This window comes from Pelodiscus sinensis, chromosome 12, assembly GCF_052426305.1.
Source record: "Pelodiscus sinensis isolate ZL-2025 chromosome 12, ASM5242630v1, whole genome shotgun sequence".
Lineage (NCBI taxonomy): Eukaryota > Metazoa > Chordata > Testudines > Trionychidae > Pelodiscus > Pelodiscus sinensis.
Window position 1 is genome coordinate 1,171,985 of NC_143063.1, and position 271,670 is coordinate 1,443,654.

General features: G+C 63.6%; 5 protein-coding genes and 1 long non-coding RNA gene across 16 annotated transcripts; 2 read left to right on the top strand and 4 right to left on the bottom strand.

The window, feature by feature from the left end:
- The first annotated feature begins 13,579 nt into the window (after window positions 1-13,579).
- Window positions 13,580-31,157, top strand: ACD (ACD shelterin complex subunit and telomerase recruitment factor). Of its 5 annotated transcripts, none has more exons than XM_089781378.1 (15): window positions 13,592-13,819; window positions 14,528-14,623; window positions 15,170-15,299; window positions 17,805-17,920; window positions 18,180-18,270; window positions 21,843-21,991; window positions 23,142-23,186; window positions 23,604-23,638; window positions 24,469-24,611; window positions 24,859-24,928; window positions 26,124-26,201; window positions 26,654-26,752; window positions 27,318-28,090; window positions 29,086-29,162; window positions 30,680-31,157. In XM_089781378.1, exons 1-15 carry the CDS (start codon window positions 13,782-13,784, stop codon window positions 30,738-30,740), a joined length of 2,001 nt encoding a protein of 666 aa, XP_089637504.1. In that variant the 5' UTR covers window positions 13,592-13,781; the 3' UTR covers window positions 30,741-31,157. The 5 variants fall into 5 exon arrangements, with proteins under 5 accessions (XP_089637506.1, XP_089637504.1, XP_075796732.2 ...); XM_075940617.2 differs by having other exon boundaries at window positions 13,612-13,819; window positions 21,912-21,991; XM_089781379.1 differs by having other exon boundaries at window positions 13,614-13,819; window positions 26,657-26,752.
- CARMIL2 (capping protein regulator and myosin 1 linker 2) lies at window positions 31,064-96,194 on the bottom strand. 4 transcript variants are annotated; one of them, XM_075940614.2, is made up of 40 exons: window positions 96,062-96,193; window positions 94,033-94,124; window positions 93,782-93,832; window positions 91,387-91,446; window positions 87,996-88,117; window positions 87,432-87,529; window positions 86,685-86,755; window positions 84,143-84,216; window positions 82,509-82,584; window positions 82,336-82,424; window positions 80,828-80,922; window positions 78,674-78,760; window positions 76,422-76,531; window positions 75,760-75,837; window positions 74,312-74,388; window positions 73,257-73,361; window positions 72,576-72,645; window positions 71,047-71,128; window positions 70,300-70,396; window positions 69,991-70,048; window positions 67,992-68,164; window positions 63,445-63,513; window positions 61,853-61,946; window positions 61,684-61,779; window positions 61,021-61,149; window positions 57,580-57,693; window positions 56,685-56,860; window positions 55,441-55,528; window positions 54,838-54,948; window positions 54,219-54,285; window positions 50,827-51,089; window positions 42,852-42,955; window positions 39,241-39,616; window positions 37,282-37,383; window positions 36,253-36,289; window positions 35,163-35,231; window positions 34,559-34,831; window positions 33,755-33,868; window positions 32,788-32,892; window positions 31,064-32,500 (listed from the first exon to the last, which is right to left on the bottom strand). In XM_075940614.2, the coding sequence occupies exons 1-40, from the start codon at window positions 96,090-96,092 to the stop codon at window positions 32,331-32,333; spliced, it is 4,353 nt and encodes a 1,450-aa protein (XP_075796729.2). In that variant the 5' UTR covers window positions 96,093-96,193; the 3' UTR covers window positions 31,064-32,330. The 4 variants fall into 4 exon arrangements, with proteins under 4 accessions (XP_075796729.2, XP_075796730.2, XP_089637503.1 ...); XM_075940615.2 differs by lacking the exon at window positions 63,445-63,513; XM_089781377.1 differs by lacking the exons at window positions 31,064-32,500; window positions 32,788-32,892; window positions 33,755-33,868; window positions 50,827-51,089 and having other exon boundaries at window positions 34,650-34,831; window positions 96,062-96,194.
- A 3,794-nt stretch (window positions 96,195-99,988) lies between these two features.
- CTCF (CCCTC-binding factor) lies at window positions 99,989-152,652 on the bottom strand. Of its 4 annotated transcripts, none has more exons than XM_075940681.2 (11): window positions 152,499-152,652; window positions 114,009-114,801; window positions 113,028-113,198; window positions 112,273-112,406; window positions 110,961-111,081; window positions 110,074-110,223; window positions 108,572-108,732; window positions 107,616-107,798; window positions 107,142-107,277; window positions 103,210-103,374; window positions 99,989-101,544 (listed from the first exon to the last, which is right to left on the bottom strand). In XM_075940681.2, exons 2-11 carry the CDS (start codon window positions 114,787-114,789, stop codon window positions 101,363-101,365), a joined length of 2,184 nt encoding a protein of 727 aa, XP_075796796.1. In that variant the 5' UTR covers window positions 114,790-114,801; window positions 152,499-152,652; the 3' UTR covers window positions 99,989-101,362. The 4 variants fall into 4 exon arrangements, with proteins under 4 accessions (XP_075796796.1, XP_089637509.1, XP_075796797.1 ...); XM_089781383.1 differs by lacking the exon at window positions 152,499-152,652 and adding an exon at window positions 151,747-151,976; XM_075940682.2 differs by lacking the exon at window positions 152,499-152,652 and adding an exon at window positions 151,717-151,976.
- Window positions 151,971-168,527, top strand: LOC142831134 (uncharacterized). The gene is made up of 2 exons (XR_012906789.2): window positions 151,971-152,221; window positions 167,909-168,527. It is a non-coding gene; the product is annotated as an uncharacterized LOC142831134 (long non-coding RNA).
- A 3,054-nt stretch (window positions 168,528-171,581) lies between these two features.
- Window positions 171,582-204,376, bottom strand: RIPOR1 (RHO family interacting cell polarization regulator 1). Its single transcript, XM_089781382.1, is given in 22 exon segments — window positions 171,582-172,367; window positions 173,018-173,108; window positions 173,609-173,692; window positions 173,779-173,975; window positions 174,311-174,469; window positions 174,713-174,914; window positions 174,917-175,108; window positions 175,213-175,375; window positions 176,224-176,363; window positions 176,941-177,693; window positions 179,150-179,279; window positions 182,156-182,304; window positions 183,354-183,479; window positions 183,695-183,738; window positions 183,964-184,027; window positions 184,997-185,149; window positions 186,130-186,183; window positions 187,613-187,636; window positions 188,469-188,547; window positions 189,739-189,891; window positions 191,269-191,395; window positions 203,910-204,376. Coding segments are annotated over 22 exon segments (3,201 nt in total). The 5' UTR covers window positions 203,929-204,376; the 3' UTR covers window positions 171,582-172,269.
- A 54,554-nt stretch (window positions 204,377-258,930) lies between these two features.
- Window positions 258,931-267,059, bottom strand: LOC142831130 (uncharacterized). Its single transcript, XM_075940692.2, has 6 exons — window positions 266,394-267,059; window positions 265,708-265,759; window positions 263,368-263,555; window positions 261,646-261,804; window positions 261,063-261,173; window positions 258,931-260,500 (listed from the first exon to the last, which is right to left on the bottom strand). The coding sequence occupies exons 1-6, from the start codon at window positions 266,835-266,837 to the stop codon at window positions 260,387-260,389; spliced, it is 1,068 nt and encodes a 355-aa protein (XP_075796807.2). The 5' UTR covers window positions 266,838-267,059; the 3' UTR covers window positions 258,931-260,386.
- Between the last annotated feature and the right edge of the window lie 4,611 nt (window positions 267,060-271,670).

Here is a 271,670-nt window from a genome sequence, read left to right on the forward strand (position 1 = left end):
GAGACGGGGGACCCCCAACGCGCCGTCACAGGGGCTATGAGAGGTGTGGGGTGATGCCACCCCAGACCTCTCATAGCCCCCTCTTCCGATAGTCCGGCTCTGCCCCAGGAGTCCCTGATTCAGCCGCTGCTGGTCAGTTTCAGCAGCGGCTGAATCGAGACGCCTGCAGCAGAGCAGCTGGAGTGCTACCAGGACCGTTGGTGCTGCGAGACCAACCTGGCAGCACCCCAGCTGCTCTTGGGGACGCCTGGGGCAGAGCAGCTGGGGGGCTGCTGGGTTGGGTCCCACAGCGCCGAGGAGCGGCGCTACTGGACCAACCCAGCAGCACCCCAGCTGCTCTATCCCAGGTGTCCCCAAGTCAGGCGCTGCTGAAACTGATCAGTGGCTGACTCCAGGAAGCCCGAGGCAGAGCTGCTCGGGCTTCCTGGAGTCAGTCGCTGGTCAGTTTCAGCAGCAGCTGAATCGGGGACAGCTGGGGTGCTGCTGGGTTGGTCCCACAGCCCCGAGGGGCAGCGCTACAGGACCTACCCGGCAGCACTCCAGCTGCTCTGCCCCAGGCTTCCCCGATTCAGCCGCTGGTCAGTTTTAGCAGCGGCTGAATCGGGGAAGCCGGGGACAGAGCAGCTCCAATGGTCCGGCTGCCCGGAGCACTTCCGGGTTCCTGATGGTGCTGGACCATCAGGAGTGCCGGACCATCGGAGTTTTACTGTATATGAGCATGCTGACTAGTCACTCACAAATTACATAGAGGGCAACACATGCAATGCTCTTAGTTAAATTAGCTGATTAAGAGATACTAAACCATGCTTATAAATTAGTCCTTTTAAGAGAAGGAATATATTACAAGCAAAAATTCTATCAGACTTCACCATTTTCACCGTAATTTTTCACTATGTACACATTCTTGTCTCCTCTTAGAAAAAAATGCCTTCAGAGTAGTGCATTAGACCCATGGTGTCCAACCAGTTCTGAAGCAGTAACCACTATAGCAGAAGCAAAATGCAGGACAATGTAGCACTTTAAAGACTAACAAGATGGTTTATTAGATGATGAGCTTTCGTGGGACAGACCCACTTCCTCAGATTTTTGATCTGAGGAAGTGGGTCTGGCCCACGAAAGCTCATCATCTAATAAACCATCTTGTTAGTCTTTAAAGTGCTACATTGTCCTGCATTTTGCTTCAACTACCCCAGACTAACACGGCTACACTATAGCAAACTAGCCACGTTATTCTGAAAATGTAAATAATTTTGTGAGACTCTCCAAACATTGTCTTTTAATGTCAACAGAATGCTTCAACGTATGTTTTAATCAACAGAAATCAACACGTTTCACAGAAATTCAATCAATTGGACACTTGACAATTTTGTGTCACTGCTAAACCTCTGAACTTAGGCAAAAACTTTTCACTAAGAGCACACCTACACTTGGCCTCCATATTTTCATCCAGTGACCATGACCAGTACTTCAACTTGATGTAGGTCATGAGAGAAAATGATGCTTCACAAAGCGATGTTGAACCAAACATGGAAAAAAGTTTGGTAACTGCAGTTTTCAAAATAGCAAACTGACTGTTGCAAAAGTGTATCCCAGATTGTCAAAACCGATTCTTTTTTTGACTGATCGAGCGAGCTTTGAAGTGTGAGCATATCTTTTTCAAACAAATGTTTGTCCAGGCCAAGGAAATTGACAAGGTCTCAAGAATTAGCAATGTCGAACTGAAATACCAACTGAGACAGCGCGTTGGGGGTCCCCCGTCTCCTGCACCCCGAAATGGCACAAACAGACTGCACCAGCCGGTGGAATAGAGGAAGTTTATTGCCTCTCCAGGATAAAGCACAGCACAGATGTAATCTGGTCACAGAGCTGGGCTAGGATGCCTCAGGCCCCCTTGAGTTGGGGGGAGACTGGGCCCCTAAACTCCAGCCCCTCTCCCTAGGCTGTCTCCTTCCCTAGGCTGTCTCCTCCATGCTCACAGACAGCAACTAACTAACCCTCTTCCAGCCCTGCCCCCCAGCCAGGGCAGCATTCCACCTTCCTTTGTTCCTCTCCATGGGGGGTGTCTGGCCATTCTGGTTTGCATAGTGACTCATCCTGTTTTGCTGGGTCGTGGTACCCACGGCAGCCAGTGGGGGTTACCCCAGAGCCAGCAGCATAGAAACCAGCCAGGTACCCCCACTACGTTACACCAACATGAAGCTTTCAAAATCTGCAAAACACTGGCTGAATTTCATTAAATCATCTCACATAACACTGACAATCAAGGTCATCATGCTCAAATTCACTATTTCCGGCAATTTTCTGCAAATTTGGGAAGTGGGTGAATTCTCCTGCCTTCATTTGAATAGCTGTAGCGCTGGGCCTGTGTTTAGGGTTTTCTGATCCGGGCTTCATTTTTTGATTTTTGTAAACAGTTCTGTCCTTGTGGGATTTATCACAGCTAGTTGATACGCTGTCAGTAACTAAGCAACTGCACAGTCTGTGCAAACAACGTTCAGAAGCGGGTTGCAGTAGGAGTGAAAGCCACGTGCTTGGTGAGGTCATGAATAACCAGAGCAGTAGCCACACAATAACACCCCCGGGTTTTGTCACCAGCCTCCAGTGGACCTGCAGTCCCATAGGCAGATGGAGCCACCCTAGTCCCAGCTGGGCAGAAGCAGCTGGCTAGTGGATTAACCCAATCTTCCTCAACAGCCACTGATGCCACCCCTTCCTCCCTTTTCTCAGCCCCCCACGCTGGGAAGGGGTTCCTGCTGTGGCCACCACTTCCTCCCTAAAGGCCACCCATGCAGAGAAGGGGTGGAGGAGGGCTTCCCTTCCCTCCCACTCTTGCAAGGGATTCCTGCCCCCCCCCCTTTCAGGTCCCGCATGCCTCCTTAACTGTTAAGGCTCCAGTCTGCGATACTGTTCCCTGCTGCAGCCAGCCTATTCAGGGAAGGGAGGGGAGAAGTTGGTCCCACTGTGCCCGCCCCATGCAGGGAAGGGCCTCAGGGGCTTCCCTTCCCTCTCACTCCGGGAACAGAATCCCCCCTCCCCCGGTCCTGCACGCAGGTTCACTGCAAAAGGAGTTTTGCTGACAGCCTCTGCAGCTGCCTGAGCCTGCTCTGGCCTCTTTTCCACTGCTGTTTCTCAGGAGAGCAACCAGAGGTATCTGGCTGCACTGCAAGGGAGGCTGGGGTTAGTTTTTAAAGTGGCCCCAGGGACTCCCCCTTCCCCTCAGGATTTCACAGCTGCAGGACCCCCCGGAAGCTGGATTTGTTTGGCAGGCCGGATCTGGCCCATAGGCCAGAGGTTCCCCACCACTGTTGTAAGGTATAATTTAAAAAGTTAAAATCTGCTCAATGTGTATATTCTATGTGTGTGCACCATTCCTGTCTTTGAAGTTAGAAATGTGAAGCATAAGCCTGGTTCACTAATTGAGACATGCCGAGTAAGGGCTTTTAGCAGGACTCAAGGAACTTAATGGCCCAATACTCAGGACAGTGATCTGTGAATAGTCTTGTTTTTCCCCCTGAAGCCTCCTGCTACGGGACAAGCCCAAGAAAGAAACCAACAGAACACCACAGGCCATCACCTACAGTCCCCAGCTAAAACCTCTCCAACGCATCATTAGTGATCTACAACCCATCCTGGACAATGATCCCTCGCTTTCACAGGCCTTGGGAGGTAGGCCGGTCCTTGCCCACAGACAACCCGCCAACCTGAAGCATATTCTCACCAGCAACTACACACCGCACCATAATAACTCGAACTCAGGAACCAATCCATACAACAAACCTCAGTGCCAACTCTGCCCACATATATACTCCAGCAACACCATCACAGGACCTAACCAGATCAGCCATACTGTCACTGGTACGTTCTCCTGCACATCTACTAATGTAATATATGCCATCATGTGCCAACAATGCCCCACTGCTATATACATCGGCCAAACTGGACAGTCCCTACGTAAAAGATCTGATATTAGGAATGGCAACATACAAAAACCTGTAGAGGAACACTTCAATCTTCCTGGACACACAATTGCAGATCTAAAAGTAGCCATCCTGCAGCAAAAAAACTTCAGGACCAGACTTCAAAGAGAAACTGCTGAGCTACAGTTCATCTTTAGTTTGACACAATCAACTCTGGATTAAACAAAGACTGTGAATGGCTTGCTAACTACAAAAGCAGCTTCTGCTCTCTTGGAATTCACACCTCCAGATCAGCTGCTAGAAGTGGGCCTCATCCTCCCTGATTGGATCCACCTCGTCATCTCCAGCCTGATCCTGGCCTGCATATTTATACCTGCCTCTGGAAATTTCCACTACATGCATCTGATGAAGTGGGTCTTTGCCCACGAAAGCTTATGCTCCTACACTTCAGTTAGTCTATAAGGTGCCACAGGACTCCTCGTCGCTTTTGCAGATTCAGACTAACACGGCTACCCCTCTGATACTTGTTTTTCCTGTTGGCCCTTATGGTTGGTCCTGCCAAGCTATGTAGCCAGGTCTCATAGACTCATAGACTTTAAGGTCAGAAGGGACCATTATGATCATCTAGTCTGACCCCCTGCACAGTGCAGGCCACAGAATCTCACCCACCCCTCCTAGAATAATCCTCTCACCTAGATCTCAAGCAAAATGCAGGACTATGTAGCACTTTAAAGACTAACAAGATGGTTTATTAGGTGATGAGCTTTTGTGGGCCAGACCCACTTCCTCAGATCAAATAGTGGAAGAAAATAGTCACAACCATATATACCAAAGGATACAATTGGTATATATGGTATATATGTTTGTGACTATTTTCTTCCACTGTTTGATCTGAGGAAGTGGGTCTAGCCCATGAAAGCTCATCACCTAATAAACCATCTTGTTAGTCTTTAAAGTGCTACATGGTCCTGCATGTTGCTTCAGCTACACCAGACTAACACGGCTACATTTCTATCACCTATATCTCAGATATTGAAGCCTTCAAATACTTTGAAGGTCACCTGATGCTACAAGGCTGTACTTTGCCACTGAAAGTGTGAAAAGTTTAAACTGACCAGAAAGGATTCCTGCCTTTGGAAAATTATATAAATGAGGGAAACCAAACAGTTGGGGTGTTGGCCAGATGCCAGCACACCCCTGCTTACCACCCAAGATGCCTGCTGGAAACATGAGGGAAGGAGCAAGCCTAAGCTGAGAGGCTTCCCAACCTATGAGAAGACTATTAAAACTGCTATGAGAGTAGGAAATTGCATGTAAGAAATGCAAGTGTCCTAGAGTATAAGGCTTAGCTGGCCTGGTTGGTTTTATTTTGCTTAGTAATTGACTTTGATCTGTCTGTTGTCACTTGCAACTGCCTAAATCCCACTTTTTAGATTTACTAAAACCACTTTCGTTTATTAATAAATCCAGTGTAAATCATTGTTTCTTCGGGGGGGGGGGGTCAACAGCTGTCCATGTCTCTCATTGACACAGGGGGCAAATGATCTATTAGCTAGTTCTGTATAAAACTTTACTCAGGGTGAGGGATTTATCTGGGGCGCTGGTGCCAGTGGGACTGTGCAGCCGGGTGCTGTGTCAAGCCCCTTTGGCTGAGCATTCCCAGAGCTGAGCTGCTCTGCCTGGGCTGTGACCCCAGCTCTGCGCTGTCACTGGAGGGGCTGTGACGTAGGGGGTGCTCGCTGGGCGGTGGTGACCCCTGCTGTCTGCAGCAAGACCCAGCAGGGAAAACCTCACTATGCAAAGGGGACTCAAAAACCATCCCCCTCCCCCAGCCCTCATTTGCATGAGTTGCAATCTCATTTGCATATTTTCTACGATCCGTTTTTGGGCTGGGGTTTGTGAGCGGCGTTTCCTTTTTCTGCGAGAGCCTTGTGCCCCAACCAGACTTGCGGAAAGAGGCTCCTGGGCAAAAAGAAACATCCGGCTAGTGGCGCTGGCAGGTTTCAGAAAGAGCGTTTCGATTGGCAGCCCCGCCCCAGAAATGCATCAGTAGAAAATATGCAAATGAGTCCCTCATTAGCATATGTTTTGCCAAGAAAAACCATCGAGTAGCCAGAGCCGCTGCCGCTGCCCCCGGAGCCTCCCGCCCCGCCCCGCCCCGCCTGGGCCAACGGCCGCTCCAACCCCCCCGCCCCGCCCCGCCCCAGCCACGCCCCCGCCTGGGCCAACGGCCGCTCCAACCGCCCCGCCCCGCCCCGCCCCAGCCACGCCCCCGCCTGGGCCAACGGCCGCTCCAACCCCCCCGCCCCGCCCCGCCCCAGCCACGCCCCCGCCTGGGCCAACGGCCGCTCCAACCCCCCCGCCCCGCCCCGCCCCGCCCCCGCCTGGGCCAACGGCCGCTCCAACCCCCCCGCCCCGCCCCGCCCCAGCCACGCCCCCGCCTGGGCCAACGGCCGCTCCAACCCCCCCGCCCCGCCCGGCCCCAGCCACGCCCCCGCCTGGGCCAACGGCCGCTCCAACCCCCCCGCCCCGCCCCGCCCCCGCCTGGGCCAACGGCCGCTCCAACCCCCCCGCCCCGCCCCCGCCTGGGCCAACGGCCGCTCCAACCCCCCCGCCCCGCCTCAGCCACGCCCCCGCCTGGGCCAACGGCCGCTCCAACCCCCCCGCCCCGCCCCGCCCCAGCCACGCCCCCGCCTGGGCCAACGGCCGCTCCAACCCCCCCGCCCCGCCCCGCCTCAGCCACGCCCCCGCCTGGGCCAACGGCCGCTCCAACCCCCCGCCTCGCCCCGCCTCAGCCACGCCCCCGCCTGGGCCAACGGCCGCTCCAACGCCCCGCCCCAGCCACGCCCCCGCCTGGGCCAACGGCCGCTCCAACGCCCCGCCCCAGCCACGCCCCCGCCTGGGCCAACGGCCGCTCCAACGCCCCGCCACGGTCCCCGGCCTGTGGGGCCGCCAGCGGGCGCAGAAACTCCCCCCGCCCCGCCGCTGCCATGGGAACAACCCGCGGGCCCCGCCCTAGCGCCGCTTCCGCAACCCCACTTCCGCTTCCAGCCGCGCCAGCGAGAGGCGGGCTAGAGCGGAGCCTGCATGGAGGACCATAGAGCGCAGAGGTGGCGGGCTAGAGCGGAGCCCACGTGGGAGACCATAGAGCGCAGGGGTGCCGGGCTAGAGCGGAGCCCACGTGGGGGACCATAGAGCGCAGGGGAGGCGGGCTAGAGCGGAGCCTGCATGGAGGACCATAGAGCGCAGAGGTGGCGGGCTAGAGCGGAGCCCACGTGGGAGACCATAGAGCGCAGGGGTGCCGGGCTAGAGCGGAGCCCACGTGGGGGACCATAGAGCGCAGGGGAGGCGGGCTAGAGCGGAGCCCACGTGGGGGACCATAGAGCGCAGGGGAGGCGGGCTAGAGCGGAGCCCGCGTGCAGGACCATAGAGCGCAGGGGAGGCGGGCTAGAGCGGAGCCCACGTGGGGGACCATAGAGCGCAAGGGAGGCGGGCTAGAGCGGAGCCCGCGTGGGGGACCATAGAGCGCAGGGGAGGCGGGCTAGAGCGGAGCCCGCGTGGGGGACCATAGAGCGCCGGGGCGAGGGGCTAGAGCGGAGCCCGCGTGGGGGACCATAGAGCGCCGGGGCGAGGGGCTAGAGCGGAGCCCGCGTGGAGGACCATAGAGCGCAGGGGAGGCGGGCTAGAGCGGAGCCCGCGTGGAGGACCATAGAGCGCAGGGGTGAGGGGCTAGAGCGGAGCCCGCGTGGAGGACCATAGAGCGCAGGGGAGGCGGGCTAGAGCGGAGCCCGCGTAGGGGACCATAGAGCGCAGGGGAGGCGGGCTAGAGCGGAGCCCGCGTGGGGGACCATAGAGCGCAAGGGAGGCGGGCTAGAGCGGAGCCCGCGTGGAGGACCATAGAGCGCAGGGGAGGCGGGCTAGAGCGGAGCCCGCGTGCAGGACCATAGAGCGCAGGGGAGGCGGGCTAGAGCGGAGCCCGCGTGGAGGACCATAGAGCGCAGGGGAGGCGGGCTAGAGCGGAGTCTGCGTGGGGGACCATAGAGCGCAGGGGAGCCGGGCTAGAGCGGAGCCCGCGTGGAGGACCATAGAGCGCAGGGGTGCCGGGCTAGAGCGGAGCCCGCGTGGTGGACCATAGAGCGCAGGGGAGGCGGGCTAGAGCGGAGTCTGCGTGGAGGACCATAGAAGCACCCCGAGTGCCCCCCCCCCCCCGCGAGGCCTTTGCCCAACCCTCAGCCCCCTCCTGCAGCAGGCGGGTCTGCCCGGCCCAGTGGGACCAGGACGTGCTCGTGGGGCCTGGTGCAAGCGGGGGAGGAGGCAACCAGCACAGCGAGTGCAGCCGCAGCGGATCCCTGTGCTCAGTTCCCGGGCGTTGCACCGAGGCCTCGGCAGCGGCTCCTTTTCCTTTCTCATCCCGCCAGGCTCTCCCGGCTCCAGGAACTGTGGCGCGTGCCGGGACTCAGAGCCCGTCTGGGGTGGGCACGCGTCCTGTGTGAGATGTCTGGGCGGCCCTTACGTGACACCGGAGCGCCAGCAGTGCTGAAACATACAGCCAGACTGCAAAATGCGGCTGAAGAACCTTTGGGAGAAGTCCCTGGAGACACAGGCAGCCGAGGCCCCATGACAGGGCTGGCTCATGAGTGCTGTGGGCTTCCCCAGCACGACCGCTGCCTGATCTGCCCCAAGCTGCCTGGTCCCTGATGGCCTCAGTCTCCAGCACCGCTGAGAAACATGAATCAACCTCAGTCAGGACAGCTGAGTCCGACTCCCGTGGCTTAACCAGCCATGGCTGTATCCTCCACAACACCTTCAGCCTCAGTGGCCTCTCTGGGAGCCGTGGCGCAGGTATCATCCCTGCTCCTCCCATCGCAATCGCTCACGAGATGCACCGCCCGCTATGCCACTGCATACAGCTACACGCTCCCCGACTCCCACAGGGCAATTCTCACCATCTCAGCCCTTGGCAATAGCCCAGGCAGATTCAGCAGCAAGGATAACAACTTACCTTGCTCCACCTCGGCGAGCTCTTCGCACGCTCCACACTGTTTGGCTGCTCTAGATGAAGCAGTTTTCCAGGTATCGCCCTCTCCACCGCAGGCAACCTGAAACAATTCCAAGACTATTCAAACAGGTGGCTCGATCGCCGGACGTTACACTCCAAGAGGTGCAAGACAAAGAATACAAATTACTCACAATAGTGCAACTGATAGCATCCAATAGCATCCTCAGAGATAGCGGTAGCCTTGTTGATGGGTATCTTGGAGCTCTCCTCCCGTACGCCTTCCCACCAGTCCCACTGCTCTCCAGAGTAATCAGCAAGAACCGCTCCGACCAGACCACAGTAACTGATAGCTCCTGTCATAACTCCTTCCCCACTCTGGCATGATAAATGCTGAAGTGAGGACCAGCAAGTGTACCCCAAAGCCTTATCTACCAGGCTTTGGTATAAAACTTCCCCCAAAATCTTAAAAACCTAGATCTTGGGAATAAAACTTCCGCTGCCACCACCCAAATATTAATAACGAGATTAGGGGGAAGATCATTAGGGAAATGTCACGCCTATTATAAAAATCAGGACACACAAGTAACCAATGCCAAGTTAATAAAAAGAAAAGAGAAAACTTTTATTAGTACAACAATATTCCTGTTGCAAGCATAAAGATCAGATGGAAAGGTAACAAAATATACTCGTGGAGGAATTACACCGTGGGCTAGAACTTAAGTTAAAAAGAAAAGCCAAACGTCTCTTAAGCAGTGCCAGATCTCAGACGTCCCTCCATGAGACGCACCTACCAAAACAAATGGAAACGCTTTCCGCAGTGGTGCACCCCTTGTCAGTCACACCCCAATGCCACCCCCATACCTGATGGACCTCAGTGATGCAGCCTCTCCACCAGCTCCATTCAGGTCCATCTGGCGGCAGCCACGAACCAGTCGCTGACTTCTCTCTGCGCACCCGATGAAGAAGCGATTCCTTACAGGCTTGCAGAAAATGCACCCAAAATTATGCCCTCCAGTACCACCTTGGGACCTAAATCTCGTTCTTGGCACGCTCACCAGGCCGCCCTTTGAGCCACGAGCCACAGCCCTACCACACTACCTAGCCACGAAAGTGGCCGTCATAGTGGCAGTAAGTATTTTCCTACGCCTTGCACCTCGAGAGAACCCATCTCTCACACATTGGGCACAAGACGAGCCCTCACTTAGAGAGCACCAAGGGGACCAGGAAGTCAGACAGGCTATTCACCTCTTGGTTCAGGCCCATAAGGGAACAGCTGTCTCCACGCAGCGCGTTCCCAAGGGGCTGGCGAGCCGCATAGACACGGCTTGCCAGGTTTGTGGAGAACGGCCACCACAGATTCAGGGCTCACTCCACATGTGGGATGGCCACAGCAACGGCTTTCCTGCATAATGTACCACTGGTGGACGTTCGTAGAGCAGCAACATGGTCCTCCCATCACACCTTTGCCCAGCGTGACTCCCTGGAGAGAGGACCCAAACCTGCCACCTCTCTGGCAGATGCGTCCTTCCTCCTCAATATAAATGACCCCACGCCCACCGCCATCTGTGGGTTCTGCTACTGAGGCACCGAGCGAGCATCCCCCGGGACACCACTCGACGGAGGAGTTACTCCCCTCATGCAGTAACCATGGTTCTCCGAGTGCGTGTCTTGTGGGCGCTCCACGACCTGCCCTCCTCCCCTCTGCGTGGAGTCCTTTCAGGGGCGTCAGAGGAAAGAGGCAGAGGAAACCTTGTGCTGCACACACCGAGCAGAAAAGAGCAGCGCGACATGGCGAGCGCAACAGGGGCACCGCTAAGCAAAATCTCCCATCAGTGGCATGAGGACACTCCGAGACCAGCACCCACAGGGACCCATCTCGAAGGGCCATCGTTACTGCACGGGGCGAGTAACTTCTTCTTCTTCTGCAGATTTTCTATCCCCTCGGCCTTCGGCCTTCTCTCTGCAAGACTGACATGTCCCTGGCTTGTCACTCGTTCCTCAGATGGAAGCTGCGCTGACCACTAGGCATTTCTGCTCCATTTCCACCCAAAGCAGCTTTCGAAGATGAGGAGATCAGATCTGCACTCAGTAGGCAAGCTGTCAGCTGACCATGGCTCTAGCCAGAGGCAGTTGGATATTCTGTCTGATTGGTTGTTCCTTGTCTAGTGATTCCCAGGATTGGCTTAGCCTTTCAGACTGCCCCTCTGTCAGCCGACGGTCAGGGCAGGGTGTGTCCTATACCTGTCCCTTATGACCAGCTGAAGTTCTTTTAAATTGTGCTTGGTGCTGTTATAGCAACTGAAGGAGTCAGGTTAAAGCTTAAACAGTTACAGGTTTATTAAAAGACTTATAAAAGCATATGGTTACAATGGCTATTGCTCTCTTTCTTAACTGTTAACAAATACAGATTTTAAAAATGGTTACAAAGAAAATAAAGATAGAAAATAGAAATAATGGTACCAAGTGACAGCTTAATCTTTAAAGAGCTCTAAGTCTATGTGTACACTTAAGACAAAGGACCACATCCAGGTACAATTTTTACCCCTTTCTGTGCCCCTCGACTCCAGCGTGTCAGGCCAGGGCCGGTCTCTCAATTCCTAGGAAAGACGAATACGAGGTGGGCGTCCCCTTGGAACCTCTGGAGATCAAACACCAAACCCGACCAGCAGATAGATGGTAGATTGACACTCAGAGAAAATGCGCTGCTGGACCCATATATATACCCCTGGGGGCCCGTATCCTCTTTCTTAGCTAAGATGCCGAATTGTACTGGTCCGTTTTGTGGCGCCAGTTCTTACAAGCAAGTTTCAAGTTAATTTACACTTGCAAGAGAGATAACTAAATTGTGAGTACTAGACATTTTTTTTACTGGGCGAGAGATTCCTCCCCCCGCGGATGGCTGTGTGTTCGTATCAATATGGGTTAAGTCTAAGGACACTCCTTGGCAGCCTCTTGGTCAGCAATTGGCATATCTCTGTTTACAGCCATTCACGGTCACACAGCCTGGGCCTTCTGCTCTGTGTGCCCTGTATGCTCCAGGCAAGCAAAAATGGATGTTACAAGGGGGTTCCTGTCTGACTACACGCTCCCATGGAGTGGATGTTTCCAGGGAACTTACCACCAGGATTCCAGGATCTTGTCTTGCGTGGTAACAGCTGTTTTAGCCCCATCTGTTCTGTGTGTAGCTGGAATTCCATCTGCCCTTGCTTTGCCTGGTCGCCCAGTTTTGTGAGATCCCTTGGAACTCCTTGCCATCAGCTTTTGGGGGGGTCTCAAGCGTTCTGGGGTGCTGGCCCAGGCAGAGGCAGTGGGGTCAGGAGGGAGCTTACCAGTCAGGCTGCTGGTGAGCTGAATGCATCGGCCAGGGCTGGTTCTCCCTGCAGCGCCGGGAGCGGGACATGCTCTTCTGCAGACTGAACAAACCCAAATCCCTCAGCCTCTCCTCGTAGGCCATGTGCTCCAGCCCCCTCAGCATTTTGGTCGCCCTCCGCTGGACCCTCTCCAGCGTGTGCACAATCTTTCTGTAGTGGGGGGCCCAGAACTGGACACAATACTCCAGCTGTGGCCTCCCCAGAGCTGAATAAAGGGGAATAATGACATCTCTGGATCTGCTGGCAATGCTCCTCCTAATGCACCCTAATATGCCATTAGCCTTCTTGGCTACAAGGGCCCCCTGTTGACTCATCTCCAGCTTCTCATCCACCGTCACCCCCAGATCCTTGGTTCCGCCTGCTTCTGGCATCACAAAGCGAAATGTCAGCAAGGTACCCGCAGGGGAATCCTGCCCCAGGCCCCCACCCACTATCGGGTAACAGTGACCTGGGCTGGCCCTAAGGAAGACCCTGGCCTGCCCCACCCCGGCTCTTGGCGCCCTGGGTCAGCCCTGGGCAGGCTCCCCCCTCACTCTCCTTCTCCCCTGCAGGCCCCCCTGGCGGTGGACGCGAGCGTCCGCGAGATCCTGGAGGTGCTGCCCACGCTCTCCGAGAAGGACAACGGGGCCTTTGTCAGCTGGGAAGGGAAAGTTCTTCCCTGGTGAGACGCCCCCCGGCCCTGCGACAAGAGCCCTGGGCCAGGCCGACCCAGCGACCGCGCCTCAATAAACCTGTTGGAACGCAGCAGCCCTGCCTGCCCGGCCCGCGCCAGAGGAGCTGGGGGGTCGGGGTGGGGATGGGGCGGGAAGAGCACCAGGCTGCTCAGGGCGCATGGGGGGGTGTCTCAGGCCGACTGCGGCTCGGGGGGGTCAGGCGCCGTTCAGGGGTCTCCTTGTCCCAAGCCCTGAACCTCTGACTGGGTCGCAGCCCGTGGGCCCGGCCCCCAGCAGTCACCGCAGGGCAGGGAGCCCAGGGAGAGCCCGGGCAATTCCCACGCAGTGTACCGAGTTCGCCAGGCCGGCGCGGCTACCTGCCGAGACGCCCCTTCCCCCAGAGCAGCAGGGAGCGCTGGGAGGGGCGGCCAGGAGCCATGGGGCACCTTGGGTGTTTCTAGCCGTGGGGCCGGGCCCGGTGGGGGATGGGGGAGGGCAGTGCCCTGGAGGGGGCGGGGAATAAGCTCAAGTCTTTGCTGACACCAAGGCTGTGTCCAGACTGGCAAGTTCTTCCGCCCTGGCCCCAGCGGACTCGTGTGCGCGTGGGAACCGCGCCGGCTCCGTTCCCACGCAAAGCGCAGCTGGAGACGCAGGTCGGCTCCGCCCCCGCCAGGCCTTCTTTCTGGGGGCGGCCCCGCGGCCGTTTCCTTCCTGGGTCACGGGCGGCTCCTCCCCAGCCGCAGCAGCCGCGGCGGGCAAAAGTTTCGTCGGGTTTGCCGCGGGCCATGCGCAGCGCCGCGCCCGGCCCCCGCGCCGCCAGTGAGCGGGGCTCGGCTCCGGGATGAGGGAGCAGGACCCGCCGCCCGGGCTGCCGGAAAGGTAAAAGGGGGGAGAGAAAGGGGGCCCCGCAGCCAGCCCGTCCCGGTCCTTGCGCGGGGCCCTCGCTGCCGGATCTTTGCAGCCAGCGAGGTGGGTAAGTGCCTGCCCCAGAGCCAGGGCTCTGCCTAGCCCCTCAGAGCCCAGGCGGCCCGGCTTCCAGTCCGCCCCAGTGGCCCCTTCTCAGCTGCCCGCTGGTCCCGCGGCTGGGCCTGCCTTTGTCTGCTGCAAACACCCCGGCCGTGGCCCGTCTGCCTGTGGCTGCAAGTCTGGGGCACCCGGTATCTGGGCAAGCGGGTCTGGCCCGCGGGCGCCCTAAGAGGTCAGTGACCAGAAGGGCCGCACTGGCTCAGACCAAAGGTCCATGCAGCCGGGTGGCCACTGAGGCGCCGCCCGATTCCTCCCGCCTTTCCCTTTTCAAGGCGTTTGACACAGTCTCCGGGCGTGGCTGGAACAGCCTCTGCTCCCTGCCCCGCTGGAGCCTGCGTTGTGGGACTCAGAGGGACGGCGCCCTGCTTCCCGGCCCTCCTGCCCTAAGGAGCTCGCTTCTACGGCACACGCTGCCTGTGGTGCCCTTCCGCGGGCCTCCCCCTCGTGGGCCTGCGACAGGGGAACAGGGGCCTTCCCCACACCTGACGGAGCACTTCATAGCATCCCCTTTCCTCCATGAAGTACCCCTGGCCTTCCCGCTCTCTCTCCTGGCGCTTGCAGGCACGTCAGCGGTTTGAGTGTGTGCTACCTTCCGAGGGCCGCGATCTTCCAAGCAAAGAGCCCAGAGCGCAGCCCAGAGCAGGCAGGAATGCAGCGGTAAGGCCCTAGGTCCCACGCCAGGCCCTAGGAAAGGGGCTCCTGGCTTTGCATGCAGAACACGTGCGCTCACGCCCGCGTCTCGGCCACTGCCGTGCTGCTCTGACGCCCCGCTGGCCCTCCGAGGCGCTCGCCCCTCGCCCTGCGGCCCGAGCAAGGAGGGTTTCCTACCCTCCCGTGCAGTCAGTCGCTGCAGGGCTCCTGGCCGCCGCCACAAACCACAGCCCTGGAGCTGTCCAGCAGCTTGCTCTGCCGCTTTCCTTGCTCTAAGGACGGATGCTTTGGGGGAAGCCTGGGACTTTGGCTGCCCTTTGTGGTGGGTTCCGCTGTAGGCACTAGGGATGCAGCTGGGCAGCCAGGGAAGGTTTGCTGGGGAGAGCTGCGTGGAGGGCCCTGCCCCAGGAAGGGAACTGATCCACCTTTCCTAAGAGGTGCTGAGCAGCTGCCTCCGGCTCCTGCTGGCCCATCCACTGCTCACAACATGCCGTGGTGTGGAAGCTGCAGACTTCCCTGTCTTCAGCCTGACCCCTGCTCCTCCTCGCTTAGGGTGGAGGATGAAAGAAGGCAGCTGTCAGTCCCAAAAGTCTATGTCCTCCAGCCTTGGATTTTGAACCTCTTGATGAAATACAGACAATCGGACTCCAGAGAGACCCACGTGCCTGGGCATATCTTGAAAGTAAGTGCCTGGGACTTGTGCATCTGCTGCCTCTTCCCAGCGCCTTGGGCCTTTCCGCAGGGCGCCCCTCGCGCAGCTGCCTGCTGGCTGGAGGAGGGTGCGGTGCCGGGCTCGTCGCTGTATCAGCTAATTTAGGCCCCATCCTTGGAAGCGTCTGGCTGGGATCGTGTGTTCCAGGAGGCATCTGTGACGTAGTGGGGGTACTTGCTGGGCTGTGGTGACCCCTGCTGTCTGGAGCAAGACCCAGCAGGGAAAACCTCGCTAGGCAGAAGTAAGGCCAAACTGGTTGAACCAGTGGCCAGACACCCCCCATGGAGAGGAACAAAGGAAGGTGGAATGCGGCCCTGACTGGGGGGGCAGGGCTGCAAGGGAATTGAGGGAGTTACTGTGTGAGGATGGATGAGACAGCCTAGGGAGAGGAGCTGGAGTTTTAGGGGCCCAGTCTCCCCCATCTCAAGGGGGCCTGAGGCATCCTAGCCCAGTTCCTGTAACCAGATTACATCTGTGCTGCGCTGTGCTGGAGGAGCAATAAACCACCCTCAATTCCACTGGCTGGTACAGTCTGTTTGTGCCATTTCGGGGTGCAGGAGACGGGGAACCCCCAACGTGCCGTCACAGCATCACTCTGCATTTATCAGCACGGAACGTCCTCTGCCCTTTTGTGGCCCAGTCTTGTGAGCTCAAAGCCATGTTGGCTCTGCCCCGGCAGATGCAGTTCATCTGCCTTACGATTCTCTTCACTGCAGCCAGCCCGCCTGGCGCTGAAGTGAAGCTAAGCAGCGTGCGATTGCTGGGATCACAGCTGACGATTTCTCACAGCCAGCGTTCGCTCCCCTCCAGAGGTTGTGCGTGGAGGTGGATTTCGAGGCTGGGTTACAAGGCACAGTTAGTAGGTCCCCAGCTGTGCATTTGAGTCCTTCCAGAACTCGGGGGGTGCATCTGGCCCTGGTGTGGTGTTTGCTGTTTGTCCCAAAACCTCAGTCTGGAGCAGCTCCGCAGATTGGTCCCTGGTGCATGGGGGGAGGGTCTCCCCCACGCCCTCTGTAAGAACGTATTTAACTTCTCCGAAACGGTCTTGTTGCCCTTGAGAGCTACTCTGGCATCTTGACTGTCCGCTGGTTGCTGAGCAGGCTCCCGGTCCCGATTTCCTGGGTTCTCATGTCGTTTGCTCGCTGCTCTTTACATTCCTTTTTATTTTTACTTTTTTTCTTGCCTAGTTCTACTTTCAACTTGCTGGAGTATCTGCTCCTTGCTGTTTTCCTCTGTGTGATTTAACTTCCAGAGGTTTTGTGTGTTGTGATCTGCCTCTTTTAGTCTGTCATTGGGCCTTGGTGGCACTGGTTTTAGTGGGCTTGCTGTTTATATTTTGTGTGTTTCTTCTTTTGGTGTATACATTTAACTTGCCTCTTATGGTGTGTTTATACAGCCGGCAGGCATTTCGCTGCTGTGGCTGTCTCTCTTTAATAGCCAGGTAACTAGCTTTCTCGTGTGCCTGTCGTTGCCTTTGCGAAGTTGTATGCTGCTGGGGTGGGTTTCGTGGCTGGCTGTCCCTCTGCACAGATGTTAAACTCCGTTCCTGGCGGTTGCAGGCACATCAGCGGTTTGAGTGTGCGCTGCCGTCCGCGGGCCGCGGTCTTCCAAGCGGAGAGCCCAGACTCACTTGTTACTGCTGAGAGGTGGTAATCTCAACATTGTGTGGGGGATGGAAAAATGGTTCCTTCCCAGCTTCAGCAAAGCTCCTTCCTCTGCCCAGGTTCCCAAAGTCTCTTCCTTTGCTGCTGCTAGTCACCTGCTCCCCCTTTCCATCCGTCCTGAGTTAGTTCCCTTTCACCTCCTGAGTGGGACCCCCGCCTCTCTTCGGCGCCCCCCGGGACCCGTCTCCCTCTGCTGTTCATTTCAGGGGAGCGAATGAGCCCAGCGAGTCAAAGGCACTAATGTGATTCCGCCACTGTCCAATGGTAAACACGAGGCACAGCCGGGGCTTCAAGGAGGCGACCTGATCGGCCCAGGCAGCAGCAGCCAGTACGTTTGTTTTAGCCCTGGGGCTGCTCCCTGCAGGCAGGCCAGCCGGCTGGGGCTTGGATGACTTCTCTGGCTTCTAGGGAGCCCACGAGGGAGTGGAGGGCACAACGGCCCCCCCTTCACTTCTGGGACCGCCCTGCGGCTGAGTTTCCGACACTGCAGAGTCCTAGCGCTGTCCCTCGGCGGGATCAGGCCTCTGTGTCCAGGCTGAGCCGGGCTGCCGGCCCCGAGCGTTCGCTGGCCCTCTGACACGTGCAGGGAACGTGGTAGCTGCGAGTCCCCGGTGTCCTGCGCCGCGGTGAAGATCGCCGCTTGGCTGCGTGCGTGCTCCTCTGGCTTGGACGTGCTGCCTTCCCGGGGAGTGATTGTGGAGGGGGTCCTGGCGGCTGCGGCGTCCCCAGACCCTCCTGCTGGGCGAGGCGCCGACACTGACAGACTGGGAGAGTCTGGCTCAGGGTTGCTATCTCCCCGATCTCTTGATAGGTTGTGAGCGACCTGAAGGCCACCGACCCAGCCCCTGCCGCCGTGCTGTGGATCTCAGACGGGTCCTACTACGTCCGGGCGGTCGTGTCCCCGGAAGCCGTGCGCATGGCGGACTGGTGGGTTTTGCCGGGTCTCTCGCCCCTGGCCACTGCGCAGGGCTAACGGCAGCGGGGGCGCCTGGGAAGCCCAGGTGCTGCTGTCCCAGCACAAGGCCTGGAAGTGGGGTGCTGCCTTTCCAAATACCCCAGACCTCAGCCAAAGCAGAACGGAATCGTTAAAGGTCCAGTGGCCCTGGCAGGCGTCGGCGTTTGGCCGTTTTGCACACGGGAGGCCGTTGGTTGCTCACATGCCTCTCTGGCTGCTCCCTCTTCCCAGTGCTCAGCTGCAGACCGGCTTCTCCAGCATCCTCGGCAGGATCATCATCTTGCAGAAGTACACGGTGTGCTTCCAGGAGGAGACCCAAGCGGTAAGGCTCCGGCAGTGGGGGGCCGTGCTCCTGGGCTGGCCTCTGGGCAGCCTTGTGCCTTGGGGGGACGCGCTGGCCCGGAGGGGGAGAAGGCTCAGGATGGGGGAGGGGTGAGAAGAGACTCGAGCTAGCTGGGCTCGCGCCGGGAAAGGGAAGGAACGTGAGCCCCCCGCACGACCAAGGCGTGTTCCCTTGGCTCCGGTGGCGCGGGCGTAAGCTGGCTCGGCGCGGCTGACTGAGCTGTACTCAGCTGGGGCTTTGCCTGGGAGCGCGGAACTAGCACAAGGGCCTTCCCGGGAGGACTCTCTGCGGCGTGTCGCCCATCTGCGCCGGCAGCCCCCGCGCCTCGGGGGGGGTCCCGGCCGGCGGAGGGCCCCGGGGGGGTCCCGGCCGGCGGAGGGCCTCGGGGGGGGTCCCGGCCGGCGGAGGGCCTCGGGGGGGTCCCGGCCGGCGGAGGGCCTCGGGGGGGGTCCCGGCCGGCGGAGGGCCTCGGGGGGGGTCCCGGCCGGCGGAGGGCCTCGGGCGGGTCCTGCTCACCGTTCGCTGTGCGGCTGGAGCTGGGAGCCAGCTGCCCTGTAGCTCGTGCGGAGAGGCTCCTGGTCCCAGGTTCGGTTCTGCTGGCCGGCGTTACGTGGGCACCTCCGTGAAAGGACACCCCCCCCCGGCTGTTCCTAGCCAGACCGCGCCCGGGGAAGCCTGCCAGGGAATACAGCCTCCTCGCTTGGGCCTGCACTCCTGCTGTCCCTCTGGCTCTGCCTGTCGGCCGGGGCTCGTCTCACGTGGTGCCTCCAGGCCACCCGCCCCTGCGTGGTGTGGGTGGGGCCTGGGCCCAGGCTGCTGCCCAGAGGTTGGGTTCAGCCCCATGGGCCGGCCAGTCGTCGGCCCCCCACCGCCATGTCCGTTGAGGTCCCGGGGAAGCAGGGGGGCGTGGGACATTGTGCGGGGCGGGGGCAGGAGCCCCGGTGCCCACCGTGCTGGGTGGCGGTAGCAGCCTCCTAACGCAGAGCGCTGTGCGGGCGGAGAGCCCGGGGGAGGGGCGGGGGCATGGCTCTTGGCTGCTGCTCTCCAACTGCCCAGCCCCCGAACCTTGCCCCCCGGCCCCCATGCACAGCTCCTGTGGGGCCAGCACCCCCACGGCTCCGACACTCGGCGTGAAATGGCGGCAGCCATGAAACATGGCTTGGAAATGGACCAGAAACTTGGGCCTAATGATGGATGGGCCTGGGCCTGGGCCTGGGGGGATGGGCGGGCGTGGGATTGAGGGGAGCGTGGGGGAGGGGCGAGCCACAGGTGCCGTGGGTGGGATTGGGGGGAGCGTGGGGGAGGGGCGAGCCACGGGTGCCGTGGGTGGGATTGGGGGGAGCGTGGGGGAGGGGCGAGCCACGGGTGCCGTGGGTGGGATTGGGGGGAGCTGGCATGTGGGGTACAGACAGGTGGTGGCTGGTACATGGGAAATTGAGGGGCCAGCTTGCAGGGGATTGGCAGGGTTGGGGGGAGCTGGGATTTGAAAGATTGGGGGGCTGGCATGTGGTGGAGATTTGGGGGATGGGCACATGGGGGATTGAGGGGGTCACCTTGTGGGGAAAGTTCAGTGGTGGGGGCTGTGAAGCTGGGGGCACTGAGGGGGCTGGCATGTGAGGGGAGCGGGGAGCAGGCATGTGGCGGGGGGACCTGACAGGTGGGGAGATGGGGGAGGGGACAGGCACATGGGGAGGGTCAGCAGGTACTGGGGGTGGAGGGCTGGCGTGTGGGGGGGCTTCTAGCCCCTCCTGCCCATCCCTGCTGCCTGCCCACCCCGCCCAGCCTGGGGGGGGCGGTGCTGAGAGCCTGGGGGGACAGGCCGTTGTGTGAGGGGAGGGAGGATTTGGGGGGCTGGTGTGGGGGGTGGCAGATTTGGGAGGGGACCAGGGTAGCTGGGAGGGGTTAACTCTCTGGAGGGGTCTGGCTCCAAGCTGCCCACACACCCCAGGCCTGGCTTGGGGGGTGTCCGGACAGGGTCCCGTGAAGCAGGGGGGCCGGGCTTGGGCCGGGTTTGGGGAAGCGGGTGCAGCAGCGGGAGGGAGCAGGCGCCATTAGGGCTGGGTTGGGCCAACCACCCCCCATGCCACCTTCCTCCCCCCCATGGGGCTGCCCAGCTCCTGCCCCTCCCCCACTTACAGCCCTAGAGCTTTCCCAGAAGCCTTTGCAGCCGCCCAGGAGCTTCTAGCCCCTCCCGCCCACCCATCCCTGCTGCCTGCCCACCCCGCCCAGCCTGGGGGGGGCGGTGCTGAGAGCCTGGGGGGGCGGTGCTGAGAGCCTGGGTGGGCGGTGCTGACAGGGGACAGGCCGTTGGGGGGGCAGTGCTGAGAGCCTGGGTGGGCGGTGCTGACGGGGGACAGGCCGTTGGGGGGGCAGTGCTGAGAGCCTGGGGGAGGTGGTGCTGAGGGGAGGGGACAGGCCATTGGGGGGTGGTGCTGAGGGGCCGTGAGGGGGGACAGGCCGTTGGGGGGGGGCAGTGCTGAGGGGAGGGGACAGGCATGAGAGGGGTGGTGCTAAAGGGGGAGGGGGGGGACAGGCCATTGGGGGGCTGGTGCTGAGGGGAGGGGCAGGGGGGGCAGGTGAGGGGGGGGGGGGGGGGAGGGGCCATGGGGGGGGGGGGGCCAGTGCTGAGGGGAGGGGAGGGGACAGGCATGAGGGGGGTGGTGCTGAGGGGCTGTGAGGGGGGGACAGGCCGTTGGGGGGGCAGTGCTGAGGGGAGGGGAGGGGACAGGCATGAGGGGGGTGGTGCTGAGGGGCTGTGAGGGGGGGACAGGCCGTTGGGGGGGCAGTGCTGAGGGGAGGGGACAGGCATGAGGGGGGTGGTGCTGAAGGGGGGGACAGGCCATTGGGGGAGTGGTTCTGAGGGGCCGTGAGGGGGGGCTGGTGCTGAGGTGGGGGCTGTGAGGAGGGGCTGGTGCTGAGGTGGGGGGCAGGCTGTTGGGGGGGCAACGAGGGGGGCGGTGCTGAGGTGGGGGGGCAGGCTGTTGGGGGGCCACGAGGGGGGGGTGGTGCTGAGGTGGGGGGCAGGCTGTTGGGGAGGCCACGAGGGGGGCGGTGCTGAGGTGGGGGGGCAGGCTGTTGGGGGGGCCGTGAGGGGGGCTGGTGCTGAGGTGGGGGGGCAGGGGGGCTGTGCTGGGGGAGCCGTGCCGGGGGGGGCTGGTGCTGAGGTGGGGGGGCAGGCTGTTGGGGGGGCCGTGAGGGGGGCTGGTGCTGAGGTGGGGGGGCAGGCTGTTGGGGGGGCCGTGAGGGGGAGCTGGTGCTGAGGTGGGGGGCAGGCCGTTGGGGGGGCCGTGAGGGGGAGCTGGTGCTGAGGTGGGGGGCAGGCCGTTGGGGGGGGCAGGCGTGGGGGGGGCCAGGGGGGCTGGTGCTGAGGTGGAGGGGCAGGCTGTTGGGGGGGCCGTGAGGGGGAGCTGGTGCTGAGGTGGGGGGCAGGCCGTTGGGGGGGCGGTGCTGAGGGGCCGTGAGGGGGGGCAGGCCATTGGGCGAGAGGCCCCCTTCTCCCTCCAGCCTGCAGGTCACTAGCTGAGGGGCTCCTCTCCCACTGTGGTGCCCAGGGCGGTGGGGCCGATGGGCTCGGGGTGGCCTGGCTGCGCGCCCCGCCTGACGGCCTGCCTGCCCCCCAGGAGGCGTGCGAGTTCTTCCTGGCCGTCCATCGCTTCGTGGTGCTGCCCCTGCAGAGGCAGAAGATGGAGTCTCTGAACTGGTAAGAGCCGAGTGCGGCGCGGAGCCCGCTCGCTCAGGCCTGGCCGAGGGGCGGCGAAGGGGCGCGGACGCCTGGCTGTGCACAGGGATGGCCCGTCTTGTACCCTCCAACTTACCCCTCTCTGGAGCTTGTGGGGGCAGCAGCGGCTGGATCCCCCCGCCTGAGAGGGCAGCCCGGGGGCTGTGACGCTCCTGGTGCCCTGGGGGGAGAGCTGTGGTGTGCACCCGCCCAGGGGAAGCCGCTGTGCCTCTATCTAAGCCATTGGCTCCCTCCCCCCACCGCAGGGGACAGTGGGGAGGGGCAGCCCATCCGCGGGGTTGCCCGGGGAGGGGTTTGTGCGCCTTGCTATGGCTTTGGGAAGAGTCACTCCGCTGCCTCCTCGGCTAAGCCAGCTAGGAGCCTGCACACGAGCACTTGAAGCAGAGCGGGACAGAAAGCCGGAGTCTTGGGCTCGCCTGCACAGCAGGGCCCGACCCCAGCCAGCCGCGCCGCTGGAGCTACGCCGGTCGTGTGGCTGCCGTGGAAATCGCTTAACTCGGCTTCTGGCGCTGCCCATGCCACTGGACGTGGAAGGGAGAGCCCTTCCCCCGACCTCCCGCCCTCGTGAGATGGGATCAGCCGCAGGCGTAACAAGCGTCCGCTCTAGGACCGGTGCCAGCACTGATCCCCGAGGAGCCCCGCTCGCTGGGCCCTGCCAGCGCGACTGGGAGCCGCTCGTTAGCCAGCGGCTGCAGATTACACGCCCTGCTTCAGTGGGCACGGGTCCCCCCCCCTTCTGAGCGCGCCGTGGAGCTTGTAAAGGCTGCAAGGAGGCCTCGCTCCCTCGCGTCTCCAGGCGAAATGGCCCCGCTGTGCTACCCCTCCCAGACCTGCAAACCCACGCTGGGGTGTCTGGCCCCGACCTCCTCCCGGGTCGATGGCGCATGGTCACTGGGCTTTCACTAGACCCCTTGTGTGCCCTGTGCCTCCCGGGGGCTCTGGAGTCCTACGTGTCCCCCCGGCGTGGATCACATCACCCCTGTGGGGCTCCCTGCGAGGGGCCGGCCTGCCAGAGGGAGGGTGCGTGTGCTGCCGCCTGTCCCTGTGCGCGGCTGGGGAGGCAGGGCAGGGCTCCCAGGCTGGGCCGGTAACCAGGGCGCTCTCGTTCCAGCAATCAGGAGCCCTCGATCCTGCAGAAGATCAAGGAGCTGTGGCAGTGAGTACATGGCCCGTTACTGCGGGGTTGGCGCTAGGCCAGGACTGACAGAGACGGGGGCAGGCCACTCGGCGCCCGTCTACAGGCCTCCTGCGCGGTGGCGGGCTGCGTGGCCGTGGCCGGAGCTACCCAGGGAGAGCTGCTCTCTGGGCGGGTGGGAGCCCCCCCTGCAGGCCCCGTAGCATCGTGAGCAAGGCTGGGGGTGTTGGGCCATGGCCTGGTCCCTGCCAGCCGCCCCGGGCTGCACTGCAGGCATCGGCCCCAGCGAGGCAGGCCTACGGCGAGCCCAGGCATGCAAGGGGGGGCCGGGGCTTAGGGCACCCCCGGCTCGGTCCGAGCTCTGGAAGGCCTGGCGGGTGCTGGGCATGGAGGCTGCCTGGAGCCTGACCCGGGATCTGCCGCCTTTGATTGTTGCAGGAGAGGCCTCACCCTGAAGACCGTTTCCTCCTCAGGTACGGCGGGCGCGGAGGCCAGGGAGCGCGGGGGACGCGGGGTTTCTGCCCCACCTGAAAGGTGTTGGTGGGGCGCCCGGTCCCGCCCGCTGACTCGCAAGGAGCTGGCTGCTGCCGAGGCCCAGTGTGCTGGGGGCAGGGCTGACGCCAGGGCTCCGGGGCCGTGGCCCAGGTGGGATCTGCAGCCAGAGCAGCTCTCTGGGCCTGGGAGGAGCGTCTGGGCGTTCAGCCTCAGGCCGGCCTGGCACGTGGCTGCTTTGCAGCCCTGGCTTCCGGGGAGGCGCTTCCCTGCCGTCAGCTTGGAGAATTGGAGCCCCCGACCCGTGTAGCACGTGGCGCTGGGTCCGTGCCGGTGACGGGCTTGATTGGCAGCCCCAGGTCTGGTGTCAGGGCCAAGCGTGGCTAGTGCCCCTTCTGCCTCACTCCTGTGCCGTGCCAGTGCCCCAAGTCCTGCTGGGCTGCCTGCCGAGCCAGCCCCTTGCCCCCGCCACAGGCGGCAGGGGGGCCGTGGGCGGCTGTGCGGTGGGCACCCCCGCCTGGTTCCTGCTGTTCCAGTCCTGGGGCTTTTGTGCCTGAGGGAACCCAGCTGAGGGCTAGGAGCAGCGTCCAGCCAAACTCCTTCTGCCTTCCCCGGTGCCCCTGGGTGCCCCCTGCGCCTGCAGGCGGCTGCGTTCCATGGCAGCTGGTCCCGGAGCGGCCCGTGCTTGGCAAGTGCTCTGGCTGCCCTGCGGGAGCAGGAGACCAGGCGTTGCTGGGGCAGAGGGGCAGTAGCAAGAGCAGCAGCTCTCCGGGCTCTGGTTGTGGCCATGGGTGCGTCTGTCCCGCTGCAGGCGCGTCGGTGTCTCAGCTGATGCTGGACATGGGGCAGCACCGGCTGGCGAGTCTGAAGCAGAATGTGGAGGAGTGCCTGGACGCGCTGGACCTGGGGGAGGTACCAGCCACCAAGTGGGAGGCGGCGCGCAAGCGAGAGCAGGTCAGTGCCGGCTGGGTGGTAGGGCGAGGGGCTCCGGGCGGAAGAGAGGCGAATCCTTCGATGGGGAGGGCCGGGGCGTCGGGGGAGGGAGCGCGGCGGCTCTCGCTGGGGCAGGCCGGAGCAGCACTGGGCTGGCTGCCCAGAGCTCCTGGCCAGAGACTTGCTGCGGGAGCCGGGCAGGGTCGGTGCGCGCTGCCTGGCCGTGCGCCCCCCCCCCCCCCGGAGCGACCAACCGATCTCGTTTCAGATGAGTGCGGCCGTCTTCACGGTGCCAGCCCGCTTGCTGGTGATCCGCCCAGAGGAGCAGGCGACTGGCGGTGGGTGCCACGGCGGTTCCTGGGGGCTGTGCGAACCCTGGGCAGTGCCTGGCGGGCACAGGGCCCCTGCGGGTGTGCAGGCTCCCCGGCCTGTCCTGCGGGAGGGTGCCAGAGCTCAGGGAGACTCCTTCTGCCTGATGCTTCCCCAGGAGCCGCCTGAGCCGCGAGGCGGCTGTTTGCACCGTGTGTCTGTGCATCGGGCAGGGGTGGATCCATGGGCACAGGCTGGCGGCTGCACTCCGGGCCCCAGCTGGCCCTCCCCACAGGCAGCCAGAACCCGATGCTGCCTCTAGCCAGGGTTGGCAGGCCTTGTCCAGGGCCCCAAGTAACTTACCGTTCTTCCAGGCCGGGGGGGGGGAGGCTGCAATAGGACAGTGGCTGGAAGAAAGCTCAGTGTGGCAGGGGGCTCTGGAGTGTTGGGGGGGGGTGCAGGAGTCAGGGTGGAGGTAGGTGTAGGGGAGGCTCAGGCCTGGGGTTGCAGATGTGTTGGGCGGACGGGGAGCTCGGGGCTGGAGGAGGGTGCGTGTTGGGCAGGCGGGGAGCTCGGGGCTGGAGGAGGATGCGTGTTGGACAGGCGGGGAGCTCGGGGCTGGAGGAGGATGCGTGTTGCGGGGGGAAGCTCAGGGCTGGAGGAGGATGCGTGTTGCGGGGGGGAGCTCAGGGCTGGAGGAGGATGCGTGTTGCGGGGGGAAGCTCGGGGCTGGAGGAGGGCGCGTGTTGGCCAGGCAGGGAGCTCGGGGCTGGAGGAGGGTGCGTGTTGGCCAGGCAGGGAGCTCGGGGCTGGAGGAGGGTGCGTATTGGCCAGGCAGGGAGCTCGGGGCTGGAGGAGGGTGCGTGTTGCGGGGGGGGGCTTGGGGCTGGAGGAGGGTGCGTGTTGCGGGAGGGGCTCGGGGCTGGAGGAGGGTGCGTGTTGCGGGAGGGGCTCGGGGCTGGAGGAGGGTGCGTGTTGCGGGAGGGGCTCGGGGCTGGAGGAGGGTGCGTGTTGCGGGAGGGGCTCGGGGCTGGAGGAGGGTGCGTGTTGCGGGAGGGGCTCGGAGCTGGAGGAGGGTGCGTGTTGCGGGAGGGGCTCGGGGCTGGAGGAGGGTGCGTGTTGCGGGAGGGGCTCGGGGCTGAGCGTTGGGGGGAGCTCGGGGCTGGGGGAGTGGCTGAGCCAGCGAGAGGCACCCAAGGGGTGACAAGGCACCGTTCCCTGCAGGAGCTCCTCACACCGCCTCCAGGAGCAGCCGCCGGGACAGTGGCCTGGATGCCCCTAGCGTGGCCTCCTACCTCAGCGGTGAGCAGAGCCTGAGCCCCCCGGCCGCTGTGTCCTGGAGCCCCTGGGGGGTCGCTCAGAGGGGCTATTGCAGCCTGGGGTTGGGCACAGGGGGGCTGCTCCTGTCCCAGAGCGCCCCGTGTCCGAGGGAGCCCGCAGTGCCTGGCAGTGGTGAACCGGTCCTGTGGCCTGCACGGAGCCTCCAGTCCCACCGGCGCCTGGGGGGCACTCGCTGTACTCCGGGTGCGGCTGGGTTTGGCTGGCCCTGAGCGGCCGTGGGGCCACTAAGGCAGCGCTGGGCCCCGAGCAGGAGTGTCGGGCAAAGCTCTGCCCTGCTGCCCAGTCCCTGCAGGGCTCGCTGCTCCGGGAGGGGCTCACAGTCTCTGCAAGGCGGGTGGGTCGCTGCTCCTTGCTGGGGCCGGGAGCCTGCCCTGCGGCCTGCCTGGCTGCAGCCTAATCCCTCTGGCGTCCAGCAGACCCTGGAGCCACGTCCCGAAGTTGGGATGCGTCCCCGGATAACCCCTGGGACGCGCTGCAGTCTGTGTCCGTGACCGTGACCTCCTCCTTGGAAGGTGAGCGCCTGCGCTGCACGTGGCAAGCGTCTCCGTCCTGCACGCCCGGAGCTTGCACCTGTGGGAGCTGCAGGATGCAGACAGGAAAAGCTGCACACCTGTGAAATTGCACACGCACTCGTGCGCACACGGCTGTTAACACGTGGCCTATGTTGTGTCCTGGGATGGGGGTGGGGGCAGCTTCTGGCGGATGCAGCCTGGAGAACTGCTTGTGTGGGGCTTGGGACGGCGTGCCTGTGTGCCAGCCCGGGGGGCCCATCCGTGGCTGATTGCCCACGGATCCCCAAGCCCAGGGCCCCGTTGTGCTAGGGCCGTACAGAAACGGGGGCACCGGGCGAGCCCGTTGCAAGGCCTGGGCGGGGCGGGCTCAGAAGCCAGGGACAGCGGCCCTGCAGGGTGGGGGAGGCAGCCTAGGCTGGGGACATTGGATCTGAGGGTTGCTGTGGCCAGCTGCTCTCGGGGCCCTGCCTGGTTCCCCTGTGGCACTGTCAGTCCCTGGGCCCTGCCTGGGCTGCCGTCTCCTCCGCTCCTCCCCGGGGAAAGCTGCTTTCTTCTCTCGTGGCAGAGAAATCCATTGCCCCGCCCGGCACGCCTGAGACCCAGCCGGCCAGGTCCACGGAGGAGGCAGCCGTGGCACAGCCTGACAGCAACACCCCCGACTTCTTGGAGCCGTGCGGCCAGGATTCTCCGTGTGAGGCATCGCAGGGTGACCCAGCCGGGCTGGGGTCCCCATCGCTGCTGTCCTCCAGCAGCTCGTGTCCCCCAGGGCCTGCCCTGTTCCAGGGGGCACCCGATGTGGACAAGCCTGACACCAGCCTGGACATCCCCTGTGGCCAGCTGCCGCGGGTTTTGCAAAGCAGCCTGTGCCCCCTCTCTCCTGCCCTTCCCAGTGTGGGCGGCAGCGGAGGCCACACGGCGCCCCCTGCGAGCGGGCAGGCCTCCCCCCCGGCGGCGGGGACCGGCTGTGGGCCGGGGAGCAGAGCGGGGGGAAGGGACCTGTCCCCGAGCAGGAAGCCCCTGGGCACGAAGAGAAAGCTGCTGCTGGAAGACAAGAAGGCTCGTGATGGAAGGTCACCCAGCCCAGGCAAAGCCCCTGAGCCCACCCAGGGGGACCCTCCCGCTGCAGATGGGCCCGCGGGTGCCGGGTGCTGCCCGGGCAGGGGGGCTGTGGACCAGCACCCGGGCATGGCGCTGCCCAGCGTTCACAGAGCCAAGAGGAGCAGGCTGGAGTGGGCCAGGCCAGCTGGGGAGCCGGAGCCACCAGGGAGGGGGAAGGAGACGGCATCGGCCAGGAGCGTGGCTGTGTCGGGTCCAGGCCGGCCCCGTGCCCAGCAGCAGGTAACTCGTAGCTTCGTGTCCCACCCTGCAGCCCTGCCAGCCTCCCTCTCTGGCCCTCAGCCCTCCGCTGCCAGCCGGGGCTGCCTCGGCCATGTGCTGCCCGATGGCGCCAGCCGCCCCAGCCCTGGGGTCAGCAGGAGGGGCCAGTGGGGGGGGGGGGCTGAAGCCGCTACTCTGCAGGGGGCAAACCCCAGCCCTCTCTGATGGGTTCCCCGGGAGGGGCTGGGTCTAACCGGCTCGCGGGGTCACTGGCATACGCTTCCTGGAGGCAGCCGCTTGCGGCCGGAGACCTGCTTCTGCCGCAGGGCCAGGCCGAGCACTCGGGAACCCGGCTCCTGCCCGCTGGCTCGCCCTGCCATGGGGCACGCAGGGCCAGGCCGAGCACTCGGGAACCCGGCTCCTGCCCGCTGGCTCGCCCTGCCATGGGGCACGCAGGGCCAGGCCGAGCACTCGGGAACCCGGCTCCTGCCCGCTGGCTCGCCCTGCCATGGGGCACGCAGGGCCAGGCCGAGCACTCGGGAACCCGGCTCCTGCCCGCTGGCTCGCCCTGCCAGGGGGCACGCAGGGCCAGGCCGAGCACTCGGGAACCCGGCTCCTGCCCGCTGGCTCGCCCTGCCAGGGGGCACGCAGGGCCAGGCCGAGCACTCGGGAACCCGGCTCCTGCCCGCTGGCTCGCCCTGCCATGGGGCACGCAGGGCCAGGCCGAGCACTCGGGAACCCGGCTCCTGCCCGCTGGCTTGCCCTGCCATGGGGCACGCAGGGCCAGGCCGAGCACTCGGGAACCCGGCTCCTGCCCGCTGGCTCGCCCTGCCATGGGGCACGCAGGGCCAGGCCGAGCACTCGGGAACCCGGCTCCTGCCCGCTGGCTCGCCCTGCCATGGGGCACGCAGGGCCAGGCCGAGCACTCGGGAACCCGGCTCCTGCCCGCTGGCTCGCCCTGCCATGGGGCACGCAGGGCCACGCCCAGGGGACTGAGCCGCGTCCCCTCCCTGCAGTACGTGAAGCCGAGCCCGTTGCAGTACACCTACGAGGGGCCCCCGCCAGACCTCTGCGCCCGCGTGGGATCCACCAGGTCAGTGCGGGGCCCTACCTCGCTTGGAACCAGCAGGGGGCGGCGCGCTACCCTGCCCCCAGACGTCACTCCCGGCCCCCCTCCCTCGGGCCGCTGTCAGGGAGGGGAGACACGGGCCTGCCGACCCGCCCTACGGGGCTGGCTGGGGAGGGGCGGTGGGCACAGTGGGGGTAGCACAGCGGGGGGCAGAACAGGGAGCTCCCCCACCTGCCTTCTGGGAAACTGGTCCCATTCCACTGGCTCCTTGTTGCACTGCCCCTTGCGCCGGGTGCTGCCTTCCTTGCCCCCACCCGACATGCTGGCACTGCCCTCGCCCCTCCTGGACACGCTGGCACTGCCCCATTCCCTTCCCCGTCCTCCTCGACCACTGGCGCCCCCCCCCCCCCCCCCCCCACTGGGACACACTGGCACTGCCCCGTTCCCTTCCCCGTCCTCCTCGCCCATTGGCGCCCCCCGCCCCCCCCCCCCACTGGGACGCACTGGCACTGCCCCGTTCCCTTCCCCGTCCTCCTTGCCCATTGGCGCCCCCCCCCCCCCCCCCACTGGGACGCACTGGCACTGCCCCGTTCCCTTCCCCGTCCTCCTCGACCACTGGCGCCCCCCCCCCCCCCCCACTGGGATGCACTGGCACTGCCCCATTCCCTTCCCCGTCCTCCTCGACCACTGGCCCCCCCCCCCACTGGGATGCACTGGCACTGCCCCATTCCCTTCCCCGTCCTCGCCCACTGGCGCCCCCCGCCCTCCCCCACTGGGATGCACTGGCACTGCCCCATTCCTTTCCCCGTCCTCCTCGCCCACTGGCGCCCCCCCCCCCCCCCCCCCACTGGGATGCACTGGCACTGCCCCATTCCCTTCCCCGTCCTCCTCGCCCACTGGCGCCCCCCCCCCCCCCCCCCCACTGGGATGCACTGGCACTGCCCCATTCCCTTCCCCGTCCTCGCCCACTGGCGCCCCCCCGCCCCCCCCCCCCACTGGGATGCACTGGCACTGCCCCATTCCCTTCCCCGTCCTCCTCGCCCACTGGCGCCCCCCCCCCCACTGGGATGCACTGGCACTGCCCCATTCCCTTCCCCGTCCTCGCCCACTGGCGCCCCCCCCCCCCCCCCCCACTGGGATGCACTGGCACTGCCCCATTCCCTTCCCCGTCCTCCTCGCCCACTGGCGCCCCCCGCCCCCCCCCCCCGCTGGGCCCCCCCCCACTGGGATGCACTGGCACTGCCCCATTCCCTTCCCCGTCCTCGCCCACTGGCGCCCCCCCCCCACTGCCCCCCCCCCCTTCCCCGTCCTCCTCGCCCACTGGCGCCCCCCCCCCACTGGGATGCACTGGCACTGCCCCATTCCCTTCCCCGTCCTCGCCCACTGGCGCCCCCCCGCTCCCCCACTGGGATGCACTGGCACTGCCCCATTCCCTTCCCGCCCCCCCGCCCATTGTCTCCTCCACCCCCGGCCACGCTGGCACTGCCCCGTGCCCTGCGGCGGCTGCCCCCTCTCACCCCACCCGTTGTGTTGTGTTGCAGGATCTCGAAGGCCATGCGGCGCTGGGCCTGCTGGGTGATCACCAGAGCGGAGCAGCCCTGAGCCGCAGCGGGGGGAGCCGCTGCCTGTTCGGTTGCTGCATGGCCCAGGGAAGGGCACCGAGGCCGGACTTGTTGGGGGCAAAAGGAGCAAATGGCCATTGGCCTGTTAGCCGAGAGCCGCCACCAGCCCCGCCCCTGGGAACAGCGCGTGGGCGGGGCCACCCCAGGACTGACGCCCCGGCGGGGAGGGGCAGCCGCGGCCTGTGCTCTGGGGCACGTGCTGGGCTGTTCCCTCTCCCCTGGCCAGCCCCTTCTGCTCCGTCTGCCACGGGGCAGGGGCCCAGTTCCCAGCCCCCCTCCCGCCCAGCGCACCAGAGTCACAGCAGCAGTTTGGTCTTTTAATGCTCAGTTTGCCTGGCTCCCGAACCGGCCCAGGCGCTACAGGGCGGAGAGGCAGAATAAAATGTCTATTTCAGTACCCAGCCCTGAGAGCAACCGTACCCCCCCCCCCCCGCCTGCTCAGGGGCTGAAGGGGAAGCCAAGGGGCCCCTGCCTGAGTGCTGCGTGGGGCGGGGGAGGGCTGCGTGTTAACCAGCAGCGTCAGGCTGTGCCGGTGCCGGCACAGTGGTCCCCAAAGCGTGGGCCAGCACCCACTGGGGCCCAGCTCCCACCCCCTAAGCTGTGCTTCAAGAGGCAGCTGCCCCAGCTGGGGGTGTTTGCAGGCTGCTGCCTTCAGGACCCTGGTCTCTGAGCTTCAGTGGCAAAAACGGGCACGTTGCTGGCACAGCCGGGCGGAGCCCTGGGCACGGGGAGCAGCGGAGGGGGTGTCGGATTAGTTCCCGGTGACGCCTTTGCACAGACCTGGGCTACCCCCTTCCCAGCCTGCCCCGACTCCAGGCCGCGCAGGAGAAACAGCCCAGCTCCCACGGGGCCTGGCCACTGAACAGCGGGGTGGAGAGGGGGAGGGGTGTGCAGGGCAGGCAGCTTGCCATGGGGCACCACCACCATGCGGGTGAGGGGCCAGCCTGTTGTGGAGCAGTGCCCCTGTGCGGCGGGGGCACAGGCAGCCTGCCGTGGAACAGCACCACGGGAGAGGGAGCTAGCTAGAGCAGGGCCACTGCACGTGGGGGGATAGGGGGCAACTTGCTACAGAGCAGTGCCGCCACGCAGGGGGAGGGGAAGTTTGTTCTGTGGGGGGGTGCGAAGTGTGCAGGTGAGCCGTGCTATGTGGGGGGGGGGAGGGGCCGCCTCCCTTCCCGCCCACGTGGCTTTAGGAACTCAGGGTGAAAGCTGTCTGGCAGGCGGCACCTGGAGCCCTGCTGGTGGCCCTGGGCTCACAGGGGGGGAAGGCCTGTTCTGGCCCCCAGCAGAGGCAGGTGCCCGGTACAGAGCAGGTGTGGACTTGGGGGGCCTCCCCCTGCCTGGCGCAGCCTGGGGGCTCTGGCTGGCCGATCCGCAGCAGGCCCTGCATGCGTAGTAGCCCCAGACGGCCCACGGCGCCGGGGTCCCGCACTCGGATTAGCTGGGCGCCCAGCGGGCGTGGTGTGAAAATAGCCGGGATGTGGCGCTGGGCAAGGTCCGCTCTGCCCCCGTGCAGCCCTGGCTCCTCTCGCGCTGGCCGCAGGGTTTGCTTGGACACGCTGCAGCCCCACTAAGTCGTTGGCCCTGGGGGGGCGCCTGTCTTTGGTGTCTGGCTGTTCTGTGTGTTCTCCGCCTGTTGTTCCAGGCTAGGTGGCTGCTCCCCGTCCCCTTCACCCGCTGGCTGGAGCTGGGGCTCTGCGGCTGGGGCTGTCGCCCGTGGCTCATCCTGTGGCCACGTGTCTGGGGAAGGGGCCAAACCGTGGGGTTAGTGAGGGTCAACAGTCGTACCACGGACAGAGCAGCCGTGCAGGGCCGGGCCTGACCCTGGCTACGGTAGCTCTGTGCCCCTTCGGGCCCCATCTGCCCCCTTACACTGGGGGGGCCACTCCGGCCTGCCGCCACCCTCGCCCAGGGCAGGGACGGGTTGGGCTGGAGGAGCCAGGCACAAGCCGGCAGGGTTGGGGCCAGGGCTCCGCATAGGCGCATGTGCCACCCCGGGCCCGTGCCGTAGGGTGGCTCAGCCTTACCTGGGGGTGCCGCGGGGGCGCTGGGCGAGCTCCCTGCCGTGCCGTTCGGCTTGGGCTTCCGCTTCAGGACAGGCGAGCGCTGCAGGCGCAGGGGGAGGGTTACGCCTGCGGGGAACAGGGCAGCGTTACTGGCTGGGGGGAGGCTCCAGTCGCCGTTGGCTCTGGCCCATGGGCAGGGCCTGTTGGGCTCAGGCGTGCAAGGCGTTGGAGCCTGTTTACAAAGCGGCCCAGGGGCTGGACGCGCCGCCGGGGCCTCAGCAGGACGCGCACCCTTGGCCCAGGGCCCAGGCCGGGCAGCAGCGGGGCTCCAGCCTGCCGGGGGCAGAGGGCACTGCTCCTCTGTGGGAAACGGCCCCTTTGGCACCAGGGCAGGGGGGTCCAGTGGGAGCACGGGACTCAGCCATAGACGTGTAGGGAAGGGACCCGGGGGCGTCTGGTCCGGCTCCCTGCCCGCGGCAGGACCAAGCACCGTCTAGCCCATGCCTGGCAGGTGTCTGCCCAGCGAGCGCCAGGGCCGGCCATGCCACACGCCCCCAGGCCGGTGTTTGACCCCCTGGCAAGCAGGAAGCTTTTCCTCATGCCCAGCCTCAAGCCCCTTCTGCAGTTCCAGCCCCTTGCTCCCTGCCTGCCCTCAGCGGCCGCGGAGCCAGGTCCCGCCCTTTGCGCATGTGACAAGCTGCTCCGGCCCAGCCCGCTGCTTTGTCTCCCTGCGTGGGCCTGCCCCCGGCTTGCTGCGCTCCCCTCTCCTGCCTGGCCCCCGGGGGCCGAGCAGCCCTCCCCGACCGCGGCTCCCGGCGCAGGCAGGGGCGTGGCCGTTGCTGCTGGCCGCCCCGGGGCACCTGCAGGGTGGCAGGAGCTTCGTTACCCCCTGGCCAGAAGGGCTGCACCTGCCCCAGCGGGGCGGCAGGGAGGGGGGAGCAGCGGCCCCTGTGCCCCCCACCAGGGCGCGCCCCGCACGGCCACTCACTCTCCAGCGCGGCCGGGCAGCCCTGCTCCCGCAGCTGCTCCTCGTGGACGGACACGGCGCGCCGGCCGCCCCCGGCTTTCAGACGCGGCTTCGGCTTGGGCCCGGGCCCCAGCTCTGGGAGGCAGAGGAGACGCGTCAGACGCGGCTGCTCCTAGCGGCGAGGGCTGGGCCTCGCCCCACGGCAGGCGGCGCGGGGACGCCAGGCTGCTCCGGGCGCCGCGCTACACGCCTGGCTCCAGCGCCCAGTGTGCGCATGGACGGGGCCCGGGGGGCTAGCTGGGCTTGTGCAGGCGGGGGAGGCTCAGGCCACGGAATCGGGCACCGCGCCCCTCGCTCTCATTGAGCGCCTGGGCCAGGAGTCAGCGCCAGCGCCCCAGGGCATCCGCCGGTGGGGGCCAGACCCCCCAGATAGCACAGGCTCAGCCCACACCCGCTTCCCCCCCGGCTCCCGTATTAGGAAGGCAGGATCGGGGAAGGCCCTGGGGGGAGGCTTAGGCATTTACCTGGGGGGGGGCCCTCAAGCCCCACCCACCCCAGGGATCAGCCAGCTGCCCCAAGGAGGGAGCAATGGGTGAAGACAGGCGACGCGGCACGCTGTCCCCTCCCCATGCCGCTGGAGGCAGGCCCCAGCGCACAGCCGGGGGGCCACTGGGAACCCAGCTCTGTGCCGCTCGGGGAGGGCGTCCGGGGACCCCGTTCCCAGGCTCCAGCACCCCACGAGCTAGAACTCCGCAGCCCCTCAGCTGCCAGGGCAGGCCGGGTCCCGCTCCCCAGCCTGCCTCCGCCCGGCCAGCCGGCCCCTACCTGTCAGGAGCGCCTCCCCGCTGGGTCTCCTGGGGGCGGGCGTGCTCCTCCCCGGCCACGGCAGGCTGCTGCTCCAGGCCTCTGGCGCTGGCTGCTCCGGGGGGCTGCCCGGCTCTGCAGCGCCGAAGACGCGCGGGGGGGACGAGTGGCCTCCTGCACGCTTGCCCTTGAGCTCCATGTTCAGCTGCTTCCCCAGGGCCTTCCAGGAGAGCCGCCCGTCGCCAGGCCCGCGGCTCGGCTCAGCGCCGGCCCGGCCGCTCCGCGCAGCCGCCTCTGCGTGGGAAAGCAAGGGAGAGACGTGGCCCCTCTCCCGGCGCAGCAGAGGGGGGCCGGGGCCGGCTGCTGCCCCACGACGCGGCCCGGGGCCCAGTCCGGCCCGCACACCCCCGGGCCTGGGGTCTTTGGGGGGGGGTTCACGCCCATAGCCTCGGGCTCTGCTGCAGGGGGGGGTCCAGGGCCTGGCTGGGTTTACGCGCCGTCGCTGCAGGGGCCGAGCGCCCCACCCGAGGTGGCGGGACGCGTCCTGCAAGGCTGGGCCCGGGGAAGAGGCGGATTCAGCCTCCTTGGCCCAGCCCGCGGGAGCCGAGGGGCGGGCGAGACCCACCTGTCGACATGGAGTGCGTGCGCGGCTTCCAGGCGAGGGGCGGGCTGGCCGAGCTGTCCACGATGTCGCCTGGGAACACACAGACTCGCTTTCATGGGCGACACCGGGCCCCTTCCCCTGGCAGCCAGGGCGCCTGTTCTCGCTGCAGGCCAGGCCGTCGCCCAGCTCCCTCCTGGGCTGGCACCCGTCCCTCAGGGCCTGGCTCACGCTCTGGGCTCGCTGCACAGCCGCTGGCTCTGCCCCACCAGTGCCATGGACCCCTGGGCGCAGGAGCTGGGGGCCTGCGCCGTGGCACCGCCACAAGCCACAGGCCCAGGGACAAGCAGCTGGCGGAGGGAAGAGCTTTGGGGCCTGCCACACACAGGCACCACTGGCAGCAAGACGCCCCTCGCGGGACCCTCCCTTCTGCCTTGCCCTGCGCCCTCCAACGGCCCGGCTGGTGCTGCGGGCGCCGGGCTACGAAAGGGGCCCTGCTGGAGGCACAGGCACCAGGCCAGCAGGAGCTCGGCAGGGCCTGCCCAGTGGCTTTGGGCCACGGTGTACCTGCCCCCACGTGGCACATGGGGCCTTCCCACCGGTTCCGGTTCCCTAGGGAAAGCTGCGCCCAAGGCCTGTCCACGGGCGTGGGAGCACAGCTCCACTGGGGACACCGAGGCGGGGGAGCTGGGCCCATTCCTGCTGCTGGCATGGGGGGCAGGAGCTGGCCCCCCGGCCGTTGGCCCGTTCTGCCCCACCTGGCCGCACGGCCCATGACCCTGGGCAGGGCCGACGTGGTGCTGGGCTCGCCAGGACGGCAGCGCTGGCATGCGCCATGCCCGCTGCAGGGAGACGGGGCAGCCGGGCGCTCGCCTGCCATTCGAGCTGACAGTCTGCACAGGCCCCAGGGCAGCGTCTCGGGGGGAAGGGGCCACTTGGGCCCCCCCAGCCCCGGTGCTGCAGACAGACGGGCCAGGGAGCCGCTCGGGCCACGCGGAGGAAAGGGCTAGCAGAGCAGGCATGGCCGTTGGGGGCGGGGGGGGCATCATTCCCCGCCCACCCCCTGGGCACGGCCCCGTGGCCCTGAGCAGCCCGGCCAGCGGGAGCCACTCACCGTCCGATCCGGCTTTCTTGATCTCTCCGTCCGTGCTCTGCAAAACAAACATGACAGGCAGCAGCTGCTCCAGGGCACCGCGCCGGAGCCTGCTCGCTAGGGACGCCCCAGGGGACGGGCTGGCAGCTGGGGAAGGCGAGCCCATGCCCATGCCAGGGGTCCGGTCTCTGCCCAGCTCGGGGGCCCCGGGAAACGGCACGGCCCCCTCCCCGCAGGAGACCGACGTGCAGCTCCTGCCCTCGCGGGGCCCCTCGGGCCTGCCCCCGTCGGCCGTCGGGGCTTTGGGATCGCCCGCTGGGGGCTGCGAAGTGGGCAGGACCCCCCCAGAACAGAGCACGGCTGGGACTCAGGAAGCAGCGAGGGGCGCGCTGGGCTGGCTCTCGGGGGGCGGGGGCCGCGGTGCGCCTGTTTCACGAAGGGAGCTCCGTTCCGGGGGGGCGGGGCCGCGGTGCGCCTGTTTCACGAAGGGAGCTCCGTTCCGGGGGGGCGGGGCCGCGGTGCGCCTGTTTCACGAAGGGAGCTCCGTTCCGGGGGGGCGGGGGCGGGGCCGCGGTGCGCCTGTTTCACGAAGGGAGCTCCGTTCCGGGGGGGCGGGGGGCGGGGCCGCGGTGCGCCTGTTTCACGAAGGGAGCTCCGTTCCGGGGGGGCGGGGCCACGGTGCGCCTGTTTCACGAAGGGAGCTCCGTTCCGGGGGGGCGGGGCCGCGGTGCGCCTGTTTCACGAAGGGAGCTCCGTTCCGGGGGGGCGGGGCCGCGGTGCGCCTGTTTCACGAAGGGAGCTCCGTTCCGGGGGGGCGGGGCCACGGTGCGCCTGTTTCACGAAGGGAGCTCCGTTCCGGGGGGGGGGGGCCGCGGTGCGCCTGTTTCACGAAGGGAGCTCCGTTCCGGGGGGGCGGGGGCGGGGCCGCGGTGCGCCTGTTTCACGAAGGGAGCTCCGTTCCGGGGGGGCGGGGGCACAGGCAAGGCAGGTTGCCACGGGGGGAGCAGGAGCGGGGCAGAGACACTCGCGCCATCCACGTGGGGGGCTCACCTGCTGCTTCTGCCCCTCGGCGGGCGGGCCCCTGGCGACCCCGATGCGCTGCAGCATGACGTGGACGCGCTGCTCCAACGAGCTGGGGGCTGCCCCGTCGCCCTGCGAAAGGGCAAACCCTGCTCGGGGCCCTGGCATCACAGCCCCCAGGGCCCATCCCCGTGGGCGCCCTGTGCGGGGAGGTGCCCTGGAGAGCCACAGGGGGCCAGGCTGGGCAACGGCACCTTGTCAGGGCCCCCATGATGATGCCGCCCTGGCTCTGCCCCCCCCATGCCTCAACCAGCCCCCCCACGCCTCTCCCGGCTCACCACCCACCTCTGCCCCCCACGCCTCGGCCAGCCCCCCCCACGCCTCTCCCAGCTCACCACCCACCTCTGCCCCCCACGCCTCGGCCAGCCCCCCCCACGCCTCTCCCGGCTCACCACCCACCTCTGCCCCCCACGCCTCGGCCAGCCCCCCCCCACACCTCTCCCAGCTCACCACCCACCTCTGCCCCCCACGCCTCGGCCAGCCCCCCCCACGCCTCTCCCAGCTCACCACCCACCTCTGCCCCCCACGCCTCGGCCAGCCCCCCCCACGCCTCTCCCGGCTCACCACCCACCTCTGCCCCCCACGCCTCGACCAGCCCCCCCCACGCCTCTCCCGGCTCACCACCCACCTCTGCCCCCCACGCCTCGGCCAGCCCCCCCCACGCCTCTCCTGGCTCACCACCCACCTCTGCCCCCCACGCCTCGGCCAGCCCCCCCCACATCTCTCCCGGCTCACCACCCACCTCTGCCCCCCCACGCCTCGACCAGCCCCCCCCCCCACGCCTCTCCCGGCTCACCACCCACCTCTGCCCCCCCACGCCTCGGCCAGCCCCCCCCACGCCTCTCCCGGCTCACCACCCACCTCTGCCCCCCACGCCTCGGCCAGCCCCCCCCACGCCTCTCCCGGCTCACCACCCACCTCTGCCCCCCACGCCTCGGCCAGCCCCCCCCACATCTCTCCCGGCTCACCACCCACCTCTGCCCCCCCACGCCTCGACCAGCCCCCCCCACGCCTCTCCCGGCTCACCACCCACCTCTGCCCCCCACGCCTCGGCCAGCCCCCCCCACGCCTCTCCCGGCTCACCACCCACCTCTGCCCCCCACGCCTCGACCAGCCCCCCCCACGCCTCTCCCGGCTCACCACCCACCTCTGCCCCCCACGCCTCGGCCAGCCCCCCCCCACGCCTCTCCCGGCTCACCACCCACCTCTGCCCCCCACGCCTCGGCCAGCCCCCCCCACGCCTCTCCCGGCTCACCACCCACCTCTGCCCCCCACGCCTCGGCCAGCCCCCCCCACATCTCTCCCGGCTCACCACCCACCTCTGCCCCCCCACGCCTCGGCCAGCCCCCCCCCACGCCTCTCCCGGCTCACCACCCACCTCTGCCCCCCACGCCTCGGCCAGCCCCCCCCCACACCTCTCCCGGCTCACCACCCACCTCTGCCCCCCACGCCTCGGCCAGCCCCCCCACGCCTCTCCCGGCTCACCACCCACCTCTGCCCCCCACGCCTCGGCCAGCCCCCCCACGCCTCTCCCGGCTCACCACCCACCTCTGCCCCACACGCCTCGACCAGCCCCCCCACGCCTCAACCAGCTCCTCCCACGCCTCTCCCGGCTCACCACCCACCTCTGCCCCCCACGCCTCGGCCAGCCCCCCCCACGCCTCTCCCGGCTCACCACCCACCTCTGCCCCCCACGCCTCGTCCGGCCCCCCCCCCCACGCCTCTCCCGGCTCACCACCCACCTCTGCCCCACGTGCCTCTCCCACCCCGCCCCCCATCTCTGCCCCAGGAACCCTCCTCCCCGTCAAAGCCAGGCCCCTTTCTGGCAGTCCGCACCCTACAGCTGGCCGTGTGGGGGCAGGAACAAGACCCCCCCACTGCCCGGGGCACGTGCCGAGCCAGCTGTGCGGCGAGGGGTGGGGTCGTTACCGTCTCGTGCTTCGCTCCCAGGGCCTCGGCGTCCTCCCCCGGCAGGAGTATCAGCGACTGGGACTTGCCCTCCCTTGAGTACTTGGGCCTGGGCCGGGGGGCAGCCTCGGGGCTCCGGCCCGGCCCCCCGCTGGCCCCGGGCCCCACGACCAGGCCGCCCTCGTCGGGCTCCCCCGCCGATCTGTGGGGCTGGGGCCCGTCGCCGCGCAGGGACTTCCGGCCCTTGGCTGCCACGGGGCTGCCCCCTGGCTCCTTCTCGCCCCTGCAGCCCCGGCCGGACCTCGGCTTCTTGAACGCGAAGAACGTTCCTATTTTCTTCTTGAAGGCGCGGGCGGCGGAGGGCGCGGGGCCCGGAGAGCCTCCCCGGGGCGCCGAGCTGGAGCGAGAGCAGGAGGCAGCAAACAGTCAGCCCAGGCGTGAACCCCCAGCCCCCCCCCCCCCGGTGCCCTTGGCTCCCAGGCCCCAGCCCCGAGGGACGGCGGGAAGGAGGCGTCGCCCCAGTAGAGCGGATGTTCCACCCGGGAAAGGCAGCCGGCTCAGCGGCTGGTCGCGAGTCCCCGGCCATGGGGCCTGCCCCTCCCAGCTCTGCCAGGGGCCGACCCAGACCAGGCCATGGGGCCTGCCCCCCCCCAGCTCTGCCAGGGGCCGACCCAGACCAGGCCATGGGGCCTGCCCCCCCCCAGCTCTGCCAGGGGCCGACCCAGACCAGGCCATGGGGCCTGCCCCCCCCCAGCTCTGCCAGGGGCCAAGCCAGACCAGGCCATGGGGCCTGCCCCCCCCAGCTCTGCCAGGGGCCGACCCAGACCAGGCCACGGGGCCTGCCCCCCCCAGCTCTGCCAGGGGCCGACCCAGACCAGGCCACGGGGCCTGCCCCCCCCAGCTCTGCCAGGGGCCGACCCAGACCAGGCCACGGGGCCTGCCCCCCCCAGCTCTGCCAGGGGCCGACCCAGACCAGGCCACGGGGCCTGCCCCCCCCAGCTCTGCCAGGGGCCGACCCAGACCAGGCCATGGGGCTCTCTGCAGGCTGGGTGGGGTCGCCCCTGGGCCTCACGCTCATTCCTTCCCCAGCGCCCAGACAGGCCGGCCCTAACAGCTCCTTCCCGGCGGCCCGAGGCAGGGCTCAGCGGCCCTGAGCCTGCCTTCCCCCGGCCTCCCGCGAGGTTCACCTCCTCCCAGGTGCCCGCTGCCAGGCCCAGGGACAGCTGTCAATCCGGGCCGTGCCAGGGAGCTGCTGAACCCGGAGCTGTAACTGCCTGCAGCAGCCCGGGGGGGTCCAAGCTGCCCCAGCGCCAGCCCCAACCTCCGGTCTCAGTGGCACCGGCACACCGCCCGGCGGGCTCTCCTGGGCCGCGGCTTCCCAGGGCCTCACGGTCTGCGAGAGAGCACCCGGCCCCTTCACATTCCCTCCACTCCGGGCACCTTCCGCCCAGGCACACTGAGCTCCTCACGAGCTTCTTCCCAAGGGCTGGGAAGGCTTCCGGGCAGCCAGGCTGTGCCAGGCCCTCTGGCTCGTGCATGGCAGGTGTCACCTTACTGGATTTTGAGGGGAGCAGCCTGGTCACTGCTGCACCCCTGGGGGGGGGTTGCCCCAAAAATTGATACAAAGGGGCCATGGGAGGTGTCAAATGAAAGCTTCCTTCTACTGGTTCTGTATATGCTCTTCGTATACTTGTATAGTATCTGGGGGGTCTACACTAGCCCCCCAGTTCGAACTAGGGAGGCTAATGTAGGCATTCCAACTTGCAAATGAAGCCTGGGCTTTAAATATCCCGCACTTCATTTGCATGTTCCCAGGTGGGCGCCATTTTTAAATCCCCTTAGTCCAAACTGACTGCCCGCGGCTCCACGCGGCTCCACGCGGCAGTCACACGTTAACCTGAACTAAATCCTCAGCTCAGATTTACGGTTGCTCCTCATTGCAGGAGGAGTAACAGTTTGGATTAACGTCTGACTGCCGCGTGGAGCCGCGTGGAGCCGCGGGCAGTCAGTTTGAACTAGGGGGATTTAAAAATGGCGTCCACCCGGGAACATGCAAATGAAGTGCGGGATATTTAAATCCTAGTCTTCATTTGCAAGTTTGAATGCCTACATTAGCCACCCTAGTTCGAACTAGAGGGCCAGTGTAGACATGCCCTGGGGGTGGAATTAGGAATGTGTATTCTGTGTCAATACTGGAAACTTCTCTGTTTGTGGCCAAGCAATAGACAAGGAATGTTTGCCCAGGGACATGCTAATGAGCAAAGCTCCAGGGAACAATGGGCCTCTGAAGGCCAAAGACACCCCTGGCCACTGGCCACGTGACTCCCTCCAGCTTGGAAGAAGCCAGGAGGGGGGATAAATGCACCATGTGGCCGACTCCATCTGGGTGCTCAGCTCAGCTCTTCATCCCAGAGGCAGCCGTGCAGGGATCAACGAGCCGGGAAGACCTGTGGACCCATCCTGACGTAGGATGTGCAACAAGGACTTTTAAACCAGCAGCTGTAACATCTCTGCTAGAGCCTGCATCGAGGACTGGGAGATTCGGTGCATGTAACGTACTATCCTTTAGCAACCTCACTCTCAGGCTTTTCTTTCTTGTGGTAATAAACCTTTAGTTGTTAGATGCTAAAGGATTGGCCCAGCGTGATTTGTGGGTAAGGTCCAGAGGGTAAATTGACCGGGGATCTGTGGCTGGTTTCTTGGGACCAGACAGAACCCGTTCGGGGAAGGTGGGATTGGTTCTAAGACCCCTCCCCTGTGTTAGGCCTGGGGCTGTTTGGGGCACGGGGGAGCTGGGGTGTCAGGGGTTTTGCTCGTGAGGCTTCTGGCTGGCCAGGCAGGCAGCTGAAGCGCTCGGTGCGACTGGTGTGTGGCCTGTTTGGGGAGGTCTCCAGTCTGGGGCTATAGAGAGCCCGGAGTCCGAGCAATTCGCCCTGAGCGGACACCCTCAGCGGTGCCCAGACCCAGCTCGGTCCGTCCCACAGGGTCGTGCATGGTCCGTGCTCCCTGGCCCGTGCTCTCTGGCCTGTGCGTGGCTTTGCCAGGCTCAGGGGATGACTGGCTCCAGTACCACGGCCAGCTCCCGTGCGGCAGGCGTGCGAGGAGGATGCACGAGATGGGGGGCAGGTCTCTGGGGAGAGCGAGGGGAGACCAGATCTCTCTTGCTGGCGGGGTGGAAAGCCCGAGTGCCCAGATCACACAGCTTGGGCCAAGAGGAGGGCGGTGAGGCCGGCCCGCAGGCTGTTTAGGGAGGGGCTGCTGAGCAAGGCCTAGGGAGGACGGAGAGGAAACCGGGCTCCCTGCGATTCCCCGGTGCCGGGGGCTGCGGTTTGTTTGCCAGATGCTTGAGCTGAGCCCAGGGCAGGCCAGGACGCCTGGTATGCAGGGTCTGCCCTGGCGATGCTCCCAGGCAGTCTCAGCCCAGACTCCGCGCCCGGCTGTAGCTGTGGCGTGGATGCCGGGACGTGCCGAGTACGGGCGGAGAACCTGTGTGTGGCAGTGGAGGGGCTTGCCCTGTCCAAGAGCGCCCAGCGGGCAGGGCGTGTCTTGCCCGAGAGCTGGCCCCCAGCGGGCACAGCCTGAGGGCAGGAGACAAGGCCTGGCACCCCCGCGCGGCCCCTGCCCCGACTTACGGCAGCGCCTCCTGGACCAGCTTCCTGGAGAAGAACTCCTCCAGCCCCTCGTCCACGCGGGAAATGCTCCTGTCCTCGTCGTTCTCCGGCGGCGCCGGCTGGGCCTGCGGGCAAGCGCCACAGTCAGAGGGGCGGGGCTCCTCAGCACCGCGCAGCAGGAGAGGCGGGGGCTGCCGCTCCGGGGGAAGGGCAGGATCGCCCCCACCGCGCAGAAACGGCCTGCGAGCCACGCGAGTAACGCTGCCCGGCTCCATCTGGCACCTGCCACCAGCACGTCCGCCCCTGCCACAGGCGGGCAGCATTAGCCCTGCTCACAGGGGGAAACCGAGGCACAGAGCCACACCCAGCATCTCACCCTGCGCCCCAGAGCCGCACTCCATCCCCTAGCTCAGCGCTGCTTGGCCAGGGCACGTGACCCCCGGGGCGCTTCCGGGGAATCGCAACTCAGCTGGACACTTGCCTCCTTTGGCAAGAGGAGACACGAACAGCACTAGCGAAGTCAGTACAAGGGAACATCAGCCAGGCAGCGGCTTGGTTACACTGCTGTGTGTGTGTGACACACGGGAACATCAGCCAGACAGCGGCTTGGTTACACTGCTGTGTGTGTGACACACGGGAACATCAGCCAGGCAGCGGCTTGGTTACACTGCTGTGTGTGTGAGACACACGGGAACGTCAGCCAGACAGCAGCTTGGTTACACTGCTGTGTGTGTGACACACGGGAATGTCAGCCAGACAGCAGCTTGGTTACACTGCTGTGTGTGTGACACACGGGAACGTCAGCCAGACAGCAGCTTGGTTACACTGCTGTGTGTGTGACACACGGGAACGTCAGCCAGACAGCGGCTTGGTTACACTGCTGTGTGTGTGCAACACACGGAAATGTCAGCCAGACAGCGGCTTGGTTACACTGCTGTGTGTGCGTGACACACGGAAATGTCAGCCAGACAGCGGCTTGGTTACACTGCTGTGTGTGCGACACGCGGAAATGTCAGCCAGACAGCGGCTTGGTTACACTGCTGTGTGTGCGACACATGGAAATGTCAGCCAGACAGCGGCTTGGTTACACTGCTGTGTGTGTGTGACACACGGGAACGTCAGCCAGACAGCGGCTTGGTTACACTGCTGTGTGTGTGTGACACACGGAAATGTCAGCCAGACAGCGGCTTGGTTACACTGCTGTGTGTGTGTGACACACGGAAATGTCAGCCAGACAGCGGCTTGGTTACACTGCTGTGTGTGTGTGACACACGGGAACGTCAGCCAGACAGCGGCTTGGTTACACTGCTGTGTGTGTGTGACACACGGAAATGTCAGCCAGACAGCGGCTTGGTTACACTGCTGTGTGTGTGTGACACACGGAAATGTCAGCCAGACAGCGGCTTGGTTACACTGCTGTGTGTGCGACACACGGAAATGTCAGCCAGACAGCGGCTTGGTTACACTGCTGTGTGTGTGCGACACACGGAAATGTCAGCCAGACAGCGGCTTGGTTACACTGCTGTGTGTGCGACACATGGAAATGTCAGCCAGACAGCGGCTTGGTTACACTGCTGTGTGTGTGTGACACACGGGAACGTCAGCCAGACAGCGGCTTGGTTACACTGCTGTGTGTGTGTGACACACGGGAACGTCAGCCAGACAGCGGCTTGGTTACACTGCTGTGTGTGTGTGACACACGGAAATGTCAGCCAGACAGCGGCTTGGTTACACTGCTGTGTGTGCGACACACGGAAATGTCAGCCAGACAGCGGCTTGGTTACACTGCTGTGTGTGTGCGACACACGGAAATGTCAGCCAGACAGCGGCTTGGTTACACTGCTGTGTGTGTGTGACACACGGGAACGTCAGCCAGACAGCGGCTTGGTTACACTGCTGTGTGTGTGTGACACACGGAAATGTCAGCCAGACAGCGGCTTGGTTACACTGCTGTGTGTGTGTGACACACGGAAATGTCAGCCAGACAGCGGCTTGGTTACACTGCTGTGTGTGTGTGACACACGGGAACGTCAGCCAGACAGCGGCTTGGTTACACTGCTGTGTGTGTGTGACACACGGAAATGTCAGCCAGACAGCGGCTTGGTTACACTGCTGTGTGTGTGCGACACACGGAAATGTCAGCCAGACAGCGGCTTGGTTACACTGCTGTGTGTGTGCGACACACGGAAATGTCAGCCAGACAGCGGCTTGGTTACACTGCTGTGTGTGCGACACACGGAAATGTCAGCCAGACAGCGGCTTGGTTACACTGCTGTGTGTGCGACACACGGAAATGTCGGCACCAGTGCGTTGCTGTGTAGCGGGGTGCTGAGGGTGGGCCCGATCTCAGTACCAGGGGCAGGAGGCGCAGCAGCTGCTGTTCTGGCCCCAGGACTGCTCCCACCCCAAACCCATGCTGAGGGTGTGAGCCCTGCCACCGTAGAGTCGGGGAGCTGCAGTCTGCCCACATCAAGGCCTGGGGGTCTCTCCCAGGGGGGTTGGGGAGCACTGCAGGCTCTGCATGCGCTGGGGTCAGAACCCCCTGCTTTGAAAAGGAAGCCAGCCAACAGCCAGTTAGCAGAAATCAACGACTATCAGCCAGTTAGAAGAAATCAACAGCCAATGGCCAGTTAGAAGAAATCAATGACCAACGGTCAGTTAGAAGAAAACAACGGCCAATGGTTAGTTAGCAGAAATCAACGGCCAGTTGCAGAAATCAACGGCCAATGATCAGTAAGCAGAAATCAATGGACAGTTAGTAGAAATCAACAGCCAACAGCAAGTTAGAAGAAGCCAACAATGGCCAATGGCTAGGTAGCCGAAATGAATGGTCAGTTAGCAGAAATCAACGGCCATCGGCCAGATAGCAGAAATCAATGGCCAGTTAGCAACAATCAACGGCCAACGGTCAGTAAGCAGAAATCAACGCACAACAGCAAGTCAGCAGAAACCAACGGCCCTTGGCCAGTTCACAGAAATGAATGGCCAACGGTCAGTTAGTAGAAATCAATGGCCAACAACAAGTCAGCAGAAACCAACGGCCCATGGCCAGTTAGCAGAAATGGTCACTTAGCAGAAATCAACAGCCATCGGCCAGTTAGCAAAAATCAACGAACAACGGTCAGTTAGCAGAAAGGGCAGAGCCAGGGGGCCCAGTGCACTCCAGGTGGTGTTGAGGGCTGGGGTGGGTTAGGTACGGCTGCTCCGGGAGGCGCTGAGGGCTGGGGGGTACGGCCGTGCCGGGCGGCGCTGAGAGCTGGGGGGTACGGCCGTGCCGGGTGGCGCTGAGGGCTGGGGGGTACGGCCGTGCCGGGCGGCGCTGAGAGCTGGGGGGTATGGCCGTGCCGGGTGGCGCTGAGGGCTGGGGGGTACAGCCGTGCCGGGCGGCGCTGAGGGCTGGGGGGTACGGCCGTGTTGGGTGGCGCTGAGGGCTGGGGGGTACAGCCGTGCCGGGTGGCGCTGAGGGCTGGGGGGTATGGCCGTGCCGGGTGGCGCTGAGGGCTGGGGGGTACGGCCGTGCCGGGCGGCGCTGAGGGCTGGGGGGTACGGCCGTGCCGGGCGGCGCTGAGGGCTGGGGGGTATGGCCAAGCCGGGTGGCGCTGGGGGGGGAGTGGCGCTGTGCCGTGGGGAGGGGCTGTCTGCTCTGTACCCGGGTCCCCCTGCGCTGGGCTGTGATTCCCACTGACTCACCACATGTGGATCGGTTCAGACCCCTGGGCCCAGCCTGAGCAGTTAAGGCTCTTCCCAGAGGAGAGACAAAGGGGGGGGGGGGAGACGGACACCTGGCTGGGGGCAGGGCCTGGGGCCAGGCAGTCGCTGGCTGGGAAACCTGAAGGGAACAGACTAATCTGGGTACTGAGGGTTGGGGCGCTGGGCCCTACCCCCAGGGGGCTGAGGCATCCTGGGCCTGACTCCTGTAGCCACGTCATGTCTGTGCTGGGCTGTGTCCTGGAGGAGCAGTAACCCCCCCGTTCTCCTGGCTGGCGGGGTCTGTTCTGGCTGCTCCGGGGGTGCAGGATCGAGGGGGACCCTGACACACAGTTACAGGCGCGCTCCAGGTGTCGCTGAGGGCGGGAGGGGATGGGGTACTCTGAGTATCACTGAGGGGGTACAGTGCGCTCCAGGTGTCGCTGAGGGCGGGGGGGATGGGGTACTCTGAGTATCACTGAGGGGGTACAGCGCGCTCCAGGTGTCGCTGAGGGCGGGGGGGGATGGGGTACTCTGAGTATCACTGAGGGGGTACAGTGCGCTCCAGGTGTCGCTGAGGGCAGGGGGGATGGGGTACTCTGAGTATCACTGAGGGGGTACAGTGCGCTCCAGGTGGTGCTGGGGGGGGGATGGGGTACTCTGAGTATCACTGAGGGGGTACAGTGCGCTCCAGGTGTCACTGAGGGCGGGGGGGATGGGGTACTCTGAGTATCACTGAGGGGGTACAGTGCGCTCCAGGTGTCGCTGAGGGCGGGGGGGGATGGGGTACTCTGAGTATCACTGAGGGGGTACAGTGCGCTCCAGGTGTCGCTGAGGGCGGGGGGGGGGGATGGGGTACTCTGAGTATCACTGAGGGGGTACAGTGCGCTCCAGGTGTCGCTGAGGGCGGGGGGGGATGGGGTACTCTGAGTATCACTGAGGGGGTACAGCGCGCTCCAGGTGTCGCTGAGGGCGGGGGGGGATGGGGTACTCTGAGTATCACTGAGGGGGTACAGTGCGCTCCAGGTGTCGCTGAGGGCGGGGGGGGGATGGGGTACTCTGAGTATCACTGAGGGGGTACAGTGCGCTCCAGGTGTCGCTGAGGGCAGGGGGATGGGGTACTCTGAGTATCACTGAGGGGGTACAGTGCGCTCCAGGTGGTGCTGGGGGGGGGATGGGGTACTCTGAGTATCACTGAGGGGGTACAGTGCGCTCCAGGTGTCACTGAGGGCGGGGGATGGGGTACTCTGAGTATCACTGAGGGGGTACAGTGCGCTCCAGGTGTCGCTGAGGGCGGGGGGGGATGGGGTACTCTGAGTATCACTGAGGGGGTACAGTGCGCTCCAGGTGGTGCTGGGGGGGGGATGGGGTACTCTGAGTATCACTGAGGGGGTACAGCGCGCTCCAGGTGTCGCTGAGGGCGGGGGGGGATGGGGTACTCTGAGTATCACTGAGGGGGTACAGCGCGCTCCAGGTGTCGCTGAGGGCGGGGGGGGGATGGGGTACTCTGAGTATCACTGAGGGGGTACAGTGCGCTCCAGGTGTCGCTGAGGGTGGGGGGGGGATGGGGTACTCTGAGTATCACTGAGGGGGTACAGTGCGCTCCAGGTGTCGCTGAGGGCGGGGGGGGGATGGGGTACTCTGAGTATCACTGAGGGGGTACAGTGCGCTCCAGGTGTCGCTGAGGGCGGAGGGGGGATGGGGTACTCTGAGTATCACTGAGGGGGTACAGCGCGCTCCAGGTGTCGCTGAGGGCGGGGGGGGATGGGGTACTCTGAGTATCACTGAGGGGGTACAGTGCGCTCCAGGTGTCGCTGAGGGTGGGGGGGGGATGGGGTACTCTGAGTATCACTGAGGGGGTACAGTGCGCTCCAGGTGTCGCTGAGGGCGGGAGGGGATGGGGTACTCTGAGTATCACTGAGGGGGTACAGTGCGCTCCAGGTGTCGCTGAGGGCGGGGGGGGGTTGGGGTACTCTGAGTATCACTGAGGGGGTACAGTGCGCTCCAGGTGGTGCTGGGGGGGGGATGGGGTACTCTGAGTATCACTGAGGGGGTACAGTGCGCTCCAGGTGTCACTGAGGGCGGGAGGGGATGGGGTACTCTGAGTATCACTGAGGGGGTACAGTGCGCTCCAGGTGTCGCTGAGGGCGGGGGGGATGGGGTACTCTGAGTATCACTGAGGGGGTACAGTGCGCTCCAGGTGGTGCTGAGGTCTGGAGAGTATGGCACACTCCGGGGGTGCTGTGTGGGGGTACGGCCATTCCAGTCAGTGCTGAAGGCTGGAGAGGGGGGTATGGCGCGCTCTGGGTGGCTCTGAGGGGAGGTATGGTGCAGTCCGGGTGGTGGTGGAGGGGGAGGGGGCATGGCACACTTCGGGGGGTGCTGTATGGCCATTCCTGGTGGTGCTGAAGGCTGGGGGTGTATGGTGCGCTCCGGGTGGTGTGGGGGGGGGGGGTACAGCGCGCTCTGGGTGGTGCTGGGGGATGTGTGGTGCACTCCGGGTGGCTCTGGGGAGGGGGATACGGCGCGCTCCAGGTGGCTCTGGGGAGGGGGGTACGGTGCGCTCCAGGTGGCTCTGGGGAGGGGGTACAGCGCGCTCCAGGTGGCTGTGGGGAGGGGGGTACGGCGCGCTCCGGGTGGTGCTGGGGGGTGTACGGCGCGCTCCGGGTGGCTCTGGGGAGGGGGTACGGCTCGCTCGGGGTGGTGCTGGGGGGGGTACGGCGCGCTCCGGGTGGTGCTGGGGGGGTACGGCGCGCTCCGGGTGGTGCTGGGGGGGGGGGGGTACGGCGCGCTCCGGGTGGTGCTGGGGGGCGGTACGGCGCGCTCCGGGTGGCGCTGGGGAGTGGGGTACGGCGCGCTCCGGGTGGCTCTGGGGGGGGGGATACGGCGCGCTCCGGGTGGCGCTGGGGGGGCGGTACGGCGCGCTCCGGGTGGCTCTGGGGAGGGGGTACGGCGCGCTCCGGGTGGCTCTGGGGAGGGGGGTACGGCGCGCTCCGGGTGGCTGCTGGGGAGGGGGGTACGGCGCGCTCCGGGTGGCTCTGGGGACGGGGGTACGGCGCGCTCCGGGTGGCTCTGGGGGGGTACGGCGCGCTCCGGGTGGCGCTGGGGAGGGGGGTACGGCGCGCTCCGGGTGGCGCTGGGGAGTGGGGTACGGCGCGCTCCGGGTGGCTCTGGGGGGGGGAGGGGATACGGCGCGCTCCGGGTGGCGCTGGGGGGGCGGTACGGCGCGCTCCGGGTGGCGCTGGGGAGGGGGGTACGGCGCGCTCCGGGTGGCGCTGGGGAGTGGGGTACGGCGCGCTCCGGGTGGCTCTGGGGGGGGGGATACGGCGCGCTCCGGGTGGCGCTGGGGGGGCGGTACGGCGCGCTCCGGGTGGCGCTGGGGAGGGGGTACGGCGCGCTCCGGGTGGCGCTGGGGAGGGGGGTACGGCGCGCTCCGGGTGGCGCTGGGGAGGGGGGTACGGCGCGCTCCGGGTGGCGCTGGGGGGGGGGTACGGCGCGCTCCGGGTGGCTCTGGGGGGGGGTACGGCGCGCTCCGGGTGGCGCTGGGGAGGGGGGTACGGCGCGCTCCGGGTGGCGCTGGGGAGGGGGGTACGGCGCGCTCCGGGTGGCGCTGGGGAGGGGGTACGGCGCGCTCCGGGTGGCTCGGGGGGGCGGTACCGCGCGCTCCGGGTGGCGCTGAGGACTGGCTACCCCATCCCTGCTTCTTACGCCAAGGCCATTCCCGTCCCAGTGGCGCGGTGCCCCCCGCTCAGGGCCTGGCGAGTCTCGGCCCCGCCAAGGGACCCGATCTCCGCGCCTCCGCTCTGGACGCCCTCCTGTGGCCCGACCCCCCCCCCCCGAGCCTTTCCCGGAGGCCTAAGGCCCAGCGGGACGGGGGCAGACTCCCCCAGCGCGCCCCAGGTGCCCGCGAGCCGCGCCCGCCGGAGCCCCGGCCAGCCAGGCTGCGCGAAAGGGCGGCGCGCCCGGGGCGCACGGGCCGCTTGGCGTGGAAGCGGCCGCCCCGCCGGCTGCGGGAAAAGCAGCCCCCCCCCCCCCGGCCTGTCCGAGCCCCCCCCGGCCTGTCCGAGACCCCCGCAGGGCTCCCAGCCCGTCCTCGGGCAGCAAGTGACCGCCGCGGGACCCCCCCCCCCCAGCCTTTGGGCACCGCCGGCGCGTGGTGCAGCCTCCCCGGCCAGGCGGCCGCGACCCCCCGCCACAGCCCCCCGCGCTCAGCCCCCTCCTCCCCGGGGACAGGCAGCAGCAGCCGCGCTCCGCTGCCGGCCGCATCACACCCCCGCGCGGCCGGGCTGGCACCGGGACGCGGGCTTACGTGCGGCTTGCTCGGCGGCTGCCGGTGCCGGCGGTTGGGCCGGGGCCTAGCCCGGGTGCAGTGCTCCAGTCTCCCGCCCTCCGTCGGCAGCTCCATGAGGGGCTGGGCGGGTGCCGGCTCGGGGAACGGCGGCCAGCGGCTCGCAGCCTCAGCATCCTTTGTGGAGGCAGGGCGCGACTGGAGAGCGGCCCCGCTGCCTGGCAGCAGCGCCTGGTGAGTCCCGGTCTCTTCTGCCGCTGCCTGGAGATCCGGCTCCCACGGACCTGCGGGGGGGAGACCTTTGCAGATCCGGGGAGCTGCAGGCAGCCCAGAGCCCAGAGCCCAGAGCCCAGCTCCGGCACCGCCCCGGGCAGCGGGAGCAGCTCGTGCATCAGCAGCCCGGCCGGCTCCTGCCCCCCTGCCCCACGCGGGACTTCCCCGGGCGGGCGGGCGGGCCGCATCCGGGCGCCGGCCGGGCTCGCGTGGGGAGGGGCAGCGGGGGCCCTGGGGCGACGCTGCCCCCGTGCTCAGGGGTCGGGGGCGATGGGAAGGGAGCAGCGCAGGCCTGCCCGGCGCCCAGGACTGGTGGCCTGTTCTCTGGCTGCGTGACCCGGGCACGCTGGGGTGCTGGGCCCTGGCTGGGCACACACCCGCCAAGGAAACACCTCGCACCATGCCCAAGGCGCGAGGCCGGAGACCCCACACGCCAGCAGGGCGCCCCGCAGGAGCGAGCCCCCCGCCCACCTGCCGTGCTGCTGGGAATTCTCCCCGAAGGGTTGGGGAGAACCCATGTTCCACTCCCGCCAGGGACCCTCTGCGCTCGCGGCCAGCCAGGACCTGCGCTGCCCACAGGCGGGGCAGAGGGTCACGGCCGCCCAGCGGCTGGCCACGGCCCAGGTGAGATCACACGCAGCACAGAGCCAGGGTGCGCCTGCTCCGGGCCCAGCCCCAGATGCTGCACTGGAGCCACGAGGGCGAGCCCTGCACCCGGAGTGACCGACCAGCCTCCCCCCGGCGCAGGGCGGGGCGCCCCCGGGGCTCCAGCTGCAGGATGGGGGCCGACGACGTTCAGCAGCACCAGCCAGGCACCAGGGCGAGCGCCGCTCCTCAGCGAGGCCCCAGGACGCCGCCCGGCAGCGCCGCCGTTACCACCGCATCGCCCGCGGCCAGGCAGCGCTTAGGCAGGCAACCGCGCGGGCCGCCTGCCTGCTGAGCTGCCCACACATGCCCCGGACAGCCGCCGTCGCTCCTCCCCCGCGTGCCGGCCGGCCAGCGTGTGGCTGGGCGCGATCAGAGACCAGGGTCCCAGCGACCGGGGGCCTAGCAAGCCGGGCGTTTCCGCTCCGGGGCCAGTGGCGCATCCCTTCCTCAGCCATGGCCGGCTGGAGGGAGCAGAGTGCCGGTCTGGAAGGCAGGGAGCAACAGCTGGGATGGGACTCCTGCTGGGGCCACCAGAGGAGCCAGTTGCGACCACGTCGACGGGGCTGCCAGGCTGGGGCACGGCCCCCCCGGGGCGAGGCCGGTGGCAGCCAGACCTGGGGCCCAGCATTGGCAGGGGCTGGGTGCGGCCCCGCCTCCCCCGTGCAAGTGGGCAGCTGCTGAGTGGCTGACGCCCGCTGAGAATGTGCCACGTGGGATGGACTGTCTGCCCCCATGGCTGCCTCGCCGTGCCGGCTCTGTGGGGCAGACTCTGGCGCTAGCCTGGGTCGCAGGGAAGGGCCTCGCATGGAGCAGCAGCAGCTAACAGGCAGCGGGGCAGCTATGAAGCTGGCAACGAAGGGTAGGGACCCCCCCGTCAGCGGAGAAAGGCCCCCGGGGCTCGGAACGGGGTGGACGGGGCCGTGGCCACAGGGCCGATGACCCAAAGCCGCTCAAGAGCCAAGTCCAAAGCAAGCTGCAAAGGGCTGCAGCAGCTCTCACCACGGGGCGAGTGGGCAACCCCACGGCAGAGGACATTCACTCTTGAGGAGCACAAAGCCATGCCCGTTGGCAGCCATCCTCCCGCCGGGGCCTGTAAAACAACAGGTCCGAACCGGCCGGTCCCACTCCAAAGAGAGAGAACTTGGAGCCACGGGAGCGCTCTCTGGCAGCACCCAGCACGCAGCGCTGGGCTCATCAGGACGGGGGCAGGGACGCCAGAGATCATCCTGCCCCTCTAGCAAGCTGTCGCGGGTCAGCCTCCCAGGCCTGATGAAAACTGGCATGTGACTCTAAGGAGGCATCAGGCAGAAAAGCTCCGGAGACAGCCCCTTGGGGAACCGATCGGTTTCTGGCTGGGTCTAGACTACGTCCCTTTCGGAAAGAGGGGTGTCAATTAGGCAGCTGGAAAGTGCACATGATATTTAAATCCACGCTTCATTTGCACTTTCCAGCTGCCTAATTGACACCCTCTTTCAGAAAGGGACGTAGCCTGGACATAGCGCGCACTGCTGGCCCCGGACAGCCGGCTGCAGAGCACGGATCAGTCTTGCATGGACAGTTAGAAACAGGAAGTACAAGCCTGTGTACAGTTTGTGCTAATCAGAGCCTTTGCGATTGCCCCCTCCCACCCCCAAAAGCCTTAACGACCGGGTGATCAGCTTAACAACCTGGAAACAGCCTTGTTTGTGCTGTAAGGGTGATTGGCCTAGGAAGACATGTGACCATATCACCTGGTCCTGGGATTCCATTTTGACCTGGCATTCCAAAAGGTTCCCACCCGGGGGAAAAGACTAAGCAAGGGGGAGTTCTCAGCCCTTTGTCTGCGGCTGCTCTGGAAAATCCTCGAAGGATACGAAGGGCTGGGGACCCAGATTATGCCTAGAACAAGGCCAGCTCGTAGGGTAGGAATGTGCTTGCAATAAGATTTGGAGTGAATTAGAACGGCTGTGTGTGTTCATTTCACTTGAACGTAGTACCTGACTTTGATCCAGCTCTCCTCCCTCGGACCGTTTGGAGGTAAACGCGCTTTTGGTTACTACCAGCCCACTGGGGAGATGACCGGAGCACTTCTCTCTCTTTCATAGACAGAGGGCAAACAGCCTCATGAGCTTTCCCTGGGTAAATCTTTTACTCAGAGAGAGACGGATTTGTTTGGGTTTGGATCCCTTTGGGGGACTGATTTCCTGGGTGCAGTGCCCTAGAACTGCATCCTGCCAGAGCTGAGCTCTGTGTTGCTCTGCAGAGGGGTGGTGACCCCCACTCTGGGCCTTGTCGGGGGGAGACCAGGCCAGGGTGGTGGGGAACCCAGAGTGCAAGGCGGCAGGAGTCAGTGGCAGGCTGCACGCAGTTCGGTTGCCCCAGCTCAGGCAGACGTGTTGGACTGGAAAAGGCTCCGAGAAGGGCGACAGCTCATTGGGGTACCCCCGCCCGCTGGAGCGCAAGCCGCCTGTGCTCCCAGGGACCGATAACAGACCCCTGCCACGCCGCCTTACCTGTCATGGCGGGTGTGGGCCGGACACCCAGCAGGTGCCTGCTTTTCCTCCGCAGAGCCAGCTTGTGCTGCCGAGAGAGGGGAGAGGTTGTTTCAGGGGCCGCGAGGCGCACGCCCGGCAGGCAGTGATGCCACTTGGATAGCCAGGTCTCGAGCTGACATGGCAAAGCCCTGGTCACAAAACCAAGCCCGGCAGCTGCATTACCCGCTTGGGCCTGATGCGCAGGCACGTAACAGCAGCTCGGACGCACGCTCAGCTACACCTGCCTGGCACTGGGGGAGCCCGGCTTTATTGCACCGGCGGGCCAGGGACTGACCACACCCGGATCCCGGAGCTCCCCATTCCAGCCTGGCTGAGAACGTTTCTCCGGGCGTGGCTGCTGCATCCGGGGCCACGTGCCAGTTTCTCAGGGGATTTCAGGTGGGCGAGATGGCCTTTGGGCTGGCCCGGCCTGGCCGTTCTCCGGCAGCAAAGGCAGGCCATGGGGGCCCCTCCCCAGAGCCAGGGGATTCCATATGTGACCCTGGCCCAGGAAAACCCAGACGCTCCCAGGACACCACACAGCTGCTGTGCAGTGCGATGGGGTCCTGGCGTCAGCCTGCAGGGGAGGGGGCCATACCTCCTCAGCGGCCACGCTTGGCTCCGCAGCGTCGGGTAGGGGATCGGCCCCCTCGGCGTTGTCTGAGTGGAGCACAGGAAGATCCAGCGTTGGCCTGGGGAGACTTTCTGCCTAGAACCACGAGTGGCACGTCCATTATTCCCGCTGAGGAAGCCGTGGTACAATAGCGCCTTGCTCCTGCGGAGCCCCACAGCCCGCCCGCCAGGTTTCCACGACCAGCGGGGCTCTGCCCGGCCTAGTCCCCCCAAAACTCCCCCCGCGCAGCCCAGACGCGGTTCCAGCAGCGGCCGGCGTCAGCATCTCCTGGCGACTCCTCCGCTCTCGGCGCCAAAGGGGGCCCGAGTCACACGGCTCCACAGGGCTCAACCTGGCACGGTGCCCGAGCAGCAAGCCCAGCAGCTCTGCTGGGGCGGAGGAGAAGCGGGTGGGTTGTGCAGCCCTGTTCAGAACCACGGCTCCCCTGCTCCGAGGCCGCGACATGCCCGAGGTTAATGGTGCCTTGAAGCCACGTGACGCTGAGCTCTGGGCCCCCGAAGGCCACGCCAGGCTGGCCGCAGCACTGGCACCCCTGGCAGCAAGGAGAGAAGAGACAAGGGCACTCACCAGCTGGCGCTGGGCGCCTGCCAGCCCCTCCAGCACCTCGTCGATCAGCCCATCAGCCACGGCCGCCACTACGGACAGCCGGATTTCGCTGTGAGTGAGAGGGGGGTCAGTGGGGCGGGGGGGGGATGCCTCCCTGCCCACAGCAGCCATGTCCCAGCGAGGGGCCGGGAGCAGGGCCTGGGACAGCGCAAGCCCCTCGGAGACAGCAAGGCCTGCGGAGACAAGCCCTGGGCAGCCTGGAGGCCAGGAAAGCGGAGAGGAAAGGTCCCAGCTGCACCGCCCCAAGAGGCTGAACATGGCCCTGGGTCCCGCCCCCACCCTGCACCTCCCCCCCGCCCGCATGGCCAGAGCAGCCCAGCAGCAAAGCGAGGGGGGGCTCCCGGGAAGCAGGGCCCCCCACAACCCAAGGGCGGGTCCTGCGTCAGTCGCCTCCCGCTGACCCCGCGCCCGAGGCTGGGAGCCAGGGATGGGCAGTGGGGCGGGCGGCACCAGGGCGTTGGGTGGAATGGCCCTCACCCGGCCTGCGCGATCACCGGGGCCAGCCTGCAGCAAGCTGCAGGCGCAGGGCTGCCAGGCCCCAGCCCGGTGCCAATGCCCCAGGCAGAGACGAGTCCCCAGAGCGACCAGACACGTTCCTGAGGCCCCCGGACGCCTGGCGCGGCCATGCTGAGAGTGATGATTAATAAACAGTCAGCCGGACGCTACTGGGGAAGGCTCCGCCATGGGGAAATGGCCCTCAGGCGCGCAGAGCAGGGCCCGTGTCGAGAGGGAGGCGCCCGAGCCCCAGGAACGGGTGGGGAGGGCCGTGCCGAGAGGGAGGCGCCCGAGCCCCAGGAACGGGTGGGGAGGGCCGTGCCGAGAGGGAGGCGCCCGAGCCCCAGGAACGGGTGGGGAGGGCCGTGCCGAGAGGGAGGCGCCCGAGCCCCAGGAACGGGTGGGGAGGGCCGTGCCGAGAGGGAGGCGCCCGAGCCCCAGGAACAGGGGGGGGGTGCCGAGAGGGAGGCGCCCGAGCCCCAGGAACGGGTGGGGAGGGCCGTGCCGAGAGGGAGGCGCCCGAGCCCCAGGAACGGGTGGGGAGGGCCGTGCCGAGAGGGAGGCGCCCGAGCCCCAGGAACGGGGGGGGGAGGTGCTGAGAGGGAGGCGCCCGAGCCCCAGGAACAGGTGTGGGCATGGCCTAGGGTGCCTGAGAGGTTTGGCAGGCGGCAGGAGCTGCTCCCGGCTCCGGAAGAAGCCACGTCACTCACGTCAGCTTGCCGAAGACGTCGGCGACCAGCTGGTCCAGGATGGCGCTCAGGCCGAGCTGGTCCTGAAGGCCGATTCGCTGGGCGATGGCGCGGAGCAGCCGGTCCCGAACGCCGCTCCTCTGCAGCACGGCGGGACACAGGCTCTGGGCGCTGTCCAGCACGGCCTGCGTGATGGCCTGAGCCACAAAGGAACAGAGAAGCGGCCCTGACGGAGGACGTGGCCCGTGTCCGCCCCACGCGCCTGCCTCTGCGAGGACACGCCGGCCCCGGGGAGGCTGCTGGACACGGGAGCCCAGCCCGGGGAACGGGCGCAGCGGCCGCGTAGGCCCTGCCACCTAGCACCTCCCTGCGCTTGGCAGCTGGCTGGGAACCCGCCCTGCTCCGGCCGGGCCAGGCTCCTCGCTGTGACGCCAGCGCCAAGCCAGGTAAGGACGCGTTGGGCAGGGGAGGGGTTCAGATTCGCCCTAGGCCCGGGGTGGGGCGCGGCTGGTGGGGGAGGCGCAGGGCAGAACGATGCGAGAGAGACGGGGGGCGGGGGGGCTAGAGAAATAAAGGAACAGCCTGAAGCAAGAAGCCTCGTCCCATGGGGGTAAATGCGCTGCCAAGCGCCCCCGGCTCGGGCTGCAGCCTCACTCCCACCCGGCCCCGGGGAGCCCCGCACGGCTCATCCAGGGCTCCCCGGAGGAGTGGACAGCACCCCGCGTGGCCGGGAGGTGAAGGGAGGGAGATGCCCCTCCTCACAGAGATGCTCCTCCAGCCTGGCAGGGGAGGGTGGCCCTGGCGCCCACTTCACCAGCCATGCTCAGCCTGGTGCAGTTGGCCGCGCCCAGCAGGGGGCGCCACCCTGGGGCCTATGGGCAGCAGCTGCAGCGCCCCCCGCAGGCCGGCCGCCTACCTGGCTCTCCCGGGCACAGGCCTGCGAGGCTGCCTCGGCCAGGCTCTCCAGCTTGTGCTGCAGCTGGCCGCTCTGGTAGGGGGCGTGCCCGGCCTCGTACAGCAGCGGCAAGAGCTGGGGGGAGAGAGGCAGGAGTCAGCGGACACAGGGCGGCCCCTCTCGCCTGGGGGCTTCCCCCTGCCCATGAGCTCGCCCCAGCCGGCTCTCGCCCTGCCGTGCTGCTCTCTGCTGGCCCACAGCGGCCCTGCCCCCACTGCAGGCCGGGGGCTCCCAGGGGCACAGGGCGCACCCCACGCTCAAAGGGCCACGGCCCCTCGCCTGCACCGCAGCCTCCACCCGCCCCTTTCTTCCATGCTCGGCTCTCGCTGGCGGCTGCCCGTCCCGTGGCCCCGGTGGCAGCGCAAGGGCAGGGCAGGCCACAGGGCCCCGTGGTCCCTTCCCTGGCAGCATCCCCGGGGTCACGTCCCACGGCAGCCCGGCCTCCACCTGCTTCTCCCACCGCAGGGCCAAGCAGGTTCACTCCCTCAGCAGGAGGCGACGGGCTGCGGCTGCGTGGGCTCCGAGGAGCAAGGTCCCAGGGAGAGCCGTGGGGCTGTTCCCCGGCCCTGTGTGAACCCGGAGCCGGAGCGGGCAGCTTGTGCCCCAGGAGCAATCTCCAGCACGGCTCTCCAGGGCTGCGGCCAGGCGGGGGGCCCCGCAGGAGGCGTGCGAAGGGCTTACACCAGGGAGCTGGCAGGGGGCCAGCCAGGGGGCGAGAGGGAGGGCTGACATCGGAATTGGATTCAGATTCCCTGCCTGCTTGATTTGTGGGGGAGAGAGGACCCAGGAGTCGAAGACAATGACTGGGACCCAGGCAGGGCGACCGCGCCTGCGGGGAACTCGGGGCATGGAGACTGGGAGTGGGGAAAGGGGAAAGGGGAAAGGGGAAAGGGGATCGCTCGTTTCTCTTTATTTGGTGCTTTGGTTTGCACGGCTCTGTGCACCTGGGCCGCCCTCCCCAATTGCCGCCTCGCCCGGCGCCCAGACACCTCTCCGGGGTTCATCTGGGTTCCTGAGCTGCCTCTAACACCCAGCGGCCAAGGCTGCGCTCTCCTGTGTCACTTCTGTGTTGTGATAAAATCACTGTTTGAAGGTGCTGATTTGTGTCCTGGCAGGTCTGCATGCGTGTCTGCGTGCGTGTCTGCGTGCGTGTCTGCGTGCGTGTCTGCATGTCTGCGTGTCTGCGTGCGTGTCTGCGTGCGTGTCTGTCTGTGTGTCTGTGTGTCTGTCTGTGTGTCTGCGTGCGTGTCTGTGTCTGTCTGCGTGTCTGTCTGCGTGCGTGTCTGCGTGCGTGTCTGTCTGCGTGCGTGTCTGTCTGCGTGTCTGCGTGCGTGTCTGCGTGCGTGTCTGCATGTCTGCATGTCTGCGTGTCTGCGTGCATGTCTGCGTGCGTGTCTGTCTGCGTGCGCGTCTGTCTGCGTGCGTGTCTGTCTGCGTGCGCGTCTGTCTGCGTGCGCGTCTGTCTGCGTGCGCGTCTGTCTGCGTGCGCGTCTGTCTGTGTGCGCGTCTGTCTGCGTGCGTGCGTGTTTCTGTTTGTCTGCAAGCCTCGGGCTGGGAGGTCAGCCACCAGAGACTGCAGCTTGGTTTTCCCTTTGCTTTTTTCAAGCTCTTTTGGGGCCGAAGAGCTTGGGGTGCCCAGGGCGCGGGTTCAAGTGTCCACCCTGGCTTTCAGGATAACATCGCTGGATGGTGGCAGCTTGTTTGTTTCTCTCAGAGCCAGGGAATGGGGGTCTCTGGAAAGTCGGGTAACCAGTGCCTCTCTTGCGGCCCTCAGCTTCTGCACTCAGAGCGCCAGATTGGGGAACAGCCCTGACAGCGTGCCTCAGTTTCCCCAGTGCTGCCTGTTCCACAAGGGGCTGGGAGAGGGACTGCTGAGGGCCAGCCCAGGGACTGGTGACCCAGCTTGGACAGTGGGAGGATGAAGGGCTGAGGAGAGGGGCCCAGTGAGCAGAGCGGCTGGTTCTGAAGGATGGAGGAGAGGGCCCAGCGGAAGACAAAAGACGGGACAGGACAGTTGGGGCGGGCCTGGAAGGAGGAGCCCAGACCTAGCCGTGCTCGCTGGCGGGGAGTCGCTATTCCCCTGGGGGCCACGGCAGAGACCAGCAGGCTGGGGGCTCAGAGAGACAGGGGGGCATCACAGCAGAGGGGTCCCCCGGGACCAGACAGAGACGAGAGGCTGGAGCCTGCGAGGGCCACGATCCTGCGCGCCGGCCGAGCGCAGCCACAGCTCCAGCCCGGGAAGGCAGCGGGCCGGGTAACTCGGGACACTGCCCTGTGGCGGGGGCTGCCAGGGGCGGGCTCAGTGTGGTTCCTGGCCGGGAGGTGTTTCCTATCCCCAATATTCGTACAGGGATCCCCGGCCCCATGCTGAGCTCAGCCCAAACCTTCACAAAGTGTCCCTGAGAATTCCTTCGTGTTATCGTTAGTCTCCCCACGGGGGCAGGGAGGGGCGCCTGCCCCCCAAACAGGTGTATGAAGCAGCCTCGCCCCGTCCCTGCAGCTCCCTGGGGCACAGAGGCCGCCCCGGTGTGCAAGGGGCCCTGTCCCTGCAGATCCCCGTGCGAGGGGCCCCGTCCCTGCAGATCCCCGTGCGAGGGGCCCCGTCCCTGCAGCTCCCCGGGGCACAGAGGCCGTCCCGGTGTGCAAGGGGCCCCGTCCCTGCAGATCCCTGTGCGAGGGGCCCCGTCCCTGCAGATCCCTGTGCGAGGGGCCCCGTCCCTGCAGATCCCCGGGGCACAGAGGCCGCCCCGGTGTGCGAGGGGCCCCGTCCCTGCAGATCCCCGTGCGAGGGGCCCCGTCCCTGCAGCTCCCCGTGCGAGGGGCCCCGTCCCTGCAGATCCCCGTGCGAGGGGCCCCGTCCCTGCAGATCCCCGTGCGAGGGGCCCCGTCCCTGCAGATCCCCGTGTGAGGGGCCCCGTCCCTGCAGATCCCCGTGCGAGGGGGCCCGTCCCTGCAGATCCCCGGGGCAGAGGCCGCCCACAGGGCTATCGGGCTGGCTCCCCAGGGCACAGAGAGCCGTAATGGGCAGCCCCAGCGCTCTGCTGTACCCCTGCCTTCCCAAGTCCCCCCCACAGTGGCTCCTTAGCAGGCCCAGTGGAAGGGCCCGGGGCCTGCCCCCCCTTCCTCCAAGGCAGGGGGTGGGCCCCGCGTCGCCCCCCCGCTCACAGGCTCGGGCGCTGGCCCTCTCGGAGCCGAGTGTCACTTGCTGCCGCCGGCCAGGCCTCTGCAGGGGCCATCGCGGGACGTTCCTGCGGCCAGGGGGCAGAGCCCTGGGCCTGGCCTGGCGTGGCCGGGAGCACGAGAGCCACCGCCCCGCTCGGCTCCGTAACGCCCCGCCGCAGACCTGCCCTGGGGTTACCACGGCCGCGCGGGCTGAGGGCAGCCGGGGAGGGCGGGACTCACGCTGACGGACAGGTTTGCTTCCTGAACGGCTTCTTCTGCGCGGCGGACGCCGGCGTCGGCCTCCTGGCCCAGGCAGGCGCTCAGCACCTCGGCGTGCCGCTGCACGCTGGCGCACATCTCGCTCACCATCTGCAGCACAGCAGCGGGTCAGAGCGCGGCCCAGCCGGCCGTGGGCTTGGGGACGGGCACGGGCCGTGACCCCCTCATGCCTCAGTTTCTCCCTGGGGAAGAGGGGCCCGTGGCACCCCCCGGGGCTGGGGGTGGTCGCTTGCTAGTGGGCCACGGCACTGAGAGCCTGGGCAGGACAGCCCATGGGGACCTGGCCCGTTTGCACCTGGCCTGCGCCACTGGTCCCTCCGGGCTCTCCTGCCCGTTCACCTCCCTCCTGCCTTTCCTGCCCGGCCTGGCTTCTCCATGCCTCCTCCTCCCCCACCCCGCCTGGCCTGGCTCTGCTCCATCCGCCCCGCCCGTCACCAGCTGCTCTGCTCTTTCCCTGGTCCCCAGAGCCCCGTCTGCCCCCCGCTTTCCCACCCTGCCCTGCCCGCGGGTGACGGCCCGACTGGCCCAGCCAGCGGCGGTGGGTGCCCCGGCCGGTGCGAGGGCGGCATGGAAACGCGCCCGGAGGGGCCGAAGTGACCCGGTGGCGAGGGCCGGCCTGCTGACCTGTTCCGAGGAGCTGGTGACGATCCCCTGCTGCAGCCGGAAGGTTTGCTTGGGCAGGGTCCGGCGCATCTGGTTCCTCGCCAGGCAGGCCTGCATCTGCAGCAGCAGCAGAGCCCTGGTCAGGGCCGGGCCGGAGGGAGCCCCCCACGCCCGCTGGCCCGAGAGCTACCTTGTGCACAGCCGCCTCCGTCTTCTCGGGGTGTCCGCGATAGGCCTGGCCCACGTCGCTCAGGGGCAGGGGCATGGAGCGCAGGGTGTAATTCCTGGGGGCGCGGCGGAGTTAGCGTCACGGCAACGGCCCGGCCCCCCACCAGCTTCTCCCCGCCCCGCCCTGGGGCCACTGGGCTCCCCGACCACTCTGCCCACCGAGCCCCACGGCACCTGGCCCAGCAGAGACTGACGGGCCCCCACACAGCCTGCAGCCTTCCTGCCCCGGGACCCCCCTCCTCACTGTGGGGAGCCCCCTCCTGCCCCAGGGACCCCCTCCTGCCCCGGGACCCCCTCCTCACTGTGGGGAGCCCCCTCCTGCCCCAGGACCCCCCTCCTCACTGTGGGGAGCCCCCTCCTGCCCCAGGGACCCCCCTCCTGCCCCGGGACCCCCCTCCTCACTGTGGGGAGCCCCCTCCTGCCCCAGGACCCCCCTCCTCACTGTGGGGAGCCCCCTCCTGCCCCAGGGACCCCCCTCCTGCCCCGGGACCCCCCTCCTCACTGTGGGGAGCCCCCTCCTGCCCCAGGACCCCCCTCCTCACTGTGGGGAGCCCCCTCCTGCCCCGGGACCCCCCTCCTCACTGTAGGGAGCCCCCTCCTGCCCCAGGGACCCCCCTCCTGCCCTGGGACCCGCCTCCTCACCGTGGGGACCCGCCTCCTGCCCCGGGACCCCCCTCCTCACTGTGGGGAGCCCCCTCCTGCCCCAGGGACCCCCCTCCTGCCCTGGGACCCCCCTCCTCACCGTGGGGACCCGCCTCCTGCCCCGGGACCCCCCTCCTCACTGTGGGGAGCCCCCTCCTGCCCCAGGGACCCCCCTCCTGCCCCGGGACCCCCTCCTCACTGTAGGGAGCCCCCTCCTGCCCCGGGGACCCCCCTCCTCACTGTGGGGAGCCCCCTCCTGCCCCAGGGACCCCCCTCCTGCCCCGGGACCCCCTCCTCACTGTAGGGAGCCCCCTCCTGCCCCAGGGACCCCCCTCCTGCCCTGGGACCCGCCTCCTCACCGTGGGGACCCGCCTCTTGCCCCGGGACCCCCCTCCTCACTGTGGGGACCCGCCTCCTGCCCCAGGGACCCCCCTCCTGCCCCGGGGACCCCCCTCCTCACCACGGGGACCCGCCTCCTGCCCCAGGGACCCCCCTCCTCACCACGGGGACCCTCCTCCTGCCCCGGGACCCCCCTCCTCACCACGGGGACCCCCCTCCTCACCACGGGGACCCACCTCCTGCCCTGGGACCCCCCTCCTCACCGCGGGGACCTGCCTCCTGCCCCGGGGACCCGCATCCTCACCGCGGAGACCTGCCTCCTGCCCTGGAGACCCGCCTCCTGCCCCGGAACCTGCCTCCTCACTGTGGGGATCCGCCTCCTCGCCCCAGGGGTCCCTGCTTCCTAGCCCCCAGCCTGTGTTTCCACTGGTGGTGCACATCCGCACATGCCTCAGTGCACAGAATAAAAGTTATTCTGCACGTGGGTGGAAACATTTCGAACACTGCTCCCTCCAAGCAGTGCTGCCTGCATGTCACAGAGGTGCCAACACAGGGGCTGTACCCTGCCCCCACCTTTCCAAAGCACGGGCCACATCAAGGAACCCGTGCGCAGAGGTGTTGTTCCTGTCCCAGATGAGTGTCCTGCGGAGAGAAGAAAGGGCGAGGCCCAGAGAACAAGCCCTTTGCACGGCACCTATGTCAGCCCGGCTGGGAGGCGGCCTGCCGCACGAGGACCCCCTATGACGGCGCGTCGGGGAGCCCCCGGCCCTGCACCCCCCCGCAGCCAGATGGGACTCTCGGCAATCCAGTGGAGTGGAAGGGCAGAGCCCCGGCCTGGCTTAGGGCCGATGTGACCACAGGAGCCAGGGCAGCCGTGTTCCTCTGGGGGTACAGGGCTCCCAGGCCCCTGAGCCCCCCATACTGGACTTAGTCTGCTCTCCTCGTGCACCCCAGCCAAGCCTGACCCGGCTCCCAGCCCTGCCCCCGGCCAGGTGGCTGGGTGAGTCATCCGGAACCAACCCACGCACTGGGAGCACTGGGAGGCAGGCAGACAGCCCCCCACCCAGACTGGCTCAGCCCACGCCGGAGGCTGGTTGTCCTGCGGGCCCCCAGGGTGGCCCCAGCTCGCTGCCAAAGGCAGCCACGGCCGCGCCGCAGCACAAGCCGCACACGCAGGCTGGGCCGGGGCTCCGGGGAGCAGCGCCCGGCTCAGGGGCATCTCCGGGCTGATGGCCCTCGTGCTTCTGGGCAGATCTGGGGGGCTGCTGTGCCCTCTGCAGCAGCCAGCGGCTGGGAGCTCCGGGCCGGGTTCAGGGGATCCCGCCAGCCCCTTGGCTGAGTCAGGGAGGGATTCTCCTACCTGTCTGCAGGACCCTGCAGCCCCGACCCCTGCGAGCAGGGCGCTAGCTGGGTCGGCCAGCCCCTGTCTGGGGACTTATCTGGCCCCTCCCTGCAGAATCCCTGGGCTGCTGTGCCCCTCGCCACCAAGACCCTGCAGCTGGGCGCCTGCCGTGCTCTAGAACAAAGGGAGCGCACACGGGGCGGGGCGCACGGGGAGGGGGTGCGCACACGGGGCGGGGCGCACGGGGAGGGGGTGCGCACACGGGGCGGGGCGCACGGGGAGGGGGTGCGCACACGGGGCGGGGCGCACGGGGAGGGGCATGCTCGGGGAGGGGCGCGCACACGGGGCGGGGCGCACGGGGAGGGGGCGCGCACACGGGGCGGGGCGCACGGGGAGGGGGCGCACATGGAGGGAGCGCACACGGGGCGGGGCGCACGGGGAGGGGGCGCGCACACGGGGCGGGGCGCACATGGAGGGAGCGCACACGGGGCGGGGCGCACGGGGAGGGGGCGCGCACACGGGGCGGGGCGCACATGGAGGGGGCGCACACGGGGAGGGGGCGCGCACACGGGGAGGGGGCGCGCACACGGGGCAGGGCGCACGGGGAGGGGGCGCGCACACGGGGCGGGGCGCACACAGGGAGGGGGCGCGCACACGGGGCAGGGCGCACGGGGAGGGGGCGCGCACACGGGGCGGGGCGCACATGGAGGGGGCGCACACGGGGAGGGGGCGCGCACACGGGGCAGGGCGCACAGGGAGGGGGCGCGCACACGGGGCGGGGCGCACGGGGAGGGGGCGCGCACACGGGGCGGGGCGCACACGGAGGGGGCGCACACGGAGGGGGCGCACATGGAGGGGGCGCACACGGGGCGGGGCGCACACGGGGCGGGGCGCACACGGGGCGGGGCGCACGGGGAGGGGGCGCGCACACGGGGCGGGGCGCACATGGAGGGGGCGCACACGGGGCGGGGCGCACACGGGGCGGGGCGCACATGGGGCGGGGCGTGCTCGGGGAGGGGCGCACACACGGGGAGGGGCGTGCTCGGGGAGGGGCGCACACACGGGGCAGGGCGCACAGGGAGGGGCGTGCTCGGGGAGGGGGTGCGATCAGGGCCCTCCGGCAGGCCAGCAGCACCGCGCTGCACAAACCCAGCCCCCAGCCAGCGCGCTGAGCCTTTGGCTGCGGGTGCCCCACCGTGGGGTGCCCACTTCACCCACCTCCCGCAGCCCGACTGCCGCGAGCGGAACGGCCCGGCTCCCCGTGTCTCCGGATGTAGGAACGGGCCTGGGCCGCGGTTACCGGTGACCTCACTCACCCCGGTTAAAGGGGCGGTTTAAACGGGTCCCTGAGGCCCCGCCCTGCACTACAAACACACGGTCTCTAGCTATGGTGGGGGAGCACGAAAATGAGCCCCAACCGCCACCTGCAGGCCCCTCGCAAGGCACACGTGTGCACTCACTCTCACGTGCATGTGCACTCTCACACAGGCACACTCACATAAGTGCACACGGTCGCACGTGTGCGCACACACCCACTCTCATATGGGTGCACTTGTGCACACACTCTCTCTTACAAGCACACGTGTGCACAGTGGGGGGCTGTCTGCTCTGTGACCAGGGTCCCCCTGCGCTGGGAGGGGCGATTCCCATGGACTCACCCAACGTGGATTCACCCCGACACCCAGGCTCAGCCTCCCAGGGAGAGACAAAGGGAGGGGGGCGGAGACCAGCACCTGGCTGGGGGCAGGGCCTTGGGGGGAGGCAGGGGCTGTCTGGGAAGCAGGGGGAGAAGAGGCTAAGCTGGGGGCTAGGGATGATGGACCCCAACCCTAGGGGCCTGAGCCGTCCTGGCCCTGCCCCCGGTGGCCACATCACTTCTGCTGGGCTGTATCCTGGAAAATCAATAAACGCCTCCCTGCTCTACTAGCTGGCGGAGACTGTTCTGGCTGCTATGGGGGGGGGGGGGGGGCAGGATCAGGGAAACCGCAACGCGCCGTCACAACATGCACACACATGTGCACACGCACGGTCACGCACACACACACACACACGTTCTCCAACACATGCACATGTGATGAGGTCACTGGCTCAGTGGACATGGGAAAGTCAGTGGATGTGATAGACCTTGACTTTAGCAAGGCTTTTGATACGTCTCCCACAATATTCTTGCCAGCAAGTTAAGGGAATGTGGATTGGATAAATGGACGGTAAGATGGATAGAAAGAGGCTAGAAGGCCGGGCCCAGCGGGTAGTGATCAATGGCTCGATGTCAGGATGGCGGTCAGTTTCTAGTGGAGTGCCCCAAGGTTCGGTTCTAGGACCGGTTTTGTTCAATATCTTCATTAATGACCTGGCTGAGGGGCTGGATTGCACCCTCAGCAAGTTTGTGGATGACACTAAGCTGGGGGGAGAGGTAGATACGCTGGAGGGCAGGGAGGGTCCAGAGTGACTTAGACAAATTGGAGGGTTGGGCCACAAGAAATCTGATGAGGCTGAACAAGGACAAGTGTAGAGTCCTGCACTTGGGATGGAAGAATCCCAAGCATTGGTACAGGCTGGGGACCGACTGGCTAAGTAGCAGTTCTGCAGAAAAGGACCTGGGGGTTACAGTGGGTGAGAAGCTGGAGATGAGTCAACAGGGGGCCCTTGTAGCCAAGAAGGCTAATGGCATATTAGGTGGCATTAGGAGGAGCATTGCCAGCAGATCCAGAGATGTCATTATTCCCCTTTATTCGGCTCTGGTGAGGCCACATCTGGAGTATTGTGTCCAGTTCTGGGCCCCCCACTACAGAAAGGATGTGGACACATTGGAGAGGGGCCAGCGCAGGGCGACCAAAATGCTGAGGGGGCTGGAGCACATGGCCTTTGAGGAGAGGCTGAGGGATTGGGGTTTGTTTAGTCTGCAGAAGAGCAGAGTGAGGGGCGGGGGGGGGGGGGGGGGGTTGAGAGCAGCCTGCAGCTTCCTGAAGGGAGGTTCCAAAGAGGCTGGCGAGAGGCTGTTCTCAGTGGGGGCAGAACAAGGAGCAATGGGCTCAGGTTACAGCAGGGGGAGGTCTAGGTTGAAGATTAGGAAAAACTCTTTCCCTAGGCGGGTGGGAAGCGCTGGGCTGGGTTCCCTGGGGGGGTGGAGTCTCCAGCCCTAGGGGTGTTTCAGTCTTGGCTTGACAAGGCCCTGGCCAGGTTGATTGAGTTGGGTCGGTCCTGCCTGGGGCAGGGGCTGGACTCGATGCCCCCTGAGGTCTCTTCCAGCCCTGGGGTTCTATGATTCTATGTGCACATACACATACACGCTCTCTCACGTATACACACGCGCGCACACACACACACACACACGCGCCTGCACACTCTCTCTCATGCACACACACACACACACACACACACACACACACCTGCGCACTCTCACACGCGCACACACACACACACGTGCGCACACATGCGCCTGCACACTCTCTCTCACACGCGCACACACACACGTGCCTGCGCACTCTCTCACACGTGCACACACACACGCGCACACACAGGCGCCTGCACACTCTCTCACACACACACACGCGCACACACACACACACGCGCGCACACACATGCCTGCACACTCTCTCTCACACGCACACACATGCGCACACACACGCACACACACATGCGCCTGCACACTCTCTCACACATGCGCACACACACGCGCACACACGCGCCTGCACACTCTCTCTCACACGCACACACACACGCACACGCACACACACACGCCTGCACACTCTCTCTCACATGCACACACTCTCCCTACCTGAGGGCGGTGTTGATCTGCAGGGCTTTGGCCAGCATGGCGGCCCCGGCGTCGCCCATGGCGTTGCCGCTGAGGTCCAGCGTGCTGAGGCTGGCGTTGCTGCCCAGCGCGTTCAGCAGGACGTTGGTTCCCACTTTCAGGCGCGACTCGGCCAGCGACAGGGACTGGAGAGGCTGGAAGACGAAGGCCGAGGGGGAGATGAGCTGGGCCCGGGGCTGTAGGACCCCCCTGGTTCCCTGGGGGGCAGGCCACCCGCCCCCCCAGATGCATGTCCTGGGCCAGCGGCGTGGAAGGGCAGCGGGGGTCTCTGCCCTCCGGAGGGCCCCTGCACCATGCTCCAGCCATGGCCTGCAGAGCCCCAGGCAGCCAGGACGTGCTGGAGCCAAAGCTCAGGCCAGACCAAGGCTCCTCAGCCGAGAGTCACACAGGGCAGCCGCAGAAGGCAGCAACTGGAGACCTGCAGGTCGCAAGGGCCCCTGCACAGCGCTCCCCATGCACGGGGATCCCAAAGCCGACATGCCCCTCGGACCAGAGCACGGGGGAGGGAGGGCAGGGAGAGAGGAATTTGGTGCCCTCTTCCCCATTCCAGTGTCCCCGTGCTGGGGGGAGGATGGCGTAATGACTCCCTGCTCCGCCACTGACTCGTGTCACCCTGGGTCAGTCACTTAATCTGGCTGTGCAGGGGCACCAGCCATGCTGCTTCTCCGCAGACGGGCGTGGGGACCCCACTGCTCGGTCGCTCTGCTGAGGGGCCAGGCAAGGAACCGGGCAGGCAGAAAAGCAGCAAGAGGCTGGGCGAGGAAAGCACCCCCAGGAACGCTGGGCAGCTGCCAGCTGTGCCAGGCCCCTGGGTCCCACCCCGCCGGGGCAGGAGAGGCAGCCCTGAGGAGCAGCATGCCCCGCCCGTGGATGGCAAAGACCTGTGCGGCGGGGTCTGGCCTGCCCCAGGGTCTACGCCGACCCCCAAGCATCTACGCCGACCCCCAGGGTCTACGCCGACCCCCAAGCGTCTACGCCGACCCCCAGGGTCTACGCCGACCCCCAAGCGTCTACGCCGACCCCCAGGGTCTACGCCGACCCCCAAGCATCTACGCCGACCCCCAGGGTCTACGCCGACCCCCGAGCATCTACGCCGACCCCCAGGGTCTACACTGACCCCCGAGCGTCTACGCCGACCCCCAGGGTCTACGCCAACCCCCAGGGTCTACGCCGACCCCCAAGCATCTACGCCGACCCCCAGGGTCTACGCCGACCCCCAAGCGTCTACGCCGACCCCCAGGGTCTACGCCGACCCCCAAGCGTCTACGCCGACCCCCAGGGTCTACGCCAACCCCCAGGGTCTACGCCGACCCCCAAGCGTCTACGCCGACCCACAGGGTCTACGCCGACCCCCAGGGTCTACGCCGACCCCCAAGCCTCTACACCGACCCCCAAGGGTCTACGCTGACCCCCGAGCGTCTACGCCGACCCCCAGGGTCTACGCCGACCCCCGAGCGTCTACCCCAACCCCCAGGGTCTACGCCGACCCCCGAGCGTCTACGCCGACCCCCAAGCATCTACGCCGACCCCCAAGCATCTACGCCGACCCCCAAGCATCTACGCCGACCCCCAGGGTCTACACCGACCCCTGACCCTGAGTGTCTATGCTGACCCCCAGGTGGCCAGGTGTCATGTGGGGTTGCCGGGTGCCCAGGTTCTGACCCTGAATGGCACCGGACGCAGAAGTCCTGTCCCTGCGGGCCCCCTGGGGTGGGCTTGGCCCAGCCTGGCCTGGCCATGCCTTGATTTGCCTTTTGAGTGCCTGCGGAGAGGCCTTGGCCCTCGGCCCGACACCTGTGCCGGTCCCACCCATGCGGGGCGCAGCGAGGGGCGTGCTGGGAGACCTCCCAGCTATTGCTTCCTGGCTCAGGCCCTCCAGCCCCAGGGACAAGCAGCCTGGCCCCACTCTGCCTCTGAGCACGCCCGAGGGCTGGGGGGCGGCGCTGCGGCCAGTGCTTACGCAGTCGTCGTCCTGCGTGAGCTGCACGATCCGGTGGAGCGCGTCGCCCAGACTGTCCCTGTGGAGGAGACACGGGGTCACTCGGGCCCGCCCCCTCCCGCCAGCCAGCCGCCTCCGGCTCACACGGGTGGGAATTCGGCCCCAGCTGGCCGGGGGGCAGGGGCCCCGTCACGCAGGGGCTGGCCCAGGCCTTGGAGAGCTCAGGCCGACGGGAGCACACGTGCCACGTGGCCACCTGCACGGCCGCTGGCAGGCTTGGCCAGCCAGTGCCGCTCCCTCCGTGGCGCAGGGGAGCCCCGGGGCACGTACTTGGATTTGATGTTAAAGTTCTTCCCTAAGGAGACGTGGCGAATGGATTTGCTTCGGCCAATGGCCAGCACCAAGGTGACCATGTCAGCGTCAAAGCCTACGACACAAAAGCAGCAAAGAGCGTCCGTGGCCAGGACGTGGCACGTGGCGGCTGCCAGCGCCCCCAGGGAGCTTGGCACCAACATGCAGGAGCAGAGCTTGACATGGCCCCCCCAACGGCCCCTCCAGTCGTTTCCATCCACGTGCGGAATACATATTGTTCCGTGCACTGCGGCATGTGCAGATGTGCACCACCAGGAGAAACGAGAGCTGCCGGCTGTGGGCAGCATTTGAATTGTCCTGGGCAGCCGCCCACGTGCTCCCCCTAGCGGGACACTGGTGGCAGCGCCTGCAGGGGGCGGGTCATGGGCTGAGGGGCGCGACCCCAGCTGGATGCCGGCCAATGGCTCAGCCAGCCCCTCGGCGGGTATGTGCTGGACCCCGAGTCCCAGCCCCGGACGCAGGGCGAGAGGGTGAATCCTGGGCTGGTCGTTACGCTCTGTGCTCTGTGGGGCGTGGGGGGGGGGGGGAGCTGTGATCTGGCCTAGGGCCCCGGGGACGGGGGTCCCTGGTTGCTGACGCGGAGCCCCCGGCATCCCGCAGGGCCAGTTCTCTCCTGGCCGGACATGGAAGGGGTCTCCCCCCAGCACTGCCGCAGGCCGGGGTGGCACCGGGGCCTCCCAGCGGGCGGGGTGACGCTGCACCTACCATTGTCGGCTAAGTCCAGCGTGCTGATTGCACTGGCATCAGAAATCAGGTCTTGGATCACCTGGGCGCCTGCCGACCCCAGCTGCACGGCAGAGCAGAGCCGGAAGTGAGAGGGGGCAGCCCGAGGCGGAGGGGCCCTCTGTGCCCTGGTGATGGAGCCTCTCGGGCAACCAGTCTAACCCGGAGCCTCGCTGCCGGCTGATGTTCCACGCCAGGGCCTGGCCACGCTCCCAGCCCGCGGCCCTATCCGCACAGGCAGAGCCCTGCTGGCCGCCGCACACTCACCCTGGCGACCTGCGTCCAGCCCGGGCCAGACCCAAGCGCCGCGGCAGAGACTGGGCCGGAGCCAGGGAAACCCTGCATGCTCTGCAGTCCCGAGGCGGGGGCATTGCTATGGATGTGGAAACTGAGGCTAGGGGCCCATGACGTCCAGGGGAGTTAGGCGCCTAGCAGCCTCGGAGGAGCTGGGCACTTCTCCAAAAAGCTGTTTAGAAGCGACTGGGCAGCCATTTTCAAAAGCCAATTAGGAGCCTAAACCCCAATGACTTTCAAGGGGGCTTCGGGCTCCTAAACCCCTTAGGTGCTTTTCCAGTGGTGACCCCACTTGCCGCGCCCAAGGTGGCTGCAGCGGAGCTGAGACATTCACCCAGATGTGACTGCACCAGGGCCCTCACCTCGGCAGGTGCTGGGGGCGAGCCGCTGGCACTGGGGAAGTGCCAGGAAACCCACTGGGGAGAGCCCCACAGGCAGGGGGGCTGGGCGCAGGGCCCCAGAAGGCAGGGGGGCTGGGCCCAGGGCCCCAGAAGGCAGGGGGGCTGGGCGCAGGGCCCCAGAAGGCAGGGGGGCTGGGCGCAGGGCCCCAGAAGGCAGGGGGGCTGGGCGCAGGGCCCCAGAAGGCAGGGGGGCTGGGCGCAGGGCCCCAGAAGGCAGGGGGGCTGGGCGCAGGGCCCCAGAAGGCAGGGGGGCTGGGTGCAGGGCCGCTGGACCTGCCACGGGGTCCCATTTGTAATCAGAGTAAGTAGCTGCTCCCTAGCCCGGCGCCAGCCCTGGGACCGCCCGAGGCAGTGTGGGGCGAGGTGGCTCTGGATTCCCCGGGATGCTCCGCTGGCTGCGCGGCTCTGGGGTCTGCCCGGGCGCTCCCCGGCCCGTCCAGATCCGCACACCAGCGAAGCCGCGAAAGCTGCTGACCGCGGCTAACGTTCCCCAGCAGGGCACTGCCCAGCCTCGGGGCTCTGGCGGGGGCACGGGCAGGGGATGCAGGCCAGGGCTGGCGTTGCTGGGCCGCCCGGGAGGCCGGAAAGGATCCGGCTTGAGGGCTGGCATGGGACGGGGCTTGGCTGGGGGGGAAGGTTTTTGAAGGGGCGTGGTCTTAGGGGAGGGGTGTGGCTTTGGGCAGAGGAGGCGGGGCTTCTGTTTGCCCTCCCCAGCTGGGCCTTCTGCCACCACCCAGGGGAGCTACAGTCGCTGCCCGACCCCCCGGCACTCAGCTCTGGGAGGAGGCGAGTTCCCGGTCCCTGCCAGGCCCTCACCTCGCAGCTGCTGAGGTCCAGTTGCAGGTCCCGGATCTGGCTGTTACACGCCAGCCCCTGCAGCAGGGCCCTGCAAGGAAGCAGAGAGGAAGGGGTGTGGCTGGGGCCAGAGGGGGCCAGCTTTGCCCGCGGGACGCCCCTCCTGGCAGCAGCGACCCGCCAGAGAGCAGGGCGCACGCAGGCATTCGGCCAAGCTGGGGGGAGACGCAGGCCTGGACCTCACTCCCTGGCCCCACCAGCGACCTCGGGTCTCCCTGCCTCTGCCAGCACGGTGCCCGAGCCGTCCCAGTGACTCCAGGAGCCATGGGCACCGCTTCCGCCAGGGATGACTGGAGCCGAGGGGAGCCTGCACTCGGAAGCCTGCGGAACTCCCTGCCGCAGGGGAGGTATAGTACGGATCGATAGCCTGCTATGGCCGGCCCAGCTGCCCACGCGCCCTGGGCTGCAAACCGGGGTCGTTTAACCCTCTGCGACTCCCCCAGCTGCCCGGGCCCTGCGCTACTCTGGTCTGCCCACTGATGGGGCTGCCCCCTCCGCAGCGCCCTCTAGAGGCACCTCTGCTGCTCGCCCAGGCCAGGCCGGGCGCCGCGATGCTCGGAGCGCATCCCCTTGTGAATCTGGCCCTTGTGTGGGGCCACGCCCTCGCCAGCCCGTCCCTACGCACCGGACACCGCGCCCTACCTGACGGCCTCGGGCGGCAGCTTGGTGCATGCCAGGCCCACGTAGCGGAGCGCAGCCGCCCTGCTGAAGAACAGCCTGACAGACGGCGGGACCTCCCTCGCCTTCCTGAAAGGGAACGGACGCGGAGTCGGCTCCTGGCCTGCCGCCTCACTGGACCCGGCCCGGCAGCCCCTGAGCACCGAGGCCTTCGCCCGGGAGCGTCTGCTAGACTGGGCTGCACTGGCTGCTGCCGGGGCCCTCGAATCCAGCCGTGGAACGGCCGTGCGAATCCAGCCTCTCTGGGGGATGGAGAATGCCCTCCCGCCCCACCACTCACGAGCCGTGCTTCTCGTCTGCACGGCTTCCTGTCCCACCTATCGCTCCGGAGCACCGGGGGCCTCCGGGCCACCCTCGAGTCACAGCACGTTGCGTGGCACGCGAGAGCGGGGGGGCAGGAGGACAGCGAGATTCTAGAAAGCGGTCAAGGGCTGCACAGTCCTATGGAGGTGTGGGATGGAGGGTGGGTGCAGGAGGGAGCCCCGGGTAGGGGACCGGGGTGTAGAGGGAGCACTTGATAGGGGACCAGCGTGAGGGAGGGAGCATGGGGTGAGGGACGGAGAGTTGGTGCAGGAGAGCGCACCGGGTAGAAGATTGGGGTGAGGGAGGGACTGCAGGGTGTGGGACGCAGGGCGGGTGCGGGAGGGAGCGTCGGGTAGGAGCCCAGGGTGGGGAGGGAGCGTGAGCCAGGGTACCGGGGTGTGGGAGGAAGTGCGGGGTGTGGAATGGAGGATTGGTGTGGGAGGGAGCGCCGAGTAGGAGACTGGGGTGCAGGAGGGAGCACGGGGTGTGGGTTGCAGAGGCCCGGCGCGGGAGGGAGCGGCCGGCAGGGGCCCGGCGCGGGAGGGAGCGGGCGGCAGGGGCCCGGGGCGGGGAGGGAGCGGGCGGCAGGGGCCCGGGGCGGGGAGGGAGCGGCCGGCAGGGGCCCGGCGCGGGAGGGAGCGGCCGGCAGGGGCCCGGCGCGGGAGGGAGCGGCCGGCAGGGGGAGGCTGAACTCCTGGGGCGACGCGGAGGCTCACCTGTGGGAGTAGAGGTTTCTGGCGAGGTCCAGGTGGGCCAGGTGAGCGCAGCATCCGAGGGCCAAGGCGTCAAAGAGCTGGACGTGGAAATCAGAAGCCTCCGAGACCTGCAGGCTCCCCGGGCCACGGCCCCCTCCCCCGCTCGAGCCAGCCCACACGTGGGACGGCCGGAGCTCCCCGCCGTGGCTCTGGGAGCACAAGCAGCATGTGCAGTGGGGGCCGCTCCCCCACCCTGGCCACGCTCCCGTCGCAGGGCTTCCTTTGCCCCTCGTCCCCAGGCAGGGCCGCCTGGCTACCGCTGCCCCCTCCCGCCTCAGCCCTTTCTCCCCCTCGTAGCGGGGGCTGGGCAGCCGGGGGGCGCTGGGCGACCTTGCCCTGACGGCGGGGCCTGGCCCTGTGCGGTCTCTGTATATGGCCCCATCACCACGGCAACTGAGCACCCGTGTGACGCAGGGGGGGTTGCCTTCACGCTGTTGGCTGTTATGCTGCATGTGATTTTGGCTGCCCTGTAGTACCCCAGGTGTGTGCCTCAGTTTCCCCGGACACTGGTCTCGTCTAGGTGGGAATTTGAGTGACTCATGCAGCCCATCACTAGGCAAAGGCTCTGTGATGTGGGAGGGGTGTGTCCTGGGAGGGGTGACCAGGTGACACCTTTGGCCCAGCAAGGTAGACCAAGGGGGTGGGGCTGTCTGCAGGCTGGGGCCGGTTGCTGGGGTTTCCTCGTGGGGAGGGGGGCTTGGAGCAGGACGGGGCCCGGGCCCTGGGGCCCCCTCTCCCCAGGCTGGGCTGTGCTGGCTGTGCCTGGTTCCCATAGCCAAGAGCCGGGTCTGGCTGGGGGGGGGCCCGGTGCCCCCACTCCTCGGCGCCGCGCCGTGAGGCAGGGCAGGCGGTGGCCCCTGAGCCGGGGGACGAGCGGCGCAGGGCGAGGGGAAGGCTGTGGCAGGAGAGGGAGTGGAGCCAGGTTGCCCACGTCCCAGGCTAGTGGCCTTCCTGTGTCACTAGCCCGCTGCGTTGTCTGGCGCTGCAGCTCCCCTGCCGTCCACCAGGGGGAAAGAGGGGGCTGGCCGTTTGGGTACCACCGCGAGCGCCCCGGATGCACAGACCCCTGCCGCTTGCCACGGGAGACCACGTCGGGGGAGCGCGGTCCCCAGGCTCCTGGAAAGCCTCGCTGCGGCGCAGGGGCGATCCCGGAGCTCCACCAGCGGCTGTGCGGAAGGTCGGGCGCTCGGGGCCAAGGCTGCTCCCACCCTGGGCGCCAGAGCAGGACTGAGGCCCAAACTGCTGCGTTCCCTCCTTCCGGCTCGGTGATGCCGGAGCCAGTGCCCAGTCTTCCCACCGGCACCTCGCCTCTGCCTGGGGGGCGGGATCCGCCGCCACGGGGCTCGGGTTTGCCAGCGGGCACCTGGCGAGGGGGAAGGACGTGGGAGCCGGCTACCGAGGCTACTTACTGCATCCACGGCGCAGTCAGTGCCGGCCAGGCTGAGGTGAGACACGGCGTTCGCCCGGCTGAGGAAGCTGAGCAGGCTCTGTGGGGGGACGTGGGGCTCAGGGGAAAGGCTGCTGGAAGGCCGCCCCAGGACACACCTGCCCGGACCGGGGCAGACAGACTCCTCCTCCGGCTTCGCGGGGCTGGCGTTCAGCCCAGGAGAGGGGCAGCCCAGACGCCCTTTCCCATGGGCCCCTCCTCAGCCCCTTGCCCTGGGCTTCGGGAAGCTGAAATGGAGCCGCCTGCTCGGCCAGCCTGGGGTTTCAGAGACACCGGAAGCCCAGGCTGCAGCGGGGCACGTGGGGTCAGCAAGAGCCCCAAAGCAGGACACCCGAAAAACCTGCCCGAACCCCAACAACAGGCCCAGCAGATGGGCCGAAATCTTCTGCCCTAAACCCCGGAGCCTCCGGAAAATGCCACAAAGTCCAGAGAGTCCCCAGCCAGCGGCTCGGGAGGCAGGGCCCTGTGCCAGCTGCCCTCTCGCTAGCGCGGGGACCCGGCACGGCAGGGACCCAGGCGGGTGCAGCAGGCCCGCCCCGGAGCCTGGGAGGCGGCTCGGCTCCCTGTCCACGCTGCCCCAGGTCGAGCCGTGCTGCTCCGGCTGGTGGAGCGATGGAGACGTACGCCGGCATCGTCCGCGGCCAGGGCCCCAGGGTTCCCGGAGAGGTCCAGGCGCTGCAGCGAGGTGCTGAAGGCTCCATTGGCCGCGAGGGCCTGGCACAAAGCGCTCGCGCCTGCCCGAAGGGAGGGAGGAGAAGCCGGTGAGCGCGGGGCACCCAGAGCAGGCGCCCAGCAGAGACCGTCGCCCCGGGACCCTGAGAACCAGCCCCCCCGCCATGGGCGGAGCCCCCGGGACCCTGAGAACCAGCCCCCCCGCCATGGGCAGAGCCCCCGGGACCCTGAGAACCAGCCCCCCCGCCATGGGCGGAGCCCCCGGGACCCTGAGAACCAGCCCTCCTCCCCCCTGCCATGGGCAGAGCCCCTGGGACCCTGAGAACCAGCCCCCTCCCCCCCGCCATGGGCGGAGCCCCCGGGACCCTGAGAACCAGCCCCCCCGCCATGGGCAGAGCCCCCGGGACCCTGAGAACCAGTCCCCCCACCATGGGCGGAGCCCCCGGGACCCTGAGAACCAGCCCCCCTCACGCCATGGGCGGAGCCCCCGGGACCCTGAGAACCAGCCCCCCCGCCATGGGCGGAGCCCCCGGGACCCTGAGAACCAGCCCCCCTCGCGCCATGGGCGGAGCCCCCGGGACCCTGAGAACCAGCCCCCCTCACGCCATGGGCGGAGCCCCCGGGACCCTGAGAACCAGCCCCCCCGCCATGGGCGGAGCCCCCGGGACCCTGAGAACCAGCCCCCCTCGCGCCATGGGCGAAGCCCCCGGGACCCTGAGAACCAGCCCCCCTCACGCCATGGGCGGAGTCCCCGGGACCCTGAGAACCAGCCCCCCCGCCATGGGCGGAGCCCCCGGGACCCTGAGAACCAGCCCCCCTCACGCCATGGGCGGAGCCCCCGGGACCCTGAGAACCAGCCCCCCCGCCATGGGCGGAGCCCCCGGGACCCTGAGAACCAGCCCCCCTCACGCCATGGGCGGAGCCCCCGGGACCCTGAGAACCAGCCCCCCTCACGCCATGGGCGGAGCCCCCGGGACCCTGAGAACCAGCCCCCCTCGCGCCATGGGCAGAGCCCCCGGGACCCTGAGAACCAGCCCCCCTCCCGCCATGGGCAGAGCCCCTGGGACCCTGAGAACCAGCCCCCCTCGCGCCATGGGCGGAGCCCCCGGGACCCTGAGAACCAGCCCCCCTCACGCCATGGGCAGAGCCCCTGGGACCCTGAGAACCAGCCCCCCTCGCGCCATGGGCGGAGCCCCCGGGACCCTGAGAACCAGCCCCCCTCGCGCCATGGGCGGAGCCCCCGGGACCCTGAGAACCAGCCCCCTCCCCCCCGCCATGGGCAGAGCCCCCGGGACCCTGAGAACCAGCCCCCCCGCCATGGGCGGAGCCCCCGGGACCCTGAGAACCAGCCCCCCTCCCCCCTGCCATGGGCGGAGTCCCCAGGACCCTGAGAACCAGCCCCCCTCGCGCCATGGGCAGAGCCCCCGGGACCCTGAGAACCAGCCCCCCCGCCATGAGCGGAGCCCCCGGGACCCTGAGAACCAGCCCCCCTCACGCCATGGGCAGAGCCCCTGGGACCCTGAGAACCAGCCCCCCTCACGCCATGGGCAGAGCCCCCGGGACCCTGAGAACCAGCCCCCCTCGCGCCATGGGCAGAGCCCCCGGGACCCTGAGAACCAGCCCCCCTCCCCCCCGCCATGGGCAGAGCCCCCGGGACCCTGAGAACCAGCCCCCCCGCCATGGGCAGAGCCCCTGGGACCCTGAGAACCAGCCCCCCTCGCGCCATGGGCGGAGCCCCCGGGACCCTGAGAACCAGCCCCCCCGCCATGGGCAGAGCCCCCAGGACCCTGAGAACCAGCCCCCCTCCCCCCTGCCATGGGCGGAGCCCCCAGGACCCTGAGAACCAGCCCCCCCGCCATGGGCAGAGCCCCCAGGACCCTGAGAACCAGCCCCCCTCCCCCCTGCCATGGGCGGAGCCCCCAGGACCCTGAGAACCAGCCCCCCCGCCATGGGCGGAGCCCCCAGCAGCGCCCCCGGGCTGCCCGACTCGGCAAAGGGCCCCTGGACGGGCGCCGGCCCGCAGCTGGCTCCGGAGAGAGGGCAGTCGCTCCCCACAGGGCTGCGGGCCTGGCCCCTGGCAAGGGGAACGCGGAGGGCGCGCTCCACGGGGCATGGAACGCGGCCCAGGGCAGCCACCGCCCCCTGGCTCCACCTGAGGCTGCCCAGGCCGCGTGGAGGGTCGCCGGCCCTGCCCCCACAGGCACCTTTGGCAGTCAGCGAGGTCCTGGAGAGGGTCAGGCTGCGCAGGCCCCTGGCGCGGCGCTCGAGGTGCTGGCTGAGAGCAGCCATCCCTGCGGAGAGAGCGGAGGGGCCTGAGAGCAGGCAGCTGTCAGGGGACACCCCCCGGCCGACCCGGCTCCGGCACGCTCAGCCAACGACCCCAGGCCCGCGGCACCGGGCTCCCCAGGCTGCAGGGCGACCCACACGTGCCCTCCCTGGCCTCTCGGGGTGCCACACCGTCACGTTACTGGAGTTCAAGGGGAGCAGCCACGTCACGCTGCACCCACAGGGGGTGCCCCAAAAGTTGGTGCAAAGGGGCCACGTGAGGTGGCACACGAAAGCTGCTGTTCTACCGACTGCGTGTGCTAGTCATGCACCTGTCCAGCGCCTGTGTGTGATGGAAGTGTGTACGCGTAGGGAGGCTGGGAACTTCTCTGGGGCTGAGCACTGGGCCAGGCATGCTCAGCCAGCGGCTGTGCTAATTGGCGAGGGGACAATGAGGCGCTCGGTGCCAGTGCGCACCTCAGGGCTGAAGGGCTGCCAGCCTGGGACACAGGGACAGGTCGTCTGACCATGTGACCTGCTCTGACCATGTGCAGCTTGGAAGATGCCAGGGGAGGGATTTAAGCGCCATGTGGCTCCCTCCACCTGGTCTTCAGCTCAGCTCTTGATCTCAGAGGCAGCCTTGCAGGGAACCACGAGCCAGAAAGAACCATGGACCTGTCCTGACGTAGGATGTGCACCAGAGATTTTTAAGCCAGCAGCTGTAACATCTCTGCTGCGCGCCTGCGTAGAGAACTGGGAGATTCGCTGCATGTAACGTAGGATCCTTTAACCACCTCACTCTCAGGCTTTTCTTTCTCTTAGTAATAAACCTGGAGATGTTCGATGCTAAAGGATTGGCTCAGCGTGATTGTGGGTAAGATCCAGAGCGTAAATTGACCGGGGATCCGTGGCTGGTTTCTTGGGACTGAGAGGACCAGTTCGGGGGAGGTGAGATCGGGTTCTAGAACCCCTCACCCGTGCCAGGCCCGGGGCTGTTTGGGGCACAGGGAGAGCTGGGGTGTCAGGGGTTTTGCTCGTGAGGCTTCTGGCTGGCCAGATCGGCAGCTGGAGCGCCCGGTGCGACTGGTGTGTGGCCTGTTTGGAAGGTCCCCAGTCAGGGGCTGTAAGGAGCCCTGAGTTTGAGCCATTCGCCCTGAGCAGACGGGGCCCGGGCCAGGAGAGTGAGGGACATGCTGGGGGGCCCAGCCCCCCCAGGGATCCATCACCGCCATGCACTCCGGGGGCAGCTCAGAGGTGTCATATGGAGCCTGCGAAGGGCTCCCCACCCTGCGCCAGGGACGCAGCCTCCAGCAGCAAACAGGGCTGGGGAGCCAGCCGAGACCCCCGCACAGCTCCGAGCCCTGCGGGATCACACAGCCGGGGCCCTAACCCGCCCGGGGAGCAGACAGGTGGTGGCCGGGGGCACGTGCAACTCTCACTTGTGTCCCGCCTGCTCTCGGTGAGGCCCTGGGCTCGTGCACACGGAGCGCGCCCGGCCTAGCGCCTGTGCGTGACCGTGCACCCCCGCCTGCCGCTGGGGAGCATGGCTGGATCGGGCAGGGCAGGGCGTGTCTCATATAGCCAGCCGGCTCCAACTGGCCTCCGGGCAGCCGGGCAGGGGCCAGAGGGACCGGGGAGACAGCCACACGCCCTGCACACGCTCCGGGAAGCCGGGCAGGGGCCAGAGGGGCCGGGGGGGGACAGCCACACGCCCTGCACACGCTCTGGGAAGCCGGGCAGGGGCCAGAGGGGCCGGAGGGGGGCCACACGCCCTGCACACGCTCCGGGCAGCCGGGCAGGGGCCAGAGGGGCCGGAGGGGGGCCACACGCCCTGCACACGCTCCGGGCAGCCGGGCAGGGGCCAGAGGGGCCGGAGGGGGCGGCCACACGCCCTGCACACGCTCCGGGCAGCCGGGCAGGGGCCAGAGGGGCCGGAGGGGGTGGCCACACGCCCTGCACACGCTCCGGGCAGCCGGGCAGGGGCCAGAGGGGCCGGAGGGGGTGGCCACACGCCCTGCACACGCTCCGGGCAGCAGGGATGCTGTGGTGGCTCTGCAAGGGGCCGTGTCTGTGGGGATGGGAGCGCGGGGTACCTCTGTCCTCCAGCGGGTTGCCCGCCAGGCTGATGGCGCTGAGAGCCGAGTCCGGGTGCCCGCTCAGCACCTGGGCCATCCTCTGGGCAAACTCCCTGCAAGGACGGATTCCACTTGACAACACACCCAGTGCTCCCAGCCCAGCCCAGCGCTCCCCACACGGCCACAGGGCCCGGCTCTGACCCTCCGCCCAGCCCAGCCCAGCCCAGCCCAGCCCAGCCCAGCCCAGCCCAGCCCAGCCCAGCGCTCCCCACACGGCCACAGGGCCCGGCTCTGGCCCTCCGCCCAGCCCAGCCCAGCGCTCCCCACGCGGCCACAGGGCCCGGCTCTGACCCTCCGCCCAGCCCAGCCCAGCCCAGCCCAGCCCAGCCCAGCCCAGCCCAGCCCAGCCCAGCGCTCCCAGCCCAGCCCAGCCCAGCGCTCCCCACGCGGCCACAGGGCCCGGCCCTGACCCTCCGCCCAGCCCAGCCCAGCGCTCCCCACGCGGCCACAGGGCCCGGCTCTGACCCTCCGCCCAGCCCAGCCCAGCCCAGCCCAGCCCAGCCCAGCGCTCCCCACACGGCCACAGGGCCCGGCTCTGACCCTCCGCCCAGCCCAGCCCAGCCCAGCCCAGCCCAGCGCTCCCAGCGCTCCCCATGCGGCCACAGGGCCCAGCTCTGACCCTCCGCCCAGCCCAGCCCAGCGCTCCCCACACGGCCACAGGGCCCGGCCCTGACCCTCCGCCCAGCCCAGCCCAGCCCAGCCCAGCGCTCCCAGCCCAGCCCAGCCCAGCGCTCCCCACGCGGCCACAGGGCCCGGCCCTGACCCTCCGCCCAGCCCAGCCCAGCGCTCCCCACACGGCCACAGGGCCCGGCCCTGACCCTCCGCCCAGCCCAGCCCAGCCCAGCCCAGCGCTCCCAGCCCAGCCCAGCCCAGCGCTCCCCACGCGGCCACAGGGCCCGGCCCTGACCCTCCGCCCAGCCCAGCCCAGCCCAGCCCAGCCCAGCGCTCCCAGCGCTCCCCATGCGGCCACAGGGCCCGGCTCTGACCCTCCGCCCAGCTCAGCCCAGTGCTCCCAGCCTGCTGCTGCCCTTCTCCAGCCCCCGTCAGCGGGGCCGTGTGCGAGGGGGTGCCAGAGGCAGGCACTGCAAATCCCACAGACGTCTGCCTCCCAGGCTGTGCGCGGGCACGTCCCGGGCTCGTCCGGCAGGAGCCAGCGCTCTGAGGGAGCCGGGACCCAGCTCCAGCCCGCAGCCTTCCAGCGTGGGACGGCCCCTCCTCCATCACTCGCCCCAGGCTGCTCACGTGCCCCGGAGAATCGCCGCGCAGCAGCTGGCTGTGCCGATTCCCACTGCCCGGTGGCGACGGGTCTCCCTTTAAATTCACCCTCCAAGGGCCCCGACGCCCTTTCAGCGAGTGAGCCAGCTGGGCCCCGACTCTGCGCCGGGCCGGCCTCTCGGCTGTGACCACCGGGCGCGAGTGGCTGCCGGATGGGCGCAAAGCGACAGACCGCGCCGCCGTGCCCTTACCACTTCAGCCCGCCGTTCTCCAGCACCAGCTCCTCCAGCGAGGCCGATTTGCCCAGCATGTAGAGCAGCTGCTCGGAGATCTCCGGGTTCTAGAGAGAGGACAGGCGTGAGGGCGGCGGCCCCCCTCCGGCAGCGCGGCTCCGGAGCAGCCCGGCGGGGCGCTGGCCACTCACCAGCCTGAAGTCCTTGGAGTAGAGCCTGGTGAACCACAGGTTGAAGGAGAGCGCCGCGATGCTCAGGGCCACGTCTCTGCAGGGGCACAGCAGCGAACCGGTCGGGAGAGGCGCCCGGCCCGGCCACTCACACGCCGCTGCACAGGCGCCAGCTCACAGCCACAGGGGCGGGACTGGCCAGCGCCTGGCGACCGCTGCGCCACGGCCGGGCTCCCCCGCCACAGCTCGGGGCTGGCAGCCACGGGGCAGGGAGAGCCAGGCCCCAGTGTCCCAGCGGGCCCCGGCGCTGAGCCCAGAGGAGCTGCGGGCACCGACCGACCGGGACGCCCAGCAGGCAGGAAAACTCCCAGACGGGCCAAGCAGGGCTCGTCTCAGCGCCCGGGACCCGCCTGCGGAGGCTGCGCTGGCACAGCGGGGCTTCCCCTTGAGGCCTGGCCTCGCAGGGTGGCCCGCGGGGAGCGTGAGCGGGGCTTGGCTGTCCTCTCCAGCGCAGCAGCACAGACGGACCCAGGGAGGACCGGCCGCTCCCTCGGGCAGCCGGGCCTTTGGTCCCGGGTCTCTGCGGCCTGGCCTGCCCCGGAGAGTCCGGCCTGCTCCGGGAGCAGCTTGTTCCCCAGCGAGCTGGCCCAGTACAAGCCCAGGGGCGCTGGTACAAACAGTGCCCTGGCAAGCGGCAAGAGCCGTCATGGCGCCCGGGGCCGTGCCGCTTTGGCCAGCGCAGCACCACTGCCTAGTGCGCAGCCAAGCTGGCCACGTGCCCACGGCCACCCTGGGCCTGGAGAGACGCAGGCCCAGCCTGGGGCTTGCTGCCTGCCTCCTTAACTGAGCGTCCTTGGTGGGAAAAGGCTCCAAGGGGCCTGTTTCGGCCAAACCAGCCTGGCCGGCAGAGCCCCGCCGGCCCAGCCAGGCTGCCACACACCCGGGCACCAAGCCTCCGAGCCCGACGCCTGGTAAAACAAGCCCGGCCAGGCTGCGCTCCCTGGCCAGCCCTGGGGGACGCCACACTGCGCAGCCGGCGTCCCGAGAGAGCTACCCCGGCCTCCACGGGCCGCCCGCTAGTTCGAAATATCCCCCCGCGTAACGGGCGCTATTTGGCCTTGCTGCGGGGGGGAGGGCGGCTCGGAATAGCGCGTTGGTTCCCAGTTTGGCGGACGCGCCGCCTTTCAGAATGAGCCGTTTCGAAACCGACTGGAAGCGAGCCCCGCCCTTTGTGCCGGGAACGTGCGGCTCTTTCTCCGCGTGCGGACGCCCCTGTGAGAGTTGCCCGTGCGAAAACCGCTCTAGTAGTTCTCCCCCCGGGAAATTGCGCCCCGCTCTGGGCCCAGCTTTTTCAAGTCAGTAACCAGTTAGTCACGTTGCAGCTTTACATGGACCAGGCGTGTTGGCAGAGGCACCCCTGCCCGTTCACGCGACTGAGCCAGGCCTGGAGGGCCAGCGCGTGTCCGAGGGAACCGAGACGCAGCAAGCCCAGGTGGGGTGCGCGGGGCATTGGGCAGGCGGCGTCCTAGGGAGCGTGGGGAGCAGGTCTGGGGAATGAGGCAGCCTCGCAGTACAGCCGCGTCTGAGGGAAACGCCGCTCTGCAGCACGGAGCGAGGGGCCGCGCGTTCGCCCACGGGACTCGGCAGCGACTCACCTGCTCTCCAGGTGCGTGAAGTCCAGCAGGTTGAACTCCCGGCAGTCTTGGCTGTGGTAGATGTTGTCCACATCCTGGCAGGCAGGCGGGCGAGAGCGTGAGCCTGAGAGCCACTGCCAGGCCGGGTCACGGCCCAGCGCCGTGCAGCAGCGGCCGCGAGAGCGGAGACCGGCGCCAGCCCTGCCCCCGAGCCACCAAGGCGAGTTCACCGTGTCCCTCCAGAGTATCCAGCGGCTAAAACTCGCCAGCTTCCCTTTCTCCCCCTGGATTTCTGCCTCTCCCTACGCCGGCTCCCTCCGCCTGGCTCCCTCCGGCTCCCTCTGCCCCACTCTCTGCACCCGGCTCCCTCCGCCCGGCTCCCTCCAGCTCCCTCTGCCCCACTCTCTGCACCCGGCTCCCTCCGCCCAGCTCCCTCCAGCTCCCTCCGCCCCACTCTCTGCACCCGGCTCCCTCCGCCCGGCTCCCTCCAGCTCCCTCCGCCCCACTCTCTGCACCCGGCTCCCTCCGCCCGGCTCCCTCCAGCTCCCTCCGCCCCACTCTCTGCACCCGGCTCCCTCCGCCCGGCTCCCTCCGCCCCACTCTCTGCACCCGGCTCCCTCTGCCCCACTCTCTGCACCCGGCTCCCTCCGCCTGGCTCCCTCTGGCTCCCTCTGCCCCACTCTCTGCACCCGGCTCCCTCCGCCTGGCTCCCTCCAGCTCCCTCTGCCCGGCTCCCTCTGCCCCACTCTCTGCACCCGGCTCCCTCCGCCTGGCTCCCTCTGGCTCCCTCTGCCCCACTCTCTGCACCCGGCTCCCTCCGCCTGGCTCCCTCCAGCTCCCTCTGCCCCACTCTCTGCACCCGGCTCCCTCCGCCTGGCTCCCTCCGGCTCCCTCTGCCCCACTCTCTGCACCTGGCTCCCTCTGCCCCACTCTCTGCACCTGGCTCCCTCTGCCCCACTCTCTGCACCCGGCTCCCTCTGCCCGGCTCCCTCCGCCCCACTCTCTGCACCCGGCTCCCTCTGCCCGGCTCCCTCCAGCTCCCTCTGCCCCACTCTCTGCACCCGGCTCCCTCCGCCCGGCTCCCTCCAGCTCCCTCTGCCTGGCTCCCTCCGGCTCCCTCTGCCCCACTCTCTGCACCCGGCTCCCTCCGCCCGGCTCCCTCCAGCTCCCTCCGCCTGGCTCCCTCCGCCCCACTCTCTGCACCCGGCTCCCTCTGCCCCACTCTCTGCACCCGGCTCCCTCTGCCCGGCTCCCTCCAGCTCCCTCTGCCCCACTCTCTGCACCCGGCTCCCTCCGCCCGGCTCCCTCCAACTCCCTCCGCCCGGCTCCCTCCGCCCCACTCTCTGCACCCGGCTCCCTCCGCCCCACTCTCTGCACCCGGCTCCCTCTGCCCGGCTCCCTCCAGCTCCCTCTGCCCCACTCTCTGCACCCGGCTCCCTCCGCCCAGCTCCCTCCAGCTCCCTCCGCCCGGCTCCCTCCAGCTCCCTCCGCCCGGCTCCCTCCGCCCCACTCTCTGCACCCGGCTCCCTCCGCCCCACTCGCTGCACCCGGCTCCCTCCGCCCCACTCTCTGCACCCGGCTCCCTCTGCCCGGCTCCTTCTGCCCCACTCTCTGCGCCCGGCTCCCTCCGGCTCCCTCTGCCCGGCTCCCTCTGCCCCACTCTCTGCACCCAGCTCCCTCCGCCTGGCTCCCTCTGCCCCACTCTCTGCACCTGGCTCCCTCTACCTGGCTCCCTCTGCCCCACTCTCTGCACCTGGCTCCCTCCGCCCCACTCTCTGCACCCGGCTCCCTCCGCCCCACTCTCTGCACCCGGCTCCCTCTGCCCCACTCTCTGCACACGGCTCCCTCTGCCCGGCTCCCTCCAGCTCCCTCTGCCCCACTCTCTGCACCCGGCACCCTCCGCCTGGCTCCCTCTAGCTCCCTCTGCCCCACTCTCTACACCCGGCTCCCTCCGCCCGGCTCCCTCCAGCTCCCTCTGCCCCACTCTCTGCACCCGGCTCCCTCCACCTGGCTCCCTCCAGCTCCCTCTGCCCGGCTCCCTCTGCCCCACTCTCTGCACCCGGCTCCCTCCGCCCGGCTCCCTCCAGCTCCCTCTGCCCCACTCTCTGCACCCGGCTCCCTCTGCCTGGCTCCCTCCAGCTCCCTCTGCCCCACTCTCTGCACCCGGCACCCTCCACCTGGCTCCCTCCAGCTCCCTCTGCCCGGCTCCCTCTGCCCCACTCTCTGCACCCGGCTTCCTCCACCTGGCTCACTTTCCCTTCAGCTCCCTCCACCTGGCTACCTCTAGTTCCCTCCACTCGGCTCCCTGAGCCTGGCTCCCTCTGGCTCTCTGTGCCCAGCTCCTGCCACCAGGTTCCCTCTGGCTCTCTGCACCCAGCTCTCTGCGTCCGGCTCCTGCCACTGGGCTCCCACCGCCCGGCTCTCTGACTGAAGAGCCAGCATGCCCCTCTCTTCCGGTGCCGACTGCTCAGCGAAATGTAGCCCCCGAAGGATGGCGTCTAGCCCCCTGGAGAGACAGCGGGCAGCGCTTTAGAAGGGACCCACACCCGCCCGACGCGCTCACCCACTGGATCTCCTCGCGGAAGGGGAAGCCGTTGTAATCACACAGAGCCGCATACGTCTCCGAGAAGCCACCTGCAAACACGGACGGGGCCTTAGCAGCAGCCCGTGGAGGAGACCAAGGGACACGTGGGCAGGGAGAGAAACGAAGGCGTCTGGGATCCAGAAAAGAGGGAGGCCCAGCTGAAAAGCCCATTGAACCCTCACTGCTCCCGGCCCAAAGCGGAACTCGGGGTGGGGCCTCTCGGCTTGGCTCTGCCCCATTCATTCCTTGCTTGGCCTGAGTCCTTCTGCCCCGACTTCCCTAGCTCTTCCTGTCTAGCTAGACATGCCGGAGCGGAATCAGGCCTGCCCCTGCATGGCCCAGTCGTGCCACTGACATCGGTGGGATGGCTCCAGGGGGCACAGGACTTGTGGAAGTGTTTGCCGGACTGGTGCTGACATCATGTGACTCTTCCCTCCCACACTGCGCCCTGCCATCGCCTTATCCCCGTTTCACAGGGAGGGAAACTGAGGCCCAGGGCGATGGCGTGAGCTGCCCGGGGTCAGCCAGTCCTTGGCGGTGGCTGTGGGAGCCAGTGTTAGCCACCCCCCCTCTTCTTCCTGAACTGCAAAGCGGGGGCTTCCAAAGCACTTTGCCTTGGAGTCAACAGAGCTTTGAAAATTCCACCCCAAGCCCCCAAAGCCCCCTCCCTTTTCTTTGGGGTAGTTTGGGCTTTCTGGGACAGGGGCCCAGAGCCAGGCTGGATACCGCAGGGCCCTTGGCTTCTCCGCAGCACGTCCTCCAACGCGTCCGTTCTCCTTCGCAGTCTCTCAAGCAGGCCGGGCGGACAGGTTCTGAGCAGTTTCCTGGGAAAACGCCAGACGGTTACGTCAAGAATGGCTGGGATAGGAAGAAAATCCCCCAGCCCTGCCTGTAGGTGCAGATCGACCAGCCAGGAACACTTCTGGCCAACTGCCTGTGCGGCCCTCGTGCCCTTTGTAGGGTCTTTCTGCTCACACCCGCCTCTCAGCCGGCACGTTCCCACCAGCAGAGCGCAAAGCTGTGTCCTTCGCTCCGTTTTACAGGTGGGGACACTGAGGCACTGCATGAGGACGTGAGTTGCCCGAGGTCATCCCACGGGCCTGTGGCAGAGCCCAGAAGAGAACCCAGCCCACAGCTCTGCCCACTAACCCACACTGCCTCTACACTAAAGGGCCCCATGTTTGAAGCCTGTACCAGCCAAATGGCCAGAGCATGAGGTCGGGGGCCTCTAGGGGGTCGCATCAGAGCCCCCCCAGTGCCGCCACGCCAACGTTTCAGGAATAGCCCTACCTGGGGGAAGAGTCAGGAAAGACCTTCTTGAGTGACATGGTGACGTGGATGACCACCTGCTCCAAGTCATCCAGCGACACGAGCCGGAAGACGTAAGAGGCGGTATCCGTTTCTACGGCAACCTGCAGAGAGGACACGTGGGCTTTCGAGGCAGCAAGCAGAGGGGAGTTTCCTTAAGCTCCAGCTGAGCAAAGCCGCGTGCCGAGACGGGCAGCTCTCGCCGTTGCACTATGACGCCTCCTGCTCAGGCCAGACTACGCCACCACGGAGCGAAGGCTCCGAAAACACGCCAGCAGTTTGGCATAGACCATGCCACAGGTACTGAATGTGGTCCAAAGCGCAAGCATGACGAACCCAAAATCCCACGTTAAGGTTAAACTGAAAAGAAATGCAAACCCGGCAAGGAGTGGACGTGCAATTGTGGTTCCCGAACAGCCTTAACTCTGCCCTGCAGTAACACCTTGCAATGCTTTGGGGTCCCAGATTAAAGCACGTCTGACTCGGTTTCCCCTCTGCTGGTGTCACTCCACACAGGCCGTGTTACTCTGTTCCCATGAATATTAGAGGTTAAGTAAAAAGATCACGTACAGGGTGTCTCATTCATGAAGGGACCCACTTTTAGACTCAGTTTGCTCTCCTGAGCGAATGAACGGGTTCACTACGTTCTGAGGAAAATTCACTCGGGCTCAGTGAGCCAGGGCCATGACGCTGACAAAGACTTTTCTCACCGAGCAAACTGGTCGAATCCCGACTTCCCGTGGCGAGTTAAACTCAGCCCGAATGGTGGGATTGCAAGGCGGGCCTCGGGCCTCCATTAGAACCCAGCAAACTAAACTAGTGGCCACATCATGCTGGCTCCCCTCCGGAGCAGCCCCAAAGGAGAACTGTCTGGAAAATGCAGCCCCAGGCAGCCCGGAGCAAATCCCCAACCGTCTTCGCATGGCTAATGTGAAACCAGAGAAATCCCATTGCATTCCACTGGGACAGCACCAGTGTCATGGGCCCGGCGAGCGGCATGGGCCAGACGCGCTTCTGGCAGGCCACTCAAACATCTGGGCTTCCAGAGCAAGGAGGGACGCAGGAGGCGGCTTTCTCTTTTTAATGGAGCTCACCTCCCTCCTGGAGGACCTCCAGGGGTCATTGAGTCCAGCCCCTGCCCGCACACAGGACCCAGCACCATGGCCCAGGCCCCTGTATGGCCCCCTCAAGGATTGAACTCACACCCCTAGGTCTAGCAGGCCACGGCTCAAACCACTGTGCTACCCCTCCCCCTGCAGGGGGTGCGTGCTTGCGCTGGCCGATGCTGGTCTCTAGGCGGGCTCGCCGGGCGCCAGGCCAGCGCAGGGGTGACGGCCCCGGGAAACCAGACGCAATTTGCCCAGGACGTTTCTCGCACTCTGCAGGGACCATTCGATCGGCCAGTCCGAGCCCTCGCACGGCCCAGGCCGCCACACGCCGCCCGCCCGCCGCTGTTCCGAGCGCCACGGCGCCTGGCTCGCGCCTCGTCTAGCTCTAAGGCCGTTCCCAGGGCACCGCCGCCTTCCCTCCTGCCCCTGGGACCGGCCCTCCCAGCGGCTCTGGGGGAGATTTCCCACGGCCCTCTCCACCCGCCAGGCGCTAGCGCACACCAGCCCTGCCACAGGGGTTGCCGCTGTGACTCCTAACCGGCAGCGGGCCCCCCAGCCGCCCCACACATAGCAGCCAGCCCCGGCCACAAGGCTCCAGTCTGAAGCGTCTGTGCTGCTGTGGCCGGTGTGCCAGGTACATCGCCCCTCTCCCAGAGCCTTTGCCAGCTCGCCAGGGTCACCGTGCCCAGGCCAGGCCCCGCTGGGGCCCGAGGCAGAAGCCGATGGCGCTGAGGACGCGCTTGTTTCCTCCACACACAGACGTTAGGTGAGCTTTTGTATGACCCCTCCCATGGCCCCTGTGTACCACCTTGGGGCCAACACCCCCCGGGCGCAGCAGCGGTCTGGCTGGTCCCCTTAGAGTGCAGTAATGTGCCACAGCCCCACTGGGGAGCAGCGCTGCCCGGGCGCAGCCAGAGCCCAGCGGCCGGCCCTGCCTCTGCTCCACAGCCGCCCGACAGGAATCACCGTTCAGCCAAGAGCCAAGCTCGCAGTAATGCCACCTCCAGGGCCCGGCCTAGGGGTGCAGAGCCCAGGGCAACCCCCCACTGCAGACCCTGCCCCCACTGCACCCCTCCCCCAAGCCCTGCACCGGCTCCGTGCTCTGCCCCTGCCCCGAGCAACGCGAGCCGGGGGACTGTGGGGCTGCCCCCTCCCCACTCAGCTAAGCAGAGCACAGGCCAGGCCGGGCTGGATCCCACCACTGCAGCGAGTGTGGGGGCAGGGAATCTCTGCCCTCCCCGCACGTCAGGACCCCAAAGCCCCATGGGCCCTCCCATCCCTCGGACGGGTCAAGTGGCTGCCATGGGCCCCCCCAAAGTGCTGGTCACCACATTGCACAGTCAGGGAGAGGCCAAGGTCTGCACCCGTGTGGTGTCACAGCTGGAAAGAGATGCCAGGCCCAGCAGCCTTCCCTGGCACCGCGTTCTGTGCCCCGCGACTGTGCAGCGCCCGGCGCCGCCGTCTGTGCCCCGCGACTGTGCAGCGCCCGGCCCCCGCCGTCTGTGGCCCGCGACTGTGCAGCGCCCGGCCCCCGCCGTCTGTGGCCCGCGACTGTGCAGCGCCCGGCCCCCGCCGTCTGTGCCCCGCGACTGTGCAGCGCCCGGCCCCCGCCGTCTGTGGCCCGCGACTGTGCAGCGCCCGGCCCCCGCCGTCTGTGGCCCGCGACTGTGCAGCGCCCGGCCCCCGCCGTCTGTGCCCCGCGATTGTGCAGCGCCCGGCCCCCGCCGTCTGTGCCCCGCGATTGTGCAGCGCCTGGCCCCCGCCGTCTGTGCCCCGCGATTGTGCAGCGCCCGGTCCCCACAGTGCAGGAGGCTGCTCCCCACTGGTGCTGCCAAAGGCTGTTTGTGGCTCCTTTGGGTGGCTATTTGCACCTCGTCCCCCCAGGCTCTTGGTGCAACAGCTCCCAGCACAGCTGATGGGGGGGGCGTGCCACGGCCAGCGCCGAGCCGGAGCCGGTCCGGGTGTGGCTGCCTGTCTCCACTGCCCAGCTCGGGGCGACTCCAGGAGGTCTCTGCCAGGCTGGGGTGTCTGGGGGATCCCCAGAAGAATGGGTGGAGCACGGGGCGCAGGAGGGGTTCCTGGGGCTGCCCTGGTACCGGTGGTGTCCCAGTGGCGTGGATGGGGGTGGGCTGGACTGTCCCAATAGAGGGGATGGACTGTCCCAATGAGAACATGGGGGGCACGGGCTGCTCCGATGTGGGAATGGGGGGGCTGTGCCGACGGGGGGGGGGGCTGTGCCGACGGGGGGCCCTGCCTGCACTCACCTGGCTGGGCTCCTGGATCCCGATTTCTCTCACCTCCAGGAAGCTGAAGCTGCTCCGCACCTGGGGGGAGAAGGCTCAGCCCGCGGCCTGCCCTGCCGGCCCCACCCCCGCCAATAGCAGGACACAAGCTCCCACTCCCCCCAGACCCCCTCCCAGTCCGCCCGCCCCTCCCCGTGCAGCCCCGAGCCCGTGTCCCGTGGCTGGAGCCGCGGCCTGGCTCGCAGAGGTGGGGCACCCCCGTGCAGCGTCCATGCCCCAGAGCCCCTTGTGCGCCCCGGGGAGAGCCAGCTCTGTGCACGGGCGCCCGCACACCCGGAGCCCTGGGGCAGCGCCCCTCGCCGGGCCCGGCCGCCGGTCAGTCTGCACCCCTGGGCTGGGAAAAGCGGCCCCGCCATGGGGCTCGGGGCTGGATCGACCGGGGCCTGCCCCGCGGATCAAAGCGGGTCGGGCCGGGCGCCGGTCAGTCTGCACCCCTGGGCTGGGAAAAGCGGCCCCGCCATGGGGCTCGGGGCCGGGATCGACCGGGGCCTGCCCCGCGGATCAAAGCGGGTCGGGCCGGGCGCCCAAGCGCGATTCAGGCTGGAGGCGAAGGCGTCAGCGCGGGCCAGGGGCTGCCAGGCTCTGGGGGCGCCACGCAGCCCGGCAGCCCGGCCAGGGCCAGGGCGGGACACGGAGCCGGCCGGGGCAGCGAAGGGAGGCGCAGGGGCGAGGCCAGAGCCGGATGCCGAGGGCCCGGCGGTGCGCACAGGAGAGCGAGCTGCCTTAAAACAGCTGCAGTGTGGGGAGCCCCTGGCCGGCCCGGTGCCGGGGAGCGGCCCCGCTTCCCCGAACAGCCCCGCGGCCCCAGACGGGGCATGTCCCAGGTGCCTCTCCCGCTGCAGCCTGGAAAACGAACCCTGGGCAGCCGCCTGGCTTTGGAAGGGCCCCTGCCCCCCGCCCTCCCCACACGAGAGACCCCCAGTTCCCCGCCCTCCCCACACGAGAGACCCCCTGCCCCCCGCCCTCCCCACACGAGAGACCCCCAGTTCCCCGCCCTCCCCACACGAGAGACCCCCTGTCCCCCCAGTTCCCCGCCCTCCCCACACGAGAGACCCCCTGCCCCCCGCCCTCCCCACACGAGAGACCCCCTGTCCCCCCAGTTCCCCGCCCTCCCCACACGAGAGGCCCCCTGTCCCCCCAGTTCCCCGCCCTCCCCACACGAGAGACCCCCAGTTCCCCGCCCTCCCCACACGAGAGACCCCCTGTCCCCCCAGTTCCCCGCCCTCCCCACACGAGAGACCCCCTGTCCCCCCTGCCCCCCGCCCTCCCCACACGAGAGACCCCCTGCCCCCCCAGTTCCCCGCCCTCCCCACACGAGAGACCCCCTGTCCCCCCAGTTCCCCGCCCTCCCCACACGAGACCCCCTGTCCCCCCTGCCCCCCGCCCTCCCCACACGAGAGACCCCCTGTCCCCCCTGCCCCCCGCCCTCCCCACACAAGAGACCCCCTGTCCCCCCAGTTCCCCGCCCTCCCCACACGAGAGACCCCCTGCCCCCCGCCCTCCCCACACGAGAGACCCCCTGTCCCCCCTGCCCCCCGCCCTCCCCACACGAGAGACCCCCTGTCCCCCCTGCCCCCCGCCCTCCCCACACGAGAGACCCCCTGCCCCCCGCCCCCCCCCGCCCTCCCCACACGAGAGACCCCCTGTCCCCCCAGTTCCCCGCCCTCCCCACACGAGAGACCCCCTGTCCCCCCTGCCCCCCGCCCTCCCCACACGAGAGACCCCCTGTCCCCCCTGCCCCCCGCCCTCCCCACACGAGAGACCCCCTGTCCCCCCAGTTCCCCGCCCTCCCCACACGAGAGACCCCCTGTCCCCCCTGCCCCCCGCCCTCCCCACACGAGAGACCCCGTCCCCCCTGCCCCCCGCCCTCCCCACACGAGAGATCCCCTGCCCCCCCAGCTCCCCACCCGAGGCTCCCACCCTCCCCACACTAGAGACCCCCTGCCCCCCGCCCTCTCCACACGAGAGACCCCCTGCCCCCCGCCCTCCCCACACTAGAGATCCCCTGCCCCCCCAGCTCCCCACCCGAGGCTCCCACCCTCCCCACACGAGAGACCCCCTGCCCCCCGCCCTCTCCACACGAGAGACCCCCTGCCCCCCGCCCTCCCCACACTAGAGATCCCCTGCCCCCCCAGCTCCCCACCCGAGGCTCCCACCCTCCCCACACGAGAGACCCCCTGCCCCCCGCCCTCCCCACATGAGAGACCCCCTGCCCCCCCAGCTCCCCACCCGAGGCTCCCACCCTCCCCACACTAGAGACCCTTGCCCCCCGCCATGCCTCGGAAGGCCGCACACTCGCCGGGCACTGGGGAAGCTCCGTGCCCAGGGAGACCCCGTCTCGCGGAGGGTCACTCACCCGGACCGGGGGCATCGCCGGCAGCAGGTAGGCTCTCCAGGGGGTTAGCACCTGCCCGGAGGGAAAGCAGCATCACAGCAGGACCGGCGAGGGCAGGGCCCGGGGCCCTGCTGTGGGACCCCCCCATCCTGCCCCCCGCTCAGACACTGGGCCCCGAAGGGCCCCAGGCCCCAGGCCACCAGCACATGCCCGTAGGCCCAGCGCGCCCGAGAGCCGCAACCGGGGCCAGAAGCCCCCAGGTACCCGCGTACCAAGAGGTCGTCTTCCTGCTTGGATCTGAGCTGCAGCTGGACGGGCTTGGCCAGGACGATTTCCCTGGGCCCCAGCAAGGCCGCGATGCCGTCTGAAAAGAGAAGGCCCACGTGGCAGGTCAGCAGAGACGGGCTGGTCCCCAGCCAGAGCCGCTCAGCGACCCGCGTCCCCCAAAGCACCCGGAGAGGGCGTGAGGGAGGGGGAGTTTGGGGGGTTCGGGGCGCTCAGTGCCCGGATGTTACTGGTTCAGTGTGACAAGGGGGGAGTTTGGGGGGTTCGGGGCGCTCAGTGCCCAGATGTTACTGGTTCAGTGTGACAAGGGGGGAGTTTGGGGGTTTGGGGCGCTCAGTGCCCGGATGTTACTGGTTCAGTGTGACAAGGGGGGAGTTTGGGGGTTCGGGGCGCTCAGTGCCCGGATGTTACTGGTTCAGTGTGACAAGGGGGGAGTTTGGGGGGTTCGGGGCGCTCAGTGCCCGGATGTTACTGGTTCAGTGTGACAAGGGGGGAGTTTGGGGGGTTCGGGGCGCTCAGTGCCCGGATGTTACTGGTTCAGTGTGACAAGGGGGGAGTTTGGGGGGTTCGGGGCGCTCAGTGCCCGGATGTTACTGGTTCAGTGTGACAAGGGGGGAGTTTGGGGGTTTGGGGCGCTCAGTGCCCGGATGTTACTGGTTCAGTGTGACAAGGGGGGAGTTTGGGGGGTTCGGGGCGCTCAGTGCCCGGATGTTACTGGTTCAGTGTGACAAGGGGGGAGTTTGGGGGGCTCAGTGCCCGGATGTTACTGGTTCAGTGTGACAAGGGGGGGAGTTTGGGGGGCTCAGTGCCCGGATGTTACTGGTTCAGTGTGACAAGGGGGGAGTTTGGGGGGTTCGGGGCGCTCAGTGCCCGGATGTTACTGGTTCAGTGTGACAAGGGGGGAGTTTGGGGGGTTCAGGGCGCTCAGTGCCTCCATCTGCTGTGCCTGCTACCCAGATGCCGGTGTGCCCCTGCACAGACTCCTTGCCAGCCACCCCCCCACCCCCCAGGGCTCGCCAGGCTCTCGCCTCAATAACACCAATGGCTGAAGTGCATCAAGGTTTGGGGGGCCCTGGGCCAGAGCAAGTGGGGGATCCTCCCCATCCCTCCCACCAGCAGTCTCCCTCCCCCGACCCGGCACACCCCATGGTGCAGGGGCAGGACACCGGGGGTTGCCCGCTGTGCCCTCCTGCCGGCCGAGGGGCTGGGACGTGCAGCTCAGGGCTCATTACAGAAGTACAGCACATGTCATCCAGGCCAGCCGCACGCCAAGTGCACGTAACCCCAGCTCACGTGGCCCTTACTGGCCCGTGGCGTCTACCCACAGATTGCACCTACCACGCTCCAGCACCAGCCCCCTACCACCTTGCTGGGAACCCCCATCCCCCGGGGAGCACCCCACCCCCAGCCTCTCATCCCAGACCAGCCCCTGGCCGGCAACCTGGGCCCCTTCCCAGGGCCCTTGCCAGCACTGGGGCGGCTCCCTGCCCTCCGGCTTGGGGCTCAGCCAGCAGCCTCCTCGCACCGACCTCCCCTCTTCCCCCAAATTGTCTCCAGCTCCCGCCAGGGCTGCCTTTGCCCTGCACTTTGGCCTGGCTGGGGCACAGCTCATGGACAGCCCACGTCCCTTCCTTGCCGGGGCGCTGGGGATGGCTCAGTGGGGCCTGGTCCCTGGAGACGTGGGCCTGGCTGCGGGGGGGGGTTGGGGATTCCCCTGCTGCCCCACTCAGCCGAGTTGCTCCAAGCAGCCGCTTTAGGGCCCTGCTGGGACTGAGCCAGCTTGCAGCAGGGCAGAGAATTCTCAGCGCCTCGGCAGAGCAGCCCAGGGAAGGGCCCGGCCGGTCCCGGGGGCAGTGGAGCCGGGAGAACCCGGGAGTACTGCGCCCGGCGCCCCCCCGAACACCTGGAGAAAGGAAGCGGCACCCCTGCGGTAGGTGGGCCTGGCCGGCACTGGGAGGGGCCCCTGAGCCAGCTGGGCCTCCCCCATCCACGTGGCGCCGGGAGGGGGCTGCCTACCTTGCAAGTGGCCCGGGATCCCTCCCGCCATCTCGGGGCGCCGGGCGAGCAGCCTGTCAGCCCAGCTGCAGTCAGAACGAAACTGGCCCCGCGGGAGGAAGCGCGGAGGTGACTTACCAACGGCCGCGCAGCTCTCGGCACCCTCCTCCCCACCTGCCTCTTCCTGCCCCGCAGCCCAGATGCAGCCGAGCGAAAGGAAGCCGCCCGCGCGAGCAGCCCCCGCAGCCAGCCTGCGCCTCCCGAGCCACGGGCACCCCGACACGGCGATGGCTCCTGCCCCAGATCCTAGTCCGCCGGCTGCCCCAGGCTCAGCCCCTCATGGCCCAGCCTGACCCGCCGTCCTCCACTCGGGCCCCCCACTTATCCCTCAGCCCCTATAGCCAGCTGTCCCCCCACAGCCCTGGCAGTGGCCCTCCTGCCCACCCCGTGAGCCTGCCCCATAGCCCGCGCTGAGAACTCGGGAAATTGACTCAGCTCCTGCTCCGCTGCTCACTCCTTGTGATACAAAGGACAGCTCCCCCCGGCTTGCCCTCAGCTGCCCCGGGTGCTCCTGGCTGCGCCCGCCCCGTGCCCCCCATCTCTGCTTGGTGGAGAGTCCTGCCAGCTCAGAGTCAGACAGCACAAGCTCAGCCTGATGCTTGGAGACTGCTCAGACAGCTGGTTGAGAGAGGGGCCCGCTGGGAGCTGTTTGGGGGACCCCAAGCATGCTGAGCACCCACTCTCCTGTTGGATCCAGCTGCTGCAGGCACTGCGGGTGCACAGCGGCCATCGGCTGCAGCAAGCATGCCGCCAGGTACCAGCCAGGGTTAGTAAAGCAGCTCCCGGCCAGCAGAGCAGCCACCTGCAGGGGGCAAAGGGAAGGGGCAGATGAGAGTGATCCAGAATAGCAGGGCCCACTGGAGAGCTGAGCAGGGCAGACGCCCACTCCCCACGGGGCTCCGCGGGCCAGTCTCGCCTGAGCAAAGGGCAGGGGTTTTCCGGCTGAGCCCTCTCCCAGGGAGGAAGGGAGCAGGGCGCAGCCGTGCCAGACCGCAGTGCCAGAGGGCTGGGCAGGCGCGGGGGCTTCTCCCCCTTTCACATGTGAAAGCAGCAGACACCTTTGCAGGAAATCCTCCCCACGGGCCCGCTGCCTCCCCGCCGACCACAGCTCGTGCAAGGGCGCAGCCAGCCAGCCCAGCAACCCCTTGGCAGCTGGGTGGGGGCCAGTGCAGAACAGGCTGTCGTACATGTGCCTGCAGCGCCCTCGTACAGGCAGGGGCTGTGTCTGCTCAGCTGCCCACCTGCGGGGGCCCAGGCACGTAGCCCCCGCGGCAGGGAGCCAGCCGGCCCCAGGCTCGTGGCACGACCCTTCCGTGCAATGGGCTGGATGGGGCTGTGAAAATCGGAGCGAGGGCGGCTCGGCCCTTGAACGTGTTTCTGAAATTGGCCAATGCCAGCTGCCTAACACAAGGGAGAATGGGGTGTGGCACCACACAAGCCACACCCCTGCCCACAAGCCCCGCCCAGGGGGCAGTGCTACCTGCTGGTTGTCAGTTAACACCCCAGGGGGCTGTAGAGGAGGGTACTTGCTGCTCAGCGCCCCCTTGTGGCCAAGCATGGCACAGCCACGCTTGCAGCTCTAGTGCCCCCTGCTGGGGGCATTCTGGTGCTGGGCCCCTGGCCGCAGGGAGCTGGGGGTTGGCACTGGCGTGGCCCTCCAGCCCCGGGACAGAGCTGAACAAGCCCAGCTGGAGCATTGAAACCTCCGTGAAACAACTTGTTTGCTTTCACTAGGGTCTTCAGCTGGCTCCCACCCTTTACATTCACCGCCCCCCAGCTAAGTCCTGTGCCCATGAGAGAGGCTGGTAGGGGACCCAGCTTCCCCCTGCAGCCTCTCACATAGGGCCCCTGGCTGCAGCAGCTGTGTACACCTCACCCTCCCTGGCCTCTTCTCCAGCCCCAGGCTGGGGCCCGGGTCTTCCCCTCCACAATCCCAGCCCGGGACCAGACTGCTGGGCCAGCCCCTCTCGGCTCCCCCACACTGCCCCAGAGAATCCCCCTAGACAATCTTGGTGGCAGATTAAGATTTACTGCCCCCCCCCCCCACAGGGGCACCAGCACCTCCCCTTGACTGCCCAGGTTGCAGTAAGATTCACCTAGGGGCCCCAGGGTGCGTGGGGGAAACCCAGTCTCTATCTGCCTACAGATTGCATCCTGGGGGCCCTGCAATATAGGCAGGGGGCTCAGCACCCCAGGTGCAGGATCTGGGGCTCCTCAGTGGCCCAGCTCCAAGGATCAGGGGTGAGTCCCCCCCTTCTGGGAGGGCTGCTGGCATTCATCTGGCACTGTCTGGAGCATCCACCTTCGATGCTTGTCCTCCCAGCTCACTGCTTCCTGGAGTGGGGTGTTGTAGGGCCACGAAGCCCCCAGGAGGCAGCTGCAGCGGCCAAACCCACCTTGTAACAGCCCGTGTCCCGGCTCCCATCACTGCATTCACCTGCCTGCCCACTTGGCAGTGGCGAGTTTGGAGAAGGCATCCTGCTGCCCTCACTGTCTGTACGGGGGTTCGGGCCGCAGAGCAGCGCTGCTCAGGGTGGGAACTTAACACCATGGCCATGGCTGCAGGATCTACAGGCCGTGGGGCACGTGTCTAACTTGCAGCCCACACTGAGGTACCGGCACTAGCTCTGAGGCAGCACAAGTGCCACTAGCAGCGTGGGGCTGTCAACCTGCCTGGGATCCTGCTAAGAATTTGAGCAGCTAGGCCAAAGCGTCCTGCTCTGTTCACGCTGGACAGAGCAGAGCCAGCCTGCGTATGTCTCCATGGGCTGAAGCTGCACCTGAGTGCAGCAGGCACAAGCTAAGGTGGGGCGGGAGAAGCTTAGGGCTGCTGCTGCATGGCCCTCGGTAACCCAGCCTGAATATTTCCAAAGTGTCCTTCTCCCACCACACACGCACTCCTGGTCATGCGCTGATGCTACCCATCTGGTCTCCCCTTGTCTAGTGCAAACGCAGCCTCCCTCGCTGCCAGCTCTGGGCTTACACCAAGTGCTTCCCTGCTGGTCCCTGGGCTGGGACAAGCCATGAGCATCAGCGCTCTCCCCTCCGGCTCCTCACTCAGTTGGGAACTATGCGCTGCACTTTCACTTCAGCCATGCTTCTTCACTGAGTCCCATCCGGATTCCTCTGGCCTCCGCAGCCTTGTGCTCTGCAGCGTCTCCCTGGCGGCCCCCACCTCCAGCAACTCTGGGCTTCACGAACGTCAGCTACGTCCTGCACAGTGCTGCTCGAGCCTTCTGCAGAACTCCTCCGCAAGGCTAGTCACACGCCCAGCTGGTACCGGGGGCGAGTGCGAGTTGCACCTGACCGCCACAGGTCTCTCCCTCCAGCAGTCAGACTCCCTGGTGACTGACAGCAGCCCCCAAGCTCTGGGAGGCCAGACGTTGCACAGCTCCGTTTATGGTCCAGCCTGTTCTTACCGACTAGTCCGTTGCAGGACCTCGCAGCTCTCTCTCCTTGGTAGGGCTTACCAGCCTTTACAATGGCCAGAACGAAGGAGGAGAGGGAGGCGTGTGCTACACACCACGTGTACCAACTCCTTTTGGGGAAGGCACTGGATCTCTTATAACACGGTCGTAAACCACGGCCTAGCAATCTAACGGCAGCTCCCGGACGAGGAGCCCACGAGCCAAGTCCCCAGCGAGCTGCGCTCGTGCGCTCGGATGCAGCGGACGGTCAGCATTCCACACAGCAGTGCTTTCTGGCAGCGTTGAACATTCACGGACTTAGAAAGGTCTCCTGCATGCTGTCCCAGGCCCAGGGTTCCAGACTGCTCAGCGGCCTTGCGGAGAGAGGAGCCTTTTCTGCGGAGGCAGTCACCTGCTCAGAAACTTGCCTTCAGGATGAAGAGTTGACCAATACAAAGAAAGCAGCCAGTGAGCACACATGTTAATCCATTATTATTTATTAGCTGTACAGCAGTATATTCTCCTTCCCAGCTTTCAAACCCCATTACATATTTTATAACAGTTTTTTCTCATGTTGGTTTTCTAAAATAATGAAAAATATCACACAGTACAGCTAAGTACAAAAAATGCATCAACCTAGAGTCTGATAGCTAACTGATAGCTCTTTTAAAAGCAATACATAGAAGAAAAATTTGTTTGAAATCAGCAAGACTGAGGCTCTATAAAAAGCTTACATATTTAAACATGTGACAGTTCATATACAGGCATCATTTGTATTTCACATTATTCCTTTGTTGCCTTTTTATTAGAGATCCAAAATGGTATAATTACTGACCTAGTAAAATTTCCTGGCCCAGGATTCCAGGGCTGCAGTGATCCACTTACAAATCACCACTTCTGGCTTAACATAGGATTCATCAACACAAAATACAACTACAAAGTAGAGCAAAGAATATGTAGCTGTGAAGTCATAACTGAAAAGAAGGTTAATGATACGTGTTTTCACTGCCAGTTCCATGTGCTTGGACACCTGATTTCATGGGCGGGCTTCCGTTGTTTTGCAACCATAGTCTGGGTACCTCTCTCTTCTACATGATTGGTTATCAACAGCTCTTCCGACATTTACACTCCACCAAATCTCGTCACTTAATCAGCAAGTAATTAAAACACTGGGGGTTTCTTAATCTGCATTTTTCATACCTCTTAATTAATGGAAAAAGATTAAAATGTAAAAAAAAAAAAAGTTATTTACAAGCTTGACCATTACAGAGTTGCTTTGCCCAGAGCAGAGCATGAAGACAGAAACCAGTTGGAGCATGCCAAAACTGCCGTGTGTGGCCAGCTTGGTGAACCAGAACTAGTCAGTGGGGCAAAGCAAAACCAAAAGCATTTTAAAAGTCTAGCCCCCTCCCAAGTCTGCATTGACAGTTAAAAACACTACTGGGAGAAGGCGACTGGAGGACTTTGGGAACTTGAAGGGCAAGTCCAGAGTGGTGTACCACAAACTCTAGTCAGAGCTTCCGTTTCTCCACTTGTGTGTATTAAAACTTGTTACATGTAAACACTGTCCTTGGACCATCATTACAACGCAGCGAATTGAGCATCCCACAGGAAACGCTCAGACTCCAAATCAGATCCTAATGCTCCATGATCCTGTAACGCTAACATAAAACAGCAAGTTCTAGGCCAATCACATTCTAACATCATTGTGAAGTTGTATTTCCCAGGGTGTTTGGTAAAATGGTCTAAAATGATGCATTTCCCAAAGCCAAGAAAAAGGTAAAAGGAAAAATAGATTTGAGCCATTGAAACACAGCCCAGGCCAGTTCAGTCAGCACGCTCGGCCTTTCCTCCATCACCGGTCCATCATGCTTAGAATCATCTCCGGAGTGAGGTCTCCGTTGGGAGCTTCCACTGCGGCAGGCTGAGCTTCCTCCTCTTCCCCCACCGTTTCTGCGTCGGGTTCTTTCTTTACTTCCACTATAATGTTTTCAATTGCACCAGTGTTCTGGTCTTCAACCTGAATGATTGCTGCAGCTAGGAAGGGGGAAGAGAGCGATCAGAGCACCGATCTCACAGGTGGGGGGTAACAGACACTTTTCTACCAAGCTGGGCAGTGTCTTACTGAGCTGAAGACAGAAGATTTACCATGGGTTTGTTCAGCAATGCAGCCCTGGTTTACCCAGACTACCCAGGGCCCCAGCATCTCAGCAGCGTGTGTGCTGCCAGACTGCAGGGCCTCACTGCTGCAGTGCCACTTGGATGAGGCCCCCAATGGCTAGCAGAATCAGGGCCAGCCCAGGCTTCGGCAGTGCTCAGGTGGACTCCCCACAGCAGTGGCATGAGAAGGGAGGGGAATCGGGAAAGGAGTTCAGCCTCTCCATGCCTGACCTCAAGGCACGTGCTCCTCAGGAGGGGGGAGGGAGGGCGGGAAGGAGAAGAGAGGAGACCTCCATCTCCAAGGCCCCTACACAGCTTCCCTGCAGCAGCCATGCTGCCAGCACACGCATCTGCAGGCCACCAAGCACTGGGGCAACACAACCTGCCCTATTTCCTAGCAGAGTAGCAAAGCCACATTGATCCCATGGGGGTTCATGACTCAACCCTGCCAAGCGCCACCTGGCACAACGCCGCTTTGCAGAGGCCCAGAGACGTGGAGACGGACAGACAGGGTCAGTGCCCTGCTACACAGCACACAGGCCACGAGAACGTGGAAGGGCAGCAGGCGGCAACCACTCCTTCAAAGGGGCAGATTCACTCTGACAGGAGAGTTTTTCCAGGACCCCGTACAAGCCTCCCGTTGGGCAATGTAACCCCTCTGGGCAAGGGCCATGCCCGCCTGGAGGCGCTCACAGCTCTATCAATGAACAGTGCACTGAACGCGCATGCCCGGGCTGGTTAATAGCCCTGACTAGCCTCCCTTCGCCAGAGCACCTGAAAACACGTCACAAAGATGGGCAGCACCCTCCCATTCTCCTCCCCTCCTCTGAGCAGCCCCGGGTGGATAAGCTCTGTTAGGGTCTGTCAGGAAATGCCGGCACCAAAGGGAGTCCCGCAGGCAGGGCCCCACAGTGCCCCAGTAAAAGGGTAGAGAGGCCGTCAGCAGATTTTAAAAGGACTCAGCTCCACGGTAAGGGCTTTCCCTTCACCCTCCCGTGGCTCAGGCCGTGCAGACAGAAGCAGAAGGCCAGAGTCCCAAGTGCAGGCAATGCCATGTCAGCTGTTAATCCAGTAGGCATATCCACTGCCCCCAAGCTGCAGAGCCTTACCAGTGCCCCCGTCTCTGACATGCCTGGCCTTGGCCCCACCTGTTACAATTTATGATCATGTTTCATTCTGGAGGGTCTTTAGTGCTACCTCTCATGCCATGGGAGGGGTGAGGAGGGAGGTGGCACTTTGACCAGGGCCTGGCATCTCTTTGGCTCTCTCTTTTATACCCTCTTGCATCTCCCTTGCCACGCCTGACCGGTTGATTAACCTGTCTCGGAACCGCTCTCTCTCCAGCCCAGCTGTGTGTGAGCAAATGCAACACAGAGTCTTTGTTCGCACACATTGTAACACAAAAGCCAAGCAGACAAACGAGACCCACAGGTGTATCCCAAGCGAACAGGTAGGCCCCATGCTGCATCATCATAGCTAACGCTCCTAACACTCCATTTGAGAGGAACAGAAACCCTCCAGTGGTGCCCAGAGGTAACTTACGCTGGGGTTGTTTTGGTTGGTTGGCTTTGCCTGGCGGCCTTCCTCTTCGTTTCTTAGCAGGAGGTGGTGTGGGAGCCACTGGCTCTACTTCCGGTTCAGCCTCAATTTCTACTGCTGTCTCCTCCTCATCTTCATTGTCATCCAGATCTGGTTCAGCATTTTCCTCTATAGAAAAGAAAACCAGATAAATCTTCAGTTTAGGCAGGGACAAAACACCAGCTCTAGCATCCTACAAGGAGTAGGAACCACCCCGTCTTCAGTCTGAGCTGGTCTCAAAGGAAGGCAGTGAAGGAAAGTGATCCTGCTACCAACAAGCAATTCGTCAGAGGGATTTTCAATCCTGGGCTATTCACCTTCGAAGGCTAGGAAAGGGGAACATGGCCCTACAGCCAGTGCCGGTATTACCCGTATCATTGGGAAACATTTTACAGTGTGAAGGGAAGAAAGGAGCAGCCCGTCTGGGACCGATTCAATTGCCAGGAGATGTCACGGGACTCCTTAGTGCACAGCGGGGGCTGGGAGAGGCTGTCACCTCGCCATCTCTGGCTCAGGAGGGGTTATCCAGCGCAGTGTAGTCTCAGGGGTTCAGACCAGTCTGACGTGACTCCTGATGGTGCCATCTTTTGGGATGCTCCTCCAGCCTGGCAAATCTCACTACCAGGAAATGATTTTACTTTTCTTGGAAAAGCTAATGGAACATCTGAGTTCTGTCCCACGGGAGCACCCTAACCAACCCTACCTCCCCCTGCAGGGCCTCTGTTCAGAAGCTTGCCTTACAAAATGTGGTCACCCCCTTTTAGCCCCTGAAACTCCCCCGGTCGTTCCATCCTACTGGGCAGAGTTGAAGGAAATAAGCTTCAGGAAAAAACGTGGTGAGAGGTTGTGTGGAGGGCAAAGCGGCTGCCACCAACCTCTACATAAGAGCCTTCAGCCTGCAGAAGAATATACCCAGCCTTTAGCATGTGTGGAAACAGGGATACAGCAAGTGGAGAAGCCATCCTAAGCCAACTATGGGCTTAAAGAGCCCCCCTCCCTAGTCAGAAGGGTCCCGTATCAGCCTGGTCCAGCACAAACACTAGCCTGGCTGTGCAACGACGGCTAGTGGGGAGGACAGAATTCCTCCACAAAGCTCGCAGTGACTTGTCTGGCTCCGCAGAGGGGTGGGGCAGGGCCAATGCACAGATACCTAGGGTCAGTGTGCTCCTTTCCATGACGTTTTTGAATGGGAAGGGAAAATATAACCCTCAATCCACTGTGCCTGGCTGTGTCTGTACTAGGGATATGCAAGTGTAACTGCGTACACTGGGCTCATCAGTTCACGTTCATGGCTATACACAGCCTCTCAGTATACATGAGGAGCTGGCTCCCTGCACTCACCAGCTGGAGAGCGGCCCTGCGCTGCTGACTCTATCAGAGGCAGCAGTGCAGGTGGGCAAGTGGGAACTGGTACGTGCTAGGAGCCAGCTTAAAAGCCAGCTTCCTGCGCACACCAGCTCCCAGGGAGCCAAGTGCCGCCTCATTTGTAACCACTGGAAATGTCAGTGGTTACACCATTACTTAATTATATGCATTTTAACAGCCACAGTCTGGACTACTTCTACACTGGTGTGCTTCTGGAGCGCAATACACTCTGTGTATGTACACCACAATCCCAGCCACACTGGGATGAGTGGAGCTGCTATTTTCCTGGTCACACCGTGGCAGTCTGCAGCCCCAGGAGTACTCACATTGCACAATTGTGTTTTGCTGGGCTGTTCATTCCCACCACATTCCCACTGTCCAAATATGCTGTGGTGCTTTACCCCAGGGTTATCAGAGTCCCCACTGTAATCCAGGAGGGAGAGAGACACTAGAACAATTAAATAAATGTATCCACTTGATTCCATCAAAGCTTTCCTGGCAATGATGGTGTGTTACCAGTGCAGGTTTAAGTAACAGTCTTTATGCAGCATCAATTTCATTCTGGGTGACCTAACGCCTAGCCCAGCTTACACAGAGGCATTTCACATTAGCATATTACCTCAGCGCTCAGACTCCTCGGGAAGTCCATTGGCCAGGAAGTCTTTCCAGCCCCTTGTGAAGCCTCTAAGGTCTTTGGCACATAAGTAGTCTTGGTACAGCCATCACTCTTCAAGCAGAGATTTTTGGCCAGCCTACCCCACCCAGCTCCGTCCAAACCTGGAGTGTGTGCACTATGGGCAAAACACAATTCTGTACACAGCTGACAGTTTCTATCACAAGACTTCTTTTGCTGTAGTCTCTTCTCTTTGCCCCTAAGGCATAACTTGTCTTGAAAGGACTGGTGTTACTATGGGGCTTTGCTCAGTAAGCCCCAAGTCCTGGCTCTTGGATGCCAGTGTGCAGTGAGCGCACAGAATGCTCCCCACCAAGAGAGACAGAAAGAGGTGGTAGAGTCCACTACCATCAACCTCTTGCAACCCTACTCTTCAGTTCACCTGAACAGCCAGGAAAAACAACCCTGAACTGCCTTCTCCCTGGCTTGTAGCTGGGCTTCTCCTTCAGAACATTTCTCCTTTCCCTATAGGAGTTCAATGGACTTCTGTGACTCCATGGCCAATTTATCAAACAGTTACACAAAGCCAGGGTCATCTGGGACTTTGCATGGTGGAGTGGGTGTGTGCACACATTGTATAACCCTGGAGCCCAGCACATACACAAAGGTGCCAATTTATTTAACAGTTGGAAGCCACAGGTCCTGGGTAACGTAGAAGGCAGAAAGAGAAGAGCCTTTTTCAACTAGTCACGGTCCTGGGAGAAGACAGGGATGACCACACATGCCCTATTTCCGTAACAGAAGCAACCCTCTCTGCACTAGTGTGCATGCCACCCAGCCTAACCTGTTCGCTTGCCAGCTGGCTCCCAACAATCTAGGGGTCAGAGGCAGCTTGCATAGTATGTAAGCTCTCAATTGGTCAGAACCAAGGAATTGGGAATGCATAAAATACTCTTCCAGCACAAAGATTTTGCTATGCCATGAAGGAAGCAAATAAATTCTCAAGCAAGAAGTGAATGGCTGGAGTACTGGTCTAGCATTCGTAAGACCTGCATTCTATTTGTGGCTTGACCACTGATCTTTGGGGTATTATCCTTGGATATGTTATTTCCCCTCTCTGGGGCTCTGCTTTTCCTCATCTGTCCTGTGCCAGGCATCGGGAGGCCCTGACGCCTTCAGGTGCTACAGCAGTACAAATAAATAATACAATGAAGTACAGATATTTCAACTGATTCAGAACATTGGAAGGTGCTACTTATTTTAAAACAACTACACTTACAATGCTGAACTCGGGTTCTATGGAATCTCAACTCTGACTAGCAATCCCATCCTTTGTCCACCTGAAACCACCTTCCTTCCAGTCACTGCACGCCAGTTCCAATAGCCACAAGCCCTCACCGCATCTACTGTGAAGAGAAATTAAGAACCACTGTCTACTAGCACAGACTCTCCTGGTCATCCAACGGTGCACAGCTCGCCCTTATTCACCACAGAACACCCACCTCATCTAAGACTCCACCAGAAGCCAGAAAAACCCACTCGCTACATCCTGTAACTAGAAGCCTCCCTGGCTACCTCATTCAGCCCCACCCAGCAACAGCACTTCCCGTCAAAAGCTCCCTGAGCTGCATCTTTGTGCCATCCACTCCCCGTACTGGGCACAGACAGCCATTTCACAATGGCTGGCGCATGCTGAGACACACGTCGGCCAGAGCCCATTGGCAGTGGTGGCAGGAGACCAAGTTGTTGTATTTGGGCGTACGCTCACACAACACAGCATTCTAGGCGAAATGAAATGCACAGGCAGTAACTATGTAGAGGCTCAGAGAGGAAGGTACCATTAGGAAATGGAAGATTTACTGCAAGCTCACAAAAAAGGCCTGGTACATTTAACCATTTCGTTATGCAGGGCTCTTACCACTATCAGAGGAGTCTTCTTTTTTTGAACGCATCTTTCTTTTTCTCCCACGTTTTCCCTTCTTAGGCTCCCCTCCATTCTCTCCTTCTACCCCATCTGGGCCAGAGCAGTTGTCTGCATGTCTAGCCATGGTGTTCTAATCAGGGAAAGGAAAATAAACACTGAAATCAAAAGCAGGTAGCAGGCCTGTGGTTACAAGCCAGGCTGTGCTTCAGCTAGAGAAATAAGCCAATAAACAAATCCCCACTTAAGCAGAATCCAGAGGAGCCAGACGTTGTGTGAACATTGGTTTATTATGAGTTTTGTCATGGGCTGTCTTCAGTTTGGCTAGAGGGTTACTGCTGCAAAGAATACGCTAACCAAGGGCGAGCTCGGTCCAGCTTCCCTACTCAAACACATGCTTATAGCTTCCTGTTCTACGGAACAGCATCCCACCCTTACAGAGATCAATTCCAAGTGTGTCTGCTCGCTTACCCTGCGAGTGAACGTTTTCCCACACTTCGAACAGACAAAGGCAGCAGGGACAAAGTTGGGGTCATGGTAACGTTTGAAGTGCATATCGAGGAGCTGTTTCTGACGGAAGGTTTTATCACAATGGCTACAGGCGTAAGGCTTTTCTCCGGTATGGGTACGTTTGTGCATGATCATATGCCGCTCCTGTCATTGAGAGAGACCCAGTCAGAAGAGTAAGCAGAACACAGAGCTGTGATGAACATGAACTCAGACATCCGAACACAAAAGGGTAGCGGCTGTCATCACTAGGGGAAGAGCTCTCCAATATTTCACTGAGAGCAGAATCTGACAGGAGAAGAGGACAGTCCTTCAGCTGAAGTGGGACATCTCCCTCCATGCTACATTCAGCTTCCTAACTGCAGTCTCTTTCCTCTATGCCAGTCAATACTCCAGTGAAATGACAGACATATCCCATTCCAGGTCTTCTTTAGAAGGTAACTTCTGTAGAGACCTTAGCTGGAAGGCGAAGGGCAGAGTAAAGGCACTACACTTTCCTGTATCAGTCCTTAACAAACTAAGGGTGCAACACAAGTTGTGTATCTTATTTAGATTCTGTTTTGAAATAGCTTATTTTAAAATGTGGCGCATCTACACAGCGCCCAATTACAAAACACACTATTCTGAGACATCCCGTAACCCTTGCGGAACAAGGGTTACAGGGATGCCAAAACAGCGCCCCTGTTATTTTGAAAAACATTTCAAAATAATGGGCAGCTTGTTAAGACGAGGGGTAGTAGTACCTCCGGTAGCCTGAAATAGCTGCGCTGTGTAGAGGCACCCTAAAAGAGGCGGCATCTAGTTTGATCAGCTCTAAGATTAGTTGTTTCCTTCTTGAATGGCTGGCTGAGAATGCTGCTGTGGATGGTCACAAAGGCTGTGTGAACAGCCAAGCTCTCTGGAATCACTGCTAGGCTTACCTGTCTGCAGGCGTAATCACACTGGTCACACTTGAAGCGCTTCTCATTCTTGTGAGATTTCTGATGCTGGATGAGAGCGTATCGCTCGTGGAATACAGCATCACAGTAACGACACTTCTTGCCCTGCTCAATGTAGGAATGCTGCTTTCTCAAATGAACACCTAAGAGCACAAGAAACAAACTCTTAGAATTTTTTCCCTACAAGGAAAGCAATCTGGTAAAGATAAATATTCTCTTAACTATCCTCTTGGATGCTCCCTTATTTAACCTGTTTGGAAGCCAAAATCCTGGGCCCTATTCACACGTTGACATTTCAATAACAGCACCTTGCTACACAATTAGGATTTTCTCTCTCAAATCTCTGTTTTCCTGTTTCCCAAAAAGGAAGTTTATTTCCATCCCCAAACCAAATGTACATAAACTACACTAGCTGGAAATGCACCTGAGAGCTAATAGCTCATTAATAAGCTAATTCAAATATCTGATTTATTAAACCACAAAACTAGGGATGGTCTAAACTCTAGAGGTACTGGGTCCTGCCATGAGGGCAGGGGACTGGACTCAATGACTTCTCGAGGTCCCTTCTAGCTCTAGTGTTCTATGATTCTATTTCCCCATGAAGAATAGGAGTTAAAACACAAGGCAGACAGATTCTTGGGTGTGACAAAATGAGCAAGGCGAAATAGGGAGAATATCAGGCTAGAGTTTAGGGTTAGTGGTTTCTTCGCTTTGTGGGTTTCCATTTACCTTGGAAGAAAGTAAAAAACCCATTTACAATTGTAAAACTGAGAAGAATAGATTCTACAAGTCAAAGTGGGGGTGCCAGGTACCCAACCATGCTGTGCCAGGCTTCACCACAGCACTACTATCAACTCCCTACCTTGTGACAATAGCAGTTTATAAAACAGACCCCGACAGACGTAAGGGAGCTGCACCGCTGTGATTCAACAAGACTTTGTTATCCTGGTCAGAACCCCACCCAGTGTTCAATGATTAGCACAAATAATTTAACGTGTGGGGGTTTTTTCCTATGAAAAAACAGCAGAGGGATTGCTGCCCTGAAGAAAGTCCATGTCATTGCTCTACATTTAGTTTAGGATAGCATATTTTAAACACTGAGCCAGTCTCATACCCTAAGATAGGCAGGAAGAGCAAATTTTGTGAAGCCAGCAAGCAACAGTCTTATGTTGGCTCAGTGAGTGCATGTCTATGAGCACCATAAGGGCAGCCTGCTTTGTACTCTTGGTAAGTGTGCTGCCGCACTGGAATAGCATGAGAAGCAGTCAATACTTTTCACAGTAAGGGGTCGCTATTATAAATCAACAAATTACCGTCCAGCACCACTCAGATCAGTAAGCACCATATTTTGCACCACTCATAAGAGCCTACAGCCTATGCAATTTCATCCATATTAATCCCTATCTTGTGAAGCTCTCCCTCAACTTTGAGCAGACCAGAGTTTTCCAAAGACATTTTTCATCACAAGGATAAGGAGTACTTACCTAAGTCGCTCTTTCTTGCTATGACTGTGTCACAGTGTGGGCAGTGAAATTTGGCCACATTCTCCGTGTGCTTCTGTAAAATGTGCATTTTCATGGTGCCACTCTGGGTGAAGCGAGCATGACAGATGTAACATTCATACGGCTTCTCTCCTTTAGTAGGGGAAGGAAAGAGTAATTAGTGCATGAAGTTAGTTTTATTAACCAGGCTAGTGTAATTAAAAACATACCTGAATGGGAAGGAACAGTCAAAAAGTGGCTTTGGTGGCACAGAAAAGGCTAGAGGAGGTTAGGGAAGTCTCAGTCCCTATTGTACCCATATCACAAGGTCATTCATGCCAATCAGCCCAGCCTTGCTGAGGAGTTAGGGACAGTAAGAGTTTTGTGAAGAGCTCAAGTGCTACATGCAAAGACCTGACACACACTATCCAGTTTTTGCTTTCCCAAGAGCCAATATCTCCCCCCAAAAAACCCCATTGTGAAAAACATTGTTCTTCGCACCTTAGCAGCAAGATCAGTATTGTACTAGTGTTTGGTGTCAGTTATCTATGTGATTTTCACAAACACTAAACAAGCGTGACCCTGAATCTGTGCAAAGATTGACACTGGGGCAACCACTCACATGCAGACATTTACCCCTCTATTTTATGGTATGCCTGTATTCTAGGGCTCTCATGCTGATAAACATATTTTTAGTTTTCAGTGACAACACTGAAGATAGGCTCTCTTAAGCAAACCCCTCCTGGCTTGCCGAATTTACACCTTTTTTGCTTAAACATGAAGTCTTTCATTTTGCCTACATCCTGGTGACAGGTGTGGTGAGGGCTAGTGCATATTAAGCACCCCATGTAGAGCACCGGCAGCACAGTAACAAAGCATGGAGTCAATACCAGAGTGGGTCCTCATGTGCCGCTTCAGTTTGTAAGTATCCCTGCTGGCATAACTGCACAAGCTGCACTGGAATGGGCGCTCTCCGGTGTGAGAGCGAATGTGGCGTTTCAACTTGCTGACCTGAAAGCCAAGAACAGACTGGCGTTAGCACAGACGAGGACGACAGCCCCGTTTAGAACAAGCCAAGAAAGGCTTCTCGGATTACCCAAAAGATTCAAGCGTGTGTTACGAGTCAGTCTAGATGTGAAATGGAATAGGCCTAGCTAGAGAGCATATGGATGCCCAGAAACATGAGCAGGTAAGTGAACAACTTGGAGACAGCACAGAAGATGACAGGCAAAGCCTGGATAATCTGTGACCCTGAAGGGAGCCTACAGAGGGGGCTTGTGGCGCTGGGTAACGAGGGGTGGGGCTGCGAGGAAAGAATCTCTTTGGCATGGTTCTTCCTGTGTTCAAAGAAACAGAACTCTGTGAACTCCTTGTCAAACACGAAAATACAGGCTCGGCATGATTTCCTCCACCTAACCAGAGCACCCCCAACACCCTGGACTTGGCTAACCACTCAAGTCAAAAGGGGTAACTACAATGAGACTGGGATACCCACCCTAATTACTTCCTGTACCATCTCAACTTATCGCTGCATGTCCCACTCCTATCAACCATGCTGAATCTTAGCTTGCATAAGCCGCCTCTCCGTGCTACCCAGCATGGGTGATTTCTTTTGAAAGTTGCATTTATTTTAAAAAACTCTCCTTCAGCTTCAGTGCGGATTAGAAAAGGAGGAGAAGTACATTCCAGTAAGCCATCTCCCAGTCAGCTTTTCAATCATTTTGAACAAGAACTACTCTTGGAGAAGAGACACGATCCTTCCCCCCGCGTCCTCCCAAAAAAGACTAATTTTGACAGCAGATGGCCATTTTTAGCAAGCAAGTGCACGGTACAAGGCTGAGAGCACATTTTTAAACTCTGACAGTGTTACCAACCTTAAAGTAAATTTATCTCAAGATGTTGTTGTGTTCTAACCCGTCACAGTAAACTGTGACTAATTATACCACAATTATTACCTGCTACACTGGAGTTACTCTGAATGTTGGATTTATTGTTCATAAAACTCTGCTATTGGATCCCTAAAGGGTAATGAAAAATCTCTAGGCTTTTTGTGCACATACCACTAGACTTTATTTACAACATTGCTACTCAAAGACACTTAAGCGCCTGTAAATAAAATGTTTTAATGCAAAGTGCTGACACAGACCCTTGCATGTAGGGCATGAATGGCTGGTTCTGTTGTCAAGATTAACCCAAACATACCTCTACACTAGCATAGTCGCACATTGAACATTTGAATGGTTTCTCGTGGGTATGTTTGTAACGGCGATGCCGAACCAACTCTCCACTGGTCACAAAGGCCATGTCGCAGTCTGGGCACTTGTGAGGGCGTGTACCTACATGTGCATAGCCAGAAAGGAGGGGGAAATACAAAAGCTGAGTGATAAGCCAACAAAACACAAAATATGCTCGCTTTACCTTTATAAATTAGAAACTCTGGATTTATTAACTAAAAAACCTGAGACCTGTGGTACAGATACCGTGCACAAGAACTGAAAAGTCACTACTTTGTAAACTAGCCATCAGATTTCTAGAGTTATAATTTGAGGATGATCAAAAGGATGTAGTTAGCTAAATGAAACACTATATAGATAGATACATGAAACACTGCATTGTCTTCTGTTCCTACGGGTATTCTTAGAACCCGATCATTTCATGAAGTATCTATGTATACAAGAAATTGGGAACATGGAATCATTTTCCCCTTCCACTCCCTTTGTTGTGAGTGGTGGCTTAATTTTGGTTCTCGTTCCCACTATCGCCATTGGACAGGTACTTGAAGAAGCCTCTAATAAAATTATGTCATTCATTTCTATTTTCCCTCCTCTCCTATATACGCTTTAAACAAAATTTGTATTGATTCCCTGTACACACTTCTCTTGCGGGGAGGGCCATATGGGAAGTGCAATATACCACTGTCATTACCGGTCATACAGCATTACCTCTGTGTACACTACCTGTGTGAGTGTTGAGGTGGTTCCTCAGCAGCGTGACTGTCCGGAAAGCTCTGCCACAGAGATGGCACTTGTGTGGTCTCTCATCAGTGTGACTCTTCATGTGGCGGTCCAAGTTAGAGCGACGCGGGCAGGTATAACTGCACAGCTCGCACTGGAATGTCTTCTTCACACCTGATCACAAAGCAGTCCAGTGTTACATGAATCAGCCAGCTATGCCACTGCAAGTTCAAGACTGCTCTCGTCTCTCCTGGCTCTGGGAAACTATTGCATGGAAAGTAACCGTGCGCAGCTAGGAACATAAAATCCCATTCAACTGGTTATGCCATTAAACAGGACATTTAACTGGTTAACCAATTGATGTGGGGGGTGCTCCAGAACAACTGGGCTAGAGCAGCCTCCCCTTTGCCCAGCTGGGCTAGAGCAGCTTCCCTAGGCCCACCGCAGATAGGGACTGCTCCGGACACCTGGAGCAGCCCCTGCTTATGACATGCTGGGCCTGCCACAGACAGGGGCTGGAGCAACCCCCTGCCCACGTTGGGTGGGCAGCTGCTCCAGCCCCCACTAGTTAACTGGAACCGTTAAGCATCATCCGTTAAGGGTGATGCTTTCCGGTTAATCTTTCACATCCCTATGTGCAACTAAATCTGAGCAAAACACTAACATCTCAAACAAATATCTACATGAGCCAGTGATACGCAGTAAAAATAGAATCCTTTCAAGTCTAGCTCTACAGCAGCAACACGTTGTAGCTTCATAGTCAAAGCAAAGTAAATGGCTATGTAGCACACATACAGAAGAGGGAAGTTTCCTCTGAAAATGGAAGAACAGCGAGCTTTTACTTCTGGCCGTAATTAACGACAGAACATTTTTACTCCCGATACAATCTCGCTCCATTTATTGTCATTTCTTTTTCAGCCCTTTCATGAGCTCCACAGTGACACAAATGTTTTAAAGAGTGCTACTTAAGAATAGTGAATGTACCTTTCTTTTTGATTTTTGTTGGTTTAGGGGGCTTCATGTTGCCCACCACCTTTTCCGCATTAACCTCAGACAGCAAACCCTCCTGCTGCTCCTCTTCAAAGTCGTACACGGACACATCCACATCTTTGCCTTCTTCTGTGTAGCGGAGCTTGCTCTTTTTGGTTTTCTTTGTTTTTTTGGCTGGTGGCTGATAGTCTGGGTCTTTCTGCCAATTGGGATCTTCCTGTGGCTGCAGTTCACCTTGTTCTAGTGTCTCCACTTCACCATTTGCACCTACTTTCACTACCTGGAACCCTTCTGGCAAAGGAAGCGTGTGACAGATCATGGGCTCTCCCTCCTGCAGGCCTCCTTTAGAAACCTCATTTTCATAGGCTCCCTGAAGCTCTTCCACAGATGTGGTGGCTACAGGTACAGTCACTGGAACAGGTACTTGGACAAGCTGAAGCTCACCAAGATTGATAGGCTGTTCTTCCATATTAACAACTTGAAGTGTTATAATCTGTGTATCATCTACTGTAGCCTCGGCTTCCTGAGGCACTGTGCCTTCCATTACTTCCGTCTTCATTTGAAGCAACGTTGGATCCAGCTGCTCCATCATCACCATTTGCACGCCACCGCTGACCTCCTGCACCACTTCAGCTCCATCAGCTTGGTTTGGTGGCATATGGCACGCGTCCTCCTCCTGGCCACCTTCACGGCGTCTCTGATAGGTCTTTCTCTCTTTCCCCTTAATGAATGTTTCAGACTCTTCCCCAATAGCTTCGATTGCCTCGCCTTCCATTTTGTCTCCCTGCTGTAGAAACAAGAAAAGTATTTTATGGGTTCACTTCTATGACTGTTTGACAACAAGCAGTACAAACGGATGGGACTGACGCTGAGATTAAAGACAAATGGTCAAACAAAAGGGATTTGTTACATTCACTGATACCCTAACACGGACACCAAGCAGAACTTCAGATTCACATTCTACTGATCTACTGTTGGGAACATCACTTTAATACCAAAGTAATAACAGAGCACAACTTGAGGTGAGACAACTACTGTGCCAGTTTAAAGGGAAGGAAGGGATGGAAGAGGAAAGATTAAGAGATATGAATGTTCCCTACTTTGTAATTAAAAAAAAAAAGTCTACAAATCCCAAAGGCAGGACGTACATTGCTCATAAAATATTACTTATGCTTCTCAGTCTCACTTTACACCATTGCCAGCAATATCACAAAGGCAATCTGAACTATTTATTTTTAAACACACAAGAAAATAAAATAGCAATACCAATATGGTTGGAGCTAACTTTTGTTATGAAACACTAGCATACATTGGCTTGGAAATTTCATTTGGTCCCAAAACTGCAATAATTATCTGTAAGACAAAAGGAACACGTTTCTACAAAATCTGAAGAAAGTGCAACCTGTATGAGAATTGCCCCAAATGAAGTCCGATTAATTCTCATTTCTTTGTCTCCCTCGAACTCACAAAAATTACTACTTTCCATGTTGCACAATCTCCATAAAATTCATAGGTAGTGATATTTAAAGAAAACAGATTATTTATTAACATTTGCAGTGGACAATTTGAGGCCCAACCTTGCCCCTGTTAGTATTAAGGTATGTTTTAGGTGCTGACTTTAGGGGAAGCAGGATCAGATATATATTGAGGTATGTTGCCCTCTACTGGCCAGCAGAAGCTTAGCAAACATAAGGATCCTTCTACAGCTAACATTTTCCTTTGGCCAAAGCAGCCTGCATTTTTGGAGCTGCAGGATTGGGGCAGATAATGGAAAGGGGCTTGCTTTTTCTAAGCTTAAGGTTGCCAACAGAGTCATCACAGAAAGCTGATTTTGATTTCTCTTGTAACTAAAAAAACAGATATTTTCAAGCTTTCAAAATGTTTAGAACTAAACTTTGCTGACAATAAGAACATTTCAGAATTTTTAAAAGTAAGTGTCAATATGTAAATGGAGCTTCTTTCTGAAATGTGTGTGTAGTATTATTTATGATCCTGTTAAAAAAGTTCACTAGAAAACAAAAGCATGAAGCTCTGGCAGATTTTGACAATGGCTTGTGCACAAGGTAGATTCCAAGAGTAAAAATAGCATGGTTTTAAAGAAGTTATCACGATTGGAAACGAGATAAATCTCTGCCACAGTCAATGGAGAAAAATCCTGGTGAGTGACTATTTTCATCATCTCCCAGTGAACCAGCTGAAGCTCTCTTTTAGAAAAGAGAAAATAAAATTCCAGAACAAGGTAAAATGACAACTCCTCCTGTTTTCACCATTAAAATGGCCCCTCAGTCTTGAGAAAATGGGCGGATTCATTTTATAGATACAGAGAATCAACGTTTACATTCAATGTGAACCACTGGTAGAAACATATGCTGCTGGCTTTGGATAGCTATGGGCGGCATTTGAATGGATGGCAACTAGGGATGTTAAGGACTAGTCAACTAGTTGACCATCCAATAAGCAAGTGCTTATTGGAGAGTCGACAGGATAGTCGACTAGTCGCTTTCCTCCCCCTTGCTGCCTCTATCAGATAGAGGCAGCTGTGGGAGGGGTATTTCAAAGCAGCAGCACCACACAGCTGATCCCGGGCTCAGTATGGCACTGCCCCTTTTGAAACGCTGCAGCGGTGTTTTAAAAAGGTAGTGCTACATCGAGCCTATGGTAGGCTGGGGACTCCAGCTGATCCCAGGCTCCGTGGTGCGCTGCCTCTTTGAAACGTGGCAGCGCTGCCCTATCGACTAATCAAATAGCCAATGCAAAAATGCATCGACCATTCGATTAGTGAATTACCTGATACTTAGCTTTCAGGAAACACTGGTGCTGAGCACACTCAACTCCTATCTGACTTCAGTGGGAATTATTCAGCACCTCAGAATATCAGATCACTTAAACCCTTGCTCAAGTAGAATTTAAACTAACTTTAGATAGCCATTTTGAAAAAACATCAGTGTACACATGCGTATTTCGCACGCACACTGCTGCCTGCCTCTATTCACACCTCTGTATTGGATCGTCCCCTTCTTGAGTTTATTGATTACTCTCTTGAAGCACTGTGTTGCTGTGACAATGTCCCAACCTAATGGTCTGCTGAAACTAGGGCTCACTTGCTGGCATGCAACTCATGCCATTGAGAATGTTTCTTGCAAGCAGAAGCTGCAGTCTGTAGGGGGCACTGAATACCAGAAGCACTGACAGTTTGCTCCAGATACTCATCTACCTCTCTCTTTCCTAACACTAATCAGCTGTACAGCGACCCACATGAACAAACATCTGGGGAAGATATGAGTACCTGATCCCCTGCAGGCTGCCAATGGGTATCAGAACAGAGCTTTTGTTTTTATCCGGCAGTGGAAGTGTGTGAACCTGGGCAAACTTGGTTTTCTAATCCAATCAATCTCAACCTTTTTTCTTTCTTTCTGAGGTAGGGATGTGAAGATTTAACCAGATAACTGGTGGGGATTGGAGCAGTTCCCTGCCAGCCACGGGCAGGAGGCTGCTCCAGCCCCACAGGGAGGCCGCTGCAGGCAGGGGTTGGACTAGCTTTGGGGCTGAAGCAGCCTAAGTCCACAGGTAGGGGCTGCTCTGACAGCGGCACCAGAGCAGCTGCTGCCTGTGTCAGGGGGAGAGGAGGGGAGCAGGCAGCGGCTGCTCTGTCCAGGCTGGAGTAGCCCCTGCCTGCAGCAGGCAGGGGGAGGCGCTCCAGGCCAGCAGTGAGTGTGGAGACTGCTCCCTTTTAATTGGTTAACCAGTATGTTTAACAATGTGTTTAACTGGATAACCATTTAAATGAGATTTACATTCCTATTCTGATGCCCCCCAACACGCTATACAAATCCCACAGCCCACACCAACTGGTTTTCTGCAAATCCAGTAGATTACCATTGCGGGCTGGTGTCAAGGGGCAACAGACAATACAACTGCCTGGGGCTTCGTGCTACTGGGTGTCCAGCAAAGCGCAGGGCTGAGTGGTGGGACTTGCGCTTCTGCTTTCTGTCCTGGGCCTAAGCCAGTCTAATGCCAGCCCTACTCCCTATTTTGGTGAATACCTGAAACCAGCTTGTGATCCCCTAGGGGACCGGGGCCCCTGGCTGAGAATCGTAATTAGCCCGGGGATTTGGGTAGGGACACAGAAGGATAAGCGATACTGACAGACATCACTCTAGTGAGAGGAGTGAATGGAGCAAGGCAGCATGATAAGGAAGACGGGATAAGGATCAAAAGAAGAAACCGAATAAGGGCCCTAGGATTATAGTTAAACTGTTTGTGCTCAGAAGTTGCAGTCACTCTAACGCATTGGGGTAGAACACGTTTGCACAAAGTCCTATAAATCTGTATGTCCACAAGCTCCAGTAATGTATCACTGCATCTGTCAGCGGAAGCCACTTTTCCATCTGTACTTACTAATCAAGAAGGAAACCAAGACGCATGTATTTTTTCAGCTCCTTTTTCTTTACTACAAACATCACAGGCAGTCACTTATCTACCACCTCTTTTCAGGAAAGCAGCGGCTGAGAAATTGACTAAGGCAAAGTGTACACTACAAAATTAAGTCAATTTAAATTACCTCCATGTACAGCTGCAGCAGTAATTACATCATTCTGCACATCCACACTATGCTTCTTGTGTCGATGGTGCACAGTCTCACTAGTAGCACTGACAGAGCAGTGCACCATGGGTAGCTATCCCACTGAACTCATCACCATCTAGCGCAGGGTTTGCAGTGCCTCATGGGGGCAAACAAGTTGTGCAGCACGACTGGAAACATGGTTTCAACATCCCACGAGGCAGTATTCTTCATCCCATAATTTTATCTGCTTCCTGTAACGTTTTGAGCTTCTTTTCAAATGTGCTGTTAATCTGCACGTCTGCCAACTCTGTGAGAAGCATGGATACTCCATAGCTCTGTACTACTGGGCGGGCATTGTGAGCACGCTGAGCCTGATCTGCAGTATTTGGAAAGCCACCAGAGGAGCCGGGCAGAACAAGATGATTCCTTGGAGGCTGCCTTGCTGTGGGACACAGAAGGAAACAATTTTCGGCTGTTCGCTTTCATGGAGCAGCTGCAGACAGTGGAGCCCTAATTCTGGTCCTGGGAAACAAGCATTGACTGATGGGATTACACTGTTATGTGGGTATGGGACAACCAGCAGTGGCTGCAGAACTTTTGAATGTGCAAGGCTATATCCCTGGAAGTCTGTGCAGAGCTCGACCCAGAACTTTGGCACAGTGACACCAAAATGAGAGTGGCATGGACAGTGGAGAAGCAAGAGGCAATGGCTGTGTGGAAGCTTGCAATGCCAGGTTGCTATTAGTCAGTCAGGAACTGGATTTGGGAAATCCATGCTGGGAGTTGCTGTGATGCAAGTATGCAGGGCATTAATCACATCCTATTGTGAAGGACCATGATTCTGGGCAACGTGCAGGACGTAGTGGATGGCTTTGCAGCAACACAGTTCCCAAACTGCAGTGGGGCAATAGATGGCAAACATATTCCTATTTTGGTACCAGACAACCCTGCCACAGAGAACAGCAACAGAAAGGGACACTGCTCTATGTCACTGCAAGTGCTGGTGGATCACCAGGAAAGTTATGCCAACGCAAGTGGAAGAGAGTCATGGAAAATACATGTAATTAAGAACACAGGTCTGTTCTGAAAGCGCCACTCAGGGACTTCATTTACAGATGAGAGGATAACCATTGTAGATGTTGAAATGCCAGCAGTGACCCTGGGAGACCCAGCCTCTCTTACTCCTATGGCTGATGAAGCTGTATGCTGGTCACCTCCACAGCAGCAAGAACTTCATCTACGCCTCCTCACAAGATTAGATCTCAGTGAAAAAAATCCCAAAGATTAGAGATGCCTGCCGTGCGCTTCACAATAGTTGTGAAGAAAAGGGGGAAAGTATCTGCTGAGGTTGAAAGCAGAAGTGAAACAGTTATCTGTTGATTTTGAGCAGACATATACCAGGGCTATAAGAGAAGCCCACAGAGCTATATAGCTCAGGGAGGCCTGAAAGGCTGTCTTAATATTGAGCCATAGTAATGTGTGTTGCAGTGTGCTCTGTCTGAGGTTTTTTCCAGGTTCATACTGGAGTGCAAAGAGTGCTGTCTGGGTAGTAATAGCACACTGGAAATCGCCTATTGCGATTTTCTCTGAATGAGGTCAGACCCAGCCTGCCTGCGATGTGAACTAAGGAAGAGGAATAACAATGTTTCTACAGCTGGATTTGCACTGAGCCCACAGACTCCTCTCCCCACAGACCCAGGCAATCCACCATCTCCTGGGCACTCTGGGCAGAAGCATGTATAGCATATGGAGCAGCTGGGCAGGCATCAGGTGATCTCTCCATGCTGAGCAAACAGGAAATGGAATTTCAAAAATTTCCAGGGCTTTAAAAGGGAAGGGCATATACCTGTGTACCTGATTGCTGGACAGCAGTGTAGTCATGATGGGAAACTGTGGGACGCCTTCTTGAGGCCAGATGTCCCATAATGCCTATCCTGACCCTGCACCCAGGTACAAAGGCATCTGCCCCTTCCTCTTTAATGTCTGTGAATTTTTGAAATTCCACATCCTGTTTTCTCAGCTTGGAGAGCTTACAGCACATCTTTCCAGCTGGCCATGGCAGCTCCAGGAGCTCCAGGCAGCAAATACTCTCCCACGTGGAGCACACCTCAGTTGTTGGGTCTGCTGGCATGTGCAGTCTCAGCTCCTTTCCAGCTGTAGAAACTTTGATACCTACAAGCAGATTTCTCGTGGTTTCTTGGATATGGGCTATGAACGGGATGCACATCAGTGCCGTGTGAAGATAAAGGAGGTGAGGCAAACATACCCGAAGGCAAGGGAAGCAAACCATTACTCTGGTGCTGTACTGGCGACCTGCTGCTTCTATGTGGATCTGGACGCCATCTTTGGTGGAGACCCCACCTTCACTGCCAAGAGACCTGTGAATACTTTGGAGGCGGTGGAAAGTGGACTCAACCATGAGGACGAAGTTGTGAATAAGGAGATCAAGCTGGATTATGATCTGGAGCACGTCAGGGCTGTCGGGCAGCACGCTGGATCAGGATCTTTTTCTATTCTGGAGGGGTCTAGCTAGTCCCAGCCATCTGTCTATGGTGTGCACGATGCAGAAGAGAACCCTGGTAAAAGATATTTTTGAGTTGATGTTGCTTGGTTTTAAGAGAGGCAGAGCTGCCCTTTGCTCTGTATACTCCTGAAGTGGGTGACAGGATAGAAATGTACAAGGTTAGCTATGTTTGAGTGTGCTCCGTATTTCCTGTAGTACTAAGCAACGTGGTAGAACAATGCATTAATGCACATCATGATTTCATAGGACTCCTCCACAGAGATCTAAGAAGTTTTCCTGGGGGTACTCGCCAATCCTCTGCCACAGGTCCCTTGGCAGAGCACCTTTGTTCCTTCCCCTATCGTAGGGAGTTTTCCTGTACCAATCACTTGTGCGGGGTCTAAAGCAGCACACATACCAGCAGTATAAGGAGCAAGTTTGAGCCACACGTCCAGAAGATGCAATCTTGCTGATGCCTTAGGAGTGAGGTATCAGCTTCAATGACCACAGATTGGCTGTAGAATTTACAATATTGTCCCTGATCACTTGCAGTAATCCCCTTAAGCCATCTACCCATGCAGAGAGTGGAGAGAGACACTGAAGGAGAATTTTAAAACAGAAAGGCAGAACTGAAAGAAGAGTGAGGAATGCATTGTAAAGGGCCAGAAGTGGATGAACCAAGTGATGGAGGAACAAGCAGAGATGCTGAAGTCCCTAATCATGCACCAGGCAGAACACATACAGAACTGACATTCATGTCCCCCTCAAACTGCTCTCACATTCCTCGCAACTTCCTGACTTGTCTCTGTATGCTGTTTACTCCACCATTCGGACAGTTTCCAAATGACAGCTGAACTTACCCAAAGTTATGAGACCCTCTACTACCCTGCGCTCTAATCTCCCTTTCCACCAACCCTTCAGTGTGCTTTAATTGGGTATTTAATAAAATCAAACTCTTTGAAACACAAGCCAGCTTTGTCTCTTACATGGGATGCTCGCTGCTAGTAGTAATACAGTGGCAGTTTGATCACTTACTGACTACAAATCCTGATCAGAATCATTACTACTTTCATGAAAGGTGGCAATTTAACAAAGCATGGCAGAGTGCTGTATGGAAAAACACATTAGTTGTGCTCATTGTCAAAATACTGCCTTAAGGCCCCTCTCAGATTGGAATTCCTCCCTCTTAGAACAGCCCTGGTATCTGGCTGCTCAAATTCAGCAGCCAAGATAAGCTCGCTTTAAGCGGTGTAACTGTACAACACCTACCAAGGGCCACGCAGCCAGACTCTCAGGGCTGCAATGGGGAGAGACCCCCTTTCCCTAGCACCAGCCCAGGAGCTGCTGTGGGGAGACAGAGCTGGGGTGAGTCCTTTCTCCCTGCTGCAGCCCTGGGACAATCTGCACACCAAACGCCTCATCTCTTGCTCCAGCCCAGAGCTCTCACTCCCCGCTGGAGCCCTCACCCCACACATACCCCTATAACCCAACCTTCTGCCTCAGCCTCCCCTGCCCCCATCCTTCAAACCCCAGTCCCATCCCCACCACGTGAATTTTGTTATATGCACCAATGTGGAGGCGATACATCTGTGACGTACACTCTGGTTTTGTATTCACTGTTCGATTTATTATGATGCGATTCCTACTGTCCTAGACTGCTCTGTAGTGAGTGCGTCTGTGTGTGGACACCACACTGCACGGAACGGGATGGGATCTTTGGGTGAGAACTCTTGAGAGAAGGCACGGAAGGAATGGCCCAGGACAGCCTGGCACCTGACCCTAGAAGGAAGATGCAACCAGTGATAGTCAGATAATATCTGGGGTCCTGGAAGCAGGACAAAGGAGGAGGCGGAGCTACCTGGAGGGCTGGGGTCAGTTGATGGGTGCAAGAGTTAGTTTTTCAGCTGGCTCAGGGAGAAGAGAGCCTAGCTGGCTTGGGGGGCTGGGCAGGGGCCCAGAGGGCTCTAGACCCCTCATCCACAAGATGGATTATACTGATTGCTCCCGGTTCCTGTAACAAGTCTGTGCTACGCTGTGTCCCCATCAACGAATACACCTTCCGTTCTATTTGCTGTCCGAGACTCACATATGACTGCAGATGGGGGTGCAGGGCCTGATGACTCCCCCACACTATGTGACAGCATCTATCGCACATCACCTCCATACTGGTGCACATATAATTAACTCTGCACATGCATGGGAAAAATTAGAGGGAACACTGCCTTTGTGCCCCCTCGAGAAATGTTTTACTTTTAGTCTCAAATATGATGAAGCTCACAGCAGACTGCTATGACCAGTGTTCCCTCTAAACTGCAGGGCAGCACAGCTTCACAAGTGATTAATCAGTTCTGCCCAGTCAGTCAGCTCCATGCATGGAGCCCTGAGACTGACAGGATGGAGCTCATTAATCACCTGTGAAGTTGCTGCTGCCCAGATTAGTGGGAACACTGGCTATGACCCCAGGAAGATTTTCCTCATTTAGGTCTAACCTGCCACAAACGCAGCGCCAGCATGGTTTTACTCCACCAAAGGCACATGATTATTCTGCACGTGCTCTACCTACTGTGGATGCATCTCTTCCTGCTGTCCAGGTTTCCTGTGAAAGATTTCACAAGTCCTGGGAATGGGATACCCTGCATCTGAGTGACTAGGGGCATTTCAACATCTAGGTCGGGAAAAAAGTCCCTGCTTGGAGTTTTCAGTTGAGGCCACTGTTCCTGAAGACGTGTGCACCATCCAGCAATGACGTCAGTGAAACACCCATAGTTATCCACAAGTGCCTGCAATAGCAGAGAAATACTCCTTTCTACGGAGGTACTTCATCATAAGATTGTCTGGGGCCAAAATTGGAATACACATGCCATCTATTGCCCCGCTGCAGCTAAGGAATCCCATTACCACAAAGCCATCCAATATTTCATGCACACTGCCAGGAGTCACAGTCTTTGTAGCAGGATGTGATTAATGGCCCTGCACTTGTGTTACTACTGCTCAACGGTTGACTTTACAACTCCAATCTGATATGTAACCAACAAGCAGCATCTGGATTTGGAGCTCCAGTGATCATCATGTGCTTCTCCAAGAGGGAAGCTCTCATTTTGATGTTCTTGTGCCCCAGTGCTGCGGTGAGCTCAATGCACACTTGCTTGAAGATTGACTTTTTCCATCTGAAAGTTCTGCAGCCACTGCTTGTCATCCCAAGGCTGCATAATGAGGCAATTCCACCATTCTCTGCTTGCATACTGAATCCAAAAGCAACAGTCCATGCTGTGCAGCTGCTCCATGAATACCAAAAGTCACCTGGAGTTATTTCTTTCCATGGCACATAAGAGCAGACATACTGGGTCAGACCAAAGGTCCATCTAGCCCAATATCCAGTCTTCTGACAGTGGCCAATGCTAGGTGCCCCCAGAGGGATTGGACAGAACAGGGAATCATCAAGTGAACCCTCTCCTGTCACCCATTCCCAAATTCTGACAAACAGAGGCTAGGGATACCATTCCTACCCATCCTGGCTAATAGCCATCGATGGACCTATCCTCCATCCTCCTGTGGCAGACCACAGATCCAGTAATTGTGATGTCCACTCTGAGATGGGGTGCTCACAATATACTACATGAGCATCTATGATATAATCATAACATTGAGCACAACAGAAAACAGTGAGAGATCCATACTTTCAGAGAGAGACTGGAAGGGACCTCAAAGTCATCGAGTCCAGTCCCCTGCCCCCATGGCAGGACCCAGTACTGTCTAGACTATCCCTGATAGACATTAATCTAATCTACTCTTAAGTATCTCCAGATGGAGATTCTACAACCTCCCTAGGCAATTTATTCCAGTGCTTAACCACCCTGACAGGAACTTTTTCCTAATGTCCAACCTAAACCTCCCCTGCTGCAGTTTAACCCCATTATTCTTGTTCTATCCTCAGAGGCCAGTAAGAACAATTTTTCTCCCTCCTCCTTGTGACACCCTTTTAGACACCTGAAAACCGCTATCATGTCCCCTCTCAATCTTCTCTTTTCCAAGATAAACAAGCCCAATTGTTTCAGTCTTCTTTCACAGGTCATGTTCTCTACACCTTTAATCATTCTTGTTGCTCTTCTCTGGACCTTCTCCAATTTTTCCACATCTTTCTTGAAATATTGATAAACTAGTAAATGGGGGGCACTGAAAAATGCAGCTGGGAAGCCTACGGAATGCTGGGACAAAACAAACTGTGTCATGGGCCTTTCAGCTCACACCTCTAATGAAGACACAGAGCGGGGATTCATAGATGGGCGATAAATATTACTGGACTGAAAAAAAACTTCATGCGAAGAGAGATTTCACGGTTAGGTACAGCTTAATTTAGAGGAGAGTAGAGAGGAATAGCAGGACAGTGAGTGGTTTACAAAGAAGGTAAATCAGGTGATGCTGGTCACATTGTAGTACAGTGAAAGTCTGAGGGTATGTCTACACTGCAATTAAAAGCCAGTGGCTGGCTTATGCCAGCTGACTTGGGCTTGTGCAGATTGAGCTAAGGGGCTGTTTCACTGTGGTGTAGATATTCAGGTTTGAGCTGGAGCAAGCACTAGGACCTGTGACGTAGCACAGAAGTAAGAATGGCATGGTACTGCAAGGAGGTATCGCCACATTTACTACTGTAGCCGCTAGCAGAAGCGCGGTCTGCAGACCTGGACACCAAGGCAGCAGCCAGCACTCTCTTCCAGGCCACCTTCAGGAGCCTCATTGCCAGCAGCAGTATAGAAATAAAAGTAGCACTACTACACCCTCTTCCCCCCCAATAGGCTAGCAACCTCCTGTAGGGTCCGGGCACCTCAGTTGAGAAAGGGAGCAGAGAAATCTGTTGTTCACCGAGGCATAAATAGGAAATGTTGTGGCTGTATAACATAAAATGTGTAATTTCTCCACAATTTCACTAGATCCCACTCATAACACAGGATCAAGGGGATGTTAAAACTGAAAAGCTCAAATTTAAAATGGAATGTGACGGTTTAAAAAAAATCCTCTTCTATAACTAATTAAATATCAATGGGACCAAGTGTTAAACAGTCGTCAGTAGGTAATGAAAACCCATACAGTTAGTTTAGGTTAGGATAATAACAAAAGGGACATATATCCTTACACTTCAAGGCACAAGCCATGATAGGATGAGGGTTACCATTATTCCATAGCTATCCACTTTTCTCTTTAGGAAAAAGGAAGTTTCACATGTTAGCACCTAAGTAATGTTAGTGGATCTTAGTCACACCAAGGGGCTGTCTCCTTGTTACTCACCATTTACAGTTGGTACCACCATCATGTTTTTAAACAATTCAAAACACACTAACTGGTATAAACAACATTTTTTAAAGAACATCTTTTCCTCCTCCAGCGTTGACAAGGTCTGTAGAGTTTCTTACACCTTTCCCTAAAACATCTGGTACTAGCCAATGTTTTTTGAAAAAGCAAGTTTGCAAGTCTGGAATATATCGACACAACACCACCTTACTATTAACATGCACATCTTTGTTGCCGATCATCTATGTACTAACATATGCTTACTCAGCTACCTATTCCACATGAACAACCGGTTTTCTAACTCACTCACCTCTGATGAGCTAGACATGTGACTTTGTGCCCTCCATACAGACCCAAAAACCTTTCCTGCAAAAGCTCATTTACTTCCATTTAAGACACGGTGCCATAGGTATATACTCTATTATCTACAAGCAGTTCACAACCCCCTCCTGTACACCAGGGATCTCAAACTCCCAGCCTAAGGATCATCTGCAGTCTGAGCACTTCCCCAATGCAGCCAATGAAATATTTTGAAAAGTTATTTAATCAGGCCCGCAGGGCTGCAGGTTCAGGGGCAGAAGGGAGCGAGGTCTCACCCTCACACATGGCTCCCAGCAATATCCAGGCCTTCAGCGCCCACATAGTACTGGCCACAAAGGGTGCCACTCAGTCCAGGAAGCTGGGCTGGCTGCCTCTGCAAACTATGCTAACAAGGGAACTGCCCAAGATGACACACCTCTGACACACCAGGGCAGGGCTGGTGAGTTTGGCTTTTGGTTACCCCAGGTGCGGAGTAGGGCAAGAGGGACTCCCAGGGCAAGGATGTGGATGTTAGCATGAGGTGGCGGTGGGATTCCTGTGCAAGGACATATATATTAACAGGGGGAGGGGGGCAGGGGCAGGGAAGAGTATCCTACCATGTGGACATGGGGGAATCAGGGTGAGGACTCAGTTTCAGATCTTTTGTAAGACCCTCATCTCTGTCAGTATCCAGTATCCAGAAGCCCAATCAACTTCCATGTACTGTACTGCCAACCCAAGCATTCAAAACTCACGAATCAGCTTTCCCATACTCCAAAAAGAGAACGGCTTCTTGAAATCACTCGAGGATAAAAATACACTTGGAGATTTTTTTATTTGGCATCTGGTGTTAGAGATCAATGGCTGAACTCAGGGCATGTTTTCTAGCTTTTCTCCTATGGGGTGCCCTGGCCTACTGTAGGCAGGGCGTCACTCCAGCCCAGCAGAATGCATGGAGACCCTTCGCTCCCTCTCGGAGCCCTGCTAGAGGGGGGTGCCCTCTGGTCCACTAGGAGGATTTGAGGACTGCCCCTAGCTCTACAGTAAACGGAGTTTGAACCCACTGCTCTACACCTACCATTCAATTTCTAGTAGAAATCTCAAGTCACAAATCAATTCCTTCTGGTCTATGTCTTGTATTATCTTCCTGAGTAGGTCTTATGCCCTTCCACCTACATACACTCAGGTATTCGCCTTAAATTCTACCCACTCTAGAAAGACTATTGAAACTGGGCTCAGATTATAGTCTTAGCCATTCCACACAGAGAACAATCAGAATGTATTACATTCCACAGCTAGTAACTTACAACTTTGGACAAGCAGCCTGATGCTTCCAGACAGACTCCTGCCTTACTAGGAGGGTTCCCAGAAGAGCAGAGTAAGGGGCATGGTTAAGGTACTTCTCTTACATTTTCAAACTTCACAATGAGTTATGTCAGTAGATGAACATTTTAACGGAGGGTTTCTTGGCTTTCACACATTTTGAGGTGTTTACCACCTTAATCCCATCTTATTGTGTGACTCTGGATATTAATACAAATGAAAATATTCCAGAGCTTCAAAGCATGGGAATCCTGCATTTCTCCTACACAAATTAGAATCATGCAACAGCCATTCAGATCAATGGCAATGCTCCAACTTATGAGAAGTCCTTCAGAACAGTTCTCAGCCATGGGTTTGAGGTAGGGATGTTAAATATCCGTTAATTGAATAGTCAAGTAACCTCATGAATTCTTATTGGGTAGTTGACTATTCTCTAGTTCCCAAGGGTGGGGCTGGCAGCCAGTGCGCTCCAGCATCAGTCCAGAGGAGCACCCTGCCACATCACGCTTGAGTTTAAAAACCAGCTCCCCTCACAGAATGGCTGCTTGTCGCCCTGTGCTGCTGCCTCTGATAAAGAGGCAGCAGCCCCTGCCTAAGGGCGGAGTCCGAACCCATCACAAGCCAGGACTGAGCCAGGCTGCTAGCCAGCCTGCTAAAAAATTTACTGGCCGGGGGGGAGGGGAAGGGGGAAGAGAGGGAAGGAGAAATGCGTGTAGTCTATAGCATTAACCTATACGTTTTAGCTTATTGGTTAATCGACTACACTAATTACATCCCTAGTTTGAGGCCTTATGGGTGGCCACAAGCAGGTTTTGGGGGAAGTCGCCAAAATTCAGCAAAGAGCTGAGCCAGCATTAGACTGACTGGGGCCCAAGGCAGAAATCTGAAACCTAAAGCCCTGCTGTCTGAGGCTGAAGCCAAAGCAACTTAGTTTTGCAGAGTGACATGGGACCCTGAGCAATTTCTCTGCCTACTACCCCCTAACAACAACCCTGGCTTTTAATCTACTGAAAACCAGCTGTGGTGGAGACACAAGGGACATGGGATTTTTATAGCATCTTGGGAAATCTCAGAAAGAAAAAGGTTGAGAACCCCATCTTCCAAATATCTGGCAATCTGAAGCACCCATGCAAAATCCTGACAAGTTTCACACCACTTGCTGACTCTGGGGAAAGGAATCTTTTCTGACAGAACCAAGGCAGGGTTTTACTATATCTGAAATTTCTATTTCTATAGCCAAGTATAGCCAGAGAAGAGAAAGATGCAGGAGGAAGAAATGCTAACACCAATTAGTACAGTTGCTGACATGGACAAATATATCCTTAATATAAATTTAAGCACTTTGTGCTGAATGCTTCAGCAACATGGCCATAAAATATTTACTTTTTCCACTGGGTTTTCCCATTTAAAAGTGCATATCATATACAATTAACCAAGTGTGATATAGCCACTTGTTCTGGTGCGCAACATCGTAAGAGATTTATTAGCAACAATACAATCTCAAACTAGAAAATAAAGTGTGCTTCCCCTAACTTCATCCAGAACTTTTCTCCTAGCTGAACTAGACAGATTTTTTTTCCTGGAGCAATGCAGGGCATAATTAATAAATAAAACATTTCAGGGAACTCTTTCTCTCTCATACCACCTTGGCAGAATTTAAGACCTAGTGATTGCAGGCATTCAGACTTCCATGGGTCAACTAGTAGTGAAATAGCAGGAACATTAATATCTGCACTAAGCGTTCCTGCACTAGACAAAAGGGCATTCCTGTGTTTTTGAAAGTTACAGACTAACACAGCTACACCTCAGACTTCTTAAACAAAAGGGGAAATTCCTGTTCAAAAGGACACTTTTAATGATAAAATAAAATTATAGCCTTGAGACAGCAGCCTCCTAGGAACAACTTTAGAAACTTGTGTGCCGAAAGTCACCAAAACTAGAGTTGGACAGATCAATAGGTAAGGATTTTTCCTCCCACAGATGCATGAGTTAGTGGCTAATGTGCCAGACAATATTAGACTTAAAAGAATCATGTGCTGTAAATCCTATGACATATTTTAACTACACTGAAGTGGGAACAGGCTCTCTTTGGGCTTGATTCCTTTCCTCTTCTAAATTGTGTCTGAATGTCAGCGTTCTCTTATGCTAGCTCTTCTCTGAACATTTGTATTCCTGACTCCTCTGTTCTTTTCATAGTCTGGCTGCTCTTCACTCAGCACTTGAAGTCAAAACAAATACTCCAGAATGGAGCAGATGAATAGTCCTGGTAAAACAATTTAAGGGGAGAAAGGGGAGGAGAGAGAAGTGTTCTCAGAATGTCTTATGTGATGAACAGCATGGAAATAGCCTAAGGCCTCCTATGCTGCTCAAGCAACAAACCCTGAACACTACAACCAACTAGTGAGCAACCAACAGAGGGAGCACAATATTAATTATTCCCTATTCTTTTTGTTAGACAGAAGTAACAACATGATAGCTACTGAAAAATACACAATTCATTACTCCTTAGTACTTCTCATACTATAAAATTAGAACTCAAATATGGAGTCTTCACAGGCCAGTGCCAGAAAATCCTGGAGAATTTAACTATGCATGAGGTTACATTCTACCCAGTGCCACAGAATCCCAAATCCATTGAACATGAGGTCACTTCCTTTCTGAATCTCATTAGTGCAAACTAGAAAATACTGTCTTGCTACACGCTCGAAAAGCAATAGGTAGTAGCATCAGGTTTACAAACTCCTAAAATTCTATTAATGTGGCAACAATATCAGCTATGGCATAACTTACAAACTTTTTATTGTTGGGATAAAGCAGCCTCAACTTTAGAGTTGTAAGCCAGAGAGACCAATTGTAAAGTTATCCCCACTTCTTTAAAGGGGCTTCAGATATTGAAAAAATATTTCCATTGAAAAATTAAAAGTCTGGCCATAATTATAATTAAGAACTGGTGTATTAATTCTGTTACTTGTAATTTTGCTTGCACAGAGTATGAATATGCAGACACACACACACATCTACACATATCAAATGGAGGCACCTAATAGCAACTTCATATGATTCATTCTAAAATTGGCTTAAAATAAAGAGTAAGAATTCTTGTTTTACTGTAAGTAGTTGGCCACTCAGGGTATGACTACACTGCGGAGTTGTTCCAGAAAAACATGTTTTTCTGGAAAAAGCAACTCTTACATCCACACTGCAATTGCGTTCTTTCAACAGAAAGCTGAAAGACGCAGGGGTTTTTCCAAAAGTGGTAAACCTCTTTCTACGAGGAAGAAGCCTTTTTCCGAAAACTCTTTCGGAAAAAGGCTTGTGTGGATGGGGAAGAGTTTTTTTTCCCCCGAAAGAAGCCTCCAGGAAAAAGCACAGGTGCCCTGGTGGCCACTCTGTCCATAGTAATCACAACTTAAATGCGAGATAGCATCCAATCAACGTGGACGCTATCTTTCAAAAAAAGCAGATCGCTTTTTCAATGCTCTCTTGCTGTGTGGACACTCTTTCGGAAGAAGTTTCTCCAGAAGATCTCTTCTGGAAAAGCTTCTTTTGAAAGAAGCCTGCAGCTTAGATGTAGCCTCAGTGTAGTGTTTCACAGCTAAAAAACAACAAATGGTCTGGTAGCACTTTATAGACTAACAAAACATGTAGATGGGATCAAGAGCTTTCGTGGGCACAGCCCACTTCTTCAGATGACCAGAAGTTTCACAGCTGTCATGCCTTTTGAATCGTCTAACAGGTGGCCTTTTTCTTATATTTAAAAATGTACAAAGTCTTTGAACCTGCACCCTGAAAATTTTTCGTAATAGTTATCTTTGTTGTCCCCTACTCACATAAGAGATTTTGCGCACTGTACACATATACCAAATGGTGACTTTTCTGTCAGATTCTGAAGCGCTTATGCCCACTAGAATGGCTGCTGCGTAAAATATTCTCCAACAGTAGTTATACAGGTTGAACCTCTCTAATCCAGAACTCTCTTGTTCAGAAACATCCGCCGGCCAGAATGATTTTAGTTAGCCAGATGTCCACTTTCATGGGTGTGGCCAAGTTTCCTGCGGTTGCATAAAGTTTGTTTACAGCCACCAGTCCTGGCTTTCAGTGTTCAGCTCTTATTTGCCCCTAAATGTTCTCTAACAGGCCCGTAAGCAGCGGAAGTGTTGGTAATGCTGCTAGGCAATATTGACCCCCATGGTCCAGAAACTGTCTCATTTGGAATCGGACTAGAGAGATTCATCCTGTACTTCTATCCCCCTCTCTTCTCCCACTTCTAAGCTTCCACTTTTCCATAAACGGGGGAAATCAACTCTAGCCAATATTTAAAAATAACCAACCAACTTTTTTATGAAGCAGTCAAGGTTTCTATACATAATATGAGGCAAAGCCACAAAAAGAAAGAAATGAAAAGTTAGTGCACCTATCAGTACAAACCCCTTACTCCTCCAATCACAAGTGCACACCGGACCATTACAACAACTGTTGTAGGTCACAAGCCCCACTATTTTAACCCCCCCCTTCTCTACATCAAAAACTTAGTAAGGGTAAAGGACAGCATCCATTAGAGTGACAGAGGGCAGATTAAAGTATGAGTGACCTGCGGAGAGCAGCACCTGTCACAATGACAGAGTAGATAGTCCAGAGGGCATTCTGCACCAACAAATTATAATTCTGCATGTTTCATTTGTCAATAAATAAATGCAGAGGCTCTGGCATGGCAGTGGGGAGCACAAGCCACTGGCTGCACAAAGGTGGGAGATCACCCTCCAGTCCCTCCACCTCCGGGACGTGGACTCATCGGTGAGGCAGCATCTGACCCTGATAAAGAACAAGGCCTGGACCTACCCCAGAAAAACCCTGAGACCTTACCCCTCTGTTTCAGGTACAACAGGTGTAGAGCAAGCAGGCTCAACCACGCAGGATCCAAGTATACGGTGAAAGGATTTTGTGGGGGACAATCTGGGTGCAGGCAGCTCAGTGGGGTCTAGGTGTATGGGGTATAGCAAGGATGGGCAAGATGCAGCCCACCAAGTCTTTTGGTGCAGACCACAGCCTGTCCCACTGAGACAGGCTCTGTTCTGTGCCTGCTGTAATGCGAGACTACTCAAAAATGGCCAGTGGTTTCCTCTAGGCACTTTGCGCCCCTGGCAGAGGCAAGGAAGGGGAGACTTGTCACTCTGCCTCTACCCCCAGCCCAGTCACCCTTCTCTAGAGAAAAATGCAGCCCTTGACCACTTAAGAAAATCTTGGGGTGGCCCCCCTATCAAAAATTATTGCCTGCCCCTGGGATATCGGGATACCCTGAGGCTCACTGGAGGAGGTTCCCTGTACGGGGAAATGACATTCTGCAGGGACTTCCAAGTGAAGTGGGGTTAGGATATGCAGAGCTAAGGCAGTTCTGGTTGTACCTGGTCAGGCTTGGAAGGGGTGTCTGGGTAAGGGCGGTCCAGATGCACAGGGGCTGGGTAGATGGGAAGCAGCTCCTGGTACAATGCCCCTTCCACCCACCGCTGAGGAGCGATAGGGGCAGGAAACAGGGGAGGATGGTCTAAGATAGTCCCAGCTACTCCTTGCAGAGGAAGAGTAAGTACTGTCCTCTCCTGACTCCAGACCAGCCTGGACTAGCAGCGGATTCCGGGTCAGGTTAGGAGTCACTGGCTGGGATGTCCTTAGACCCTGGCTTATCTGGGTGCCTGAAACAATGCACCTGCACTGCTAGGGAATGGCGCATGATTGTTCTTGCAGCTCCCCTTTGCTTTCCTGTCAGAAAGCCATTTTTCTGCAGAGAAGCAAAGACATTTGCAAGGGACATGAGTTCTGTGCAATGCACAGTGGTGCAAAACTCTCCAAGGAGCAAATAGGGCATACTAGCGGAACTTATCCAGCATTGCTCAGGAAACTGGAGGAACAAAATTCAGAAAATGTAGGAAAGGAGGGGACCGTGAGCCAGGGGACCTCCAGAGCCACAGACTTTGGGGGCTGATGGCTCCTGGCCCAGACCTGACCCTGTGAGAGAAGCAGGACTCTCCTCCCCACGGGACCGAGCAGCCAGCCCCCAGGAGAACAGTACACAGTCATGCAGCCAGTAGCAAGAGGACTTCTTTTGCAAGGTTGGCTCAGGGATGCACCTGCCCTGCCTTGACAAGCAAAAGCTCAGAGCTCACATCTAACCCCGATGGCTGGAACCAAATACAGAAGAGCCCCACTCACAGTACAAACAGTAGCCAGCTGGCTTCACGGCAGTGTAACGCATCGAGGGTTTAACCTGGTCTCTCCGCCCTGCGCTGCAGCAGGCACACGGATTCCTTCTGCTTGGATATGGCCAGCAAGCTGAGCAGAAAGGCTGGCCGGCTTTGGTTTTGGTATCCTGGGGAGGGGGGTTGCAGGTGGGAAGCGACCCTGGGTAGAGGAGAGGTTACATGTGGGAGAGGCACCCCAGCTCGTGCCTGGGGCTGCAGGTGCCGCGGGGGGCAGGGCTGGTGCCCGAGACGTTGTGTGCATGGGGGTGGGGGCACTGTGTGCTGGCGGGGGAGGGGGCAAAGGGTCGGTTATGTAACCTTGCAGGTGGCAGGGGGTGAGTCCCAGGAGGCTACATGCAGGAGGGGTGCCCCAGGTCGCGCCCGGGGCTGCAGGAGGCAAGGCAGGACCCTGATCGGGTCCAAAAGTACTTTAAAGCCTTCTCCTGGATGAAAGGTTATCCCATGCAAAGTTTGGTTGTGGTAGCTCTTATAGTGTCCAAGTTATTAGCGCAGAAACTTACAAACATTCTCCTTTATATATTAGATAGGGTGGTACTTGGACAGATGTGGTGGAAGAAAAAATCAGATTCTCTGTCTATGTGGGGCACAGGCCGGCAGTTTGGGAGGTGGCAGGGGAAGGGTGGGGCGGAGCGGGGCTCTGTCTGTGTGGGGCACAGGCCAGCAGTTACGGAGGTGGCGGAGAAGGTGGGGTGGCAGCGTGCAAAAGAGCCAACCCCACTCCCCCTTCTTTCCCCCTCACCTTGTGGCTGCGTGTCTGGCCCAGGGCAGGTTTTAACCATCAGCGCCCTTTTCCACGCCGTGTCCCTGCTGGCGCTCCTGCTCTCCCTGGGTCCACCTGCCTGCCAGTTTTCACACTGGCTGAGGCACGCATGTGCCGTGAGGGTGGTCCTCCGCACGCCACCTCTCCGCAAGCGCCACAGGCCCAGAACAGCAGCGGCCTAGGAGCGCATTGCCGCTGGCGGAGCTAGTGCGGGGGGAGGGGGGGTAGGGAGAGGGAGTGGGGCCCCCATCAACCGCTCCCACAGTACCGTAAAACCTTCTCCTGGAGGAAAGGTTACCCCATGGAAAGTTTGGTTGTAGTAGATCTTATAGTGTCCAAGTTATTAAAGCACAAACATACAAACATTCTCCTTTATATATTAGATGTACCAATAGGTGGCTTAACTTTTTATTTCCTTGCTGTCTGGAGTTTAATCAGGTCTAGTCTACACTACAAAGGTTAGCTTAAATTACACTGCTTAATGCTTTCAAGTGTGTCATGCCCTGTGCAGAGTAACTAAGCTGACCTAAGCCACAGTTTAGATCCGTGGTCCCCAACACGGTGCCCGCGGGCGCCATGGCACCCGCGGGGGCATTTGTCTGTGCCCGCCAAGCGCTCAGGGCTGGCCTGGCCCCGGGCACGTGGCGCATGCGCGGTGCCGGAACCGGCCCCGGGCACGTGGCGCACGGTGAGCACCGGCCCCGGGGGCGCCGCGGATTCACCCCCCTGCAGCGCATGGGGGGGGGGAAAGAGTGCCACCCCCCCGCGGCGCTTGGGGGAGGGAGGGGGGAAGAGAGCGCCGGCCCCGGGCGCGCGGCGCTTGAGGGGAGAGCGCCGGCCCCCGGAATGCGGCTATGGGCGGGGGGCCCGCCCCCCCGGGCGCCCAGCGGGCGAACAGCCACGCCCCCTGGCGCCCGGCAACCCCAAATAGTTGGGGACCATTGGTTTAGATGAAAAAATTCTACTTGCTTCTCAGACTGGTGGGCTTACTACAGTATAGAGAACCCCCTCTGTCACTGGCATAAGCGACTGGTGCTACAGCAGCACATCGGACCCCGGTAACATTTCTAGCACAGACATATGCACATATAATAACCCTAAACGCATCACAGTTATATGAACACAAACGTGTGCGTGCATGTATACACATGCACAAACACAACAGAAAAGATCATTTTAGAAAAGAGTAATGGTTTAGTGCCAGGTTAACAGAACAAACTTCACAGGATCTTTTAAATCTCTGGCTAATCCAGTTTGAGAGAATTTCTCAATGGCCTTTTGTATGGCCTACAGTCCCTTTTTTTTTTCTATTGTAGTAATCATTTTGCATGTGTTCACTATTATCACACGAAGATACAGGAAGAGTGAGAGCCACTTAATCTCATAACTACAATTTCTGTTCAGAGGATCCACTGTCAGAAAACTGTCACAAAGCAGTGTTACTAGATCAAATTAATGCTGCCACTACTAGAACATGGGAACACAGAAAAGGCTTTATAATAAAAGCTCTGCCTACATCAGGTGCCAGCTGAGTCAACCATTTCCCCACAGCCACACAAAATTTTTAATATATATTTTTGCTTAGTAAGTTATAATGTACGGGGTGAAAAGGTCTGTATGCGTATTGAATCAAGTTGGGGAGAGCAGGATAATGAAATGATAGTGTAATAGCTTTAGAATCCAAACCTACAAGATACCAAATACCATCAACTCCCATTGATGAAAACAGAATTTAGTAAGACAGAAACACTACCAAGATCAAAAGCCTTAACATTACATCTATTTTTTTTTTTTAAACTGGACACATACCTCCTTGGAAGAAAGTTTCCAACAGTATTAAATACTTGGTTTTGCGCTATGTTTTAGGATTTTTTCCCAGATGTAAATTTTAAAGAAATGTATTCAATAGCTTGAACACAGAAATTTGTTAAAGCTTCCTTCTTGACAAGATATACAGGCAGTCCCTGGGTTACGTACAAGATAGGGACTGTAAGTTTGTTCTTAAGTTGAATCTGTATGTAAGTCGGAACTGGCGTCAGCCGCTGCTGAAACTGATCAGTTTCAACCGCGGCTGAATCTGGATGCCAGTTCTGACTTACATACAGATTCAACTTAAGAAACCCAGGCGTCCCCAAGTCAGCTGCTGCTGAAACTGATCAGCGGCTGATTCCAGGAAGCCTAGGGCAGAGTAACTCTGCCTCGGGCTTCCTGTAGTCAGCCGCTGGTCAGTTTCAGCAGCGGCTGACTTGGGGATGCCTGGGGCAGAGCAGCTGGGGTGCTGCTGGGTTGCTCCAGTAGCGCGGCTCCTTGGTGCTACTGGAGCAACCCAGCAGCACCCCAGCTGCTAAGCCCCAGGCGTCCTGATTCAGCCGCTGCTGAAACTGACCAGCAGCGGCTGAATCAGGACGCCTGGGGCAGAGCAGCTGGGGTGCTGCCGGGTTGGTCCAGAGCGGTGCTGCGGGACCAACCCGGCAGCCCCCAGCTGCACCCCCCCCCCAGCAGACCAGGGGGACAGGAGCAAAGCCTTGGAGCACGCCCACAGCGGGACAGCCCAAGCGCGCGTGGGCTGTCCCGCTGCGGGCGTGCTCCAAGGCTTTGCTCCTGTCCCCCTGGTCTGCTGGGGGGGGGGTCCAGCAAAGCCGCTGGACCCCCCCAGCAGACCAGGGACACCCGAGCAAAGCCGCCGCCTGGGCGGCTTTGCTCCCGGGCAAACGAGCAAAGCCGCCCAGGTGGCGGCTTTGCTCGGGTGTCCCTGGTCTGCTGGGGGGGTCCAGTGGCTTTGCTGGACCCCCCCAGCAGACCGGGGGACAGGAGCAAAGCCGCCCAGGCAGCAGGAGTCCCGCTGCCTGGGCGGCTTTGCTCCAGGGCAAACGAGCAAAGCCGCCCAGGCAGCGGGACTCCCGCCGCCTGGGCAGCTTTGCTCGGGTGTCCCTGGTCTGCTGGGGGAGGGGGGGGGGTCCAGCGGCTTTGCTCCTGTCCCCCTGGTCTGCTGGGGGGGCGTCCAGCAAAGCCGCCCAGGCAGCGGGACTCCCGCCGCCTGGGCGGCTTTGCTCGGGTGTCCCTGGTCTGCTGGGGGGGGTCCAGCGGCTTTGCTGGACCCCCCCCCCCAGCAGACCAGGGAGACCGGGAGAAGCTTTTCTCGCCCCAGAGGACACGGGTGGCGACCCGCCGCCCGTGAGCTCCGGGGCGAGAAAAGCCCCGTTCGTAAGTGCGGATCCGACGTAAGTCGGATCTGCGTAAGTCGGGTACTGCCTGTACAATAAAAAAGTAATCATCAGTTCCGATAATGGTTTAAATCCTGTTGCCAATCCAGTCTCTCAGAAGTATGAAACGAATTAGTAACAGACAATGGCAACTGTGGTTCTTTGCCTGTACAGATTCGTACTGTATATGCATTCAAGCTTAGAACTTCTAAATAGCACTTGCAGTAAGCAGCTTCCCTAGCCCAGAATATGTACAGAATTAGACCCCAACTATCACTCAGGTCCTTCCACTGAATCAAGATTCTGTTGAATAATTCTAACGGGCTGTTTTAACATTAGGAATTCTGCACCAGTATGGCTACACCAGGTCTTGTTTCTACCGTCTCAGCAAACTGAGCAACAATCCAAGCAATTAGTTTCCCTCAATACACATCAGAGAGAGGAGAAGTGTACTCAGAATTCCAGAATGATTGGAAACATGCAAATGCATTGCTTAAACTGAGCTTTCCCAAATTAGACATGATGACCTGGAATTAAGCTGATACTGGACTGGAAATTTAACTGCATCGTGGCAATGAAACTACATAAAATTACCTAAATACATGAATAGATGAGTTAAAAATCACTTGTTTATCATAGCACAGCTATGATGCTATAAAATAAATACAAGATAAGCTCTCCTTGGCTCAACATATTCATTTGTGATGAAGTAAACGATTTTTCTAAATTTCCTCTCAGCACTTGCCTGCACTTTAGAATGGACTAAAAATGAACGTAAGCACTGCCAGTTGGGGATTTAATTCAAGCAACCTATAGAACCTCCAATACAGAGGAGACTATAAACCTCCTGCTGCTGTAAGTGAAAGAAGGCACAGAGCTCCGCGTTCTATCCTCTTACAACATCAATGACTAATAGATACAAGACAAGTCTGATATGTCTAGTTGAAGGAGAGGTGCCCAGTGACTATTCATCCAGAAAATAAAACGCGGGAATGAAGAGAGGTAGCAGCAATACAGATTTGCAACACGTGGAAGAGCAAGGGGCAGGGAAAGGGTGACAAAAACATACATACTTGGTGCTTAGAATGCCCTTCAACATCTAGAATAGTGATAGAAATGTAGCCGTGTTAGTCTGGTGTAGCTGAAGCAAAATACAGGACTATGTAGCACTTTAAAGACTAACAAGATGGTAGTCTTTAAAGTGCTACATAGTCCTGTCTTTTGCTTCTTCAACATCTAGGGCTTACATTTTCATGTTGATGTCTTTAGAGTTTGAAAGTTCCAGAGGGGTAGCTGTGTTAGTCTGTAACTGAAAAAAACCTTAAACAACGAACAGTCCTGCAGCACCAAAGGGTACGTCTAAACTACATGGCTCCGTCGACGGAGCCATGTAGATTTGTTTTTTTGGCAAAGGCAAATGAAGCCACGATTTAAATGACGGCGGCTTCATTTAAATTTACATGGCTGCCGCGCTGAGCCGACAAACAGCTGATCAGCTGTTTGTCGGCTCAGCGCGCTAGTATGGATGCTCCCCTGCCGACATCAAAGCCCTTTGTCGGCAGCCCCGGTAAACCTCATCCCACGAGGAATAACGGGGCTGCCAACAAAGGGCTTTGATGTCAGCAGGGGAGCGTCCAGACTAGCGCGCTGAGCCGACAAACAGCTGATCAGCTGTTTGTCGGCTCAGCACGGCAGCCATGTAAATTTAAATGAAGCCGCGATCATTTAAATCGCGGCTTCATTTGCCTATCTGTCTAATCTACATGGCTCCATCGATGGAGCCATGTAGTCTAGACACAGCCTTAGAGACTAACAAGTCAGGACTATTAGTTGTTTTTAAGAGTTTTACAGTATCCTAGACCCATACTTTATGGGAAAAGCCTGAGATAAAAGTCAATAGTTTTTCATTATTAATATAATTAACAAAAAATATTGAGGAGGGAAAGGGAACAGGAAAACACTTGGGCCCCCTCATCTATAAAAGAAATAAGCTTTGGTGTGAAGTCTGCCAGGGAGGCCTTAGGGACTCCCTATGGCAGCAGCCTATGTTCAAGAGATCAGCAGTTCCAAGACAAGTGTGAATGGCAACATATAGACAGTGCAGTGTTGATGGAAGCAGGATTGGAGGTTGCAGGATCAAGTACCTCCATCTCTAAAGGGCTGCATCTAGACTGGTAAGTTTTTCCGCAAAAGCAGGTGCTTTTGCAGAATAACTTGCCAGCTGTCTACACTGGCCGCTTGAATTTGCGCAAGAACACTGACGATCTAATGTAAGATTGTCAGCGTTCTTGTGCAAATACTATGCTGCTCCTGTTCGGGAAAAAGCAAGAGGGCCAGTGTAGACAGGTAAAAACTGTTTTGCGCAAAAAAGCCCCAATGGCAAAAATGGCGATCGGGGCTTTCTTGAGCAAAACCGTGTCTAGATTGGCACGGACGCTTTTCCGCAAAAAGTGTTTTTATGGAAAAGCTTCTGTGCCAATCTAGACGCTCTTTTCCACAAATGCTTTTAACTGAAAAACTTTTTCTGTCTAGACGCAGCCAAGGGGTACACAAATGGCTGGGCAGACACCAATGACTAACTAAACACATAGCTGGGAGGGCACAGGCATCAACGCTCTCCTGCTTCACCAGCTGAAGACAGGCTAAGGAGAAGCAGCATCCCCAATATGGCCCCTCTGTGGGCCACTCCAGAATAAATATCTCCCAAAAATCAAGTATCAGAGGGGTAGCTGTGTTAGTCTGAATCTGCAAAGGCGACAAGGAGTCCTGTGGCACCTTACTGACTGACAGACTTATTGGAGCATAAGCTTTCGTGGGCAAAGACCCACTTCATCAGATGCATCTCCCAAAAAGTTACAAATAGCAGGGAAAGGAGAGAGTTCTCAGACAAGTCATTAAGCATTTGATAGCTGACTCCACAGGGGTGATTTCTCTTTGCTCTGCTCTGGCAGCACCTTGATCCAAAATGGGAAAGGAGAACAGTAGCATGTCCAGTAGCCCCACTAAACTAAGTATTTCTTTCACCCAATTTCTGAAAAGATGAGCTAACTAGTCACTACACTAGTTCGCTCTAACTTCTAGTTACAGATCAAAGAATAGACAGAGCAGGGAAAAGTTATCAGCAACCATGCTTTAGCACTGCCCCATCTCATTGGCTACACCGGGCTCCCTTATGCTGTATAGTTAAAAAGCATCTAACATGTAACAGGCTTACTGACCAAGTGCCAAGGATGTAAAATACACAGTGTGATGGTGCTCAACAGGACAGCCTTTCCTGTCTGTTTTTAAAATCAGTAACAATAATACAGTAAGTACTCTTATATAGCACTTTTGGGTCCACCATTCTCTAAGCACTTTACATGAGACACACACACCATTACCTCCACTCTACAGATGGGGAAAGTAGAGCAAAGAGATGAAGTGACTTGCCACAGTCACCACAAGGGGAAGGACAGAGCCAGGCTGTTCTGAGTCCCAGTCCAGTACCCTACCCAGAGCCATATTTAAGGTCCTGTATAAATCACAATTTCACAAGTTTAATGGAAATTGAGAGATTAGCCTAATCCCATAATTGTTCCAACAGCAGGGGAAAACTGTAGCAGTTTGGGGGAGGGCAGAGAATTGGCAACCATACATATCCTATGAATTTCAAACACTCAACCATCATGCTGCCATGATTTAAAATAAAACCAACCAACCAAAACAAATAAAAGCAAACTGTGATTTATACGGGGTCTTAACAATGCTTCGCAACTAGCAACTGTGCTGCTTTCAAAAACTTAAAGATGCTAACCTGAACAATGGATTCTTCCACAGACATTTTTTACAAGAAATTTCAAATATTGCAGTGGGGAGTGTTTTGATTAAATTAATAAAAATTATATTCCAGACAGGTTCAAATAATCTGATGGACTATTTCTTCTATTTTCAAGAGGAAGCCACCTTTCTCCAAACTTCAGTTTGACTGCTCAGAGAAGTCTGCAAAAAGTTATTCCTCACACAGTAAGAGCTCGGAGTTCATTTATGCTACTCTCTTCGCCAGTGGAATGAAGAGAGAATTCCCCAGTGAGGGTTTTTTAAAGAAACTGGTCTGCATAATAGATTTCTCCAGTTCTTCCTAGTGACGAATCTTCGCTGCAGAGTTAATTCAACGTCTCTGTGCTGAGTTAGCCTCACTCCAATTAAGCTATATCCATGCTAGGGATATGAGCGACTAGTCGACTGATAAGCAAATGCTTATTGGATAGTTGACACACTAATAGACTAGTCACCTCTTCCTCCCCCTTGCTGCCTCGTTCAGAAAGAGACAGCAAGTGGGGGGAAAGGAAGGGGTGCTTCAACGCGGAAGCACCATGGGGAGCCCAGGGTCTGCTGCCTTGAAATCCTGCGTGCAGCCCGGGGCTAGCTGGGGACTCCCCTGCTGACCCCAGGCTCCATGCAGCGCTGCTGCTTTGAAACTCTGCAGGGAGCACGGGGCCAGTGGGGGACTGCTTCAGTCCCCTGCTGGCCCCATGCTTCCTGCAGCACTTTTACCTTTGAAGTGTAGCAACAGTTCTGGGGCTGTGGCTACACTTCAAAGGCAGAGGCGCCTTATCAACTAATCAAATAGTCGATGCAAATTGCATCGACTATTCCATTAGCCAATTAATCTAAATTTAACATCCCTAGTCCACACTACAAGCACTACAGCAGCACAGGCATAGCTACCCCACCGTAGTATACAATACAGCAACAGAAGAAATTATTCTGTCACTGTAGTAAACTCACCTCTCTGAGAGGAAGTAGATGGAAGTATGCTTTCAATCTAAATTTTAAAGTACAGAACTGACCTGAGAATGGCCATACAACAAAACAATGTTTCAGCAGTACACAGTGACTGAATTACATCACAGAGCATTTGAATTAGCAGAGCTGTAATCAACTTGAGTAAAAATCACTGCCATTGTTGGGTTCAGGGTTTGTGTGTGGGGATGGGACGTGAGTTAGAAGCAATACCAAGTTACAACTCAGGTTAACTCTGCAGGGAAGACAAGCCACGTGCCTGATCCTTTCGCCTTGAACATTTTGTTTGACTAATACTTTGGATGTGCATCTTTCTACCTTTCCCAGGTAGCATTCCACAGGAAAGAATTCTCTCTCAAGATGCCCTGTAAAATGCATTTTTCCCCCCTTGTAATTCACTCCATCTGCCCAACTGTGGTCCTCCTTCCTTCTCCAAAATAAAAATATCTGAGTCATGGAAACAGTAAAGTGTTACTGGTCCTGTTATGCACCCATCCCCCTCCATTCTGCCAGAACTGACTTCCCTCCAAAAACTACAACAAAAAGAAGAAAAAAAAAAGGTCTTGCAAAAGTAGAAATGATTCAGAGGTTGGCAGCCAAGGTGGAGTAAAAGAATTAATTTTTTTAAGTTTAATTAAATATAGGTTTGAATTCTTTAAATAAACGCATTTCAAATCAAATTTAAAATTATTAGAACCCATGCGAAGTCCTAAACCTATTACATTATTTTTAATTAAATAGAAAAATATTAAATAGAACATAGTTGCTGCCAAGTTTTAAAGCAAATTTAACTGCTCACTTGGTGGAAGTCACTGACAAGGCACCTGAAATAATTTGCTGAAGTGCTAAACCAGCTTTTGACAGCAATAGTCTCTTCTGCAAGCTCAAAAAAGAATATTTTCTTCATTTCAGTTTGTTCAACTCATTCAGTTCAATGACTAGTTCAAAGTTAAGAAAGCAATTGGGAGTTGAAAAATCTATGAATAAAGATGAGATGTGAAAGAATAAGATCTCTTCATTCTAAAGTCTTAAAGGACCTGGTGAACAAAGCAATCAGTTCAATTAATTAACTACAGATAATATATCTTATGTTAAATATAACAATTAAAAATCTGGACCCAAAAGTACACAGGTGTTACTTAGCTGATTTAGGATCCTAAGTCATAGTGCCTTAATCCTTCAAGATGCAGGCTTCTAAATCGATTAGGAGTTGCAATGCTGAGCAGAGCAATGCCTAAATACCTTTAAAATCTGGACCCTAGTTTGAAATACACTCCAGCCCCTCACTGTATCCATCACTTTTAAGGCTCTTTTATTTAATACAAAATTAAAATGTTTTTGTGCTTTTTAAAATTTGCCAATGTACACCCCCCACAGTAATTAATGCAGTTTTTTCATGTACACACTAGCCCTCCCTTCTGTCAGTGGCACACCCTGTTTACTAGGGAGGAGAGGGATGGTGGGACACTGACAGTCCATTAACCGATAAGCAAAAGCTTATTGGTTAATGCTACAGACTACACGCATTTCCCTCCTCTCCCTCCCAGTGAATTTTTTAGCAGGCTGGCTAGCAGCCTGGCTCAGTTCTGGCTTGCGATGGGTCCGGGACCCACCCCTGCTGCGGGTCTGCATTTAAAGTGTATTGGGTGCTGGGCAGGCAGACAGCTCAACTCAGTCCTGGCTCATGCTATGTCCGAGACCAACCCCCATTTCAGCTCTGCATTTCAAGTGTTTTGGCTTGCCCAAGGTCTATGAGCTCAGACCCCCCAAGACAGGGACAGCTGCCACCCTGAACTGCTGCCTTTCTCTCAGAAGCAGCAGCACAGGGTGCCAGGCAGAGAGTCCGCAAGGGGAGCTCTGATACAGTGGCTGCCAGCGCTGCCCCCGGGGGATGATAGAATAGTCAACTAACTGATAAAATTTCACAAGCTTACTCAACTATTCAATTAGCCGATCCTTACTGGCAGCTGAAGTTGAGGGTCTCACAGCCTGAACTACAGTCTCATGAGGGGCACACAGCTGGACTCCCCCTCTTTCAGGGCTGATAGCCCTGAGCACTGCTGCTGCCTTCCTAAGGGATAGGGCAGAAGTAGAGCCTGAGCCCAGAAGCCTCTCCATTCGGTATGCAGGGAGTGAAAAGAAGGATAGCTCAAGCTTGGCAGTCGCCTGGTGAAAGACTGGGATAGGGGAAAAGGGAGCTGGAGCCCAGCAACCTCCTGGTTTGGGGGGGGGGGGGGGAAGAGGCAAAAAGCCTGAATGGCAGCTAGGCCCAAGTTCTCCTCCCCGCCAATCCCTCACACATTGAGCTGTCAGCCCTGCATAGCAGACAACCAACAAGCAATGTTATAACAGCATATACACCGACAATGCATTGCCCCCACTAGATCACCCTAATAATAATGCATGCCCTGGTAGGCAAAAAGAAGCACTAGATTATAAAGGCTAAGTTGAGCTGCAAACAATATCTTTTATTGGTTATCAACTAATAAAAAAACCCAACAACTTTTTGGAAATTAACTGAATAAATAAGAATAAAATCAATGTTTTAAAATCAAGGTTTCCTGAATGTTTAAAGCCTCTTCCTGACTTATGAACTGGTTACAGACCAAGCAATTTGTCGTAACTCGGTTCGTTCGTAAGTCGGACCCCATAGAGTTACACACGACCACACTGTTCATAAGCGCAGATCGCGTTCGTAACTTGGGGTCCGCCATTTATGACAGCTTTGGTTGTAACTGCGAACGGTTGTAAGTTGATCGTTTGCAACTCGGTGACTGGTTGTATTTAAACCATGATTTAAATTGGTGGTTCAAATTGCTTGGATTTCCATCAGTCCCCTCTGCTGGCAGCTCTTCTGATATAAGAGCTTTCTTAAAGACTAATGGGTGTTCATATGCACAGCCTGGGAAACCAGATTGAACTGCAGGTTGCACTTCTGGAGTTAAACGTTTTCTGCTTATTTCCCCTTTGAGCAAGGTACTGAACTGTTCTTCAGAGCCAAGGAAGATTTAAACTGCTTATAGTACATTATCACAGTATCGTGTATGTATCCTGTTTACTATGCCTTCCACAAATTTGCCATGTCTAGAACGGTTTTTTCAATAAGTCAGTGTTGTGTTGCACATATAAATGTATTCTAATAGGTCTTAAATACATGGAATGAGATTTCTGAAGTCCTATTTTGTCCCCCGCCACAACTGATACTAGGGATGTTGTAATGCTTGTTTTTGTTAAAGTTTTCAGGGTTTATACGTGAGGGGAAGCCCAGCTTCGGAGGAGCAGATAGACTCAAGGAGCCAGCTGGCTGCCTACGACCACCGGCTCCTGCCTGCCTTCCCCCACCCCACTGCTGCCTTTGATTCACAGGCAGTAGCATGGAGGGGGACCTTGTGTGTAACCATGAAGGTTAATCATTGAGCCTGGGCTCATCAGTTAACTGCTTAAACACGTACTCCGACACATCCAGAACAGATACATAGTTTTAAAGTATACATTGAAAAAATCATTAAGCTTCATCCTCTGCCCATCCTTAAATTAAAATTAATGGAGATTGTCTATCTCCTAGAACTGGAAGGGGCCTTGAAAGGTCATCAAGTCCAGTCCCCTGCCTTCACAACAGGACCAAGTACCATCCCTGACAAATTTTTGCCCCAAATCCCTAGATAGCCTCTGCAAGGATTGAACTCACAACTCTGGATTTAGCAGGCCAATGCTCAAATAACTGAGCTATCCCTCCCCCCTTATGCCTCTCCAGCAGTGTACTAATAATCCCAACTGGAGCAAACCTACATGGTCTTTTCAGAATGTGGACTGCTGCTTAGAAGGCTTAGGGCGGGGGCTCTCAAATTTCTCTGCACCATGACCCCCCCTTCTAACAACATGAGGTCACACATAAGGAAAGACTGAAGCCTGATCCTGCTTCAGCCCTGCTGCCCCTGGAGGGGGGAGGCCAAAACCAAAGCTTCACTGCCCCAGGCTTGGATGGGGGTAGGGGCCAAAGCTGAAGGATTTCAGACTAGAGATGAGAAGGGCTAGCAAATGCTTATTGGATAGCGTGTGGACTAATTGTTTCCTCCTCCCCCTTGCTGCCTCCATCAGAAAGAAACAGCACAGGGGAGGGGAGCAAGAAAGGGGTACTTCGAAGCAGCAGCGCTGACTGGAGCCTGGGGTCAGCTAGGGCTGATGCTACACTTCAAAGGTAGAGGCGCCCTATCGACTAATCGATGCAAAATGCATGGATTATTTGATTAGTCAATTACTCTATATTTAACATCTCTATTTCAGGCCCAGATAGGGGGCCTGTAACCTAAACCCTGCCACCAGAAGCCCTCTCTGGCTTTGGTCCAGGCAGTGTGGCTTGGGCTTTGGTCCGGGATCCCAGCAAGTCTAAGCCAACCCTTGCGTCTCCATTAAAATGGGGTAGTGACTCACTTTGGGGTCCTGATCCACAGTTTGAGAACCACTGCTCCAGGTCTCTCAATTGCTTGCGAAAGACAGCACTGTTAAGAGCTCTTCCACTGACTATGAGCTTCGTGACAATTTTTAAAATCAGCAGTTTAGAAGTTCCAATGCACAGCTGGGATCCTATTACAATAGAATCCATATAATCTTTCGTGAATATGTAAAAATACTTTACATTAAGTTAAAACAGTCAGTCTGAATACTAAAATAAGTCATTGTAGAAAGTAACCATCCCCCCCCACCCCAAAAAACAAATTTTAATCTTGAGATTACATTCTCAAGTATAAAAGGGACTCTCCAGAAACACCAACACCTCTAGAATATGGCCAGTGCAAAAAGCCTAATCCTGTTTCTGGACAGTTCCAAGGAGAAGCCTCCTATATCTCTAATCTCAGAGGCCTTGCTTTCACTCTATTTTCCTCTATTACACTACCCTCAATGTTAGTAAAGTACAGAAGCATAAACAAGCTGTGATGTTTTAACCTCTGTAACAAACAGACCTTGCTGGGCAAGATTCAATAAAACAGCAGCTAATACCTGTAGCCAGTGTATACTTATACTCCTATCATCATTTCCACCTGTAGTGCCCCACCCGTGGTAGTACAACTGTGAGAAACTAAAAAAAAAATGTTTATAATGAGCAAGTCTTTGCTAGAACAGATCCTCCACTGAGGGATTTGGGGGTGGGATGGAGAGAAGGGAAATAAGAATCATGGAGAGGCTTTTATAAATACAGGCTGAGCCCAAACTACCCATAGGTGGATTAAAATCTTTTCCTACCCCATCCCATTTAGGGCCAAAAAGTTTTATTATATAAGTGGAGTCAGCCGCTTGTTCCTCTTCTAGCTGGCTGCAAGGTTTTACCAGTGAGATTTGTCAGGAACACATCATGGTTGACAGGTGATGATTCAGAAGTCTACAGACAAGCAAGGTACGTTTGGGTACAAGTAGTACAGGTTTTTTTTAAACATCCTACAAAAGTAGTTTGCAACCTGGTATTAGACTGGCCCTTGACAATATAAACCTGAGTTCAGTTGTCTAAGTTTGAACTCTTAGGAAAAACAAAGTTATCTGGTGGAAATGCAACAGGTAAAAACAGCAAAGACACTTCAATTGGTCTTTTTGGGAAACTAAGATTTGGAGAACTTAACACTGAAAAAAAATTATTTGTTTATTCTAAATGAGATGCCCTCATTTTAAAATATTACTATGACTCAACAACTGACAAATGCAAAAGACCTATTTAATATTCACCTTATGAATTAAGACACTAGCCAATGTCCCCTCGAAACGTTTCCATCCATATGTAAAATAAACGTGTGCAGAGGCATTTGTGAACCAACAGAAACAAAAAACTTGTGTGCAGCACAGTGTGAAATCTTCAACGCTTGACAGTGACAGCTAAGACTAACTTTCATGGCAACACAAGAGAAATGCAATCCATTTACTATAACACAGCACAACAGATGATGAGCCATCTCATAAAACCCAAAACCAAACTCACATGATGAGCAAAATTGCTGTCTGCTGGACTTCCTAACACATGGCACAACTTCTGCATTCTTACCAGTCAGGATCAGGCAGCCCCACATTATAAAGCAGAGGTGGCCAAACTGACTAGCCCTCCAAGCTCCATATGACAGTCTTCAGAACTTTGAAAGCTGGGGCACACCAGCCAGAAGCTGCCACTTAGGGCTTTAGCCCTACTGCTACTGAAGTCCCACGCCCCCTTCTCACTGGACAGAAGCCTACCCCACTGCAGGGCAGTGATCCTGGAAGGGGGAGACTCCATAGGTGCAGGTGCAGAATGGAGGAGCACAGTGGATGCCTGCAAGCCACACTTTACTAGTAAAAGCTGCATGTGACTTTTGCAAGCCAGTTTGGCCACCTGTTATAAAAACACTCAGACTTGATGCTTTCTAGAGTAACACTATTTTAGGGTGAGGTAAGGTTCAATTTTACTTTTGTTGCTATTAAAAGCTTAATTCTACATCTACATGATTATGATCCATCTTCACTTACCATCAGGACAGAAGTAAACTGACTAAAAAAAACTTCTAAACCAGGATAGACTCATCAGTTGACTTTTTTGTCTACTCATTCTTAAGAGATACTAAAAGTGTCTGTCTAAACTAATTAGGTTCACTGCAAAGAACAAATATTCTATTTGTGTCTTGAACAGACTGGTGTAGCCAATCTGTAGGCTGAACGTGGATTATGTGAAAAGATTTGGGGGGGGTTAAGGGGAATAGGGACAGAGAATGAGTGAACTACATGAGGAAGTTGCATTTTAACTTAAAAGCTACATATTCTGAGTTAGAAAGTTAGAGATGAATATTAAGGGTTTTTAAAGGGAATTATCAGAACACAGCTTTATATTTTTCAATGAACTTGCTCCTTGAGACACTGTAGCACATTCTCAGACAACTTCAATATTTTACATAGTGTTCAGTCTGCCTACAGAAGAATTTAAAAAAACAAAACAAAACTTATTTTGACCAGTATTGATTGAACTGCGCATATAAAGTGGAATCAAATGAATGAAGAAAGCTTCAACAAACGTGTCAGTTCAGTAAGCTACACTAGAAAGTAATCACCAAACTAGAACTCAGGGAGAGTTAAAGCACTTGGGAAGAGGGATGGGGAACAGTAAGAGCAGTTTAGTTTGTATGGGTGCACTTAATGGTGGATTCTCCATTATTCTGGATTTCTAAAATGTGTATGTAAGAAGAGAGGAGGGATGCCCACTGATTACTGAATTCCTCAAGAAGTCCTCACAACAAAATCTGGGTACCATTAATTCTTCACACATACAGGCGGTCCCACTGGGAGACCACTTGTAGAGGGGGAGCAAGAGCTGTTACAATTAGTATAACTGGTCTCTAATAAAACCCCTAAGCTGACATAGGTAGAAAAACTAATAGGATTTTTTTTTAAGATTTAGGGAGAAGTCTGGCAGCAGTACATGCAAGGAGCAATGAGTTATGGAGTTAAAGGAGATTCTAGATGCTAAATAGATGTTTAACAAAGCTTATTTAAAGTCTTGTCTGCTCTAGAGATTTTTTTCCAGGTTTACCACTGTTGCCAACACCAGCTCAGCTACACCAGTGCTCGCTGTGTTAGAAGCCCTAACATAAGTGGCCCATGAGCCATCACCACAGCTCTTGGCATCATGCTGATTAGCTGTATTCAGAGTAAATAATCTGCATGGAGCTCAACACACCTGTGGCAGGCAGCTGCTGGACAGACTTGGGCTCCCAATACACACAAACTGTTTTAGCAGTAAAACTTTACTGCTGAGAGAGTTTCAGTTTAAAATACCAGGGAATCTTTTTAGAAAAAAGGACCTACGCAGCCAAGAGTGGGAGAATTCCCTAAAATTGTCAGTATAGAGGCAACCTCAGAACTGCATTACATACCTATAGTAAGAGCAGCACAAAAAAGGGAACAGACCAAAAGAGGCAAGCTGAAATAAACAACGTAATGTTTATGATTTGTGCTCATTTATATAAAAGCAGCAAGAATTTGGGAATGGCCGAGACAGTCCTAACCCGTGTTAAGACTAACAGAAGAGCAATTCTTGAACATAAAACTATAGGTGAAAGACATTAAGTCTTGGGCTGGGCAATCTAAGGGATTTCACGGAAACAATTTATACATAGAGGATTAAGGAAAATCTACATGAAAACAAAAAAAATGGTCTCCAAGGTATGACCGTAATGAACAGTGAGAGCAGAACAACATTGACAGGGCAGTAGTAACTGGCAACAACACAACCATAAGTCAGTGGAAAAATCACATCCAGAACCTGGCCTGCTGATACTACAAACAATTTTCTCCTTTGAACAACTCACTCTGGAGGAGAATCCTCACTTATTCTTCAGCTACAGCTACATCCAAACAAAAGTTGTATGAGAACCCACAAAACTACTTAAGACATATTCATATGAACCTTGGTCATCTGACGCTGCCAAAAGGTGTGTCTGCTTGTGAGGTTGTGCCATTTACTAAAGTATATCAATATTACATCCATCCTTCAAAATATTCATCTTAAATAAGCCTCAACAAGAATTCTGAACAATCTGGTTTTAAAGAAATTTCCCTTCGCTGTTCAACTTTTTTATTCCTGGGGTATAAATGCACTAGTTCTCTAGTCAAAGGCCTTAAGTTCAATATAAAAATGTCAGAGTTAATCATCAGAAAGCAGCACAAATGGACAAGGCTTTTTGGGGCATGTTTCATCTTTAAAGATGCTCTAGCGCTCACCCCGTTAATGCTCAGCTAAGTGGCCATCACCTTTAGCTTCCCCACCACTTCTCATGCTAGCCCCTGCCAACGTGTGGTCACCCCTCGCTGTCACGCCGCTCAGCCGATTTCCGAGGCGCCGCGTGCCTAGCTAGCCGCAGGGCCAGTGCGGGGTCTCGGTGGCAGCGGCGCTAGGCAGCCCTACGAGCCCTGCCCGGAACTCGCTGCCACACGCGGGTCACTGGCCGGCCCCCGAGCGCCACGGGCAGCGGGGCAGGAGCCGCCCGGCCGGAAACGCGGCCCCGGCGCCGAGCGCTGCGGCTGCCCGCGCGGGCCGAGCGAGCGGGCGGGCGGGGCCGGGCCGGGCTGCATGGCGCTGCTCAGCCTGCCTTGCAGAGGGAGCTCGAGTCCCGCGCTGCGCCTCGCCGCGCCTCTCCCTCCGCAGCGCACACGGCGGCGGCCGGGAGCGGGGCACGCAGCCGCCGAGCGCGCCGGCCGGGCGGCGGGCAGGAGGCGCCGCGGGCAGGTGCGGGGCCGGGGCCGGGCGCGCGGGAACAAAGGCCGGGGCGGCGGGCGGGCGGGAAGATGGAGGCGGGCGGGCGGGCGCGCGGCGCCGGGCGGGCGGGCGGCAATGGCGGCGGCGGCGGCGGGCGGGCAGGCGCGGCCGCGCTGGGGACGATAGAGGGAGACAAAGCCCCCTGCTTCCCCGGCGGCGGCCGCTGCGGGGCCCCAGCCAAACCGGAGCCCCATCGTGACACCTAGAGGCCGGAGAAAGCGACTGCAAACCCCCCGCCGCCGCTTACCTGCGCCCGGCCGCGCCAGGCCCACGCCCGCCGCCGGAGCCCGCCGAGCCGCCGCGCCCCGCGCGCCCCGGCCCCCGCCGAGCCGCCGCGCCCCGCACGCCCCGCCGCGGCCGCCGCTCGCGCTCAGCCCCCGCTCGCGGTTTAATCGCTCCACAGCCGCTTCGGACACAAAATGGCGGCGGCGGGACGCAGTGCGCCTGCGCGGGCCCGGCTGCCGCGGCCGCCGGAGCTGGGCGCGAGAAGGGGGAGCGGCGAGGGGCCGCGCGGGGCACCATGGGAGGGGGCCCAGCGCGCCAACTTCAAACGGCCCCGTGGCCCGACACGCCGCGGACCCGCGCGCGCGGCGTCACGTGTTGCGTCACGCGCGCGGCCGCCCGCCCGCCCAAACCGTTGCGCCGGGAGGGCGGCTGAGGGGTAGCGGCGCGAGCCGGGCAGGGCCGGCGGGATCCGCCCGCGGCAGGACCTCTGAGGGGGCGCGCGGCGCGTTCCCGCTCACGTCGCCGGCCTCGTGCCGAATCAGTTTTGTTGCTTGCACCGAGACGCGCGCGGCTGCGCACCACCAGCAGGAGCTGGGAGCTCTGCCAGTCCGCGGGCGGCACCCAGCCCACAGGGACCCTGGCCGCTGCCAGGACGCGCGAGCGGCAGGGTTCGGGGGGGGCCTGTAACCCACTCCGGGGCCCAAGGCTCGAGGTGCTGCTGGGGGCCGGGTGCGACGCGGTGCTGGGTTGCCGGGTGTGACGTGCTGCTGGGTGCCGGGTTGCCAGGTGTGACGTGCTGCTGGTTGCCGGGTTGCCAGGTGTGACGTGCTGCTGGTTGCCGGGTTGCCGGGTGTGACGTGCTGCTGGTTGCCGGGTTGCCGGGTGTGACATGCTGCTGGAGGTGCTGCTGGGTGCCGGGTTGCCGGGTGTGACGTGCTGCTGGAGGTGCTGCTGGGTGCCGGGTTGCCGGGTGTGACGTGCTGCTGGTTGCCGGGTTGCCAGGTGTGACGTGCTGCTGGTTGCCGGGTTGCCGGGTGTGACGTGCTGCTGGTTGCCGGGTTGCCGGGTGTGACATGCTGCTGGAGGTGCTGCTGGGTGCCGGGTTGCCGGGTGTGACGTGCTGCTGGAGGTGCTGCTGGGTGCCGGGTTGCCGGGTGTGACGTGCTGCTGGAGGTGCTGCTGGGTGCCGGGTTGCCGGGTGTGACGCGCTGCTGGAGGTGCTGCTGGGTGCCGGGTTGCTGGGTGTGACGTGCTGCTGGGTGCTGGGTTGCCAGGTGTGACGTGCTGCTGGGTGCCGGGTTGCCGGGTGTGACGCGCTGCTGGAGGTGCTGCTGGGTGCCGGGTTGCTGGGTGTGACATGCTTCTGGGTGCTGGGTTGCCAGGTGTGACGTGCTGCTGGTTGCCGGGTTGCCGGGTGTGACGTGCTGCTGGTTGCCGGGTTGCCGGGTGTGACGTGCTGCTGGAGGTGCTGCTGGGTGCCGGGTTGCTGGGTGTGACGTGCTGCTGGTTGCCGGGTTGCCGGGTGTGACGTGCTGCTGGAGGTGCTGCTGGGTGCCGGGTTGCCGGGTGTGACGTGCTGCTGGAGGTGCTGCTGGGTGCCGGGTTGCCGGGTGTGACGTGCTGCTGGAGCTGCTGCTGGGTGCCGTGTTGCCAGGTGTGACGTGCTGCTGGAGGTGCTGCTGGGTGCCGGGTTGCCGGGTGTGACGTGCTGCTGGGTGCCGGGTTGCCAGGTGTGACGTGCTGCTGGGTGCCGGGTTGCCAGGTGTGACGTGCTGCTGGGTGCCGGGTTGCCAGGTGTGACGTGCTGCTGGAGGTGCTGCTGGGTGCCTGGTTGCTGGGTGTGACGTGCTGCTGGGTGCTGGGTTGCCAGGTGTGACGTGCTGCTGGTTGCCGGGTTGCCGGGTGTGACGTGCTGCTGGTTGCCGGGTTGCCGGGTGTGACGTGCTGCTGGAGGTGCTGCTGGGTGCCGGGTTGCCGGGTGTGACGCGCTGCTGGAGGTGCTGCTGGGTGCCGGGTTGCTGGGTGTGACGTGCTGCTGGGTGCCGGGTTGCCAGGTGTGACGTGCTGCTGGTTGCCGGGTTGCCAGGTGTGACGTGCTGCTGGTTGCCGGGTTGCCGGGTGTGACGTGCTGCTGGTTGCCGGGTTGCCGGGTGTGACGTGCTGCTGGAGGTGCTGCTGGGTGCCGGGTTGCCGGGTGTGACGTGCTGCTGGAGGTGCTGCTGGGTGCCGGGTTGCCGGGTGTGACGTGCTGCTGGAGGTGCTGCTGGGTGCCGGGTTGCCGGGTGTGACGTGCTGCTGGAGGTGCTGCTGGGTGCCGGGTTGCTGGGTGTGACATGCTGCTGGGTGCTGGGTTGCCAGGTGTGACGTGCTGCTGGTTGCCGGGTTGCCGGGTGTGACGTGCTGCTGGTTGCCGGGTTGCCGGGTGTGACGTGCTGCTGGAGGTGCTGCTGGGTGCCGGGTTGCTGGGTGTGACGTGCTGCTGGTTGCCGGGTTGCCGGGTGTGACGTGCTGCTGGAGGTGCTGCTGGGTGCCGGGTTGCCGGGTGTGACGTGCTGCTGGAGGTGCTGCTGGGTGCCGGGTTGCCGGGTGTGACGTGCTGCTGGAGCTGCTGCTGGGTGCCGTGTTGCCAGGTGTGACGTGCTGCTGGAGGTGCTGCTGGGTGCCGGGTTGCCGGGTGTGACGTGCTGCTGGGTGCCGGGTTGCCAGGTGTGACGTGCTGCTGGGTGCCGGGTTGCCAGGTGTGACGTGCTGCTGGAGGTGCTGCTGGGTGCCTGGTTGCTGGGTGTGACGTGCTGCTGGGTGCTGGGTTGCCAGGTGTGACGTGCTGCTGGTTGCCGGGTTGCCGGGTGTGACGTGCTGCTGGTTGCCGGGTTGCCGGGTGTGACGTGCTGCTGGAGGTGCTGCTGGGTGCCGGGTTGCCGGGTGTGACGCGCTGCTGGAGGTGCTGCTGGGTGCCGGGTTGCTGGGTGTGACGTGCTGCTGGGTGCCGGGTTGCCAGGTGTGACGTGCTGCTGGTTGCCGGGTTGCCAGGTGTGACGTGCTGCTGGTTGCCGGGTTGCCGGGTGTGACGTGCTGCTGGTTGCCGGGTTGCCGGGTGTGACGTGCTGCTGGAGGTGCTGCTGGGTGCCGGGTTGCCGGGTGTGACGTGCTGCTGGAGGTGCTGCTGGGTGCCGGGTTGCCGGGTGTGACGTGCTGCTGGAGGTGCTGCTGGGTGCCGTGTTGCCGGGTGTGACGTGCTGCTGGAGGTGCTGCTGGGTGCCGGGTTGCCGGGTGTGACGTGCTGCTGGGTGCCGGGTTGCCAGGTGTGACGTGCTGCTGGGTGCTGGGTTGCCAGGTGTGAGGTGCTGCTGGGTGCCGGGTTGCCAGGTGTGACGTGCTGCTGGAGGTGCTGCTGGGTGCCTGGTTGCTGGGTGTGACGTGCTGCTGGGTGCTGGGTTGCCAGGTGTGACGTGCTGCTGGTTGCCGGGTTGCCGGGTGTGACGTGCTGCTGGTTGCCGGGTTGCCGGGTGTGACGTGCTGCTGGAGGTGCTGCTGGGTGCCGGGTTGCCGGGTGTGACGCGCTGCTGGAGGTGCTGCTGGGTGCCGGGTTGCTGGGTGTGACGTGCTGCTGGGTGCTGGGTTCCCAGGTGTGACGTGCTGCTGGTTGCCGGGTTGCCGGGTGTGACGTGCTGCTGGTTGCCGGGTTGCCGGGTGTGACGTGCTGCTGGAGGTGCTGCTGGGTGCCGGGTTGCCGGGTGTGACGTGCTGCTGGAGGTGCTGCTGGGTGCCGGGTTGCCGGGTGTGACGTGCTGCTGGAGGTGCTGCTGGGTGCCGTGTTGCCAGGTGTGACGTGCTGCTGGAGGTGCTGCTGGGTGCCGGGTTGCCGGGTGTGACGTGCTGCTGGGTGCCGGGTTGCCAGGTGTGACGTGCTGCTGGGTGCTGGGTTGCCAGGTGTGAGGTGCTGCTGGGTGCCGGGTTGCCAGGTGTGACGTGCTGCTGGAGGTGCTGCTGGGTGCCTGGTTGCTGGGTGTGACGTGCTGCTGGGTGCTGGGTTGCCAGGTGTGACGTGCTGCTGGTTGCCGGGTTGCCGGGTGTGACGTGCTGCTGGTTGCCGGGTTGCAGGGTGTGACGTGCTGCTGGAGGTGCTGCTGGGTGCCGGGTTGCCGGGTGTGACGCGCTGCTGGAGGTGCTGCTGGGTGCCGGGTTGCTGGGTGTGACGTGCTGCTGGGTGCTGGGTTGCCAGGTGTGACGTGCTGCTGGTTGCCGGGTTGCCGGGTGTGACGTGCTGCTGGTTGCCGGGTTGCCGGGTGTGACGTGCTGCTGGAGGTGCTGCTGGGTGCCGGGTTGCCGGGTGTGACGTGCTGCTGGAGGTGCTGCTGGGTGCTGGGTTGCCGGGTGTGACGTGCTGCTGGACGTGCTGCTGGGTGCCGGGTTGCTGGGTGTGACGTGCTGCTGGGTGCTGGGTTGCCAGGTGTGACGTGCTGCTGGTTGCCGGGTTGCCAGGTGTGACGTGCTGCTGGTTGCCGGGTTGCCAGGTGTGACGTGCTGCTGGTTGCCGGGTTGCCGGGTGTGACGTGCTGCTGGAGGTGCTGCTGGGTGCCGGGTTGCCGGGTGTCGGGTTGCCGGGTGTGAGGTGCTGCTGGGTGCCGTGTTGCCGGGTGTCGGGTTGCCGGGTGTGACGTGCTGCTGGAGGTGCTGCTGGGTGCCGTGTTGCCGGGTGTCGGGTTGCCGGGTGTGAGGTGCTGCTGGGTGCCGTGTTGCTGGGTGTGACGTGCTGCTGGAGGTGCTGCTGGGTGCCGTGTTGCCGGGTGTCGGGTTGCCGGGTGTGAGGTGCTGCTGGGTGCCGGGTTGCCGGGTGTGATGTGCTGCTGGTTGCCGGGTTGCCGGGTGTGCCGTGCTGCTGGAGGTGCTGCTGGGTGCCGGGTTGCCGGGTGTGACGTGCTGCTGGAGGTGCTGCTGGTTGCCGGGTTGCCGGGTGTGACGTGCTGCTGGAGGTGCTGCTGGGTGCCGTGTTGCCGGGTGTCGGGTTGCCGGGTGTGACGTGCTGCTGGAGGTGCTGCTGGGTGCCGGGTTGCCGGGTGTGACGTGCTGCTGGAGGTGCTGCTGGGAGCCGGGTTGCCGGGTGTGATGTGCTGCTGGAGGTGCTGCTGGGTGCCGGGTTGCCGGGTGTGACGTGCTGCTGGAGGTGCTGCTGGGAGCCGGGTTGCTGGGTGTGACGTGCTGCTGGAGGTGCTGCTGGGTGCCGGGTTGCTGGGTGTGACGTGCTGCTGGGTGACGTGCTGCTGGGTTCTGGGTTGCCGGGTGTGACGTGCTGCTGGAGGTGCTGCTGGGTGCCGGGTTGCCGGGTGTGACGTGCTGCTGGAGGTGCTGCTGGGTGCTGGGTTGCCGGGTGTGACGTGCTGCTGGGTGCCGTGTTGCCAGGTGTGACGTGCTGCTGGAGGTGCTGCTGGGTGCCGTGTTGCCGGGTGTCGGGTTGCCGGGTGTGAGGTGCTGCTGGGTGCCGGGTTGCCGGGTGTGACGTGCTGCTGGAGGTGCTGCTGGTTGCCGGGTTGCCGGGTGTGACGTGCTGCTGGAGGTGCTGCTGGGTGCCGGGTTGCCGGGTGTGACGTGCTACTGGAGGTGCTGCTGGGTGCTGGGTTGCTGGGTGTGACGTGCTGCTGGGTGACGTGCTGCTGGGTGCTCGGTTGCCGGGTGTGACGTGCTGCTGGAGGTGCTGCTGGGTGCTGGGTTGCCAGGTGTGATGTGCTGCTGGGTGTCGTGTTGCCGGGTGTGACGTGCTGCTGGAGGTGCTGCTGGGTGCTGGGTTGCCGGGTGTGACGTGCTGCTGGGTGCCGTGTTGCCGGGTGTGACGTGCTGCTGGAGGTGCTGCTGGGTGCTGGGTTGCCAGGTGTGATGTGCTGCTGGGTGCCGTGTTGCCGGGTGTGACGTGCTGCTGGAGGTGCTGCTCGGTGCTGGGTTGCCGGGTGTGACGTGCTGCTGGGTGCCGGGATGCCGGGTGTGACGTGCTGCTGGAGGTGCTGCTGGGTGCCGGGTTGCCGGGTGTGACGTGCTACTGGGTGCCGTGTTGCCAGGTGTGACGTGCTGCTGAAGGTGCTGCTGGGTGCCGGGTTGCCAGGTGTGACGTGCTGCTGGGTGCTGGGTTGCCGGGTGCGACGTGCTGCTGGAGGTGCTGCTGGGTGCTGGGTTGCCGGGTCTGACGTGCTACTGTAGGTGCTGCCGGGTGCCGGGTTGCCGGGTGTGACGTGCTGCTGGAGGTGTTGCTGGGTGCTGGGTTGCTGGGTCTGACGTGCTACTGTAGGTGCTGCTGGGTGCCGGGTTGCCGGGTGTGACATGCTGCTGGAGGTGCTGCTGGGTGCCGGGTTGCCGGGTGTGATGTGCTGCTGGAGGTGCTGCTGGGTGCCGGGTTGCCGGGTGTGACGTGCTGCTGGAGGTGCTGCTGGTTGCCGGGTTGCCGGGTGTGACGTGCTACTGTAGGTTCTGCTGGGTGCCGGGTTGCCGGGTGTGATGTGCTGCTGGAGGTGCTGCTGGGTGCCGGGTTGCCGGGTGTGACGTGCTGCTGGGTGCCGGGTTGCCGCGTGCGACGCGCTGCAAGAGGTGCTGCTGGGTGCCGGGTTGCCGGGTGTGACGCGCTGCTGGAGGTGCTGCTGGTTGCCGGGTTGCCGGGTGTGACGTGCTGCTGGGTGCCGGGTTGCCAGGTGTGACGTGCTGCTGGAGGTGCTGCTCGGTGCCGGGTTGCCGGGTGTGACGTGCTGCTGGAGGTGCTGCTGGGTGCCTGGTTGCTGGGTGTGACGTGCTGCTGGGTGCTGGGTTGCCAGGTGTGACGTGCTGCTGGTTGCCGGGTTGCCGGGTGTGACGTGCTGCTGGTTGCCGGGTGTGACGTGCTGCTGGAGGTGCTGCTGGGTGCCGGGTTGCCGGGTGTGACGCGCTGCTGGAGGTGCTGCTGGGTGCCGGGTTGCTGGGTGTGACGTGCTGCTGGGTGCTGGGTTGCCAGGTGTGACGTGCTGCTGGGTGCCGGGTTGCCGCGTGCGACGCGCTGCAAGAGGTGCTGCTGGGTGCCGGGTTGCCGGGTGTGACGCGCTGCTGGAGGTGCTGCTGGTTGCCGGGTTGCCGGGTGTGACGTGCTGCTGGGTGCCGGGTTGCCAGGTGTGACGTGCTGCTGGAGGTGCTGCTCGGTGCCGGGTTGCCGGGTGTGACGTGCTGCTGGAGGTGCTGCTGGGTGCCTGGTTGCTGGGTGTGACGTGCTGCTGGGTGCTGGGTTGCCAGGTGTGACGTGCTGCTGGTTGCCGGGTTGCCGGGTGTGACGTGCTGCTGGTTGCCGGGTGTGACGTGCTGCTGGAGGTGCTGCTGGGTGCCGGGTTGCCGGGTGTGACGCGCTGCTGGAGGTGCTGCTGGGTGCCGGGTTGCTGGGTGTGACGTGCTGCTGGGTGCTGGGTTGCCAGGTGTGACGTGCTGCTGGTTGCCGGGTTGCCGGGTGTGACGTGCTGCTGGTTGCCGGGTTGCCGGGTGTGACGTGCTGCTGGAGGTGCTGCTGGGTGCCGGGTTGCCGGGTGTGACGTGCTGCTGGAGGTGCTGCTGGGTGCCGGGTTGCCGGGTGTGACGTGCTGCTGGAGGTGCTGCTGGGTGCCGTGTTGCCAGGTGTGACGTTCTGCTGGAGGTGCTGCTGGGTGCCGGGTTGCCGGGTGTGACGTGCTGCTGGAGGTGCTGCTGGGTGCTGGGTTGCCGGGTGTGACGTGCTACTGGGTGCCGGGTTGCCAGGTGTGACGTGCTGCTGGACGTGCTGCTGGGTGCCGGGTTGCTGGGTGTGACGTGCTGCTGGGTGCTGGGTTGCCAGGTGTGACGTGCTGCTGGTTGCCGGGTTGCCAGGTGTGACGTGCTGCTGGTTGCCGGGTTGCCGGGTGTGACGTGCTGCTGGAGGTGCTGCTGGGTGCCGGATTGCCGGGTGTCGGGTTGCCGGGTGTGAGGTGCTGCTGGGTGCCGTGTTGCCGGGTGTGACGTGCTGCTGGGTGCCGTGTTGCCGGGTGTCGGGTTGCCGGGTGTGACGTGCTGCTGGAGGTGCTGCTGGGTGCCGTGTTGCCGGGTGTCGGGTTGCCGGGTGTGAGGTGCTGCTGGGTGCCGTGTTGCCGGGTGTGACGTGCTGCTGGAGGTGCTGCTGGGTGCCGTGTTGCCGGGTGTCGGGTTGCCGGGTGTGAGGTGCTGCTGGGTGCCGGGTTGCCGGGTGTGATGTGCTGCTGGTTGCCGGGTTGCCGGGTGTGACGTGCTGCTGGAGGTGCTGCTGGGTGCCGTGTTGCCGGGTGTCGGGTTGCCGGGTGTGACGTGCTGCTGGAGGTGCTGCTGGGTGCCGGGTTGCCGGGTGTGACGTGCTGCTGGAGGTGCTGCTGGGAGCCGGGTTGCCGGGTGTGATGTGCTGCTGGAGGTGCTGCTGGGTGCCGGGTTGCCGGGTGTGACGTGCTGCTGGAGGTGCTGCTGGGAGCCGGGTTGCCGGGTGTGACGTGCTGCTGGAGGTGCTGCTGGGTGCCGGGTTGCTGGGTGTGACGTGCTGCTGGGTGACGTGCTGCTGGGTGCTGGGTTGCCGGGTGTGACGTGCTGCTGGAGGTGCTGCTGGGTGCCGGGTTGCCGGGTGTGACGTGCTGCTGGAGGTGCTGCTGGGTGCCGGGTTGCCGGGTGTCGGGTTGCCGGGTGTGACGTGCTGCTGGAGGTGCTGCTGGGTGCCGGGTTGCCGGGTGTGACGTGCTGCTGGAGGTGCTGCTGGGAGCCGGGTTGCCGGGTGTGATGTGCTGCTGGAGGTGCTGCTGGGTGCCGGGTTGCCGGGTGTGACGTGCTGCTGGAGGTGCTGCTGGGAGCCGGGTTGCCGGGTGTGACGTGCTGCTGGAGGTGCTGCTGGGTGCCGGGTTGCTGGGTGTGACGTGCTGCTGGGTGACGTGCTGCTGGGTGCTGGGTTGCCGGGTGTGACGTGCTGCTGGAGGTGCTGCTGGGTGCCGGGTTGCCGGGTGTGACGTGCTGCTGGAGGTGCTGCTGGGTGCTGGGTTGCCGGGTGTGACGTGTTGCCAGGTGTGACGTGCTGCTGGAGGTGCTGCTGGGTGCCGTGTTGCCGGGTGTCGGGTTGCCGGGTGTGAGGTGCTGCTGGGTGCCGGGTTGCCGGGTGTGACGTGCTGCTGGAGGTGCTGCTGGTTGCCGGGTTGCCGGGTGTGACGTGCTGCTGGAGGTGCTGCTGGGTGCCGGGTTGCCGGGTGTGACGTGCTACTGGAGGTGCTGCTGGGTGCCGGGTTGCTGGGTGTGACGTGCTGCTGGGTGCTGGGTTGCCGGGTGTGACGTGCTGCTGGAGGTGCTGCTGGGTGCTGGGTTGCCAGGTGTGATGTGCTGCTGGGTGTCGTGTTGCCGGGTGTGACGTGCTGCTGGAGGTGCTGCTGGGTGCTGGGTTGCCGGGTGTGACGTGCTGCTGGGTGCCGTGTTGCCGGGTGTGACGTGCTGCTGGAGGTGCTGCTGGGTGCTGGGTTGCCAGGTGTGATGTGCTGCTGGGTGCCGTGTTGCCGGGTGTGACGTGCTGCTGGAGGTGCTGCTCGGTGCTGGGTTGCCGGGTGTGACGTGCTGCTGGGTGCCGGGATGCCGGGTGTGACGTGCTGCTGGAGGTGCTGCTGGGTGCCGGGTTGCCGGGTGTGACGTGCTACTGGGTGCCGTGTTGCCAGGTGTGACGTGCTGCTGAAGGTGCTGCTGGGTGCCGGGTTGCCAGGTGTGACGTGCTGCTGGGTGCTGGGTTGCCGGGTGCGACGTGCTGCTGGAGGTGCTGCTGGGTGCTGGGTTGCCGGGTCTGACGTGCTACTGTAGGTGCTGCCGGGTGCCGGGTTGCCGGGTGTGACGTGCTGCTGGAGGTGTTGCTGGGTGCTGGGTTGCCGGGTCTGACGTGCTACTGTAGGTGCTGCTGGGTGCCGGGTTGCCGGGTGTGACATGCTGCTGGAGGTGCTGCTGGGTGCCGGGTTGCCGGGTGTGATGTGCTGCTGGAGGTGCTGCTGGGTGCCGGGTTGCCGGGTGTGACGTGCTGCTGGAGGTGCTGCTGGTTGCCGGGTTGCCGGGTGTGACGTGCTACTGTAGGTGCTGCTGGGTGCCGGGTTGCCGGGTGTGATGTGCTGCTGGAGGTGCTGCTGGGTGCCGGGTTGCCGGGTGTGACGTGCTGCTGGGTGCCGGGTTGCCGGGTGCGACGCGCTGCAAGAGGTGCTGCTGGGTGCCGGGTTGCCGGGTGTGACGCGCTGCTGGAGGTGCTGCTGGTTGCCGGGTTGCCGGGTGTGACGTGCTGCTGGGTGCCGGGTTGCCAGGTGTGACGTGCTGCTGGAGGTGCTGCTCGGTGCCGGGTTGCCGGGTGTGACGTGCTGCTGGAGGTGCTGCTCGGTGCCGGGTTGCCGGGTGTGACGTGCTGCTGGAGGTGCTGCTGGGTGCCGGATTGCCGGGTGTGACGTGCTGCTGGAGGTGCTGCTGGGTGCCGGGTGTGACGTGCTGCTGGGTGCCGGGTTGCCGGGTGTGACGCGCTGCTGGAGGTGCTGCTGGTTGCCGGGTTGCCGGGTGTGACGTGCTGCTGGGTGCCGGGTTGCCAAGTGTGACGTGCTGCTGGAGGTGCTGCTCGGTGCCGGGTTGCCGGGTGTGACGTGCTGCTGGAGGTGCTGCTGGATGCCGGGTTGCCGGGTGTGACGTGCTGCTGGAGGTGCTGCTGGGTGCCGGGTTGCCGGGTGTGACGTGCTGCTGGAGGTGCTGCTGGTTGCCGGGTTGCCGGGTGTGACGTGCTACTGTAGGTGCTGCTGGGTGCCGGGTTGCCGGGTGTGATGTGCTGCTGGAGGTGCTGCTGGGTGCCGGGTTGCCGGGTGTGACGTGCTGCTGGGTGCCGGGTTGCCGGGTGTGATGTGCTGCTGGAGGTGCTGCTGGTTGCCGGGTTGCCGGGTGTGACGTGCTACTGGGTGCTGGGTTGCCGGGTGTGACGTGCTGCTGGAGGTGCTGCTGGGTGCCGGGTTGCCGGGTGTGACGTGCTGCTGGGTGCTGGGTTGCCAGGTGTGACGTGCTGCTGGGTGCCGGGTTGCCAGGTGTGACGTGCTGCTGGGTGCCGGGTTGCCAGGTGTGACGTGCTGCTGGGTGCCGTGTTGCCAGGTGTGACGTGCTGCTGGTTGCCGGGTTGCCAGGTGTGACGTGCTGCTGGTTGCCGGGTTGCCGGGTGTGACGTGCTTCTGGAGGTGCTGCTGGGTGCCGGGTTGCCGGGTGTCGGGTTGCCGGGTGTGAGGTGCTGCTGGGTGCCGTGTTGCCGGGTGTGACGTGCTGCTGGGTGCCGTGTTGCCGGGTGTCGGGTTGCCGGGTGTGACGTGCTGCTGGAGGTGCGGCTGGGTGCCGTGTTGCCGGGTGTCGGGTTGCCGGGTGTGAGGTGCTGCTGGGTGCCGTGTTGCCGGGTGTGACGTGCTGCTGGAGGTGCTGCTGGGTGCCGTGTTGCCGGGTGTCGGGTTGCCGGGTGTGAGGTGCTGCTGGGTGCCGGGTTGCCGGGTGTGATGTGCTGCTGGTTGCCGGGTTGCCGGGTGTGACGTGCTGCTGGAGGTGCTGGTGGGTTCCGGGTTGTCGGGTGTGACGTGCTGCTGGAGGTGCTGCTGGGTGCCGGGTTGCCGGGTGTGACGTGCTGCTGGAGGTGCTGCTGGTTGCCGGGTTGCCGGGTGTGACGTGCTGCTGGAGGTGCTGCTGGGTGCCGTGTTGCCGGGTGTCGGGTTGCCGGGTGTGACGTGCTGCTGGAGGTGCTGCTGGTTGCCGCGTTGCCGGGTGTGACGTGCTGCTGGAGGTGCTGCTGGGTGCCGGGTTGCCGGGTGTGACGTGCTACTGGAGGTGCTGCTGGGTGCCTGGTTGCTGGGTGTGACGTGCTGCTGGGTGACGTGCTGCTGGGTGCTGGGTTGCCGGGTGTGATGTGCTGCTGGAGGTGCTGCTGGGTGCCGTGTTGCCGGGTGTGACGTGCTGCTGGAGGTGCTGCCGGGTGTCGGGTTGCCGGGTGTGAGGTGCTGCTGGGTGCCGGGTTGCCGGGTGTGATGTGCTGCTGGAGGTGCTGCTGGTTGCCGGGTTGCCGGGTGTGACGTGCTACTGGAGGTGCTGCTGGGTGCCGGGTTGCTGGGTGTGACGTGCTGCTGGGTGACGTGCTGCTGGGTGCTGGGTTGCCGGGTGTGACGTGCTGCTGGAGGTGCTGCTGGGTGCCGTGTTGCCGGGTGTGACGTGCTGCTGGAGGTGCTGCTGGGTGCTGGGTTGCCAGGTGTGATGTGCTGCTGGGTGTCGTGTTGCCGGGTGTGACGTGCTGCTGGAGGTGCTGCTGGGTGCTGGGTTGCCGGGTGTGACGTGCTGCTGGGTGCCGTGTTGCCGGGTGTGACGTGCTGCTGGAGGTGCTGCTCGGTGCTGGGTTGCCAGGTGTGATGTGCTGCTGGGTGCCGTGTTGCCGGGTGTGACGTGCTGCTGGAGGTGCTGCTGGGTGCTGGGTTGCCAGGTGTGATGTGCTGCTGGGTGCCGTGTTGCCGGGTGTGACGTGCTGCTGGAGGTGCTGCTGGGTGCTGGGTTGCCAGGTGTGATGTGCTGCTGGGTGCCGTGTTGCCGGGTGTGACGTGCTGCTGGAGGTGCTGCTGGGTGCTGGGTTGCCGGGTGTGACGTGCTGCTGGGTGCCGTGTTGCCGGGTGTGACGTGCTGCTGGAGGTGCTGCTGGGTGCTGGGTTGCCAGGTGTGATGTGCTGCTGGGTGCCGTGTTGCCGGGTGTGACGTGCTGCTGGAGGTGCTGCTCGGTGCTGGGTTGCCGGGTGTGACGTGCTGCTGGGTGCCGGGATGCCGGGTGTGACGTGCTGCTGGAGGTGCTGCTGGGTGCCGGGTTGCCGGGTGTGACGTGCTACTGGGTGCCGTGTTGCCAGGTGTGACGTGCTGCTGAAGGTGCTGCTGGGTGCCGGGTTGCCAGGTGTGACGTGCTGCTGGGTGCTGGGTTGCCGGGTGCGACGTGCTGCTGGGTGCTGGGTTGCCGGGTCTGACGTGCTACTGTAGGTGCTGCCGGGTGCCGGGTTGCCGGGTGTGACGTGCTGCTGGAGGTGCTGCTGGGTGCTGGGTTGCCGGGTCTGACGTGCTACTGTAGGTGCTGCTGGGTGCCGGGTTGCCGGGTGTGACGTGCTGCTGGAGGTGCTGCTGGGTGCCGGGTTGCCGGGTGTGACGTGCTGCTGGGTGCCGGGTTGCCGGGTGCGACGCGCTGCAAGAGGTGCTGCTGGGTGCCGGGTTGCCGGGTGTGACGTGCTGCTGGGTGTGACGCGCTGCTGGAGGTGCTGCTGGTTGCCGGGTTGCCGGGTGTGACGTGCTGCTGGGTGCCGGGTTGCCAGGTGTGACGTGCTGCTGGAGGTGCTGCTCGGTGCCGGGTTGCCGGGTGTGACGTGCTGCTGGGTGCCGTGTTGCTGGGTGTGACGTGCTGCTGGGTGCTGGGTTGCCGGGTGTGACGTGCTGCTGGAGGTGCTGCTGGGTGCCGTGTTGCCGGGTGTGACGTGCTGCTGGGTGCTGGGTTGCCGGGTGTGACGTGCTGCTGGACGTGTTGCTGGGTGCCTTGTTGCCGGGTGTGACGTGCTGCTGGAGGTGCTGCTGGTTGCAGGGTTTAACAAGCCACTGAGTGCAGGATTGCTGGGTCTGTGTGCTGCTGGAGGAACTGCTGGGCCTGGGGTTGCTGGGTTTGACGTGCGCTGGAGGAGCTGCTTATTCAGGGATGCCAAGGTTTGATGCGACGCTGCATGAGCCACCAGGATGCACAGTTGCTGGCTTTGAGGTGCTGCTGGTTGCAGGGTTGCTCGGTTTGATGAGTCGCTTAGCGTAGAGCTGCTGGGTTTGATGTTCTGCTGGAGGAGCTGCTGGGTGCAGGGTTGCAGGTTTTGACGGACAGCTGGGCTAGGCAGTGGGCACAGGGTTTCCAGGTTTTGATGTGCTGGTGGGGTTCAGGGCTGCTGGCTCCTGACTGTGCACAGGCACAAGGCAGTCTGTGCAACGCAGCCAGGAGCCTATGGAAGACTGCCAGGAGTCAGGGCACCCGGAAAGCCCCGAGCTGGACGAAGGTCAGATTATGTCAGTGTATTTCTGCGGTCTTCTCTCTTGTGTAGCCTTTCTCTGCGTGCTAAAGCCTTAGTACACTTTCTCATGCTAAGGGATCCAGAAGCAAGAAGATTAATGTTTTGCTTCTGATACTGACATTACTTCCCGCTTGTAGGTTGTCCATTGAGCTCTGGGGATGAGAGTTGCCCAAACAAGTGAGTTACAATTATGCCCATAAAGTCAATTTGGAGTGTCACTCTGGTTCCCGCATATCACAAAACCACAAGCCACTACTGTAAGGGCCACCTTTTTAGCCATTGCTTACCGGTGCCTTGGAGTTTTAACATCCCTTTCTGTGAGGCAGGCTGCGGATGTGGCATACTGCCATGAAGTGATCTCCTCACTATGAGTGCTTGATCAGATGACTTTGATTTTCAGCCAAGCCTTTTTCTAAGGTCCTGTCTACTTGGGATGTACAATCCTGTTTGTTTAGTTAACCCGTTAAATATTAAGTTTAACTGGTTAACTGATTAAACGGGGATGGGCTGGTGCGGGAGGGGCCTGCTTCTGGGTAACTGTTAAGTTATCCAGTAAGCATCACCCTACCTCTTCACATCCCTAATGTCTACACTTGCCGAGTTCTGACATTAGTGGGTCACTAGCCCCAGTGAAACTGACAAAGGGAAAGTGCTGGTTTGTGTATTCACTAACTTCCACAGGAGGCAGACTGTTTACGTTTGCAGCTTTTCCGTTAGTGGTGAGCACAGCGCCCTTAAGGCAGCTGTCCCACAGTGCAGCTCTCTCCATTTGGATGACAGGCCGGATGGGTGATTGTGGGGCATGCAGAGCCCTCTCTCTTCAAACACTGGTCAGCTCCACATTGCTCCACACAGGGCCTTGTTTGCTCCATAGAGCAGGCATTGGCGCCTGACTAGATGGTAATGAGCATTTGACAAAATGGGATGGGGTGGATGTCTGTTTAGCTGGCCTCAGAGCAGCAGAGGTGCTGGCTAGAGAGGTCATCTAGGCGCTGTGGGATATCGTGCAGAGGCTAAAAGCTCTGTAAGCAGCAAGAATGAGTCTTCACTTGCACATCATGGCAAAAGCATCACTGGTAAGAGCTGTATGCCAGTCGTGGAGTGGCTTTCTTTTAGGAATGCCTCTTGAGTTCCACTGTAAGCCATCTTTGGCGAATATTGACACTCCTACGGTGTTTGTGCAAAAAAGGGAGTTTTCCGCTTTAAATGGCAAGTGTAGATATGCCCTAAGTGTTCAGCCCTTGAGTGTGGATCTGACATTTGATAAGGAATGGGACTGACAAGGTCTGAACAATGTTTCAGCAGATAAATGTGGGTTTCTTACCTTCCTGGAAAGCAGTGAGGTTCTTAACCCGTTTCTCTCCCCATGCAGGTCTGCTCTCACAACACTTTCTGTGTCTATCTTCTGTCTCCAACCAAGTCTGCCTGTTTCTCAGGGGTTTGCCAACTTCCACAGAGCCTTCTGTTCCCAGCACTTCCTCTCTGCTCCAGGGGAATTGCCCCAAACCTCTTGTTAGCAGTGAAGAGAAGGGAACCTCCATGAGTCCAGTTACAGTCTCAGACAAAATGAGCTTAAGGTGGAGTTAATGTTGAGAATAAAAATGTCAGTAACTTCAGGATAAAAGAGTTGCATTGACAGCATAATTATCCCCCAAAGAAGTGTTACAAATAGGGTCGTCAAGCAATTAAAAAGAATGAAGTGTGCAATTAATCGTGCTATTAAACAATAAGCACATACTATTTATTGAAATATTTGTGGGTGTTTTCTACATTTTGAAATATGTTCATTTCAATTACAGCACACAATACAAAGTGTATAGTGCTCACTTTATATTTGTTTGATTACAAATACTTGCACTTAGAAAAAAGAAATCGTATTTTTCAGTTCACCTTAAGCAAATACTGTAGTGCAATCTCTTTATTAGGAAAGTTGAACTTAACATTCAGAATTATGTAAAAAAATCTTTCAAAAATAAAACTGTGTAAAAGGTTATAGATCCTTCCTCTTAGGGGGAAGGAAGGTTGCCGAGTGAGCCCTCCCTACAGTGGCAGCCATCCTATGTCCTAAGGGTGCAAGGCTCAGGTTGGTCAAGGGCGGGGCTTGAACCCTGGACCTGTGCTTTGTGATCTGGTACATGGGATCTCACTGCTGCTGAGGCTTGGCCTGGTCACACCTCTGTTATTGTGGGCAGTGGGTGGAGGGGTGATGCCAGGCCACAGGTCAGTAGGTAGCACTGTGACCCCCTGAAACACCACTTGGTAATTTGTGCCACCTTAAAATTAGAGAGTTGGCTGTTGCTCTTAAAGCACAATAGGGAATCAAATGAATCACAATATGCAATTATAGCCTAACAGTCCATGCTGACATGGGACGTACTACGCATTCTGGTTGTCACAGGCTGACGTTTTTCACTCCCCGAGGGGTCGCTTGCCAGAGCAATACGAAGTGTTCTCGTTAGTACAAGATATAACCATTGGGCTTTGTCCTTCTCTAACAGGTTTGGACACAACTCTGTCGTAGGCAGTGCACCGCTTCTCCTACAGCAGTGGGGTCAGTAAATGTACAATGGCAAGCCTTCCTCGCGCCACCTTTCACTTGAAGGGCTTATATCAGTGCCAGACGCACAAGCTAAGTCAGGGCCTCCCATTATAAGGGTCTTCTGAATACAAAACGTTGCTAGTTTCTGGTTGCATCCTCGCGTATGGACCGGTACACACGCAGATATAAACCTCTGCTATTTCTATTTTCAGTGTCCTTTCTGTTAGCATCATAAACACTTTTCTTATAATGCGGTGGGGCCTCTTCAGTGTGAGCATAGGGTTCAGAATGTTCTTAACCAGCCCTGCTGATATGCATTTGCGTTCCCTGTAGTAACTGAGTGTGTCTCCTTTCGGATACATCTTCCCAACATTCATTCTATCTGCGGAGTGGAGCATCCCATGGTCTTTAACACCCTGTGCCACTGCCACCCTCCCGCCTCCCCATTGTGTTAATCATTCCCCCGTCAATCAAGCATTTAACCCTTTGCCTAAAGCACTTTGACCCTCTGGAACCCTGTGTAAAGACTTGCTCTCTACCTCAGGTGTATCTCTGGGACCGCAGTGCCTTGGGTTTGTCAGTCTGACAACTGCCAACCGGTGGCTTTACAGCAGCGGTTTTTCCCTTTTGAACATCTTTCCTCTAGCTGAGAGCCCCATGCACCCGAGGGAGAGGTGTCTAATTATACAAGACAGATAATGAAGGAGACAGACACAAAGTGCTTTTTCTCAGATTTCTCCCAATCTCTGGGGGCAGAGCTGGGAATGCAATTTTCACAGAGCAGTGACTGTCCACTCTAGCCGAACTCTTCCCAGGAGCGGGGGCTCTGAATTCCGTCTTTTGTCCCCCCCGCCAGGAGACCAGGTGGCGTTAGAGGAATGTGAGCCCTGAAAGGAAAAGCGTGAGGGCAGAGCAGCTTCACTGTCCTGGCAACCAAAATGCTTCCATTTGTGAGGGAGGCTTGCTGCCCCGGGACAGAAATCTCCCGCTGGAGGGAGTGCTGGTCCCCCGTTCCATCGCTCACAGTGACCCCAAGGGGCCCAGTGGACGTGCCGCTTACGGGGTGTTGACAAAGTAGAGCAGTGGCATTGGCCTGCAGGTTCAAGGGGAAAAGTTTCAGTAGCGACAGTCACATGGGGAGCTGTAGGAGGAGTTTGAAAAGGGAAACCTAAGTCAGAGTGCCAGCTCTCTTCTCCCATTACCACGCCATCAGAGCCAGGGTCCTGAGCGGGTCCCTCTTGGGCAGCGATAAGGTCTGGCTGCTGCCGAGTGCAGTGACTGATGGGCGCTTCCGAGAGGTCATGTGACTCAACAGGTATGTTGGCCAGGACACTGGCACGCTGCTGCCTGGCTCCGGCACCGAGGCCCCGACCCTACTGACAGGTAGAGGGAGAGCAAACGTCTTTCATCCTAGTGCCAAAGGGCAGCTTGTCCCCGTGCGTTAGCAACCCCAGCCAGCCTGGCCACAGCCCTGCAGTCACTGGCCTGGCTAGTCGCCGTTTGGGGAGGATTTCTGGACCCGGCCTGCCAGCCAGTGACTTTGGAGGTTACCCTCGTACAACATCCTTCTGGCTTGTGGAGGTTGGTAAGGAGACAATCTGCGGTTCCTGTTTCAAGAGCACTCATTCAAGGCCTCTCAAAGGCCTGCAGTTGCCTGAAGGCTGAATGGCCTAAAGCAAACCTTGTACCACAAATAGAAACAGTTTCAAATTCCCTTTGGCTCCTTGCTCCTGGGGCTCTGGGTCCTCGCTGCATTTCCCACAGCCTAGGCATGGTGGTCACTGCAATCGGTTTCCCTTTCAGGTTCTGCAAACACTTGGGGCATGGCTGAGAGTAGCTGGCCACTGGAACTGAAACCCGTTACGGCCCCTGGCAGGTTTGACAAACAGCCTGTTTCTCTAGCTCCCAGTTTGATCCTGCCCCTACATGCCAGCAGTCTGAAATGGGGTGGGGAGGGCTCCAGTCTGCCCCCACCCTGTCACCGGTGGGGAAAGCCTCTTGGGAGCTGCAGCCTCAGCCTGCCCAGCACTCTCCTCGGGCCTGCGCGCCCCAAGATTTCACAAGCCGCTCAGCTCAGACAGGCAGGGTGAGCAACTTCCCAGCAAGTCTGGGCAGCCTGGCCACCACCCCAGTGTCCTCAGAGGGGCTCGTCACACGTGCGCTCGGTGCAAGGGGCAGGGTCTGCCAGTCTCCAGCAGGACGGCAGGGCGGTCTCACGGGGCGCGGGAGCTTTCAGGACAATGCTCTGGCAGCACACAGCCCACCTTCCCAGCTACGCGTCCCTCAGAGCTGGCTGCAAACGGGAAACCCGCCAAAGGGGGCTCCACCTTCCCAGCCAGTGGCACCAACAGTCTTTCCCCAGGGTGCTGAGAGGCAGGGACCAGCTGCTTCCCATGTCTGGGGAACTAGGATCCCATCGCTGCACTGGTTCCTGGGCTTTAACCACTAGCCTCTCCTGCCCCAGGAAGCTGGGCCCAGCAAAACGCTCACAAAGCGACATTAAAGGTTTGCTCATTAAAGGTTTCTTTTTATTTCTGGTTTAAATTCAAAATTAGCCATTCTCTGTAATTACATTATATATAGATTCATAGAGACTTTATAGAAAAGAATTTTTTGCTTTCCTGCAAAACTTGGTGAATAAAAAATAAAATAAACCAAAAAGGTGACGGCTTCCGTCCATCTGGCCCTCTCTGGGTCGCTCCTCTCCCCCACCCTGCTTTGAAAACTGCCGCCTGCCCACAGTGGGTCCCTGCGGCTAAGGCGGGGGAGAGGGAGGCAGGTGGCACTTGGAGCTGAAAAGAAGATACGCCAGCAGAATATATTAGTATCTATGTCGGTTTATTTGTGTCCCGGGGCTCCAGCTGCTGGAGCAAAGCGTGTTCCCAGAAAGAACCGTGAGCGCCTCAAAGTGCATGTCCATGTGCGGAAGGCAGAGGAGCCCGGGCGTCCCCGTGCCACGCCAGTCTCCTGCAGGGGGCGCACACGCTCTGGCCTCTGCCAGCCGGAAGGGAAGGGGAGCAGCCAAACCCGGTGTCTCCCCCTGGTGTGCCCAGCGGCCCGTCTGGTGCAGCGTCGGGGGAGGGGAAGCGGTGCTCTGCAAGGCAGTGAGTGGGGCAGGGCCCCAGGGAGGGGAGCTGGCCCGGGTCCCTCCAGCCTTTGCTCCCCAGGGTCCCAGGTCCGCTAGTGCCGGTGTCTCAGAACGCTGTGCTGGCCATGCTGCCTGGCGCAAAGATCCTGGGTAAGCTGTCCAGCGTCTCCTCCAGCCGCCGGTGGGCAGACTTCCCATCTTCCCCTGCAAACACACGCCACGGTCAGTCTCCCGCCCACCCCAGCCGGGCTGCTCACGGCTTGGTCCTTTCCATGCTACGCTGCAGAATCCCCGTGGCTAGTGGCAGCTGAACGATGCCCACGTGGGCACCCTCCACCCCCTCAGGGCAAAGCAGCCCCAGCTGGCAGAGCCACCGGGGGCAGCATGCGCAGCAGTGTGGGGTGGCATGCCGGGGCGGGGGCGGGGGCACAGGCAGCAGACAGGCAGTGCCAAGCACGGGGTCTGAGGAGAGCCGCCTGGGCAAAGCAGCAGTGGCTGGGGAGCAGGAACGAATCTGGCCAGCACGTCCCCACCTGGGCAGCTGCTCACGCCCTGGAAGCCTAGTTAGCCAATCAGATGGGTCTCTGGGTGCCCTCTAATAAATGAGAACAGATAACAATGACACGGCGCTGGGCCCCCGCCGGCGGGAGCTAGGGGGCTGGCGAGGGGCTTGCTTCTGCTCTCGGCCCGGCCCTGCCCACGGGCAGCGCCAGCTGCAGCAGGGGAGCCGGGGAGCCCTGGCAGGGCCCTCTTCTGTGGCCAGGCCGTCTAGCATGCACAGGAGCCTGGAGGCTGGCTCAGGTGCCGCCTAGGAGGAGCGGCGGCAGGCCCCAGGCAGGAAGAAGGGCCCTCACCGCACAGCATCAGGCTCTGCTTGGCCGCCTCCCGCACGTCCTCCTTGTCGGCTTGGCACAGGTACAGCAGTTGCTCGATGCTCTCCTTGGCCTGCCGGGGAGACGACAAAGCGAAAGCGCTGGGCGTGCGCCTGCAACGGCAGAGCCGGGCCAGCCTCTGGGCCTGGCAGGCACACGCAGGCTGCACGCCCAGCCCGGGGGGGGGCACAGGCAGAGGCCTGAAGACTGGTGGAAGGTGGGTACAAGGGCCTTGTCCTGCCCCCAGTTCTGCCAGAGCGAGGGGCCCAGGGCTCAGCCGCAGCGCAGTCACCCCCTGCGGGCGCTGGCTGCTCCTCTGGCCGGCTGGGGACAGGCCACCTCCTTGCGGATGCCTGTCCCCATCAGCCTCACTGAGGCTCCTTGCCCAGCACCCCCACCTCCCTCCCTGCGCTCCAGGCCTGGAGAGCGCTGCAGCCCCTGTGCCCAGCCCAACAGCAGCAGGATACAGGGCCAAGGTGGCAACTCCCCCCTGCTCCAACTGCATTAGCCAGGGCCCACGCCCCCCGCTGCTGCCACCAGCCGCGCGCAGCCTAGCTCCGGGGCTGCACGGACCTTGAGACACCCCAGGGCTGCACAGCCGGCGACTCGCGTCTGCACCTCTTCATCTTCCAGCTGCTCCAAGTACCACACCAGGGCCTGGGGGGAGAGATGGCAGTGCTGGGCAGGCCAGACCTGAGAGCCACAGGTCCCCCCCCGGGTGCTGGCGGGGGCACGGCGCTCACCCGTTTCCGGAAGCGGGGGTTCTCAGCGAGGCTGCGCAGCTGGGCAGACACAGCACCGACAACTTTGCTGTTGCCCTCAACGAGCAGCGAGCTCATGGCCTTCAGCCCGTCCTTCTTGAGCCGGCCCTCGGGCAGCCGCTTCAAGGCCTTCAGCACCACGTCCTGGTCGTCCGAGTTGAGGTTCTGGGCCAGCAGCACTGTGGGGAGGGGCGTGAGAATGCAGCGAGGCCAGGCCGGCTCACCCAGAGCACCCCAAGGCAGGACGGCGGAGCAGCTGGCAGCCCGGGGCCAGTGCTGTGCAGAGCCAGGCAGCAGGAGGGGCTCAGCCGAGCCCCCTGCACCCAGTGCGGCTGTCTTGGCCTGCGAGTGAGCGGACACTGGCAGAACTAGAGGCAGGCTGGTGCCACTTGCTGCCCCGGCACTGGGGGCTGGGCCCTGTGACCTCGCTCAAGCAGGGGGTTGTGCCTGTGCTGCCCCATGGAGCTTGGGAGCCCGGCAGCGCCGGAGCCGTGGGGAGACGGCTGGCTCCTACCTTCCTCGGCCAGCTCCATGACGTAGGTGTCCAGGGTGGTCGCGGGCAGCGACTCAAAGTGGCTCCAGTACTGGAAGATGGTGAGCTGCTCGGCCTGGCTGCTCCCGGGCCGCTTGGGCAGCCGCCGATCCAGCACCTCCTCCGCCAGCTTCATGCACACTGCAGGGAGAGGGCTCCGGTCAGCCCAGCCAGGCACCGCCCTGGCCCCAAGGCCATGTGGGTCGGCCCCACAGGCAGTTCCTGGAGGGGAGGGATGGGCTCCTGGCTCCTTTTCCCAGCTCAGGCTCTGCGCCTGCGCAGGCAGCACGAGGGGACCGGCTGCAGGCGAGCCATCGCCCAGGCTCTCAGCCCAGCCAGGCCATGCAGGGATCGGGGTGTCCCCTCCCCCCGAGATCCACGCACCTGAGTCTGCCAGGCCCGGCTGGCGCTCGGCGATGGGCGCCGCGTACTGGGCGCTGAGCGCCCGCAGGAACCGCTCCACGGGGCAGGTGTAGACATTGGGCGGCTCCACGCAGCGGTCCCAGAAGGCCAGCGCCCCCTCCTTGCGGGCGGAGAACTGCACCACTGCAGGCAGACACACCGTCAGGGCACGCGGCCGGCACGGCCCCAGCACACGCCCTGGCAGGTGGACCCAGGGCACCCGCCCCTGCGGGAGCCTTTACCTTCCGCCGCAGCCTTGGCCGCCCCCGATTTCTCCTCCGTCAGCCGGCAGACGAGCTCCAGCACCTGCGCTTCCCGCAGCAGCTTGTCCAGGGCGTACATCTCCTGGCACCGCAGCGGCCCGAACGTGCCCAGCTTCTGCAAGTCACGGCGACATCAGGGCTCCTGGCTGTCCTGCCCAGCTCCCAGCCGGCCCCCAGGGCACTGCCTGGCGCCCCAGCCCCCCTTCGCTGCACACTCACCAGCAGCAGGCGGTTGCAGTGAGCGAGGTGCAGGACCACGGCTCTGTCCAGGAACTCATTCCCGGTGCTCATGGGGTCCGGGCTGCCCTCGGAGCCGCTGCCCACGCCGGCGTCCTCGCCGCCTCCCGGTGCCCCGCCCGCAGCCCGGGCCCCGCCGGCTTTCCTGCAGGGACAGAGCCAGGTGACCACGCCCGCCCGCTGCGCCCCCACCGCCAGCTCCAGGCCCCCTGCCCACGGACCGGCCACCGGCTCCCATGGGTCGCGGTGCCAGCTCGCAGGGCGGGGCAGCGTGCGGAACCCCTGGCTGTCCCTCTGCCCGTGGGCTGCAGGGGCCTGGCCGCCACCTCCGGGCACCAGGAGCACCAGGGCAGGCAGGGACCCACCTCAGCCCCGCGCCCCCAACTTGACTTACAACCCACCTGTCTGGGCCGCTCCAGTCGCAGGCAGAGGCCCAGCAGCCTCCCCTCGCGGGCCCTGCACCGGGCTAACAGGCCCAGCCCTCTGCCTGGGAGCAGGGGCCCAGCCGGGTTAGGGAGGAAAAGCAGCCGGAGGAGCTTGGGACCCATTTCTGCTGCCCCTCCCTCGGGATGTCCAGCGGCGAGAGGGGGCAGCCTGAGGGCCACAGGCTCCCTCCCCTCCGCACCCCAGAGGAAAGCCGCAGGGCAGAGTGGAGATGGACAGTACCTCAGCTGACCACTAGGGGGTGCTGCTGGAGCACAGCAGGAGGATGGGGGCATTCAGTGCCTGGTCTAGGGGCAAAGCCGGGGCTCTGCGCTCCCCCCACACCCCCTGCAGTACGGGGCAGAGGCCTTCCCAGGACGCCGGAGTGGCTGCCTGGCCTGGCAAGCAGGCTCTGGGCTTCCATGAGGGGGCTGAGGGTGTGGGGATCGAACCGGGCGCCCCTGGGCCTGGTCTGCCTGCTGGAGCTCAGCCAGCAGCAGGGGCCTGGCCGTGGGAGCAGATCCGTGCTGGGGTCAGGGTGCCCCGCAGGAGAGACCCCTCCCAGCTCACCGCTCACGTGGCTCGCCCTCCTCCTCTTCGCCCTCCGAGTCGTCCATGTCGGAGCCGTTGAGGAAGCTGAAGCTCTCCAGGGCGTGCTCCACCGTCAGGCTCATGCTGGAGGCGCGGCTCAAGAAGACGCCCTGTTTGTGCTGCGGGGAAGGCACAGTGAGGTGAGGGGGCTGGCAGGGTGAGCTGGGGTGGGCAGGCTGTGGGCCTGTGCCTCTGACAGGGGAGGGGGGCAGGCTGTAGGCTCCGGCGGGGCGGGAGGGGAGGCTGTGGGCCCAGTGGGGCAGGCGGGGGGGCGGGCCGTGGGCCCGGCGGGGCAGGCGGGGCGGGAGGGGAGGCCGTGGGCCCAGTGGGGCAGGCGGGGCGGGAGGGGAGGCTGTGGGCCCAGTGGGGCAGGCGGGGGTGCTGGCCGTGGGCCCGGCAGGGCAGGCGGGGCGGGAGGGGAGGCTGTGGGCCCAGTGGGGCAGGCGGGGGGGCCGGCTGTGGCCACGTGGCGGTAGGCGCCCCTGGTTCTGGATGCCACACTCCCCACCACGCCGCACCCACAGCCCAGGGTCGGCCCCTCCGCAGGGCGGAGCCCTCTGGCCCCCACCAGGACAGGGCAGCGCGATGCCCCAGCCCACGGACCAGTGCCCCCCCGGCCCACTCGCTGCCCCACCGGGAAGCAGGAGCAGGGCCCCGAGCCCCTGGGCCCGTCCCAGGCCCTGTGCTGCCCCTCACCATGAGAATCTCCTCCAGGCGTTTCAGCTCCCGCTCCAGCGGCTGCAGCTCAGGGAACTGCCCCCGATAGTCATCCAGGGCTGAGCCCAGCGAGCCGATGGCCTCCTCCAAGCCGCAGTCCACAGGCCTCGGCCTTGGCACCTCTGCTGGGCCGGGGGGCAGGGGCGCGACAGGGGCTGGCCTCCCGCTCTCCTCTGGGACTGGCTGCAGCACCACCGACCGGGCCGGGGAGATCGGGCGCCCCTGCGGCTCCAGCGCTCGGCACACGGTGGCCTCGGACGGCTCCACCGCAGGCTCCCTGGCCTCAGTCTGAGACGTGGCCCCGCAGGGCTCGGCCTCGGGGCCCCTTTCCGGACCCTCCGGGAGGGTGTCCGTGTCCAGGGGAGGCAGGTGCTCCTGGGGGGCTGGGGAAGGCTCCTCTGTGTGGGCGCCAGGGCCCTCCCTGCTCTCCCCCGCCGCATCCAGGCTAGTCTCGCTAATGTGGCTCAGAGTCCGGGAGTAGGCCACGTGCCCGTTGGCCACCACCTCCTTCCTGGCGCCCCCTGGCTCGGCCGCGGCGCCCGCCTCCTCCTGCTGGGCGAAGGCGATCTCGATGGCGGGGGCGGAGGCCTGCACAGCGGGCTGCACGAGGGGCTTGTGGGTGGCGTGGCGGGCGCTGCTGGACAGCCGTGGACTGGAGGAATCGTCCGAGGACTCCGAGGAGATGGACCAGGCCGTGCCGTTCTCCAGCTCCTCCTGCCGCCGCAGCATGTTCTAAAGAGAGCAGAGCCATCAGATGGCCCCCGCCACCGTGCTGCCAATCACCACGCAGGCGGCAGCCACGACCCCTCCTTGCCACCAATCACCACCCAGCCCCGGCCACCAATCATCCCAGCCTGTGGCCACGATCCCTCCCTGCCACCAATCACCACCCAGCCCCAGCCGCCAATCATCACAGCCTGGGGCCACTACTCCTCCCTGCCACCAATCACCACCCAGCCCCGGCCGCCAATCATCACAACCTGTGGCCACGACCCCTCCCTGCCACCAATCACCACCCAGCCCCGGCCACCAATCATCACAGCCTGTGGCCACAACCCCTCCCTGCCACCAATCACCACCCAGCCCTGGCCACCAATCATCACAGCCTGTGGCCACGACCCCTCCCTGCCACCAATCACCACCCAGCCTCGGACGCCAATCATCACAGCCTGTGGCCACGACCCCTCCCTGCCACCAAACACCACCCAGCCTCGGCCACCAATCATCACAACCTGTGGCCACGACCCCTCCCTGCCACCAATCACCACCCAGCCTCGGCCGCCAATCACCACGCAGGTGGCAGCCATGACCCCTCCCTGCCACCAATCACCACCCAGCCCCGGCCGCCAATCATCCCAGCCTGTGGCCACGACCCCTCCCTGCCACCAATCACCACCCAGCCCCAGCCGCCAATCATCACAGCCTGGGGCCACTACTCCTCCCTGCCACCAATCACCACCCAGCCCCGGCCGCCAATCATCACAGCCTGGGGCCACTACTCCTCCCTGCCACCAATCACCACCCAGCCCCGGCCGCCAATCATCACAACCTGTGGCCACGACCCCTCCCTGCCACCAATCACCACCCAGCCCCGGCCGCCAATCATCACAGCCTGTGGCCACGACCCCTCCCTGCCACCAATCACCACCCAGCCTTGGCCGCCAATCATCACAGCCTGTGGCCATGACCCCTCCCTGCCACCAATCACCAACCAGCCTAGGCCACCAATCATCACAGCCTGTGGCCACGACCCCTCCCTGCCACCAATCACCACCGAGCCCCGGCCGGCAGGCACTGGGACCCTGCGGCTCAGCGACGGGGGGCGGGAGGCTAAGCTACGGGCGGCGCCAGCCAGCCCACTTACATGGCCCCGCTGCGGGCACCCGCCGCGCTGGACCGAGCAGCCGCCTCCGAGTGCTTCTCCCGTCCAGCAAGGCCCCCCTGGCTGCCGGAGGCCACCCTCCCCGGGCGCTTGGCAGAGAGAAGAGGGAGCCGTCAGCGGGGGCGGGGGCTAGGGGGGCACTGAGCTGGCACCCGAGGCTGCCCGGCGACTCCATCTGCCACCCTCCGGCCGGGCTGGGACTCGCAGGGCGTCTGCTAGCCAGGGCACAGCAGCCCAGACACCCACGTCCCTGGGCGGGCACAGGCGAGCCAGGCATGGCCCCGGCGCAGCGCTCGGCGCACTCACGTAGAAGGCCTGCTCCCGCAGCGAGGGCGTGTCGGGCGGGCTCTGGCTGTAGGTGGAGAAGCGCTTGTTGGCAGTGGGCGCTTTGTTAACCGTGCTGGAGGCCGAGGGCTGGTCGTCTTTGTCGAACGGGCTGGCGGGAGAGCACAGAGGTGAGGCATGGGGCTGGGGGGCAGGGGCACGGAGGGGAGGGGCGGGGGGGAGAGCACAGAGGTGAGGCATGGGGCCGGGGGGCAGGGGCACGGAGGGGAGGGGCTGGCGGGAGAGCACAGAGGTGAGGCATGGGGCTGGGGGGCAGGGGCACGGAGGGGAGGGGCGGGGGGGAGAGCACAGAGGTGAGGCATGGGGCCGGGGGGCAGGGGCACGGAGGGGAGAGCACAGAGGTGAGGCATGGGGCTGGGGGGCAGGGGCACGGAGGGGAGGGGCTGGTGGGAGAGCACAGAGGTGAGGCATGGGGCTGGGGGGCAGGGGCACGGAGGGGAGGGGCGGGGGGGAGAGCACAGAGGTGAGGCATGGGGCTGGGGGGCAGGGGCACGGAGGGGAGGGGCTGGCGGGAGAGCACAGAGGTGAGGCATGGGGCCGGGGGGCAGGGGCACGGAGGGGAGGGGCTGGTGGGAGAGCACAGAGGTGAGGCATGGGGCTGGGGGGCAGGGGCACGGAGGGGAGGGGCTGGCGGGAGAGCACAGAGGTGAGGCATGGGGCTGGGGGGCAGGGGCACGGAGGGGGGCGGGGCGGGTGGACGAGAGCACAGGAGGAGGCTAGGGGAAGGGCGGGGGCACGGGGGGGGCGGGGCGGGTGAACGAGAGCTAGGGGAAGGGCGGGGGCACGGGGGGGCGGGGCGGGTGGACGAGAGCTAGGGGAAGGGCGGGGGCACGGGGGGGGCGGGGCGGGTGGACGAGAGCTAGGGGAAGGGCGGGGGCACGGGAGGGGCGGGGCGGGTGGACGAGAGCTAGGGGAAGGGCGGGGGCACGGAGGGGGGCGGGGCGGGTGAACGAGAGCTAGGGGAAGGGCGGGGGCACGGGGGGGGCGGGGCGGGTGGACGAGAGCTAGGGGAAGGGCGGGGGCACGGAGGGGGGCGGGGCGGGTGAACGAGAGCTAGGGGAAGGGCGGGGGCACGGGGGGGGCGGGGCGGGTGGACGAGAGCTAGGGGAAGGGCGGGGGCACGGGGGGGGCGGGGCGGGTGGACGAGAGCTAGGGGAAGGGCGGGGGCACGGGGGGGGGCGGGGCGGGTGAACGAGAGCTAGGGGAAGGGCGGGGGCACGGAGGGGGGCGGGGCGGGTGAACGAGAGCTAGGGGAAGGGCGGGGGTACGGGGGGGGCGGGGCGGGTGAACGAGAGCTAGGGGAAGGGCGGGGGCACGGGGGGGGCGGGGCGGGTGGACGAGAGCTAGGGGAAGGGCGGGGGCACGGGGGGGGCGGGGCGGGTGAACGAGAGCTAGGGGAAGGGCGGGGGTACGGGGGGGGGGGCGGGGCGGGTGGACGAGAGCTAGGGGAAGGGCGGGGGCACGGAGGGGGGCGGGGCGGGTGAACGAGAGCTAGGGGAAGGGCGGGGGGGGGGGGGGGGCGGGGCGGGTGGACGAGAGCTAGGGGAAGGGCGGGGACACGGGGGGGGCGGGGCGGGTGGACGAGAGCTAGGGGAAGGGCGGGGGCACGGGGGGGGGGCGGGGCGGGTGGACGAGAGCTAGGGGAAGGGCGGGGGTACGGGGGGGGGCGGGGCGGGTGGACGAGAGCTAGGGGAAGGGCGGGGACACGGGGGGGGCGGGGCGGGTGGACGAGAGCTAGGGGAAGGGCGGGGGCACGGAGGGGGGGGCGGGGCGGGTGAACGAGAGCTAGGGGAAGGGCGGGGGCACGGGGGGGGGGCGGGGCGGGTGGACGAGAGCTAGGGGAAGGGCGGGGGCACGGGGGGGGCGGGGCGGGTGGACGAGAGCTAGGGGAAGGGCGGGGACACGGGGGGGGCGGGGCGGGTGGACGAGAGCTAGGGGAAGGGCGGGGGCACGGAGGGGGGGGCGGGGCGGGTGAACGAGAGCTAGGGGAAGGGCGGGGGCACGGGGGGGGGCGGGGCGGGTGGACGAGAGCTAGGGGAAGGGCGGGGGCACGGGGGGGGGGCGGGGCGGGTGGACGAGAGCTAGGGGAAGGGCGGGGACACGGGGGGGGCGGGGCGGGTGGACGAGAGCTAGGGGAAGGGCGGGGGCACGGGGGGGGGGCGGGGCGGGTGGACGAGAGCTAGGGGAAGGGCGGGGGTACGGGGGGGGCGGGGCGGGTGGACGAGAGCTAGGGGAAGGGCGGGGACACGGGGGGGGCGGGGCGGGTGGACGAGAGCTAGGGGAAGGGCGGGGGCACGGAGGGGGGGGCGGGGCGGGTGAACGAGAGCTAGGGGAAGGGCGGGGGCACGGGGGGGGGGCGGGGCGGGTGGACGAGAGCTAGGGGAAGGGCGGGGGCACGGGGGGGGCGGGGCGGGTGGACGAGAGCTAGGGGAAGGGCGGGGACACGGGGGGGGCGGGGCGGGTGGACGAGAGCTAGGGGAAGGGCGGGGGCACGGAGGGGGGGGCGGGGCGGGTGAACGAGAGCTAGGGGAAGGGCGGGGGCACGGGGGGGGGCGGGGCGGGTGGACGAGAGCTAGGGGAAGGGCGGGGGCACGGGGGGGGGGCGGGGCGGGTGGACGAGAGCTAGGGGAAGGGCGGGGGTACGGGGGGGGCGGGGCGGGTGGACGAGAGCTAGGGGAAGGGCGGGGGTACGGGGGGGCGGGGCGGGTGGACGAGAGCTAGGGGAAGGGCGGGGACACGGGGGGGGCGGGGCGGGTGGACGAGAGCTAGGGGAAGGGCGGGGGCGCTGGTGGCCCAGGAAGGGACACAAAGGAGGGGGGAGCAGGCTGCCCGTCCCCTGCGGAGCGGGCCACTGGGCCGGAGAGCAAGGGGGTGCAGCTGCAGCGACCCCGGGGCCGAGGGAACTCCCCCGCCAGAGGGGCCGTGGGCCGCCCCCCAGCGTGGATCCTGCGCCCTGCCCCCACTCACTTCCAGGTCACCTCCAGGCTGAGCTTGATGGTGCCCAGGTCGTTGATGTCGACAGCCACCACCTGGGGCAGGGCGGCGAAGAGGTCCTTGGTCTCGCACGCCACGCTGCCCACCACCACGTGGTTGGCCAGGCTCTTCAGCTCCGTCACCTGCCGGGCACAGAGGGGCTGAGTCTGGCGCCCAAGCACTGCCCTGTGCCCATCTCTGCCCGCGCTGGCCTGGCACAGCCTGCCCCACACGCTCTGGGGTGGGTGCAGTGGGAGGGGGCCTGGGCAGACAGCAGAGCCCCCGGAGCAGCCAGTCGCCGCTGGGGTGGAATCGGCAAGGCCTGGTCCCTGCAGTGCCAGGAGTGGGTCCACAGAGACAGCACAGGCTGGGGTGCAGGGGCGGGGGCTCCTGGCCGGCCGGGCCCAAGGCAGCGGCGCGGGGGCGGGGGCTCCTGGCTGGCTGGGCCCAAGGCAGCGGCGCGGGGTCGGGGCTCAAGGCAGCGGCACGGGGGCGGGGCTCCTGGCCGGCCGGGCCCAAGGCAGCGGCGCGGGGGCGGGGCTCCTGGCCGGCCGGGCCCAAGGCAGCGGCGCGGGGGCGGGGCTCCTGGCCGGCCGGGCCCAAGGCAGCGGCGCGGGGGCGGGGCTCCTGGCCGGCCGGGCCCAAGGCAGCGGCGCGGGGGCGGGGCTCCTGGCCGGCCGGGCCCAAGGCAGCGGCGCGGGGGCGGGGCTCCTGGCCGGCCGGGCCCAAGGCAGCGGCGCGGGGGCGGGGCTCCTGGCCGGCCGGGCCCAAGGCAGCGGCGCGGGGGCGGGGCTCCTGGCCAGCCGGGCCCAAGGCAGCGGCGCAGGGGCAGGGCTCCTGGCCGGCCGGGCCCAAGGCAGCGGCGCAGGGGCAGGGCTCCTGGCCGGCCGGGCCCAAGGCAGTGGCGCAGGGGCAGGGCTCCTGGCCGGCCGGGCCCAAGGCAGCGGCGCAGGGGCAGGGCTCAAGGCAGCAGCGCGGGGGCGGGGCTCCTGGCTGGCCGGGCCCAAGGCAGCGGCGCAGGGGCGGGGCTCCTGGCCGGCCGGGCCCAAGGCAGCGGCGCGGGGGCGGGGCTCCTGGCCAGCCGGGCCCAAGGCAGCGGCGCGGGGGCGGGGCTCCTGGCCGGCCGGGCCCAAGGCAGCGGCGCGGGGGCGGGGCGCCTGGCCGGCCGGGCCCAAGGCAGCAGCACAGGTACCTTGACAGAGAGGAACTCGGTGACGAGGGGCAGGAAGACCATCTCCTCGCTGTCCCACACCTGCTTCCCGTTGCCCTCGATGCGCCCGCGGAGCTTCCAGCGCTGCCGCCCGTACTTCATGCCAATCTGCGGGGAAAGGAGGGGTTGCACCAGACCGGACACAGCCACGTGCCCCTGGCTCCTGGCTCTGGCACCCGGCAGCTGGCCCCAGCCACAGGGCGGCGTGTCCGCTCCAGGCCCCAGGAAGGGAGCTGCCCAGGGTCCCCTCTGCCCCCCGGGGTGTCACCAGCACCTGGTACTGCCCCTGCTCACTGCCAGCTGCAGCCGCGCTCCCCACGTACCTCGTACTGGTCCCCGGCACAGAGCCTGGCGAACCCGGCTAGGCCTGCAAGAGAAGGGGAAGGGAGTTTAGAACCAGCCAGCTCTGGCCCCACGGGAGCAAGGTCTCCCTGCCCCTCTGCTGAGCCGCACGGCTAGAGGGGCACCCAGGGCTGGGGCTGTGCCCGTCTCATGGGCAGGGCAGGGTGGCAGCTGGCAGCACAGGGAGCCCTGGGAGAGCGGGGCTGGGAGGGAGCAGGGGGAGCAGGTCGGGGCGGGAGGGGGCAGTTACCTTTCATCTTGACGTGGAACTCGCCCAGCTGGCTCTCGAGCTCATTCTCCAGCAGGCACATGTTCTGGGGGGAGGAGGGAGAACATCTGTTAGCCCCCCCCTCTGTGCACCCGCCAGCCCCCCTCCAGCCCCCCCTCTGTGCACCCGCCAGCCCCCCCTCTGTGCACCCGCCAGCCCCCCTCCAGCCCCCGCCCTTGTGCACCCGTTAGCCCCCCCGCCTCTGTGCACCCGCCAGCCCCCCCTCTGTGCACCCGCCAGCCCCCCTCTGTGCACCTGCCAGCCCCCTCCAGCCCCCGCCTCTATGCACCCGCCAGCCCCCCTCCAGCCCCCTCCAGCCCCCCCGCCTCTGTACACCAGCCAGCCCCCCCTCTGTGCACCCGCCAGCCCCCCTCCAGCCCCCTCTGTGCACCCGTTAGCCCCCCCGCCTCTGTGCACCCGCCAGCCCCCCCGCCAGCCCCCGCCCTTGTGCACCCGTTAGCCCCCCTGCCTCTGTGCACCCGCCAGCCCCCCTCCAGCCCCCGCCCTTGTGCACCCGTTAGCCCCTCTGCCTCTGTGCACCCGCCAGCCCCCCTCTGTGCACCCGCCCTTGTGCACCCGTTAGCCCCCCTGCCTCTGTGCACCCGCCAGCCCCCCTCTGTGCACCCACCAGCCCCCCTCCAGTCCCCGCCCTTGTGCACCCGTTAGCCCCCCTGCCTCTGTGCACCCGCCAGCCCCCCTCTGTGCACCCGCCAGCCCCCCTCCAGCCCCCGCCCTTGTGCACCCGTTAGCCCCCCTCCAGCCTCCACCAGTCCCCCCTCCAGCCCCCGCCTCTGTGCACCCGCCAGCCCCCCACCAGCCCCCGCCAGTCCCCCCTCTGTGCACCCGCCAGCCCCCCTCCAGCCCCCGCCTCTGTGCACCCGTTAACCCCCCTGCCCACCTCCGCCTCTGTGCACCCATCAGCCTCCCCGCCCGCCCCCCGTCTCTGTGCAGCTGTTAGCCTCTGCCACCAGCCCCCCACCTCTGTGCACCCCCCAGTGCCCTGCCAGCTGCCCACCTCCGTGTACTCCTTGTAGCCCTTGCTGGCCTCAGCCAGGCTGTCGCGGGCCTCGCGGCTGCCGGGGCAGGCGGCGGTGTAGGCCTTGACCATGTTGTGGGCCCCGTCGCGGAGCCGCCGCTGGATGCAGTAGGCCTCATACAGCTCGTCGATCTGCAGCAGAGCCACGGCGCCAGGGTGAGGGGCTGGCCCGCTGGTCGGTGCCCCCTCTGCCCCACATCGCCCTCGCTGGACCTCACGAGGGGGCTCCCTGCCCCGTTACCCTCCAGGCCCCGTCCTCCAGCCTCCACAGGGCCCAGCCGCTGGGCACAGCTGTCCCGGGGGGCAGTCGGGGCCGCACCCAGAGCGGGGAGGAGTCCCCAGCAGGCCTGGCGGGCGCGAGAACGTGGGACCACGTTGCACTAGCACTCGGCTCCCACCCCGTTCCAACCCCGTAGCACCACTGCCTGGCCATGACCCCCAGCCACCCACTGGGGCAGGCAGAGGGGCATCTGGGGGGAGCCCAGGGCAGAACAGGGGGGGCAGGGCGGCATGGCGTGAAGGGAGGGCAGGGCAGGACGGCGTGAGGGGGGCAGGGCGGCGTCGGGGGGGGCAGGGCGGCACGGCGTGAAGGGGGCAGGGCAGCGTGGGGGGGCAGGGCAGTGTGGGGGGGCAGGGCGGCACAGCGTGGGGGGGCAGGGCAGCGTGGGGGGGCAGGGCGGCGTGAAGGAGCGTGGGGAGGGGCAGGGCGGCGTGGGGGGGTAGGGCGGCGTGAAGGAGCGTGGGGGGCAGGGCGGCGTGGGGGGGCAGGGCGGCGTGAAGGAGCGTGGGGAGGGGCAGGGCGGCGTGGGGGGGTAGGGCGGCGTGAAGGAGCGTGGGGGGCAGGGCGGCGTGGGGGGGCAGGGCAGCGTGGGGGGGCAGGGCGGCGTGAAGGAGCGTGGGGGGCAGGGCGGCGTGGGGGGGCAGGGCGGCGTGAAGGAGCGTGGGGAGGGGCAGGGCGGCGTGGGGGGGTAGGGAGGGGTGGGGGGGCAGGGCGACGTGGGGGGGCAGGGCGGAGTGGGGGGGGCTGTGCCTCACGCAGGGCAGTCCCAGCTGGCAGACGCAGAGGGAGAAGGACGCCCCCAGAAGCCCCGGCGCCGGGCTGGCTCCGTTACCTTGCTGGCGTGGAACTCCAGGCGGCGCAGGAAGCGCTCGATCGACTTGACTTGCTGGAACAGAGCAGGGAGAGCCTGGGTCGGAGGCAGCCCCTGGGGCCAGGGCAGGGCGGGGTCCCCGTGGAGGCTCTGCACCTCTCTCCCGCATGTGCCAGGCTTGGGGGTCCCAGCTCAGGGGGGGGGGCGATGAGGGTCCCAGCTCGGGGGGGGCGATGAGGCCGGGGCTCTGGGGGTCCCAGCTCGGGGGGGGGGGCGATGAGGCCAGGGCTCTGGGGGTCCCAGCTCGGGGGGGGGCAATGAGGCCGGGGCTCTGGGGGTCCCAGCTGGGGGGGGGGCGATGAGGCCGGGGCTCTGGGGGTCCCAGCTGGGGGGGGGCGATGAGGCCGGGGCTCTGGGGGTCCCAGCTTGGGGGGGGCGATGAGGCCGGGGCTCTGGGGGTCCCAGCTGGGGGGGGGGGGCGATGAGGCCGGGGCTCTGGGGGTCCCAGCTGGGGGGGGGCGATGAGGCTGGGGCTCTGGGGGTCCCAGCTCGGGGGGGGGGGGCGATGAGGCCGGGGCTCTGGGGGTCCCAGCTGGGGGGGGGGCAATGAGGCTGGGGCTCTGGGGGTCCCAGCTCGGGGGGGAGAGGGCGAAGAGGCCGGGGCTCTGGGGGTCCCAGCTGGGGGGGGGCGATGAGGCCGGGGCTCTGGGGGTCCCAGCTGGGGGGGGCGATGAGGCCGGGGCTCTGGGGGTCCCAGCTGGGGGGGGGCGATGAGGCCGGGGCTCTGGGGGTCCCAGCTGGGGGGGGGGGCAATGAGGCTGGGGCTCTGGGGGTCCCAGCTTGGGGGGGGCGATGAGGGTCCCAGCTCAGGGGGAGAGGGCGAAGAGGCTGGGGCTCTGGGGGTCCCAGCTCGGGGGGGGGCGATGAGGGTCCCAGCTTGGGGGCGGGTGAGGCCGGGGCTCTGGGGGTCCCAGCTCGGGGGGGGCGATGAGGCCGAGGCTCTGGGGGTCCCAGCTGGGGGGGGGCGATGAGGCCGGGGCTCTGGGGGTCCCAGCTGGGGGGGGGGGGCGATGAGGCCGGGGCTCTGGGGGTCCCAGCTTGGGGGGGGCGATGAGGGTCCCAGCTCGGGGGGGAGAGGGTGAAGAGGCTGGGGCTCTGGGGGTCCCAGCTCGGGGGGGGGGCGATGAGGGTCCCAGCTTGGGGGCGGGTGAGGCCGGGGCTCTGGGGGTCCCAGCTCGGGGGGGGGCGATGAGGGTCCCAGCTCGGGGGGGGGGGGTGAGGCCAGGGCTCTGGGGGTCCCAGCTCGGGGGGGGGCGATGAGGGTCCCAGCTCGGGGGGGGTGAGGCCGGGGCTCTGGGGGTCCCAGCTCGGGGGGGGGCGATGAGGGTCCCAGCTCGGGGGGGGTGAGGCCGGGGCTCTGGGGGTCCACACAGAGCAGCGCCGGGAGGTCACCAAGGGCCCGCCCTGCAAGTCCCTCCCCGGCCCTGCTGAGCGCGGCCCGTACCTTGTCCAGGTCATAGAGGAAGCCCTAGAGGAGAAGGAGCAGCGTGAGACCCAGTTCGGAGACAGGCTCCATGCCCCCCACACTGCGCTGGCACAGGCACTGCCACGGGCCTGCGCCGCGATGCCAGCACTGCCACGGGCCTGCGCCGCGATGCCAGCACTGCCACGGGCCTGCGCCGCGATGCCAGCACTGCCACGGGCCTGCGCCGCGATGCCAGCACTGCCACGGGCCTGCGCCGCGATGCCAGCACTGCCACGGGCCTGCGCCGCGATGCCAGCACTGCCACGGGCCTGCGCCGCGATGCCAGCACTGCCACGGGCCTGCGCCGCGATGCCAGCACTGCCACGGGCCTGCGCCGCGATGCCAGCACTGCCACGGGCCTGCGCCGCGATGCCAGCACTGCCACGGGCCTGCGCCGCGATGCCAGCACTGCCACGGGCCTGCGCCGCGATGCCAGCACTGCCACGGGCCTGCGCCGCGATGCCAGCACTGCCACGGGCCTGCGTCGCGATGCCAGCACTGCCACGGGCCTGCGCCGCGATGCCAGCACTGCCACGGGCCTGCGCCGCGATGCCAGCACTGCCACGGGCCTGCGCCGCGATGCCAGCACTGCCACGGGCCTGCGCCTCGATGCCAGCACTGCCACGGGCCTGCGCACGGCGTGGGCACTCGCTTCCAGCGTACCCGGGCAGGGGGCTGGCATGGGAGCACACGCACCCCGGGCTGCTGCGGGGCTCGGCACACCCCCTCCCGGAAGTGCCCGCCCGCCAGCGCTGCAATGTGCTCCTTGGCCAGGCCGGCAGGCAGGGGCCAAGCCAGCGCCGGGCCGGGCCGCGCCGCGGGGACCCGCACTCACCAGGCGGGAATTCCTCTTGGACTCGCGGATCTGGGTGCTGAGTTTCTGCAGTTCCAGCTGGTGCACCTCCAGGTAACCCCTGCGGCAAGAGCGCCCGCGTGTCACCCAGCAGCAACGGGAACAGAGAACTTCCTGGCTGCGCCCAGTGCCCGCTTAGCTCCACGCCAGGCACCCGCCCAAACCCTGCGCCGGCCACGGCAGGCACCCGACCTATCCCACACTAGCCACGCCAGGCACCCGCCCAATCCCTGCGCCGGCCACGGCAGGCACCCGACCTATCCCACGCTAGCCACGCCAGGCACCCGCCCAAACCCTGCGCCGGCCACAGCAGGCACCCGACCTATCCCACACTAGCCACGCCAGGCACCCGCCCAAACCCTGCGCCGGCCACAGCAGGCACCCGACCTATCCCACACTAGCCACGCCAGGCACCCGCCCAAACCCTGCGCCGGCCACGGCAGGCACCCGACCTATCCCACACTAGCCACGCCAGGCACCCGCCCAAACCCTGCGCCGGCCACGGCAGGCACCCGACCTATCCCACGCTAGCCACGCCAGGCACCCGCCCAATCCCTGCGCCGGCCACGGCAGGCACCCGGCCTATCCCACGCTAGCCACGCCAGGCACCTGCCCAATCCCTGCGCCGGCCACGGCAGGCACCCGACCTATCCCACACTAGCCACGCCAGGCACCCGCCCAAACCCTGCGCCGGCCACGGCAGGCACCCGACCTATCCCACACTAGCCACGCCAGGCACCCGCCCAATCCCTGCGCCGGCCACGGCAGGCACCCGACCTATCCCACACTAGCCACGCCAGGCACCCGCCCAATCCCTGCGCCGGCCACGGCAGGCACCCGACCTATCCCACACTAGCCACGCCAGGCACCCGCCCAATCCCTGCGCCGGCCACGGCAGGCACCCGACCTATCCCACGCTAGCCACGCCAGGCACCCGCCCAATCCCTGTGCCAGCCATGCCAGGCACCCGCCCAAACCCTGCGCCGGCCACGCAACGTACCTGCCCAACCTGACAGCTAGCACCCGCCCAACCCAGAGACACATGGAGCTGAGCTGGCACCTGGTCCCCCCAGCTCCAACTGCCTTGGGCACAGAGCCCGCTCTTGGCTCTCCTGTGGCCTCAGAGAACGGATCTGGTCTGCAGCCCACCCGCACAGCCACCCAGCCCCGGACAGGGGCACTGGCTCCCCCGGCCCTCCAGGAGCTCGGTGCTGTCCTGGCTGCTCCCGTCCTGCGCAGCCGGGTTACTCACGTCAGGCCCTTCTTGAGCGCTTCGTACACCTCGTCCAGGCGGTCGGGCTGTGGCACCTTGGGCGGCGGGGACTTGTGGGACATGGAGAACATCCTCCTGACCCTGGAGCCGGTCTTCCTGGGCACCGTGGGGGTGCTGAAGGGAGGCAGGGTCCTGGGGAAGGAAGCCGAGGAGACCAGGTGAGAGCCTGCGGACAAGGCCCGGCTCTATGTTCAGAGGGGCCGCGCTGCAGGAGTCACCGAGGGGGGTGAACGGGGAGAACCCCGCCCGCCAGCGCCCCCCGGCCCATTCGCGCCCCCAGCCGCCAGCACCCCCTGGCCTGATTTGTGCCCCCCGCCCGCCAGCGCCCCCCGGCCCGATTCGCGCCCCCAGCCGCCAGCGCCCCCTGGCCTGATTTGTGCCCCCCGCCCGCCAGCGCCCCCCGGCCCATTCGCGCCCCCAGCCGCCAGCGCCCCCGGCCTGATTTGTGCCCCCCGCCCGCCAGCGCCCCCCGGCCCGATTCGCGCCCCCAGCCGCCAGCACCCCCTGGCCTGATTTGTGCCCCCCGCCCGCCAGCACCCCCTGGCCTGATTTGTGCCCCCCGCCCGCCAGCGCCCCCCGGCCCGATTCGCGCCCCCCAGCCGCCAGCACCCCCTGGCCTGATTTGTGCCCCCCGCCCGCCAGCGCCCCCCGGCCCGATTCGCGCCCCCCAGCCTGATTCGCGCCCCCCATCTGCCAGCACCCCCGGCCTGATTCGACCACCCCAACCAGCAGCGCCCAAGGAGACAGACACTCCCCACATTCCCCTCACACACCAGCAGCTGGGGGGCCCAGCCCAGTACACTTTGTGTACTACAGCCCTCTGGGAGGGCCATGGGGGGGGCTGGGGAGGCCCGGAGCCTTGGGGGCCAGATCCAGGCAAGCTGAAGACCACACCCAGCTCCTGGGCCTGAGGTTCCCCACCCCAGCCCAAAAGGACACGGGCAGGTGACTTGCTCATGGGGCAAGCTCCACTTTGGACACGGGCACAAAGCGGGGCCGGCATCTTGGTCTGCGCCAGGGACAGAGGCCGGGAAGGATTCGCTGCCCAGCACGATGCTCCAGAGATGGTTAAACAGGCAGCTTGTTCCACCTGGCCCCGCCCCCGGAGCAACCGCCCGCCCCACGGCCCCGCCCCACGGGAACAGCCGCCCGCCCCACGGCCCCGCCCCACGGGAACAGCCGCCCGCCCCACGGCCCCGCCCCCGGAGCAACCGCCCACCCCACGGCCCTGCCCCCGGAGCAACCGCCCACCCCACGGCCCCGCCCCACGGGAGCAACTGCCCGCCCCACGGCCCCGCCCCACGGGAACAGCTGCCCGCCCCACGGCCCCGCCCCACGGGAGCAACCGCCACCCCACAGCCCCGTCCCACAGGAACGGCCGCCCACCCCACGGCCCCGCCTCGGGAGCAACCACCCGCCCCACGGCCCCGTCCCACGGGAACGGCCGCCTGCCCCACTCCCAGGGGGCTCCTTGCACGCTCTCACTGTGCCATGCCCCGACCCCCCCACCTGAAGGCCTTGTCCGGGGCGGAGTTGATGCCGGCGAAGGACTGGCTCCTATTGATCCTGGCGGCGAGGGCGCGCCGCTGGGGCCGCACGGAGAGCGACATGGCTGAGTGCGAGCGGGAGGGCCTCCCTGCGGGCAGAGGAGAGGACATGGTGAGGAGCTGCCACGGACCACAGCAGGGACCCCACCATCTTCCCACCCCCACTGGCTAGTCCTGGCATCCTTGCACCCATCCCCCGCCGGTGCCCATGCCCCCCAAGGCGGAGGAGTCAGCCCATCCCCCGCGGCGCCCATGACCCCAAGGCGGGGGCGTGAGTCAGCCCATCCCCCGCCGGTGCCCATGCCCCCCAAGGCGGGGGCGAGAGTCAGCCCATCCCCCGCCGGTGCCCATGCCCCCCAAGGCGGGGGCGAGAGTCAGCCCATCCCCCGCCGGTGCCCATGCCCCCCAAGGCGGGGGCGAGAGTCAGCCCATCCCCCGCCGGTGCCCATGCCCCCCAAGGCGGGGGCGAGAGTCAGCCCATCCCCCGCCGGTGCCCATGCCCCCCAAGGCGGGGGCGAGAGTCAGCCCATCCCCCGCCGGTGCCCATGCCCCCCAAGGCGGGGGCGAGAGTCAGCCCATCCCCCGCCGGTGCCCATGCCCCCCAAGGCGGGGGCGAGAGTCAGCCCATCCCCCGCCGGTGCCCATGCCCCCCAAGGCGGGGGCGAGAGTCAGCCCATCCCCCGCCGGTGCCCATGCCCCCCAAGGCGGGGGCGAGAGTCAGCCCATCCCCCGCCGGTGCCAATGCCCCCCAAGGCGGGGGCGAGAGTGCAGAAGCGACGGTGGAGTCGACCAGCCGGGGAGCCGACATGGGAAGCGCACGGACGACGTGCCCCCCCCCAGTGCGTTTGTTAGCAGCCTGGCTGCCCTGGCGCCGGTCCGGGTCGTCCCCGCTGGGGCGCCACAGTGCGAGGGCGTCAGGAGCCCGGCTCACTTCCAGCTCACGCTGGGACCAGGAGCCCAGCCCCTCACACGGGGGCTGCTGCCTCTTCATCTCCCGGTGCACGGGGGGGCTGATTTTTATATGGGCTCCGCATGGACCAGTGTCTGGGCGGGGGGAGGGGTTACAACCTCGCCCCTGTGTGGGGAGGGGCTGGGGGGGCACAGGGATCTCTGGGGTGTGTGAGGGGAGGGGGGGGATGGGTTATAACCTCCCCCCTGTGTAACGGGGGCTGGGGGGGCACAGGGAGCACTGGGGTGTGTGAGGGGAGGTGGGGGATGGGTTATCACCTCCCCCCTGTGTGAGGGGGGCTGGGGGGGCACAGGGAGCACTGGGGTGTCTGAGGGGAGGTGGGGGATGGGTTATAACCTCTCCCCCGTGTGAGGGGGGCTGGGGGGGCACAGGGAGCACTGGGGTGTCTGAGGGGAGGTGGGGGATGGGTTATAACCTCCCCCCTGTGTGAGGGGGTCTGGGGGGGGCACAGGGAGCACTGGGGTGTCTGAGGGGAGGTGGGGGATGGGTTATAACCTCTCCCCCGTGTGAGGGGGTTGGGGGGGCACAAGGAGCACTGGGGTGTCTGAGGGGAGGGGGGATGGGTTATAACCTCTCCCCTGTGTAAGGGGGGCTGGGGGGCACAGGGAGCACTGGGGTGTCTGAGGGGAGGGGGGATGGGTTATAACCTCTCCCCTGTGTGAGGGGGTTGGGGGGGCACAGGGAGCACTGGGGGGTGTGAGGGGAGGTGGGGGATGGGTTATAACCTCTCCCCTGTGTGAGGGGGTTGGGGGGGCACAGGGAGCACTGGGGGGTGTGAGGGGAGGTGGGGGATGGGTTATAACCTCTCCCCTGTGTGAGGGGGTTGGGGGGGCACAGGGAGCACTGGGGGGTGTGAGGGGAGGTGGGGGATGGGTTATAACCTCTCCCCTGTGTAAGGGGGGCTGGGGGGGCACGGGGAGCACTGGGGGGTGTGAGGGGAGGTGGGGAATGGGTTCTAACCTCTCCCCTGTGTAAGGGGGGCTGGAGGGGCACGGGGAGCACTGGGGTGTCTGAGGGGAGGTGGGGGATGGGTTCTAACCTCTCCCCTGTGTGAGGTGGGGTTGGGGGGGCACAGGGAACGCTGGGGTGTGTGAGGGGAGGTGGGGGATGGGTTCTAACCTCTCCCCTGTGTGAGGGGGCTGGGGGGCACAGGGAGCACTGGGGTGTCTGAGGGGAGGTGGGGGATGGGTTATAACCTCCCCCCTGTGTGAGGGGGCTGGGGGGGCACAGGGAGCACTGGGGTGTCTGAGGGGAGGTGGGGGATGGGTTATAACCTCCCCCGTGTGAGGGGGCTGGGGGGGCACAGGGAGCACTGGGGTGTGTGAGGGGAGGTGGGGGATGGGTTATCACCTCCCCCCTGTGTGGGGAGGGGCTGGGGGGGCACAGGGATCTCTGGGGTGTGTGAGGGGAGGGGGGGGATGGGTTATAACCTCCCCCCTGTGTAACGGGGGCTGGGGGGGCACAGGGAGCACTGGGGTGTGTGAGGGGAGGTGGGGGATGGGTTATCACCTCCCCCCTGTGTGAGGGGGGCTGGGGGGGCACAGGGAGCACTGGGGTGTCTGAGGGGAGGTGGGGGATGGGTTATAACCTCTCCCCTGTGTGAGGGGGGCTGGGGGGCACAGGGAGCACTGGGGTGTCTGAGGGGAGGTGGGGGATGGGTTATAACCTCTCCCCCGTGTGAGGGGGCTGGGGGGGCACAGGGAGCACTGGGGTGTCTGAGGGGAGGTGGGGGATGGGTTATAACCTCCCCCCTGTGTGAGGGGGTCTGGGGGGGGCACAGGGAGCACTGGGGTGTCTGAGGGGAGGTGGGGGATGGGTTATAACCTCTCCCCCGTGTGAGGGGGTTGGGGGGGCACAAGGAGCACTGGGGTGTCTGAGGGGAGGGGGGATGGGTTATAACCTCTCCCCTGTGTAAGGGGGGCTGGGGGGCACAGGGAGCACTGGGGTGTCTGAGGGGAGGGGGGATGGGTTATAACCTCTCCCCTGTGTGAGGGGGTTGGGGGGGCACAGGGAGCACTGGGGGGTGTGAGGGGAGGTGGGGGATGGGTTATAACCTCTCCCCTGTGTGAGGGGGTTGGGGGGGCACAGGGAGCACTGGGGGGTGTGAGGGGAGGTGGGGGATGGGTTATAACCTCTCCCCTGTGTGAGGGGGTTGGGGGGGCACAGGGAGCACTGGGGGGTGTGAGGGGAGGTGGGGGATGGGTTATAACCTCTCCCCTGTGTAAGGGGGGCTGGGGGGGCACGGGGAGCACTGGGGGGTGTGAGGGGAGGTGGGGAATGGGTTCTAACCTCTCCCCTGTGTAAGGGGGGCTGGGGGGGCACGGGGAGCACTGGGGTGTCTGAGGGGAGGTGGGGGATGGGTTCTAACCTCTCCCCTGTGTGAGGTGGGGTTGGGGGGGCACAGGGAACGCTGGGGTGTGTGAGGGGAGGTGGGGGATGGGTTCTAACCTCTCCCCTGTGTGAGGGGGCTGGGGGGCACAGGGAGCACTGGGGTGTCTGAGGGGAGGTGGGGGATGGGTTATAACCTCCCCCCTGTGTGAGGGGGCTGGGGGGGCACAGGGAGCACTGGGGTGTCTGAGGGGAGGTGGGGGATGGGTTATAACCTCCCCCGTGTGAGGGGGCTGGGGGGGCACAGGGAGCACTGGGGTGTCTGAGGGGAGGCGGGGGATGGGTTATAACCCCCCCCTGTGTGAGGGGGTTGGGGGGGGCACAGGGAGCACTGGGGTGTGTGAGGGGAGGTGGGGGATGGGTTATAACCTCCCCCGTGTGAGGGGGCTGGGGGGGCACAGGGAGCACTGGGGTGTCTGAGGGGAGGTGGGGGATGGGTTATAACCTCCCCCGTGTGAGGGGGCTGGGGGGGCACAGGGAGCACTGGGGTGTCTGAGGGGAGGCGGGGGATGGGTTATAACCCCCCCCTGTGTGAGGGGGTTGGGGGGGGCACAGGGAGCACTGGGGTGTGTGAGGGGAGGTGGGGGATGGGTTATCACCTCCCCCGTGTGAGGGGGCTGGGGGGGCACAGGGAGCACTGGGGTGTCTGAGGGGAGGTGGGGGATGGGTTATAACCCTCCCGTGTAAGGGGGCTGGGGGGGGCACAGGGAGCACTGGGGTGTCTGAGGGGAGGCGGGGGATGGGTTATAACCCCCCCCTGTGTGAGGGGGCGGGGGGGGCACAGGGAGCACTGGGGTGTCCGAGGGGAGGTGGGGGATGGGTTATAACCTCTCCCCTGTGTGAGGGGGCTGGGGGCGGCACAGGGAGCACTGGGGTGTCTGAGGGGAGGTGGGGGATGGGTTATAACCCCCCCCCCGTGTAAGGGGGCTGGGGGGGGCACAGGGAGCACTGGTGTCTGCCAGAGAACAAGGCTCCTGACGACCCCTCCCCCAGGCAGGGCGTGTCCGTGGGGCAGCCCAGGGGTCCCGGCTCACACTTACCACACGTGGCTGCACCCGGAGCCCCCGAGCCGGCAGTCCCCGCAGGCAGGCGTCCGACCTGCCCCCGACGCCCATGCAAAGGGCCGGCGGGGCAGCTCCCCCTCCCGGCGCCTGCCTGCCCACGCCGCCCCGGCTGCGGCCAGCAGACAGATGGGGCCGGGAACGCGCCGAGGGGGCGGCGCTCAGAGCCAGGCCAGACCTCCCGGGCCCCCTAATTGGCTTATGCCTCATTCGCGCCTCTCCGGCCTGAGCGGGCAGCTGGGCGTGTGGGCGCAGTGCCAGCCGGCGGGCGACCCACGCGACCGCCCCCGGGCCGTGGCAAGAGACCCAGAGCACGATACGGCAGCCCAGCCCCCCAGCCACTGGGGCGGGTCCTTGGCAGCCAGCCCTCTGCTGCCAGGGGGCTCCCACCCGGGCTCAGGCTCCCGCCATGGAGCACAGAGCCACACCGGAGCAACCGCGTCCCAACAGGGCTGCTGGGCCGGGGGCTCCCACGTCCCCAGGGAGCTGCTGCGCTGGGCCCCCCGGCCAGCCCTCCGGAGACGCCCTGCCACAGCACCGGCACCGTGGAGGGAGCTTTACCCGGCAGCGCCGAGGGTGCTGAGCAGGACAGGCCAGTAACCAGCCCAGCAGCCTGGCCCATGCCAGCCCCGCCCGTCGCCAAGGGCAACGCTGTGGGCCCAATTAAGCTCATTAAGAGGAGCTGTAATCGGCTCACCTGCCGGGGGCCTCTAATCTGCTCATGGGCAGGCGCAGGGCTCTGGGCTGGGGCACAGACCCGCCAGCTGCTCCTGCAGAGCCCGTGGGCCCAGCCGGCCCCTCTCTCTGGAGCGAAGCCCCCTGCAGCTGGGCACTGCCCAGCCGTGCGAGCTCCAGCCAGAGGCGCCGCAGGCACTGCCCAGCCGTGCGAGCGCCAGCCAGAGGCGCCGCGGGCACTGCCCAGCCGTGCGAGCTCCAGCCAGAGGCGCCGCGGGCACTGCCCAGCCGCGCGAGCGCCAGCCAGAGGCGCCGCGGGCACTGCCCGGCCGCGCGAGCGCCAGCCAGAGGCGCCGCGGGCACTGCCCGGCCACGCGAGCGCCAGCCAGAGGCGCCGCGGGCACTGCCCGGCCACGCGAGCGCCAGCCAGAGGCGCCGCGGGCACTGCCCGGCCGCGCGAGCGCCAGCCAGAGGCGCTGCGGGCACTGCCCGGCCGTGCGAGCTCCAGCCAGAGGCGCCGCGGGCACTGCCCGGCCACGCGAGCGCCAGCCAGAGGCGCCGCGGGCACTGCCCGGCCGCGCGAGCGCCAGCCAGAGGCGCCGCGGGCACTGCCCGGCCGCGCGAGCGCCAGCCAGAGGCGCCGGGGGCACTGCCCGGCCGCGCGAGCGCCAGCCAGAGGCGCCGCGGGCACTGCCCGGCCGCGCGAGCGCCAGCCAGAGGCGCCGGGGGCACTGCCCGGCCGCGCGAGCGCCAGCCAGAGGCGCCGGGGGCACTGCCCGGCCGCGCGAGCTCCAGCCAGAGGCGCCGCGGGCACTGCCCGGCCGCGCGAGCGCCAGCCAGAGGCGCCGCGGGCACTGCCCGGCCGCGCGAGCGCCAGCCAGAGGCGCCGGGGGCACTGCCCGGCCGCGCGAGCGCCAGCCAGAGGCGCCGCGGGCACTGCCCGGCCGCGCGAGCGCCAGCCAGAGGCGCCGCGGGCACTGCCCGGCCGCGCGAGCGCCAGCCAGAGGCGCCGCGGGCACTGCCCAGCCGCGCGAGCGCCAGCCAGAGGCGCCGGGGGCACTGCCCGGCCGCGCGAGCGCCAGCCAGAGGCGCCGGGGGCACTGCCCGGCCGCGCGAGCGCCAGCCAGAGGCGCCGCGGGCACTGCCCAGCCGTGCGAGCGCCAGCCAGAGGCGCCGGGGGCACTGCCCGGCCGTGCGAGCTCCAGCCAGAGGCGCCGGGGGCACTGCCCGGCCGTGCGAGCGCCAGCCAGAGGCGCCGGGGGCACTGCCCGGCCGCGCGAGCTCCAGCCAGAGGCGCCGGGGGCACTGCCCGGCCGCGCGAGCTCCAGCCAGAGGCGCCGGGGGCACTGCCCGGCCGCGCGAGCGCCAGCCAGAGGCGCCGGGGGCACTGCCCGGCCGCGCGAGCGCCAGCCAGAGGCGCCGGGGGCACTGCCCGGCCGCGCGAGCGCCAGCCAGAGGCGCCGGGGGCACTGCCCGGCCGCGCGAGCTCCAGCCAGAGGCGCCGGGGGCACTGCCCAGCCGCGCGAGCTCCAGCCAGAGGCGCCGCGGGCACTGCCCGGCCGCGCGAGCTCCAGCCAGAGGCGCCGGGGGCACTGCCCGGCCGCGCGAGCTCCAGCCAGAGGCGCCGGGGGCACTGCCCAGCCGCGCGAGCTCCAGCCAGAGGCGCCGCGGGCACTGCCCAGCCGCGCGAGCGCCAGCCAGAGGCGCCGCGGGCACTGCCCAGCCGCGCGAGCGCCAGCCAGAGGCGCCGGGGGCACTGCCCGGCCGCGCGAGCGCCAGCCAGAGGCGCCGGGGGCACTGCCCGGCCGTGCGAGCGCCAGCCAGAGGCGCCGGGGGCACTGCCCAGCCGTGCGAGCGCCAGCCAGAGGCGCCGGGGGCACTGCCCGGCCGCGCGAGCGCCAGCCAGAGGCGCCGGGGGCACTGCCCGGCCGTGCGAGCTCCAGCCAGAGGCGCCGGGGGCACTGCCCGGCCGTGCGAGCTCCAGCCAGAGGCGCCGGGGGCACTGCCCAGCCGCGCGAGCTCCAGCCAGAGGCGCTGCTGGAGTCCCAGGACCCCAAAGCAGCTCTGCCAGGTAGCTGCTGCCCGTGCCCCCGCCCCCGGGCCCATCCTGGCACTACTGTATCAGCCCGACTCGAGCGCCAGGCAGGGGTTCCCCTCCCCTCTCCCGGACTCCACAACGCACCCCCAGCTTGGCCAGCTGCCTGGGCCAGGGCTGCTGCCTCACACCAATCGCCTGGCACCGTTCCCCTCTGCCCTCTAGCTGCCCCTCGCCCTCGGGCAGAGCCTGGGGCAGCGGCTGTCTGTGCTACGGCTCTGCAGAGCGCCGGGCGCAGGCAGGCAGGCCAGACACTCCCCAGGCAACCCAGAAACCCCCATCGTGCGACCCCTGGCGCCCAGCTCTGCCCTCCCCCTGCCCGCAGGGTGCCAGCTCGCTGGGGCTGGGCATACCTCTGGTGTCCAGAGAGACACCCCGCCCCCTCCACCGAGGCCTGGCCTGAGCCCCGACCTGCCAGAGCTCGTGCTCCCTCCAGTAGGCAGTGGGGGCAGCGGCTCCCGAGGTCTCGCTGGGAGGTACTGCGGCCGAAGCATCCGATCAAAGCACCTTGTCCGCAGCTCGCCGCGCACCTGGCCTGGAGCCGGTCCCCGCTTGGCCACGGAGACCGCGCAGAGCCAGCCGGACGCCTCTCGCCCGGGGCAGCCCGCTCACAGCCCGGCGCCGACACGGCAGGGGGAACCCAGCGCCAGGGGCCCGAGGGACGGCAGCCTCCCCCCTTTGCTGCCAGCTGGGGGGCAGACGGGAACGACTCAGCACCTGCCCCGCTCCCCTCTCCACTTTCCATGCCTCCCGGGGAGCAGGCGGGGGGCCAGGTCTTCCTGGGGCGTGGGGAGGGGGCGGCTGCGCCCAGGCAGGGTTCTCCTCTCTGACCTGCCCCCAGCCCCCTCTCCCCGCTGCACTGAGCCAAGACACCGCTGCTGAGCCTCCCGGACGTATTCCCACTGCCAGGGAAGCCGGGGGGCATGGGCAGGCCCACCAGGGACGCCCACAAGCAGGAGGGGCCCACACGGAGGGTCACCCGGGCTCCAGCCCCATGCTCCCACCTACCTTCCCAGGCAGCGCCCCAGGCCGGTCTGCGCAGGGAGCACCCAGGGGTGGGAGCGGCCGGGCGTCCCGTGGCAGCCCCGTGGCAGCCCCGTGCTGCGCTGCAGGCAGGCCGGACACACGCCCAGGTGCGCGCCGGTGCATTCCTGACATTGCAGAGCCAGTCAGCAACTGGTACAGCCGGGGGAGGGGAGCCGCTCGGGGCGCCGGGCCGGGGCCAGGAGGGAGCCGCGTCCGACCCCCGGCCCTGCCCCCAGGCCGACCGGTCAGAGAACAGACACCGGTGCTTGCAGCCGAGGGGCATCCCCCAGCCGTGCCCAGCTCAGGACCCTCCCTCGCGCCCTGCTCACACCCTGGCCGCTGCTCCAGGCATCCTGGGCACGGAGGCGCCGCCCACCGGAGCCGTGCGCCCAGACGTGGCAGGGACAGCCAACGCCCGAGGCAGCCCCCAGGGCGCTGCTGGCTCAGGCGCGGGCGGCGAGCCGGGCAGGGCCAGGGTGCCTGGCACACAGGCTGGTGCTGTGAAAAGGTTCCCACCTCCTGAGGGCTGCAGTCAGTTCCGGGGGGAGGTCAGGGCACCGGGCTGGCCTCTAGCCCCTGCTCTGAGACCGACTGCTGGGTGGCCTTGCCCAGTGCCTCAGTTTCCCTGTCCGCAAGATGGACATCACTCCCCTACCCCCGGCTGCAGAGAGCCCGGGTGGCTGCAGCTGGACCACGCGGTAACCCCGTGGGGCCTGGTGTTCAGTGACCAGACACTCGGGTGCGCGAGCTGGACTCCTCCGTCTGCCCAGCCCCGCACTGCAGACACACGGCTGTATGACGGGCACCCCCCACTGAGGTCCCACCCTGCACAGCCAGTGCTAACGAATGCCTGCTAGGACCCATTAGCCTGCAGCGCACCTTACAGGCTCGTGCTGGCAGTGGGCTCACGGCACAAACAGGGGAAACTGAGGCACAGCCTTCCCGACAAGGCCAATGATTTGGGCACACTCCACCAGCGCCTTCGGCCTTACTGTGGGGGCTGGGCCCAGCCTAGCAGGGCGCTCTGAGCCAGGGCGCCCCATGGCGGCGACCGCGTCTGACACTGCGTGGGCAGGGCAGGGCATGAGGGACCCAGGAGTCCCGCGTCAGGAGCCAGGGGGCAGAGGTGGCAGATGCTACGTCCCCGAGGGGAGGAACTAAACTCCCCGACACGTCTCCCCTGCCTGCAGCAACAGCTCCTGGTTTACAGCCCCCAGCGTGCAGGGCCAGGGAGCCACGGTGCAGACGCCTGCTGCTCCCGGGATGACTCGGCCGGGAAGAACGCTGCATCCCTGCACTCCCGGCTCCCAGGGCGGGCCCGCAACCCGCCGGGGCAGTCTTGGCTGGTTTCTGTTTCCAGTTCCCCCACGCAAGCCCGCGGCGGCGGCACTGGCGTTTCTGCCCAGCCCCGCGCTCTGCCAGCCCTTCTCGGCGCGACGGCTCTCCGCTCCCCGGGCTGGGGGCAGCCAGAGCTCAGCCGCCTGCCCCACGCACCCCCAGCTTCCCGTCTGAACACAGGCCTCCTGCCTCCCTGCTCTGCCGCTGCCCCGCGGGGACAGCCAGTGCGACCGGCTCCTTGGCCAGGCTGGCGGGGGAAGGGGCACGTGGCTGCTCCCCCGCGCGCCAGCCACTGGCGCATGTCCAGCGGGCAACGCCCTGGCAGCCCCGCCCCCGGGCACTGTCTGTATCGTCCCTCTCCTGCACCCCTCCCTCTCCCTTCCACGTGGGCCCCGAGACCCTGGCGCTGCCCCAGCCTCCACGTCCCAGCGTGGGCAGCTCACAGAGGGCAGTGCGGCCCAGGGGCTACGCGACCCTCCCTCCCCGCGGCCCAGGCCAGCTGGGGCCGCTCACAAAGCTGCCCCCTCCCTTTGGTCCGGGGGGGGGCAGGATCCAGGAACTGCCCGTAGGGCAGAGGAGCAACAGAGCCAACCCCAGCTTGCTGGAGGGGAGCCCCCGGGCACCAGACGGGGGGGAGAAGCCGCCGAGTCAAAGCGTTACAGCCGCGGAGTGGACTCAAGGCCTGCGGGGGCTCTGTAGGCAGCACCCCTCTCGGGGCTGGGAGTGTGGGGCTGGGTACGCGGTGGCTCTCCAGCAAGGAGAGGGGCCCCATGAGAGTCCAGAGCGCCCCCCCCCCTCGGCGGCCGAGAACCGCCCCAGAGAGCCCAGAGCCCCCCGGAGAGCCCAGAACCCCCCAGAGAGCCCAGAACCACTGCCCCGGAGAGCCCAGAGCCCCCCAGAGAGCCCAGAACCACTGCCCCGGAGAGCCCAGAACCCCCCAGAGAGCCCAGAACCACTGCCCCGGAGAGCCCAGAGCCCAGAGGCCCCCAGAGAGCCCAGAACCACTGCCCCAGAGAGCCCAGAACCACTGCCCCAGAGAGCCCAGAACCACTGCCCCGGAGAGCCCAGAACCACTGCCCCGGAGAGCCCAGAACCCCCCAGAGAGCCCAGAGCCACTGCCCCGGAGAGCCCAGAACCACTGCCCCGGAGAGCCCAGAACCCCCCAGAGAGCCCAGAACCACTGCCCCGGAGAGCCCAGAACCCCCCAGAGAGCCCAGAACCACTGCCCCGGAGAGCCCAGAGCCCAGAGGCCCCCAGAGAGCCCAGAACCACTGCCCCAGAGAGCCCAGAACCACTGCCCCGGAGAGCCCAGAACCACTGCCCCGGAGAGCCCAGAACCACTGCCCCGGAGAGCCCAGAGCCCCCCAGAGAGCCCAGAACCACTGCCCCGGAGAGCCCAGAGCCACTGCCCCGGAGAGCCCAGAACCCCCCAGAGAGCCCAGAACCACTGCCCCGGAGAGCCCAGAGCCCCCCAGAGAGCCCAGAACCACTGCCCCGGAGAGCCCAGAACCACTGCCCCGGAGAGCCCAGAATCTGTCCCAGGAAAGCCCAGAGCCCGAACCCCCCAGCCAGTGGCTCAGGCGTGTGCAGGTGCTGGGGGTGGGGAAGGCAGACTCAGCCACTGCCACGCCAGCTGGGCTCGCAAACCCACAGCCCTGACACGAGCGGCCGAGTCGCTGCACCGGAGGCCGAGGGCCTGTTCGGACGGGGCTGGCAGGAGCGGGCAGGCGGCCGCCGGCAGGGCGGGGGGCCGGGGCACGGCCGGGAGCTGGCAGGAAGGGGGAGGAGCGCCCAGGCTGAAGAATTGGTGGAAGTGCCTGTTTACGCCACCAGAGACCAGAGCCAAGGGCCACAGCAGACCGGGAAGCTCTGCCCTCGGTGCTCGGCACAGCCGGCGGGGCCGGGAGCCCAGGCTGCAGCTGCTAGCACCCCCACGGCTGGGCTCCAGCCCCCCGCCCCTCCACCCCCACGGCTGGGCTCCAGCCCCCCGCCCCTCCACCCCCACGGCTGGGCTCCAGCCCCCCGCCCCTCCACACCAGTGTCCGTAAGAGTCGACAGCCGCAGCCCCCCCGCCCCCCAGGCGGCCATGGGACGAGGGCCTAAAGCCCGGCACAGGCAGGGTGGGGGTGGCAGCCATGGGGGATCTAGAACCCCCCACGCTGCCCTGGGGCGAGCTGGGCAGGGGAGGGGCCTGCTGCGGGGGGGAGGGGTTTCCAGATTGCCACGGAAACGGCTCGGTTGCTCAGCACTGGGATGCCCACGGTTGCCGTGGCGATGCAGTTTGTTTGCATCGCGCAGAGGGTGGGTTTCCCCAGGGCGAGGCAGCGCCAGCCGCACGCACGCTGGGACGCCGGCCGGCCCTGTGCCCTGCCCGCCGCGAGCCAGAGCGCCCCCCCCGGCACCGCGCCTCCCCCTGGCACCGCCGCGAGCCAGACGCCTCCCCCCGGACAGCAGGGCCCGGCACGGGGCTGCCAGTGTGCAGGGGGCAAGAGTCCCATTGGCACGGCGGGGACCCACGCCCAGCCAGCCGCAGCGCCGGCCGGCCTCCCCGCCTCTCCCCACTCCCCCGCGGGCCTCTGCTGTCCCTAAGGAGCCGTCACACGGCAGAGCAACGGGGCACGACCCGCCGGGCGCTGTGCCCCGCAGCTGACACCCACGGCATGCTGGCCATGAGCTGCTGTGCCCCTGAACGCAGGGCCGGGGGCCTACCAGACCCTTGCATCACGGCCGCAGCAGGGACCCGGTGGCCTCAGTCCAGCCTCACGCACAACCCCTCCTGCAGCCAGCGCCCACGTGTGGCACCATCCTGCCCCGCAGGGCCCGACCACCTTGCAACCCACGAATGCGGCCCCACTACTCTCGTGCAACGCCTGTGTTACAAAGGGGAAACTGAGGCACCGCACCACAAGCAGGGAACAGATCCCACCTCTCTCGGTCTAGCCACAGGACCATTTTCCTTCACAAGCCTGTTCCTTGCCCCCCGCCAGACCCACAGCAGGGCAGGCAGCCCGAGGAGCCTTGCTCACTCCCGGGCTGAGGGGCCACGGTACCTGTGTCTCCGTGGTTCATTCCCGGCGGCTGCTGGTCCCCTCTCTGCCCGAAGCTGAACCTCTCTGGGCTTGGGCCCCAGCTCGCAGCTGGCTCAGACTCCTCCCACACTTCCCCTGCCGGAGGTCTGGCAGCACCGCCCGGTTCCTGCTGCTCCCCAAGTGTGAGTCAAAGCCACGCCTGCGTCAGGCGGGAGCATCCGCCAGCACGACCCCCCGGCCCTCCGCAGCCTGCCCCCGTGGGACACCGCGGCTCCACACACAGCCCGGCACGGCTGCCAGGCCCTGTGCTTCCCCTTCCCCGTGTGCTCCAAGCGCATGCGGGAAACAGGAGTGAAACCGGTTCAACTCCCGGTGCAGGGCTGCCTCCGGGGCAGGCTGCTCCCCCGTTCCCCAGCACCCCTGAATTCCTGCCGCCGCGCCTGTCTTCTGCAGAGCTCCCGGGGCTCTCCCCGTCTCTGGCCTACCTCCCGATCTCGCAGCCCTTCCAACCCCCCCGGCCCGCTCCACGCAGCCCCCCCGACCCGGCCCCCCGGCCCGCTCCACGCAGCCCCCCCGACCCGGCCCTCCCGGCCCGGCCCCCCCCACGCAGCCCCCCCCGACCCGGCCCCCCCGGCCCGCTCTACGCAGCCCCCCCGACCCGGCCCCCCCGGCCCGCTCCACGCAGCCCCCCCCGACCCGGCCCCCCCCACGCAGCCCCCCCCGGCCCGCTCTACGCAGCCCCCCCCGACCCGGCCCCCCCCACGCAGCCCCCCCCGGCCCGCTCTACGCAGCCCCCCCGACCCGGCCCCCCCGGCCCGCTCCACGCAGCCCCCCCCCCCGAACCGGCCCCCCCCGCCTCGCTCCACGCAGCCCCCTCCGACCTGCCCCCCCGGCCCGCTCCACGCAGCCCCCTCCGACCCGGCCCCCCCCGGCCCGCTCCACGCAGCCCCCTCTGACCTGCCCCCCCGGCCCGCTCCACGCAGCCCCCTCCGACCTGCCCCCCCGGGCCGCTCCACGCAGCCCCCTCCGACCTGCCCCCCCGGCCCGCTCCACGCAGCCCCCTCCGACCCGGCCCCCCCCGGCCCGCTCCACGCAGCCCCCTCCGACCCGCTCCACGCAGCCCCCTCCAACCTGCCCCCCCCCGGCCCGCTCCACGCAGCCCCCCCCGACCTGCCCCCCCCGGCCCGCTCCACGCAGCCCCCCCCCCCCCCGACCCGGCCCCCCCCGGCCCGCTCCACACAGCCCCCTCCGACCCGGCCCCCCCCGGCCCGCTCCACGCAGCCCCCTCCGACCCGGCCCCCCCGGCCCGCTCCACGCAGCCCCCCCCAGACCCGCCCCCCCCACACAACCTCCCCCAGACCTAGCCCCCTCCACGCAGCCCCCCCAGATCCGGCCCCCCCCGGCCCGCTCCACGCAGTCCCCTCCGACCTGCCCCCCCGGCCCGCTCCACGCAGCCCCCCCCCGACCCGGCCCCCCCCGGCCTGCTCTACGCAGCCCCCTCCGACCCAGCCCCCCCCGGCCCGCTCCACGCAGCCCCCCCCCCCAGACCCGGCCCCCCCCCCCGGCCCGCTCCACGCAGCCCCCCCCAGACCCGGCCCCCCCGGCCCGCTCCACGCAGCCCCCCCCAGACCCAGCCCCCTCCACGCAGCCCCCCAGATCCGGCCCCCCCCGGCCCGCTCCATGCAGCCCCCCCCAGACCCGGCCCCCCCGGCCCGCTCCACGCAGCCCCCCCAGACCCAGCCCCCCCATGAAGCCCCCCCAGATCCGGCCCCCCAGCCCACTCCACGCAGCCCCCCTGGCCTGCTCCACGCAGCCCCCCCAGATTCGGCCCCCCAGCCTGCTCCATGCAGCACCCCCAGACCCAGACCCCCCCAGCCTGCTCCACACAGCCCCCCCAGACTCAGACCCCCCCAGTCCGATGCTGCTCCGCAGAGGGACCCGGGGGGTTCACAGTTCGTTATGCGCAGGGCTTTCCCTGGGCTCAGCACAGTGGCACCGAGGCCTCACCCACGGGCCACGCAGCTGGCCCCACGCCCGGGATCTAGCCCCCGGGCCAGGTGCACGTGAGGGGAGGGAGAACACAGGGCCCGTCCAGCCCCGTGTCCTGGGTGCCGCCCGTGGCCCAGGCCCGGTGCCCAGAGGGAGGGACGAGAGCAGGGGCCTCCTGTGGCCCATTCCCAGCCCCTGACGCACACAGGCTCCCGGCACCACCCTGCCCAGCCTGGCGAAGAGCCACGGACGGACCTGTCCCCCAGGAATGTGCCTGGCGCCTCACAACATCCTGTGGCCGAGTGCGCCCCGGGGCAGCGCCGGAGCCAGGCAAGGGCCAGTCCAGCCCCCGGTCACGGGAAATCCCAGGCCACGGCCGGGCACCACGGGAAAACCAGCCCCCCCAGCTTCGCCCCCCGTCGGCTGGCGTCTGCCTGGCCTCCCCGAGGCGCTGGAGGGCGCGGACCAGAACTGGGCAATGCTGATGTGGGGCCGTGCCCGAGCCAGTCGCACACCATGCAGGACTCAGGGAGGGCAGCCCTGGTCCTGCTGCCCGAGGCGCCGCAGGCAGGGGCTTGGCACAGACAGACTGGCACAAGCAGCAACACGGGCTCCCCAAGCCTGCCCCCGCCCGTGGGCCTCCCTGCTCCCCCTGGAGACAGGCTACAGCCACCAGCCAGAGAGGGAAACTGAGGCATGGCCAGTGCAGGCTAGTGAACAGGGGGTCCTGCATCAGTCTCTGCTCTGCTCCCCCCACCCAATGGGCAGCATCTCTCCTGGGCCCTGGCTCAGCTCCCAGGCCCCCAACACCAAGCAACAGCGACACAGCAAGTCAGGGCAGGGGCCGGGACAGGACCCAGGTGCCATCACGCCTGTCCCCGATTACTGGCAGCCTGGTCTGCCCGCCAGCCAGAGAGCAGGGCCATGCCGTGCAAAGCACCACCGGCTCCAGCCAGCAGCCTCGAGCACGGGGGCCGTTCTCGGGGGCTCCCCGCACTAGTGCGATGACACCAGCACGGGGGCCGTTCTCGGGGGCTCCCCGCACTAGCACCATGACACCAGCACGGGGGCCGTTCTCGGGGGCTCCCCGCACTAGCGCCATGACACCAGCACAGCGGCCGTTCTCGGGGGCTCCCCGCACTAGCACCATGACACCAGCACGGGGGCCGTTCTCGGGGGCTCCCCGCACTAGCACCATGACACCAGCACGGGGGCCGTTCTCGGGGGCTCCCCGCACTAGCACCATGACACCAGCACGGGGGCCGTTCTCGGGGGCTCCCCGCACTAGCACCATGACACCAGCACGGGGGCCGTTCTCGGGGGCTCCCCGTACTAGCGCCATGACACCAGCACGGGGGCCGTTCTCGGGGGCTCCCCGCACTAGTGCGATGACACCAGCACGGGGGTTGTTCTCAGGGGCTCTCCGCACTAGTGCGATGACACCAGCACGGGGGCTGTTCTCGGGGGCTCCCCGCACTAGCACCATGACACCAGCACGGGGGTTGTTCTCAGGGGCTCTCCGCACTAGTGCGATGACACCAGCACGGGGGCTGTTCTCGGGGGCTCCCCGCACTAGCACCATGACACCAGCACAGGGGCCGTTCTCGGGGGCTCCCCGCACTAGCACCATGACACTAGCACGGGGGCCGTTCTCGGGGGCTCCCCGCACTAGCGCCATGACACCAGCACGGGGGCCGTTCTCGGGGGCTCCCCGCACTAGCGCCATGACACCAGCACGGGGGCCGTTCTCGGGGGCTCCCCGCACTAGCGCCATGACACCAGCACGGGGGCCGTTCTCGGGGGCTCCCCGCACTAGCGCCATGACACCAGCACGGGGGCCGTTCTCGGGGGCTCCCCGCACTAGCGCCATGACACCAGCACGGGGGTTGTTCTCGGGGGCTCCCCGCACTAGCACCATGACACCAGCACAGGGGCCGTTCTCGGGGGCTCCCCGCACTAGCACCATGACACTAGCACGGGGGCCGTTCTCGGGGGCTCCCCGCACTAGCGCCATGACACCAGCACGGGGGCCGTTCTCGGGGGCTCCCCGCACTAGCGCCATGACACCAGCACGGGGGCCGTTCTCGGGGGCTCCCCGCACTAGCGCCATGACACCAGCACGGGGGCCGTTCTCGGGGGCTCCCCGCACTAGCGCCATGACACCAGCACGGGGGCCGTTCTCGGGGGCTCCCCGCACTAGCGCCATGACACCAGCACGGGGGTTGTTCTCGGGGGCTCCCCGCACTAGCGCCATGACACCAGCACGGGGCCGTTCTTGGGGGCTCCCCGCACTAGCACCATGACACCAGCACGAGGGCCGTTCTCGGGGGCTTCCCGCACTAGCGCCATGACACCAGCACGGGGGCCGTTCTCGGGGGCTCCCCGCACTAGCGCCACGACACCAGCACGGGGGCCGTTCTCGGGGGCTCCCCGCACTAGCGCCACGACACCAGCACGGGGGCCGTTCTCGGGGGCTCCCCGCACTAGCGCCATGACACCAGCACGGGGGCCGTTCTCGGGGGCTCTCCGCACTAGTGCGATGACACCAGCACGGGGCCGTTCTTGGGGGCTCCCCGCACTAGCACCATGACACCAGCACGGGGGCCGTTCTCGGGGGCTCCCCGCACTAGCGCCATGACACCAGCACGGGGGCCGTTCTCGGGGGCTTCCCGCACTAGCACCATGACACCAGCACGGGGGCTGGTCTCGGGGGCTCCCCGCACTAGCGCCATGACACCAGCACGGGGGCTGTTCTCGGGGGCTCCCCGCACTAGCGCCATGACACCAGCACGGGGGCTGTTCTTGGGGGCTCCCCGCACTAGCACCATGACACCAGCACGGGGGCCGTTCTTGGGGGCTCCCCGCACTAGCACCATGACACCAGCACGGGGGCCGTTCTCGGGGGCTCCCCGCACTAGCGCCATGACACCAGCACGGGGGCTGCTCTCGGGGGCTCCCCGCACTAGCACCATGACACCAGCACGGGGGCTGTTCTCGGGGGCTCCCCGCACTAGTGCGATGTCACGAGCACGGCGGCAGTTCTCGGGGGCTCCCCGCACTAGTGCGATGTCACGAGCACGGCGGCAGTTCTCGGGGGCTCCCCGCACTAGTGCGATGTCACGAGCACGGCGGCAGTTCTCGGGGGCTCCCCGCACTAGTGCGATGTCACGAGCACGGCGGCAGTTCTCGGGCACTCCCCGCACTAGTACAATATCACGAGCACGGCGGCCGTTCTCGGGCGCTCCCCGCACTAGTGTGATGTCACGAGCACGGCGGCAGTTCTCGGGGGCTCCCCGCACTAGTGCGATGTCACGAGCACGGCGGCAGTTCTCGGGGGCTCCCCGCACTAGTGCGATGTCACGAGCACGGCGGCAGTTCTCGGGCGCTCCCCACACTAGTACAATATCACGAGCACGGCGGCAGTTCTCGGGCGCTCCCCGCACTAGTACAATATCACGAGCACGGCGGCAGTTCTCGGGCGCTCCCCACACTAGTACAATATCACGAGCACGGCGGCAGTTCTCGGGCGCTCCCCACACTAGTACAATATCACGAGCACGGCGGCAGTTCTCGGGCGCTCCCCGCACTAGTACAATATCACGAGCACGGCGGCAGTTCTCGGGCGCTCCCCGCACTAGTACAATATCACGAGCACAGCGGCAGTTCTCGGGCGCTCCCCGCACTAGCGCGATGACACGACCACAGCGGCAGTTCTCGGGCGCTCCCCACACTAGTACAATATCACGAGCACGGCGGCAGTTCTCGGGCGCTCCCCACACTAGTACAATATCACGAACACGGCGGCAGTTCTCGGGCGCTCCCCGCACTAGTACAATATCACGAGCACGGCGGCAGTTCTCGGGCGCTCCCCGCACTAGTACAATATCACGAGCACGGCGGCAGTTCTCGGGCGCTCCCCACACTAGTACAATATCACGAGCACGGCGGCAGTTCTCGGGCGCTCCCCGCACTAGCGCGATGACACGACCACGGCGGCAGTTCTCGGGCGCTCCCCGCACTAGCGCGATGACACGACCACGGCGGCAGTTCTCGAGCGCTCCCCGCACTAGCGCGATGACACGACCACGGCGGCAGTTCTCGAGCGCTCCCCGCACTAGTGCGATGTCACGACCACGGCGGCAGTTCTCGGGCGCTCCCCGCACTAGTGCGATGTCACGAGCACGGCGGCAGTTCTCGGGCGCTCCCCGCACTAGTGCGATGTCACCAGCACGGCGGCAGTTCTCGAGCGCTCCCTGCACTAGTGCGATGTCACGACCACGGCGGCAGTTCTCGGGCGCTCCCCGCACTAGTGCGATGTCACGAGCACGGCGGCAGTTCTCGGGCGCTCCCCGCACTAGCGCGATGACATGACCACGGCGGCAGTTCTCGAGCGCTCCCCGCACTAGTGCGATGTCACGAGCACGGCGGCAGTTCTCGGGCGCTCCCCGCACTAGTGCGATGTCACGAGCACGGCGGCAGTTCTCGAGCGCTCCCCGCACTAGTGCGATGTCACGAGCACGGCGGCAGTTCTCGGGCGCTCCCCGCACTAGTGCGATGTCACGAGCACGGCGGCAGTTCTCGGGGGCTCCCCGCACTAGTGCAATGACACGACCACGGCGGCAGTTCTCGGGCGCTCCCCGCACTAGTGCGATGTCACGAGCACGGCGGCAGTTCTCGAGCGCTCCCCGCACTAGTGCGATGTCACGAGCACGGCGGCAGTTCTCGGGCGCTCTCCGCACTAGTGCGATGTCACCAGCACGGCGGCAGTTCTCGAGCGCTCCCCGCACTAGCGCGATGTCACCAGCACGGGGGCTGTTCTCGGGGGCTCCCCACACTAGTGCGATGACAGGAGCATGGGGGCTGTTCTCGGGGGCTCCTGTGATGGTGCATCAGGGAGCACCTGACCCTGCACCTCCGCCTGCAGCCAGAGTGACTCTCAGCTGGCCAGTAGAGTACAGGCAGTCCCTGGGTTAGGTACAAGATAGGGACTGTAGGTTTGTTCTTAAGTTGAATTTGTATGTAAGTGGGAACTGGCTCCAGATTCAGCTGCTGCCACTGAAACTGACCAGGGGCTGACTTCAGGAAGCCCGAGGCAGAGTTGCTCTGCCCCCAGCTTCCTGGAATCAGCCACTGATCAGTTTCAACAGCGGCTGAATCTCGAGCCTGGGACAGAACAGCTGGGCTGCCAGGTAGGTCCCTGCAGGACCAACCCGGCAGCACCCCAGCTGCTCTACCCCAGGGTCCACAACAAAAGCCTGATCTGCTGGGGGGGGGGTGCACTGGCTGCGCCCCCCCAGCAGACCAGGGACACGGGGAGCAAAGCCACAGCGGCGGCGGGGTGCCGCGCCTCTGAGGCTTTGCTCCGGGTGTCCCTGGTCTGCTGGAGACGGTCCCCAGCAGACCACGGGCACCCGGAGCAGCTTTTCTCACCCCGGAGGTCGAGGTGGCGGGACTGCTGCGCTCTGGGCGGTCCTGCTGCCTGCGAGCTCCGGGGTGAGAAAGCCCCGTTCGTAAGTCGGATCCGCGTAACTCGGGGACTGCCTGTACAGTAATTCCTCATTTAACACGTGCCTGCTTAACAGTTTTTTTTTAGGGAACGTTTTTTGAATGACACGACTGTCCCCAGAATAACACGATTTCCCCAGCCGGCCCGTCACCGGCGGCTGCGCGGGGCTTCCCCCACCTCCCTGCAAAGCGGTGGAGGGTTCGCCGCTCGCCGCGCCGTTCCCCGGCGACCCCCCCCGCCGGACGCAGTGCGGGTCCCAGCAGACCCGCCACAGGGGCATACTCCCAACCCAATCCCCCTCGCCTCTCCAGAGCCAAACCCCTCCCCTCCCTGCTGTAACCCAGCCCCCTTTCTCCACCAACCTCATGTCCCGTCCCAACAGACACCACCGCTTGAGACGCACCCCCCACCTTTTCCATTCTTTTCAGGGGGAACACTGACCCTGCAGAGCACGTTTTCACTTAACACGATCGTGTTCTGAAACATCTCGACAGTGTGAAATGAGGAATCCCTGGAGAAGGGCTATTGCGTCTCAGAGACACAGCGCAGCTCACAAGCCATGTGGCTCAGGCACCGCGAGCAGGCAGCCTTAGTCCGGGGGGGCTCACGAGCCCTGAACCCCCCTTGCCTGCTCTCAGGCTGCTCTGCTCATCCTACCCAGGGGAGACTGCCTCCCCGCCACAGCCACTGTTCACTTGCCCAGGCAGCCTCGCCTCCCACATTGTCCTCCCAGGGCCAAGGTGCTGCGCACTGTCACCTGGGCCTCCGGATGTGAGACGGCACATACCTCCCCAGGGAGTCACCCTCAGCCGCCCCCTCTTCCTGTGCAGCTAAAGCTGCCTGCCTTGGGGAAACTGAGGCACGCGCACACACCCACACCCAGCATCACTACAGAGCAGCACAGGACAGTCGGATCACACAGAACCCTGTAAGACAAACAGTGAATGCAACACCAGAGAACACAGGACTACCAAAGCAGACAGCACCCCACTACGGCACAGCTCCGCGCACTAGTGCGATGACACCAGCACGGGGGCTGTTCTCAGGGGCTCCCGCACTAGCACCATGACACCAGCACGGGGGCTGTTCTCAGGGGCTCCCCGCACTAGCACCATGACACCAGCACGGGGGCTGTTCTCAGGGGCTCCCGCACTAGCACCATGACACCAGCACGGGGGCTGTTCTCGGGGGCTCCCCGCACTAGCGCCATGACACCAGCACGGGGGCTGTTCTCGGGGGCTCCCTGCCCTCTCCTAGCCCGCCCTGCTAAGAACAGGGAGACTCTGCTTCCCTTTCCCCCAGGCACGGTGCCTCCCTCTCCCCTCTGCGTTTCACACCCGTCAGCTCCGCACGTGCCCAGCGCACCCACAGGCTCTCCGTGCCCACGGGCCTGCCCTCCCGTCTGAGCTGCTGTTCTCTGAGCGCTCCCATGGGCCGGTCTCTGGCAGGGACTGTCTGGCCAAGACCCGGGGGGTCCCGAAAGGCCCTTCTGTGCCTGCTGCATGCCAGGGACGGCCCCTCACCCACAGCCCAGTGCCGCCCACCAGTGCTCACCACGGCCGGGTTGGGGCAGCCCCCGAGCAGCCCCCAGCGCCAAGGGCTAACCGGTCACCCCTACCAGAGAGGCCTCCGGCTCAGGCAGGAAGGAGTAAGTGGTGGGGAGTTTCTCCTGTAACACTGCCAAGGAAAGGGGGTCCCTAAGGAGCAGCCCCCCAACAAGGGCCCATTAGCAGCCCCAGGGACCTGGACAGCTGAAGCAGGGCCCCGCCCACCTCCTATCTCTGCTGCCCATGGGACTACAGGTCCCAGCGTGCAGGTGCTGGCTTCAGCAGGCGCACTGTACCCTGGCACTGGTAGTCCATGCCAGCTGCACAGCCAGCGCAAAGCATGGGTCTGAACCGGTTGTATCCCCATCCCCGGGCTGCAGCACCTCCAGCTCCAGGGGGAAAGGCCCAAGAGAAAGAGCCGCCCCCCAGCCCGCACTGACGCCTTCATGCTGGCCCAGGCTGCATCCCTGCGCCCCCCGAACCGGGCAGCCCATGGACCAGGCACAGTCACCCCGGCAGGCTCCAGTGGCACTCGGGCACAGCTGCATGCGGCCTGCCAGCGCTGCCCACGGCTCTGCCCGCAGCCGGCCGGGCACAACCCCTTCCCCTGCCTGGCAGCAGCTGGTTGCTCAGCCGGGCCGGGCTGGGGGGCAGCAAGAAGAGCAAAAGGCCAGCAGCTCGTTAGCCACAGGGCGTCACGCCTGGCACTAGCCCAGGGAGCCTAATTAGTGCCCAGTAGCTGGCCAGAGGCGCCTCCTTCAGGGGACAGGGAGCTAGCCCTGGAAAGGCCTGGTAGTTGCCAGGCCGGGGTCCCAGGGACCCCCCCCCCATGGCAAAGTCCCATCCGGGCCTTCTCCACCCCCCGGGGAGCCGGTTCCAGGCTGATCTCACTGCCAGGAGCTTTCCCAGTGAGTCAGCGGCTCCCCCACTCCCTGCCGGCAGCTCAGACCCTGCAGACGCTTGGCGGGCGCTCCCGCGGCCCCCTGGAGTGGACCATGCAATTAGCCAAGCCCTTTGGCACTGCTCCCCGCCCGCCCTCTGCGGTCCTGCTCCCTGCCTCCACACCCGACCACGGCCCGCTTTGCATTGCACACCCAGCTCCCCCAGGCTGCCCCTTCGGCTGCGCCACATCCCAGCTCTCTGGGCCTGCCGCCTGCCAGCCCCACCCCATGGTCCTCAGCCCATCACGCAGGAGCACGGGACACCCATCCCCTCCGGCGCCCGCCTTGGGGGCCAGTCACCATCGCCCAGCTCCCTTCGGCGCCCCCTACAGTCATCAGTCACCATCGCCCAGCTCCCTTCGGCGCCCCCTACAGTCATCAGTCACTATCGCCCGGCTCCCTTCAGCGCCCCCTACAGGCGTCAGTCACCATCGCCCAGCTCCCTTCGGCGCCCCCTACAGTCATCAGTCACTATCGCCCGGCTCCCTTCAGCGCCCCCTACAGGCGTCAGTCACCATCGCCCAGCTCCCTTCGGCGCCCCCTACAGTCATCAGTCACCATCGCCCAGCTCCCTTCGGCGCCCCCTACAGTCATCAGTCACTATCGCCCGGCTTCCTTCAGCGCCCCCTACAGTCATCAGTCACCATCGCCCAGCTCCCTTCAGCGCCCCCTACAGGCGTCAGTCACCATCGCCCGGCTCCCTCCGGCGCCCCCTACAGGCGTCAGTCACTATCGCCCGGCTCCCTTCAGCGCCCCGTACAGGCATCAGTCACCATCGCCCGGCTCCCTCCGGCGCCCCCTACAGGCGTCAGTCACTATCGCCCGGCTCCCTTCGGCGCCCCCTACAGGCGTCAGTCACCATCGCCCGGCTCCCTTCGGCGCACCCTGCGGGGGCCACTCACCATCGCCCGCTTCCCTCTGGCGCCCCCTACGGGCGCCACTCACCATCGCCCGCTTCCCTCTGGCGCCCCCTGCGGGCGTCAGTCACCGTCGCCCGCTTCCCTCTGGCGCCCCCTGCGGGCGTCAGTCACCGTCGCCCGCTTCCCTCTGGCGCCCCCTGCGGGCATCAGTCACCGTCGCCCGCTTCCCTCTGGCGCCCCCTGCGGGCGTCAGTCACCGTCGCCCGCTTCCCTCTGGCGCCCCCTGCAGGCGTCAGTCACCGTCGCCCGCTTCCCTCTGGCGCCCCCTGCAGGCGTCAGTCACCGTCGCCCGCTTCCCTCTGGCGCCCCCTGCAAACACCCAGGCCTGTCATTTTCCGTGCACTAGGCTGAGCCAACACTGAGCAGGCGGGACCCCCCCAGCCTGGGAGCTCGTTCTCCTCCTGCCTCCCTTTTTCTTCTTGTTCTTATTCTAGTCTCAGCGGCTGACCCCCCCCAGACTCCCGCTGAGCCTTCCTGTCCTGGGAGAAGGTAGAGCAGGGGCCCTGCCCCAGGGCCGGGGGGCAGCTGTGCCCCACACCGTCCCTAGGTCTGTCTGCGCCACTGGCTCCCCGCTGCCCGGGCGTCGCAGGGTGTGAATCACACAGCATCCAGCCCCGACGGACGGGGCCTCGGCCAGGCGCCGAGCGGGCTGCGGGCGTGTGCACCGTGCTAGTGTCAGCGTATTTGTTTCAGACACCGTTGCGTGTGCCAGCGCAGTGCCCACCCGCCCGCCCCTCGGCGCTCCCCATGGAAAAGCCCTGCCCGCCCCCCCAAAGGCCCCAGGCCAGGGGGGGGCGCCCATATGCAGCCAGTGCCCCACTGCTTCTGCGCCGGTGCACACATCCCTAGGCCTAGCTCTTCTCCAGGAGTCAAAGCAAGCCCCCAGCACCCTCCATCCTGGCATGGGGCTGGGCATGGGGCAGGCGCCGCAGGACTCTTGGAGGGAGCCCCCGCAAAGCCCCTTTCCCAGGGAGCCAGAGGCCCAGCCAGGCAGGACACAGCAGGCAGGTAATTGACTTACCCCCATGGCCCCCACCGCTCACCCAGCACCGGCCGGGTGAGATCCAGCATGGCCCATGCAGCCGTCCTTGCCCCGGGACACCCCCGGGGTTGCTGAGGGGGAGGAGAGCCTGAGCGGGACAGAGTCGGCGAAGCGGGCGCCTCCTCGCTCAGAGAGCCAGCCCCACAGCCTCGCCCACCATGCCTCTCAGGCTGCGCCGCATGATCGCCCCTCATGATTGCCACCTGGCACTCGGTGAGGTCAGTCACACAGTCGTCCAGGTCATTTAGGCCTGTGCAGCGCCGGGTGCCAGGCCCTGGGGTCTGGGAGGGGACCCCGGGCAGCCCCTGCTGTTAATACGGGGTACCGCCCATGGAGACTACAAATCCCAGCATCCACTGCTCTGCAACCAGCAACACTGCATGCTGGGATCTGTAGTCTCCAGGTCCTCCCACTCCCTACTGGGCCCAAACGTGTCTGCTGAACTGCCAGTCCAAGGAGAGGCCCAGGGAGGGGATCTGGGAGGGAGGGGTTTGCAGGGCCTCCCCCCACCCCACTGTCCCACAGACGCCCACGGAGTCGCTGCTTTACTGGCTGATCCCAGCACTGTGCCGCATGGGAGCGCTGCAGCTCGGATCCCCGCCAGCCATTCCCCACTAACTAGTGCAGCCGTGCGCAGGCCGGGTGACCCCTGCCCAGAGAGCAGCACGCGGGCGGCTGCGGTCCCTGACTAGCCGGTCGAACCGCCGAATCTCTGCGGCACCGGCAGCACAAAACTTGTGTATTCTTGCCCTGAGGCACAGCCCTGACGACAGCCGGACTCCCATGAGGCAGCAGATCAGCTCCCGGCAGGGCTGGGGACCCGGGGCACCCACCGGCAGGGAGTGGAGGCCAGTCCACGTGTGGCCACGCACGACCCACGACAACACCACAGCCAGGCACGGTCCGCAGAGCCACAGCGCCGGCCCCGCCACGCGCGTCTCCTCTCGTGAGCAAAAGCACCAGCCGGGCCAAAGCTGGTTCCACAGGCCACGGCGGACTCCCCGCCTGCGACAGCCTGTTCTCACCCCTGCCCCGCGCCAGGCCACGGCCCCTTCCTAGGGGCCCCGTGTGGCACCCAGCAACGCTCGCCTGACGCACTGCCGCCCCCGAGGGGAAACAACTGGGCACTGAGGGGCTCCGGGCCTGCAATGGTGACACATGCCCTGGAGCACGGCCCCATGCTGCTGAGGAAGGTGAATCCCCGGGGCCCAGGAATGTGACCTGGGGGAAATTCTTCCCCAGACCCAAACCTGGTCGTCTGAGAGACTCTGAGCATGGGCGCTAGCCCCAGGCATCTAGGTGGGGGCCGGGACCTCCCCCCACCCGCCCCATCTCCACGTGTGGCCAGTCACCCCCCAACACACCCGGCCAATCGAGCACCCTGCTGGCGCGTCCTTCCTGACCCCTGCAGGTGCCTGCTGGAGGCCCTGGAGCCTGAGGGTTGATTGGGGTCCCGTCTTGAGGCAGAGCTGCAGGCGGGCACGCTGGGGGGCCGCTCTCCCGGGGTCAGAAGGGAAGGGCGTGGCCAGCCGGCCAGCCTTGCACACCAGAGAGCAGAGCCCTGGCCAGCCTTCAAGCTGGGCCCGGGGTGCAGGGCCAGATCCCGCCCTGCAGCGAGGCCCAGGAGCAGGGAGAAGACAGGAGCATGCAGGAGCCCCGGGGCCGCGGCCAGGAGGGGCACAAACAGGATCAGCCTTTGCCACCCCCCGGCAGCCCAGAAATAGCCGGGCTGTGGACAGAGTCCCTAGAAATAGCCCGCCCGAGAGGCAGGGAGGAAGGGCACAGGGAGGGGGCTTGCTGGGCACCAACACACTCGCTCTGCCCAGGCTGGTGGGGACCAAGACGCAGTCCCCTCCCCCCCCAGCACTGGTGGGAGCGGCCCCAGGCAGGCAGCTGGGCCCTGCTGCAGGGGGGGGGTTGCTCACACCCCTGCCCCCCCAACCTGCTCCCCATGGGCACCCCCGGCCACACAGCAGGCCCTAGGCTTCTCTCACCCCCTGCCAGAAGCTGCTCCACAGGCCTGGGCTCCCCATCAGCCCCAGGGCCCTGCGGCTGGGAGCAGGCGCCCAGAGGGGACAGCGGCTGTGTGCTCGGCTACCCTGCCCGCCCTGCCCCCCGGGGAACACAGGCCTCAGGGGCGCAGAGCAGGGACAGGCCGGCCTGGGCGTGCTGGGAAGGAGGGGAGCTAAAGCGGGGCAGCTGTCAGTCTCTGGGGCTCACCGCCAGCTGCGCCAGACCCACTCACAGAGGCCCCGGGGCCTGCCCCGACCATCAGGTGCCCCCCGAGCCCGCTCTCAGCCGGCCAGCAGCACACACCAAACCCGGCGCTGCCCCAAGCCGGGGGGCCGCGAGAGAGAGCCGAGGGGCGCGCCAGCCGTGCCCGAGCCACTGCCCGAAGGCAGGGCGTCCTACCCCTCCGCGAGCGCTGCCCGGCGGCACGGCACAGCCCCAGCTGCCACCGACACACGGAAAACAAGAGGCTCCCGGGGGCCTGGTTGCCTGGAGAAAGGCTCATCCTGCCCCGCAGGGCCCGCGCTCCGGCCTGGAAACCCGGCAGCTCCCTGCCCCGAGCGGCAGAGTCCCTGGGGGAGGCCGGGTGCCCTGCTCGCACTCACGGGGCAGCCTGAGTCACCTTCCCAGCAACCGCCCCGCGCTGGGGACAGGCCCCGAGGAGCGGCCCACGGGCACGGAGCACCGGGCCCCCCGGCCCTGCCCCATCCCGGGAGGGGGGTGTCTCTGCAGTCCCCCAGGAACGCGGGCGGGGGCGGGAGGCGGCTCCAGCCAGGGGCCAGCGTGACAGACGGAGCCGCCTCGTCCGCCCGGCCTCCGGGAACGCGACGCCGGCTCCCCGCGAGCCCCGTTCGGGAAGCGCGAGGCCCCCGCAGGCGGCAACAAAGCCGGGCCCGTCCCTCTGCGCCTTTACGCGTCCGGCCGGCCCCGCCGCGCGGCACAGCCCCCCCCCGCCCCGTCTGCGCGGCACAGCCCCCCCCCCGCCCCGCGGCCAGCCCCCCCCCCCGGCTGCCGGCACCCCCCCCCCCCCCCGCCGCCCCCCCCCCTCTGCGCGGCACAGCCCCCCCCCCCGTCCCGGCCCCCCCCCCGCCCCGCGGCACAGCCCCCCCCCCCCGTCGCCCCCCCCCCCGCGCCCCGCGGCACAGCCCCCCCCCCGCCCCGCGCGCACCCCCCCCCCCGCCCCGCGGCACCCCCCCCCGCCCCGTCTGCGCGGCACAGCCCCCCCCCCCGCCCCGCGGCCCCCCCCCCCCGCCGCGCGGCACAGCCCCCCCCCCCCCCCCCGCGGCACCCCCCCCACCCGCCGTCTGCGCGGCACAGCCCCCCCCCCCCCGCCGCCCCGCCCCCCCCCCCCCGCGCGGCACAGCCCCCCCACCCGCGGCACCCCCCCCCCCCGCGCGGCGCCGGCCGCCGCCAGAGCGGACAACGCCTCCGCCTCCGCCTCCAGCAACGCGGCGCCCCGGCCCCGGCCCCTCGCGGCGCGCTCCGTGGCCCGGCGCTGGGGCCGCTCGGGCAGCAGGACACGGCCCCCGGCCCCGCCGCACCGACCCGCCCGCGCACACTGAGGCCGCGGAGCCCCGCGATCGCCCGGCCCCGCACTCACATGGCCCGGCCCGGCGGCGCGCGGCCCCTTTGTTCCGCTCCACGCGCAGGAGGAAAACACTGAGGCGCCGGGCGCCCCCCCCTTCCCCATGGAAACTGGCTGCAGCCATGTGATCCCGGCAGGAAGCTCCCGGGCCGCGCTGCACAGCTGGGCCGCCTCCGGCCGGGGCGCGCGCCGGGCCCGGGACGTGCCAGGATCAGGCCCCTGGCCCCGGCCAAAGCCCCCCAGGCCAGGGGGCGGAGTCCGGGGCTGGCCAGACTCAGCCCAGGGATGTTTCCCAGCAGGTCCCCTTGCTCGGACCCCGACTCTGCCCCGGGGCCCTGGGGCCCCCAGCACGGCAGCCTGCCCCAGGAGAGCCTCGGGCGCACGTCCCAGGCCTGGCGGCCCGGGGAGCGATGGTACCAGCCAGTCCTGCTCCGCCAAGCGCTGCACCCTCAGGCCGCACTGAGGAGGCGACGGGAAGGAGCATGGAGCCGTGCACAGGACCCCCGGGGCCACCCCCGGGGCCACCCCCGCTCTGCCCCGCCCTCTCTGTGCCCGTCTGGAGAGCAGGGCTGAGAACACCTGTCCCGCTGCAGACCCTGGGCTGTCCCCCTCCCCCAGCACACACACAAACCAGGGCTTACCCCTGCGAGGAGCAGACAGCCGGTTTGGGACCAGCCAAGGGAAGGGTTCCAGACAATGCACCATCTGTGGAACTCCCTGCCAGGGGATGCTGTGAAGGCCAAAAACAAAACTGCTGGAAAAGGGGCACCGCAGACAGGTCCATCAATGGGGGCTGGCCCCGATGGCCGGGGACGAAATCCCCGGCTCTGGGAGGCCCTGGCCTCTGTGTCAGCGGCTGGGAATGGGCAACGGGGGATCACACAATTCCCTGTTCTGCGCACCTGGCCTTGGCCACTGGACGCCAGGACACCGGGCGAAAGGGGCCTTCGGCCTGGCCCCGGCCCCCCACTCGCATGCTCTTGCCCACCTGTGAGCTAGCACCAACCCTCTGGCTGACTGCGCATCACCCGCGCTGGGCCACTGCCTGCAAGACCACGGGGACAGGGGGAAGGAGCCTGGCCAGAGGGTGGCTCTGGACGGACCTGGGGGCCTGCCAGTTGCATCTCACACCTGGGCAGGCAGCACCATGGTCGGGGAGGGGGGGCACATCACGGTATTCCTGCCAACCCCCCCGCAGGGCAATGCCACTGCCCTCCAAGCGCAGGGGGGCGTGTCTCATGCACACTGCGAACTGACAAACCCTGCCTGGAAACCAGCCCATGCTGAACATCCCCGGAGCGCGAGGCGCAGGCCCCAGCTACGGGTGCCCGGATAGGGCTGCACCCCACGAGCCCCCCGGCAGCACCCAACTGGCCCGGGAGGGAGCCGCCTGCACCCTCCTCCTCCTCTCCAACGTGGGTCTGTCGGCCGCAACATGACCCCCCGGCCCGAGTCACCTCTGGCTGGCCCTGGCCCAGGCAGCTCCAGCCGTGCCCATGGGGTCCCCCTTTGCAGAGAGTGGCCAGAACCGCTTGGCACTGCCAGTCAGCTCCTCCAGACGGGTCTGTGAGCAGCTAGCTGCAGCAGGCCAGTGCTGTCACCCGCGTTTCCCTGACAAGGAAACTGAGGCACAGGGCGGGAAAGCCATGTGCCCATGGTCACGCAGTGAGCAGCAGGACCCCACGTCAGGGCGCCCACTTGCGCACTAACCACTCAACATTGCTGCCTCCCCTGCTATTATGAAAAGCTTCATTCTGGAGGGTGGGAACTGGATGCTTGAGACCATCACCACCTCCCCCTAAAGAGAGCGCCCCCTGCTGGGGATTCAGCTCCAGGCAAGGCGGCTGGCGGCTCAGGGCACAAGTCAGACACACGCCTGCAATTGTGTAACAGGTCCAGGGCCCCCGACGGCCGGGTAGGTGCAGCGTGCTCCAGCCCACATTAAGAATGGCCCTTCATGCCTTCCATGCGCGCAAGGATGGAGGTGCATCCCCGTGCATCCCCGTGCATCCCCGTGCATGCACGGCCACCCGAGTACAGGCGCCGTGCGAGGTGCTTCCAGGGCCGCTGCAGCACAGACCGAGACAGAGCTTGGCTTGCTCTGGTCCCAGGCCACAGCCCCTCCTGTCCCAAGGCTGCGGGCCAGCCCCACTGTGTCGGCCGCCCCACGGGAGAGACCTGGAGTCAGGGCAGCCCGGCTTGCACCATGGCCCGCAGCTTTCTTATCTGCGCAGCAGGCTCCGGGCTTGCGTCATTCACTTCAGATCACTGCCCAGCTGGCTCCCGAGAGCACATGAATCTGGCGCTGTCAGCCTAGGGCAAGCCGCAGGCCCGGCAAGACCCAGCTCTGATGGGTGCTAGCCCCAGCCCCTACTCCACGCTGGCTCGGCCCCGTGCCCAGCACAGGCTGGCAGAGCTGTGGCTGTGCCAGGTGCAGGCAGCATCTCTCTGAGCACCCCAGCCCAGCTCATGGCTGCAACACTCCCCCCTGCGCCTGGCCTGGCCTTTGCAGGATTGCCCTGGTTTGCCGTGGGCCACGCCTGCCCCCTCAGCGGGGGCGCTGGGAGCCAGCGCCCCCCACTCGCCCGCCGGCTCACGGAAGCAGCTGACAGAGGAGCAGCAGCTGCCAAACACCAGGATCCCGTCCAGCGCCAGGCGCCCACGGGGAGTGCACAGAACGGGGGATCCCCTGCACCCGCTGGCACACGGAGGCCAGGGGCTCTCCCCGCCCCCCTGGACCGACCTGTCCCCCAGAATGTATCTAGCCCCTATTGGAACCCTGCTGCGGTTTGGGCCGTTCCCCATCCCCTGGCAGAGTCCGAGGTTGGGGTCGCAGTTTTCTCCCGCCCGCCGGTTCCCAAGCTCCCGCCGGCCTGGCAGCGCCTGCCCCCATGGAGCCGGCTTCTCTGGGACGCGGCTCGGCGCCCCCGCCGGGAGGACGTGTAGGGGGCTTGGAAACCTTGGGAAACGGCCTCCCAGGCCCGGGAAACATCCTGCGGTTTGCGATTTGCACCCGGATTCGGGACAGCTCCCCCCCCGCCTGTTCCCAGACCTGCCCCCGCGAGCGCTGACCTACTGCAGGCAAGGCCCGCCCCTTCTCGGTAACCATTAACCCGGCCAGCGCTGCTCCCAGCCCCACAGCAAACAGGGGACCCCTGCCCTGCACACCTGGCACCCGCTGCCCAAGGGGTTAACTCTGGCAGGGCCCCTAGCTAGCCCCCTGCCAAGAGCCCCTCTGGCACAGGCCCAGCCCGGTACCCGGCCCCCCTTTGCCAGGGCAGCTGGCCCAGCGCTGGCTGTAGGGGAACGCCGGGCGCGCGCAGGGCGCCCCCTGCAGCATCTGGGCTGCATCTGCCGCTCGTGGGCCCCAGGCTGCCCCTATAGGCAGCCCAGCAGCTGGTGCCAGAGCAGGCCCCAGCCAGGCAGAACCACTCAGCTCGCTCCTCCCCCCCCGACACACGCAGCCCAGCCGTGGCCTCCCCTCCACGTCACCCAGCGCCTCTGCCAGCAGCGGCAGCAGCAAGTGCAAAGCGCCCGCCGGCCCCTGCACTGAACCAGAGTCCCCAGGGTGTCCGCCCGCCCCAGCACTGCTCCCCTCCCCCGCTCACAGCTGCTTTTCATTCACATGGCCACTCCCCAGGGCCAGGACTCAGCCCCCGCGGGCCCGCCAGCCCTCCCCTGCCCAGCCCGCCTGGCAGCCCCTCGGGCACAGGGCGGGGGAGCATGCGGCACCGTACCCCTCGCTGGGAGCTCCGGGCGGAGGGGCCCCACCCCAGCTCAGCGTCGGGGGCCCAGGGCACAGCTGGGCCGGCACACGCCAGGGCTGTCTCGCTGCGGGCCAGGGCAGGGCTGGCAGCACAGCATGGCTCGGCTCCCGGCCCACCGAGCCCAGCCCCCGCTTCCCACTCGGCGCCCGGGGTGGCCCGTGCGATCCTGGGCGGCTCTTGGCCGATTCCCGGAGCACAAGTCGGGGGCTGGTCCACACTGCACAGCACCAGGGCTGGAACTGGGGCCCTGGCTCAGACCCGCCCCCCGGAGGAGCTAGGCCGGACCTGGGCAGCGCAGACACGCCGGGTCCCAGCCGCAGGAGGAAACTGGCCTGGGGTGAGGGGAGGGGGCCAACAGGCCCTTCTGAGCTGGGGTGGAAAACCGGTGGTGTGGGCACAGGCCTGTCTCGGCACGTCCCCAGCCCACGTTCTGCCCCACCCCAGCCGCTTGCAAGAGCCTGTCGGGGCTGCTGCCAAGGCTCCCCGCGAGCGGCAGCAGGTTCCAGCGCAGGCAGGGCCTGGGAGAGGGCGAGACGGGCCCGCGGACCCTGGCTCCCCGCAGAGACGCCTCCCGGGCTCTGCGCAGAGCTCCCTCCGCCGATAGGGGGAGCCCCAGGGGCACGGTGCCCGGCCACGCTCGCGCCCACTTCTCCCTCCTGTGGTCCCAGCCCACCAGGCACCCACGCCGCAGACCATCAGCACTGCCACAGCGTGGCCCTCCCAGCGCCCCGGGGCAGAGCCCCCAGGGCTGCAGGGGACGGAGCCAGGCGACGGAGGCGGAAGGTTGCATCCAGGCGGCAGAGCGGGCCACATGTGGCCATAGCGCCACCGAGCCCCAGGCCAGACCCACTGGGCCAGGCGCTGGACGGCCCAGGTGACCCTGCCTGGACCCAGAGCCGGGCTGCTCCAGGGAAGGCGAGCGGTGCCCCCCCACGGTGCTTCTGTGGAGCCCTTCCTCCAGCCTGCGTCAGCCCTGCCCAGCTCAAACGGGGCCAGGGATTTGGAGCACGTTCCAGCCAGGGCTACAGCGGTCGGCATGCGGGCCCCCAGCGCAGCGCGAGCACTCTGCGTCAGAGCCCCTCGGCACAGCGTCACGGGGCCATCACGCCCACGGGCTGACACCGGCCCTGCTGCTGAGATGCCAGCAGGCACGCAGCTCCGAGCAGTGCACGGCGCCCCGGGCACCGGCCAGGCCTGCTCTGCCCCCCAGGCTATGCAATCGGCAGTGCCGGGAGCTGGGCAGGACGAGCCCCAGAGCCACAGACCGTGCTGGGGAGCCTGTGGGGCCAGCGCCCGCCCTCCCCGTGCCCAGCGTGTGGCTCTGCCGCAGGGCTGTAACTCAAGCCGCAAAACCACCCTAAGTGGATTAGGGAAACGCAAAAGGACAAAGACGCCAGCCAGCGTGCTGCGAGCCACAGCAAGTGGCCCTGGTGCCGCCTGTCCCCTTGGAGGGCAGAGGGACAACGCAGGCTCAGCCAGCAGCCAGGGGCCCCAGAGGACGTCACGTGCCCGGGACACGCCAGGGAGTGACAGCGCTTGTGGCAGTCCCAGCGAGGCAGGCAGAGCACGAGTCCCCAGGACCCAGCTGCTGGTTCTCACACCCGGCCGAGCCAGGGGCAGACAGCTCAGCTCCACCCCTGCCTGCCCGGAACCTGCAGCCTGCAGAGAGCACCAGCTCTGCTCAGCCCAGGAACGGCAGCACCGAGCGCCCGTACTAGGGAGACGGGCGCCAGCTGCTCTGCCAGGGGCTGAGTCCACGGGTGAAGCCGAACTCGGCCTCCCCCTCCCCGCTGGCTCCAGAACCCCCTCCCCGCTGGCTCCAGCAAACTCAGGCGTCCGGCTCCCTGCCGCTCCGCACATCCTCCCTGCCGGCTCCACACACCCTCCCTGCTGGCTCCAGAACCCCCTCCCCGCTGGCTCCAGAACCCCCTCCCCGCTGGCTCCAGCAAACTCAGGCGTCCGGCTCCCTGCCGCTCCGCACACCCTCCCTGCCGGCTCCGCACACCCTCCCTGCCGGCTCCGCACACCCTCCCTGCCGGCTCCAGAACCCCCTCCCCGCTGGCTCCAGCAAACTCAGGCGTCCGGCTCCCTGCCGGCTCCGCACACCCTCCCTGCCGGCTCCAGAACCCCCTCCCCACTGGCTCCAGCAAACTCAGGCGTCCGGCTCCCTGCCGGCTCCGCACACCCTCCCTGCCGGCTCCAGAACCCCCTCCCCGCTGGCTCCAGCAAACTCAGGCGTCCAGCTCCCTGCCGGCTCCGCACACCCTCCCTGCCGGCTCCAGAACCCCCTCCCCACTGGCTCCAGCAAACTCAGGCGTCCGGCCCCCTGCCGGCTCCGCACACCCTCCCTGCCGGCTCCAGAACCCCCTCCCCACTGGCTCCAGCAAACTCAGGCGTCCGGCTCCCTGCCGGCTCCGCACACCCTCCCTGCTGGCTCGGGAATGCAGCAGTTGCCTGGCCGGGTTAAGTTACACTCTGTCCCCCCCCCCCCCAGCTGGGCTCTTGGTGTGGCTGAGGCCAGGTCTGACATGGGCCTTGCAGGGGAGCTGGGACGGGAAAGCAGGGTTATGAAGAGACTGGCCCGAGACAGGCCCCCCTCGCTCCTGGCCCTGCAGGGCATGGGCCCCAGGAGCCTGAGGCTCTTCCCAGCCCCACGGTTCCCTGGCAGCTGGTGCCCCAGTGGAGGGCGCGGCCGGGGGCGAGCCAGGCCCTAATGGCAATGGGTGAAAACTCTCCCTCCTGCCCCGCACCGGCTGCCTTCTGCCAGCGCCCTCCCGCGGGCTATGGGGAGGCAGTGCCTGCCAAGGGCCGGCTGGCTCAGGCTCCCCGGAGCCCCCGCACCAACCAGGCCAGAGGGAGGAAGGAAGGACCCAGGGGCCCAGCGCGGCGCCTGGCCTGGGTCCTCCAGGGACGTCACCCGCCAGCCTCCCCACGGAGGACGCCCTGCGCCCCGTCCAGCCTGAGCCCTTCCCCCAGGGAGAGGCTCACAACGGAGCTGCAGAGGCAAGCCCGGGCACTCGCCCGCCCACGGCCGCTGGCTCGCCGGGTGCCGCCTGGCAGCTCCTCGGCCCCGGCCGGACCTCCGAGTGCTGCCGGCCTGGGAGCTCGGGGAGGCACCGGCTGGGCTAGAGCCCCCAGCTCTGCAGAGAGCCCCAGAGCCCTCCAGCGGAGTAACCCCCAACACGCCACACACGGCCCAGCACAACGATGGACACGCACACAGAGCCCGGTGTGTCGCACACACACACACACACACACACACACAGAGCCCGGTGTGTCACACACACACACACACACACACAGAGCCCGGTGTGTCACACACACACACACACACACACACAGAGCCCGGTGTGTCACACACACACACACACACACAAACAGAGCCCGGTGTGTCACACACACACACACACACACACACACACACACACACACACGGCCTAGCACAACGATGGACACGCACACACAGCCCGGTGTGTCACACACACACACACACACACACACGGCCTAGCACAACGATGGACACGCACACAGAGCCCAGTGTGTCACACACACACACACACACACACACACACACACACGGCCTAGCACAACGCACACAGAGCCCGGTGTGTCACACACACACACACACACACACACGGCCTAGCACAACGATGGACACGTACACAGAGCCCGGTGTGTCACACACACACACACACACACACACACACACACGGCCTAGCACAACGCACACAGAGCCCGGTGTGTCACACACACACACACACACACACGGCCTAGCACAACGATGGACACGTACACAGAGCCCGGTGTGTCACACACACACACACACACACACACACACACACACGGCCTAGCACAACGATGGACACGTACACAGAGCCCGGTGTGTCACACACACACACACACACACACACACGGCCTAGCACAACGCACACAGAGCCCGGTGTGTCACACACACACACACACACACACACACACACACGGTCTAGCACAACGCACACAGAGCCCGGTGTGTCACACACACACACACACACACACACACACACACACACACACACGGCCTAGCACAACGATGGACACGCACACAGAGCCCGGTGTGTCACACACACACACACACACACACACACACACACACACGGCCTAGCACAACGCACACAGAGCCCGGTGTGTCACACACACACACACACACACACACACGGCCTAGCACAACGATGGACACGCACACAGAGCCCGGTGTGTCACACACACACACACACACACACACGGCCTAGCACAACGATGGACACGTACACAGAGCCCGGTGTGTCACACACACACACACACACACACACACACACACACACACTGCCTAGCACAACGATGGACACGCACACAGAGCCCGGTGTGTCTCACACACACACACACACACACACACACACACACGGCCTAGCACAACGATGGACACGCACACAGAGCCCGGTGTGTCACACACACACACACAGACACACACACGGCCTAGCACAACGATGGACACGCACACAGAGCCCGGTGTGTCTCACACACACACACACACACACACGGCCTAGCACAACGATGGACACGCACACAGAGCCCGGTGTGTCACACACACACACACACACACACACACGGCCTAGCACAACGATGGACACGCACACAGAGCCCGGTGTGTCACACACACACACACACACACACACACTGCCTAGCACAACGATGGACACGCACACAGAGCCCGGTGTGTCACACACACACACACACACACACACACACACGGCCTAGCACAACGATGGACACGCACACAGAGCCCGGTGTGTCACACACACACACACACACACGGTCTAGCACAACGCACACAGAGCCCAGTGTGTCTCACACACACACACACACACACACACACACACACACACACGGCCTAGCACAACGATGGACACGCACACAGAGCCCGGTGTGTCACACACACACACACACACACACGGCCTAGCACAACGATGGACACGCACACAGAGCCCGGTGTGTCACACACACACACACACACACACACACACACGGCCTAGCACAACGATGTACACGTACACAGAGCCCGGTGTGTCACACACACACACACACACACACACACACGGCCTAGCACAACGCACACAGAGCCCGGTGTGTCACACACACACACACACACACACACACACACACACGGTCTAGCACAACGCACACAGAGCCCGGTGTGTCACACACACACACACACACACACACACACACACACGGCCTAGCACAACGATGGACACGCACACAGAGCCCGGTGTGTCACACACACACACACACACACACACACACACACACACGGCCTAGCACAACGCACACAGAGCCCGGTGTGTCACACACACACACACACACACACACGGCCTAGCACAACGATGGACACGCACACAGAGCCCGGTGTGTCACACACACACACACACACACGGCCTAGCACAACGATGGACACGCACACAGAGCCCGGTGTGTCACACACACACACACACACACACACACACACACACACACACACACACGGCCTAGCACAACGCACACAGAGCCCGGTGTGTCACACACACACACACACACACACACGGCCTAGCACAACGATGGACACGTACACAGAGCCCGGTGTGTCACACACACACACACACACACACACACACACGGCCTAGCACAACGCACACAGAGCCCGGTGTGTCACACACACACACACACACACACACACACGGTCTAGCACAACGCACACAGAGCCCGGTGTGTCACACACACACACACACACACATGGCCTAGCACAACGATGGACACGCACACAGAGCCCGGTGTGTCACACACACACACACACACACACACACACACACGGCCTAGCACAACGCACACAGAGCCCGGTGTGTCACACACACACACACACACACACACGGCCTAGCACAACGATGGACACGCACACAGAGCCCGGTGTGTCACACACACACACACACACACACACACGGCCTAGCACAACGATGGACACGTACACAGAGCCCGGTGTGTCACACACACACACACACACACACACACACACACACACACACTGCCTAGCACAACGATGGACACGCACACAGAGCCCGGTGTGTCTCACACACACACACACACACACACACACACACACGGCCTAGCACAACGATGGACACGCACACAGAGCCCGGTGTGTCACACACACACACACAGACACACACACGGCCTAGCACAACGATGGACACGCACACAGAGCCCGGTGTGTCTCACACACACACACACACACACACGGCCTAGCACAACGATGGACACGCACACAGAGCCCGGTGTGTCACACACACACACACACACACACACACGGCCTAGCACAACGATGGACACGCACACAGAGCCCGGTGTGTCACACACACACACACACACACACACACACACTGCCTAGCACAACGATGGACACGCACACAGAGCCCGGTGTGTCACACACACACACACACACACACACACACACGGCCTAGCACAACGATGGACACGCACACAGAGCCCGGTGTGTCACACACACACACACACACACGGTCTAGCACAACGCACACAGAGCCCAGTGTGTGTCACACACACACACACACACACACACACACACACGGCCTAGCACAACGATGGACACGCACACAGAGCCCGGTGTGTCACACACACACACACACACACACACACGGCCTAGCACAACGATGGACACGCACACAGAGCCCGGTGTGTCACACACGCACACACACACACACACACACACGGCCTAGCACAACGATGTACACGTACACAGAGCCCGGTGTGTCACACACACACACACACACACACACACACACACACACACACGGCCTAGCACAACGCACACAGAGCCCGGTGTGTCACACACACACACACACACACACACACACGGTCTAGCACAACGCACACAGAGCCCGGTGTGTCACACACACACACACACACACACACACACACACACACGGCCTAGCACAACGATGGACACGCACACGGAGCCCGGTGTGTCACACACACACACACACACACACACACACACACAGAGCCCGGTGTGTCACACACACACACACACACACGGACCTAGCACAACGATGGACACGCACACAGAGCCCGGTGTGTCTCACTCACACACACACACACACACACACACACACACGGCCTAGCACAACGATGGACACGCACACAGAGCCCAGTGTGTCACACACACACACACACACACACACACACACACGGCCTAGCACAACGATGGACACGCACACAGAGCCCGGTGTGTCACACACACACACACACACACGGACCTAGCACAACGATGTACACGCACACAGAACCCGGTGTGTCACACACACACACAAACACACACCTAACACTAAGATCTACACGCACACAGAGCTCGGTGTGTGTGTCTCACACACACACACAGACCTAACACTAAGATCTACACGCACAGAGAGCTCGGTGTGTCTCACACACACACACACACACACACACACACACACACACACACACACACCTAACACTAAGATCTACATGCACACAGAACCCGGTGTGTGTGTCTCACACACACACAAAGACCTAACACAAGGACGTACATGCACACAGAGCCCGGTGTGACTCTCTCACACACACAAACACAAACACACACAGACGGACCTAACACTAAGATGTACACGCACACACACACACACACACACACGGACCTAGCACAACGATGGACACGCACACAGAGCCCGGTGTGTCACACACACACACACACACACACACGGACCTAGCACAACGATGGACACGCACACAGAGCCCGGTGTGTCTCACACACACACACACACGGACCTAGCACAACGATGTACACGCACACAGAACCCGGTGTGTCACACACACACACACACACACACACACACCTAACACTAAGATGTACACGCGCACAGAGCTCGGTGTGTCACACACACACACACACAGACCTAACACTAAGATCTACACGCACACAGAGCTCGGTGTGTGTCTCTCACACACACACACACAGACCTAACACTAAGATCAACACGCACACAGAGCTCGGTGTGTCACACACACACACACACACACACACACCCCTAACACTAAGATCTACACGCACACAGAGCTCGGTGTGTGTCTCTCTCACACACACACAGACCTAACACAAGGACGTACATGCACACAGAGCCCGGTGTGACTCTCTCTCACACACACACAAACACACACAGACGGACCTAACACTAAGATGTACACGCACACAGAGCTCAGTGTGTGTCACACACACACACACACACACACAGACCTAACACTAAGATGTACACGCACACAGAGCTCAGTGTGTGTCACACACACACACACACACACAGACCTAACACTAAGATGTACACGCACACAGAGCCCGGTGTGTGTGTCTCTCTCTCTCTCTCTCGCACACACACACACACAAACACACACACAGAGCCCTGTCACGCGCGCACACAGACAGTCGTGACACGCGCGCGCACGCACACAAAGCCGGTGTCTGTCTCACACGCACACACACCCAGAGCCGTGTCTCCACGCACAGCCCCGTGTCACACACACGCGCGCTCTAAATCCTTGGCTCCCCGAGCCCCGGCCCCGCAAACCCGCCCCCGCGGCCCCCGGCCCGGCCCGGCACTTACATGGCTCCAGCGGCCGCTTCCCCGCGTCGCCCCCCCACGCAGCGTCGCGCAGCGCAGGGCGGCCCGGACCCAGCAGCTCGGCCGCCGCCTCCTCCAGCCCCTGGGCGGGGCGCGCCAGCTGGTCCCTCCCCTCCCCGCCCGGCCCGGCCATCCCCTCTCCTCCCCTCCCCGCCCGGCCCGGCCATCCCCTCCCCTCCCCTGCCCGGCCATCCCCTCCCCTCCCCTCCCCTGCCCGGCCCGGCCATCCCCTCCCCTCCCTTCCCCTGCCCGGCCATCCCCTCCCCTCCCCTCCCCTCCCCTGCCCGGCCATCCCCTCCTCTCCCCGGCCCGCTGGGCAGTATGGGGGGGCAGCGAGCCCAGGCCTGGCCCGGGGGGCACAACGTGCCGTGGGGCAGGGGCCACCAGAGGGTCGGTGGGGACGCGGGTGACCAGTGCCCGTGGCAGCTGCGCAGGGTCCTTGGGGACCTGGTGCCCACGGGGTTTGCGTTACCCCATGAACCCATCTTCCCTGTGGCTGCCCTTAGGCAGGCCAGGCCCAGGGCTCGGAGGTCAGCCCTGCCCTCCCCTCCCCTCCCACTGCAGTGACCTCGAGCAGGCATGGCCCAGGGTGGGCGCACCACTGCCAGCCTTAGTAGCATGCCATGGGCACCTTGAGCCTGGTGGGAATGGGCTGAGGCGCATGCCCCCCGGCTCTTTCTTTCCTGGGTCCCAAGAGTGGGGGTCTGGGTCCAGCGCGGGAGCCCGGGTCGCCAGTCTCCTCCTCCGGCGCGGGAGCCCGGGTCGCCAGTCTCCTCCTCCGGCGCGGGAGCCCGGGTCGTCAGTCTCCTTCTGCGGCGCAGGAGCCCGGGTCGCCAGTCTCCTTCTGCGGCGCGGGAGCCTGGGTCGCCAGTCTCCTCCTCCAGCGCGGGAGCCCGGGTCGTCAGTCTCCTTCTGCGGCGCGGGAGCCTGGGTCGCCAGTCTCCTCCTCCGGCGCGGGAGCCCGGGTCGTCAGTCTCCGCCTCCTCCGGCGCGGGAGCCCGGGTCGTCAGTCTCCTTCTGCGGCGCGGGAGCCCGGGTCGCCAGTCTCCTGCGGCGTGGGAGCCTGGGTCGCCAGTCTCCTCCTCCAGCGCGGGAGCCCGGGTCGTCAGTCTCCGCCTCCTCCGGCGCGGGAGCCCGGGTCGCCAGTCTCCGCCTCCTCCGGCGCGGGAGCCCGGGTCGCCAGTCTCCGCCTCCTCCGGCGCGGGAGCCCGGGTCGCCAGTCTCCGCCTCCTCCGGCGCGGGAGCCCGGGTCGTCAGTCTCCTTCTGCGGCGCGGGAGCCTGGGTCGCCAGTCTCCTCCTCCGGCGCGGGAGCCCGGGTCGTCAGTCTCCGCCTCCTCCGGCGCGGGAGCCTGGGTCGTCAGTCTCCTTCTGCGGCGCGGGAGCCCGGGTCGCCAGTCTCCTGCGGCGTGGGAGCCTGGGTCGCCAGTCTCCTCCTCCAGCGCGGGAGCCCGGGTCGTCAGTCTCCGCCTCCTCCGGCGCGGGAGCCCGGGTCGCCAGTCTCCGCCTCCTCCGGCGCGGGAGCCCGGGTCGCCAGTCTCCGCCTCCTCCGGCGCGGGAGCCCGGGTCGCCAGTCTCCGCCTCCTCCGGCGCGGGAGCCCGGGTCGCCAGTCTCCGCCTCCTCCGGCGCGGGAGCCCGGGTCGCCAGTCTCCTCCTGCGGCGCGGGAGCCTGGGTCGCCAGTCTCCTCCTCCGGCGCGGGAGCCCGGGTCGTCAGTCTCCTCCTGCGGCGCGGGAGCCCGGGTCGCCAGTCTCCTCCTGCGGCGCGGGAGCCCGGGTCGTCAGTCTCCTCCTGCGGCGCGGGAGCCCGGGTCGTCAGTCTCCTTCTGCGGCGCGGGAGCCCGGGTCGCCAGTCTCCTGCGGCGTGGGAGCCTGGGTCGCCAGTCTCCTCCTCCAGCGCGGGAGCCCGGGTCATCAGTCTCCTTCTGAGGCGCGGGAGCCTGGGTCGCCAGTCTCCTCCTCCGGCGCGGGAGCCCGGGTCGTCAGTCTCCTTCTGCGGCGCGGGAGCCCGGGTCGCCAGTCTCCTGCGGCGTGGGAGCCTGGGTCGCCAGTCTCCTCCTCCAGCGCGGGAGCCCGGGTCGCCAGTCTCCGCCTCCTCCGGCGCGGGAGCCCGGGTCGCCAGTCTCCGCCTCCTCCGGCGCGGGAGCCCGGGTCGCCAGTCTCCGCCTCCTCCGGCGCGGGAGCCCGGGTCGTCAGTCTCCGCCTCCTCCGGCGCGGGAGCCCGGGTCGTCAGTCTCCGCCTCCTCCGGCGCGGGAGCCCGGGTCGTCAGTCTCCTCCTCCTCCGGCGCGGGAGCCCGGGTCGTCAGTCTCCGCCTCCTCCGGCGCGGGAGCCCGGGTCGCCAGTCTCCTCCTCCTCCGGCGCGGGAGCCCGGGTCGCCAGTCTCCTCCTCCTCCGGCGCGGGAGCCCGGGTCGCCAGTCTCCGCCTCCTCCGGCGCGGGAGCCCGGGTCGTCAGTCTCCTCCTCCTCCGGCGCGGGAGCCCGGGTCGCCAGTCTCCTCCTCCTCCGGCGCGGGAGCCCGGGTCGCCAGTCTCCGCCTCCTCTGGCGCGGGAGCCCGGGCCGGCAGACTCCTAAGAACAGGGGCACTGCCTCCCTCCGCCCCGCCCGTGCTGCAGCTGGCAGGAGCCCACGCTCTTCGTGCAGATAATGATCCCTCCGCGGAGGCGTGCGGCGGGTGAGTCACGCCGCCCTGGTGCCTCGCTGCCTTTGGGTACAGCCGCGTGCCGCCCCACAGGTCAGGCAGCTTCTTCCGCCCACGCACCGGGCAGCCCTGGAGTTCCTGCCTGCCAGGTCCAAAGCACCAGTCCCTCTCGTGGCTTTTCCCCCTCCCAGGACGCCTGCGAGCTGGGGTGGGCCGCTCGGGTTCCCGGCCAGGAAGCTCTTCCTGCCCTTGGCTAGCGCAGCCCTCGGTCAGAGGCAGCAGGCCCGGGCCCGGGCAGGCCTAGGTCAGTCCATCTACGGCTCCGACGTCCCCCCGGTGGTGGCGAAACACCTGGCTCGCTGGCAGACGGCACCGCCCGGCTAGCGCCGCGAGTGCCACGCAGATGGGTGGCGGACACCTCGGCCGCATGGAGTTTGATTGGCAGGGCAGAACGTCCACGCCGGCAGAGTTCCCGCAAGCCTCGTGGGAAGGAGAGACGGCTGGGTGCCGGGGGCCTGTCCTGCCGGCATGGAAATCGGGTGCCGGCCGGCTGTGAGCTAATACAACCAGCCTGGCAGGAAGTCAGACCCAGCACCAGAGACCCCGTCGGCTTGTGAGGTCACCTGCATTCCTGTGCTCGCCTGGCCCGGCTTCCGCGGGCAGTCCCTGGGAGAGCTCCATGGGGGAGGCAGGGGTGTGTCTGAGGCACCTCAGCGTCCAGGCACTGTCATCAGAGCAGGGCCCAGGCTTGAGCTCCGCTTTCCAGCGCGCTGGGACAGCGACAGCCCCGATCTGGGTCCCCGTGCAAGGTGCTTCTTTGCTACTAGTTCTCCATGGCCCCGAGCGCCTCCCCCCAGCTACGTGGCGTGGCCCCGAGCGCCTCCCCCCCAGCCACGTGGCATGGCCCCAAGCACCTCCCCCCAGCCACGTGGCATTTCCCCAAGCACCTCCCCCCAGCCACGTGGCATTTCCCCAAGCACCTCCCCCCAGCCACATGGCATGGCCCCAAGCACCTCCTGCCAGCCACTCAGCGTGGACCTGAGCGCCTCCCCAACCATGCAGCGTGGCCCCGAGCGCCTCCCCCAACCACACGGCGTGGGCCACGAGAGCCTCCCCAACCATGCAGCGTGGCCCCGAGCGCCTCCCCCAACCACACGGCGTGGGCCACGAGAGCCTCCCCAACCATGCAGCGTGGCCCTGAGCGCCTCCCCCAATCACGCGGCGTGGCCCTGAGCGCCTCCCCCAGCCATGCAGTGTGGCCCCGAGCGCCTCCCCCAGCCATGCAGCGTGGACACTGCACTTCCTCTCTGCCTCAGCGGCTTGTCACCTCTCGCTAGGGCCCTGGGGACAGTGACTGGTTCTGAGAGCCAGGGCTCTGCCCTTCCCCCACCCCAGGCCCTTTCTTGTAACTCTCTGTTCCTGCCTGAGGCCTGCAGAGTCGCTGCTGATCCAGGGCCTCTGCCAAGAACCACGTTTGGTTTGAGCCTCCTGAGGGGAACAGAAAACAGAGAAACTCTGGGCAGAGGACCCTGGCCGAGAGCCAGTCCCATAGCTGGGGCCTAGCACAGCCCTGGGCCCGCTCAATGGAGCTGGCCACGTGTAACGGGCCACTTCATCCTGCGATAACACACCGGAGCAGCCACGTTCCCCCATGTCCCTCCGCCGACGCACAGGGAGCCCCCGCGGGAAATGTGGGCCCAGGAGAGAGAGGCCCGGCGCTGGCCTCTGAGCAGGCGGGTAACACCGGGAGCGGCGCAGTCACTGGTTGGAATGTGGCTGAGGGTCCCACGTCTTAGCACCCTGACTGTGGCGGCCATTGCGTCCACGTGCGAGTCCACGTGCGAAGGGGGCATGCTGCTGTTGGGCAGGCGCACCTCACACAGGTCCCCAGGGCCCTTCAGCCTGCAGAGCATGTCTGCGCTCAGGCTCTCGTGATGGTGGATTGCGCTGGGGTTGGAGGCCCTGCCCTTACTGCTGGGACACCCACAAATCTGGCCACACTGGGGTGCACGCAGATCCAGCCGCGCTGGGACGCACGCAGATCCGGCCACGCTGGGACGCACGCAGATCCGGCCATGCTGGGACGCACGCAGATCCGGCCGCGCTGGGGCACGCAGATCCAGCCACGCTGGGACGCACGCAGATCCGGCCGCGCTGGGACGCACGCAGATCCGGCCACGCTGGGACGCACGCAGATCCAGCCACGCTGGGACGCACACAGATCCGGCCGCGCTGGGGCACGCAGATCCAGCCACGCTGGGATGCACGCAGATCCAGCCACGCTGGGATGCACGCAGATCCGGCCACGCTGGGATGCACGCAGATCCGGCCACGCTGGGACGCACGCAGATCTGGCCACGCTGGGGCGCACGCAGATCCGGCCACGCTGGGACGCACACAGATCCGGCCGCGCTGGGGCACGCAGATCCAGCCACGCTGGGACGCACGCAGATCTGGCCACGCTGGGACGCACGCAGATCTGGCCACGCTGGGACGCACGCAGATCCGGCCACGCTGGGACGCACGCAGATCTGGCCACGCTGGGACGCACGCAGATCTGGCCACGCTGGGACGCACGCAGATCTGGCCACGCTGGGGCGCACGCAGATCCGGCCACGCTGGGACGCACACAGATCCGGCCGCGCTGGGGCACGCAGATCCAGCCACGCTGGGACGCACGCAGATCTGGCCACGCTGGGACGCACGCAGATCCGGCCACGCTGGGACGCACGCAGATCCGGCCACGCTGGGACGCACGCAGATCTGGCCACGCTGGGACGCACGCAGATCCGGCCACGCTGGGACGCACACAGATCCGGCCACGCTGGGACGCACGCAGATCTGGCCACGCGGGGACGCATGCAGATCTGGCCACGCTGGGGTGCACGCGCAGATCCGGCCACGCTGGGACGCACACAGATCTTGCCACGCTGGGGCGCACGCGCAGATCCGGCCACGCTGGGGTGCACGCGCAGATCCGGCCACGCTGGGACGCACACAGTTCTTGCCACGCTGGGGCGCACGCGCAGATCCGGCCACGCTGGGGCGCACCCAGGACGCCCTGCGCTGCCCCTGGCCTGGCCCAAGCAGACTGTGTCCTGCGCCTAGGGGGCCGGCTGCTCTGGGGCTTCCCTCGCCCAGCCAGGCGCTGGCCTTGTCTGCAGGCCTCAGGAGAGCGCCCAGCCGGGGCAGCGCTGGCAGGCGCCACGTGGTCCCGGCCCCAGGCGAGACGCCCCGGCGCACTATGGGAACCGGGCAGGGGTGCGGTCCCGGCGCTGGGGCTGGCTCACGCTGGCTCCTTCCTGCCCTGCACCCCAGTTGTGAGCCAGGCCGGCAGCCGCGTGACCCAGGCTCAGCGTACTGGCCCTGGGCCCCAGCGGGCGCCTGGTGCTGGGCCGTGACTGGCTGGCACCAGAGATGCAGCAGCTGCCGGTCCGGCGCCCAGCGCATTGGGCACAGTGACATCACGCGCCCCCCTCGGCCCAGGAGGCAAGGGGCTGTGAGCCGGGTGCACTCCCTGCCCCCCGCGCAGCCGCTGCCTGGGCCCGAGCCGGGTGGGTTGGGCCCCGGTAGCAGCCCTGGCGGCAGGGCCCGGGGGTGACGGCGCATCGGGAGCCCCCACCCTGCGCCCCGTCCACAGCCAGGGGGACTCTCAGCCGGCCGTAGAGTAGAAGGGAGACACGGCGCAGCGCTGGGCCGGTGTGGCCACAGGGGCCAGGGCAGAGCCTGGTCCTCCTGGGGGGAGGGGTTCACAGGCCCCTGACCCCCTGGCCAGGACTTAGGCTGCTCCCTTCATGCTTCCCAGCGCCCAGACTGCCCCAACCCAGCAACTGGTCCCTGAGCCCCCAGGCAGCCCCGCCCCGGCTTTGGTCAGGCTCCACCCCCTAGCCCAGGTGTCAGGCGGCTGGGCCATGCCAGTGCCCACAGACACACCCAGAGTCTCTGCCGACCAGCACCGGCCAGCAGGGGTCACCCCCAGCCCACACGGCAACCAGTGAAGGCCCAACCAGCGTGGACCCAGGGCCACAAGAGTGGCCAGCCCCCCCCACGTCACAGCGGGGCAGGCAGCCGGCGAGCTCCCAGCACGCGGCTCCAGCCGGCTCGGCCCGAGGGAGGCCAGCCGGGGTCGCCACCGTCCCTGCAGGCTGCCAGCTGGCCGGGACGGGCGGGAGAGGCCGCAGAGGCTGGCGTGGCTGGAGGGACCCAGGCGGGACTGGAGCCTGCTGGGGAGGGCCGGGGCCGAGGCGGGACGGAAGGTCTGGCTCCGCTCCCCGCATGGCCCGAGCCGCTGGGACTCTGCAGCAGGTGGCCGGGGATGCGCTGGGCTGGCCGTGCCCAGGTGGCCTCCGCGCCCCAGGACGGTGCCGCTTTCCTTCCGTGCTGGGTTGACTCCCTGAGCGCTGGCCACTCCCTACACGGCCCCGACCCCGGCCCAGCACCCCCCCCCCACCGCCCGGCCCTGCTTGCGCTGCCGGCACTCAGCCAGGGAGGGCGGTGGGAGCTGGAGGAGCCCCGGGCCCGGGCCGTCCTGCCAGCCGCGATGGCAGGGCCCAGTGTGGGCGGGCACGTTGCCAGCCGGCCCTAGGCCCGTCAGCAGCGGGTGTCTCGGCAGGGCTAAGCCAGGGCAGCAGCCTCTGGGGCTCTGACAACTGCCCCCCACCCGGAAAAGCCCACGGCCAGGTACTGCCCTGCCCAGGCGCCGAGCAGACAGACGGCCGGGCGGCGGCATCCCCGGGCAGGCTCCACTCCTTGCCTGGCTGCCAAGGGACGCGCTCCCTGCCCAGGTTTGCTGTCCCGTCCTCTCCTCAGCACTGGCGAGCAGAGCCTCCCTGTGCCCCGCGCCTCTGCAAACAGCCACGTGGCACGAGGCCCGCACCGCGCTGGCGGAGAGAGAGCAGCGAGTGCCGTGCCACGGCGCGTGGGCTCTCAGTGCAGCAGTGCCCGACATGCTCACGACACAGCGCCCTGTGCCACGGCCCGAGGGCCACGCCAGGGTTTGCCTCAGGGCCCACGTCCTAAGGGCTGCGGGTTTGGGCCGTAACCCCACGTTAATCGGTTAATGGGTTAACCCTTCGGGCCACGCGGGGCCAGCCCCCGACTCAGCTGGGCCGCCCTCGCCTGGGACGGGCCGCGAGCAGGCAGCTCCCAGGCACCAGTTAAGCAGCGCGGCTCTAGGTCTGCCTGCAGGGCCCTGCCCGGGCAGCCACGCTGAGTCCGAGCCTGGCGCTGAACCCAGATCCCTGCCTTCTCCAGCAGCCCCTCCAGCGGGAAGGGATGTCTGGCGGGCAGGCCGGGTTAGCGTGCGGCGGCCTGTCGGTTCCGAGCCGCTCTCCCGGGTGGGCAGCTTGGCTAGGGCACGTCTAGCATGTGCGGGGCGGCCACGCTGCCACTGGATGGGGGAGCGCCCGGCTGGCGCGGTCAGCGGGCACCTCCCTTCCCAGGTGCTGCAGGGACCCCGGCCCCTGGGCAACGTTCCCAAAATGTCTTGTGGGTCGGCACGTGGCCCCCGTGCCCACCGCTCTCCGAGGGCCAGCCTGGTGCCGGCCCCCTTCCGCCAGGGCTGCCGTCCGTCCAGCATCTGCAGAGCGCCGGCGCTGCCCTCTGCCGCCACGGAAGAGCAGCCCCGGCGGGGCCGTGGGCGCGTCTCTGTGCACCTGCCATTCCGAGCCCTTGCCCGGCCCCTGGCAGCCTCTCCCCTCCCCCGTGCCCAAAGGCTGCTCCGGGGAGGGGGCTGGGCTCGTGTCACCAGGCCCAGGAAGTGCGGAAGGTTCGGGGCCGTGGGGGGACCGGCCCAGCCTGGCACCGTGTGGGTGCAGGGCTGCTCCCTGGGCGCCGCGCGTTGCAGCTGGAAAGTGTAGATGGAGGCGACTCGCCGCCGGCTGCTACCCGGGAACCTGGCACCAAGGGGCCGGCGGGCGCTGGGCATGCAAGTGAAACGGGTGCGAAGAACCGGGCAGCCTCGCAAGCCAGCTGGCTCCGCCAGGCTTCCCGCTCAGGCAGGTGCCACGCGGGTGGGCCAGGCCTCCAGAGCCCTCCCAGGCCAGCGGAGGTGGCGAGCGCTGGGCCTTGTTCAGCAAAGAAGCAGGGAGAAGCGGCTTGACACCTTCCTGGCCCGTTCCCCGCCGAGCTGCTGGGAAAGGCAGGAGCCCAGGGCGTTCCTGGCAGGTCTCCCTCCCGGCGGAGGGCTTTCTGGAAGAGGCGGGACGGAAGGTCTGGCCCCGCTCCCCGCATGGCCCCGAGCTGCCGGGAGTCTGCAGCAGGTGGCCGGGGATGCGCTGGGCTGGCCGTGCCCAGGTGGCCTCCGCGCCCCAGGACGGGGCCGCTTTCCTCCTGTGCTGGGTTGACTCCCAACTGCCTACAAGGCCCCGGCCCCGGCCCAGCGCCCCCACCCTCGGCCTGCAAGGGCAGCAGGACAGGGCAGCGGGCTGGGCAGGGTTAACCTGTGGCCGAGGGGGATTCCTGCGCTGCTGCCAGACTTCCTCTCCCGAACAATAACAGCGCAGCATCAGGAGGGATGCACATGGCCCCGTGGGGCCTGGCCTGCCCAGCCCGCCGCCACATTATCTCCCGGCCCCACTCGGCCTCCTGCATCCTCCCTGCCCGGGGCGGCGCCCCAAGTCCAGATGCGTTTCCGTCTTCCCGACAGCGAGTCCACGCCGGAGCCCTGGGGCAGCAGGCCCTGCCAGGCACCGGCGCCTCCCCGGACTCCGAGCCACCTTGCTGGGGGGCAGACGATGCCCCTCCTGGGAGAGGGGCTCAGGGGCTCCCGGGAGCAGGAGCCTGGGGCCCTTCTGCCAGAGGAGCCCAGAGCAGGGCTGGCCGAGGGCGTTCGGCAGCCTGGAGCCGCTGTGAGCTGCCCCTGGTGGCAAAGGGCCATACCCCCGGGAATTGCTGAGCTGCTCCAAGGGACAGAGACTTTGCATGGGGGGGACCCCAATCAGAACTCGCCCCCTCTGCAGCCGCTTCCAATCCCCCCCCCCCCCGGCTTGGCCCAGAGCGTGGGGCATCTCAGTGCCCCAAAGTCCCTGGGACCCACTGGGACCACGCACAGGAAACCACGGAGGGACTCACCAATCCCAGGGCAGCGGCCCTGGCTGCTCGCTGCTCCTTCCCGAGCAGCCCCCCGCTGCAGCCAGCAGCCTCCTGCTTCCCCGAAGCCGGGCTGGGCTGGAGAGCTGGACACTCGAGTCCTGCCTCCCGGCGAGTGCTCCACCTCTCGCAGCGCACTGCAGAGCCCACGTTAAAGGGCCAGCACCATCCTGTGCCCGGCCCCTCCTGCCTGCCTGCTCCCCATCCATTGGCAGGGCACCCGGGCGCCAGGAGCCAGAGCTGCTGGTCCTTGCCTGGCTCTGCAAGCTCCGCCCAGCTGCAGGGCGCCCCTGTGGCCTCCTGGCAAACACGGGCCAAGCAGGCTCCCCTGCACCCCCGACTTACCAGAGGGCTTGGAATGGAGGCCGGGCTGGGACCTCGCCACACGCTGGAGAAACCAGCGATGTGCCGTTCGGCCGAGGCGTGACTGGAGACACGGCTCCTGTCTCATCCTCTCCCCGAGTGTCTGAGAGCCAGAGCCACCCGACTACGAGACACGTCTGTGACCTCTTACTCTGCCTGCCTGTGGGGCCGGTCTGGCCACGGGGAGGGAGCCGGAGCCTGTCCCGTGGGCCCCATGGGGCTGGCCTGGCCACACGGAGGGAGTTGGAGCCTGTCCCATAGGCCCCATGGGTCTGGCCTGGCCACGGGGAGGGAGCTGGAGCTTGGTCCATGGGCCCCGTGGGTCTGCCCTGGCCACGGGGAGGGAGCTGGAGCTTGGTCCATGGGTCCCGTGGGTCTGGCCTGGCCACGGGGAGGGAGCTGGAGCTTGGTCCATGGGCCCCGTGGGTCTGGCCTGGCCATGGGGAGGGAGTTGGAGCTTGGTCCATGGACCCCGTGGGTCTGGCCTGGCCATGGGGAGGGAGTTGGAGCTTGGTCCATGGACCCCGTGGGTCTGGCCTGGCCATGGGGAGGGAGTTGGAGCTTGGTCCATGGGCCCCGTGGGTCTGGCCTGGCCATGGGGAGGGAGTTGGAGCTTGGTCCATGGACCCCGTGGGTCTGGCCTGGCCACGGGGAGGGAGTTGGAGCTTGGTCCATGGACCCCGTGGGTCTGGCCTGGCCACGGGGAGGGAGTTGGAGCTTGGTCCATGGACCCCGTGGGTCTGGCCTGGCCACGGGGAGGGAGCTGGAGCTTGGTCCGTGGGTCTGGCCTGGCCACGGGGAGGGAGCTGGAGCTTGGTCCATGGGCCCCGTGGGTCTGGCCTGGCCACGGGGAGGGAGCTGGAGCTTGGTCCATGGGTCCCGTGGGTCTGGCCTGGCCACGGGGAGGGAGCTGGAGCTTGGTCCATGGGCCCCGTGGGTCTGGCCTGGCCATGGGGAGGGAGCTGGAGCTTGGTCCATGGGCCCCGTGGGTCTGGCCTGGCCACGGGGAGGGAGCTGGAGCTTGGTCCGTGGGTCTGGCCTGGCCACGGGGAGGGAGCTGGAGCTTGGTCCATGGGCCCCGTGGGTCTGCCCTGGCCACGGGGAGGGAGCTGGAGCCTGTCCCGTGGGCCCCGTGGGTCTGGCCTGGCCACGGGGAGGGAGCTGGAGCTTGGTCCATGGGTCCCGTGGGTCTGGCCTGGCCACGGGGAGGGAGCTGGAGCTTGGTCCATGGGCCCCGTGGGTCTGGCCTGGCCATGGGGAGGGAGCTGGAGCTTGGTCCATGGGCCCCGTGGGTCTGGCCTGGCCATGGGGAGGGAGCTGGAGCCTGTCCCGTGGGCCCCGTGGGTCTGGCCTGGCCATGGGGAGGGAGTTGGAGCTTGGTCCATGGACCCCGTGGGTCTGGCCTGGCCATGGGGAGGGAGTTGGAGCTTGGTCCATGGACCCCGTGGGTCTGGCCTGGCCATGGGGAGGGAGTTGGAGCTTGGTCCATGGGCCCCGTGGGTCTGGCCTGGCCATGGGGAGGGAGTTGGAGCTTGGTCCATGGACCCCGTGGGTCTGGCCTGGCCACGGGGAGGGAGTTGGAGCTTGGTCCATGGACCCCGTGGGTCTGGCCTGGCCACGGGGAGGGAGTTGGAGCTTGGTCCATGGACCCCGTGGGTCTGGCCTGGCCACGGGGAGGGAGCTGGAGCTTGGTCCGTGGGTCTGGCCTGGCCACGGGGAGGGAGCTGGAGCTTGGTCCATGGGCCCCGTGGGTCTGGCCTGGCCACGGGGAGGGAGCTGGAGCTTGGTCCATGGGTCCCGTGGGTCTGGCCTGGCCACGGGGAGGGAGCTGGAGCTTGGTCCATGGGCCCCGTGGGTCTGGCCTGGCCATGGGGAGGGAGCTGGAGCTTGGTCCATGGGCCCCGTGGGTCTGGCCTGGCCACGGGGAGGGAGCTGGAGCTTGGTCCGTGGGTCTGGCCTGGCCACGGGGAGGGAGCTGGAGCTTGGTCCATGGGCCCCGTGGGTCTGCCCTGGCCACGGGGAGGGAGCTGGAGCCTGTCCCGTGGGCCCCGTGGGTCTGGCCTGGCCACGGGGAGGGAGCTGGAGCTTGGTCCATGGGTCCCGTGGGTCTGGCCTGGCCACGGGGAGGGAGCTGGAGCTTGGTCCATGGGCCCCGTGGGTCTGGCCTGGCCATGGGGAGGGAGCTGGAGCTTGGTCCATGGGCCCCGTGGGTCTGGCCTGGCCATGGGGAGGGAGCTGGAGCCTGTCCCGTGGGCCCCGTGGGTCTGGCCTGGCCATGGGGAGGGAGCTGGAGCTTGGTCCATGGGCCCCGTGGGTCTGGCCTGGCCATGGGGAGGGAGCTGGAGCTTGGTCCATGGGCCCCGTGGGTCTGGCCTGGCCACGGGGAGGGAGCTGGAGCTTGGTCCATGGGCCCCGTGGGTCTGGCCTGGCCACGGGGGAGGGAGCTGGAGCCTGTCCCGTGGGCCCCGTGGGGCTGGCCTGGCCACGGGGGAGGCCCTCGGCTGGAATCGACTCTGGTTGTAGGGAAATCTCGCGTCTGATTTCAGGGCATAAAGAACTTGCCCGTGGAGGCCAGGAGAGGCTTGTGCCCGGCCCTGCTCTGTACCAGGTGCCACCCGGGTGCCCCTGGCTAGCTGCCACCTCCAGGCCGGGGGCTTGTTTTGTGTCTGAACAAGCCAGTTCGTTTGCCTGCGGACGTGAGAAAACGGACCCGCTGTGAGCCGCCTGGCTAGAAGCAACCCCCCGCCCTTGGTTCACTGTCTGGGGCCGGCCGGTCCCTGGCACGGCGCCCGACCCAGCATCGCCCGGGACTCCCCAGTGTCAGTGTGTCCCACCACGCAACAGCCCAGCGTGCCCTCGGAGGGGTCCTGGTACGAGCACGAGGAGCTGTGGCAAGCACGCAGACGGGGCTGCCGGTGCTAGTGCCGACACTGCCTGTGTCAGCCACTGGGTGGTGGTGGTGGCTGAGATCCGGTCCCCCGAGGTCTGGCCGGTGGAGATGGAGACTTTGGTGGCACAGGCAGGCCGGCAGTGCCCATCGCAGGGACCCACCCAGAGGCTCAGGCTGCGAGGTGGAGAGCCCCGCTGGGGCAGGTGGCTGCGGGTCACTGTCTCTAGGAAGCTACTTGGCAGAGCCCCGGGGGAACGGGGCCGGGTGCGGGTTTCCTCTAGCCCTCGCGCAGAGGGCTCTTCCGAAACGCTGCCCACAAGGGCATGCCTCTGCGTGCTGGGCCCCACGGCCGGGAGCGCCGCGCACCCCAAGCCAGCGCTTCTCGGCAAAGGACCTGCCATCTGCACTGGCAAGACTCCAGCCTGCCCCGGGAGCAAAGCACGCCCGAGCTGGTAGGGGCAGGGGCGGGTCGGCACCGACGTGCGTGATGGGCTCCGGCGGGGGTGGCATGCCGCCACTCTCGCTCGGGACGCATTCCCCAGACCTCACCCTTCGAACCGCGGGCAGCCTGCTGACCCCGCAGGGCGGCGGCTCCCTGCCCCGGGCACTGTCTGGAGGAGCCCCCGAGCGGAGGCGGGGCGGAGCACGCGAGATGCACTCACCCTCTGGAAGCATGCAAGGAGCCAGCGCGCAGGAAGCAGCAGGCCGGGGAGGAAGGAGAGATAACAGCACAAGCGCCCGGCAGATGAGTCACAGGAAAAGCAGTCACTGAGGCCAAGCGCGGGCTGCCTGGCCCAGGTCTCTGGCGCTGGAGACCCAGGGACGTGGGTGGGGGCTCCCTACCCGTGGCAAGCTGCAGCCCTGTGTCTTCTGCCTGCCATGCCCGCCCAAGCACGGGGAGCCCTCGCTCCTGCAGGCCGCCGGCGCTGTCCCAGGCCGGGGCTGACTGTGCAGGCGAGTGTACCAGAGGGACATGTACAAGTGGGGCCTGGCCCAGGAGAGGGCTGAGACGTCGGAGCCTGCGCTGAGGGGGTTCTGTGCACTGACAGTCTCAGGGAACCTCTGTCTCCCCAGCCAGCAACGTCCTGCAGCAGCAAGTGTCAGAACACGTAAGGATCCCCAAGAGCCATGTTACACGCTTCTGGCTCCGCGACTTGCTGACACGGGCTTTGCGGGGTGGGCATCCACGTTTCCTGGCTCCTTCCAAGCCTTGTGCCATAGCCGCCATGCAGAGACAGCTCTAGCGCTGCCTCAGTCACCCTATAGCTGCCATACAGAGAAGGCTCTAGCACCGCCTCAATCACCGGATAGCCACCATACAGAGAAGGCTCTAGCACTGCCTCCGTCACCCTATAGCTGCCATACAGAGAAGGCTCTAGCACCACCTCAATCACCGGATAGCCACCATACAGAGAAGGCTCTAGCACCGCCTCAATTACCGGATAGCCACCATACAGAGAAGGCTCTAGCACCGCCTCAATCACCGGATAGCCACCATACAGAGAAGGCTCTAGCACCGCCTCAATCACCGGATAGCCACCATACAGAGAAGGCTCTAGCACCGCCTCAATCACCGGATAGCCACCATACAGAGAAGGCTCTACCGCTGCTCCAATCTCCCTATAACCACCATACGGACACGGCTCTAGCACCACCTCAATCACCCTATAGCCTACATACAGGGTAGCTATAGGGTGATTGGGGTGGCACCAGAGCCATCTGTCACGTTATTGAATTTTAAGGGGAGCAGACAGATCACTGCTGCACCCATGAGGGGTGTTTGCCCCGAAGTCTGTACAAAGGGGCCATGTGAGGTGTCAAACAAAAGCTTGTGTCTGACTGATTCTATGTGTGCTGCTCATGTACCCGCGTGATGTGGGGGGGGGGGTTATGGAGAGGGGCTCTGGGCGGGTGCTGGGAATGGTCTCCGTCCGGGACAGAGCGATGGCCTACACTGCCTGCTGTGAGGAAGGACTGGCCGATGGATGACTGTGCAATTAGCACGGCTCCAGGGACAATGGCTCCCAGAGAGGCCAAGACACCCCTGAGGGATGGTCTGGAAACCTGCAGACCAACTCAGTATCTCATGGCTGCTGGCATGTGAATCATGCATCATGTGACCAGCTCCAGCTGGGCAGACCCCAGGAAGGGATATAAAATGCCATGAGGCGGACTCCATCTGGTCTTCAGTCTTGCTCCTGATCCCAGATGCAGCCTTGCGAGGGACAGCGAGCGGGAAGGAGGCCGACCCATCCTGACATAGGATGTGCACCAGAGACTGCTGAGCGGGCAGCCTGTAACATCTCTGCTGAGAGCCTGCATCCAGACCTGGGGGACTGGTGCATGTGACATTCTCCTTCACAGCCTCGCCCTCCTCCTTTGCTTTCTTGTTAAGAACCCTTTCGATTTTAGATGCTATGGACTGGCCCAGCGCGCTCTTGTGGGTAAGATCTGAAGTGTAAAGTGACCAGGGACAGTGGCTGGTTCTTTGGCACCGGAAGGACCCGTTTGGGGGAGGTGAGATCGGGTTCTATAACCCTCACCTGTGTTAGGCCCGGGGCTGACTGTGGCACAGGGAGAGCTGGGGTGCCAGAGGGGTTTTGCTCGTGAGGTTCCTGCTGGCCAGATTGGCAGCTGGAGCGCTCGGTGGGACTGGGGTGTGGTCTGTTGGGAAGGTCTCCAGTCGAGGGCTGTAGGTAGCCCTGGTTTTGAGCCATTTGCCCTGAGCGGACGCCCTCAGCCGTGCCCAGACCTGGCCCGGCCCGTCACAAGAGGCACGAAGGCAGCCAGGCAATAGCACAAGTCCTAAGAAGTGGGGACACCCCAGCAAACGGCAGCAGGTTCTTACTTCACTGCACAGCTTAGGGCTGAGGGCCAGAGCTGCACTCAGTCACTTGTTCGCCGTTTGAGTCTGAGCCAGATGCCCAGGGCTGGGTCCCGTGATGAGCCCTGTGCAGCAGAGCCTGCGGGAAGGACCAAGCTCTCCAGAACCGTCCCTCGTGCGCTGGTGGTTGCCCTGTTCCAAACAGCGCTCCGTCAAAGCGCACTAGTGCCCCAGTGCACGAGGCCTGTGGTACCAAGGGCCACTTCAGGGGTCTCCCGCTGTGCGAGGGCCACTCGCTGAGTTTGGTTCCCTCGTGCTGGGGCTCTCACCAGTGACAGCCACGGCCGCAAGGTGCCCTGCAGCTTTGGCAGGGCGTTGATGCACGAACCGCGGTGTGACGTAGTGGGGGGCTGTCTGCTTTGTAACCCAGTGTCCCCCCTGGCTGTGCTGTGAGGTGCGATTCCCACTGATTCACCCACATGTGTACAGTGACTAAAGTAAAAGCCCTGCAAGCTGCATGGACACTTTTCAAAGGCACCATAATAGAGGCCCAACTTCAATGTGTACCCCAAATTAAAAAAACAAAATAAAAGAGCCACCGTGGCTTACCAACCATGGAAAAGCAGCAGTGAGAGATAAAAGGCATCTTTCAAAAAGTGGAAGTCCAGTCCTAGGGTATGTCTTAATTAATCCTAGTGTATGTCTATCCTGCATCCCTCTGTCGGCAGATCCTGTAAACCTCCTTGCAGGAGGCATAAGGGATCTGTCGAAAAAGGCTTTCTTTCTCGACAGATCCCCCTGTAACAGACCGGGCCATGTCTGGGCACAGCTGAGGGCATCCGCTCAGGGTGAATTGCTCAAATCTGGGGCTCCTTACAGCCCCCAGGCTGGTGACCTCTACAACCAGGCCACAAACCAGTCCCACAGAGCACTTCAGCTGCCTGCCTGAAGCCTCATGAGCAAACCCCTCTGACACCCCAGCCTTATCCATGCCCCAGACGGCCCCGGGCCTCATACACCGGTGGGGGGTCCTAGCACCCAAACCCACCTACCCCAAACAAGTTCTGTCCGGTCCCAAGAAACCAGCCACAGATCCCTGGTCAATTTACCCTTTGGACCTTACCCACAAATCACGCTGGGCCAATCCTTTAGCATCTAACGACTAAAGGTTTATTATTACAATAAAGAAAAGCATGAGAGTGAGGTTGTTAAAGGATAGTACATTACATGCATCGACTCTCCCAGTCCTCGATGCAGGCTCTAGCAGAGATGTTACAGCTGCTGGTTTAAAAGTCCTTGTTGCGCATCCTAGGATCAGGATGGGTTCACAGGTCTTCCGAGCTCTTCGATCCCTGCACTGCTGCCTCTGGGATGAAGTGCTGAGCTGAGAACCAAGATGGAGTCCACCGCATGGCCTCTTTATACCTCCTTCCTGGTCTCTTCTTGGCTGCAGCAGGTCACCTGGCCATCGGCCTATCCCTGCTGGCAGCTCTTAGGTGTCCGCCCTCATGCTTTAGGTGTGTCCTTGGCCCATCGAGTGCCATTGTCCCACAGAGCCCCGCTAATTAGCATGTCCATAGGCCAGGCTCTGCCCAATGCTCAACCACATTCAGAGAAATATTCAGTATCCACACAGATTACAGATTCCTACCTACACACACAGACATTATACAATCACATAAATAGCGTACACAGGATCAGCAAACAGTGAGCTTCTATCCAACACCCCACATGGCCCCCTTTTATACCATTTTTGGGGCCAGCACCCCCACCTATGGGTGCATCAGTGATCTGGGTGCTCCCCTCAAAATCCAGTAACGTGACACCCCCTCTAGACTGCCTCTTTTTCTGACAAAGTGCTGGGTCGGCAAAAACGGTGGCCATTTTTATGCAAATTAAGTGTGGGATATTTAAATCCCCGCTTCATTTGCAATGTCAACCTGCCTAATCTGCATCCCTCTGCCAACAGAGCGATGCGGTCTAGACATACCCCTAGTGAGGTAAATAGAAAGGAGCATCATCACTGCCAAATTCAGTGTACAAATGTAATAAGAAAAGCCAAAAAGGAGTTTGAAGAACAGCTAGTCAAAAACTCCAAAGGCAATTGTGACGGCAAGTCGGGGTCCCCCGATCATGCAGCCCTGTAGCAGCCAGAACAGACTTCGCCGGCCAGTAGAACAGGGGGGTTTATTGCTGCTCCAGGACGCAGCCCAGCAGAGACGTGACATGGCTACTGGGGTCTGGGCAAGGGTGCCTCCGACCCCTTGAGATGGGGCGCCTCAGTCCTTAGACTCCCAGCCCCCTCCTTAGTCTGTCTCCTCCATGATTCCAGCCAGGAACTGCCCCTTCCCCCAACACTCCCTTCCTTTCTTCCCCCTTCCCTTAACCAGTAGGACCGGTTCAGTCACAGCCATGAGGCCCTCAAGGCGCCCCCCGCCGGGCAGTGTTTACAGACAGAGGCCAGTAGGGGTCAGCCACAGCCCACAGCCCACAGCCCACAGCCCAAGCCTAGCCACCAGCATGGTACTGACACTACATCACAGGAACAACAAAATGTTTTTTAAATCCATCAGAAGCAGGAAGCCGGCTAAACAACCAGTGGGGCCCTGGACGATCGAGGTACAAAAGGACACTTAAAGCCGATAAAGTCATTGCAGAGAAACTACATGAATTCTTTGCTTCAGTCTTCACGGCTGAGGATGTTAGTGTCAAAGTCAGACACACAGGACTCACAGATTTGTCAGACCGCTCTGTTTATTAGCAAAGCCGCTCTGCTAATGCACCCAGAAAATGTGAGTCCCATACAAGGCTCAGACCCCTTAGATTTATACAATCAAAAGAAAGCCAATTTAACAAGATTAAAAGGTGGCAAAACTTCACATGATTAGTATGAGACTAGTCAAGTATCTTCATTTCCACATCAAGCACACAGCAATCCCTGTCCATATCTCTCTGGTTACCTCGATTACTTTCTGCCTAACACCTAATGTTCCTTTTCCTGTTATCCCAGGCACACCTGGTTTCATTCTGATCTGCATACCTACGAACATATTACAGTATAATTCATCTTTCTCTTACAATATAATTCTTTCTACTTTCACATTAGGGAAATTCCCAAACCTGACCCGTCCTTTGTAGGTGACAAATCTGAGGACTTGTCACAGATTGAAGTGTCATTAGAGCAGGTTTTGGAATTGATTGATAAACGTAACAGTAACAACTCACCAGGACCAGATGGCGTTCACCCGAGAGTTGTGAAAGCACTCAAATGGGAAATTGCAGAACTATTATCTGTGGTTTGTAACCTATCCTTTAAATCAGCTTCTGTACCCAGCGACTAGAAGATAGCTAATGGAACGCCAATATTTAAAAAGGGCTCTAGAGGCGATCCTGGCAATTACAGACCGGTGAGTCTAACATCAGTACCGGGCAAAGTAGTTGAAACAATAGTAAAGAATAAAATTGTCAGACACACAGAAGAACATAATTTGTTGGGCAAAAGTCAACATGGTTTCTGTAAAGGGAAATCCTGCCTTACTAATCTATGGGAGGTCTTTGACGGGGGCAACAAACATGTGGACGAGGGGGATCCAGTAGCTCAGGGGTCTCCAACCTTTTTAAGCATAAGATCACTTTTTGAATTTAATTGCAATCCAGGATCTACCTCAAATCCAAAGACACTTGCCCCGCCTCCTTCCCACCCCTCCTCTGAGGCCCCGCCCCTGCTCACGCCATCCTCTCTCCCCCATCCTCACTCACTTTTATCAGGCTGGGGGCAGGAATTTGGAGTGCAAGAAGGGCTCAGGATTGAGGCCAGGGTTCGGGATGTGGGCTCCAGTTGGGCACCACTTACCTCAGGTGGCTTCTGGGTGGTGGTGCAGGGGGCTAAGGCAGGCTCACTTCGGCCCTACAACTGCACCGCTCTCAAAAGCAGCCAGCAAACTCCCTCCATCCCTGCCCCCCTCTGCTCTGTGGAGATGGGGTACAGGGTGGAGGGAGAGGCAGCCTGAGATCAGCACCCTCCCTTCCTCTTCTTCCCATACCCTGTACAGTAATCAGGAAGCTCCCACAGGTTGGGGGGCAACTCCAAGGCAGAGGGCAGGAGTGCTGAGAGGAGCAGCCAAGGTGCCGGCACTTGATAGGCTCCCGGCCAGATTTCTGAGGATCACCTGTCAGAGGCTCCAAGATCTACCGGTAGATCCCGATCGACTGGTTGGTGACCACTGCAGTAGATATAGTATACTTAGATTGCCAGAAAGCCTTTGAGAAGGTCCCTCACCAAAGGCTCTTACGTAAATTAAGTTGTCACGGGATGAGAGGGAAGGTCCTTTCATGGACTGAGAACTGGTTAAAAGACAGGAAACAAAGGGTAGGAATAAATGGTAAATTTTCAGAATGGAGAGGGGTAACTAGTGGTGTCCTCCAAAGGTCAGTGCTAGGACCAATCCTATTCAACTTATTCATAAATGATCTGGAGAAAGGGGTGAACAGGGAAAGTTTTCAGACGATCCTAAACTACTCAAGGTAGTTAAGACCAAAGCAGACTGTGTAGAACTTCAAAAAGATCTCACCAAACTAAGTGACTGGGCAACAAATGGCAAATGACATTGAATGTGGATAAATGTCAAGTAATGCACATTGGAAAAAACAACCCCAACTAGACATATAACTAGCCAATAGCCTGTCATAGAACGGGATTTTTCGGGTCTCTCCTCCATGTCCATTGCTCTCTCCCTCTCTCTCTTTCTCCTCTTCCTCCTGCCTCCTCACTCCCTCTCTCAGCTCTCCTCCGCCTCCTGCCTCTCTCTCCGTCTCTCTTTCTCTTCTTCCCCTCCTGTCTCTCACACGGGGGACCGCGGAGCCTAAATGGCCGCTTGCTCCCCCGCGGCGGCCTGGCTGAGCGGTGCAGAACTCAGTCGAGCACCACGGCAGGAGGGGAAGGAGGGTGGGGCGGTGACGTACACAGCCAGTCCCCGTCCATGTACGTCACTGCCCTGTCCCCTTCCCCGCCCACTGTGGTGCTTGGCCGAGTTCTGTGCGGCTCAGCCGGGCTGCCGCGGGGGAGCAAGCGGCGCGAGCGGCTGTTTGGGCTCCGTGCTCCGCATGCAGCGCGGGGGTGCTGCATGGGAACCACAGGGCCCAAACGGCCGCTTGCTCCCCCGCGGCAGCCCAGCTGAGCTGAGCAGAAATCAGCCGAGCACCACGGTGCAAGGCAACAGCGCCCTCCAGAGGTGACGTGTAATGCTACAGTGTTACAGAGTCACAGACATTGGGCTACTATATGTATAATATGATGGGGACTAATTTAGCTACAACTAATCAGGAAAGAGATCTTGGAGTCATCATGGATAGTTCTCTGAAAACGTCCACGCAGGCTACAGCAGCAGCCAAAAAAGCAAACAGGATGTTATGAATCATTAAAAAAGGGACAGAGAATAAGACAGTGAATATCTTACTGCCCCTATATAAATCCATGGGACGCCCACATCTGGAATACTGCGTACAGATGTGGTCTCCTCATCTCAAACAAGATAGACTGGCTTTAGAAAAGGTTCAGAGAAGGGCAACTAAAATGCTGAGGGGTTTGGAGCGGGTCCCATATGAGGAGAGATCAAAGAGACGGGGACTTTTAAGCTTGGAAAAGAGGAGACTGAGGGGGGATAGGGTAGAGGTCTATAAAGTCATGAGCGGTGGAGAAAGTGAATAAGGGAAAGTTATTTACTTGTTCCCATAAAATAAGAACTAGGGGCCACCAAATGAAACTAATGGGCAGCAGGTTTCAAACAAATAAAAGGAAGTTCTTCTTCACACAGCGCATAGTCAACCTGTGGAACTCCTTGCCTGAGGAGGCTGTGAAGGCTAGGGCTATACCAGGTTTAAAAGAGAACTAGATAATTCATGGAGGTTAGGTCCATCAATGGCTATTTGCCAGGGGGTAGGAATGGTGGCCCTGGCCTCTGTTTGTCAGGGTGGAGATGGATGGCAGGAGAGAGATGGCTTGATCATTACCTGTCCGGTTCACTCCCTCTGGGGCACCCAGCATTGGCCACTGCGGGCAGGCAGGACACGGGGCTGGATGGGCCTTTGGTCTGGCCCGGTCTGGCCGTTCTTAGGTATCTGGACCAATGCACATAAGTCCCAGCCTGAGCAGGTAACAAGGCTCTTCCCAGGGGGAGAGACAAAGGGAGGGAGGCGGAGACGCCACCTGGCTGGGGGGCCACCTGGCTGGGGGGCCACCTGGCTGGGGGGGCAGGGCAGGCTTGGCTGGGGTGCATGAGGAGAGCAGACTAAGTCCAGGGCAGGGGGTCAGGGGCCTGTGAACCTCCCCCAAGAGGCCTAAGGCTCTGCCCTGGCTCCTGTCAACATCAGCCCTACACTGCGCGGGCTCTCTGACGCGATAAACCTTCTACTCTACTGGCCGGCGGATCCATCTGGCTGTGGACGGGCTGCAGGGCCGGGGCAACCAGGCCTTGGGCACAGCTGGGGCATTTTGGGGTCCCAGGTTTCCCTGGGCAGTGGGAGGGACCCGAGAGCTAACTGGGGCAGGCCCCTGGAGACACTGAGCCTTACCCACAGACACCCCCACTAGGATGCCCCATCCCCGCACCAGGGCACTGACGTCACGGTGCAGGCCGAGCCAGCGCTGTGGGGACACCCTGTGCCGACAGCCCGTCTCGGGGAGCCCTCTGGCTCTGCCGCGCTCCTGCTGTCAGCCCTGGCCCGGCCCAGCTGCAGCCCCAGCTGAGTGCCAGGAGGGACGCAGCCTTGCACGGCACGGCAACACACCACACGGCCCAGCCTGGCACGGCACGGCACGGCAATGCACCACACGGCCCAGCCTGGCACCAAGCGGCCTGGCACGACACGGCAATGCACCACATGGCCCAGCCTGGCACCAAGCGGCCTGGCACGACACGGCAATGCACCACACGGCCCAGCCTGGCACCAAGCGGCCTGGCACGACACGGCAATGCACCACATGGCCCAGCCTGGCACCAAGCGGCCTGGCACGGCACGGCAATGCACCACACGGCCCAGCCTGGCACCAAGCGGCCTGGCACGGCACGGCAATGCACCACACGGCCCAGCCTGGCACCAAGCGGCCTGGCACGGCACGGCAATGCACCACACGGCCCAGCCTGGCACCAAGCGGCCTGGCACGACACGGCAACGCACCACACGGCCCAGCCTGGCACCAAGCGGCCTGGCACGACACGGCAACGCACCACACGACCCAGCCTGGCACCAAGCGGCCTGGCACGGCACGGCAATGCACCACACGGCCCAGCCTGGCACCAAGCGGCCTGGCACGGCATGGCAACACACCACACGGCCCAGCCTGGCACGGCACGGCACGGCAACGCACCACACGGCCCAGCCTGGCACCAAGCGGCCTGGCACGGCACGGCAACGCACCACACGGCCCAGCCTGGCACCAAGCGGCCTGGCACGGCACGGCAACGCACCACACGGCCCAGCCTGGCACCAAGCGGCCTGGCACGGCACGGCAACGCACCACACGGCCCAGCCTGGCACCAAGCGGCCTGGCACGGCACGGCACGGCAACGCACCACACGGCCCAGCCTGGCACCAAGCGGCCTGGCACGACACGGCAACGCACCACACGGCCCAGCCTGGCACCAAGCGGCCTGGCACGACACGGCAACGCACCACACGGCCCAGCCTGGCACCAAGCGGCCTGGCACGGCACGGCAACGCACCACACGGCCCAGCCTGGCACCAAGCGGCCTGGCACGACACGGCAACGCACCACACGGCCCAGCCTGGCACCAAGCGGCCTGGCACGGCACGGCAACGCACCACACGGCCCAGCCTGGCACCAAGCGGCCTGGCACGGCAACACACCACACGGCCCAGCCTGGCACCAAGCGGCCTGGCACGGCAACGCACCACACGGCCCAGCCTGGCACCAAGCGGCCTAGCACGGCACGGCAACGCACCACACGGCCCAGCCTGGCACCAAGCGGCCTTGCACGGCAACGCACCACACGGCCCAGCCTGGCACCAAGCGGCCTGGCACGGCAACACACCACACGGCCCAGCCTGACACCAAGCGGCCTGGCACGGCAACGCACCACACGGCCCAGCCTGGCACCAAGCGGCCTGGCACGGCAACGCACCACACGGCCCAGCCTGGCACCAAGCGGCCTGGCACGGCACGGCAACGCACCACACGGCCCAGCCTGGCACCAAGCGGCCTAGCACGGCACGGCAACGCACCACACGGCCCAGCCTGGCACCAAGCGGCCTTGCACGGCAACGCACCACACGGCCCAGCCTGACACCAAGCGGCCTGGCACGGCAACGCACCACACGGCCCAGCCTGGCACCAAGCGGCCTGGCACGGCAACGCACCACACGGCCCAGCCTGGCACCAAGCGGCCTGGCACGGCACGGCAACGCACCACACGGCCCAGCCTGGCACCAAGCGGCCTGGCACGGCACGGCAACGCACCACACGGCCCAGCCTGGCACCAAGCGGCCTTGCACGGCAACACACCACACGGCCCAGCCTGGCATGGCACGGCAACACACCCAGAGCCCGGACCCCTCCCACTCCCCGGCCCCGGCCCAGAGCCCGGACCCCTCCCGCTCCCCGGCCCCCGCCCAGAGCCTGGACCCCTCCCGCTCCCCGGCCCCGGCCCCGGGCCCGGACCCCTCCCGCTCCCCGGCCCCGGCCCAGGGCCCGGAACCCTCCCGCTCCCCGGCCCCGGCCCAGGGCCCGAACCCCTCCCGCTCCCCGGCCCCCGCTCAGGGTCCGGACCCCTCCCGCTCCCCGTCCCCCGCCCAGAGCCTGAACCCCTCCTGCTCCCCGTCCCCCGCCCAGGGTCCGAACCCCTCCCGCTCCCCGTCCCCCGCCCAGAGCCTGAACCCCTCCCGCTCCCTGTCCCCCGCCCAGAGCCCGAACCCCTCCCGCTCCCCGTCCCCCGCCCAGAGCCCGAACCCCTCCTGCACCCCTGCCCAGAGCCTGAACCCCTCCCGCTCCCCGTCCCCCGCCCAGAACCTGAACCCCTCCCGCTCCCCGTCCCCCACCCAGGGCCCAAACCCCTCCCTCTCCCCGTCCCCCGCCCAGGGCCTGAACCCCTCCCGCTCCCCGTCCCCCGCCTAGGGCCCGAACCCCTCCCGCTCCCCGTCCCAGGGCCCGAACCCCTCCTGCTCCCCATCCCCCGCCCAGAGCCCGAACCCCTCCTGCACCCCTGCCCAGAGCCCGAACCCCTCCCGCTCCCCGTCCCCCACCCAGAGCCCGAACCCCTCCTGCACCTCTGCCCAGAGCCCGAACCCCTCCCTCTCCCCGTCCCCCGCCCAGGGCCCAAACACCTCCCGCTCCCCGTCCCCCACCCAGGGCCCAAACCCCTCCCTCTCCCCGTCCCCCGCCCAGGGCCCAAACACCTCCCGCTCCCCGTCCCCCGCCCAGAGCCCGAACCAGTCCCGCTCCCCGTCCCCCGCCCAGAGCCCGAACCAGTCCCGCTCCCCGTCCCCCGCCCAGGGCCCAAACACCTCCCGCTCCCCGTCCCCCACCCAGGGCCCAAACACCTCCCGCTCCCCGTCCCCCGCCCAGACCCCGAACCCCTCCTGCACCCCCGCCCAGAGCCTGAACCCCTCCCGCTCCCCGTCCCCCGCCCAGAACCTGAACCCCTCCCGCTCCCCGTCCTCCGCTCAGAGCCCGAACACCTCCCGCTCCCCGTCCCCCGCCCAGGGCCCGAACCCCTCCCGTTCCCCGTCCCCAGCCCAGGGCCCGAACCCCTCCCGCTCCCCGTCCCCCGCCCAGAGCCCGAACCCCTCCTGCACCCCTGCCCAGAGCCCGAACCCCTCCTGCACCCCTGCCCAGAGCCCGAACCCCTCCCGCTCCCCGTCTCCCGCCCAGAGCCCGAACCCCTCCTGCACCCCCGCCCAGAGCCTGAACCCCTTCCACTCCCCGTCCCCCGCCCAGAGCCCGAACCCCTCCCGCTCCCCGTCCCGCCCAGGGCCCGGACCCCTCCCGCTCCCCGTCCCGCCCAGGGCCCGGACCCCTCCTGCACACCCGCCTAGAGCCTGAACCTCTCCCGCTCCCCGTCCCCCACCCAGAGCCCAAACCCCTCCTGCACCCCCGCCCAGAGCCTGAATCCCTCCTGCTCCCCGTTCCCGGCCCAGAGCCCGAACCCCTCCCGCTCCCCGTCCCCTGCCCAGAGCCTTAGGCAGATGGAGGGGAGGAAAGGGGAGGGGTGTGGTGGGGAAGGACATGGTGGGGGAACTGAGCCCCCGGGCAGGGGCTCCCCACGTGGTGCTGAATTGGGATGGCACTCAAACAAAGCTCCCCCCCCCCGTAACCATAGCAATGCCCCAGGCAGCCAGGGGTGTGGGGCAGGGGGCTCGACAGGCTGCTGCTGGGGCGCGGCCCCCAAGAGCAGCGCCAGGTCCGGGAGCAAGAGGCTGTACTGGGGGCGGGGGGCTGGGCCTGTGGGCCCCATCGATTAGGCCAGTCCAGCGGGGCCAGGCCCCAGAGAAGCATGGAGCCGGGCCCAAGGGGCTCCGGCCTTGGTGAAGGAAGCGATGGAGGGCAGGGCCGGGAGCTGGGTGTGGCCGTCCGGGCGCTGGGCCGCCAGCACCCCCTGTGCAAGGTGGGGGGCTGCGGAGCAGCTGTGGCGTGGCGGGCGGCCGCAGGCGCGGGGCCTTCCCGGATTCGCAGCGAGGCCGACGGGCTCTGGCCTCGCCTTTCCGGGTTCGCTGCTGGGAGCCCGGCCAATGCTCCAGCCAGGAGAAGCCCCAGGCTGGCAGGAGGCCTGGGCAGGTGCCGGTCCACAGCCCTGAGCTGTCCTGGGAGCGGCCGGGCAAGTGACGGCTTCTGCCCGCAGAGAACTGGCGCCGTGCGGAGAGGGCGTGCCCGCGACTCCCAGCGCCATCTTGCTGCCGTGCCGAGCGCCGGGATCCCCCTGCATGGCCGAGGCCACGCGGGCCCTGGGAGGGAGCCGCTTTGTCTCCCGCCCTGCCTCTGTCCTCTGTCGGGGCTTTGTCACCAGCGCAGCGCCGAGCACAGGCGCGCACGGCCCCTCCACGCGGCGGGCGGCTCCAGAGACTTGCCTGGAGCCCGTTTCCCTCGGCACGGCCGGAAGCCCGGAGCTGGGCCGCTGACACGCGGCTCCGATAGCTGGACAAGTGCAACTGTGGCTCTGCACCGAACCCTTTGGCTGTTGGACCCTCACGCGCTGGCGGCGGCCTGCTCTAGTGATCAGCTGCTCCTTTGGGACGGGCAGAACCTTTTATTTGCTTTCCAGGACCTCTCCCGGGACGGGCGAGCTGCTGGCAGTGACACTGGAGAACTGGGGTGCGTGAGGGCCAGGCTGTGTGCTTGCCTGTGCGGGAGCAGCATGCTGGTGGGGGAGGGAGGGGAGCTGGCTTACGGCCACAGAGCAAAGGGCCCCAGGCCTGGGCAGCGAGCAGCCTGGTTTCTGAGCAATGTGCCCCCCCAATCCCTGGGCAAGGAGGGGGCCGGCGAGCCGGCAGAGCGAGTGGGGTGGAGAGGGTGCAAGGGAGCCAGGGCAGAGCACAGCGACTGGGACGGCCCGGCCAGGCTGAGGGGAGATGCGGACAGGGCACCGCCGGGCCTGAGGGGCACGGTGTCACGCCGGCAGTAGCCAGTCCATGTTTGCGGATGCCCCCTCCAGCTGTCTGTCCCCCCGACGCCATCCCGCCTCTGACAGAGGCTGGGTGCTCTTGGGGGCACCTCTGTGCCGTGACTGGCAGCACCCAGCACAGCAGGGCCCTGGCCAATGCAAACGGGGTAACTAGCCCACAAGGAGACAGGCAGGGGGCAGGAGGCGCCAGGGAGGGCAGGGGAGAAGGAGCCGTTCCAGCAATGCCCAGAGGCTGAGGGCCAGCAGAGGGGGCAGGGGCTGCCGGGGTTGCCCGGTGACGGAGGACAAACTGTTGGCTCGGAAGGTGGCGGCGGCTGCCAGGGCTGCCCGGCGACAGAGGACAGACCATTGGCCGGGGAGGGGCGGCGGCAGGAGGACAGACCGTTGGCCGGGGAGGGGCGGCGGCGGGAGGACAGACCGTTGGCCGGGGAGGGGCGGCGGCGGGAGGACAGACCGTTGGCCGGGGAGGGGCGGCGGCGGGAGGACAGACCGTTGGCCGGGGAGGGGCGGCGGCGGGAGGACAGACCGTTGGCCGGGGAGGGGCGGCGGCAGGAGGACAGACCGTTGGCCGGGGAGGGGCGGCGGCAGGAGGACAGACCGTTGGCCGGGGAGGGGCGGCGGCGGGAGGACAGACCGTTGGCCGGGGAGGGGCGGCGACGGAGGACAGACCGTTGGCCGGGGAGGGGCGGCGACGGAGGACAGACCGTTGGCCGGGGAGGGGCGGCGACGGAGGACAGACCGTTGGCCGGGGAGGGGCGGCGACGGGAGGACAGACCGTTGGCCGGGGAGGGGCGGCGGCGGGAGGACAGACCGTTGGCCGGGGAGGGGCGGCGGCGGGAGGACAGACCGTTGGCCGGGGAGGGGCGGCGGCGGGAGGACAGACCGTTGGCCGGGGAGGGGCGGCGGCGGGAGGACAGACCGTTGGCCGGGGAGGGGCGGCGGCGGGAGGACAGACCGTTGGCCGGGGAGGGGCGGCGGCGGGAGGACAGACCGTTGGCCGGGGAGGGGCGGCGGCGGGGATGCTGCTCTGAGCACCGGAGAGCTGCTCCGCTGGAGCCCCCTCACCAGGGCAGGCGCTGCCCTTCCCAGTCCAGGAAGGCCCCAGTGGAGGTCTGCGACAGGCCGGCCAGGACGCCCAGCATGCCCCTCACGCTGCTCTCCACCTCCAGTGGGGCCTGTGGGCGACAAAGGTCCCTCCTGAGACCAGCGGGACACGTGGGGCTGCCACAGCCACACACCCGCACCTCCGCCTGGGGCCTGGCCAGGGGCTGGGTGGCTGGGGTGGGCGCGGCCCTGGAGACCCCTGGGGCTGGGAGACTGGCCTGTGGCCAGGCTCGGGGCTGTGGGGTGGCAGGAAGTGTCTGGACAGGTGGCTGCTTTTGTTAGCACGGGGCGTGCCGACAGGGACACCTGTTGCCTGCAAACCACCATGCAGCCGGGGGTCGAGCTGCGCTGCTGGGGGCTATTCCCAGGGGTCACAGACCGAGGGGAAGACTCCTTGCCTGGGCCACCGGTCCTACAGGGGGCCCTGTGGATGCTGTGTGTCGGTGCCGAGACGCGAGGCTCCAGCGCCCTGGTAGCCGTGCCAAATTTGAAGGGCGGGGGTCTTGGGGCACCGCCGGCCTGGGTGCGGCACGGAGAGGGGAGCCACGCCCTGGCCTGCGGGGGGGGGCGGCTGGGGGAGGGAGCTGCCAGGAGGGGTACGCTGCCGGCCGTGCCAGCCTCGCGGGGCACTACCTTCTCCGTCCCCATTTCCGTTTTCACCCAGCCAGGGTGGATGGCCATGCACAAGACCCCGACCTCTTTGAGCTCTTCCGCCAGGCAGCGCGTCACTATGTTCAGAGCAGCCTGGAAGACAAAGCACAGCTGCGTGAGGGCCTCCTGCTGCTGGAGGATGGGAGCTCGGGCGGCAACGGGAGTGAACCTCCGGGGGGAGTTTGGCCCGGTGCTTCCTCCGAAGCAGGTGGCTGGTGTGGGGCCGGTTCCTCCCTTCCCGCGGGGATGGGCGGATTCTCTGATTTCAGACTGAGCTGGGCACAGCTCCAGCCAATCCAGGTGTCCCCTAAGACTTCCAGCTGGATACCTGGGGCACGGCCGTGGAGTGGCTAGGGGGACGGGTCCGTGCTTGACGGAGCCCCATGGACAGCACAGGGTGCAGGGCGAGCCAGGTACGGGCAGGAGGGCTCATGGGCAGTCACAAGGCGCGTCCATGTGTGGGGCACTGAGGCTGGGTTTAGCATTACTGCCGTAAGCCTGGAGACTTCGCCTCTAGGGCTGGCTGGGGGTCCACCCCGGCCTCCTGAGCGTGCCGGGGGCTTACCTTGCTGGCGCGATAGGGGTACATGGGGAATTCCCGGCCCCTGAGGCACAGCTCGATGGAGGCCAGTTTTGTGGACACGTTGATAACGGCCGCCTTGCTGCAGCTCAGCCCGTCTTCCCCGGCTTCCACCGCCGCCTTCTTCAGCAGGGGCAGGAACTCCTGGCGCGGATTGAAAACCCAGCACACCTCAGCAGCTGTGGGCTGGGCCACTCGGTCCCAGAGGGGAGAGCGGAGCAGCCAGGCCGTGTCGGGAACGTACCGAGCCCTGCTCCCCACGCAGGGCAGCCAAGAGCTAAAGGAGCAGCTTCTGCGCGAACAGCCCCCATCTCCATAGTCAATGGCAGACCCAGGGTCCCGCACACAGCCCTTGCCTGGCTCCCGTCCTGCCTCTCCCCTCTCCTCGGCTCGTTCCCGCCCACAAAACACACCTCTGGGGGGGAGCTGGGAGAGGAGAGGAGGTCCTGGGGAGCCCGGAAGGGAAGGAGGAGTCCCCACCTGCCAGGGGGATAAAAGGAGAATGAGGAGAATAGACAGCCCCGAGAGCCAGGAGGAGCAGAGATCAGCCGGGTCTCCGGCCGTGGACTCACCAGTCGCATGCTCAGTGTGCACGGAGCTATGGAGATGTCACACACCCCTCGCACGGCTGCCCCACGCACTCACACTGCGCTTTATTATTTTTGTACTTTTTACACCCAAAAATGTCATCGCCTGTCCAGCTACAATTAAGTTGTTTAAACAAATGAGTTGCAATCGTGGAAAAAAATTGTGTGTGTCTGAAAACTGGAGGGACTGGGGGTACTTAGTTTTTTAACGGGTACTTTATAAAAAAGGTTGAGAAACATTGGCCTAGAGACCCCAGGGAGAGGGGCCTGCCCTGGCCTGGAGGTGCAGCTGGCGTAAGCAGCGTTTCAGGGCACGTTTGTAACGAGCTGTCAGTTAGAACTGGCCACGTGGGTTTTGTTATTTTGAATGTGGCGTCTACTTTGCTCTGCCTGTTTTCACTTGCAACCGCTTAACCCCGACTGCGTGCTCTCAGCACAGCCCCTGGCGTGGACTCTCCAGCCCGTCAGTCCCTGCTCCCCGGGGGAGCAATCGGCGTGCACACCCTCCTTTCAGCCTTGGGGGGCCTGAATAACCCTGGGGGGTCTGATCCCATTTGGGGAGCGGGGCTCCCTGGAGGCTGAGCCCAGAACTGCACGCTCCTTGGGCCTGAAGAGTTTCGGTGCCTGTACTGCTCCTCGGGGAGGGGGGCAGAGTGACCTCAGCTGGGGGAGACCAGGGAGCTGGCCCGGCAGGACCGGGCAGTGAGGAGCCCCAGAGAGCAGGAAGGCGAGCGGCAGGGGCTTTGCCGGCCCTCTAGGAGCCTCCCCAGGGGGTTTCTGTGGCTGCCTGGTCACACGCTCCAGCTCAGCTGATTAGCTCAGAGCACCCAGGAGCAAACTGTGCACCCTCCTGCCAGAGGACTGCGACGTTGTGCGGCTTCATTCCCTAGGCTCCAGGCCCCGGACCAGAGGGAGGGGCCGGCTGCTTCCTGCAGCACGCCCTGCCTCCCTCCAGGCTGGCGCTCTGCCCCAACCTCCTGCAAGTCCCGTCCGCAGGCTTCCTCCTGGCCTGCAGGCAGCTCCAGCACCCGAGGGAGGCGAATCCCTTTTGACCCAGTCCCTTGCCAGGGGGAAGGGGCCCCCGTCCCCCACAACCAACAGCCAGCGAGGCCGGACGCACCTTGGTGACCTGGAGCGGCCCCACCACGTTGGTGGTGAAGACGGACAGCATCTCCTCCGGCTGCACCGACTGCAGCGTGGCGTGGGAGTTGATCCCTGCATTATTGATGAGCAGGTTCAGGCCCTGGCCGCTCAGCTGGGTCTCCACCTCCTGCAGTGCTGCTCTCACGCTGGCCAAGCTCCCGACATCTGCCAGGAAAGCAAGGGGCAGCGGGGGGACAGGTCAGCACTCAGGACGGAAGGGTCCCAGGCACAGCCCCGGGCTGGGGACCGACGGGCTGGGCAGCAGTTCGGCAGAGCGGGAGCTGGGGGTGACAGCGGATGAGTCGTTAGGGCGCCCAGGTAGACAGGCAGGCCAGCGGCACACTGGGGCGCATTAGGAGGAGCGCTGCCAGCAGAGCCAGGGCAGCGATTATTCCCCTTTATTCGGCTCTGGGGAGGCCACATCTGGAGTGTTGTGTCCAGTTCTGGGCTCCCCACTACAGAAGAGATGCGGGCGCATTGGAGAGGGTCCAGCGGAGGGCGATGCAAATGATGGGGGGGAGGCTGGAGCACACGCCCTACGAGGAGAGGCTGCAGGTTTGGGCTTGTTTACTCCGGTAGGATTGGCTGGCAGCTGGCAACGAATTAGCGGCCGCGATGGCGGGGATTCGGTCGAGCGCCCGCAGAACCCAGTGTGTGGATTACAGGACGTGGAACCAGCCGGGCCTTGCTTTGGGGGCAGAGACCAGCCCAGATCCACACAGGGTGGGAGGCGCTGGGGGAGTGGAGGGGTGGGGGCTCCGGTGGGAGGAACGTTCACCGCTAGGGAACAAACTGGGACACCCCCTTTTTCTTCTAGGGGGAGGAAGATGGGGGGAGGGTATTTTTGAAACACTTCTGCCCGGCTGCCCAAAGGGATTAAAATTCACTCGAATGAGAAAACAGTTTTCCATGTAGCCCTAAAACATCCTTTTTAAACTCCTCCGGCGGTCCCGTGGGTCAGGAGACGCGCTACCAGGAGGGCTCCTGGGGCTTGTGTCCTCCTGGCTCTGCAGTGGAGGGGGAGGAGGAGGGGAAAGGGGAGGGGAATGAGGTATTCGGGCCCCAGCTAGCCTGCCTGGGGGTTAAGTGAGCAGGTAAGGAGCCCCGCTGGGTCCCAGATGAGCCATGTGATTGACTCTGCTCCAACCACTGGGCAGGGCTGCCCACAGCCTGACAACAGGGTCTGCTTTTAAAACCCGTAGTTTTGGGTGGTTTAACATATCTGAGCTAGTGCCACGTTACTAGGTGCAGGCACAAAAATTAGCTTTGTTTTGTCTGACTGCCTTTTGTAGTTAGCTTCATTGTATTTGGATATATATGTGGCATTTTAGTTTTCGGATTTACTTGTGTAAACATGACTTGGCATTTGAGGACTGACCCCCTGCATAAAAAACACCCTAAAATCATGCCTTTTCTACGGAGAGATTTCTTGTTTTTATGATTCTCTGTCTGGATAATATGGGGAGTGTGGATCAGCCTGTTAGAAAAGTTCCCAGACTTTTTGTTTTGTAAAGCGCAAACTGTTCTTGTAAAGTTTTGCTAATAAATGTCTGGTTTATAAATTTTAATAGAGGGTTTAATGGCTGTATTTTGTTTAAGTTTGTGAGAATTAATCCCTTTTGTCTTGAAAGTTTTAGCTGATGGTTTTTGGTTCATTAGTTGACATTAGAATTTGCTGAATTAAATATAACTATTTGACTTAAATGCCAAATAATAGCTAACTAGTGCGTTTGTAGCACAGGTGTCCGTGTGTTACATTTTTTTAGCAGGTCGCCTTTATTTAAAGTTTTTGTGTTTTAGGAAGGGGCATTTTAAGAGAAGAAGAGAAAACGCCAGGTTCTTGCTGTTTTAAGCCATTCTATTATTTTCGCAAGATCAAGCATTTTTAATTCACTTTTTTTGAAAAATCATTCTGCTCGAGCATTTAAAGATTTGTATATTTTTTTACAAAGCAATTTTCTGTCTTCTAACCCAACTGTCAGTCCCATCACTGGGACGCTCTGAAAGTTGGGTTAGTTCTTACTAGGATTTATTTCCCCTTAATGTTTGTTACGTCCAGACCATTTTTAAAAAGCTGCCAACCCCTGGAGGCACTTTTGGACCCTGAGACAAAACGCCCATTGCTGTTCAGTGGAACAAGTTTTCTTTGCCTTGTTATTTACAGGAGGGGCTTTAGGAGGCTGCTTGAACCACCCGCGTTCAGTACCCGGTACGATGCCAGGGTGATACCTGGGGACGGAGGAACAGGCCCGCTTGGGGAGGCTGGAGCCAGAGGAGGGAGCCCCATGCAGTCTGGGGCCATGGGACAATTCCATACCTAGCTGAACCAGCCGCACGGAGGGGTACTTGGCCGCCAGTTTCCGCAGGGCCTGGAAAGGGAGGGAGAAGAGAAGCTGGAATTAGAAGAGCGCTGCTACCGTGCACCCAGGGCTCCAGCCTCTGGCCGACCTACGCGCCACTGGGCTGCTGTTCGTTCTGCCCTCGTGACCTGCATCTTTCTCGGCAGCTCCCAGTCCTGAGTGTCTCCCTAGGCTCCATGCCAGAGAGAGGCCCCTGGGTAAGGCTGCCGCCCCCTCCATGCCTCTGCCTGTGCTGGGGGCCAGGCAGCACAGGCCTCCAGGCCACTGCAGCAAAGGGGCCATGGGGCAGCCGCTCACCCGTGGGCTAGACTAGCCTGGGCTCAGCCCCACTAGCCCACCCTGCTTTGCCCCTTCCTCTGCTGCTTGACCAAAGTACCGCGTGTCCTGTATTTTTTGGGGGACCATCTGGCAACCCCAGCTGCAGCTGAGGGGCCGCGGAGGAGCCGGGGCTCCACAGGGTCGCTGCTGCAGCCAGGCCCAGCACCCCGGGCCCGGCCGGCCATCGCAGACAGCCTGGGGGACACGTGCCGGGAGGTGCCGAGAGCCAAGTGGCCCGTCGGGCCAGACACCCCCTTTCCCGCCTAGCCGCTGCGCCCCAGGCCAGCCCCAGGCCCGGCCTCCATTTCTTGCCTGGCTCTCGTACCTGGCCTTTCGGTCCGCTCGGGTCTCGGCAGGTGGCAAAGATGCGTTCGGGGGGCGCGGGGCCCTCCGCCAGCTGCCTCACCAGCTCCAGCCCGATGCCCTGTTTGGACCCGGTCACCAAGACATTCCGCGCCAGAGGAGCCATCGCTGCCCTTCGCTGTCCACAGAGCCAACGGACCTTGCCCAGCCCGGCTGCAACTCCTTGTGGGTAAACATTAGCCCGGGCGCCTGGGCAGGTTGCTTTGTGCCTGCTCAGCACGGTCTCGCCTGGCCGTGACGGCAGCCGTGCTGCAGGGCCGAGGCCGCTGGTGGGGCGCGAGGCGCAGAGCCGCTCCCCCCACCGCTGCCACCCTCCCACAGCGCAAGGCCAGGGCCTAAGGGAGGCGCCCCGGGGCTGGGACCAGCGCTGGAACCCGAGAGCCCGGAAAGCGACAGGGCCGGCCATGCTGGTCCTTCGCCAGCTGCTGCTGCTCACAGACGCGCGCAGGCTGCAAGCGCGACCCCTCTGGGCGGAGCCGGGGCGGGGATGCCCAGGGGCCGTTCTGCAGCCCTGCCGGGGCCGCTCCGCGGAGACGTCGGCCCAGTGAGGGGGGGCAGGAACCGGGGGTCGCACGGGGACCCGGGCAGCTCCGGTCAGGCCTTGAATAGCTCAGGTGGCCCTGCCCCGCTCCCTGCGCTGCTGGCATTCCCCTCCGGCCCCCGGCATGGGGGGGCGGTGTGCTGCGCCCGCCCCCAACGCAAGCTCAGCTCCCATTGGCCAGGAACCAATGGGACACGAGTGCACCGGGGGCAGGCACTGGGCACAGCCACATGGTCACGCCTCCATCTTGTCCCTGCCAGAGATAAACGCCACCCGGAGCCTGCGCCCCAAACCTCCTACTAGACTGCAACCCCCCCGCCCAGCCCAGCGCTCCCGCCAGCACCCCAAGGCCGGCAGCCTGGACCTCACCCCCCCACCAGAACCCTCTCCCCTCCCGCGCCCCGACCCCTGCCCCAGCCCAGCGCTCCCGCCAGCACCCCAAGGCCGGCAGCCTGGACCTCACCCCCCAGCCAGAACCCTCTCCCCTCCCGCGCCCCGACCCCAGCCCAGCGCTCCCGCCAGCACCCCAAGGCCGGCAGCCTGGACCTCACCCCCCCGCCAGAACCTTCTCCCCTCCCGCGCCCCGACCCCTGCCCCAGCCCAGCGCTCCCGCCAGCACCCCAAGGCCGGCAGCCTGGACCTCACCCCCCCGCCAGAACCTTCTCCCCTCCCGCGCCCCGACCCCTGCCCCAGCCCAGCGCTCCCGCCAGCACCCCAAGGCCGGCAGCCTGGACCTCACCCCCCAGCCAGAACCCTCTCCCCTCCCGCGCCCCGACCCCTGCCCCAGCCCAGCGCTCCCGCCAGCACCCCAAGGCCGGCAGCCTGGACCACACCCCCCAGCCAGAACCTTCTCCCCTCCCGCGCCCCGACCCCTGCCCCAGCCCAGCGCTCCCGCCAGCACCCCAAGGCCGGCAGCCTGGACCACACCCCCCAGCCAGAACCTTCTCCCCTCCTGCGCCCCGACCCCTGCCCCAGCCCAGCGCTCCCGCCAGCACCCCAAGGCCGGCAGCCTGGACCTCACCCCCCAGCCAGAACCCTCTCCCCTCCTGCGCCCCGACCCCTGCCCCAGCCCAGCGCTCCCGCCAGCACCCCAAGGCCGGCAGCCTGGACCTCACCCCCCAGCCAGAACCCTCTCCCCTCCCGCGCCCCGACCCCTGCCCCAGCCCACAGCCCCTTCCTGAACCCCAAAGCCGGCAGCCTGGACCTCACCCCCCAGCCAGAACCCTCTCCCCTCCTGCGCCCCGACCCCTGCCCCAGCCCACAGCCCCTTCCTGAACCCCAAAGCCGGCAGCCTGGACCTCACCCCCCAGCCAGAACCCTCTCCCATCCTGCGCCCCGACCCCTGCCCCAGCCCACAGCCCCTTCCTGAACCCCAAAGCCGGCAGCCTGGACCTCACCCCCCAGCCAGAACCCTCTCCCCTCCTGCGCCCCGACCCCTGCCCCAGCCCACAGCCCCTTCCTGAACCCCAAAGCCGGCAGCCTGGACCTCACCCCCCAGCCAGAACCCTCTCCCCTCCTGCGCCCCGACCCCTGCCCCAGCCCACAGCCCCTTCCTGAACCCCAAAGCCGGCAGCCTGGACCTCACCCCCCAGCCAGAACCCTCTCCCCTCCTGCGCCCCGACCCCTGCCCCAGCCCACAGCCCCTTCCTGAACCCCAAAGCCGGCAGCCTGGACCTCACCCCCCAGCCAGAACCCTCTCCCCTCCCGCGCCCCGACCCCTGCCCCAGCCCAGCGCTCCCGCCAGCACCCCAAGGCCGGCAGCCTGGACCTCACCCCCCAGCCAGAACCCTCTCCCCTCCCGCGCCCCGACCCCTGCCCCAGCCCAGCGCTCCCGCCAGCACCCCAAGGCCGGCAGCCTGGACCTCACCCCCCCGCCAGAACCCTCTCCCCTCCCGCGCCCCGACCCCTGCCCCAGCCCACAGCCCCTTCCTGAACCCCAAAGCCGGCAGCCTGGACCTCACCCCCCAGCCAGAACCCTCTCCCCTCCTGCCAGCACCCCAAAGCCGGCAGCCTGGACCTCACCCCCCAGCCAGAACCCTCTCCCCTCCTGCGCCCCGACCCCTGCCCCAGCCCACAGCCCCTTCCTGAACCCCAAAGCCGGCAGCCTGGACCTCACCCCCCAGCCAGAACCCTCTCCCCTCCTGCGCCCCGACCCCTGCCCCAGCCCACAGCCCCTTCCTGAACCCCAAAGCCGGCAGCCTGGACCTCACCCCCCAGCCAGAACCCTCTCCCCTCCTGCGCCCCGGCCCCCGCCCCAGCCCACAGCCCCTTCCTGAACCCCAAAGCTGGCAGCCTGGACCTCACCCCCCAGCCAGAACCCTCTCCCCTCCTGCGCCCCGGCCCCTGCCCCAGCAGCCAGGGCTGGATTACCCAATAGGCAGACTAAGCACGCGCTTAGGGCACCAGCAAACCAGGGGCACCAAAAAAAACAAAAAACCCCAGAGGAGATGACAGTCTGGTGTTGTTTTTAGTTTGAATTACATGGGGGGGGGCACCATAATCTTTTCAGTGCTTGGGGTCTCCAGAGGTCTGAGTCCGGCCTGCGGGCAGCCCTGGAGAGCCAGCGGGCAGCCAGAGCCGCGCCCTGCCCCGGCAGTGAAGGTGTGTGGGTGCGGGGTGAGCCGTGGCGGAGGAGGGGGCAGGGCGCGGGCCTGGGGGTTTCTGCAAACAGGAAGCTGGCAGCCCAGGTCTCCGTGTCCAAGTTGCTCGAGGAGCTTTACCACGGCCAGGGCCAGCAATCCGGTGCCACTGCGGCGTCGGCGGCGCCTCCCCCTCCACGCCCTGCCCCCGACGGCCTGGGGAGACCCCCGAGGCCACGCTCGCCGTCCAGCTGGGGGCAGTGTGAAGGCCGTGCCTCGGGAACGGGCGCCGCCGGGGGCACGGCCGGCAGGGGAGCTGGACGAGCACTGGGCACTTCCCAAGGGCCTGCGGACAAGGAAGGGCTGGAGCCGCACAGCACTGCCAAGCGAGAGCAACGCTGAGCAGACACCCGCGGGGCGAGTGGTTCCCAGCACAGACACGGGAGGGCAAGGAGCCGGGTTCCCTCCATGCTGCGGGGCCGCGCAGCTGCCTATTAAGCCCCGTGCAGGGCTCAAGGCAGCCGCACACAGAGCTGCCACGGCCGGGCGTGTCGGGGGGAGCCACCGCCGAGAGTCCCTCTTCAGGGTGACTTACGTAGAGGCAGGGCTGTTCACACCCACGAGCGGGGTCCTCCGCTCCCAGGCACCAAACCAGCCACACGGAGCACGTCTGTTCCCCACTCTGGCCAGCAAGGGGTCACACAAGAAGCCCCCTCAAACCCCCCAGCCCTCCCTTACACAGGGGGGAGGTTATAACCCATCCCCCACCTCCCCTCAGACACCCCAGTGCTCCCTGTGCCCCCCCAGCCCCCCTCACACAGGGGAGAGGTTATAACCCATCCCCCACCTCCGCCCCAGACACCCCAGTGCTCCCTGTGCCCCCCAGCCCCCCTTACACAGGGGGGAGGTTATAACCCATCCCCCACCTCCCTCACACACCCCAGTGCTCCCTGTGCCCCCCAGCCCCCCTTACAAAGGGGAGAGGTTATAACCCATCCCCCACCTCCCCTCACACACCCCAGCACTCCCTGTGCCCCCCAGCCCCCCTCACACAGGGGAGAGGTTATAACCCATCCCCCACCTCCCCTCAGACACCCCAGTGCTCCCTGTGCCCCCCTGCCCCCCTTACAAAGGGGAGAGGTTATAACCCATCCCCCACCTCCCTCACACACCCCAGTGCTCCCTGTGCCCCCAGCCCCCCCTCACACAGGGGAGAGGTTATAACCCATCCCCCACCTCCCCTCAGACACCCCAGTGCTCCCTGTGCCCCCCAGCCCCCCTTACACAGGGGAGCGGTTATAACCCATCCCCCACCTCCCCTCAGACACCCCAGTGCTCCCTGTGCCCCCCAGCCCCCCTCACACAGGGGAGAGGTTATAACCCATCCCCCACCTCCCCTCAGACACCCCAGTGCTCCCTGTGCCCCCCAGCCCCCTTACACAGGGGAGAGGTTATAACCCATCCCCCACCTCCCCTCAGACACCCCAGTGCGCCCTGTGTCACATTCCCAGGTCAATTTATACCTTAGACGAGGGCTACTCAACTTTGGAAACCCTGGGAGGCCACAATAATACAGCACATGCCGAGGGCCGAGGGCCGCAACGGAAGTGTGGTTGCCTGGATATATATATATGCAATTATGCAAATAGCTTCTTTCACACTGACAGGCATGACTACAAAGGTTAAGGCAAGCCTACACAACACGCAGGCCCCATTGAAGTCAGTGCTGCTGATATTCATGAAACGCAACGTTGACCCGGTTTCCACCCGTGACAGCGCTTGGAATGAGCGATGACAGGCCAGGAATTGACCTATTCCACGGCATAGCAACAGGAGACCGTTCTGTTGACTAATTTTGTTTTAGCTCCCAGCTGTGGGCTGCGTGCTGCGCCCCAAAGCGGGCCGCGAAGAAATGGGCGGCGTGATGAGCAGCCCTGCCTTAGGTCTCACCCCACACAGCTGGCTGGGCCAGTCCTTTAGCAGCTACACTCGGCTCGTTAGCGGAATCACACACGCACTGATTGCCCAGCTCAGGTGCAGGCGGGCAGCGAGAGGGATGAACTGCTGGCTGACGACAGGTCTCCAGGGCCCGCCTGTGGCCGGGAGGGGTCGTTCAGTC

Excerpts from the sequence above, each read along its gene's own strand:
- ACD (XM_089781378.1), top strand. The coding sequence starts at position 13,782 with ATGAGGGAGCAGGACCCGCCGCCCGGGCTGCCGGAAAG. Across the intron at positions 26,202-26,653 it reads CGTGGCCTCCTACCTCAGCG|CAGACCCTGGAGCCACGTCC; the intron begins GTGAGCAGAGCC and ends TCTGGCGTCCAG. Across the intron at positions 29,163-30,679 it reads GCCCGCGTGGGATCCACCAG|GATCTCGAAGGCCATGCGGC; the intron begins GTCAGTGCGGGG and ends GTTGTGTTGCAG.
- CARMIL2 (XM_075940614.2), bottom strand. The coding sequence starts at position 96,092 with ATGGCGGGAGGGATCCCGGGCCACTTGCAAG. Across the intron at positions 84,217-86,684 it reads TCCGCGAGGAGATCCAGTGG|GATGTGGACAACATCTACCA; the intron begins GTGAGCGCGTCG and ends CCTGCCTGCCAG. Across the intron at positions 42,956-50,826 it reads AGCCGCCGAGCAAGCCGCAC|GCCCAGCCGGCGCCGCCGGA; the intron begins GTAAGCCCGCGT and ends GCTTGCCCGCAG.
- CTCF (XM_075940680.2), bottom strand. Across the intron at positions 113,199-114,008 it reads AACAAAAATCAAAAAGAAAG|GTGTGAAGAAGACATTCCAG; the intron begins GTACATTCACTA and ends CTTTGTGATCAG. Across the intron at positions 103,375-107,141 it reads AGAAGACTCCTCTGATAGTG|AGGAAAATGCTGAACCAGAT; the intron begins GTAAGAGCCCTG and ends TCTTTTCTATAG.
- LOC142831130 (XM_075940692.2), bottom strand. The coding sequence starts at position 266,837 with ATGGCCGGCCCTGTCGCTTTCCGGGCTCTCGGGTTCCAGCGCTGGTCC. Across the intron at positions 265,760-266,393 it reads CGAGCGGACCGAAAGGCCAG|GCCCTGCGGAAACTGGCGGC; the intron begins GTACGAGAGCCA and ends CTCCCTTTCCAG. Across the intron at positions 261,805-263,367 it reads GGCCGCTCCAGGTCACCAAG|GAGTTCCTGCCCCTGCTGAA; the intron begins GTGCGTCCGGCC and ends AATCCGCGCCAG.